Below are 263,099 nucleotides of genomic sequence, written 5' to 3'. Positions count from 1 at the left end.
TTAACCGTTGGGCTGTCTCAGACCCCCCACATTGCAAAGGTTAAAAGAAAATTGTCTATGTTTTTGTATTGGGTAAACACAACGATGGTTCGTTATGAACCTTTGGGTCAGCACAAGGGTTAAATACAGTGCACACACATTTAGCTGTTGTAATCACATAGTCAATAGGCCTTGGAATGAGTAAGCAGTCTCAATCACATTAATGTAATAAAGATGAGCACACCAAATACAATTTTGTGTGTTTTAATGTTATTGCATTATGTAACTATGAAAATAGGATACATGTAGGACGAACAATATTCAGCCCTCCCAACGGATCAGCAGATCACATACATTACAAATTCGAAGATGAGTATCATGCCTTTGAAATCCATACATTTAAACAGAACAAAATCCGCAGATCCTATTCCAAGCTCCACCTTTCTTTTAAAATTAAATTTACATTTAGTCATTTAGCAGACGCTCTTATCCAGAGCGACTTACAGTAAATACAGGGACATTCCCCCGAGGCAAGTAGGGTGAAGTGCCTTGCCCAAGGACACAACGTCAGTTGGCATGGCATCGAACTGGCAACCTTCGGATTACTAGCCTGATTCCCTAACCGCTCAGCCACCTGACTCCCTAAGTTGTCATAAGTCTGGCCCACAGGTAAGTACAGCACCAGCATGCACGTGTTTGCCTTGGGGAACGTGGCCAGTCCATCTTCTGGGTAGAGAAAGGCTAGCTCTGGATGTACCGGAAATATGTAATATATACATGTTATAATAATAAATAAAGCCTCTATAGTGCATAGGCGAATGAATTCCTAGTCAAGTCAATAGCCTATATTTTGCTGTAGCCTTGTTTTGTGGTGTGTTTGGCCTCCGACAGTGCAAACTAATGTTTAAATGTACAGTGCATTATATACACTGCATAATATACTAACCCCCTTGGGTTAGAATATTAAGCTTGGCCTACATCATCTAAATTTACCAACTTTAGACATTTCATAAACAACATGTTCAACTTTATGCATAAATATATGTGACTCTGTAGCCTACACATAGGCCTACAATTTGAGACAATTTAAGACAAGCATTTCATGACAAACTATTCAGTGTCATTCATTTTACGAAAATGATGCACATCGACTGGGGAACAGGGATGAATGCAACCATAGCCTATAATGACTCCAATCGCAGAGCATGCAAGGAGATTGTAAATAATTGATGAAAGGTCTATACACATTTATTAAAGATTTGTTTTGGCATGAAAAAGTATAATGCTGAAACTATACAACCACCAGCGTGAATGAAAAAAGAAATGTGTGCGCTATGCCCCATGTATGGTCAGAGGGGATTCAAACATTCAATAGCCTACCAAATAGGCAAAGGAATGCACCAGATATCTGGCCAAAGGTGCTGCTCAGGCAATGAGACTAGCGGCATGGAGATTAAATCTGTTCACATTTGTTACATACTACTGTATTTGTTCTTACAGCCGATATGGCCCAGTTTCCCAGACATGGATTAAGCCTAGTCATTTTTCTCTTAGTTTTGGACTAGGACTAGAGGTTTAATCCATGTCTGGGAAACTGGGCCATTAATAATGTGCGCTCCTTGCTCAGGTTTAATTAATGGCACTTTGTTCCGTCCCCTCCCTGAGTCACCACCTTACCGCGGTGGAGGGGTTTGCGTGTCCTAGTGATCCTGGAAGCTATGTTGTCGGGGGCTTTATGCCCCTGGTAGGGTCACCCAAGGCAAACAGGTTCTAGGCAAAGGACCAGACAAAGCGTGGCTCAAAAACAAACAATGGTTCTCAGTTGCCATGGTGCGCTGCTGACCTCGATGGGGGACGTCCTGGATCGGTGGAAGGAATACTTTGAAGACCTCCTTAATCCCACCAACACGCGTTCTGACGTGGAGGCAGAGTCTGGGGACATTGGGGGGGGGCCTTCTATCTCTGGGGCTGAGGTCGCTGAGGTGGTTGAAAAGCTCCGCAGTGGCAGGGCCCCTGGGGTGGATGAGGTCTGCCCGGAGTTCCTTAAGGCTCTGGATGTTGTAGGGCTGTCTTGGTTGACACGACTCTGAAACATCGCGTGGACATCGGGGACAGTGCCTCTGGACTGGCAGACCGGGGTGGTGGACTGGAGGGTCTGCTCCAACTTTAGGGGGATCACACTCCTCAGCCTCCCTGGGAAAGTCTATTCAGGGGTTCTGGAGAGGAAGGTCCGTCGGATTGTCGAACCTCGGATTCAGGAGGAGCAATGTGGTTTTCGTCCTGGCCGTGGAACTGTGGACCAGCTCTATACCCTCGGCAGGGTTCTGGAGGGTGCATGGGAGTTCGCCCAACCAGTCTAAACATGTTTTGTGGATTTGGAAAAGGCGTTCGACCGTGTCCCTCGGGGGCTCATGTGGGGGGTGCTCCGGGAGTACAGGGTATCGGACTCCCTGATCGGGGCTGTTCGGTCCCTGTACGACCGGTGCCAGAGTTTGGTCCGCATTGCCGGTAGTAAGTCGAACTTATTCCCGGTGAGGGTTGGACTCCGCCAGGGCTGCCCTTTGTCACCGATTCTGTTCATAACTTATATGGACAGAATTTCTAGGCGCAGCCAGGGCGTTGAGGGGGTCCGGTTTGGTGGCCTCAGGATTGGGTCGCTGCTTTTTGCAGATGATGTGGTCCTGTTGGCTTCATCGGGCTGTGACCTTCAGCTCTCACTGGAGCGGTTCGCAACCGAATGCGAAGCGGCTGGGATGGGAATCAGCACCTCCAAATCTGAGGCCATGGTTATCAGAAAAGGGTGGAGTGCAACCTCAGGGTCTGGGAGGAGATCTTGTCCCAAGCGGAGGAGTTCAAGTATCTCGGGGTCTTGTTCACGAGTGAGGGAAGGATGGAGCGTGAGATCGACAGGCGGATCGGTGCAGCATCCGCAGTGATGCGGGCTCTGCATCGGTCCGTCGTGGTGAAGAAGGAGCTGAGTCGAAAGGCGAAGCTCTCTATTTACCAATCGATCTACGTTCCTACCCTCACCTATGGTCACGAACTGTGGGTAGTGACCGAAAGAACGAGATCGCGAATACAAGCGGCCGAAATGAATTTTCTCCGCAGGGTGTCCGGGCTCTCCCTTAGAGATAGGGTGCGAAGCTCGGTCATCCGGGAGGGGCTCAGAGTAGAACCGCTGCTCCTCCACGTCGAGAAGGGCCAGTCGAGGTGGCTCGGGCATCTGATAAGGATGCCTCCTGGACGCCTCCCTGGTGAGGTGTTCTGGGCACGTCCCACTGGGAAGAGGCCCCGGGGAAGACCCAGGACACGCTGGAGGGAATATGTCTCTCGGCTGGCCTGGGAACGCCTCGGGGTCCCCCAGGAAGAGCTGGTGGAAGTGGCCGGGGAGAGGGAAGTCTGGGCCTCCCTGCTTAGGTTGCTGCCCCCACGACCCGACCCCCGGATAAGCGGAAGATGATGGATGGATGGACTCTGTTCCGTGCTCCACTAATTTACAACTCCGTTCAAACATGCTCTGATTAATGCTGGGTACACACCACAAGATAATCGGGCAGATGTTTGGCCGATTTCCCCCTTCCGACAATCATAGGTTATGTCCCGATTATCTACAGATTATTTTATCAGATTTTCCCTTGATGTGAGGTGTGTTAACCCTTGTGTTATCTTCGGGTCATTCTGACCCATCAGTCATTGTGACCCACCGTCGTATTGCGACAAATTTACCTCATACAAAAACAAAGTGAAGCATTTTCTTTTAACTGTCGGGCTGTCTCAGACCCCCCACATTGGAATGGTTAAAAGAAAATTATTTTTATTTGTTTTTCTATTGGGTAAAATTGGGTAAACACAACGATGGTTCGTTATGAACCTTTGGGTCATGTGACCCGAAGGCAGCACGAGGGTTAAGAGTGACCGCTCGGAAGAACGTCGGAGCCGCTCCGAAATCCTGATGTGAGGGGGGAACCCCTAGGACAAACACCACATACTATAGGATCAAAAAGGTTAAATCTAGGATTTTCTTGTCCACCATGTTTGTGGTCTCTCACATTTTAAAAATCTTAAAAGATTTAAAAAATATGTTTGTGTGTACCCAGCATAACACAGGTCTTTATCCTATAGACCTGTCCTGCATGTTTGAGATGTTTCCCTGCTCCAACACACCTGATTCAAATGAATGGGTCATTATCCAGCTCTGCAGAAGCCTGCTTATATCATTTGAATCAGGTGTGTTGGAGCAGGGAAACATCTCAAACATGCAGGACAGGGGTGCCCTGAGGACCAGGGTTGGGAACCACTACCACTACTGATAGGTTCCCATCCCTATCCAGACCCTGTACATTTTCATTTACACTCAATTACATTAAAAGTATTTTGTACATTCCCTGTGCTGTGTTGGATATTACTTGTATATTGCCATGGGTATTACGTGTTTTATTTCTTGAATAAGGCTACTCTGTGTACTGTCCAGCTGTCTTCAACCCTATGTATTCCTAACCTGTTTTATTGTAATGTTATTTTTCTTGCTGTCTTGCCACAATTTATCCTTGGGTATACCCATCAAATTGACCAGAGGCTCTGCCCTTAATATTTGTGCTCTCACACTGTCATCTAGTGGGCACTTTAGCAAACTTAAATGTATACCTTTTTCAAAATGTGAATATGATATAGTATACAAATGTAGTTATTTTTTCAGTAGCTTACAAAAGCCTACAGTTGTTGATAATGTCACTGCCAATTTATATTAGCCTATTTCTTAACCTTAATTCAATCAAGATCGGTTGAGTGTGGACATGTTTTCTCTCTTGCAATGATCGTTATCTGGTTTCCCCTAAGAAACAAATGAAGTGGTAGCACCCAACGGCCGTGTACAGATGTCAACAATTCAGACGTTTTGGCACAGTTGGCGTTCCATATTTTAGTGCCTTTCTGAAGCCAGGCTAACATAGTTACTTACAAACGAAAGTCGTTTAGTTTCTAGGTTTGAAAGCAGCAGTGGAACATCTGTTTTACTCACGCATCAGCTGGTGCTGTCTAGATAACCTTTTCGAATCTAGCATACCGGCACGCAAGAAAAGGTGCCGGTACGCAAGAAAAGGTGCCGGTACGCTTAAGAGTCAAATGTAGAGGTGCCGGTACTGCGTACCGGTGAGTACCGACCCACTTCGAGCACTGAGTAAGACGTAGGGCGTCCTTAGCTTGTTTGGCTCCCTGGCCCACCCTCCAACAAAATAATACAAATACAAAAACATTAGGCCTAGGAGCTAGTCTGGGTTTGATGTGAGCTTAGACATGGACTTAAAAAAATAATGCGAGCGAAAAGAAAAAAGTGTATTACCGGGGCTTTGGTAAAAACATTCAGTACTCAAGCACCATAAGCCACCCCCTGCTCCGCCCATGCCCATCCCTATCCCTTGTGAAACTTTGTATTCCCAGTATTATGAATAAGGTTTATTTAGTATAGCATTTTGTAGTGTAACTGATTTTACTATATGTATTAGTACTGTGCAAAGTTAGAGGTGCGCTCTTTGATAGATTACCCTGCTCCCCCTTGGGCTTCCAGTGGGGAGACCTGAGTTCAACTTTCCCCCTCCCCATCTCATGCTTCTGAGTGGGAGACCTTCCCAGCCTAGTAGTCTGCCTAGCTCACAAACTACAGTCAGGGTGCCCACTCCGTCAAGGGGAATTGTCCCACACAGTGACATTATAGGCTATCATTTACCCGACTGGAAAATGAGCAATAGAGACTGATCGCGTGAATGTCACCATTCAGATGTTGTTTTTTGTGCGGGTGCCCTCTGCCGCCCCTGGCAAGATGCCGTGCTCAGCGGATGCCCATGTCGCCCATAGCTAAATCCACCCCTGGTAAGACGTGAATGATATTCGTTCGTTCACAATTGAGGATTACAGGTTTTGTTATTTTCACTTACTTACATTTAGTCATTTTACATTTAGTCATTTATCAGACGCTCTTATCCAGAGAGACTTACAGTAAGTACAGGGACATTCCCCAGTGGCAAGTAGGGTGAAGTGCCTTGCCCAAGGACACAACGTAATTGTACGACCGGGAATCGGTAACCTTCCGATTAATAGCCCGATTCCCTAACTGCTCAGCCATCTGACCCCCCTTACAGTTCAGAGCAGTGCAATTGTTTGCTATGATAATGAAATGCCAGTGTGATAATAAATGACCATTTCAAATCATACAAACTGTCATGATGTAGGCCCTATTGTATTTAATGCGGAAATCTTTCTTTTAAAATATTATCTGCCACATGATGTACAATTCCCTTTCATATTGCCAACTAAATGCATTAATATTTCTTCCTTTAGACTATGATAAATGTTTGCAATAGTGGAGGTATTCAAATCGAGGGAATTGAATTTTAAATGTTTAAAATCTGTTTCCTCTACTAAGCCTATGCAACAGTATGGGTGCGTTGCCACGAGAAAATGAATGAAGCAATCTCTGAGACTAGGCTACTAGTTACTCCTGAGTCATACCAAAGATTCGTTCAATTGAAGCAATCGTTCACAAACGACACATGACAAGGCACCACCCCACAGTCGCCACAGCGATGAAGCCAGTCATGCAACAACTCACATTGAGAAGGAGATCGCAGAACATTAGCCTGCCGTAGTTCAATTTTAATGAACTACAACTCCCATCTACAGAGATAATTCCTCCTCCCAGACTTCCTCCATCCTTGCCCCCCTGACTGTGCAACAACAAGTGTCTTGGTGGCTGTTGCGTTCAAAGGGGACGAGTACAGATACGATCACAATACAAGCGCTCCTTGTGGTCAGGTGACATGGAGAGAGATCCTGGTTCACACAGGGACAGGGGTGTGTGTGTGTCTGTGTGTGACGTCCTCTGACAGGGAATAAGCTTGTTTGACAGTCAGTCCAGTTATGTCTGCCAGTCATTAAGATGGTTAGAAGCTCATTAACATGATCATGATCTCATTCCTGCACAGGCCTGGGAATGAGGGGAGCATGGAGAGAGAGGGGGGAGGATAGAGGGAGTGTAGATCTCACAATCGTAAATCCTCCTGTCTCTGTCTCTCTCCATCTCTCTGTGTGTCTCTGCATCTCTCTGTGTCTCTCTCCATCTCTGTGTGTCTCTCTCTGTGTCTCTCTTTCCATCTCTCTGTGTGTGTCTCACACACACACACACTCATGTAAACAACTAAACACACACACACACACACACTCATGTCCGTAACTAGACACACACACACACACACACTGTTCAGAATCCGAATCCGAATTCGGTTTATTCGCCATGTATGTTATACAAACACAGAATTTACTGTGGCAGGGAGGTGCAAAACACTAAACATATACAGATCTTAAATTAAGTAAAAGTACAAAAGTTTAACTATTTCTAAGAACTAAACAATCTAAGAATACAACAATTAAAATATAAAATAAAATATAAAAATAAGAATAGAATGAGCAGCGTGAATGGTCAACATATTGCAATCGGATACTGAGATAAAGTGGCTTATGCATACTGAATTGCCATTAGATGGACTTATAATAGTTAAATAAGTGAATGAATGTCAATGGGAGTCCTTGGCCTTGTGAAGAGGCCAGTAGCAGATGGAAAGAAACTGTTCTTATGGCGTGAGGTTTTGGTCCTGATGGACCGCAGCCTTCTGCCAGAGGGGAGTAGCTGGAACAGGGAGTGACCAGGGTGGGAGGGGGGGGGGGGGGGGTTGTTGTCTCACTGGAACACTGCTTTGGGATCATGTGGGCTCTTACGTAGCTATCATGTTCACTATTTGGGACAGTCAATTGGTGTGGGAGAGATCAATTTGTGCGGGTTATCCATAACAATCTTAGTTTAAAATCTTTATTTAAATGTGAATATGATATTGTATCAAATATTTTCTCAATAAGTAACCAGTAGATCACAAAATACGTTTGGCGTTTGGGCATGTCCTATGGAGAAGTTTGACATTATATCCTGAAATTAATTGATAAACAATGTTAACATGCATGTAAAGGGTCCTACAATTACACTCACAACATCCTAATTGTTGAATTGAATCTTGCCAATGCAAGGAATTCTACCTAAATCGGCTAACAACCCATGTAAAGAAATGGCAACAGAAAGCATTGATAGGAAAGTCGTATTGCAAGTAACGTACTGGCTGCATTTCTTGTGTTAAACATAGAAACATAGAAAGACATGCCAGACCAAACATGCATAGTCTTGCCACCGGTCGATAGAGGGGTCTTCAGGGTTAGTCCCGACAGAGAAAAAAGTGTTGCATCATAAACATCACTAGATCCATGATTTTGTAACACAGAAATTCTAGCATTTTTCAGGGTTTCTATTTACAGCGTAAACCCTCTTTTAGGGTACAATGCAACGCAAACATTCAAAATCACATTTACATAGAGACAAGGGTGTATACAGTACCTCTGATCTCCAGCTTGTTAGACATCCTCATGGAGCCTCTTGAGTATGTGCTGAGGTCACAGTTGTAAAGCCCACTGTCCCCTATCTGGACCCCTGAGGTGCAGATGTGCTCTCCTCAGCCTCCGACCAAATTCTCGCCCGCCAGTGCTGTTGTCAGCAGAACTGGATCAGCTGCGAACCCTGTAAAATACATCACATGAAGGAGGAGATCACCAAAATAAAAGGAGTTGGATAAGATTGAAATACTATCCAGTGGATTAATACCAAATAACACCCAGAAGCAATATTATATATTTTTTATCAAACACAGGCCATAACAGACTATGTGCCTAAAGCTCAATTTATTATTTACATTACATTTATATTTATGCATTTAGCAGACGCTTTTATCCAAAGCGACTTCCAAGAGAGAGCTTTACAAAAGAGCATAGATCACTGATCATAACAACGAGATAGCCCCAAACATTGCGAGCAGCCAAAACATGAAGCATACATTGTGGAAAACCAAATAAGTGCCAAAGGGAAGAACCATAAGAGCATGCAGTTAAACAAGTTACAATTGAACAACATGAAACTCCCCACAAGAGAGCACGAGTGTACCTGTAGAAAAACTGGTAATCAACAGTAAAAATATTTCACAGCGAGTACAAGAATTTGAAACCGTTACAACTAACCAACAAGAGCAACAAGTCTCTCAATATGAGTCATTGTGATCCTGGAGGAAACTAACATCAGGTCCAGCTAAGCATTCCTAAGTGCCGTTGTACTCCCGGAACAAGTGCGTCTTGAGCCTTTTCTTGAAGGTGGGGAGACAGTCAGTGTCCCTGACGGAGGTGGGGAGTTGATTCCACCATTGGGGGGCCAGACAGGAGAAGAGCTTGTGTTGGGACTGGGCGCTCTTGGTGGGACCACCAGACGGTTGTCAGAAGAAGACCGTAGGTGGCGGGGGGGGGGGGGGGGGGGGGTGTAAGGCTGGAGGAGAGACTTGATGTAGTCGGGTGCAGTCCCGTTCACCGCTCGGAAGGTCAGTACCAGAGTCTTGAATCTGATACGGGCTGTGATGGGAAGCCAGTGGAGGGAGATGAGGAGCGGGGTAACATGGGAGCGTCTGGGTAGATTGAAGACCAGACGGGCCGCCGCGTTCTGAATCCTCTGGAGAGGACGGGTTGCGCATGCATGATCCTAGCTAGATCCCCGGATCAGTCGGGGGGAACGACAGGTACAGCTGCGTGTCGTCAGCATAGCAGTGGTAGGAGAAGCCATGGGAGGTGATGATTGGTCCAAGCAAGGTGGTGTAGAGGGAGAAGAGAAGGGGTCCAAGGACGGATCCCTGTGGGACACCAGTGGAGAGCTGGCAGGGGCCTGACACTTTGCCTCCCCATGAGACCTGGTAGGATCTTCCCGACAGGTAGGATGAGATCCACTGAAGTGCAATGCCAGTGATGCCCATCTCAGAAAGTCTGGCCAGCAGGATTTGATGGTTAACCGTATCAAACGCTGCAGAAAGGTGCAGCAGAAGGATGACGGATTACCTCGAAGCCGCTCTGGCAGACTGGAGGGCCGTGGTGACTGACAGGAGGGCAGTTTCTGTGGAGTGGCCAGTCTTGAAGCCCGATTGGTTGGGGTCAAGCAGGTTGTTCTGAGAGTTTGACAGTTGGTTAGATACAGCGCGTTCAATTGTTTTAGAAAAGAAGGGTAGTAGTGATACCGGTCTGTAGTTCTGGAGGACAGCTGGGTTACTGGAGGGTTTTTTGAGTAGAGGGCTAACTCTGGCCTGTTTGAAGGCAGAGGGGAAAGTGCCGGAAGTAAGAGAAGAGTTAAGGACATGGAGAAGAAAAGTTATGATGGAGGGAGAGATGGTTTGAAAGAGAGGGGAGGGGACTGGATCAAGGGGACAGGAGGTGGGGCGATGAGAGAGAATGAGGTCAGAGATCTCTGCCTCGGACAGGGGAGAGAAAGCGTTTAGACATTTAGTTGGGTCAGTCATAGAGGGTGAGTGGGAATTATACTTTTACCATATTATACTTTTTAATCGCAGCAAATGTGTGTCCAGGGCAAGAGCCAGCCCTGGTATTTCCAGTTACACCAGCCCTAGCATGAGATTACCTTGGATGGAGGCGAAGAGGAACAGAGAGACGGTGGTCACAGTCACAGTGGCAGCCATGTCTGAGCTTCCTGCACTCAACTGCTGAGCTTAAACTGAAAGATTGGTTTGAATGCAGAAAGACTAGTTTGAGGTCAAACAGAGCTTTGTAGCCTAACTACACAGGAAGCCACAAAGGCATACAGAAAGCCAGTCTCAGAACAGTGGAGGAGTGTCTTTATGTATGTGGATTCTGGTCATCTTTATTTGTTTATAAAGTAAGGTATTCAGTTTCTTTCCGTTCGGAACTACTGGTTACCGTTGGTAGAGTTTGTCATTGAAAACTTGGTTGAATTCATGTGAATTTGAGATATCCTCATATCATGTTCTCATTTGTCAGCAAGTTTTTATTTGGGCGGCGCGGGGCGGTGCGGGGCGGCGCGGGGCGTTGGCTTCCAATTCATCAGCCAAAACAGCACAACATCCATTAAAAGCTAACATAAAACCTGCCTTCTTCTATAAAAAAAACAACTGCAGAAGTAAACAGACTTACTTGAGATTTGGTGGCTGCAGGTGAACTTGTGGAAGCAAGCTTCACTGAGGATGATGGACTCTGGTGGAGGGGCGCGTTGAGTCAATCCCTCCCCTCAAGCCCCTCCCCTTTGCGCCAAAACAGTGACTGTTAGTTGAAACTGAAAACCAGAAAGTTGAAACTGAAAACCAGAAAGTTGATACAGAAAACCAGTGACATTGTAAAAATCCTGACAGTGTAAAAAAAACTGTAATTGGGGAAAAAAGCTGAAATCAAAAAAATGTGTAAAGATTGAAATTGAAAAACCAATTATGATGCATACAAATATCAAAATAAAATAAAATAGGATTGGGAGATTTTTTTTCTTCAGTTGAACATTTTTCTGTGCCATTACTTGTTGTATCAATGCCAATTTCTATTTTTAATACCTCAGTGTTTTAGCTCCATATAAAGCTAGCTCGAACGGATGACTGGTTCAACTGGGTTTGGCGTGCGTATTCTGCTGAGCTGGTAGTCCACTTTTTAGTTTCGACACTGTCTGCTCTCATTTGGCCTTGTAAATTTGCATACTTGTCTGTGTGGTGGGTTTCATATGTCAGATAGCTGAGCGGTTAGGGTGTCGGGCTAGTAATCTGAAGGTTGACAGTTCGATTCCCAGCCGTGCAAAATGACGTTGTGTCCTTGGGCAAGGCACTTCACCCTACTTGCCTCGGGGGAATGTCCTTGTACTTACTGTAAGTCGCTCTGGAAAAAGGCTACTAAATGACTAAATGTAAATGTATGTAAATGTCAGTGCAGATTGTATTCTTTGAACACAGACACGGTTTCTTGACAGATTAGACAAACAGCCATTTCTTTGCATTGAACAAAAAAATAATCAATTGTCCACTTAAATATCCTGCATTCTGAATCACCTTTTCTCTTTCCCAATCGTTTGGCCATTTTGTTGTCTCTTTGAATTTTCTTGCTGCCTCGCGTACACCTTCTCAATCACGATGGAACGTTATGTTGGATGTACCATTCTGTTGGTGGGTGAATCTAACAAATAATTTGTTTACGTTAATAATTATATTTAATAACTAAGGGAAATTTTAGTTTGAAAGCCAACCTTCATTATCATATACAGATATGATATGATTAAAACATATAGGCCTATTTAAAATTACATTTTCAACATATGTCTCTGGCATTGTTTACAGGGCCGGTCCAGAGAGCCTGCTGTCTTTCTTACAGAACAGAGTGAGCTCCTGGTTGTGGTGGTCGGGGCATGTGTGTGCTCTGTTCCCCTCCTGCCTGGCTTTATCAAGCCTCAGCTGCTCCATTAAGTCACGTATACGATCCTGTGGGATTGAAAAGACTTGCCGACAAAGGCGTAACACTGTGGACAGTGTTGGAGACCAGCCCTCTGGCACTTGCGGATGCACTCTTTACAGAAGGTGTGTTGGTGTGACGGTATGTAACAGACGTAGCCACGCTCCGTCACAACAAGGTATCGTTCGCCACTCGCTGGGCTCGAATGCACAACCTCTGACTTGCCAAGCGCGACCACTACCAGCTACGCCAAAGAAAAGATAGCTATTCGTTGACGCGGGTGGCCTGTTACATACCTGAGGAGTGAGTTTCACAGGTTCACACCCGTTACATTGGCAGCTGAGGATTACTGGGTCAATGAAGACCTCAGTGCAGATGGAGCAGAGGAGGTGGTCTACAGCAGAGGAAATCCCCGCCATGCTGGAGCAAACTGCACACTACAGCTTACCATGAGACAAAATAAGTTTCAATGGCTTTTCCCTTGCCTTGTACACACAGACTGAACTTTGGTTTACAGCCAATATCAACTGAGGAATTTTGATTGTTCTTAAGAGTATAGCCTTCTCCGTCAGCATGAGACACTTCTCAGGTTAGGCATGCCTATTCCTTGATGCTCTGTCTCTACCTTTATCTGTAGGAGGGTTGATACTAGCTGCTGATTATGGAACCAGACCGGGTAATGCTATTAAGGCTAGTTGGTCAAGAACAAATTAAAAAGGGCTGGGTGAGGCTGACAGGTTGAAAACAAATGAACACACATACTCACTTCATGAAGGTGTGCCACTTACAAATCAACAAAATCCCAAATGTGACAAGTCGCATAGTGACATGTCATTGTGTTTATTAAAACGTGTTTATTAAAGAATGTGTGTGTGTGTGAGATGCTCAGATCTGATGATGGCATCATCTACAGGATGGGAGCTAAGTCTTTGGGGGAGCAGATGGGTGTGGATGAGAACGATGCTGCCTGTTACATAGAGAGCTTCAAGGTCCACATGTAGAGAAACTGTGGGCACATTTGTGTTTGTGTGATGTTCTGTTTTCTTTTAGCCTTGCAAAACAAAGATGCACCATTCCTGTGTATTCAACTTGTGTGTTGTGTTCATGATTGGTGAAGAGTACGTTTCTGTGTATCTGTGTTTCTCTCTTTCTCTGTGTGTGTGTGTGTCCAGGGATCCAGTCCTTCCTGAGAGACACGGTGAAGAGCTGTGTAAAAAAGGGCTACGTTCAGACACTGCTGGGATACAGGAGATACCTGCCTGGGATCACAAACACCAACACCTACGCCAGGGCACGTATGTGTGTGTGAGGGGGCATGACGCCCATCTGAAGTGTTATGCCTTGCTTTGTTTAACTTGCTTGTTTTTGTTGTTGCTTTTTTGTTGCTTGTTTCTGTATGTTGTACTGCTGTGGTTGTGTACCGTTGTGCTTTTTACCTGATTTTATTTCATAGCCCCCTTCCCCTCTCCCTCAAAAAGCTTCTGCTTTTTGCAAGGCCATCACTGAAAATAAGAATTTGTTCTTAATGATTCTGCCTGGTTAAATAAAGGTTAAATACAAAATAAAAATAAATAAAAAGTTATAACACATCTTATCTCTGATGTTTGACTGTAACAGAGTGTGTGTGGTTCTGCCTCTCAGGCAGAGCGTCAGGCGGTGAACACCACTGTTCAGGGTTCAGCTGCTGACATTGTTAAACTGGCCACTGTCAACATCCAGCACAGGAAACTACAGGAAACCTTCCCTACTGCCCCCCTGTCACATCAACACCCACACTTAGGTAACACACACACACATAGCCTTGAGCTCACAACAAAATGTACACATCATGTGACTATTTCAAATATGTCTGTATGGACACACACTAAGTGTGGTACTGATGCATCGATGGCTGTGCAGACAGGGGCCGTAGCAGGACATGGCTTCGGGTCAGAGGGGCTTACTTCATCCTGCAGCTGCATGATGAGCTGATCTACGAGACCTCAAAAGAAGACCTCATTCAGGTACGATGGAACCCTGATCTTTAACCCCTGACCTTTAGCACACTAACCTTGATGGACACCCCAGTGTCTAAGTGTGATAGACAGGCCTAGTGTCTGTGTTAAAACCTCATATTTGCTGATAAAAGGGGAAATAGCTATGTACTACCAACTGTAGAAATGTAAGTGGTGTTTGGGAAATGTCACTGACCTTAACTCTTCAAGGCTGCCTACAGTGTGATACGAGCAACTCTGGAACATTAGAACATGAACAATGTATTTGTCTGTTTTCTTCCCATTTTCAGTTTTTTTCTTTTACTGTTCTGCATGTACAGCAAATTAGGTAACTTTCGGCTTGCTCATTTGTCAAAAGCCCTGAACAAATACTTTATTATTTATAGTTATACGCTGGATGCTCTACTAGTTGACCTACCCTGATTAGTAATAGCCTAATCAAAAAGCAATACCACAAAAAAATAATAATAATTATGTCTGTAACTTTATTGAATACAGATGCTTGACAAAATGCTGTTATGTAAAAAAGACGTGTGTGTGTGTATGCATGCATATGATGTTTGTTAAACATCTAAACAACTTCCTCATATGAGTTTGTGCGACAGCCACTGGAGAAACCTGTCAATCATAAGAAAAAACATCAAATGTAATCTGCCATACCAGTATGGATTCTCACATCCTTACAATGAAGGTCTTGCTGTCTCTACCCACATTCTACTACCCCCTTAATTTGGATTTTCTGCTATCTGCCCTCACCTCTTTCCCACATTCTTCTTTTTCTTTTCCTTCCCGTTGTCAGTGGAATCTTCCTCCAGTCAGTGGTTGGATGGATGACTGGGCTTTGGCTTTCTTTTTCCCTTTGTCAGTCGTCTGCTTTGTCATATCCTGAAAGCAGAACACATGCTTACATGGAAGAATCACTGAGCTGAGAAAAAATGGCAATGAACCAGTGAAATCAAGGTTCTTTTCAAGCCTCATTAGTCCACAATTTATCCAGTCAGTTATTGTGCATATTGTGATTTATGCTTAAACAGTGAATATCATCATATATTTGCCTATGATGATAATGGCCCACCGGCTGGAGCTCTTCCAGTCTTCCTTGGAGCAGCTTCTTTGCATAAGAGCTCAAGTTTGTGATTGGTGGCAGATGAGAGTGGGGTAAATACCCCACAGCAGGTGGAGTCTCAGGTCACGTAGGAGTCACAACTCCAACGATGACACAGTTGAGAGGAGTCAAAGCCCGGGGAACCTGCTGATTGAAGAGGAGGGCCTCGGGAGTAGGAGGAGTCAGAGGGGGTGATTCCGTGGCATCTTCAATGCAGAAGGGGACCACAGGAGTGGTCTCTGTCTCAGAGAGATCCTGGGGACACACAGTCACAAGAGAAGACATAACCTTTTGGCATGTGGGACCTGGGATCTTTCAATGACTCTTTAGGATGATAATCGACAAACTTAATCAGGAAAGTGTCATTCGATACCTTGAATCAAACATAGTCATAATCTTTCAAGATCCGTTCAAAGTTGTCTTTCTGGCTCTTCACAACAAACACGTCTTTGTGTTCAGTTCTGGTTGGTGTTCAGGACCTAAATATCTGGTTGGTGTTCAGGACCTTCTCCATGGTTACGTCAATGTCATGTTCCAGGACTTGCAGGAATTTGTCTAACCTTTTCCAGACACACAGGTGTCTGTCGAGCCTCTTCCACAGATCGTCTCTGGTCTCTTTCTCGGCTCTCACAGAGGGAGGGAGAATTACCTAGACTTCGCAATCCATAACACGATTCTAGGGAGACCAAGAGTAAAGAACAATGTGCAGGAACAGGGCAGAGGGAAAAATCTGAACAGAAAAACAGGCCAGTTCGTTGACCTTTTGTCACACACATACCAGGCGTTTGTCCTGAAGAGGTTTCACGCAATGGTCACGGTCCTCATCAGACTGTTGGTCAGATGGTAACATATTGTTCACACAGTCTATCTTCAAAATGTAATGTACCTTGATGCTTTTGATGCAAAAACTGACTCCAAAATCTGCCTCATCGAATGAATGAATAGAGAGGTCATCCCTGTTGTTCGAATCCTTGTAATTCTGTCGGGCACTGATTCCCTCATGTTCATCTCCCTACATTAGAGACACAGTCACTCAGAGGCATTTGACCATGTGTCCTTTTCAACCATTTAAGTTGAAGTCAATACAAGGCTCTTAACATTTTGCTGTCATCCATTTCTCACAATCCGTTTTGATCGAGTTCCACGCCCAATGGTGATCAGGATAATCACTCTATGTGAAAGGTACGTTGTTAGTCTTCACCAACAATGTTTACTCAACGTTACAGAAAACAGTATATAACACAATGTCAGGGTTCTCTCACCTGAGATTCACCATCAGTGTATGACTCAATTATGACATCAGAGTATGGCGAACAGATGGAGAAAAGGGACGCTCATCCCTTCTCCTCAGCAATACTGTCACTCTGCCAGACTGTGGAGAATCATCAAAATCGTAAATTAGTCAGGGCAGGGTTTTCATAATCTCTGGAAACCCCATGCAAAAGCCTATGGCCAATAACAGTGATTATGGGAAAGTGTTATTAGAGAGGAGCTGACCTCACTGGGAGAGTCTGGATTTGGCATGTTTGTTGCAGCCTCTACAGAAATCTGCCCCTCCTTAATGTTTTCTAACAGTGATTGGCTGTGAAGCAATTGAGAGAGATACATTTTTTTTTGTAACTGCAATGTTGTTGAGGTTTGATTTACAGGCCTTTTGTGGACTGACCAGAAACCATGAAAACCATGTATCCAAACTAGCTTTACATGTATTGAATTTTGAATGTGAAGAAGATTTTCTTAGTTGTACAACCATGAAATTGACGGTAACTGCATAACGATAGTGTGAATGAAATTTAGCATTAAATTATGTTTTCCTTGTAAGATTACACTAAACATTAATGTGTTAATAAGAATAACTCACCAAAAATACCCAAATTGCCTGAGAAAATCTTATGAGAAAGTCTTCAAGTTATTGTTCACCTGCTTGTTCAGAAGAAATGTAGCTCTGTAATGTTACATTAAAGTATGAATACACAACATGATGACGTCTCAAGCACTCGCCTTGAGACTCACACATTTTAGCCATTTCTCATGCTCTCACGCGACACCTTGTATTTCTCAAGCATTTCAACAATTCTCACGCTGAGAAGTAAGGAATAACCCGCTATATAAAATCAATGGACGAGGCGCATACATACTGAGATGACAGTTATACAGAGCCTATCAGAAAACATCACCAGCACCAAGACAGTACTGTTTTTTCTGTTTTTTAATAATCAGAAAAAGAAAACTGTTTCGATTATGAATATAGCCAGCACTATTTGGCACTACAATTTGGAAGCTATAAAAGGTTGGTTCTCTACTTATTAAGATTTCTGTCTTACTGATAAATGATAAATTAGTTGTATATAGCCAAGACATAGGTAAAGTTGGAAATATATTCACAGATTTGATCTTCCCTAAGCAATAAATAATTATATAAACGTTAAAATACAAACAACACCGTTTTCCAACCATTCAAATCATTCACCAGCCAACGTGGATTAAACAAAGCCTTACAATTCAATATTATGCCTACGTGTAATATTATACAAAGTAAAATAAGTAAAGAATTTATAAGAATTACTCACCAAAAACAAAAAATTGGCTGATTAGCCTGTCTGAGAATATCTCCTGAGAAAGCTTACAATATAGTGCTAAGTTAGCGTTCACCTGCTTTTTCAGAATAAATGTGATGTAGCTCTGTAATGAGTATGCAGATACCCCATTATTACGTATTTGTACATCATGTGTAGCATTCGGATATATTTTTCATACAGATGGAACGTATTATAAATATATATAGGCTTACGTCAATATTTCTCATAAAAAATGTGCATATGCAAACAAGTATATCATTTAAATCACTCCAATAAATTATCTGCAAACAAATGTCCTAAACTCCACTATAACAGTAGGTTATTATTGTTATTTTGCTCATTTGCGCCACACGTCATGTAGTAAATATTTTATTTTGAAATCCGATGAACTCACACAAAAAGACACTCTTAAATGCTATTTTGTCTGACTGTGCCAAGAGTCCAGGCTATTGTGATCAGGGCGAACACGAGTGTAACAGCCAGGACACATATTAGGATTGGAAGACCATCATTGACTTCTCTGGACTGCCTGGAGGAGGGGCCGGATGTGGACTGAGATGGATACTGACAGATATTAACAGAATACTGAGATACGTTTTAGAAGAATTGACCAAAAGTCCACCTCCATAGAAGTCCCTGGATGCAATCAAACATGTTACCAAACAGAAGGTTGACCCAAGAGCGTGGAGGTGAGCCTATGTTTTGGGCCAGGGTGGATTCCAGACCCCTCCAGTCAGTGTGGGGCAGCAAGCTGAGGGGTGGCCGGAGGGCAAGACGTTTCTGCAGCAGACAGAGACGGGGGAAGCTTCCAGAAGGAGAATACAGCTTTCTCCTCTCCTCCACCCTATCTTTCTCCTGCCACTGCATCACCAGGTCTCTGGGGTCAGACAGGTGCAGGAGGGACTGCAGACTGGCCAGTTGTGTCATGTTTCCATAGCCATGTTCTTTTCCATCGCAGTCAGGTCACCCTGCTCATCTATCTACCTTCCTCATCTCCTCCACTTCCCTCCACTCCAGCTCCTTCCTCAGCTCCTCAAACTGCTGGCTAGTCTGGGCTTTCAGATGGTCGGATGTTACCCTGGTGGTGGTCATCTCTCCACGCTGTCTCTCACAGTAGCAGACCACCTCGGAGATATCAGCAGTCAGGAGGTCCAGAGCTGAGGACACCTCTCTTTTCACCTCCTCTCCTTCTTCCTCCACAGCAGTAGTATGCCAAATTTAGTGAAGATTGGACAACATTTGTGACCTGTGAAAAATGTCTAAGCTTTTTGATAAAACCGAAAATAAACGAAAAACCTATACAACTGGAAATTGACGTGATCCATCCAGGGCATACGGTTCAAAAGTTACGTGTGTAAACACACCTGTTTCTATCATGGGCATATCAGATGAGGAAAGGATCGTCCTTAAGGGCCACTTTGACTATGCCCCTCATCTGATCTGAAAAGACAAAAATTGAAGTGTCATTTTAGACATGTACATTGGTCACCTTTAGCCTGACTCTGCCCTCCTACGTACTTCCGCTAAATTTTCATTTTGCTTTAGCCTTTAGTTACGTTGTTAATTAAGAAACAGACACCCTCTAAACACATTACATTTACATTGTTTTAAATAAATAGCCTACATTTAATCAATACATTACCCAGTAGCCTAACTTTTACAGCCTAATGTTGTAGCCTATGTAGCCTAATGTTGTAGCCTATGTAGGCTATTTAAGTTTATTTTCTATCAATGTTGAACATATTGAACTGATGAGAATAAGAAAATGAGAATATCCGTGGTAAATCATCGTTTTCCCGTTGGGTCAGTGTTACAGGAAGGTCTGGTTAAGCACCAAGTCACGCTAAGCCTGACAGTTAGCCTGCCCCGGACCAGCCTAAGTTGCCATAGTAACCGAGTTCGAACTACGTTGAGCTAGTATTATGGAACCGAATGAACTAGAAATGAGTCAGACTAACTGACATAAGTCTGCCTTATTCGCTAAACTCGCTTTATGGAACAGGCCTCAGAGCCCGTCTAAAGGCTGTTTATTAATCCGAAGAATGTGTTTTCTTGGCTATTGCGCAATACCCTGGAGTCGCAGCATTATGACAACACTGGCATTATCAGCGCAACATTTTATAAACTTTTGCTGTATAGTGCTTGTGTATTACATTTGTGTTAAATATAGGCTCAATAGCTCATAACATTTGTGTTTGTCATTTCACTCATTTGATAGGATAAAACGCAGCAACTAGTGTCTGCACTGCGATGCTAGCTAGATTATCGAAAAGTCGGAGCAAATTTACAAATTAGCAGTTTCATCAATAAAATAAGCACATTTTCAGCAACAACACTGCCCACTTCTAGTTGCATTTTAATTCAGATGCTGATTTACAAGTACCGTTTAGTTGAAATATGAATTGTAAAAACGTAGAGCAATGGCGGTCAAAGGATTCTGTTTGTCTTGTTGGTCACGGTACCAGTCAGTCTAGCCCAGCTCCGAAGTGGTGCTTTTTGCGAACCACGTACGAACCACTTTTCCGGTTCTCAGTCTGTCAAAAGAGAAAGAACTGGTTCGCGATTAAGCACCGGCTCCGAACCGGCCCCCAAAATGCGTTGGTGGAAAAGGGGTAACAATGAACATTGATATGGACACTGATACACTTCTCACTAGTCACTTTACACACTGTCACTTTCAGCTACTGGTTGCACTATCAGCAATATTGCACTATTGTACTTTTATTATGTGTATTATATGTATTTAGAGGTTTAGTATACTGTATTGAATATTGTATATTAGGAGGTTTACTATATTTTTGCTTATCATCGATGTAATCTATGTTCTGTGTACTTGCATGTTATGCCAGGTTGCTTTGTGTTGTCATTTCAGTGCCCAGTCTGATCCTGTGTTGTTCTGTGCATCTGACAATAAAAGACTTGAACTTGAACGCTAGTGATTGGTTATGGCAAATCCAGAGTGGCTCTGGGCAGATCCAATAGTTTTAAAGTACCTGCATTCAAGGAAGTTAATTGTTGTCAATGGAGCGATCCCAGACTCTGTACAAATGAAATGTACAAGAGTCTGGTTAAGCCCAGGCTAGGTCACCTTGGCCTTCTGGGTCAGCAGGGACCAGGGATAGCTGCTTGTCTCAATGCATCATTAAAAAATGTAATCTAATACTCTGTGTTGTGAAACCCTACAATGTACAGCTTTCATATATATTTAGAAACCCTGACATATAAATATGACATATTTCACATTATACTTTTTAAAATTTATTTATTTTATATATACTTTATATTTTTTTTCATGTAGTTATCAGCCACAAAACCAGAGGATGCATTTTTACATCAAATAAAAAGATGAAAATATGTACCTTAAACAATTTACAACGATTGATTGAGTTACTGCACACACAAAAACATCACAACTGGTTAATACATGTATAATAATGTTTAAACTAGGGCAGGCAAGCGATATATATATATATATATTTGGGTGTGCTTTGCCTTTGGCAAGGGCATAACCTTTGTTCTCTCACATATATATTTGGGTGTGCTTTGCCTTCGGCAAGGGCACAACCTTTGTTCTCTCACATATATATTATTGTGAGAATGCTGTTCAGCATTCTCACTATTGTTTTTCCAACTTCTTAGTTCTTCTGCCGTTTTTTGTCCTTTAACTAGTCCTGCATACTTTCACCGATTCCTACAATTTTTGTATCAAAACGTTCAGCTCCTTCAGGAGATGTGTGCTATGTCTTTTGGTATTTCTCACTTTTATACTTTTTAAGATATTAAGGTTTTTGTGCGAATTATTCTCCCTTTAAAAGTAATGGTAAATCCTTTCAAATCATTAAAAAAGCTTCCTCCTCTTTCAAACTTAACTACTTCAGCATACTTTCAGCTAGACACCATTCAACCTTTTAAATGTGCACAAGACATTCAGCTATTCCCAAATGATTCATCAATATTCAGCCAATTTTTAATTATGACAGTTTCAAATACATGAACATTTTTGCTCCTTCTTGATTTTAATGAATGAGCAGCTGGCTGTTCTTTTTCTGATATTCAACTAAATTGTCAAACAAATTCCTCTAACGTTCATATAGTTTAACTTACAGAAACAAGTTATACCTTAAAATGTAGGAAAATTTGTCCTCTTTCAGCCAATGTGAGAGCTCACATTTACAGATGTTCAGCTATGAGCCTTGAAGCGAGAGCAGCCTTTCAAATTATCTCACTAACTTCAATGGAGAGGTGTGTAAAATCCGTCAGAGAAAGCAAGAAGGAAGACGATTTCGAAACTGCCGGTAGAGACATATTTCTGACCGCACAGACATATAAAGGACATCTCTAGTTTCGGCAGAGTCTTGGGTCTCGGAAAATATCCTCATTTTATTGATTGGACGTGTAGTTTTGCGTCTAGGTCAACTTGTTTGAGGTGTAGATGCTAGTAGGTAAATGTTCGTTTTTCTCTCTGCCTAGCTCGTTAGCTATCACAGCTGCGCCATCACCGTGGCAACCAAACAGACACGCACCATGAAAGTTTTTGAAACTGCCAAAGGAGTTGTATTTCTGACCGCACAGACACATAAATGATATCTATGGTTTCGGCAGAGTCTTGGAATTAAATATACGTAATTATGTGGGCAATGTAGAACAGTGGACAGATTCGATATTTGATCTTTTGTTAGTTATGGCCATTCTAGTGAAGCTACTGTCATCATGGCTGCTAATAGAACGGCGAAACGAGGTCACATACGTATGGAGGACCAAACCTGCCATATTTACAAATGAATGAATGAATAAATAAATGTCCACATCCATGCATTTAGACAGAAATAAACGAATATATGTATTAATTACTGCACAATTGTCAATCAATAGTTACATATATTTTACATTTATGTATGTATTTATTTTTGTATTCATTTATTTATTCATTTATTTATTCATTTATTGATTGATTTATTCATTCATTTATATATTTATGCATTCATTCATTCATTCATTCATTGTTCCCAATATGATAATGAGAGGAGGCCAGTAGGCGTGGAAACTGACGTTCAGACATTGCAATCAATCCAGAGCCATAGATTCAATCTAGCTAACGCCTGGGACACACTGGCTGCGAAGCGCCCTGAAGCGCCACAATCTGCTACGAATGGCGCGATGCTGTTCACACTAGACGCGCATTTCTCCACGCCGGTCACCAAGCCTTTCACCTTCTCTGAGCTTTACTTTTATACATGTAAAGCTAACATGGTACATAAACATGGCATAGGCTACAGGCTAATTAGGCAACTTGTTGCTCCAACAACCGTCGCAACAGCATCCCATTCCCAACATAACGTGGCAACGTTTGGCTTTTGTTGCCGTAGTCTTTGTAAAATACGTGCTGCGGACCTCCCACTCGCATCACCTCGCTCTGCTCAAACACAACAGGGCTTGACTTGGGCCGGGGAGTTGAGTATTCCACCGGCACATTTTCCACAGCTTTATCTCTGGGACCTTTTGTTAGTTTAAAGGTTTTGTAAAGCTTCTCACTTAATAAAAACGAGGTAGACTAACGGTGCGTTCACACTGCAGCGTTTTTTAACGCTCTGCACTGCTTGCCTTCCGACAGTACACCACGCTCCGGGGCGTGTTAGAAAAGTTAATACAGCGTTGTAGTTCTCTAACGCCTGGGACACACTGGCTGCGAAGCACCTGGACGCGCCGCGCAGCGCCACGATCGGCTACGACTGAGCAAAAGCTGTTCACACCAGACGCGCATTTCTCCGCGCCGGTCACCAAGCCTTTCAGCTACTCTGCCAATGTGGTCGGTCCCATTTGATAACATGGGCGCCGAAAGAAAAAAGGAGGCGCTTCCAGGCGCGTCGCAGCAGAACGCAGCAGATCGCAGCCGATCGCAGGCAGTGTGTCCCAGGCGTCACTATCTCTAGCAGAATATTAGTTTAGCAGCTCGTCAACTTCTGGGAGATAGCTAGGCTAACTGTTTTGTACCCTCTCTAGTTTTACTTTGTGATATGACACACAATTGTGATGTGTAATGTACAATATAAGCTGATATTATTAAGGAAGTACATCTACTTTCGGAAACAGTAGTCTACTATTTCACTGAAGCATTAGCATCATGACATTAGCCTCTATTGCCCAGGCAACACATACTACAGCGGTCTATGATGCATCTGTTTTCAATCGTTAAAATAAACATTCCTCACAAATAAATTTTTGTTGTGCGATTTATTATGACATTAGATTACAAGTAAACAATTTGTGGGTGAAATTATCATTATCTGTGGTGTCAAACCAGTGTAGGCTACTGTAGCTCACTGCAACGCTGTAGCCTAGTCTAGTAGCGACCAAACATCTCCACAGCTGTTTACAGTATGAAGTCAAACGGCGGCACATGTTTGGCACTACCCTTACTTAAATCAAAAGTCTTTCAATAGGTGAAACTATCTGACTAGTTCCTACTAACCTGAACTCCATTACCACAGCCTAAACTTTGTCAATCTGTTCACGAAAATGATTCATTTCAGCCTAAACCGTACAACGGAACGTTAAATCGAATTCAACCAATCGCTACCAAGACGAACACAGTCTAGCACTGTACTGTAGTAGTACAATTTACCGGGGCAGCTTCTCCACACTACTATATCGCATTTTGCCTTGTTACTAACAATGATTGCTACCACTGATATTTTTATGAATTAGGGATTTTCCCCTAAATAAATGTCAAGTTTATTTACGTTTAGGGGGCATATTTTCAGTTAGCAGATGGTACTATTTGAATCGCGATTCCATCTGAGATAGCTACTGCCGGGTAACGTCGTTAGAATAAGCTTCAATAAGGGTTCTTTATTAATGAATGAATGCAATATGAGTAGGCTAAATGCCTGAAAATATCACGAAAAGGGAAAAACTTAACATTACGTTTAAGTCATAGAGATTAGGTCCATTTTTACACCGGGCCGCCAAATGTATTCGTTTTGATTCAACTATGAGGCTGCTGATCACCATTCCCTCTTGCAGGGGAAATGAGAAGACAACTATTTCATTCTACTCTTCACTCTTAGTATTTTGAGTTGTAAATAAGCAGAAAAAAATATGCTTTTAAATCTATGTAATCTTTATAAATAATAAGCAGGCTATGCATTTTTTATATAAAATATACTGAAATATCAGTTGTAAAAATGTCATTAAAAAATGGAACCCTCTGCAACCGAAGCAAGCAAGCACACCCTACAATTTCCCCAGAAATTGTACCCTCTCTAGTGTTTTATTGCAATATTGTCCATAGTTAATCTTAAATTCGTTTTTTATCAGTTCAAATATTTACGTACAGGGACATATTTAATATTTTTTATACATCACACGATGTAGTGTGTCCAACCTTTAAGAATGAACACAAACCAATGGACTGAAACAATCCAGGGACCCACACAGGTGAAGCATTGACCAATGTGCTCAAATGACTTTTCATGGGGAACTCAAGCCCAAAAAAGGATGCATCACAAACAAACAAGCTTGTAGTACAACAGGTAAAATGGTCAGCTACATCAGACCAGTATAGATCAAAGATCGATCGCACTTAAGCATTCTAGAAGGTCATTTGTAAGTGCAGTTGTTGGATACAAATCAAATGATTTCACCAGGCCTGCATCCTCCACAATGTTAATTGGCCTGCCAGCTGTAGCTACCCATCCAGCTGTTGCCGTTGAAAGCTTACTAATGGTAGGTTTGCAAATGGATTTCCCTCACACACTATGAACCATGTTTTGTGGCTAATGGGTCTGGCTGTATAAGCTGTGTGCTTGGCCAGCAAATGGAGCTTAAGACTAGATGTAGGACTAAGGTGGTAAGTCAATTTACATTGACAGTAACTGCAACTATAACTGTTCTTGTCAACCGATCCATCTGGCAGGGCTTTGTATCTGAACTTGCCATTCCCAATACCCTTTTCCTCATCCATTGCTTGCTAGTTGCCATCTTAGTTAAAGTATTAGGTCAACACAACTTTGTTCGAAATGTGAAGTTTATTTTTGCAACGGGTGTGCTTTCAAAGCTAATTTGTGTCAACTCTCACAGCCCTAGTTTAAACCTGTATTATTATAATAGCATTGTGACAGTTATTATGCAGGCAATATTGTTAGGCTTCCAGGCAATAAAAAAAAAAAATTATACAGTATCTGCTCCTATTTCCTCTACGATCACTTAAATAGCAAAGAACAAAAGTGTTCCTGTCTAAAGGTCACCTGTGGATTTTCTTGAAGCCGACCATGTAGTCTGGTACAGGACAGCCGGCCTGCTTAATCACGTTGGCAATGCTTCAGGGCGGGAGGGAGAGAGAGGGAGAAGATTAGAAAGGGAAAAAAGGAGATGTCTGTGTTGACGGCGATTAAATCCCTTTGGTGCTGTACCTGCCCAACAGCGGTTTGTCGTTCTCCGTGAAGAAGGTGAATGCCTTCCCTTAGTGGCCGGTCTTGCCCGTTCGCCCTGAGAGACGGAGGAGAGAGATGAGGAGAGGAGTTTTGAAGGGTACACGTAGGTGTCATGGGTAATGTACACACAGACATTTAGGCCGTACGGAGGGACTAACCGATGCAGTGGATGTATTCCATGGCGCGGGTGGGGAAGTCGTAGTTCAGCACCAGGTTGACGTCCTTGAAGTCGATCCCTCTGGTCAGCAGGGCTGTGCAGATCAACACCCGGATCTTTCCTGAGCAGAAACTACTCACAACGTTCTCTCTCCGAGAGGGAGAAGGAGAGAGAAGGAGAGAAATAAAGAGAGAAAAGTAAAGAGATACATACAAAGAGAAAAAGAGGAAGTTTGAGAATACCACTTGGTAGTGAATGTTTTACAATGGCTCAACCCTGAAGAGGTGTGCAGGTGTGGTCCTTCCTGTGTGTGTACCTGCTGCTGTGTACGGTCAGCGTGTATGATGTCCATGTTGATGCCCTCGTACACCAGCTCATGGAAGAGCTCCCGCGCTCGCTCTGTCGACTGCACAAACACCAGCATGGGTGGCAGAAACCCCTGACCAAGAGAAAGAAGGAGAGAAAGAAAGTGGAAGAGCACAAAAAAACTGAGGGAGAATGATGAAATGCTCCTTTTGCACCATCACATCCTTTCATCAACCTAATGCATAGAAAATATCGTTCCTCCAAGCTGAAGGAACTTTCTTCCCTCGCTCATATTTTGGCTCCATCTTCTCCTTGGCGCTGCCTACCTTCTTGATGATGTCCCTCATGGCCAGTAGTTTTCCATTCTCTGTCCATCCACACAAAAAGCAACTCCTGTTTTACCTCCTGCCGTGTTCCTGTAAGGAAACAAAATGGTCGAAAGGGGTGTTAACATAGACATAATAAAGAGTCCATCTTGGAATGGGCAACCGCTCCACTCAGTGTAATCTGTTTGGCTTGGGCAATGAGCTGTCATCGCATTAAATTAATCATACTGAACTGAATACCGAACTGATTTTCATGTGGTTTACTTTGCTGCAAAGGTCATACATGTAGCTATGATACAGGGCAAAGTTATTCTTTTCACAAAATACAACCAATAGTATGGTAAGGTTAAATCTTACTTGTGAAAAGTAATCCCCCGAGCCCTGTTTGCGATTGTCCCCCAATTTGAGCAGGAATATGCTGCACAGTGCTGGCATCTTGTTTATTCTGATGCTACGCAACTAGGAATTTGCGCTGTCCAAGATGGCGGCCGCATTTCTCGTGCCCAGCAGCCAATGCGGCGTCTACTCTTTATTATGTCTATGGTGTTAATGACTCATCTTTTTTCAACTTGGTAGCCTTGATGTCTTGAGGAGTGCTTATCAAGCGGTAGTCCTGCAAAAGTTGTAGGTAGGGGCGTACCTGTGCCCGATGTTGACCAAGACCAGGTTAATTTACATTTAGCAGACATTCTTATCCAGAGCGACTTACAGTCAGTACAGGGACATTCCCCCCGAGGCAAGTAGGGTGAAGTGCCTTGCCCAAGGACACAACTTCATATTGCACGGCCCGGAATCGAACCGGCAACTTTCTGATTAATAACCTGAATCCCTAACCGCTCAGCCATCTTACCCCTTGTCGTCAGAGGTTAAGGCGGCACCACTGTTCCACGTCCGCAGCAAAGTTTGCGCTGTAGAGCGCCCGGCAGACACGGGGACCAGAGCACGTCAAGAACACGCCCGCCAGCTGCTCCCTGAAGCCAGTCTTGCCGTCCTCAAACAGCTTGTCGGACTCGTCCACCGACAGCCACTCCACACTGACACACACACACACATATAACTTCAAGGTGCAAGAGCTTGCGAGGCGCTGAAGGACAGCTTGTTTGGGACACACACACATGCCTACATACATATTGAGGTGGTTAATTATCTGGTAAGGTCCAGTGCTGGAGGATCTTGTTTCAGGAAGAAGACGACCCTAGGAGTACTGACCAGGATATCTATGGAGAGAAGGAGGTAGGGAGAGAGAGAGTGCGAAAGAGAAAGCCTGCGATAGAGAGTGTGCGAGTATGGCGGTGTAACGGCGTACCATATTTCTTGCTGGACTGAGGTCCATATCTCTTGGCGGCCATGGAAGCCTTGTCGATGATGTGGACCCTGAAGCCTGTCGCCTCCGACAGACGAACCAGCTCTCTGTGGGTCTAAATAGTCAGTCGTACACCACCAACCACCTAGCCTGGTCCTAACCAGACCCTCGTACATTTCATTTGTACAGAGGGTCTGGGATCGCTCCATTGACAAGCGTTAACTTCCTTGAAGGCGGGTACTCTGTTTAAGTTGAACTATTGGATCTGCCCAGAGCCACTCTGATCTGCCATAACCAATCGCTAGCGTTCGCTTTAGCCAACTCCTTCACCACGGAGCTAGCTGCCGTAGCTGGAAAATCAAACTTTTACCAAACCCCGTGGGGAGGAGGGCCACAACATCATGACCACCAACAAAACTCAGCAAGGATTGTTCTTGCTCCGGCTTTAACTTATGGATATTCGGCTGCGTTGCCACAACCGCAGAATAGCTTCGCTCGCATCTTTCTCCGCCGCCATTACTGAACTACAATTCAAACTAATGCACGACATCAACGTCATCGTTCTCAGCCACTCCCTCTGTTCGCTGATTGGACCTACAAAAAATGTGTTACTGAAAACCGACTGATGCACTGAAATCCCAGACCTAGTACAGAAGCAAAATCCAAATTGGGCGGAAGTACGTAAGAGGGCAGAGCCAGGCTACCAACCACCTAGCATCACAGGAGCTCTGCAGTGTCTGTGAATATGTTTGTGTGTCTGTGAGCATGATTGTGTGCGTGTACATGTGTGTTTTGGTGTGTGCACCTGTGTTAGTATGTGTGTGTGTACCTGGCTTGGCAGCTCTGGTGGGGGAGATGATGACAGCCCAAAAGCCCAGATGACCCTGAGACAAACATTGTCACAGTCAAGAACACGTAGCAGCGGTTTAAGCACAGGGGCCCCGCCTCTCGCAGGTTCTGAAGAACCCGCGGGCTGAGACAGTACTCAGACTGCAAGTCTGCAAACATGCACAGCGGGTCGGGTACGTCACTGCCGTGCACGTTGATCCGGTGTTGTGCACGTATAAGGTTTACCTGAGACAGCAGAGAGAACAGATTGACTGTCAAACTCCGTTCTACTAAAGAAATGCAATCAGAGACAATGAGACAAGGGCATTAGAGTATAAGATAAGACTACCATGACTGTGTCATGTGTGTGTGGATAAGCTATGAATGCATTAGTCTTTTATTAGATGTTGTGTGTGTGTTCATATCGAGTGTATGTGCAGAGTGCATGGTTGTTGGGAGTACCTTCTCCTTGTGCAGCTGCTTCACTCTCTTGAGAGAGGGCTCTCCTGCCCAGGGCCAGTCCTTCCTATAGTGGACATAGGCAGCCGCATGAAGATGGGGGCGGCATTTTCCCAAGTGCATCCATTAATTAACCCTCCCGCACTACCAGCAGGGGGCGCCAACCGCGCCATGTCATATGTCTGTGTTGTGGTTTGGGGGGGGGGGGGCGGGGTTGGAGGGTGCTCGTGATAAATCTTGCCTAGGGCGCCAAATGTGCTAGGACCGGTACCGCTTCTGCCCCTCCTTCTGCAGGTCTTTGGTATTGCTGTCCAGAGAGGAAGTCCAGCGGATTCCTTCACCCTGGCTCTCCCCAGGCTGCCCATTGTTTTGATCTAGAGAAAACCTGGGGCCTGTACTACGAATCAAGTTTTGGCGTTAGCGAGGTAACTTCAAGTTCAACCCAGGGTTTTCTGTACTACGACGGAGGATCACTTGTTACCGGGGTAGATCGCCATGGTAACACATGCTGAACGGCTAACCTGGTCGGGAGCAGGTTAAGTTGGAGATCAGAGATCAACCGGTATAAAATTCCCGCCCACTAACTCATTCTTACATTTACATTTACATTTATTCATTTAGCAGACGCTTTTATCCAAAGCGACTTCCAAGAGAGAGCTTTACAAAGTGCATAGGTCACTGATCATAACAACAAGATAGCCAAAAAACATCGCGAGTAGCCAAAACATGAAGCACACATTGTGAACAACCAAAGTAAGTGCCAAAGGGAAGAACCATAACCATTCTTGAGGATAATGCCGTCACCATTCATAGAAGATCCTGTGGAGCTTGGTGCGCGGATAGTGAGAGGTGCGCTCAGAAGAGCCAGAACATTTAGAGACCGACAAAACCATTTCGCGTTCCCTCATGAGTATCTTTATGAAAGATATAGATTCTCAGCAGTGGGAATTACGTGACTTTCTTTACCAGCTTCTTGAGCCGTATGTTGCCAATGCGACACATCGAAGCCGTGCGCTCACAGTCCCACAGACTATATATACCGTTTCGTTATTTCGCTACCTACTTTTATAGTGGGTGATGCAGAGAACCTGAGCAAGAACACGGTCTGCCGCGCAATTTGCAAAGGATTTTCTTCAATGGCTGTTGCTACCATATTCTGATTAATGGAGTGATGAAAAAGAGATATCCAAAGTGCCCTTTGTAAAAACTTTGGACTCAAAGTGAAACAAGGATTTTCATTCTGTCTTCATGCAATGTTCTGATTTCCGTTCTGGAAATGTATGCACATTATATCATATTTTACAACTTAATGCATCATTTGCTCATTTAAACATACATTTACAGGAAACTAGTAATGAAAACAATATTTGACCTAATATTAGTTATCAACTGGGGAGGTTTCATGTTGATGTTATTCACTGGGGCGTCTCCCCTTAACCCATTCTTTTGTTTGGGTTGCTTTGTGCCTTTTTCGAATCATTTCCATATCAGAAATGTGTGTTTCTTTCATAAAAACATTTCAAACCAAAAAGAACAATGTGTATGGTACCATACAATGCTCTTCACAAGTTAAATAAATGATAATTTCACTACTTTCATTGAATTTGGATGTTTCATTCACTTTTATAGCATTTTTTCAAAAAGAATAAATAGGACATTGAAAGAAAGAAATGGTGAAAACCCCCACAAAAGACTCAAAATGCACAGCAAAAAAGCCACAAAAAGGTATAAAAATACCAAAACATCGAAAAAAGTTTAACAAATACATCCTTATGTGTTCTCCCTTCCCTAGGAACACAGAAAAGCCAGCCTCTATATCGAGCTCCAGGGTTCTTTTATACAGGGCCCTCACATTGTCTGCTCCAACCTGAAACAAATAAAGAACATTGTCCCTTTGCAAGGCACACTTGGAGAAAGTTGAAGGTGTCCATTTGACTACTGTGTTTCAAGGTTCATTGCTTATAATTTGTGTCTTTGTCTTGGCCTTGAAGTGGAGGTCTATAGGCTCAGGGGGAGGAAAACGTTCCTCTTCCTGCTGAGTTTAACACCATACCAATTTAATCAATTGAGTCATATTTGAAATGAGCACTGTAAGGACTTGTGTCTCATGTTCAGACCACCACCATTAGCAAGTCATTACAGACACTTCAATCACAGCCACACGTTCACACACTGACCATCTGTGTTGCAAGTGGTAAATAAAACTCAAAAGTGTACCCCCAAAATGCAGGGGGGTACACTGCATTTTGCACTGCAAAGACAGACACCGTTTCCTGATCATCTAGGACCTCCACTTGAGAAAGTAAATGGCATATTTGATCAATATTCAGCAACCACATATGGCATACTGGCGTATGACTATTAGTTTCACTGTTACCTCTGTATGGCACAGTGGGACAACAGTGGGTAGTGGCAGCAACACCACTGTATTTCCTGTCACTGCAGAGAACAGTAATACATTTCACTCCTACAATATTCATAAATAATTGTTGAATGAACATGGTCACATAGATTACTTGAAACATACATATTCTTGGGTTTCCGAGCTGCTGCCACCAGGGTCTGAAGAAATGTCCCCTTCCACTCCTTCCATCATGGGGCAACCCTGATAGCTGGAGAGGGCCAGCTCCTCAGCAGGAGTGAACTCCTGTGGAGGAGGGCCCCCCCAGTTTTCTTTGCCTTATTTTTATTCCTGTTGGCTGCAAGCAATTTCATTGTTCTATAGGCCCTTTGTAGCTATACCAATATCCTACAAAAGGGACTGACTCAGGCAATTCAGCCTTGTACTTGTTGGCCTTAAAATATGTGCAAGTATTGCCTACTGCTACTTACCGTTTTGAATTATGGTTTTATATTAATTTTTGAATTTGCTCCCACGATCGTTTGCCACTGCCAGGGTTGCAACTAAAATAATACAGCAACAAAAGTTTAACGTTATGGAATGCACACGTGTAATTATGGTCACATCATGTGCCTGGGGCACAATATATCAAGAAGTCATGTAGCTTACGCATTTACAGCGTCTGCTATTTTCTGCCAGCTTGGCAGCAGCGACTTTGTTGATTTTTGTCTGTATTATATGTCTGTATTCCTGATATGTTTGTATTACAATATTTCACGCAGGAGGAGTAGACAAAGTTTGGTAGATTATTGTCGGCTCCTCCTGCGTGAAATGTGCAGCTCTTGTTTTGTCCATGGTTGCGATTGGACATACGGTGCAAACACCGCCCCTTTATGTGAACGCGCACGTCTCTAGATTGGAAAGATCTGGGTTGAGTTAGAGAGTTGATAACCGCCGTCGTGATACCACTTATCGTGATTGCGATTGCTACAAAGGGCTTATCAAACAATGAAATTGCTTGCAGCCAACAGGAAGAAAAATAAGGCAAAGAAAACTGGGGGGGCACTCCTCCACAGGACTTCACTCCTGCTGAGGAGCTGGCCCTCTCCAGCTATCAGGGTCGCCCCATGATGGAAGGAGTGGAAGGGGGCATTTCTTCAGACCCTGGTGGCAGAAGCTTGGAAACCCAAGCATATGTATGTTTCAAGTATGTGACTATCTATGTGGTCTATGTGACCATTTTCATTCAACAATTATTTATGAATATTGTAGGAGTGAAATGTATTACTGTTCTCTGCAGTGACAGTAAATTCAGTGGTGTTGCTGCCACCACCCATTGTTGTTCCACTGTGCCATACAGAGGTAACAGTGAAACTAATAGTCATACGCCAGTATGTATTATATGTGGTTGCTGAATATTGATCAAATATGCCATTTACTTTCTCAAGTGATCATAAATGATCAGGAAACTGTGTCTGCCTGCTCAGACACAGTTTTGGGGGTACACTTTTGAGTTTTATTTACCATTTGCAACACAGATGGTGAGAGTGTGTGAACGTGTGGCTGTGATTGAAGTGTCTGTAATGACTTGCTAATGGTGGTGGTCTGAACATGAGACACAAGTCCTTACAGTGCTCATTTCAAATATGACTCAATTGATTAAATTGCTATGGTGTTCTAATACTCAGCAGGAAGAGGAACGTCTTCCTCCCCCTGAGCCTAGGGCCTCTACTTTAATGCCAAGACTGTTCTTTCTTTCCGGTTGGAGTGGACAATGTGAGGGCCCTGTATAAAAGAACCCTGGAGCTCGATATAGTTTATAAGAGGCTCGATATAGAGTATAAGAGGCTTGATATAGAGTATAAGAGGCTTTTAATAAAGAAAACAAGGCTGGCGTTTCTGTGTTCCTAGGGAAGGGAGAACACATAAGGATGTACTTGCTTTGGGGCTATCGCCTTTGTATGCTTGTTGAATCAGTCCCTGCATTACTTTGTCCCTGCTTAACAATTCCATTCAAGAGTTAGCTAAAGCGACACCTGCTTACCTTCGGTTACTCCCAATCTACCTTTCTTTTTCTTCTTTTTCGCAGCTGTCTGCTCAACATGCAGTTTTCTTTTTCCACTGATGGATGTTTCCTCGTCGTCTCCCTGCTCGTCATCTTCACCTTCTTTCTCTTCTTCTACAGCCCTGCTTTGGCTGCCTGGGTTAGGAAACATTCCAAAACGTTCCAAAAAAGTTGATCCCAGAGAAAATATCCGAGGACCCATCTTTGCCTTGAGGTCTCACAACCTTATATAAACACAAACAGAGAAAACATTCAACCTTCTGGTAATCTTTGTTTTGTTTTATATATATATATATCTATATATATATATATATATATATATATATATATAAGTAAGGTATTCAGTTTCTTTCAGTTAGTAACTACTGGTTACCAATAGTAGAGTTGAAAACTTTGTTGAATTCATGTGAATTTGAGATATGCTCATATCATGTTCTCATTTGTCAGTGAGTTTTAATTTTTCTGACAGCTTGGTTGAGCTCATAGATCATTTTGTGTCAAACATTATGTTATGATGAATGTTATCATAATGATATGAGCCACCAGCCAGTCTGTGGGACTTTCCATATGCACACAGACATCCTCTCTCTCTCTCTCTCTCTCTCTCTCTCTCTCTCTCTCTCTCTCTCTCTCTCTCTCTCTCTCTCTCTCTCTCTCTCTCTCTCTCTCTCTCTCTCTCTCTCTCTCTCTCTCTCTCTCTCTCTCTCTCTCTCTCTCTCTCTCTCTCTCTCTCTCTCTCTCTCTCTCTCTCTCTCTCTCGCTGCACCTGTTCTGCATCATTATATGATGGCTCACACAGGTGCATCAGTTTAATGTTGACACCAGTTATCCAATCAACAAAGAGTGGTGTGACCTTCTATAAAAGAGGCACTTTTCAGTTTTAGTGTTCTGTAGTTGGTTTCCTATCAAGGCTGGTAGGGGAAAAAATAAAATAAAAGTATGTTTGCTCTGCCGTTATTAACTTGGTTGGCCTTGCAGGAAGAATAGTGCAGCATTCGTCTTGTGATTGTCTTTCAAGGTGAGCAATTCTTCACTTTCCAAGTGCAAGACCTCTGTTAAGTGCATTTTTATGTACCTCATGATGTCCTGAGTCCTGAACTGTTGTGGGCTGATGACACTTCTCGTCCTAGTCGGTGTGGGCGTCTCTTCAGTCAAGTGCAATGGGGGTTTAGACACTCACTTTTTGTATCCCAACTACCAAACGACTTCTGCATTCGGATTGTTCACACAGGTGTATCACCTTAATATAAAGGCAAATCAGTCAGAAGTGGTTTGACCTTATAAAAGCAGCTGCTTGATTGTTTTGCTTTTCTGCCATGGTTGCTGTCACCCTCTTAGGGCCTAAAGAATAAGGCAGTGTTCTCAAGACTTTTATAAGGTAAAAAGTAATTTGACATTTTCTAATTTACCCACTTGATCCAAAACTGGCTCTTCACAATGATGACTTCCCAAGACCTCTGAAGTGCATTTTGACATGTACCTCATGATGATTTCTACACTTGAACTGAGTGAAGGTCAACAACAGGTTAAGGGCTTCGGCTAATCTTGTGTTGACTAACCTTTTCTCTCCATGTAGGCTCTGTTGGATGAGGGCTCTGCTGTTTACCACACTGATGGCGGGACTTGCTGGGTTGTAGCAGCTCTACTGTACTTCAGTGTACAATACATGGTTTATGTTGTATCCATCCACCCCCCCCCCCCCCCCCCCCCCAGTATTTCTGAATTGTGTATGATCATGGCTCATGATGTTGCACAGGTTGACTCACTGCTATTTCATTGTTCCATGAACCAATGTTTCTGACTTGCCTGTTAGTTAACCAGAATATTGGCAACCCAGTTAAATACATATTTGACCTCAACCTTTCCATATTGGACTTTTCATTGGCACTGGCTTAAATTTCAACAGATGTCCTGTGTGAAGGCCATGAGTTAATATTAGATTCTTGAGACAGGTTTCCTGCTGACTCCTTTACTGACAGAATATCTTGTAGGGTGAGTCACTGCTCTCCCATAGAGTGAGTATTGGTAGATCCAGCACTTCAGAATACTTTCGTTAATTTTTCTGTCATGGTTACTGTCACCGTCTTAGGTCCTAAAGAATGGAAGCAGAGTTCACAATACGTTTATAAGGTGAGTAATGTTACATTTTTCGACATTACTTGGTCCAAAAATGGCTCTTCACAATGATGACTTCCCAAGACCTCTGAAGTGCATTTTGACATGTACCTCATGATGATTTCTACACTTGAACTGGGTGAAGGTCAACAACAGGTTAAGGGCTTTGGCTAATCTTGTGCTGACTAACCTTTCTTCCCTTCTCTCAGTGTAGACTTGGATGAGGACTCTTTCTGCCACCCTGATAGCAAGACTTGCTGGGTTTTAAGAGCTCTATTTCATGTATTCTATATTGAAGAACACTTGAGACTTTCTGAATAAAGGTTCACTCCATTCACCTCATTTCTGATTATTTATTTTTTTGTATCTTGAAGAATGATGTTTGTAGCATTCACTGCTATTTAACTGGGCCATAAACAAATGCTGCTGATTTGTAGGATTGAACCAAAACATGGTTCCAAATTAGAACCCGTAAGAAAATGCCTAGAAAACACTTTTTTTTAAAGATCAAAATGATATTTGCTACACTCAAAAGGTTAGGGGCTGCAGGCCCGCAAAAATGTCTGGTGCAGCTGACGGAGATGCATGTTTTTGCAAAAACGCCTGGCCTACAGAGCTGCAGATAGCCTTGGAGCTGGTGTGGGCTGGGGCTGTGATGGGGGTGCAGTGAGACAGACCCTGTGCGGGCTGGGGGCCAGAGCAGCCCAGAGCTGGAAAAGCCTGCATGGGTGGCTGAGATGAAAGAACTGATTTGGGCTGTGTCACTACAGGAGGCACAAAACACCTGCCCTGGTCCCAGGGTCTGCTGGGGTTGTGGGCCATCTGCGGCGGGATTGCCCCATGTCCCCCGGAGCTCAGGGAAAACGCTCTGGGTCCGCATAAATCGGGTGGTGCGGACCCCTGGCTTCCTTTCCCGACCACCACCATCTTCGGGAGGGGACCTCCGGAGAAGCGAGGCTTCACTTTCCCCGGAAGCGGGCGAGCGGGGAGTTGTTGTGGTGGGGCGGACTTGTGTTGGGGACTTTTGTCATGTCCCTGTTATGGTGGAAGGGGTGCCCTGCTCTGCTCTGGTGGACACTGGGTCTACGGTTACCCTGGTGAGGCCAGACATTGTGCCAGGTTGGACTCAGTTTGAGCCCACAACTGTGCAGCTCTGCACAGTCACAGGTGAGCTTGCTCCCATGAAAGGGAATGATGACTGACAGTAGGGGGCAGGTCTGTGCGTCATCCTGTGTGGGTGGCTCCTGTGCAGGACCCTTGTATCCTGGGATTGGACTTTCTTAAGGCCACAGGCTGCCAGTTAGTTAGACCTACATGGGGGCACACTGAGCTTTCAGGGAGGGCCAGAAGTCACCATGGCTCCCCCTAATGTCACATTCACTCAACCCATCGAACCCTTTACTCCGACGGTTAAAGCAGCAGAGACTCATGGCTGCCCCCGCCCCCCCACGTCTGTGTGACTTTTCCCCTATCCCCCTGGCACGTACGGCTGTGTGTTACATCCCCCCAGCAGCCTCCAGGACACATCCCTCTGTGAGCCTGGGCTGCGCCCCCCAGCCCAGCTATCCGAAAGGGGAGAGGAGAGGACATGGTCTGCAGTGAGGGAAATATGGGAGAAGAACTTGCTTGGTCTCGACCTAGAGCAGCAGGAACAGTTGTGGCAGTTGCTGTTTAAATTCAGAGGCAGCTTTGCGCTGAGTGAAGATGAGGTGGGTCAGACTCATCTGATGCAGCATGATATTGAAACAGGTGATGCTTGACCCATCAAGATGCAATCCCGCCGTATCCCGCTGGCACGCCAGGAGGCGGCAGACAAGGCTGTGTTGGAGATGCAATGGGTGGGTTTCATAGAGCCCTCTGACAGCCCCTGGGCGTCACCAGTCCGCAGTGGCTACTGGCAGGTGCCTCTCTCCCCAGAGGCCAGAGCCAAAACTGCGTTCTCGACTAACAGAGGACACTGGCAGCTACGTTTGAGCGTTTGATGGACAGGGTGCTGGATGGCATTCCCTGACAGCAGTGTCTGGTTTACCTTGATGACATCCTGGCCCATGGCAGCTCTTTCCAGTCAGCCCTGGGGGCGCTACGGTGTGTGCTGAAGCGGGTGGCTGCCGCAGGTCTGAAGCTCCACCCCGAGAAGTGCCACTTCATGAGGAGGGAGGTGTCCTTCTTGGGCCATCGAGTGGGGAAGGAGGGGAGGTACTACAGGAGGTTTGTACGGGGCTTCTCAAGCATCGCTGTTTCCCTGAACCGCCTGCTTCCAAAGGACAAGGCCTTCACTTGGATAGTGGAGTGTGACGAGGCCTTCAACGCCCTAAAACGGGCACTGAGTGGGGCCCCCGTGCTCGCTCCCCCTGACCTCACCTTGCCCTTTATCCTGGACACAGATGCGAGCAATGTGGGCATGGGTGGGGTGCTGGCCCAGGTGGGGCCAGAGGGGGGGGGGGGGGGGGGGGGGGGAGTGGTGGCATACTTCAGTAAAACCTTTGACAAACACGAGCGCCGCTACTGTGTCACCTGGAGGGAGCTCTTGGCTGTTGTGGCTTCTGTCAGACACTTCAAGTACTACCTGGGTGGCCTGCCCTTTACTGTAAGGACTGATCACTCTGCTCTCCCTCCAGTGGCTCATGTCTTTCAGAGGGGCAGGTGGCTCGCTGGTTGGAGGAGCTTCAGCCGTATGACTTCACAGTGGTGCACAGGGCTGGGGCACGCCACTCCAATGCCGACGCCATGTCCCACCGGCCCGGTACTGCAAGCGGTTGCCGCCACTGTGAGCGGAGAGAGGGACGGGAGAGGGAGCTGTGTGCAGAGGAGGGGGCCTGTGCCAAAGAGTGTCAGGTGAGCGGGCCTGTCAGCTGTGAGCTGCAGACTGTCGATGTGGCTGCATGGGGGGAACAGCAGGGAAGGGACGCAGTCCTACAGCCAGTGCTACAGTGGGTAGAGGCACAGGTGAGGCCACCATGGGAAGAGGTAACAGCGCTCTCACTTGCAACCAAAGGGTTGTGGTCAAAGTTTGAGAGACTGCGGCTGGTGGATGGCGTGCTCAGGCATGGAAAGAGTCAGCTACAGGGGAGGAGATATGGCAGGTGGTGGTCCCAAAAGCATTGCGGGAGGTTGTGCTCCAGAGTACTCATGGGGTGGGTGGGGATTGGACAATTTGGAGTCACAAAAACACTCAGCCGCTTCCGTCAGGGCTTTTACTGGGGGCAGCACAAGAGGGATGTTGAGCACTTTTGCCGCCGCTGTGACAACTGCACAGCGAGAAAGGGCCCCACAGGCCGCCCTCACGCTCAGCTCCAACAGTTCCCAGTGGCGGCTCCCATGGAGAGGGTGGGAGTGGATGTAGTTGGGCCGTTCCCCACCGCAGACAGTGGAAAGCGCTGGGTGCTCACGGCCATGGACTATTTCACAAAGTGGCCCGAGGCCTATGCTCTGCCTGACCAGGAGGCAGAGACCATCGTCGACGCCGACAGCGGGGATGTTCAGCAGGTTTGGAGCTGCAGAGGCGATCCACAGCGACCACGGCAGAAACTTTGAGTCCTGTGTGTTCGCCACCATGTGTGAGAGGCTGGGTATGCACAAGACCCGCACTACCCCTCTCCATCCTCAAAGTGCTGGCCTCGTGGAACACTCAGACAGCAAGTGGCCATCTTCTCTGCCAAACACCAGCGTGACTGGGACAAGAACCTGCCTATGGTCCTCATGTCATGCCGCTCCGCTGTCCAAGACTCCACCTCCTGCTGGGAAGAGAGATTCGCACCCCTGCGGAGATGGCGTTTGGTTGGCCCCTGGATAGCCCTCCTGTTACCCCGGGGCTGGAGACAGCCCACACCTTCGCCAGAGAGCAGGTGGTGAATGCAGGCGTGAGGCAGAAGAGGAACTATGACGTGCACACCCGGGGTAGGCACTTTGTGGCTGGGGAGCTGGTCTGGGTCTACAGTCCACTAAGGAAAAAAGCCAGATGCCCCAAGTTGGACAGTCACTGGATGGGATCCTGCAGCGTCCTGGAAAGGGTAGGGGAGGTGGTTTACCAGGTGCAGCTTCCTCCCAGGGGGAGAAAGATGACATTGCTCCGGGACAGGTTAGCCCCATACAGAGGGGCCTCTTCCCCCCAAACCCCAGGGACCCCCACAATTCCCCTCTCTAGCCATGACATTCCCCAGGCACCCACCCCCAAGAGCCGCAGACAAGGCTCCAGACGGCCCATTCCCCCTGTCTCCCTCCCTGTGTCACCGTGTGGTTCCTTGGAGCCATGGACTGTATTCCCCATTCCTGCTTCCTTGTCCCCCATATCCCTGCCCTCTTCCCCTGGTTCTCAGAGAGTCAGCCCTCTGCCATGGGTGGAGCCTCCTGTTCCACATCTGGACACTCTGCAACCTTCACGGTCACGAAGGCGAAGGAGACCTCCGGGTAGCTTCAGAGACTTTGTTTGTTCCCTCGGGGACGAGGGACTTTATGGTGGGGGGGCTGTGTAGCGACCCGCACAGACAGATGTGTGTTGCATGTTGGGCTGTTGGTTATGTTGTGTTGCCATTGCTCAGTGTTCGCGGGGTTCTGACATGCCAATCAACCTGCTATCTGCCAATCACAGGAATGCCCAGAATGTTCTGTTGCAGGGCATCCTGGAGGTTGGTGGAGGGGCATGGAGGGGGGTTGGGAAGAAGGTATGGGGCATTGTTAAGACCAGGTTTAGCCTTTTTGTTCTTCCTGTTACGCCTGGGTTTTAAGAGAGCCGGTCACGATTGTCCTGTGTATTACCATTCTTTTATTTGGCGTAGGCGACGGCCAAACAGCAGCCTGTGTACCGTTGGGTGATTAAACTGGAGATTCTGAAACATCATCGCATGCCTGGACAATTGTTGCTTTCTTCCCTAGTCAGGTCATTACATTATGTTCATGGCATGACAAACGTAATTATACCCTAATATAATAAGTGATATCGTGGCATGTTAAGGTGTCATTATAGATTGTTGACGTCTTCTGGAGCAAAGACGACGATTAATAAATCATGTCCGATAACCACAACATTTTGGTTATGTAATGTTATGCCAGTTAAAACCACAATGATGGCATTAACAACAACTGTAAGCTAGTAATAGTAAAGCAACACTCGTCATCATTATAATAGTAACATATTCATAGGCTTATTTAATTTAGCTTGCTTTGCCGATCGAGCTAGAACAACGACGGAGCCAGATATTCAAGTTTACAGTTTCTTTAATCCGACACAATACTTGCAGTTTGCAGTCATACTAAAACTCAAAGCAAAAAGAACAACTATATTTGGTGAGTCTGAGTCATATGTGGAATGTATGTCCATGTAGAATAGGCCTATATTTCAAAAAAACAAGTGAAAGGAATATTATACAGTACTAATAACATTGATTTTCGTAAAGTTCATATGATGTATCTGCTTCTTGATCGGACTTGTACCCCATTCTGCCACTGCAATGCTCTGGCTTAGCTCACACGCTCGCAACTGGTTGTCGCAAAGTATGACGTGTACAGCTAGATGCAAGCGTGCACGAGTCTCGGAGCTAGGAAAAAGGCGAGCCACTGGAAAGATGGTGCGGTCCGTTTTGCGCTCTCGCTTGCCTCACTGCGCCACTGAGCACTTTTCATAGAAATGAATGGGAACGCCATCTTGGAAGAGAAATTAAGCTGTGTCTACTAAATATGGGTTTTGGTCCTGATGGACCACAGCCTTCTACCGGAGGCGAGTAGCTGGAACAGAGAGTGTCCAGGGTGGGAGGAGTCGGCCACAATCTTCCTCGCTCGCGTCAGGGTCCTCGAGGTGTGCAGTTCCTTGAGGGTTGGCAGATTGCAGCCAATCACCTTCTCAGCAATGCGGATGATATGCTGCAGTCTGCTCTTGTCCTTGGCAGTGGCAGCAGCGTACCAGATGGTGATGGAGGAGGTGAGGATGGAGTCAATGATGGCTGTGTAGAAGTGCACCATCATTGTCTCTGGCAGGATGCATTTCTTCAGCTGCCGTAGGAAGTACATCCTCTGTTGTGCTTTCTTGGTGAGGGAGCTGATGTTCAGTTCCCACTTGAGGTCCTGGGAGAGGATCTTGCCAATGCAAGGAAGTCTACCCAAACAACCCAGGGAAATGGCAACAGAAAGCATTGATAGGAAAGTTGTATTGCAAGTAACGTACTGGCTGCATTTCTTGTATCAGAGAAGGTAATGATTCCCTCACAGAACACCACTGATCTACATCAAAGGTGCAAATAACTAAACATAGAAACATAGAAGGACATGCCAGACCAAACATGCGTAGTCTTGCCACCGGTCAAGAGAAGGGTTTCAACGTTAGTCCTTACAGAGAAAAAAGTGTTGCATCACAAACATCATCACATGATTTTTTAACACAGAAATTCTAGTATTTTTATGAAGGGTTTCTATTTGACCAGATATTTACCAGAGACATGGGTGTACGATACTTCTGATCTCCAGCTTGTTAGACACTTTCATGGAGCCATGCGGGTACATGCTGAGGTCACAGTTGTAGAGCCCGCTGTCCCCTATCTGGACCCCTGACAGGTGCAGATGTGCTCCCCTCAGCCTCTCCCCCTGATCCACTACTGCCTCAACCGTCACATTGGCCCAAAACGGATAAGCTCTGAAATTGGGGTGATAAATTATTATCTTGTGGTCTGTAAATTCTTCTTTGTTAGTCCACTCAATCTGGGTGATGTTAAGGCTCTGGTTGTCAAGGATGCAGTGCAGTGACATTCTTGCCTGCCAGTGCTGTTGTCAGCTGCAAACCCTGTCAAATACATCACAAGAAGGAGGAGATCACCAATGCTGTCCATCTAACTGTCACCTGACTGGGAACAACAGGCTGCTCTGGCCAAGGAACGTAATCAGGTATAATTGAGGTGGTAACTCTCTAAAAGGGACCATAAACTTAAGATGGTTATGGCATGGCCATGTAAATCTACTATTCTGAATGACAAGAGCAATTGAAAATGTCTTACATCCTAAACGGTTGTGCTTATGTCGCCGAACAGACGAGCAACCCCACTAGGCAACGAATCTCAGGACACACCACAACGGAGACAGGAGGGTTTTCTTTTTTTGTTGTTAAGAAAATACTTTTATTTAGAATTCATAAAACTACCCCTGGAACAGGTTCGATGAAGGACACAGGCTAATATTGGGCACCAGGTAGAGCTAGGGTCTTTATACTAGGGTGAAAAACCACACGGCAAGGGGCACACAGCAAACGGCACCGGTCAATCCCGCACACAAGATTTAAAGATCCTGTAAAGTGGACCTGGAAACGATTTTTAAGTTTGCCACATCACAGAATAATGTGTTATTAACTACCCATCCAAATTCGAATTAAAAAATAACACCGACAAGTATGTTAAATTAGGCTTTGAAATCGTGAAAAAAATCAGCAGTCTTCTCTGCCTGAGACTGGGGGGGCGTGTCGCCTGAAGGAGCTGAAGCTCTGCCCCTCGCTGCCCAGTGCCTACCTCCGACCCAGATAATGGACGCTATGTCAAGCCGAACAAAACCGTAGACTAACGTGACAAATGTCAAGTCGGAGCAAATTTACAAATTAGCCGTTTCATCAATAACATATGCACATTTTCAGCAACTACACTGCCCATTTCTCGTCACATTTTAATTCAGATGCTGATTTACATGTACTGTTTAGCTGAAATATGAATTGTGAAAACTTACAGCAATGGCGGTCAAAGGATTCTGTTCGTCCTGTTTATCACGGCAACCCCGCCCCTGACGCAAGCGGTTCTTAATACTGACCAATCACAGCCAAGGGGGTCTCAGTAGCTCTCCGTCGCTCTCCGAAATTACGACGGATAGTTAGAAAATTCAGGAGGTGCACGTCGAGCTCTCCGGGGCTCTCCGAGGGCTGACGGAGAGCTTGTAGAGGGCGTTCCACGGAGACGAGGGCGTTCCCATGTGTCCGTTTTTCGAAAAACGCAGAAGCATATATCGGCCTTTAGTCATCAAATCAGCCGATTGGCAATAACCAGTTAAATGCATAATATTTGACCTTTCCATATTGGACTTTCATTGTAAAATGGCACTGACTTAAATGCCAATAGATGTCCTGTGTGAAAGGCCATTAGTTAATATTAGACTCCTGTCACAGTTCTTGTGACAGGTTTCCTGCTGACTGGCTTTACTGACAGAATATCCTGTAGGGCAGGGGTCACTAATTGGGGGACCGCGGTCCGGACGCAGACCCAGGTGGTTCCCTATCCGGACCCGGACCTATAACCGATATATTATTATGGAATTAATTCATTTTGACGGAACGTTTCCATTTTAACCGGCACATCTTTTTGTTCCAACTAAATGTGGTTTCTATCTTACTTGTCCAATACAAAGGTCCAATCAGGAGCTTTAATAACTGTAATCACCATGACAACTCACTCACTGAAAGTTGGTTACAACCTCTGTGGGTCAGGTTGTGTGTGTCATTCGCAACAACGGCTAATCGATTTGCTAACAGTACCTGTTTCTTCCTTAGCGAAAAACATGGCGTGCTCTAAACCTGGCGAAAATCCAAATCCAAAAATACCTAATTCCAGACAAGTATGCATTTGTGCTGCCGGTGGGGCGCACAAAACCGATGTGTTTAATGAGACGGTTGCCCTTGTCAATAGTGGTAGCTAATGTGAAACGTCACTATCATGGCCGTGGGAACTAGGAGTGCTGTAGCACCCCCTGACAGCACGAGAATTTCCAATGATATGACTTGAAAATTCACCACCGCGGCACAGCCCAGCCCCGCAGTAGCCGACTGGCCATCGGGAGCACCGGGAGAAGAATAACAATAGAAAACCAGGCTAAGAAACGTAAGGGTTGGGCTGAAACATTAAGAGACAAAAAGACATTACCTTCACTAGACCAGGTTTTACCAATTGAAAAACGGTTATGTTCATTTTACATAAAGCTCAAAAAATTATTTTGTGCTCAAATAAAGGCAAACAAAATTGTCTTGCGTGCTACGCGCGCTCGCATTAAGTATCCTAGCGTTCTCACGAACTAGCATCACATCAAACAGAATGTGCATGACCTATTTTTACTCCCAGTCCGTCCCTACCGCCCCGCAACATTAAGAACCCCCCCCCCCCCTCCCCCAGCAGCACCCCCCTGATAAAATATCCTATGTTCCCGCGGCTATGGTCACTATGACACAAAGCATGGACACTTTGAACAAAATTACCCCCAGAACTCTGAAGTAAGGGCCAGAAAAATAAACCATAATTGTTCCGGACCCTGGACTGAATGGAAATTTGGTTAGTGGACCTTTAGGGTTTCTAATTGAGTACCCCTGCTGTAGGGGGAGTCACTGCTCTCCCATAGTGAGTATTGGTAGATCTAATACTTGTGTTAATTTTCCCTTAGTAGGTACTATATAGCTGCCCCTGTGCAGTACTTTGAAGGCGGTATGCATAATATTTCATTTTAGGACACTAATTGCCTTAAAGATCCTGTAAAGTAAATTCCATGTTTTGCTTGTAAGTACATTTTATACGTGTGAAATGGGTTCCTGAAAGCATGTGCAAAGTGCTAAAACTTTGTCACACTGAATTGTGGAGTTAAACCGAAGAACAGTTTCTCTTCCGTTTTCAGATCAGGTTTTAATGGCCGGAGCCAAAAAATGCCCTATCTAGGTCATTTCGCCCTATCTATATCTACATCAGATCACTGAATGGCTCCTCCTCCTGTACTGTTATTGTAGCCTACATCAGCTAGCCAGCTAGCTTCAGGATGTCTCCCACCACCCGCAACTGCATCTTCCTGGATGCAAGAACTCCAGATGCGCTGCAACGCCATTTAAGTTCCCTATAATGAAAGGAAAAATAGGTGGATAGATTTTGTGAAGATCCACGCTCATGGAAAGCTTCGGATAAACTCCAACAGCCGTCTCTGCACTGAACATTTCACGGCGGACAGTTTTAACATGGACCAGAGACAGACGGGGTTCACCAACACACGGCTTCTCTTGCCGGAGCCGTACCGAGCATCGCCCCTCCGGCCGTTCATCCTCCTGTCGCACCTGGACCATACACCGCCGCCAGCAGTTCATCACTCAGTTCTGTGTGCTTGTTATAATTATACTAGATAACTTTTCCAGAGGTATCTCTGCTATGAGTTAGTGCAAACCGCTAAATTGATATTAGGCTACTTGGTGTAGAATGGTGGTATTTGGTGAAATGGTAGCTAATCTGTTAGAAATAGCCTAGTTGGAGAGCTCACTGTCTGCTGTCTCTGGTGTCCATTTTTACTGTTACAGCTCAGGGGAACATTTCAGATGAAAGGATCGTAAGTGCTTGACTATAACCATGTAACATAAGAACTGAATAAAGTTCATATTGCCTCATTTCAATGTTCACGCATGGCCTTGTAGATTGTTTGGTTCAATAAAATCTAAACCCTGTTTTTTTTCTTGTTTTTTTCTTTCTCTCATCTTAACCTGTATAGTGTGCAGCTGGAACCTCAACCCTTTAATGGTCAAGTAAAATGTGTCAGTTCATTCTTGTGGCTTATTTTGATGTAAGTCTATTGGATGGGTAGTTTTGGTTCTCAAATGAATTTTTGCTTGCAGACTATGACATGATGTTGGATATAGACAAATTAAAGTAGAAGGCCCTTGGGATATTCACATTGAATGTTAATTAGATAAAAAATTATATTTGCGGCATTATCATTTCACAGAATCAATGGGATGCTGCAGTTTCTTTTGTATTTTGAAAAAATATTAATGTCCGATAGGTCCCTTATAAACATTGTTAGCTAATTGGGCCATCTGCAAGTTCAAAAACAGACAGCTCAGTGCCAGACAAATTATTGTTTTTGGAGCGTGCTGCTACTTTACAGACAATTATGTTCCAGTAATCCCAATCCATGAGGCGACCCTTCCTCCTTGGTATATTTTGTGAGACCGCAGCTAATTAAACGTCCTGGAGGAAGGTGCACGTCGACAGACAAGAATAAGGGAAGATGTTTCTCATTCTTGAATTTAATAAAGATTATTTAATTTAATTTGTTACGTACTGCAGCTTTAAGGTTAAGTTGACTAACGGCAGTCAAGTAAACTTTATCTCTAGAACCAAGGAATGTATGTCCAGAATATTCCTGTTCAGTATAAGCCTTACACCTCAACAGATTTATGCTGCTCACTTCAGCCTGTCTTTTCTGGCTTCACCTAAAACGTGTCTTGCATTTAGATAACTGAGAATGGGATGCCTCTGTTTCTTTCAATATTCTGTGTTAACATGTAGATAACTGATACCCTGTTTAATCAAAGGGGAAGGCTACTGTGGATTTTGATCAAAATCCTGTCAGCAGTTCTGAGTGAAGTGATCCCTGCTGACTGGTTCTGCCTGATAAGTGATTTGATAAGTTAACTGCTCTTATAGTACTGGTACCTCTTCCTGCAAAGACCATAGGAGTAGACTCATTCATGGTTCAGTATGACTTAAACCTGGTATGTAAACCAGGGTGGGGTGAATGAGGCCTTCCACGACTTGTGTATTTTGAGAGATGTACTGAAATAATCAAGTGGAAGTGTTTTGTTTGGAAGCGATTGTTTCAGTAAGCATTGCGAATGATTTGCTGTTTTGAGGAAATCCATCTGTCCTCATGGATGAGTGCTCATTCTGAAGGCACACTAGCTGCATGTGCGCACGCATGCACTGTCACTGGCTTCTAGCAGCCCTTGAAGGACTGTGTGACCTTTGGCGGAATACACATTTTTTTCACATTTATTTTTTCACTGGACAAGTACAATTCAAAATACAACCCGTGCAAAGGAGCAGTACAAAGACAGGTATTAAGAAATAATAACTGTACCTCCAAGGGTTAATACCAGATGCCCTCCTCATCAATAGTACACAGAACACCACCTCAAGGTCCCTTGTAAGATCCAGTCACTTTTGAGAGGGTGAGAGAAACTTACATTTTACATTTAGTCATTTAGCAGACGCTCTTATCCAGAGCGATTTACAGTAAATACAGGGACATACCCCCCTGAGGCAAGTAGGGTGAAGTGCCTTGCCCAAGGACACAACGTCATTTTGCACAGCCGGGAATCGAACCGGTAACCTTCAGATCACTAGCCAGACACCCTAACCGCTCAGCCACCTGATTATAGAGTGAGAGAGAAAGAGGGCTAAAGCTGGGGAAATGATGACCGTGTTGTGACAGTGGCACGCTTGCATGAGTTCAAAAGTGTTCATCAGTAAAATTTACTTAGTTAATATCCCCCACCTCCTCCTCCCCCTCCCACACACACACACACACACACACACACACACACACACACACACTTTTGGGCAAAGGACCCAATTATGCAACTGCCCTCTGCTGTTCAGCTAAAGGATAACGGAGTTCGTCAGCCTGTGAGTAAGTGATACGAGTGCGGATGGCTGACATCAGTGAGACTTTCCGTATTAGCTGGAGGTTTAGGATAACCACACAGCGTCCCTTCAGATCCTCATGCAAGGGCTGTGAAGGGCAATATGAATGAAAAGTAGCCTCGACAGGCTTGCACTGTGAAAGCAAGTGGACCTCTCCACAGCCTGGCAAAGAAAGAAAAAGCTTGGGTAGAAACGCAGATAACCACAACGTCGCCATTTGTTTCATTCTGATATTTGTGCGGCTGTGGAAAGAAGGAAAGAAGGAGAGTGTTAGAAAGGGGTGGGAAGGGAGAGGGGAGAATGTGAAGGGATATTAAGGATGACAGAGAAACAGGGGGAGATAGAGAGGAATTTGTTCCTTTCTTTTGCCCTTGAGCTCTTGTCAGCACTCAGGCCTCTGCTGGGAATTTGAATCCCTTTATTTGTCCCTTTACTGCCCTTTTCCTATATTCATTCACAACACTGAGTCACAGGTTTGTGTAGAGAAAACGAGGGATGAGGTATTGGCTTTGAACTCACAGTAAGAACAACCAGTGGTCATTTACATAGCGCTGGCTTATTCATGAATACATTTCATTTTAATACGTTCGTCGTTTTATTCATTCTTTTGATCTATTCCCATAACTGAAATGACTGCAAACTGTGTGCAATAAGCCGAGTCTAATTCAAAATAGCAAGTGCAGGTCACCAAACTGACATAACGGCATGCTTCAGAGATCTATTGTAAATGTAAAGGCAGCAACGTTTTGTTCATGTTTAAGACGAAGGAAAAGAACAACCTGTAGTCTCTGCCCACTGGATGGGGCGGTGTGAGGGTAGATGTGGTGTGTGGGCAAAACCCAACAGATTGGCACCTCCAGCTACAATTGCACTCATGCAAAATGCCTCTTATGTGTGGCTTAAGTCAAGGTTTGTGTTACAAAAAAAGGAAAGCTGAACCTCACACAAAGGCATGTGAGAGGTTCCTAGCGCAGATTTCATGTTTGTGACAACGTGTTCCTTCTGTGGCTTCATTGTCACGATAATCTGTGAACTTGCTTGTCCTAGACTCATCTTTCCATCAATCTGTTTACAAGTCAATCTGCCTGTCCATTCATACAATTCCATCCATCACAATCCAATCCTATGTGTTCACTTATTCATCCATCCATGCTAAACACATACATTTACACGCCACAGTACTGCATTGGCACAGTCGCAGTCTAAATTCATTATGTACCAAACAAGCTCCCTCTGCCTTCACCTCCTCCTTTTCATCTCTCTTTGAGATAATGTCGATAACAGCCTCAATGACCAGGAAACAACCAGAAATCATTCTATCGATTGCCTGGCCCACAGGAAATCTGTTACAGGGGGGTGAAGCTAGTGGACCCTACTGCACGACACCAAACACAAGGATAAGGTTGGGGCTCGACAGGGTGTTTAATGAGGAATGGAGAAGCAGGGCAGACAGGACAGGGCAGGCTTGGCTGGTCGGCAGACAGGAACGAGTTGGAGGCACAGGAGACAAACGTTAGGTTAAGCAAACAAGAAACTCTGGTAACAAGATTCAAAACGTTGGTTGCTAACTAACTAGGGTCAGTAGAACTACCAACTGGCAAGGAGTGACTGGAATACCGGGGTTGATAAACTGTTGGGTTAGGGGTGCCTAGGTGGTTCACCGGGTCGACAGGCCTAACGTAGGGCCCAGGGTTGGATTCACTGTCTTTCAAATAAATTCAATAAACGCCTCGAAAGACCCAAAAATCTTTCAAATAAAACAGTTGGTGAGAGAGAGCGACAGGCTGCAGCAAGGGCGGAACAAAATCATGATTTGCTCCTCCTAATTCGCTCCTCACCACACCATCAACCTAACCTTAACGCTAACCCTAGCCTTAACTAGCTAGGTGTGAGGAAATGGTTGTATCCCTTTAACTATCAATCCCTGCTTATTAATGTTTACATTATTGGGGGATTTATAATGACCCAGAAACAATTTTCACATCTGTAGACCCTGTTGATCTTAACTTGTGTGGTAGTCCTGTCCTCAAATACACTTCTATTCTACTGTAAACTACAGTACCCCCCCCCCCCCCATACACACACACAAACACCCTTTGCAGCTAAGCGAGGGACAGACACACAAAGAAACTCAAAGAAAATCTCTTGCAGAAACTAATCTCTAGTCTCTCACTAATACGCTGTAGCTATTTTCAACCCACACAATCACTAATACAGTCCCCTATTTCCCAGCATCAACACAATCAGTGTGAGAGTTTTTGAGCGAGGTTGTGTGCGTGTGTTCCCCAGATGACAAAATCAGAGACAAAGGGACCTTCCTATCACCAGAAGTCTGGTGGGGGGGATCTGAACCACTAGAAGTTTCTCTCCTCCTCGTCTTCTCTCCTTTCAGAGTGGGAGCCCAACGGTGGCTTTTGTGAAGCTTCTCAGAAATGAGAAGAAGATGCCGGGTCTTTGTTCTCCGTAGTGTAAGGAGAGATGCTGCGCTTCAGGCCAGGAGTCTGCCACCGCTCTGTAAACACCTGCCAAACACGCTTACGTAACAGGCGTCAGCGCTCAGAACATCTCCTGTATTGTCTTCTGCCTGCCTGCTTCCATCCGGGGGTGGGAAACACGAGTCCTGTCATTTCTGGAAGCGTCTCTTTGCGACGGTGTTGGCTGAGGAAAATGAATGGCAGACTCACAAGCAGAAGCAGGCGAAAGCGCCGGGAAAGCGATAGGGCGCAAAAATGCGCACACTTGTCGAAAAGGTGGGTCGAGGCGGCAATCCAACCGCCAGCTTCCCACATGGGAAACAGTTATGGCTGGACCAGGGTAATCTAACTTTCAGAGGCAAAGAGAGAGAGAGAAGCCTAAAGAGAGGCAGAAAAATACAGAAATAGAAAAGAGAGACCAGACTAAAAGAACCAGCGAGAAGGACAGAACGACCGAAAGGTGAAGACATACCCCTGTGAGCAGCGCTTAGGTTAACAGATCGAAGCACTGCCAAGGTAGACACAGTCGAGGCAATGACTCAGTGTCCTGCCTCAGGCCTTGTCCAGGAAAACATCCTCTGACCTACCCAGCAATTAGTCACTCTCCTTATGTCAGCACAAACACCCTCCCCCATCATCCCGGGGCCAGGTTCCCACATATCTGTCGGACACAGGGCACACAGAGGTCCTGATGACCACACAAACTATGCAGAATGATATCCCCGCCTCGTAAACATATGCTGCACACCACGGAGGAAGGATGTGACTGCAAGCTTGGTCTTGCGTGCAGAGCGAAGAGCCAGCTCCTGAAAAGAACACAGGGAAACACCTAAAAAACAAGGGTACAGAACATGACATGTTCTACGCATTTTCGGAAGTGTTTGAAAATAAACACTCAAGTAATGCTATTAGTAACATAATCCAAGTTTGTGTTTATTGCATGGACAAGGGAATGAACAGTTGAAAAGGATATGGTAAGAGCCTGGTAACACCCCGGAAACAAACACAGCTTACTTTTAAGGTACAGTTTCATCTTACTTACTGAGTAAATAGCCATGTGTTACCTGGTATCACTGTGTAACATATATTACAAGTTCATAATAAGGGTAACGTTGACAAAGTAATATTCGGTTACAAAGGATATGGTAAGAGCCTGGTAACACCACGGAAACAAACACAGCTTCCTTTTACAGTACAGTTTTAGTTTACTTACTGAGTAAATAGTCCAAACATGCGCAAGAACCTACCCAGTATCCAAGAAGATTTACCATGATAGTAGAGGAAAACTCTTCCCGCGGAGGTTGTTACCAGCCAAGTAAATGAGTATGGCCATCATCGATAAATGTATCTGAAAAGGTATTTTATTGGAAAGTACTATCTTATATTCTAATTAGATGTGGATTGTTACCGACATAAACCTTAGGTAACTGCAGGGTAATAGTAAAGCTTTTTCTTAGTAATTCTGCTGGAGCTTGGCCGTTTTTATCTACTAAGTAGCAGTGGTATTTACCCAATAACACATTATAATTTACCATATGTATCTCCTGTAGTTACCAACTTACTACCAGCGGTATTTAAATAGTAATATTTATAAGTTTCCAGGTAAATGCAAAGTTTTGTTTTTTTCTGTCTTTACCTAATTATTACCAGTGAAAATAACCCAGCAGCAAGTTTGTATTTAGTTAAATTTAGTAAATACTTAGAATTATCTCTGTATTTACCACCTTGGTACCAATCGGTAATACCCAATAATACACAAAACATACCCTTTATTTTCTACAAAAATACCTAGTACTTAAGGGGTAAATACTTTGAATTTTCTCTGTATTTACCACCTTGGTACCAATCGGTAATACCCGATAATACACAAAACATACCCTTTATTTTCTACGTAAATACCTAGTACTTAAGGGACTGTAAAAGGAAGGGTTACCGAAAGTTGTTTTGTTTTATACTTTTGTTCAAGGGTAAGTGATTGGTCCTTGAGGGAGAAAGATCCAGCATTCCTTTTAAGAGAATCCAATTATACAATGCTTTTGTTAAGCTTGTTTTTTTAAAGGGTGACTGTCACCTAATTGCAAAACTCATAATTACTCCTGTTAATTGGCTGTATGGCACCCCTTTCCAATTTCGATTAGTAATGGATGGATGGAGACCATGGGAAGAATGCAAGAGAGAAAGGTATAGAAAGAGAGGTTTGGAGAAGTAGTTAGCATTGAGGGAATTGGGCAGTAACAACATTGTCACCTTTTCTTCACTCATTTGCTATCTCTCTCTCTGCTGGACAGAGAGAACAATGGAGAACAGGGAGGAGCGCTACTATGGCATCCGTGCACTGGGATCTTAAGTGTAAGAGACCAATCAGAAAAACTCTCTTCACCTACTTCAATCTTGAAATGAATGTATGGGGCGAGAGAGAGGGAGGGGTGGGGATGGGGGGTGTTATCATCTGGCTTCTTATCCACCAGCCACACCAAAGGTTCCTGATCTCGCACTTTTCACGGGCACTACTGGACAAGAAAAACATGAAATAGCCATGTTTCCAGCTGACGTCTCGCTAAGTTGCCGTGTCATTTCTGGGCTCGTAGCCAAGCGAGTGGGCTGTGCTACGGCTTGTTCCTGTCTCTGGGGACTCAGGCCTCATATCAAAGGACGTCTTCTCGTCTCCCACACCCAAGCGTTAACGAGGTGCGTGGCGTAGCACGGCTATCTCACTTCCTGCTTTATCATTTAATTACTTTGAGTTTTTTGCAGATGACGCCCACACCCAGCAGACGAACACGCACGCGTTCTCTAACACATTTTCCTCTGCTTTCAGACAACTTATTTTGCTTTGGGAGGTGTGTTTGTGTGTAAGTGTGTGTGTGCCTGTGTGCGTGCGTGTGCGTAACTGCAAAAAATAAGACGTTTTTTTTTATCCGGGGTGGGATTCTAACTTCAAAGACAGTGCAGTGATGGCACAACGCTAGTCAACAGTCCATCAGCGGGACATCAAAGGGGACGAGCACGGCAGAGCTTTACTAAACAGATGTCTGACTCCTCTTCACCCACATGCCCAAGCACAGGCCACAGACCTACCCATCTTACCGTGGCAATTCAATAGTTGAACTAGTCCAATGATAGCCTACCAGAGATGTACACAGTCAACAGCAGAGATGTGGCGAAGGAGCTGTTGTGCCCTTTCAACGTGGGACAAAGGAAAGTCGACGGTAATGTGAGAGAAAAAAATAAGAACAGGTGAAGACGGATGAGTGAGACGGTCGCAAAATCGGACGCCAAACGAGGATGTGTCACTGATGACACACCCAATTTGACACTGATGCATTGTGGGAAGAGGAGAGGAGTGTATGAACATTCTGCTCTAGTTCACATTATCACTGGAAGGGAATAAAATAAGAAAAAGAACAAGAGAAAAAGAAACATACATTCTGCCCCCCCCACACACACACACAAGACCCAGGATTCCATCCCCTTAACTTTGAAGTCTCCAGAGAGCTGTGAAAAAAGTTTCAGAGAGACTTTCACTCCCAATTCGAAGTACATTTGGCTCTTAACCTTGGTGGACAGGGTGCGTAGACAAAGATAGATAGAGAGAGGGGGGGAGGGGGGGGAGTGAATGAGAGCAAGACAGTGGGGAATAAAATAGTTCATCTCTGAAATCTGTTTGTGTGTTTCAGAGGGACGCCTTGGGGTGCCATGGGGTGCACAACAGTGTGTGTGACAAGCTCCCCAGTGACAGGAGCAGAATGTGCACATGCCGCAGGCCCATAGCCGCTCGTTAGTCCCGTGAGTTTGTGTGAATGTGTGTGTGTGCTCGTGTTGGAGTCCAGGATGTTTACTTCGCCCTCTTCATTCCATCAAGCCAAGCCAGTAGCATGCAGCAGGGTAAGACAGACTCCTCATTGAGCCCTGAGGAACACAATAATACTCCACCTCATTCTATATCTGGCTGAACTCTCTCTCTCTGTCTCCAAACAATGTTATCTTAACTCTCTCCCAGACATGTACCGATTCCTCTGGGATGTTGTTTGCTCAGACAGAAAGAGACAGACAGGCAGGTCTGAAGGCTTGCGTTTAAGCGTTCTCTGTGTTTGTGCATCTGGACGCTGCCTGACCGAGGCATTATTCCACTTCCATGAATCATTCACTCATTAGAAATTGGGAAGTAGTCCACAGTTGTTTATTCAGAGTTCAATGGATTTTTTTATTATGTTCAGTGCTGTAATTGTGAACGAAAGAAGAAAAAAAAAGATATTCAAGGCCTGACATTTTACCGTGAATTTGGACTTTGCTAAATGAATCGAAACGTTTGCGCCGGCACATACATTCTTTCCTCTCTTCCCCTTCCCTTTTTTCTCCTTCCCACCACTCACCATCCTTATTAGAAGTGACAAAACACGCTCCACTGAGCACCACTCTGGTATGCGCTCATTGTGCAGCCCTTATAAGGCTGACATCCCAGCAGCAAACAAATCAGCTGTGTGTGAGTGTTTGTGTGTGTGTGTGTGTGAATGCATCTGCATGCTGGTGCGAGTGTATGTGTGTCTACTGCATAGTTGGGGCAGCATGCCTGCATCTGCCTGTCATTTATAATTGCTGCTTGTGGTTCCAACCGACTATGGGTTCAAAGGCTGTATTTTCTGACCTGTTGATATGCAGGGACTAGGACTGAAGCTATAAGTGAAGCACTGTTGTCTTGGAGATAAGGTTTTACCGTATTTTTCGGAAATAAAGCCACGGTTTATACCCCGTTTTTAAATTTTTCTTGTGGTGGTGTGGTTTTTATTTTGAAACGGCTTATAGCACGTTTTTATAAAAAAACAACAGTAGAAACACTTTTTTCTTGAATGCTATTTAAATATTAGTTAATTCCCGGGAATTAATAAACATACATTACGCCCTTACTTACTTTTGTTTTCGAAGTGTGTTACACAACGGCATGCTGTAAGATCCCTTACGAAAAAAATTATACTTTTTTACAAGTTTATACAAGTTTTATTTGTAAGTATACTTAAGTATAAAAAGTATACTATTATCATCGTACTTAGAGTATACTAGCAGTGTATTTATTTATGTACTATTTTTATACTAAGTAAACTAAATTGGCCCACTTTTTAGTTCATTTACAGTTTTTTGAAATGCTTACACACAAATTCCTTACTTTTCACACAATTTCTGAAACCTGACACAAATACCAGAACCACACCTCAAATCTGCAAAACCATACGCACATTTTGGGCCTTTGACTCAGTTTTCAATTTCGTAAAACACTTTTTGCAAAACACAACACACAATTCTCCACGTAACACACAACATTCTAACAGGAAGCATCTTGATTTTCTTTTTAAAACACAACCAATCAAAATGACCAAGTAATTCATCAGTGCCTTACACTAACTCCTCACAAAAGTTTGGTTTCAATCTTGTTTTCGTGTTCACCATGAATTTTTCATCATCTCTGCCATTCTGCTTGTACAGAAATGTAGCCTACAAAGGAGCTCATGAAAGAAGAGCTTTAGGTTTTGAATAACTGTGTATATGATATATACAAAAATGTAATATAATGGCAAAAGTGTTTGCAACATGAGACAAATGTGTGCTTTTGAGACGTGTTTGTGATATTTTGAATACAGTGCTTCATTTTGCAAGAGAAGTGAGGCATTTTGTGTGTGCATTTGTTGGATTTGTGTGTTACAGTTTTTTCCAATTGCTTAGTTTTTTCCGATTGTTTAGACACAACAATGTCAAATAACACACAGTTAGTGAAATCTGACACTCAAGGAGCACAACAGAAGGCCAGACCTGCACAACTATAAGCACATTCTCATCCTCACACTATTTGCAAAATACAACACACAGTGTTTTGCAAATCACTAAACACACTTTTCTACATTAGACACAGAAATGTAAGATTATGTCACTTCATTGCCTTTATTAGACACTGCCTTATAAGATGCCACACGTGAACAGATGGATCAAACACGGGCGTCAGGTGTACAAGCACTGAAGTGCTAAACTGTAAACATACCAATCAGGTGTAAGCACTATAAAAAGGCAACAGGTCAGTGTACCTGTCCTCATCAAAAATGGAAGGCAATGTTGCAGGTAGAGGACGAGGGAGAGGAAGGATGAGAGGGGGGCCCGTGGAGGAAGGTAGGGAGAGGGAGAGGTAGACCTGGAGGCCGTGGAAGAATAGGGACAAATTTACAGTATATAATGAAATTCAAATAACATTGAACATTGGTTGACCATGTTGTGAACCATGGGGCAACATTGAGGGAGGCTGGACAGAGAGTTCAGCCCAACCTCAGCAGATATACTGTTGCAACAGTAATTTGGACATTTCGTCAAGAGCACAGGTGAAAACTACTATTCTGTACTGTCTACAGTACAGTACAGTAAAATGTAGCTACATGTACCTACAGCTATATGCACTACATCAGTACTTTTTTTGTACATATTCACTGCAGTCCATGATTGAAATAATGTACTGTATTTCATTTGCTGTATTCTTTCTTTTTCTCCACAAATGTATTTGGTGTGTTCATAGACTACTATGTAGCCTACTACAGTATTTGATTTGAAATATGTTCTGATTTTCTGCACAAAATGCAACCTTTAAGTAGACAATGTGGAAAAATAGAGTAAATATTTTCAGCAGTGTGCAGTACTAGTCATGTGTTGTGTTTGGTCAACATATTCATATACTTGTACGTACTCTACTGGAACAATATCTCTGACAAAATCAAGCAGGTTCTATCATTAGAAAAGAATAGTTAGTGTAAAAGTGTTTTAAATTTTGCACTACAGTGTGTAACTGGGTCAAACAGAGTCCAATTTTATGAACCATGTGTGTGGCATACGGTGACCGAAATGGGTTTTTATACATGATTGTATAGTTTTGTATAGTAGTACTGTAAAGTAACCTGTGTAGTGCACTTTCAGTTCATGAAGTATACTTCCTAAAGTACTTCAAAGTATACTTTGGAACACTTTCAAGTGCACTTTCAATTAATGTAAATACTTCAAGAAGTAAACTTAATAAATGTCTATTTACTATGATTTACTAATATATTTAATTGCTTGGGGCCTCTCAAAGGCCGCCGATCGGGGCACTCACTAATTATTAGCTGAAGGAAGCTAATTACTGCCATGACCTAACGATGGAATCATCCAGCTCTTCTTATCAAATGTAACAGTCATTTAACTCATGGTTACAATAGTAAACCAGCACAACAATGACAATTACCAAGCAAAAAAACACTACATTCTAAGCAGACACATTAACAAAATGAAATTCATAAAGTTGTATTTCGAACAAACGGCAAACTTATCAGCACATTTTAACACTCTATTTACCGCCTTGCATCATGGGAATAGACCAGCCAATGAGCCACGCGATCTGAATTTTTTCACGTCGTTATTTCGTTCTTTAGTCAGTTTGACAGTATAACCTTCAAATGCATAATGCAACCCTTCTGTCTACTTCTTTCTCTTTCTGTTTTTTCCATTAATACTCCAATTGATCATTATTATTATAGTATACGAGTATAGGGCTTCAAAATGTTTTGGCAGTAATTAAGGTTACAGCTTTAGTAACAAAAAAGATTCAATGTGCAATGCATAATAGATTTTCCAAGACATGAATAATTAGAATATACAAGATGGATCAAAAAAAATAACTTATAATGTAATTTAAAAGTATTTTGACTGTTTTTGCAGTATAATAAAAGAAAACGTTTTTTTTTCTAAGCCTATTTCTCAAAAGTATATCAAAAGGGAACTATTTTCTAAGCATACTTCTTAAAGTTATATCAAAAGTTAACTATTTTCCAAGCATACTTCTTAAAAGTATATCAAAAGTGAACTAAAAGTGTCCGATCCATTTTGTAGTATAGTTATATTATACTTTAATATACTTTTTTTCATAAGGGATCGTCTATACTCGTGCATTGCTTGCTATAATTGTTCCTGTATCAAGTGCGGCATATATATTCCAGTGGGGTTTATATTCAGATTTACAAACACAAAGCTTTATAGAAATGCGGCTTATTTTCCCTAAATACAGTAGTCAGACGTGATAATTGCTTGACACAGTAAACTGAGGCAAAAGTACATTTGTTTTCATAGGCAATGGAAGTAATTGTTACCTCAGTCTTCTGCCCAGCAACAGCTGTGTGGGCAGGGGCGGCGCCAGATAATCTTTAAAGGTCCCATGACATGACAATTTCACTTTAGGAGGTTATTTAAAATTAATGAGTTCCCCTAGCCTGCTTTTGGTCCCCAAGTGTCTAGAATTTTTTATAGGTGTAAACCAAGCCCTGGGTATTCTTCTCTGCCTTTGTGAAAAATGCTACTTTTATGACATCATAAAAGTAGCATTGTCCGCCCAGACAATCTGGCATGCCCATGAGAAACTGAGCTACGACCGTCTGGATCAGTACCAGCTGTCTTTGGTCCAGCTTCAAACCTCAAACAAGTTAGCCAACTAACATCATTTTGTTGCTTTACTGTATAACCTATGGTTACCTAGCTTGTTACCCTTAGAATATGGCTGTAAAATTAGCTCTGCAGCTAACAGTCCAGTTAATGTTGCTAATGTAAAGGTAGATAGCATCAAGTAGGCTATGTGTGTGAATACACACACTGTAACGCCAGTGTTGTACCCTTTGTTATTTTGATAACTGTTCTGCTGTTGGTGTTATGGCACGCGCGATTGCCGCCTCTTCCCTCCTCATTAGCATTTAAAGCTACAGAAACGGCACGTCCTGAGGAAAGCTCATTGTGGGACTGCTCGTAGTGGCTGTAATTCTGCACCAGGGCTGAATTTCAGGAAAGAGTCATCAGATACAGTATTAGGGGACCACTAAGGCCTATATAAAAGCATCCAAAAACAGCATGTCATGGGACCTTTAATAATGCAGGTGCTGAGGGGGTGCTAGATCATTGACAGGGGGAGCTGCGCAATTATATATAAATACTAATAATAAATAAGCAAAACTTTTCCACTCGTGATGCTAAGTTGAATGGAACTGCAGCTGTGCTAACTAGAACTGCAGTTGTACTCCGTACAATTAACATTTGATTCTCTGATCGGATTTTCTAGAATTTATTTTTGGAGGTGCTATCGGGGTGCTTTGGTCTTTCTTGGAGGTGCTGAAGCACCTGCTAGCTCCTCCCTAGCGCTGCCCATGTGTGTGGGACATTAAAGTAGTGTAAAAACATTAATGTCCCAATGTCAGATAGGTGTGAGAGACTGCAAGAGACTTACCCCATCAGCTACTGTAGGTGTGAGCAAGTCAATACATACACACACACACATACTATATGGCCATAATGTGTTTGTCTTGATGTGCATGTGGTAATCCAAGCCAAACATATAATTTATGTAACAGCTGCTTTGTAAATAGTTCTGTCACTCTGAGCTGCAAATCGAATCTTCTTCTTTCCAAGGACCCGTCTTCCCATAGCCACAACACAAAAGCCTTTTCAATCACATTAATCCTGTCTGAATGTACGCTATATGCAGCAAGCATTATATAGGAGACGTTGCCTTTAATGGATTTATTTCTGTTACCAGCATTAAATATTCAAGTATCTATTTGTGTCCCACAATAAGTTGAAGTAGGTCAAATGAAACTGTACCCGGTCCTCTTTCTTTCTTTCTTTCTTTCTTTCTTTATTTCTTTCTTTCTTTCTTTCTTTCTTTCTTTCTTTCTTTCTTTCTTTGTGCCCTCGGACAACCTGTGACCGCTTAGAAGTTTGTGATGTGTGCATGTTGTGTGTGCACGACAGCTGCGAAGGAATGAGAGGATGGCATTATAAGATGTTGGTTGTCACACCACAGTATCTGCAAAGTGTACCATTATACTTCTGTATTCGTTGTTTATTAATCTAGTGAAATGTGTTTCTGGGATAAGAATTTGGATGACAGCAAATTTCCTTCTTCTCAATTCGAATAAAACAAAGGTGCACATTTTTGGACCTAAAAAAACACTTTTTTACCTATTTACCTACTTAAAAAAATTACAGCGGGTGCAAAATGTTGCTGCTAGACTATTGACCGGAACCAGAAAGTATGACCACATAACATCTATTCTCGTCTGGCTCCCTATCCAAGCCAGAGCTGATTTCAAAGTTCTATTACTAACCTACAAATCTCTGCATGGACCTGGTCGCCAGTGGACGTCGATCTGTGACAGTCTGCCAAAGCTGGATCTAGTTGCCAATCGGAAACAAGTTTTTATTCTATATTATTTTATTTATCCTATTTTATTTTATGTTATATTGTATAGCTCTGCCAGTAGTTTATTTTATTTATTTCATTTTGTTGTACATTTTCTTTTTGTTCATTATGTTTAAATCTTTGCGCTGTATGCCATTTACTTGGCGATTAAACACAATTCTGATTCTGATTCTGGTCTCCATGACGGACAAGAGCGAGTTCCCAGTCCCTTTTCTCACCCCACAGCCTGTGATGCTGCACCGTTCACAGTCCCCAGCCCTGTGGCTACCTCATCTTAAACTGACATTTACCAACTGCCCCAAGTTAAACACTGGATTTTGGGGTTTCAACACCGTTTCCACTTCCCTGCTGTATGACTATGTTAAGCCTGTGTTCTGCAACTCTCTTTCACCAACCGTCTCTGGAGGAGGGGATCCCTCATTGAATTGCTCCTCCCAAGGTTTCTTCAAATTTTTTCTCCTCTAGTGAGTTTTTCTGGGAGTTTTTCCTTGTCTTCCTTGAGGGTTTAGGTTGGTTGAGGGGCAGTTCTATGGGTGTATGTGAAGCCCTCTGTGACATTGCTTGTAAAAAAGGGCTATACAAATACATTTTGATTTGATTTAATTTGATTTTTAACTGGTGCTACCGAGTCAAACTCATTCGAAATGCAGCCCACCCTCAAATTTCTAGCTTTTCTGTGGCATTGTCGGGAAAGCATTAGGCAATACATTGCAATTTATTCTTTTAGCAGGGGTGTTTATGAAAGGTTTATGTATTTTGTTTATAATTCCTATCCTATGAGGTGCACAGTTTTACGGTCAACATTAACCATTCAGTTGTCTTGGGGTCATAATGATCCGAAAGTGTATTCAAACCTAAGAAAATTACATCAAACATTAATCTAAGTAAGCACACCAAAACATCAGTTTAGCTCCCACAAAAAAGTAACACCTATTTTTTTTATGACCCCGGGTGATAGTGACCCAATGGTAATAGGTAGTATTACCAATAAGTATTTCTAAAGACAATATTAGGGTAAACAATACCATAAAAGAAAGTTGACAGTCTACACCTCCTGCCTCATAGTCAGTGTTTCATTTCAAACCCACTTTGCTGGAGTACAAATACAACTGTGATTGTGTTAGTATCCAAATACTGCACTGTTTTAGTGCATTCAAGGACTCTTGCACACATTTCAAAACACTGTAGCAAAAACCTCAGGTTCCCAATGCCTCCTTTCCTCTTCTGTGGCACACACAGCCTGAGCCGAGCTCTTTTGAGCTGCCTCCCCTCCACCTCACAGCTCTTTCTCGCCCTCTTTTTTCATCTTTCCCCCCCCCTCTTCCTCACATCCAGTCTTTGTCGCTCGCTCTCGGACTACGCGCTGTCTTTCTTTCTCCTATCCTCACTCCCTCTGCTCTCCAGCTCAGCTCATCTGAGGGCCGTCTCATCTCGGAACATGTCTTGGCCATGAGGCTCAAACCACTGACACCAGAGAAGCAGCGAAGATTATGAACTTGAGAAAACAACATACAATTAAAGTGGCAAACACACACCCCTGCCTTAAACCGATTGAAAGTGATACAATTTAATGAATTCTAGGCACATTTTGTTTGTGGTGTTACAAGGTAGCACAGGGGTGCACAAGTGTTTTTTGCTAAATAAGTGTATACAGTACAGAAGACTCAAATGGTGAGACAGAGAGAGAGGAATCTCTAAACCCACCTAATGTGGCTGTGTGTGGTGTTGGTGGAGCCAGTGGGAGGCAGTCATGGATTATATGGGAGGAGAGCAAAGGAGAGCCAATTTGTTGACATATTTAGGACGCATTAATGACAAAGCGAGATATCAGCCGTGTCATGGATGATGTCATACCTTATCTGCCTGACAAATGCTTACATTGAGTGAATGCTGCGTATCCTGGCAAACCCACAAACACACACACTCACCCCTTATCTGACGATTGAAGACTCTGACAATGTTCAAAAACATAAACAAACTACTGACACCAGCATAGTCTCAGGGGTGTTTTAGGGTGGAAGTATACTGCATAAATCAAAGAACAGTTTTTTTTCTATAACTTTGGCTTTCAAATTAATTCCTTGGCAGGAGACAGAAAGGACAAAGAAGAGCAATTACGAAAGCAAGGCCATTTTCCATGATCAAAGGACTCAACAAAGGTGAATTTTAAATAAGTAAACTACTGGCTAAGCATTATGAAAGACAGATTGTGTGAACAGGAGGAGTTGATAGCTTCTGTGCCAGAGTAAAATGCGGACAGGGCATGAGCAAAGACCAAAAGAACTTCAACCACAATCAAAGTTTGGCAAACTAGCTTTTTGCCCTCACCAGACATAGTAAAAATGTGTTACAGCAGACTCTTTCATCCAAAGCAACGTACAGTACAGGGAGGATTTGAACATGCTTTTTCTCATTTCTTTCCATCTCATTTCTTTCCATCCGCAGTTGGCCACTTCAACAAGACCAAGGGCTCACACTGACTTTAATGACTTTAATCAGTATCTGCACAATGACACCTTGCCACTTTGCAATTTGCACTATTTGTATTTTTTGTACTATTTGTATTTTTAGATTTTAAATTATGGCTCTTTATATATTATTTTTTATTCTAAATCCCCTTAGTATTAGCTAGACTTTGTTCCTTTTGTATAGTTAGACCACATATTTAAGCTTTAAGATTCCTATATGTTTAATGTATGCACCTTCCTGCCAAAGTAAATTCCTTGTCTGTGCAAACTTTCATGGCGATTAAAACCCTTTCTGATTCTGAATCAGAATCTTCTGATTCTGATGCAACTTCTTGATCTGCCAAATGCTCTAACCACTGAACAAATAACCTCCCCATTTCTGGAGAACAGAAACATCTTTTACATTTACATTTAGCAGACGCTCTTATCCAGAGCGACTTACAGTAAGTACAGGGACATTCCCCCGAGGCAAGTAGGGTGAAGTGCCTTGCCCAAGGACACAACGTCAGTTCGGATGGCCGGGAATCGAACCAGCGACCTTATGATTACTAGCCTGATTCTCTTTACCACTCAGCCACCTGACTCCCTTTTAACATGTTTTATCAAAATAAATGTCCTTAACCAAAGCACACAGCCCAACCAACATTAGAGGGGTTCATTTAGGTGTCTGAATGTTCTTCAGTGTTACAGCCAAAGCCAGACTGAAACCCCCTTCAATCTGAGGAATGACCTGAAGATCACAGTTCTCAGATACTCCCCACCCTATCCAGCAGAGCTTCAGAGGATCTGTAATAAAGCCCACAAAAAGCTTCCCCACAGTTAGATTACCTATGAACTCAAAAGCTTTGCCTCTGCTACAAAGTACTGAATACAGGACATGCAAAGATTGAATATGTGCCCATGGAAGTAAGATAAGAGATGAGTAGATACAACTGTATTAATCCTCAGAAGGGTACATTTGGGTGTTACAGCAGCAGAAACACAGGCAACTTTTTTGGACAAATAATAAACAAAAAAAACTAAAACAATTTGACATTTAAAAACATATGGACACTGTAAACATATAAACAAAACCAACATAAATATGTAAAAAATAACATAAATAAACCAACAATGTACATGTAGTAACAAACAGTGTAATCGTTAAATGTAAAATGTTCAAGTTTACCCCATTTGGGTGTAACAGCAGCAGAGAGACCGGTGGAAAATAGAGATAATACATATAATTAAATAAAACAACAACATTCAAGTAAATTCATCTCATGTAGATAGCGCAGTAGTGTAAACAATGCATTGTGTTTTCCGAGATACTCGTCCTTTCTCTGTGTCACAGTGATCCTCCTTTTTCGTTCTGTCCTTTTGTTTCCTTTCTTCCCTTCACTCGTCTTCGCCTTGGTTTGTTTTCTAGTTTCTCTTTCTCCACCTGAATGCTTTCCCAGCTCCTTGAGTTCATGAATACTACGACACTTTTTCTCTTTTGTTGGACGGCTCCATTTTCAAACCTTTTCTTAAACAATGAGGATGGGAGTGCACGACCATTAGTAGCTATAAATCGCAATGCTTGTCATTATGAACCACACTAGTGCAGCAAGCTAAGTGCCAAGGTAAAAGCCTTCTCGCTCCCCAAAGTCCCACTTCAGGCAAGATGCTGCTGATTGGGTAAGGTACAAAGGACAAGTTTTTTTCCCCTCGAGGCCCTCTCTTTTTTCAGTCAAGTTGATTATGGCGGATGTAAATAACAGGACAGAGACACACAACCAGAGATTTAGGATAGCTTTTTTTCCACTGGAATAACACTTCCCTGTCACTGATTAGAGTCAATGAGCGCCTCCGGAGCAAAACTTTTTATCAAGCCATATCAGATCTCATAGCACACATTGAACACTGGAGAATATTGATAAGTGGCTTTCCAGGTTATACAAGAGCCCAACTATATTTCAGCATGGAGGGAATATTTTTGGTTTATGATTCCACGTAAATTTCTGTGGCTTAATGTTAGCCAGAGGTTGTATTAATGTTAATCTGAGCTGTGAGATGGCCTGAGGAGTCTCTGGTCTTCTTGTGGGATTTTAACATATTATGTTAAAGAGATGACTGCAGAATTCAGATAAACCAGGAGTAAAAGAGTACTTTTACATGTCAATACCGTTTGAGGACCACACACAAGCTCATCCACATGTGCACAGGTGCTCCAATGTTAGTCCATGACTTGTGGATGATGTGAGTGCCACTGTAGAACGAACTGTGTGTGGGCAGTGTTTGGCTGGCTTGGTCTTGCAAGCGTTCAGTGTGTGTGTGTGTGTGTGTGTGTGTGTGTGTGTGTGTACGTGTGTGTTTGTGGGCGCATGTGTGTACATGTGTAAATGACTATGGGTTTTTCTGTTGTCTTTCCAACCACATCAGTGTTGTTTGTCAGGCTGCCCTTCCCTTGAATTAATTATTACCAAAGTGCGGTAACAGACAGACACAGCACACAGGTAGCTGGGGACACTCATTCTGTAAGTGTCACTCTCCTGCTCGAAGCAGAGCACTCCTCTAATGAGGAAATCATTGCATTTAAGAAAGACTAAAATGTTTAATCAGTTACCTGGGAAGTTACAGCCAGTATAACTGTTAAACGTAAGGTTCCAGATGTTTAAAAAAGCAACAACAGAGAAGAAACACTTGAGTGTTTGTCCTCTTTTGGGTAGCATCCTTAATCCATATAAATCCTTTGCCTAGCAGTCATGGATACAGTTTCAACGATATGATTGTCTGAGTGTATGTTTCTGTGTGTGTGTATGTGTGTGTGTGAGTGTGAGGTGATAAACAGCTCATAGCCAGTGGGCAGCAAAGAAACTCCATCTCTTTTGTCCTGCTGACCCCTCAGCACAGGCTGACGTACTTTCAGGAAAGGAGACATGAGGCAGGACATTATCCAATCTCTGAAGCACAGACTCTTGGGAACATAATGGATGTATCGTATATACTTAGTTTCTTTAGGATTATTGTCCTATCTTTCTTGACATGCATGACACGTGAATGTTCCTTCTCTACGTCTGTAATTAATTACCACCGTTGCAATGCATGTAGAAGGGCTTGGAGTACACTTGGTCAGGAAGGGGCTCAACGCGGTCCTGTTGGCATCCGCTCAATAACACGCTACCGTGTCGCTGCAGACAACACTCCAGAACATGGCTACACTCCACAATCAGCAATGGACGCTCCCGGCATAAGGACCTAAGGTGTATATATATCCATGCCTGTCCCCACTTAAACTAATTGGAAACCCACCCCCGCCCCTACTTGTGACGTCAACACGGGAGAAAAGGTGACAGAGGTGAATCAAAATAAAAGTTCCCTACACTTCTTGGTCCCACCGGCTACAATCATCTGTCTTGTTTGGTTCTGTGTATTAATTTCCTGTTTTGTGCCCATTTTTTGTCTTGTCCTTACCCTTATACTTGTGAGTATCTTGTCTGTTTCCCTATTATCAAGAATAAACCCTTGTTTTGATGTTCTACCTGGCTACCTCTCCTGCATTTGGGTCCTATCCCACCCCACACTGTCACACTTGTAGATAACATTCACAGAGCAAATCAGAAACCATGTTCAAACTAATAGAGTTCTCTTTTGTATTGTGTTCAGTAATGCTAAAAAAAAATAGACCATGTATCAGAGAAATCAGACCTCCTCTGTTTTCTGAGTGATTGTGTGCCTCTCCTTCCATTTGGTAAATTGCATAGCTTAACCATAATCAGTGTGTTTGTGGGTGGGTGGGTGTTTATGTGTTTTTCTTTCGGTACATTACTGATTAATATAAATGTCTCTGGCCAGGGAATGGCTGAGCACATGGACCCTGGGCACTGCTGATATAGCTGATACCAGCCCACGGGTGCACAACACAACAACATTAGCAAAGGAAACAAAAGTTGAAAACACAACAACATTAACAAAAATGAAACATTTATAAAAATGCTGCATAAAAAAAAAAAAAAAACTACTTACAACACCACAACATTAAGTGACCGCACAACAGCCGAGAACACAGCAGAATTAGCCCAAAACACAACATTGGCAGAAACGCTGCATTTCAAGTTGCTCACAACGAAAGTGTTTTCAACTTTTGTTTTCTTCGTTAATGTTGTTGTGTTGTACACCCGTGGGCCACCGTAGCTGATCACTGCTCCTGGCTGCCCAGGGAGGAAGGACAGCAGGATGGGAGAAAAGCAGAGACTACTTCCTCCGATGGGGGACCTGGTGTGTGTGTGCCATTTGTGTGAGATGATTAAAGGATTCTTCTCTTATTCTTTTTGCCAGTGGGAAGAAAAATTCTGAAAGCAAATAGAAGCTGTAATGACTGGAGTGGAGCGTAGAACGAAAGCATTTACAGGATTTGTGTGGATTGTATTGTAGTTTAAATAATTTACAGTGTGAGGAAACAGTATTGAGCAACAATGTTTAATAGCTACTCAAACAAGGTTTATTAGAGAACGATCAGAATCCTTTCATAATCATAATCATTTCCTTAATGTAACAGGTGTTGGACAGAGGCTGTCCAAACAACCTGTCCAATAATAGCATCCAGAACATAAACTGCATAATTGGGTATGTCTATCTGTAAAGACTTCAGCCGAAGACTACAGCTTTCAAGCATCTGCAGGAACGCCATAAAAATCCCCCATCTAAAACATTTCAAATGTGCCGGACACCCACGGTTTCAGGTGTGTGGGTTACTGTGTTTGTGTGTGATAATGGACCCCCCCTCCTCCCTCATAATTAGGAGTCTGGAGGTCGGCTGGATAATACATTGAGCCATAACGTCTCACTGTGACCTCCTGTTGACACCTTATGAGTCTCTGGCCCCCTACTTCCCCCATCCCACTTGCATCTCGCCCACTTCTACTTCCCTTCCCTTCTAAAGGACTAGTGCACAGTGCCTGTGATGCAGTCGGTGATCAAGATGTCAATGAAACACACAAATACAGATTACTTGAACTATAGATAGTGCACAGTGCCCTGGATAAAATTGGTGGTACAGATTCTTGGAATTACAGATTATAGTGCAGTGCCTGTGATGCAGTTGGTGATGACGGTTCTTCTCAGTGATCAAAATGTATTATATTGGTTCTCTGTTAAATTGTCTTACCACCACAAACATCTAGACATTTAGTTCATAACAAAAATCTTTATATGCACAATGGTTGAGCCAGTAATTGTAGGCCTAATTCACCATACAGTGCTTGCATGTACAGTTCTGCCTAAGGGGTGTTTCCATTAACGTTTGTATTATGCAATGCTGTAAAATAGTTCTGTATTTTATGTATCGCATTTGCATAAATAAGACACGACAACTGACCGAGGAGACTAAATTCGTACAAACATTGTTCCTATCGTATGCCCGTTTGTGGATCGCTAGATCCATGCCTCAAGAAACGACCAAGGAGCCTAAAGTGGTAAGAATAGTAAGAATAGTAAGAATAATGTCTTTGATACAGGATGATAAAATACACCATATTATTTTATATATTTGAATAAAAAAACATGTTATTATGATTTTACTACATTAATTGTTGACTACGGTGAACATTTGTAAAGTTGTAAACTTTATAATTATGTATTAAATATTACTGTGTAAGCCTATTTGACGGTATGTAACAGACGTAACCACGCTCCGTCACGACAAGGTATCGTTCGGCATTCGCGGTAGTGATGGGCATTCCAGCTCTTTTTCGTGAGCCGGCTCGTATGGCTCAGCTCACCAAAAAGAGCCGGCTCTTTTGGCTCCCGAACGGCTCTTTAAAAAATACATGTTTTAACTATGAATTTGACTATGATGGGTGTGAAAACAATTTGAATTAAATTATTAAATGAAATCATACTCAACCATAACCACATATCTTTAAAAATGCATTGATTTGTCATGGCTCTCCTCCGAGTTTTGACTACTCTCTGACTGTGTGTGAGTTTATAGGCTGTATTAATCTATTAAAAATAGAGTCGGCTCTTCAGATATGCGAGCCAGCTCCCGACGTTCACCTTCAAGAGCCGGCTCTTAGAGCCGGATCGTTCGCGAACGACCCATCACTAATTTGCGGGATTCGAACGCTCGACCTCCGACTTGCCAAGCGTGACCAACTACGCCAAAGAAAAGATAGCTCTTCATTGACGCAGGTGGCCTGCTACATACCTGAGGAGTGAGTCTCACGGTTTTCACACCGTTACACTTACGTACTTTACCAATGTTCACCCTATATCATTTAAGCTACCTAACTACACAATGTTGGGAACAAACGGCCGTTCCATGTGGTTACCCTGATAAAAATGAATGAAAAAAAAACGGATTGATCTGTTGAGCCAGCATGCCTGTAGTTGTTTCTGAACGGTTTGTCTATTGGCAGAGAGAAATTATTTGTCACACGTTGCACACTAGAGTGCAGACATACCCAGGGCCAGGTTAAGGTCATCTGGGGCCCGGGGCAGAAGCCTCCCCGAGCCCCCCCCCCCCACGCAAAATATATTTAAATATATATATATTATTATTACTATGATTTTTATCAATATATATTAGAGAGAGGGATTGGTAATTAAATTATGACAGACAAAAATATCAGTATGTGATACATTGTAATCAGTGGCGGCTGCTGGTCTTTCAAAGAGGGCAAGCTCATTTTCGGCCTACATCCTAAAAATGTTTTATTTATTTGGCTAGTTCACTGGCTAGTTCACCCCTACGACACTATCCTAGCCTACTGAATGAATGAACGAACGATCTAACAAAACAATATTATTAATCAAGGAGGAAATGTGGAAATTAGGTTAAACTGAAACAAGGAACGTGGTGTATAATTGTATGAAGAAAATTGTTCCCAGACCAATCCTATGATGAACTACTGGCAGCTATGGGCGTGGTTGAAGTTAATCTGTTATCGATAGTGATAGTCAGATGATTCATACAATCACCAGCCAAATACTTTTCGAAAGTGCCTGCTCTTTTCCAAACAGTTTCCAAGGACAACTTCCCAGACGGTTACGTCAAACCATCTGGTGAGTCACATCACGGTGCATCATTGACTTTACCAGCAACTGTAACATACAGTAATTGATTAAAGGGGTCATTGACTGCAAAACCGAGTTTACCTTATCATAGTTGAATAACGACAGTTCGGTGGGTAAAATGGACATACAGTGAACCTCAAAGTCCATTGACACCTCTTTCCTATGCAAATCTCACAATTTGAAACTGCTGCTGTAAAACGGTCGGTTGACGTCAACTCAGTGGCTCCACCCTATTTGGCTCTGGTCTGTTCATTTGTCACGCCCCAGTAGATCTCAGACACTAGTTTTAGCTGTGCGCTTCTCTGTGTACTTCCACGGGAATTACAAAGAAGAAAGTTTCTAACCATTTCTCCAAAGACAGTTTTGAAAACCTTGGACAATTTAAAGCAGGATTTGCTAAGAGGCTGTTGCTGAAAAGAGATGCTGTTCCGACCGTATGCTCATCACAACCGCAATCTTTAAGTATGATTTTGTCGCTAACAGTTATTAGCAATGCTAACGTCTCCTGTATCTAGCACCGGTAGAATGTGTGATGATTTAGTTTCTTGGCAATGGGGCTAACGTTATTTCATTTTCCTGATTGTGTTTCATTCGAATAAATAACCTGTGTTGTCATATAAATCTACAATTCACAATGCATGTTTGGCTATGTTGCGTCTTTGCTCCGCAGCTTCGCTCATTGTAAACCAACCAATCAGTGCAAAGCTCTTCTAAATATTTATGTGCATACCATAAAAGGGAGAAAACCTCTCGTTTTATTTCTAAGGGCTATTTCACAAGGTTGCATTCGGGAGCATAGAACAGCAATCGGGCCATTTTCAGCCCAACCAATGTTACATACCCTATTCGGAGACCTTAAGGAACAGTGTACCCTATAAAATCAGGCAATGACCCCTTTAAAGTCCTTTTTATAGGGTATTGTCTATGACCCTTTTTCAAGAAACCAAAAAAAAAATCTAACTATGCCCATCATTTTACAACTGTAGATTCAAAGACATTTAATGTGTTATTAGTTCTAACTTTGTGAACCTCTTTTATACAGTACATGCATATCTGGGTACTATTGCAGTTTAGTGTAACTGCGAAAGAGCTAATATATCCATTTACACAATAGTTACATTTTGCAGAAGGCCATTGTAATACCAGTCTGTTTCCTTGTGGTGGGATATTAAGCAATAACAAACTGAGAAGCACTATCTCAGTATAGAAGTACAAAGGACCAACATATTTTGGCAAGAGGTTAGAAAGTTTGGGGTTAGCAGCTGTAGCTTTAAAAGACAAACATTAAACAGCTTCATTAACATACCATTGGCCGCATTGTTTTCTTCATATTCTTAGGAAAGCGTATGAATGCTGATTGGGTCCTGAGGTGCAATTTATTTTCATTATGTTCGTAATATGTGATTGCTGTGTTGAAAAATCAGCTACTCCATAGCATGGACAGATTAAATACATGATTTCAGCTTTGGTTCAACCGATGTGAACTGCTCTAAATAACGGTTCACCAACCCCAATGTTTCTTCAACGACATCACACAAGGTAACGATCATGTTGATTTTTATTTGTTCAATCAGGTGTTGAGGCTCTGAAGAAAACATGTAAACACATAACACTTAACTCTCGATCCACACTCATCCCTTTGTTCCCCTCTTTTTTGCTCCCAAATTGTGGTTCATCATAAACAGAAGAGAAAACACTGGCATGCAAGTTCACTGTTGCCTGTTCCCTGGGACATGATATGAGTCTCTCATGTCCATACTTGACATTTACCAGGATGGAAGCTGGGTAGTGACTCAGCAGAGCTATCCTACCCAGCCCATCATACAAATACCGCATTTTCAGCCCACACTCCTAAAAGGATTTTCTCCCCATCCCTGTCTGTAGTCACTCTGCCAATCAGCATAGTTTGAGTATGCAAAATGTGTAGTATGTTTCTAAGAGGCAGTTTGAGGCAAAAATATCAGTCTTCATCTGTTGTGCTTTTTTACAAGGAATTTGTAGCCACACAGTTCAAGACACACCCAAAGTGTCAAGTCATTAAAAATAAAACATTTTGGCATAAACACTTTGATGTTTTGATTCCGAGGTGATGATTTGGCACTTTGAGTTTGTACTAAGTTCAACTTACTAATAAACACTGTGAATTAGTGTTATTTTCATGGGTGTAAGGCATTGTTTTTTATAGTATTAATATTATGAAATAAATAACATACATTTCTAAGTTCATTCTCACAACCATATACTCTATATTCCATAGATGTATTCTATACATTCATAAATTAACATGACAACCTACTGAATTATAAGTATAATAAAACCCTATTTTGACTCAAGCAAATATACAAAAAGAGAATGTACTGAACAGAGTAAAATATATTAAATTACCTTATTTTTGATTGTGTATTCTACTTTTTCTGGCATGGATTCAGAAGAAAACATTTCACAGGCACCCTGAGCTCTGAGGTGAAGGAGCACTTTACCCAAACAAAACTTTTGATAATTACCTACTGATACAATTAAATCCATTGATGTAAAAAATATGTTTTGGTGGGTCAATACTGAATGTATTCTCAATCTTCAAAGAGTGTGGTGTGCATGCAAATGGTATTGTAATAAGATCTTTAAAATGTTCTCACTTTCCGGGGGAGGGGGGGAGATTGATGAAAACTATTTGTTTTCAAGAAAAGTGCTCCTTAACCTGTTAAGGAGTAGCGTCGCACATATGTGATCGTTCAAATGTGGGTCCCACAGCGTAACGTCGCACATATGCGATTTCGAACATTCCAATTGAATATTTTTCGATAGACAAAAACAATGCGACAAACACTTTAGTATGGCCAAAGAGTATATAAGAACAAGAGGCGAAACTCTGATGCTTTTTTGGTAACAGCCACTAGGTGGCGCTTTGGTAGTGCGGCTGCCATTTTGGGGTGAATATTCCAACTGGAGTTACTGGACAACAGCACAGATAAGATAGTTACATACTAGCTAGTTATAGCTAACAGTCATTTTTTATATATTTGTTTTGTGTTGACGTTAGCTAGCTAGCGGCGGCTGCTGTGTACCTAGCAAGCATTAGCAGCATTTGTATCAGTTAAATGTACGTAGTTAAATATCAGCTAGCTAATATTCAACTGTAAAGTATACACCATTTAAATGATCCCTTGGTAAATCAGCCTCTGCCGCGTAGAAAGGGACATTTTAGAAGAAAAGTTGGTTAACACCAACATTTAGTGGCAAAATCAATTTTTATGTCTACAAAATTATTTTAGATATAGTATATTATAGTAAATTTAGCTAGCTGGCAAATACTGAGGAGAGCCTCCCGAAGTTGAGTTAGCCAATGTAGATGCTAGCTAACGTTAGTTTGCTAGCTGTAGGCTATATAACATTTCACTGGGCCTTGCAGCACTTCTTGATTTACTGAAATTATTATGAAATGTTATGTTCTACTAGCCATTTGCCTACTGTAGCAAGTCGCAGTATTTTCAACCGCTGATAGTGTAACTGAGACGACACAGTAAATAATTCCTCTTTCAAGTAATAAGCCCCCGTTGACGTGTTGAGCATTAAATTAGCTGAATAGTATGTGATATTGGGATGAAGCCACTTTTGTGTTTTGCTAATGCAGAATTCGGTCAAATATAATCGGTAAAATAGACGTAATGAGTGGCACATAACATTAAGTAACATGGCTTTTCTTTTTTTTTTACTTGTCCAGTGGGGCAAGTAGGCCTACACTTCTCTTCCAGACCTACAAAAAAATCCCCAGACAAGCCTTAATGTCGAGCCCTGTACATGGCTAGACTCTTGATACAGATGAGAATCCATCATATCTTGGACACCCAAAATCAACGAATCTCACAGCCAAACGCAATAGAAAATGTGCTTTAAAGAATTTGAAACCAAACTTTTTTTGTGGAAAAAAAGTGGAAGACTTGTCTGTAAGTCTGTGAAATAAACTGTTAAAAGGGATTCGATGATCACTAGTCAAATGATTACGTTATACTGTGTTGTCATCATTCTGTTTTTTTTAAAGAAAGCAGCTGATATTGCCAAAGCAACAGCAAGCTAGTGGACTGCCGAGTCGCTTTCACTCCAAAATGGCGGAAACGTAGCGCTGCTACTGGGCACTGTTGTTGCAATGGAGCGTTCTATTGGCTTTCACTTCTTGTCAATATAAGTTCTTTGGTATGGCTTCAAAATGTACCAATGAGGAAGATAATAAGTAACACTAGCATTGTAGTAACAGTGCTAGAAGTGTTATGCTATGTAACTAGGTAATGGAAGCTAATTAAAGCTAGCTAGCTTCCGTTTCGGAAAAATTACTTACGCTGTGGGGACCGTCGGAAATATTTAGAACTCACGCATCTAAAGGTGTTAGATATGGTAAACCTTCATAAGAACCTTTGCCTCACAAGTTCAAATTAACATCACCACAAGACAAAGGCAGGCAGCCTATTACAAAAGAATGGACATTTCAGGTCACAGTTCGGAGTGTGTCTTACGTACATTAATGCTATACCAAAGACTCTCTAAAGGAGATGCCAGCCACAGTTACCAGACAGAGGGTCCGTTCAAGCTAAGATTTCAGACTTCTGTCTTTCAGGTCTTTGAATGACTCGTTGTTGTTAAACTGCGGCCCCGGGGACGGTCTGCTTCTACCGGCATCTGTGGCGGCACGTGACGTCTCTGTGTACAGCAGGCGCGACACCCACACGGACGTGATAATGCGCTTGTACTCGTTCCGGAAGTTTCTGTTGAGGAGGCCATAGATAATGGCATTCAGGCAGCTGTTGAAGTAAGCCATGAAGTAGCTGACCACAAACAGCCACTCAGGGATGCGAGGGGCCAGACGAGGCGGGTCTATGGCTACAGCCAAGCCAATCAGGTTGAGTGGAGCCCAGCAGATGGCGAATAGAACGAAGACCACAAACATTGTGACAAAGTTCCGCATGTCACTCGGTTTAAGGCGGGGGCCCTCGTTGGTCTTCACTTTTCTCCGCACCTACGTGAGACACAGACAAAGAGTTAGCAATGTCAAACAGAAATCTCAACTTCCTAGCAATCCAGGAAGTCTCAAGTCATCATGAGACACATCTCAGCAAATGACAGCACAGATCCCAAGGCAGCAAACCAGGAACACACCCACCTGGATGACCAGCACCCATATTCGTAGGTAACAGAATGTCACCACGGCGATGGGGACCAGGAAGTGAATCACCACCACGGCCACAGTGTAGGAGCTGCTGACGTTCTGGGCAAAAGTGCAGGAGTAGACCCTGGGGTCATAGCGCAGGGAGCCCACAAACAGGTTGGGGAGGATGGCCAGGACGGTGAGCAGCCAGATTAGGGCGACGAAGAGCAGCGTGTTGCGGCAGCTGTATAGGCGGTGGTAGGAGAAAGAGTGGCAGATGTAGCAGTAGCGGTTCACGGCGATGCCAGTGATGTTGAAGATGGAGCCGATCACGCTGAGACCCATGAGGAAGCCACTCACCTACGTGTATGTGTGTGGGTGGATGGGTGTGTATTATGCGTGTGTTTGTGTGTGGTTGTTTGTGTGTGTGTATGCATGTATATGTATGTCCGTGTGTGTATTGGGGTGGTAGGAGTGGGTGGGGTGAGAGGACAGGGGGATGGAATTGTGTAAGTATGAGGGCGACGGGAGAAGAGATTTAAACCAAAGAACAGGATGAAAGAAAAAGAGAAAAGAGCAGGAGAATGAATATCTGATCCATTTTCTCTTCCTTTTTCAGATTTCAATGTATAAATACGGCGAAAAATTTCTCACCATGCACTGCGTGTCACCGAGGGACCATTCGTCGTGAAAGAGTGCATAGAGGACCAGGGGGTATGGGTAGAAAGCCACCACCAGGTCTGCAAACGCCAGGCTAACCACAAACACATTACCTGAGGAGGGAGAAACGGAGACATCAAAGGTCAGACGGAAGACAAAGAAATAGAGGAAAAAAAGCTTTCTTTACATACCAGAAATTTCCTGATGACCCCTATTCAGTTCAACAGTAACTTGTTTTACATGGAGCCACTTATAGTCTGTACAACAGCACCAGGTGAATGTCGAGGTGTTACAATCATGGCAAATGAGTCCAGTTAACCGGAATTTCCCCTTTCTCATCAGCTAACTCCCCTTGACATCTCTGCAAGACAGTCACACACCAACACTACCACAGAATGCATTTGCATATAAATTGGAGGACACGCACGCCTTCTGAAAAAGCAAGTAAAGCAAAAGAGTGACATTTCGTAACCTCTCCACTATACAACTTATTTCCTATCATCATCAAGCTTCCCCTGAACAATGACTGAGAAATTCGTACTGGCACAGAGGCCATAGTCTTATTTCGTGTGTGCGTGTGCACATGTGCCATTTTCTCGTTTTTTCATTTTAATGAAATCAAGACTGCATTTGATTACACAGCTTTTATCATGCCATCCATCTTCATCCCAAAGTTTCACTATCCCTCGCTATCTCTTGTACTCACCCTCCACACCATCTCTATCCTCCGCTTAATGATCACACACGCACACACTGATAAAACTCAGAGCCACAATCAATGTATTCCCTGTAAAATAATATTACACGCCAGACCCATGTGAACGAGTGCTTTTTGTGCTGATTGCCGTGTGGGAGAGCACAACCAAATTTCTGTCTCACCCACGATCACACTCACTCACTTGCAGAAAGCAGACATCCAATCTCTCTTTCTATCTATTGTTCTCTCTCTCGTTCTCTCTCGTTCTCTCTCGATTTCTCTCATTCATGTTCTCTCTCTCTAACATGTTCTGGGGATTACTGTCAGACCCACATTGGAAGGGCACACTTAGCCAGACGTGCATGCGCACACAATCTGTTGAGACCTCTGCTTGGTCTTTACGTAAACTGCGGCTGATTGAGACGACCTGTTGATAAGAAGTGTCACTCAGCCGGTGGCGGTACACACACACACACACACACACAAATGAGCTACTCTGACAAAAACAGGAAAACGTGAGAAATTATTGTGTGCTTGTGTCACATAACACACTAGCTGGAATCCTCTACCATTCAGCTGTAAGCCTGATAAGCTTTGCTGCTATTTTTCACAGGGCAAGAAATGAAAGATGAACATCTGTGATCAAGCAGGAAGGTGTGCACACACACACATCCTATCACGCCGGTGCTACACCAAAGTCAACTGTTCAATAAGCCATGGATTAGTGTCATTATAATGACATGTTCTCATTATGAAGAGTTTGGAATTCTAAAATCATATTGTAATCACGTTACACAAATCAGGAATGAAGCCCAAAGCTGCCGTTTAGACACACCTCGGCGAGGCCTACCAGTACAGATACTGTGGAAAGATTGCCACGGCGACTGACTTTGTTTGCATTTAGATTCCTTTTCGCTGGGAAGAAAAAGACCTGTGGGTTTGAGGGTTATGATGTGTCCTTGAACAAGGGAAAATATATTGTGTTAAGGTGAGACCAGAGAAAGACAGGTGGGAGAGAAATCTATGTCAAGAAAATGATAGAGAGACCAGGGGCCTCATTTATCAACCGTTCGTACGCACTAATATGTGCGTAAAACGTGCGTAAGAATGGATCCACGCAAAATTTTCTATTTATCATGACAAGAGACTTCTTGGAAGGGTGCGTAAATCTAAGAATCGTCAATACCAGAGGTGGAAAGTAACTAAATACATTTACTCACATTACTGTATTGAGTAGTTTTGTTGTGTAATTTTTATTTTTCAAGTAGTTTTTAAAATCGGTCATTTAAAATTTACTTGATTACGTTTTGAGTCAAGTATTGTATTTCGCTAGATTACAAATCCCATCCATTGCATGAGTAAAAAAAAAAATGTCCTACTGGCGGTACGGACAAAAACCCCGAAAACAATCGGGTTTATGTAGCTCGAGTTGCTACAGCCAGCAGCTAACGCAGCCTGGCAACTGAAGTGCTACACTCTTGGGTTATGAACATGATGGAGGCTAATGAACATGCCCCCAGACTGTAGCTCTGTAGCTTCCTGGCTGTCTTAGCTGTAGGCTGTAGCAATTTTACAAGTATTAGACATTAAGCTCCCAGCCTGCCATCAGAGTATTTTGCTTTTTTTTCAGAAATGTCCCCGACAGCGATATTTTTGTTATATTTTAGTCATTTATGGAGTCAAACACTTGATTTGGCCTTGATGTGCTTATTAACTGTTGTATGGCCCTCACTTTCAATTGATTGTTTGAAAACGTTTTATGTAATGTTCTGTCCTAAAATTACACGTTTATAAGGGTATTACATATCATATGTGACATGTTATATGTTGTTGTTGCATTTGTATAGATTTGTATACATTTTTATAGATTTTTATTTAATTAAAACAAAATAGTTTTGGATTTATGACCCCTTGTCATATTTTCACTACATGGGAGAGTATGCCCCGCCCCGTTTGACATATATAGATTTTTTATGTAACTAAGTAACTTTTACTTAAAGTAGGCTACATTTTAAATGAACTACTTATTACTTTTACTTTAGTAATCTTTCAGATAGGTAATTTCACTTGTACTTGAGTAATATTTCATCAAAGTATTGGTACTTTTACTTGAGTACAGTATTTTATTACTTTTTCCACCTCTGGTCAAAACTATGCGTAGCTGAGTACGAACAATTTCAAGTGGTGAAACAAGGCAATTGCATCGTGAACACGGGAACTCAATGTAGGCCTATAAGATTGAAATCAATAATGAAAGCATTTTGCAAGGATTTCCATGAAATATTGAATTCATGAAATATTGTAATGATATAATGAACACCATAAAGGGAATTGTTAATATTGGGGAATTGATGTAATGTAGTGTAATGTATGATACAACAATAGGTAATGCTCGTGGACCACTATAAAAGATGGTCAATTAACACGGAATATCTATTATGAAGATGGCAGATCTAGCTGTGTTTAAAGGATTCAGCACACGCTGCATTTCGTCAAGAGCGCATTTTGAGAGACAACTATGACTTTTTTGAAAAGTTTAAAATCACTTGATTTTAAATCAAACTACTTTTTTCATATTTCTGCCAACGAGCGTCTCTGAGAAGATGCTGAGTTAACAGCAATCGCTACCTTTTCCCAAACAATGATTTTTTTTTGGGTGGTCAAACCGTCAAAGCACCGCTAAGTGTTCCGAATAAAATGTTGTGGTTGCACTCAACCTCCGACACCAAAACCTCCATTTCCTTTTGGGAAAAACCAAAACCTCCACATTTCCTTTAGGGAAAAATTATTTTTCTTTCCTTTATTTTCTTGTTCCATAATTATTATTATCATTATTCAGGGAACTGGGATCAAGCGTGTGTAGAAATTGTTCTTAGGCGGAGGCTTGGAATATTCCCAGTAACAGTTCCAAGTGCGATTTATCAAACATTGGTACGAGCGGCGTACGCACACTTCTAGGAGATTTTTCTTGATAAATATCACCTGTTCTTAGTGTATAAGCTTGTGCACAAACAAAAGTATTTGCATATGAAACGCCCCATATTATCTAAATTAGTTCAATCACCACCAATAAAAAGGGAGCTATCAAGTTAAACTGTACCAAAGTGTTTCACAGGAAAAGGTCAACTGGCCACCCCAAACTGGATAAACAAATACTTACAATGTTGTGAGTCTGCCATCTGAATTTAAGGACTAAGAAAAGTATTAAGTGCAGTCATTCCTGCCCGACCAGAACGACAAGACCACCAGGCATGGTAGTAGAAGCTCTCTCTCTTCCAGACTTTCATGCTCAGCTAATTTCCCTCATCTGTCTCCTAATCTAAAAGAACAGTGATTTAGGACGCCTGCTGCTTTTCTCCTCCTCCTTCATCTGCCCGTGTCCATTCCACCCTTCCATCTGTTTTATGGGCCTAAGCAGACTGTAAAAGACAGACAGCAAGACAGGGTTTGCCATAACTCTCAGGTCCGGGCGGTTTAGTAAAAAGGCTAAGCTATGACGCTCTTCTGGAGGTCATGGATTGGTACCGTATCAGACTTGAACCGTACGGAAGGGTTGAACCAGACAGGAGGCAGAAGACAGGGTTATGTTGGTCCCAATGCACAGGATACAAGGGTGGAAAATAACTGCATTGGGTCAGGACTGGGGAGACTGTACATTGTTTGTGTGTGTGTGTGTGTGTTATATCCTCTAATGGTATTGGTTTTATGGGTAACATAAAGACTGTGACAGCCAAGATCTAGTGTTCAAAAGACTATAATTTAAGTAGCAAGTTGTTAAAGAGAAAAATGTTTATAATAAAGTAGGACTGTCAACAAATGATGTAGTAAACCTTTTCTACTGGCATGTTCATTCCAGCTGTTTACCTTCACCTTCACCAGAGGTAGGAACTACTTTACTAGATGGATAGAAAACAGAAAAATGAGTGTGTATATGAAAGTATACAACTCTCTGGATTGAAACATGGCATGATGAACCTATTTGCAGATTTTGGGGTAGACAGTTTTTTTGTATGAATATGTAAAAGCTTGTTGTGTTCCCATTCATTTGAACATGCGCATGTGCACAGACACAGAAAACCACAACTGCGGATGGTTCAAACCCTTGATTGTGGTGCATGTGCCCATATAAAATGCATGGGTTTTCCAAGCCTGTACAGTATGTTCCGGACTGTAAATGGCCGTGATAATGCCAGGGAAAAATATCCGGCGGCAAAAATCTATAGTAAGATGTTCATCAAATTGACATCTGGTAACGAAATTACTCTGCATTTGTTTCCTATTCCTCTCATGTCAACCGATGCACTGCAACAGGAAAGGGAAAACAGACGTACAGTATGGAAAACCAACGAGCGCTTGTCAAACCGGCTCAAAAGGTACAAAATCATCTCATTCTAATCGCTACAAGGTAATCCTCATTTGTAACTGCTCACACTGGATTAATACGGATTCTGTTGTGTTGTCCTTGATTTATTCATCCTTTGATTTAAACACCATTCCCATAATGAAGTCATTAATTACAACGAAAAAACAAGGAGTAATTTTGGGGGGAATTGTCTGTACGCTGATGTGGAAGACAATGTTTTAATGAGAAAGTGAGTAGCAATTAGTTAGGAAAGCAATAACACAAAAAAGTTTGAAAAGTCGAAGTTGACCACCCGAGTTGACCTCCAGCCCTTAACTCGGTAAGACTGTTGTGAACACGGTATACAGTCTCTATTAGCTAGAGAGTATAGCAGACCACCGTGCGGATTAAAACTATGGTGGATGACCCCTCCTTGGCCCCGTAAACACGCACTAACACACAAAAACACACACCCGCAAACAATGAGAGGGGGCGAGAGATAGATCTCACACTAACAAGGGTATTTGGGCGGGAAGAGAACACGCAGTTCTCTCTGTCCAGCCATTACGTTCTGCCATGGTGCCGAACCTGTCAGTGAGCCGGCTTTGTCCATGGTGCTGAACCTGTCAGTGAGCCGGCTTTGTCCATGGTGCTGAACCTGTCAGTGAGCAAGCCTTGTCCATGGTGCTGAACTGGCCTGTCTGCCTGCATGTTGGCCTGTCTCATGGTTCTTGGTGCCAAGTTTTTACCCTGCCAGTAAGTAATTCTCCAGTGATCCGAAGGTTGCTGGTTTGATTCCTGGCTGTGCAAAATGACGTTGTGTCCTTGGGCAAGGCACTTCACCCTACTTGCCTCGGGGAGAATGTCCCTGTACTTCGCTGAGTGTACTGTAAGTCGCTCTGGATAAGAGCGTCTGCTAAATGACTAAATGTAAATGTAACATTTCACAGAGACAACAGAGTGTGGAATGAGTGAAAGAGACAGAAAGACAGAGACAAAAATAAATAAAACAGCACAGCGTCAAGGCGCAGATGTACCCTCCTTGTCTTAGACAGTTAAAGAGAGGCACGAAAGCAGATGAAGAAGCCGAACCCACTGATGAGGCAACAAACTATGCTGGGTTTGCAGAATTCCTCATGTTCCCACCAGGTGGCGCTATAGAAAAAGTCTGACTCCTGCTATCAACTAGAACGCCTTGGACGCAGGGACACGCTAATCCTCTGTTTACCATTTCAGTTGTTCGTCATCAGCTTGGCAGCTTTCCGGGCATGCAGACAGGATGTTTAAGTTATCCCCCACGCAAGAGCATACAGGAAGAATAAGGGAGGACTGATTGGTGGGGTGGAGGGGTTGCAGAAGGAGCGTGTCGATGTATAGGGCTTTTATGGCCCTCAACTTTATAATTCCAAGGGATTGTGGACTGGTGGGGGGGTTGGGGGAGCACTGGACCAACGGCATTTCGGTTGGCCTCTGCCATTGTCATGGAGCTGCCCGATTGATAAGGGTTGAGTATCCCGCAGTGCGTGGTGAACAGCCCGGGTGTCGGAAGAGATGTTACGACCAGCTAACGAGGGCCTCACCTCCCGCTAGCTCAACAGCACTGCAGGAAGTCCCAACGAACTGCTTAGCGCTCGCTGAGCACAGCCCAGACTATATCTGAATCTGGGATGATGAACTGGCGAGATGATTCAGTTTGGCACCACAGTGTGTATTTGTGTGTGTGTCTATGTTGTGTGTTTGTGCACGCACGTGTCTTTATGTGCGTGTGAGTGTCTGTGCGTGACAGACGGAGAGAGGAAGAGACAGAGACAAGTCCAGGAAGATCGAGAACGAGAGGTGAGAGAGTAAGTCTGACAAAAAGTGCTTTCAACAACAAAAGATGAGGTAAAATCACTTTGCTAGGTGGAGCAAACGGAGACTCTTCACTTTTCCAGGGCGTTCATCCTTCTTAGGATCACAGCTGTGGAGGATTCACTACAGTTCACAAGATTCTTCATCTTCGAACACGTCGGTGTGCAGTCAACATTTGAGCATGATCAAACAGGACATGACAAAGCACTCTTACAGAGAATGCTGGCCTGGCTACAATGCCCTGTGTTAGCAGTTCCAACTCTCTCTACCTCCCTCCCTTCTCTCTCACTTTCTCACTTTCTCTCCCCCTCTTATTTTCCTATTGCTCATGCCTCTCTTTTCTGTAAAATGAGAGGAACCACAGTACATCAAAGTGTGGTGATTAAAAGTTGTCTCTGGAGTTGACCAGGGATAATTTCTAAGGAAGGGTATGTGTGTGTGTTTGTGTGTGTGTGTGTGTGGGGGGGGTATATGGGTAAGTAACATAAGGACACATTGAAAAGCTGTGATGGACAGGCTTGATGGTTTGCACCCATGAATTGCCAGTTTTGATGTTCTCTTCAAAAAAGCAAGAGAGGGAAGAGAGAAGTTTCGAGGGTAGGCATGGCGAGACATCAACTGGAAGGAAACAGATGGCGTCACAATGCAGTTCCTCCGATGCAAGCTGGAACGGACAAAGCCTGTGGAGAGATGAGCGTCAATGAGTCCTAATACTCTGCGGTCCGTGACATACCGAGCGTGTTGCACCGCTCACGTCACCAAGAACAAACCTGAGCACACACACACTCGAAGATACACATGAATTGTGATGATCAAATAAATGGACGGAGAATACATTGTATGAAAGCGTTCTCTTTTACGGTTAATCCCCATCAGGAGATAAACCCAACTTTTTGTGGCCTGCATGCTGAGGGAATAATACAAGTTTCAGTTTTATTCCGTGTTCGGCATAAAACCAAAAACACCCCCAGAGCCTGTCCCAATTTGTTGAACCTGAACAACAGAATGACAGCTCATCTGCTTGGCTACTCAAAACAAATGTTCCATGGGGTCTTTCTGCTCAGTTTCAGCCCCTATGGCTGACTTTCTCTGTCTTACGTAAAAAGGCACCGTCGTCGCTGCCATCTGATTTTGTCTGACGTCTGAGGAACTTGCCGGCGAAGTCGTAATTAATTCTAGTTGACAAATGCGCAGACAATGAAGGCCTTAAGAGGCTCAGGGCGCTCTGACTCGTGACATTTAAGAATGATGATATTACCCTTCAGACTGGGATTCACAGCTCACGTGCACATACTTTCAGAAAACAAGTCAGTCGCATAAATTATGTATGTTAACCTGACATTATTAGCAATTGTATGTATTCTTTTTATTATTTACCATACAGATACGTTATCTAATAGGCCCATACAGAGATGTCAATTGAGTCAATGGCTTGACGGAATGTTGAAGGTAGAAAACAAGTCTGATTTTCATCAATTATGCAAAGCCAACCACCTGCTACAGTAGCACAACAGTAGTTCCAAACTGCTCAAAAAGACATAAATTGGCACTAATTTCAATAAAATTCTACTTTCTTTGCTGTTTGCATGCAAGCAATGTCAGTGAAGGCTTCAGAAAGCACACATAAATTTGTCTGAGTATGAAATCAAATCAAATCCTTAAAATGTGAGACCTTGGTTTCCACAGTGTCTTCGAAGAGTGATTTTTTTTTTTTCGTGACATCAATGAGGTCAACGGGGAGGCTTCTTTGTACACACGCGTGTTCCCATCTCTCTTATGTAGATTAAAAACTCAAGTTGTAACTGCATATCTACAAAAAGATCTCCTTTCGCTCAGAAGTAGAAAAGGCCTTATTAGTGATAAAACAGATCTCATTCGGAAAAGGATGAGAAGTGTTTTTCCATTAGTGTTTTCCTTTCAACTACTTCACAAAACCTCTCCGTTGTCACCAAGTTGGAAAAGACAGAGCTTGAGCCTTGATTTGTTCAATGCAAATAAAAGACCGCAGTTCTCTGTAGTACATCCTTAATGTCAGTTCTCAAAATACTTTGCGTTAAGAGACTTTGCCTCGTAGCAACTGGAGCAGTGATTTCCTGACATCAAGTCATGCATTATTTTTACAACTGAGGACACTGCAGCTCACAGCGGGACAGTCTACTTACACAATTACTGTCACGCAAGGCTTTTCTGTGATTGTGGTCGGTACATTTTTCACTATAGCTACTGTATTGATGTCTTTGTCTACTTCAAGTTTAACAGCATTTTAAGACAGCTCAGCTGAAAACGGGGTGTGAAGTGTGGTAAGGCTTTGAATGTGCGTGGGAGTGGGAATCCAGCTTTTCTGAACATGTCAACCACAGTGCTTGAATCGGTTCATATTGAAGGGTACACACTCTCCTAAACAGGTGCAGTTAGAAAGAAGAGGGAGCGAGAGGAGGGAGGGGGTGAGGAGAACGAGGGAGAGAGAGATGGAACGAGGGAACAGGAGGGTGAACGAAGTGAAGGAAAAGAGAGAGGGGTTGCTTTCTGTGGGACTTTTCGAGCTTTGTCAACTCAGTGTTGTGTGGTTGCGGCCAAAGTCATTCATGTTCTTCCTTCTCTTGTCTCTCACTTCCTTCATCCCCACACGTCCCTTTTTCCTCCTCTTCCACGCTGTACTTTTATCTTTTCGGCCTCTCCCTCGCGTCAAACTCTGTTCAACTTCGACACTGGCGCAGCACCACAACTACACCTCTCCCTGTTTTCCTCATCCAACTTCTCTCCTTTCTCTCCTCACTTCTCTCACTGCTCTCACTCTCTTCTTTCAGTCACACTCACTCTCTCTCTCTCTTTTCTCCAACCCATCCCTCGCTTCAACCACCTCATCGCCCACCATGGCCTTGGGGGTCTTTAGAGATGGTTATATAAGCCTCTTCAAATTATCACAATGCATGTATAATGGATAGGAGAGAGTTGTGCTGTGGCAGAGGATTTGAGAAGGAATAAAAGGCTAAAAAAGGACTCATCCTTAGCTTGGCAGCTGAAATAGGTCAATCAGACATGTCCATGGACGGGATGCTAAATGTTTGTGTGTGTATCTGTATAGTGTGCATGCTGACGTGCATGTGTTATCGTACAGCGTATTTACCGCTGTGCTGCACTCCAAGTTGTATATAACAGGGGTTTGATGGCAGTTCCACATGTCAGTGCTGCTTCCCATATCTCCAGCAGGGACACTCATCATGGGGGGGTCATGATGAGCCCTTTCTCTCCCTCTCACAGAGGGCTGTCCTTCGCTCCCCCTGCTCAGCAGGGAACGAGAGAGAGAGTTGGCTAGAACCTTCCAGCATGACATGAGAGAAAATGGTGGGGGGAGGGGGGGGGGGGGGGGAGAGGACCAGAGCGTGAGAGAAAGAGATGAACAGACATAGAGAGGGCTGCTGTGGGTTTACGATGCCCTCCAAAAAGAAACCACAAGGTCTACTGCTGTCACTTCCTCCCCACCCCTGCTCCTGGACCACTCAGACTCATAACACCGTCCCTGAGGGATGTAAACAGTCAGCAGCACTCAACAAGCAGCAGTACCTACACAGTGACACACGCACGCACGCAGACAGAAACAATACACGCACGTTTAAAGGCGCCATCACGCGCGCAGACAGAAAAAATGCGAGTTTAAAGGCATAAGCCCGGCACAGAGACACACACACGCACAGTGTAGAAAAACACTTTGACCACAAGTGCATACAGACGCGCAAGTCTTGTGTGCACTCTCCCTCTCCTCATGCTAAATGGATCAGTGGGATGAGTCCTGTTGGAATAGTAGAAGACTTCTGTATATGGCAAATGGATAATGGCTGCGGAACATGGCACAGGGCCAAGCAATTTGCAAAAGGACGTTCCTCTTGTATGAATTCCCTGCCACCCCCACCCCCGCACAATTTTTTTCTTCTTCATGGAATTAAATCAATGTAATCCATGCATCAGATTCTCAATTCATTTATCTTTTTTACCTCTCTCTCTCTCTCTCTCCAATGCCATCTCCAACTCAATGTCAATCTCTGACTTTCTTCCTCTCTCTTTACCTCAACAGGCCTAATCTCTCCCTCCGTCTCTGAGCATGCCACCTTGCAGAGTCAGGTGTTGAGCGACTCAGAGAAAAACAGCTGTGGGAGCTTTTTAATGTTCCTGCTCCTTCATGTGAACACTCTCCCAGTACCTCTCCCCATGCCTGGGTCACCTGGCACATTTTATTCTGAGTACTCACAGCCACACACACACACGTTACTTTCACACGCAGGCTGATGAGTCTGGAAGGGATAAGGGTGATACACACGTGTGCAGTGAACGAGAAAAGAACAGATGTTTTATAAAGTACATTGAAGCTTGGTGAAAGAGTGAGCCCCTCTTTGAAGACTCCAAACACACAGTTTCATACCTACATGTGACACACACACACTCACACAAATATCTGCATAATGACTTTCCCTGTCTGTCAGCTTTTCTTTAACAGCCTCAGATCACCTACTTTGCTTCAAAGAGTGTCAGAGTGACAATTCACCCTCACTTACTCTAGGAAGCTGGTATTGCAACTGATTTATGGGCTACACAAACCCACCAAATCACCTGGGGAATCATATAAATTATATCTGTATCAATCCCGATCCATATTCATGAGCGCTACCAGATTTTCAAACACTCATGCACACACACACACATACCTACACTCATGTGCGCACACACATACACAGTTTAATTACATTTACATCCCCCAACGGATATTAACTATTCCTTAATTAGCTCCTAAGAATTTGAACTAACTTTCACCAGTTTCAATGGTGCTGACAGACCAGAAATAGACCTGAAGCCCCGGGCTTCAACACACACATGTTCAAGCACACGCACACATACACATTGTTGTATAACCTCACTTCTCAAGGTTAACTTACAGTCGCTTTACATGGTGTGTAGCTCAACAATGTTAACATGGAGATCGATTGTTTTCCCCCTTTTCAATAAATAATCAATTCAGAACGACACAGTATGATGTGGCAGCACATGACCAGATCAGTGTTAATGAATGAAATAGGCTAAACAAATAGCCTACATCTGAACTTATCGGACAGGTGATTAAGTATTCAAATATATTGTAAGGCTTATGTTTTTAAATGTATCTTGTTGCCATCGGACCTTACCAGAATTCCTCAGCTTTCGGTTCCTAAATACCGAAATGATCACGAGGAGGTTGCCGAGCACGTCCACCACCGTAGTGAAGATCAACACACTCGCCAGAACCGCTATTGCCCATGCCGGACGCGTTCCCTCCTCACCCGCCAGTCCACGTTCTACCTGTCCGTACCCTGACCCTGAGTCTGTCCGGTTCTTCAGGATATCGAAGGAGTCAGGCATCCCTAGCCAAACCAATCTGGACCTTAAGTCTCCACACAGCCGCCAATAACAGTGATCCCTAAACAAAACATATCGTGCTCACGTTTGTGTCTCTCAGGGAGCGCACTGGAGTTGGTGATCGCAGGATGATACCCGTGGCAGCATTGGAAAAACAAAACCGATAAATGCAGCTGTTGAATTCAGTTGACACTCAAAATGAAACCAGTTCATCGTGATGCATTAGTACAAGTGTACGTACTCGCTATGTTTTGTTCTATGGAAGTCTGTTTGGCGGGTCTACCTGGAGACAGTGCGCTTCTCCGTCCACTTGCTACGGTACTGATATCCTTAGTGGTCGGTCCTGACAGATAGTCTCTGAAGGCAACCTTATAGCATCTTTTCACCTCAAGTCACATTTCAGATATTTTATCGTCGAAAAGTTCCGAGTGTAATAGGTAATGCGATATAAGGTCCTCTTTCGCCTTCCTCCGCCAAAGTGTGGAATGAAAACAACGGTAAACTCAAATTTATTAGGTTCGGTTCCGCCAACCCCGAATTATTTGGCGAGCATAAGAATCGCGCTCGGGATCAAGACCCAGACGGTCCAGTGAGTCGAATACCATCGTACAGTCTCCGGGGAGGTAAGGTCGTCCATCTCTCCGTTTCTCTGCAGGGATGAAGGTTTCAACTACACATAATATAAAACGAAGCTAGCGTCCCTCTTGGTAATCTTTTAGGCAGAGAGAGAGAGAGAGAGAGAGAGAGAGAGACAGACAGACAGAGAGAGAGAGAGGGGGGGGGGGTAGAGCTGGAGAGTGTGAGACAGACTAGACAGACGCATATGCTAGCAAATTTCTTTCAGTAAAAGGTGAAGTAACAAACGGACAGAAAGAACAGTGTTTCTCTAAGGGCAGTGGAACATTCAGTGCGCGTGGATCACTTTCGAAGATCCCCCCCCCCCCTCTCTCTCTCTCTCTCTCTCTCTCTCTCTCTCTCTCATATCCGCTGTCTCTTCCTGCCTGTAGTGCCTGTCTGTGACACCATGCTAAGTTAGGTATGACTAAACACTGTTCCCCCCCCCCCCCCCCCCCCCACACACACACACCTAATTTTCTTTCATCACCCATCCCTCTATCTCACAGTAGTCTGTTTGATCTTAGGCCCAGCAGAGGTGCTGGTGTAGCCAGTTTACACACAACAGGGCACAGCGCAACCCCCCCCCCGCCCCCCCCCCCCCTCTGGCAGAGCACAGAGCAGGCAGAGCCAAGCAAAACGTTCTCATTTCATCATTCCCTTTAGAAGAGAATACAAATTAATTAAAAAAAATATTAACATCTTCTAAACAGCTTAGAGGTCCATAAAACTCTAATGCAAATACGAAACCACATGTACAAGTCTACATTTACATTACATTTACATTTAGTCATTTAGCAGACACTTATCCAGAGCGACTTACAGTAAGTACAGGGACATTCTCCCTGAGGCAAGTAGGGTGAAGTGCCTTGCCCAGGAACACAACATCATTTGGCACGGCCAGGAAGCAAACCAACAACCTTCTGATTAATAGCCCGACGCCCTAACCGCTCAGCCATCTTACTCCCTGCTCAGCCATCTGACTCTCTAGTCTACAGTGGGTTATGCCCACGCACTCAAGTGGGCAGCATCCTGCTAGACTACGTAGCCCACTTTGCTGAAAGCCAAGGCTTTTCAATGCTTTATGCGTTTAACTTTGTAAGGCTTTGAGCTTTTAAAATATTCATTAGTTACTCAGTATTTGAGGGTGGTCTCCCAACCCATCTCCTAAAGATAGTCACATGGCGTCTTTCATACTGGGAGGGGGTCGTCATATTGTTTTGAACATGGGGTACAGTCTCGCTTCAGTTGGCCAGGAAGACTCGATCAATGCGACATCAATAACCTCAATACTGGTTCTGACATATTGAGGGCGGTACCACCCGGTTATATAATGCCCTGCCCCACTGCATGTGTCATGGCAGATGTGAACTGGGATTAGCTCTTCTCAGCCTCACGCTACCTCGAACCATCTTAAATTAACGATTAAATGATCCCCGGACTGTGTTTAAAAAATGAAAAATAAATCACCTCGAAAAAAAATCTTTGATTGACTGACAAGCAGAAGTGATTTGTCTGTGAATGAGAGGTCAGCGATACGCACACTGTGTACACACAAACACACCCACACATAAACACACATTTGGTAGAGGGACATTTGTATAGCATTTTTTGGTTCAGTATTGATCTGTCTGTACAGTCACACGAAAGCGGTCTACTGGGACACAAACAGAAACATAAATCCTACATACAAACAAGCTAGCACCCCATCACTGCATGCAAAAAGAAGAGGAGAGAGAGAGAGGATAAAAAGTCGAAGGAGAACCGTTTTAAGTGAAAACATTCTGGGTCCAATGGCGGATTGGAAAGAAGTTCACCCTCAAGCTATGTTTTCTTGAAATTTATGAAACTCTTACAGGATCCCCCAAAATATGATCGTGCAAGGTACTCTCTACTACCCAACCTCTGTCACGGTGTTGGAAACTTGGAAAAAACGACTGCTGGAAAAGAGTGTAACCTTGGCAACTGTCTGTGAGTTTAAGTTTTGGTTTACAGAATTAAGTAAATTGACAGTCACATCACTAGAAGGGATAAAAGTTTACAGGTGTGTGTGTGATTGTACACACTCCCACATACAGAGAGACACAAACATCACACACTAGCACACACATGAGCCATCTGCATCTGCTATGGTAGGATTGCTTTGAAATCATCTGAACAACAGCAAGGGACATGGGTTCAACAAGCATACACAAACACATATATGCTGCAATGTACTGTTGCCTACAGCTGTTAACAGTTGCTGAACAAAACTAATTGTTTCATTGGAGAGAGAGAGTATTCAACATTGGATAGTCTGGGGTATAGGTACCAAACTGTTGTTGAAATTATTCAACCGTTTAGTCACATCGATGTGTAAATGTGTCAGCGAGATATGTTTTATGCTTTTATTTGTTTGCCTGAGTATGTGAAAACCTATGCGTGTGCTTGTGGATGTATACGCTAGTGTGCGTGTGTGCCTGTGTGTTTGCATGTGTGTATGCACGTGGTCCTGTTTGTGTGTCTGCAGCAGTGTGCAGTGGCAGATGCAGATGTTGAGATGAGGTCTGCTCAGAGTGTGTGTAATCCTGGTATTACTGAGAACAGCCTGTGGGTATAATCACCACACAACTACCCCTCTAGTCCCCAACCATAAACAGGGGAAGTGTGTTAATCCTTACCTTCCCTCCCAGCCTCTCTCTCTCTCTGTCCGTTCTTTATCCACCACAACACTGGTCCCTTCCGGTTTTGCTCATGGAGATAGACGAAGGGTAAGGGACCGGATAACGAGCAAAGGAAGGGTGGTGTAAGTAGCTTAGCTTAGCCCCAGTGGTTCAAACACCAGGTGGCCCTACAACTGTTTGTGTGTGTGTCTTCGGTGGGGGTTCTCACTGTGTTCGCTTGACGTTGTTCCCTGTCTCCCCTCTTCCCCCAGATGAGAGAATGGTGCATGTGGTATCTGAGTGGAGCAAGAATCTGAGACACTACTCAAAACAGCACTGTTGATGATCTCTAGGCTCTGGTGTCGAGGAGGGGGAAAATTAGGGCCGGGGTGGGAAGGAGCCGTCATGATCGATGCAGCATTGATTGAGTTCAATCACCCTTTATCCCTCTCCCAATCCCTGTCTGTCCCACATCCCAATCATTGGTTTGTTCTTAGGACACCCCCACCCATCCCATCCCATGTTCAAAGGAAAGTAATGACAGGTTCGAAAAGATCCTTCACCCCTCTACTGAGTCTGCATCAATCAGTGCGTGGGCGGTGGGGTTCTGGGGGGGGGGGGGGGTTATGTGAGACCCAGACCCTGCGGATTTAAAAGTCTGCCTCTGTCACAGATTCATTAGCAACTTCTCTTTTATCTAGACAGACCACTTAGCCAACTCATGACACGCACGCACACACACACAACCCATACACCTGTTTTGTAAAAAAGTTTTATATCCAAATCTTTTGACAGTACATTTGACGTTGTAGGGGGTTAAATATTGGCCAAACAAGCAAAAATTAATTCCCCTATGGTTTAAAGGAAGATGGGAAACAGAACCGTGTATTAGCATGAACCAAATATTTGTTTTTTCACAATGTATGTTTCATGTTTTGGCTGCTCGCAATGTTTGGGGCTATCTCGTTGTTATGATCAGTGACCTATGCTCTTTTGTAAAGCTCTCTCTTGGAAGTCGCTTTGGATAAAAGTGTCTGCTAAATGCATAAATGTAAATAATGCCAATACAAATAGAATTACAGTTATTTGACTAGAGCAAGATTGATCAGAGCAAGAATGGTCAAAGTAAGGTTAAAATTAAATACGCATTTAATAACATTGGAAATGAATGAAATCAATTACAAGGCAAACATGTTACAAAATGAAGGCTTTAAATCTTACCTACTCTACCATGATCATTGTAAATCAGAGAGAAGAAAGAGGTGAGCAAGGAGTAGGACAGTAGGACAAGGGAGAACTCAGGAGAAGGTCTCAGGAGATGAAGAATCCACAGAACAATGCTTTACATTTCCCTTTATACACAAGGACAACCAATCAGACCAAATCTTGAATGGGGTGTGAGAGCCATCAACTTGAGACCGTCCAGAAACTCCAGACTTTAGCATATGAGAGGTGGAGGCAGGTTGACACCCAACCTTACCAGTGGCGAAAATCTGCTATCAATTTTGGGGGGGACAATTATATGACATTCTCTCAAGAACAATTCGTGAGGGGGACACCAAAATTACTGCTGTACCACATAGCATACATTATAATATGTTAAATGTTAAATCTTATTTTTCCCAGGATGGGGGGGGTCGTGTCCCCCCCCGGGGTTTCCACCTATGAGCCCCACAACGTACTGGTGTCTTTTGCGACAGGATGACCTTCAATGAATGAATTTGGAATTAATTGGGTCCAGGTTATTTTGTGTCTCTGGCTCTCGGGTAGCTCAGTGTTGGTTGTTTACTAATAACGAGAGCAGAGCGGAATGGGCACACAGACAACCGGACCACAGTGAGTTGACAGGCCCCCCTCTCCTGCTCCTTCGCCCCAGGGATGAGTGCTCACCCCGGGGCTAATCGCTGCTCCTAGCCCCTCTCCTCATTGTTCACTGGAGAGAAAAAAGAGGTTTGTATGTGGTTGAACGATACTGCTTTTCTCTGGGTTCTGGCAGCTTTCTAACCTGCTCCAACCGGTTCCGGCTCAAGTCCTCACTGGGAGAGAGTTGAAACAACATAGTGTCTACCATCTGGATCACTGGAACGCACACACCCACTGGAACATCAACCTAAACACACAGACCCACATGCTTGCACATGCCGGTTTGGATGCATTCAATCACCTTGTGGATGAAAAAAACTCATAGAGGAAAAAGACAATAACACCCGAAGATAGTAGGTGACCTTGGCATGCACACATTTCAGTGCATTTGTCTCACTAATAATGGATGACTATGTATGACAGCATATGTTGAGATACAGGCATTGTGCACATGATGAGAATGACATGCTTGCACCCAATGTATGTACAACTTTAATTAAGACACTCACTACACACACACATACGGACTCTGCCCTGTGGAAACTCACAAGGCAAAAATTGTTACATAAGGTCTGATTAACTCAGACGGAAAAGCAACATGACCTAAGGCAACAGTCCACTTTCTGAGGCGTCCGCCTGGTTGCCATGGGAATGTGATTAGTCTCATAATTCTTGTCTGTTTCACCGCTCAGCGCAGGGAAACAGCTGTGCAAATTAGGTACTTAGAACAGTAAGGAATGACCGCTGATCAGACACCAAGATATTTTTATACAGTGAAACTAAATAATTCAGCGACCGGGTGAAAAAGGCACAGGGTTAATTGATTCCATGTCTGGAAAAATAAACATGCAGAGTTAATTGACATCTCAATAGGAGATAAATTGACCCTGTAAACAGGAAATGTGGAGGAAAAAAATAACACACGAAAGAGAGGTTGCAGTATAACCTTTTTAATAGTCTGTACATTTGTCTGCATTCTGATCAAAGGTATATACCCTAACCCATAAAAACAGGCTCATGTTGTCATTGTCAGGCCTACTTTAGTGATGAAATTCCCTCATAGGAGACAAAAAGTTATGGTTCAGGAAGCAAGTCTTCCAAGTGATTGACAGCTTCCACTGTACAGGAGATCCTAAACTGAAAAGTTGGTCCAATGAGATGGCTTTTTTAAATAAAAACCTGGACCTGGCCTTACCTACAATTCACCAAACTCTCTAATGACATTGTATTTTAAGAACGAGCCGCAGCTTGTTTCCGGGTAAAACCAAGCCTTTACCATCACCAACAAGGTCGTTCTTGAGGATTGTATTGTACACCCCCATGGACTTAAGGAATTATGTAAATTAAATTTCAGTATGGGATGTATTAATGTATTAGCGCCGTAATGCAATTACATACCAGGACAATAAATTGTCCATGTATGTAACCAACTATCTAACGCACTTCAAATAAACACATTTGGCTTTCTATTAGAGAGCTTTATGAGATACCGTATATTCTGCAGAATCTACAATGACCTTTGTGGTGGTGGAAAGGGAATCATTGCTTCATACTGTATGTAACATCAAAGCAGTGAGCGGTAACAGACAGCACACACTGGGTTAAGCCTACTAACTTTACGTTGTTGATAATGGGACAATGAGCTACATATATATTGCCTAAATACATTACATAATGAAGTATTGTACATATATCACAGCCAAAACATTAGGCCCCAACACAAATAAATAATCATCCCAATAGAGTTATCATGTCACAGTTAAATGACCACAAAAATATATATAAATACATACAATAAAACTGTAAAGCAATCTAAAATGTACTTTGTTCAATCTCTGGTCATGTCCTTTTAATGGCAGCAAAGTGGAGGTTGAACGTGGTCTCTTTCTAAAACCAACAGCAGTTTCAGGGAGCACAGAACACAGAGGAAGTAGTCTGTCCTGGGCTTTAATGCTACACAGAGTCAAACACAGCCTCTCCCAATCTCGCCAAGCTACTCTACAACTGTGCCGTGGCATTCTCCAGTGTCAGACCTCTGTCAAGTTCACAGTCCTTGTTCAGTACAGAGAGGATATCTGATGGATATCAGGTTCAGAGGAGAGGACCCCCACCACACAGCTCCCAAGTCACCTTGTCTACACACCTGATCATCACGTCAATGATACTCTCCCGATACTCATCGGTTAGTCAGGTGAACCAGTAGCCTGCTTTAAAGACAACCTCGCTATACCAGCTACTTACGTACTTACGCTACCCACTCCCTCCCCTCGTTCTCCTCCTCTACTCTCGAGCTCCCCCTTCTGCTGTCCAGGCACCTTGAGGGGGATCGTCCGAGCTTGTGACCCTGGGACTCATCTGCCCCATCTTCCAGTCTTCTACTTGGAAGATGTGTACATTCATTTAGCTTGTTCTCCTTTAAGTGAAACCCAAAGAAACATATCCAGTTGTTGGGGAGATCTTTGACCTTGTGAATAGATTTTTGTTCTTCTAGTTTTCTCTGAATGTGTGTGTGTTCATGTGTGTGAGAAGCACAAAGTGACAGTGTGAGTGTGTGTATATTTGTGGGAGAGAGAAAGAGAGAGTGTGGTGTGTGTGTTTTACACACACCACAGTCAGTCAGTCAGTACATGCCCGCGGTGGGCTCGGAGCTGACGGAGGCTCTGTGAGTGCGTGTGGCCCGCCTGGCCCTAAGAGACACCAGGTTCAGCAGTCTCTCCAGCTCGTCCCCGGACCCGGACCTAGAGCTCATCCCAGATGCCAGAGCCCCCTGGCTCTCCTGCAGGGGCTTCCAGCCCTCCACCTGGCCCTCCCAGGCCCGCAGCGGAGGCAACAGCTGGGCAGGGTGGAGGTTAAGCCCCGGGGGGCTGGAGGGGTAGCCCTCGTAGGCAGGGCGTGTCGGAGGCAGAGTGTCGTAGTGTCCCTCCGCTTCCTGCTCCGGTTCGGGGACGCTGTCGCGGTACTCCTCGTAGATGGGGGAGGAGCTCTCCTCGTCGCGAGCGTGCAACAGTGGAAATTCCCTGTGGCCGTGGGCCCCAAGACCCTCCGATGGCCCCCTCCAGCTCTCGCGCCCACTCGCTTGCTGGTGCCCCCCCCTCCTCCCTCCCGCGAACCACCCCTCCTCCCCGTGACTCTGCCCCCTCAGGGCGGTCTGCCTCCTCTCCCACTGGAACCCCCCTCTGTGGTCCTCCTCCAACCCACACCGCGCCCCGTCCCTGCCCCTCTCGGAGCCGGAGCTTGCCCTCCTGTAGTCCAGCTGGAGGGAGCGTGTGCTACCTGCCCGCCTGTAGGCGTCAGGGTCATCTCCGGATTCGTAGTGTGGGGAGGGGCCCGCCTCCAGGGGGCGAAGGCGAGATGGAGACAGCCAATTGGAGGACTCCCAGTGATAGGCTGGACGGGAGAGGGGGAGAAAGAGGAGGGGAGAAAAGGGGAGAATGGCAGTCAAGAGAGAGCCGGACTGCAAATGAGCCTAACAAAGAGATTCCACTGTGAAAGAAACAACTTTGTTCACACTATTTTGTGGAGGAGGTATGGATTTTTTGGCAGCAGCATTCACTAACTAAGGTTGGACAATGGGTTGTTGGAACATTTGTGTCTACCATAACACACACACACACACACACACACAGCACACACACACACATTGACATTACGCTGAGCAGTTTCAGACAGCTCCGTAACGGCCCCTAAAAATTAAACCCTGCCAACACAGAAGGCTGAATTGTTACTGACAAACAACAACAGTTTTATTTGCAGAACTAGCTGTTGTGTTAGCAGTTTTTTGTTTATGTGGGACTTGTGGAGTTTGTGTAGCAGTGTGTTCTCAAAAAACATGAGCTCTCCCAGAACGTCCCCTACACAGTTTTTAATCCTGTGTAGATGACACTGATCTATAGGAGATCTATAAATCACTTCTACCTTCCACCTTAACCAAGGAGTTTACCTATAAAAAGATCCATATCAAATATCATGCATTGATTGCTGCCTTGCTGCCTCCCTAGCAACAGCTGGTCAGGGTGCATGGATTATACATTTTTATGTTAAAACATGTATGTGTTTATACTGTGTATAGTGTGTGTGGTATGCACACAAAAATATGATTATCATGTGAGGTATTGGGTCTGCTTTAAGACTTGACTAGGACCTCAAAGGGAGTCCATTCATTTTCAGCTCAATCAAGATCTCAAGCACCTAACATTTATCAATAACCAGTCATCTTCTACAGTCTTTACAAACCACTGATTGATAAAAAAACATTTCCTTTAAATTTCTTGGTTAGGGATGACTGAGGGGAAACAACAGACTTCGAACCCTGAATCCCTCCCTGTGCTTGGAGGAGAACGTGCTAACCGCTCTTACAGTCACAATGTACTCCTTGACGACCTCCACGCGTATCTCGTCCTGACATCCAACATGGCGGCCAGCTGTGAGCGTGAGAAAACAGTGGCGTAGGAGGGGTGAGAAGGAAGCCTTTGATGAGGAGCAGAACTCAAACAAACACAACAATTAGAGGGGTGGTGTGAGTGGATTAATTATGCAAGTGAAAATGAGGATGCAAGTGAATCTCAGAGAGCGCAGAGGAGAGGAAGGGGAGAGGACTGGATCTGTCGGAGAGACACACAAAGCCAAAGCATGCACACACCGCACGCACACGACCACATACGCACACACACTCCCAAGACTGTGTAGCAAAAGCATAAAAACATGACAGGAGGCGGAAGAATGGAGGAAACAGGCGTATGGAAAAAGAGAAAACAGGAAATTATTTCTCCCAGTAAACTTATATGGGCTCATGAAATAGAAGTCGGGATTCAAAAAGTTTAGTTAATAGGACACAGATGAGACAGGAAAGGTGAGGCAGAGGAGAGTCCGGGAACATCTGTTACCTGTTCTTCTGTAAGGATGCCCTCACATCCAACTCTGAAACTGAGGGAGAGAAAAAATTGAAACGGGAGAGAAAGAGAGGGAGGGAGGGAGAGAGGTAGTGTGTGTGTGTGTGAGAGAGAGAGAGAGAGAGAGAGAGAAGAGAGAGAGGAGAGAGAGAGAGAGAGAGAGAGAGAGAGAGAGAGAGAAAGAAGAGAGAGAGAGAGAGAGAGAGAGAGAGAGAGAGAGAGAGAGAGAGAGAGAGAGAGAGAGAGAGAGAGAGAGAGAGAGAGAGAGAAAGAAAGCATGAAGGCGAGCACTCAATTCAGTATCAACCACCTGCTACTCAATCCCCTCATCATCTTCACAGCACTACCAGACCCCAGTGCATGGTGTAAGCTGAGCTATGTGACAGACAGATGTCCTACTAGGGCAGATGTCTCTCTTCACTACTCGAGCTGGGGAAGGTTGTCCTATGACCTTGCAAACAGATGTTCCCAAGAAACAAATCCACCGGAATTCTGAACTCTGACCCTTGAAATTGTCCCAGTGACGTGTCCCATCTGAGGCTTATAGGACAGGATGAAAACGGACCCTGGATCTTCAGTTCGCATAAATGCTCTGTTAAGGGCCTGTGTTCAGTTTAACGTGTATCACTGCAAATCACATTCCTGGTGTATTCTTGGTATGCATTTCTCATGGCAATAAAGCCATTAAACCTGCTACTGTTTGGGGGATTTTCTCGAACCAAGTCTGTGTAAAATACGTCTACATTGTTAGTATGCAAGTAGGGATTTGGTTCAAGTAATGCAACATATCCTTTTACAGTGTCCCACAGTGGCAATTTCACTAGAGCCCAGATTCCAACACATAAACAGCACAGTCATTAAGACTAAAGCATGTCAGACCAACCCCTTTCAGAAGCAAGTCATTGTTGACAATCTGGGTATTGTTTACTAACTGGGCACAATGGCTTTATCCAATTTATCACCAAAAGTAAGGATGGCACAGTGGAATACAGTATGACTGGCAGACTGGTTCAAGTAAGCAGGCAAACTTTGCCAACTGGTGTGTCTGGTCTTGCTGTGTTTGTCTGGATAGCGAGCTGGCTGGCTGAATGGCTGACTGTGGTACTTGAAGCTGCTCAGGAGAATATCCTTAAAACAACATGGACTAAGGGGGCTTAAATGGATAGCCTGTGGGAGCACACAGTGGTTTGAGCCAAACACACTTCACTGAGCTCTCACAACTGTGTTCCCAGAAATCCCAGGCAAGAGTAGAGGAGAAAATAGGACAGGATGGAGGAGAGAGAAGAGGAAAGGAGACCAGAGAAGAGAGTTAAGACGGGAGGTGAGGGGTCATTTTCTCATACCTTCATTTTCGATCGAGTCCACAGCATCGTTTACCAGCCTTATGACGGTCACTATGGAGGCTGAGAGAGAAGGAAGTGTGTTCACAAAAAATAAGTGTAAACATGGATACATGGAACCCATTTTGGAGAATATTGCCGTCTGACCTGAATATAGCCTTCTGGCCTGAAAGTATGTGTGTGATATTAGAAGATATGTGTTCTGGAAGTGGGTCCAGAAATAGGGACATGGAGTTTTCCACAAATAGGGGGCTCATTACTTCCATGATTCTGTTCCCACTCCAGAGATGTAAGTAATCCTAAGTAGTGGATCTGTATCTGTGGGGATAATTAGACAGAAAACACTGACACACACCTCAGACCCATGCTCTCTCTCTCTCTCTCTCTCTCTCTCTCTCTCCTCTCTCTCTCTCTCTCTCTCTCTCTCTCTCTCTCTCTCTCTCTCTCTCTCTCTCTCTCTCTCTCTCTCTCTCTCTCTCTCTCTCTCTCTCTCTCTCTCTCTCTCTCTCTCTCTCTCTCTCTCACACACACACACACACACACACACACACAAACACACACACACACTCTCACAGACATGCCTTCCCCTCCCCTCCCTCCCAACACGCGAGCAGAGACACACACACACACACACAGTTAGATGTCACTCCTGGTTATATATAGCCAAGAAGAAACAAAATTAGATGTTTTTGTGTGTGAGGACAGGTTTTACAGGTTTAAAAATGAAAAGCTGTGTAATGAACAGAAACTGCTTTTCCTGTGCATCTGACTTAGACTCCACTGTACCTAATAGGAGGGACCTTTTATTCATCGTATGCGCGGAGCCGGGACACCTCATTTGAATGTGTCCCCTCGTGTAATGAAAGAGCGTGAGGCCTCTCACCGTTGTCGTCGAAGGAGTCTGTCGTGAAGGAGCTGAGAGAGTGAGCTTCTGAGGCGCTGTCTGAGAAGCAGGTGATCTCCTCCAACAGGTCCTCCACTGCACACACACACACACACCACATATACACACACACACGCACGTACATACATACAAAGAGAGAGAGAGTGTGTTGTTTTTTGTAAAATAGGATGCGTGTGTATGTTGTGTGTATGTTAGCCATTGCATTCCTAGTTGCCGCGTGGTTAAAGCATTAGTAATCTCTAACACAAAAAGCTACATACCATTGTATAATACAATACATCATGTGAGAGCAGACACCGAAGTATTACATAAGGCAGAATAAAATAATTTAAATATATGCAGTTTATATTTGTTGAATATCATAGTAAGATGGGATTGGATGGGGCTGGACACTAGGGGAAGGAGTGAGTCAGACCCTTAGGCACTGAGGTGCAGGAGCCTGTGTTGTAGTTATCCATTTGAAATGAAGTCTTTCCCCAGGAGACAAATACATAATGAACATATTTAGGAAGAACTGGACACAAATAATGTGTGTGTGATGCCAGTTTGTTTGTGTATGTGTGTGTGGGTGTGTATGACTTACCCCGCGGACTGCCAGTTCTCTGTATTCTCTCTAACTCATAGGCTCTCTGCTCCCACTCCTCCTCCCTTGTATCTCTCTCCCTCTCCATCTCCTCCCCCCTCTCTCCTGCCATCTCCCAGGACACTTTGTGGGAGGGGCTTCGTTCTGAGTGACAGGGTGAGGTCAGGGGCAGATTGGGTGCCACGCTGCATACGGCCACGCCCCTCCGACTGGCCCCTCCCAGGATGTTGGGTAGGTCAGACAGGAAGCTGCTCATCTGCGTAAGAAGAGACGCTTATTTGTCGATTGAACGCACATGGGAGGGCACATATAGTGGAAGCACTAAGACACACACCTGAGCAGGAATCGAACCAAGGACCTTCTTGCCGTGTCACCATGTCACAAGCGTCATTACACACAAACAGACATGCATACATCCCAAAGATACATCATTGAAACGTACAGACACACACAGACACACACCTGACTGCCTTCGCTAGAAGTGGTCTTGTCCCCATCAACACTCCGATTCCCCTGGTTTCCCGGGTGACCGGGGAGGGGGGAGTGGGCGGTGGGGCGTACCATGACCTGGGGGGGGCCGGCGGTGCCCACCCCGTCTCCATAGCTACCGCCGCCAGCCCCCGGAGAGCCGCAGACACGGATGGCTTTGAACTCAATCCCATCTGCCCCCATGCCCGTCTTCTGCAGCATGTAACTGGTTTCCGTGGAGACAGCCGAGACCCCCATAACCCCCTGTCCGAGCGTGTTGGGGGCTTTGCTGAAGGACACCTTCTTCCTGAAGGCCATGAAGAGGACGAGGAGTAGGAGGAGGACCAAGATCAGGACCCCGATTCCGATGATCTCACCCGGGCCCAGATAGGACAAGGGCTCCGCCTAGACGGTTTAGGAGAAGCTGTGTCAACCACCTCATACTGCATGCAGGGGTGTGTGTGTGTGTATGCGTGTGTGCATGCACACCTATGTGCTAATTTGTAGTGTATTGGTAGTGTATCGATACACAATGTTACTATAGGATATATACTGTCTACAATGTGTGTGTGTGTGTAATTTTTACCTTGGTGACATCTCCAGGCTCCCAGAGGGCCCGCTCTCCACAGAACTGACCCTCAAAGCCCTCGCTGCAGTTGCAGTAGAAGGCTCCGAACGTGTTCACACACAACCCTCCATTCTCACACTCCTCCCTCTCACACTCGTTCACGTCCTCGTCACATCTGCACGGGCACGGAGAGGGGACAGGAGGAGAGAAAGACACGGAGGGGGAGGAGGAGGAAGCGGAGGAGGAAGTGGAGGAGGAAGTGGAGGAGGAAGCGGAGGAGAGGTGAAGTACATGGTGACGTTAGTGTAACGGGTGTGAACCTGTGAAACTCACTCCTCAGGTACGTAACAGGCCACCCGCGTCAATGACTAGGTAGCTTTTCTTTGGCGTAGCTGGTCGCGGTCGCGCTTGACAAGTCAGAGGTCGTGCGTTCGAGCCCAGCGAGTGGCAAACGACACCTCGTTGTGACGGAGCGTGGCTACGTCTGTTACATACCGTCACATTAGCATGTTCACACATATTTAGCTAATTGCTGCCTCCCTCCACCATGCCCAGCTCCTCCATATTCCTACTTATTAGAGGATTTATACTACAGTGTGCGCAATATACATTGTTATTGTACATCAGTATGATTCGCAAGCTGCTCCAAAAGGCAGTGAATTTCCCTTCAGTAAAATGTGAAACAAAAAGTGAAACAGGAGTATCCTGATCGAATTATAGAAACAGACAGAATGACAAAAAGCCAAGCAAAGCAAACAAACACAAGCTGTAGCTGTCCTGCAGTTCAGACAGAGGGAAGACAGATGACTCTCTTTTCTTCTCTCCTCTTCTGTCTTTCTCTGGCAACACACACACACAAGCGGGTACACACCCGACCCACATTCCAAGCCTGGCATCCCGCTGGGATGGAGGCAGCAAACACACCGTATTTTCCTTTCAATTATTTCCTCACGTTGACAGGTTTTTGAAGCGTTGTATGAAATTGGTGACAGGAAATTGAAAATAACAGCTATTGCAGAAGAAATTACTACAGATAGTCAATAATTATTATTTTTTGTTTCTTTTGTAATTTATTCAACCTTAATGTCACTTATTAACGCCTAATGCATGTTTTTCATAAGCTTTACTATTTCTTCTTTAAGATCATGTTAATGCTGTTATTCGTTTTTGCATTGATCTGCGAATGGTTTGAGTTTATAGTTCGCTTAACAAGCACCACTGGGTAAGTACGGCCAAACAATAAACTGTAATACCTAGTTGATGAAGTGCAGAAAACAATCTCTGGGCCGTAATTCAATTGACAACGCTGATGTGTCGCACATGGCTCGAACACACGCAGACAGCCACGAACACATGTACCCAGACATGTACACACAAACACACACACACGTTCTCCCTAAAGGTTGGGCGGGGGAGAGAGGAGGAGGGTTGGGTGATTCTACTCACATGAGTCCGACCAGGCCTCTAGCACAACCACAGAGGAAGGTGCTGCCCACAGACTTACAATCCCCTGCGTTCTGACAGGGGTTAGGGATGCATGATGTCAGCTCCACCTCACAGCGCCCTCCAGTGAAGCCTGTGCTGCAACTGCATTCGAAACCTACAGTCACATACAGACGGGTTGAAAAGCTAGGTCACACACAATCCATACATACGTACTTACACACATGCAAAAACCTAACCCTCTATTAGGTCAATAAAAACAGACAGAAACACACACACACAAAACACACCCCCAGAGGGCAGGCTGTTGCAGGTGGCTCCGTTTGAGCAGGGCTGGTTGACACAGGGGTCGGGGTAGAGGACGCAGCCCAGCTTCACCTCACTCAGGCCAGCTATCTCAGCATAACGGCTCCTCTTGTTCTGGAGGGGCAGCTCGTTCCCGTTCAGGACCAGAGAACTGAGGCAGCCCTTGAAGCCATCCTGGGCCCTTGGAGGGACCCTAGTCCCTCCTGCCCGCTCCCCGGGCCCCGGCCCCTGACCCTGGCTCTCCGCCTGGCTGCTGGGGGGCCTGACCTGGGCCCCAAAGAAGAAGGAGGAGTCTGAGGCCAGGGGCCACAGGCGTATGGGGGCCCTGGCAGCCCTCCGGCGCTCCACATAGCTGTCGTCCAATGAGAGCAGGGTGTAGTTCTGAGTCAGCTCCAGTGCCACGGCATGCCAGCGTCCATCACTGATTGGTCGGCCCGAGATACCCATGATGCCTAGGGTGTTGTCGCAGTCCTGCTGGAACCACAGGCGCCCCCCTTCGATCTGTAGATGAGACAGAATAATACGCTGTTGTTTGTGTGGGTTTGTTTGTGTGAATGTGTGGTTTGGGTTGATGTGCGTGTGTGTGTGTTAGAATGTATGTGTCTGTGTCTCCGTGTCCATACGTGTGTGTTGAATGTGCGTGTTTGTGTACGTCTCTGTCGATATGTGTGAGTGTGTGTGCTGGCATTTATGTCCATGTGTGCCTGACTGAGCTTGCATTTCAGTTGTGTGTGTGTGTGTTTGCATCTGTGTGTATGCATGTGTGTGTCCCTGCGTGTGTACACGTGTGTGCGTCTGCATGTTTCCCCGCATGTGTATGGATGTCTGCTTGTATCCATGCGTGTGTATGTGTGTGTCTGCATGTGTCCATGCACGTGTCCATGTATGTGTATGTTGGTGTCTACATGTGTCCATGCGTGCGTCCGTGTGTGTGTGTCCAGTACCTTGAGCATGGTGCAGGGGTTGGCCCGTGTGAACATGATGACTCCCCTGCTCTGCAGCGTTCTGATCCTCAGCCCCAGCCTAATCTCTCCATCCTGGATGCTGTCAGTCACCCTGTACTTTATGTAGCTGTTCCCCGCAAAATTCAGAGACGTCTGACCTGCAAACACACACACACACACAAACACACACAAACAAAACAAAACACATTGGTGCCATCCTTGATATAAAGAAAGACCAAGAACGTTCTCTGAAGACTGTGTAGTAAAATATCCAGTGTTTCACCTGCACACTCTTCCAGTCTGTTGGGTAGACACTGGCAGACAGAGGGCGCTGTAGGGCCGGAGCGAACACACTGCATGTCCCCTGGACAGGACTGGCCCTCACACTTCTCCAGAGGTGTGGGGCAGGCGCCACCTGTAGGAGGGACCACAACATGACATCCTGTTACCTGCTGACAGGGTTAGCTGGGCTAATTGTGACTACTGGGGATGGAGGAGGTTGACACCTAAACTAGATTTGCGTGTGTCTGTGTGTGCTTGTACAGTTGTGGGTCTGTGTGTGTGTATTTGCATGTACATTTACATTTAGTCATTTAGCAGACACTCTTATCCAGAGCGACTTACAGTAAGTACAGGGACATTCCCCCGAGGCAAGTAGGGTGAAGTGCCTTGCCCAAGGACACAACGTCAGTTTGCATGACCGGGAATCGAACTGGCAACCTTCGGATTACTAGCCCGATTCCCTCACCGCTCAGCCACCTGACCTCCATACATACTGGGTGTGTATCTATACAGGTGTGAATGTATATGTGTATATAAGTGTGGTGTATATGTATATTGGTGTGCATGTGTGTGTATGTATATAAGTGTGTGTGTGTGTGTGTACTGTATGTGTGTATAGGTGTGTGTGTTCACCAGGGCAGGAACAGGTCTCTGTACGTGTGAAGCGCGGTGTCACCAGGCTGAGTCTGTCTGTGTTGTAGGGGGACGCCGGGCGCGCCTCCACTACCAGCTTCGCCTCACACAGCTGCTCCCCGCAGTCCAGCTCCCCAGAGCAGCCCATCCCCACCACCTCCGCCCCCACCAGCGCCCCCCGCAGGGCCCCCCGCCCCCGTGCCAACCGCAGCGCCTGCGCCACCTCCTCCGGGGAGTAGAAACCCCCAGAGTCCCCCTCCACCTCCACCCCCAGCTCCGGTCTATCCACAGCCATCAGCAGGTCCAGGTCGGGGGTGCCCAACACGGGCTGTAGGCCCAGGACATGAAGGGGGTCCTGTTGGCCCGGGGACCAGCCAAGCAGGGAGCGCAGGGTGTGTTGGACCTCGTCCAGGTGGCGGCCGAGCAGCTCCTCGGGGGTTAGGGCAGGGAAGCGGAGTGCCATGGCGCCGCGCAAGAGCTCCTCCGTCACCTGCTCCACCCGCAGCCGCACCTCCGCGATGACGGAGAAACGCCCGTCGCTCACCGTGGCGTTCAGCTGGTAGCTGAGGGGAGACAACAGTTCCTCTCTATGTAACAGACCGACTTTTAGGGGAGGGGTAAAGATTTCGAAAGAATATCTTTTTGGGATGATCAATAATGCGTGAGGTATGTATATTTGGTGTGTATGTGTTTGTGTACGTGTATGTGTGTATGTGTGTGTTTACCCTCCAGGCTCTAGTCCAGCCATGGCCACTATGCTGCCATCCTGCCTGTTGACCTTGAACATGCTCTTGGGCAGGGGTTTCTGGGTAAATGAGAGCACGTCGGTGACATCGCGGTCCGTGGCGGAGATTCGGCCGATCGGACCACCTGGGAAGACGTCCGTTGCCATGACGATGAACACCTCTAGTGGGTAGACAGTGGGCTTGTATTGGCTGTCCCCGATCACCCTGACAAACACCCAGGACGACGAGGAGAGGCGAGGCTTACCAGAGTCCCTGGCCTGGGAGACATCACACAAACAACAATAAACAAACAATTGATTTACAATAATAACGTATTCACTTTGCACAGGCTTTTATCCGAAGCAAAGAGTACTGGGACGAACTCTTGACCTGCAGTCAAGTGCTCTAACCTCTAAGCTAACCCCCCCCCCTCTCCTGTTTATCATGTATCATTCCTAACGTCAACAGCAGAACAGAAAGGACTCGGACCTGGACCTCCAGGGTGAACTCTCTGGTGGCATCGGGTCCGAACACACGGTTGGAGCGCAGCTCCCCCGTCTGGTCCACAGAGAAAGTGTTCCCCTCGTTGCCCGATATGATGCGGAACTCGAACGGAGGGCCGTTCTTTGGCGAGTCCTTATCGGTGACGGACAGCTTGAGCAGGGTGGATCCTGCCGGCTGGTTGAGCTGGAGGGGGGGAGGGGGTAGGGGGTAGGAGAGGGACAGGAGAGTGGATTTTATCACCTGAGCGCAAACCACATATGAGAGTCCAGCCTCCAAGAGGTGTGGATGAGGATCGCTCCCAAGCAAAGACTAAACACTTGACTTCAATGTGCCATGCTGTGTCTTTCGGTGAGCAGGTGTGAGCCCGATGGAAAGAGAGTGACTGGCGAAGGTGGAATTTAAGTCACAGTTTGTCTTGTTTTCTATACTCTGAATGCTGCCTTAGTGCTTAAACCAGCCCCTTTGGCTGCCAATATTCGGAATTATATGTGTAACCCAGGGTCCTGTTCCATAAAGCGAGTTTACCGAACAAGCCAGGCTTATTTTGATTAGTCAGACTTATTTTTCAGTTGAATTGGTTCCATACAGAAATTCAACATACTTCAGTTTCCATAGCGACTTTTGTTGAGAAACTAACGTGGTCCGGGACAGGTTAACTGTCCAAGCTGGCTAAGCGTGGACAGTAACAACTGAGTTGTTGCTTTCTTAGATATATCTTGAGGGATGTTTCTGTCTTTATAATTTTTTATATTGATAGTATAGTCTGACAGGATAGGCAGGAGAGAGAGAGGGGAAGACATGCAGCAAAGGGCCTGGGCCGGATTTGAACCCAGGTCCCATAATAAGGCCTCAGTCTATGCGATACTTATTGGGTGAGCGCCTCCATAAGTTGTTGCTTAAAACAGTCCCCAATTTTCTTAGCATGCTTTCGGGAACAGACCCCGGGTCTCTCAGTGGTTGTCACAGCGAGACAGGGTGACCCCTACCTGGATGTTGGCGGTGGCGTTGGGCGGGGAGAAGACAGGAGGGTTGTCATTGACGTCAGACACGTTGATGTTGACGGTGACGGTGGAGGACATGGCGGGGGATCCGCTGTCAAACGCCTGGACCGAGATAGAGTACTTCGACACCTATACAGACACACACACACACTAGTAAACTTCCTGCTGAAAAAATAACACATACATTTGTTACATCCTGACACAGTAACAGGCTATTTTCTGGCCTACTGAATACCTTTGGCAAAAATGTTCACTTGATGCCAAATGTTGCAGCAAGATTACCAACCAGAACCAGAAAATGCAACCGCATTAAACCTACTCTCGTTTATCTACACTGGCTTCCAATCCTAGCCAGGGTCGACTTCAAAGTCGTACTCCTAACGTGCAAATCACTCCACGGATTAGCACTGCCCCGATCTCTCAGATCTCCTCGCACCCTATGACCCAACAAGGAAATTACGATCCCAAGACGCCGGATATCTGGTGGTTCCTAACATCAAGAAGGAAACAGCGGGGGGGGGACAGGGCGTTCTCATTTAGACCTCTTCCCCTCTGGAACAGACTTCCTGCTTCAATCAGAGATTGAAGCACGATCCCAACATCTAAAGCTAGATTAAAAACCTTTTTATTATTTTCTCACGGCTGTTGAAGTGTGTGACTTGAGTGAAGCTAGGTTGTGTTGCGCCGAGTGCTTGTGTGGCACAGCAGGTTACTGCATCGTCTGTCTGTGTTGTACTGCATCCTATGAAATGAGTTAATGTGTTTTACTAGATGAAAAAGATGAGGGGGGCAGGGCGTACATTTATAGAACTTCTATCCTCTGGAACACACTGCTTCAATCAGGGACGCTGACATTGTTGTTGTGTTTAGCGAAACATTACAAATCCTCTTTTTAGTCAGCCCTGCGGCTGAACTGCTGCACTAGTTCACACTTAACTGGTGGGAACCTTACCTTTACTGTTTTTGCTCATTCCCCGCTCTACCTGGTGTGGGGGGTTGAGTTAATATCTGCTTTAGGCTAGTTTAGGTGCAGTTCTATGGGCATATGTGAAGCCCTCTGTGACATTGCTTGCTATAAAGGGCTGAAAAGGGCTATACAAATAGAATTTGATTGGATTTCAGGGCACTCTGCATTTCAAAACTTTAAGTTACATTTACATTTACATTTATTCATTTAGCAGACGCTTTTATCCAAAGCGACTTCCAAGAGAGAGCTTTACAAAGTGCATAGGTCACTGATCATAACAACAAGAACAAAAACATCGCGAGTAGCCAAAATATGAAGCACATTGTGAACAACCAAAGTAAGTGCCAAAGGGAAGAACCATAAGAGCATGTAGTTAAACAAGTTACAATTAAACAACATGAACAGCTATAAGTGCAAGTGTACCTGTGGAAAAAAGCAAGCAACAGTAATAAAACAATATATCACAGCGAGAACAAAAATTTAAATCAGTTACCACTAACCACAAGAGCAACAAGTCTCTAAGCAAGAGTCATTGTGATCCTTGAGGAAACTAACATTAAGTTGTTTGGAATTCAAACTACAGTATACAGTATATCCAATTATATATCCTGCTATGGTTAAAGGAAAATGTGGTTATTAGCAGTAAGTTCGTTGTGAGTTGTAGTATTTGTTAATTAAAAGTAAATTCATCTAATAAAGCCATGAGTTCTGTTTGGGTGTGTTCCCCTACCAGTTCCCGATCCATACGCTTGTTGACTTTGAGCAGGCCTGTCAGCGGATCGATCGAGAACTGGTTTCCACGGTCACCCTTCAGGATAGAGTAGGTGATGCGGCCATTGACCTGGCTGTCCAAATCCTCAGCCAGCAACTAGAGGAACACAAGAGAAACAGCCTGGTCACATTTACACACACACACAACCAGCAATTGAGACTCTAGATATCAGTAATAATCCTACTGGCGGTTACCCTGGTGATGGTTTGTCCGACTGATGCATCCTCGCTGACCAGGACATTGTAGATGTCCTGACTGAAGGTCGGGGCGTTGTCGTTGACGTCCATAAGCTCAATGGTTACCATGGTAGCAGCGCTGAGGGGAGGGGCTCCGCCGTCCCAGGCCTCCACAGTCAGGAAGTAGTCTTTACACACCTCAAAGTCCAGATCATCAGCTATGGAGATGGAGCCTGCACACACACAAAAGTGAAGTGGGTTGTACTGAGTTACGGTCAACTGTTCATTTTCAGAAAGATGCAAACACTGACACACTGATTGTGTGATATACACACAAACACACACACACAAACACACCCACCCATGGTCCGGTCTATGGTAAACTTCCCCAGCTCGTTCCCGGAGCCTATACTGTAGCTGATCTCCGCGTTGGGACCCATATCAGCACTGCTGGCAGTCACCCTCAACACCTCGGTTCCCAAAGCAACGTCCTCGGGCACGGTGACAGCGTAGTCCCTCCTCAGGAAGACGGGGGCGTTGTCGTTGACGTCCAGCACCACCACGGTCAGCTCCGTCTGGGAGTACAACGCCCCCTGCTGCCCACCCCGGTCCGCCGCTTGGATCCTGACCCTGTAGGAGTCGCGGGTCTCGCGGTCCAGAGGTTTCTCCAGGACCAACACACCCGACACTGGGTCGATGGAGAAGAAGCCGTCGGCCGAGTCCAGCAGGGTGTAGAGCACCATGCGGTTCAGGTCTGTGGGAGGGAGGCGTGCACACACACACACACACACATGCACGCACACACACGCATGCAAACACACGCATACACACACATGCGAGCACATACACATGTATGCACACATGTACATGCGCACACACAGACACACACAAACATTCATGCACACACACATCCCCACCCATCCACATATATAATAGGCACATGATTAGGTGTACTTTATGTGATCACTTTCACCTGCTAAACAGAGCACATGTGCAATGTAGAACGCATAACGCATCATCATCATCATCATCATCATCATCATCATCATCATTCTTTTCTACATGCCCCTAGCCCACCTTCGTCAGGGTCGTTAGCTTGCAGTCTGGTCAAGAGAGCTTTAGGGGCGGCATTCTCGTAAACTGTGGCCAGGTATTGGCTGGAAGAAAATCGGGGGGCATTGTCGTTGATGTCCAAAAGCTTGAGGGAAATCTCAGAACGACAGAAGAGCCCTCCTCCATCGGTTGCCTGGGCAATAAGCTTGTAGCTGGCTGTCTTTTCACGGTCCATGAGGGAGGCTGTCCTTAACTCACCTGGGTTCACACACACAAACACACACACACACAACATCAAAACAAACTGGGTCAATATACATCAGGTGTGTTTCATGGCGCCTGATCAGTGAAGTGTAATGCGACATATTCCTCTGTGTGTGTCTGTGTGTGTCTGTGCGTATACCCGTGTTGGCGTCCATAAAGAAGTCTTCCACTCCTATCCCAAACAGTGAGTACTGGATGTCAGCACTAGATCCAGAATCAGCATCTGTAGCCCCCACTGTCAAGATGCCCTTATTCGGAGGAGTATCTTCAGGGAAGGACATGCTGTACACCGCCTGGCACACACACACACATTGCTATGCCATATGGCTTGCCAAAGAGAAACTATTAAATTAAACACGTACCACTGCCCTGTACTGGGCAGATTCCCTCTGGCGTAATCATGCAGTGCCACCGCCTAACCCTGACCCTGCTTCAGGCATCCCTATCCAGCTCTCTCCCGGCCCTGCCTAACCATAACACACTCAATTGAGCCCCTAACACTGTAAAAAACTGCCCCAGGTCTAGTCCACCACTCACACCCCCAAATGAAGCCTTTATTGGCAAAAGAAACCTTTTTTCTTTTCCAATGTATCCCAAAGGCTTTCCTCCAGGCCTCCCCATACCTGCCTGTCATTTTGAAAATGTTCTTCTGTTTCTGCTGCTTTGCCTAATCACCTCTCTCTCTCTCTCTCTCTCTCTCTCTCTCTCTCTCTCTCTCTCTCTCTCTCCACCCCTCCCTCTCTCTCTCTCTCTATCTACCTCTCTCTCTGTCCTTGCCTCTAAATCTCCCTTAGTCTCCACACTCCCTATCTTTCACTTCCTATATTTCTGTCCCTCATTCTCCCCCTCTTATGTCTCTCTCCATGTCCTTACTCTCTACTCTCTCTCTTGTTCTCTCTCTTATTCCCCCTCTGTCTCAATTACTCTATCTCTCTCTCTTATTCCATCCATCTCTCTCTCTCTTCCGGTGCTGATCTCATGCTAATCGTGCACGTCGCTTCTGTAAGCCCAGACAAAACCCTGACCCCTGGCCCCTGACCTGGTTACAGACGGGGCTGTTGTCGTTGGCGTCCATGATGGTGACCTCCACGGCGGTCCGAGTGACGTACAGGCCGTCGCTGGCTGTGATGTTGAGCAGGTACCAGTCCTGCTGTTCTCTGTCCAGCTGGCCGTTCACAAACACCTTCCACTCCCCCTGGACGGGGGCCAGGGCAAACACGCCCCGCGGGTTACCCCCTGGGGGGGGGGGGGGGGGGGGGGAGAGGGAGAGGGGGAGAAGGGGAGAGAGAGAGAGAGTGACTTTGACTTGACAAAAATATATTTATTGGGAAGTCAAAACTGCAAGATATCCACCAGTTACATCACAACAGAGAGAAATAGAAAGAGGAAGGAAGGTTCATAGCCTAATATTATCAAAAACTGTGATGTCAAGTTGATCTGTCACAAACACCTGTCAATTCTAGACTGCTAGATACCACGTCTCACCAGTGATGTGACAGCTGACCGTATCTCACCAGTGATGTGATAGCTGACCAGTCGACTCTGCTCCGAGCTGTCTCCATCCTTTGTGCTCAGAACAGTCACCACCTCCCCAACTGGGTCGCTCTCCCGCACTGCGCCCCGGTAGAACTCCCTCTCGAAGCGCGGGGGGTTGTCATTGACGTCCGCCACAGTGACGGTAACCAAGGCGCTGGAGGAGAGAGAGAACTGCTCGCCCAGGTCGGACGCCACCACCATGAAGGTGTAGCTAGGGCAGGCCTCGTGATCCAAGGGGCCCGTGGTGGTGATCCAGCCCGTCTTGCTGTCGATGGCAAACACAGCGCCCGTGTCGGTGGAGCGGGTCGGGCTGAAGCTGGCGGCCGAGTCTACTGAGGCCCGGTCGGCTCTGGAGTCCTGGTTCTGGTTGAGCGACGGTCCAATGCTGTATGTGACCTGGTCAGGTCGTATGGAGTGGTCATAGTGAAAATAGAGCATGTAGACTGTCTCATGTCAAACAAACTAGGAATATGAATGATAACCAATCATAATCAAAATCTAAATAACAAATAATTTGTGCGAGGTGGGAGCAGACCTGTCCGTTGGAGCCCCAGTCTGGGTCCAGCGCCCGCACCTGCACGACCCTGGTGCCCACCGGCATGCCCTCCATCACCATGGCAACGTAGGAGCTGGTCTCGAAGGACGGCTTGTTATCATTCACATCTAGGATCTGCAGTCAGACAGTACAGAGAGATCAACTGAGCCTCTGTGTCTGAAATGAGATGTCTAAAAAAGTATTATACAAAGGAGTATTCTTCATTGAACTGTATCATATCATAACGTCTTTTATTGTTATAAATTGGACTATCTTGTGAATTCGTAACTACAGGTCAGGAATTACTGATGAGATGTGGGATGTAAAAGAGCCAGCTCGGATTGGTTCATAAGAGGAGAAGAGCTTAGTAACCAGGAACAAGCTCTAATTGGTTCATCAAAGGAGAGTATGACCTAACCTTCAAGTAACGCTGGTGGATGAATGTGGAAAATTCATGAAAATATACATAAGTTTTTTCATTCATTCTTCATTATGTTCATCAATCATTAATACAAGCTTATCCTGTGTATGTACAAATGTTTTCAACTATTTATAGAACTAACTTCTACTGTCTGACTGTGTGTCCTTCAATTTGTGTGGAATGTTTGGATGAATGGCTTTTATGCATTTGTTTATCCACTTCAGGACATGGTCAATAGTTTATTTAGGTTCTGTCTAACCTTGGCTCACTGTAGGTGGTGGCCCCAGAGAAAATGGAGGTCCTATCTGGGTCCAGGCCAGATGAGTTATCGACTTGTTCCTTTGTATTGAAATTCCTTGACTATCCTTTTACAATAAAGATGTTCTCTGGCTTATTAACAGATCATTTGCAAAACCACCATGAGTCTCTTTTCTGGCTATTTATTTGACTCTGTATAAATGAATCCTTTCAGATAAATGTACATGTTTTATCTGTTAGTCCCTTTTATTCCTTTCATTACTTTCATTCCTTTCTTTCTTTCTGTCTTTTTTTTCTTATCTCTTTGACAATTTGATTTCCCAGAGAAGGTACACTCACGACCTGAGGGGGGCCGTCAGACATCACACCCACCTTAACCTCCACGTCCACCGTGGAAATGGCCTCAATCAGGTCTCGGCGTGTGGTGGCCATCACCTTGAAGCGGAAGATGCTGACCACCTCGTAGTCCAGCGCCACGACCAGGCGGATGAGGCCTGTCTCACGATCCACCAGGAACGTCCCCCCCAAGTTGCTCTCGGGGGTCTCCCCCCCAACCCCACTGAAGGCCCCCGTCTGGCCAGGCCCCAGGTAGACGGAGCCCAGGGCTGTGCCCGCGGGGGTGTCCTCAGGGATGGTGAAGGAGTACTGAGGCTGGGTGAATGAGGGCACGAAGGCATCCGGGGGCAGGACATGGATGAAGGCCGACACCAGGGAGTGTTTGACGGGCGTGCCGCGGTCCGTGGCTTTGACGAAGAAGGACAGGATGGTGCCCTGGAGGTGGTCTACACTACCTTTGGTCACCATCCACCCGCTGTCCGGCTCCACCTAGTGGTGGTGGACATCAGACAAATATCCTTGCATTATACATTCAAAATGTCCCAATTAAACATTTATTAGTTTTTCAATTTTGAAAAACTAATAAATGTTTCTATCTAGTTTAGCACCCATAGGGACCATTAGATACATTAATAACAGAAAACCAGTAACGGAGAGACAAGTCCGGTGTCCATAAAGTTAAATTCGAACCTCCAAGACGTCGACTAGGGGCAGGCGTGCCTCACTGTAGAGGGAGTAGCTGACCCTTCCATTGGGCCCGGCATCCAGGTCCGTGGCCTGGATCTGGGTGACTAGCGAGCCCTTGGCCACATCCGACTTGATGCTCATCCGGTACTCCACCGCCCGGAAACGTGGAGCATTGTCGTTCTCATCAGCCAGGACGACGCGCACAGTACAGAAGGAGGCACGACCTGGAAGAAAAAGAGAGAAGTTCACATGCACTGTTATTTATATTCTTTTTGTCAATGAAGTCAATGAAGAATTGGTGACTTTATGATTTCTGGGAGAGCACTAAAATATTCTAAGCCACCGATGATATCTCTTCATGCTGCTCAGAAGCACAGAACTATTACAGCTACGCTTACACCTTTAAATCCCCTTTAAGACCAGGATTTGAAAACTCACTGAATGTAAATCCTCCAAATGTGCCTCTCATCCACACTGAAGGTAGACGCCGACACGCTGACAGTGACGGTGAGCTTACCTCCACCGTCTAGAGCCATGACGGTCAAAACTACGTCCTTGTTGAGCGGGTTCTCTCGGTCCAGTTTCTCGGCGGTGGTGATAAGTCCTTCTGGGTTGATTCTGAACTGAGTCTTTCCGAGGTCGTTGATGAAGGAGTAGGCGATCTGACCGAATAAGCCCAAGTCTTCGTCTGTGGCTCGCACCTGAAGTTGAGCAGTGAACGGCACTGTTTACATTACAACAAATCTACAAAGGTTGCATTATGTGTAGAATTTGGTTGATATAGCAGAATATGGTCTCGTTATGGAGTGTTTTTCCTGGTTGGCCTGGGTTTCCTACCTGTATGACTTTTGACCCTGCAGGGGCATTCTCTCTGACCTCAGCCAGGTAGAACCGCTGGCTGAACACAGGGCTGTACAGGTTGGCGCCCAACACACGCACGTTTACCTGAGAACCAAAAAACTCATCACCACTACCATAATCACCTTTACATCACTGTCATCCTGACTCTACTACACCAACACCCATTGTCATCACCAACACAAGCATTTTCATCACCATCAGTTTCATTATCACTATTGTCCCTATCACCGCCATTATCATCAATCTTCAGTATTTACATCATTTATCAATCATTGACATTTCTTCATTTAGCAAATGCTTTTATCTAAAGCAACTGACAAACTGTCATCATCATCAGAAGAAGAAATGCTTATTTGTCCATCCGCATGACACACTCATGCATGCATGCATGCATGCAGGTATATGAGAGGCCGTATAGGCCATAATTCATACTTGGTCTCACATACACGCTATGACCTCACATATATACCATTATACTCTCACATATATACCATTATACTCTCACATATGTACCATTATACTCTCACATATATACCATTATACTCTTGCACATAAACTACTTGGTCTCACATACAACACCATAACCTCACATATATACCATTATACTCTCACATATATACCATTATACTCTCACATATGTACCATTATACTCTCACATAAACACTATTATACTCTCACATATACACCATTATACTCTCACATATACACCATTATACTCTCACATATACACCATTATACTCTCACATATACACTATTATACTCTCACATATACACCATTATACTCTTGCACATAAACTGGCATACTCTCTTACACACACAAAAATACCCTCTTATATGCACCATCATACTAAAGTATGACAATATATGCAAGAGACAAATAGTATGTGTGAAACAGAATGTTAGTATATGTACGAGAATAACAGGATGTGTAAGAGAGAATACTTGTCTATGTAAGAGAGAATACTTGTCTATGTGAGAGAGAATACTTGTCTATGTGAGAGAGAATACTTGTCTTTGTGAGAGAGAATACTTGTCTTTGTGAGAGAGAATACTTGTCTATGTGAGAGAGAATACTTGTCTATGTGAGAGAGTTTGATTGAAAAGGAAGTAGTACTGAATTCTCAGTTCCTGATTGGCTTACACATGAAGAAGGATTTGGGGTATATGTAGCTAACGCCCACCTTCCCTATCAAGACGAGACTGAGTGACATGACAAGATGGATTCATTAATAACATTTTGCATACTCCAAATCCTGCGGCGTCATTGTCAGAAATGTTGTATCAAAGACGACAGCCATACACGGGGGCTGTTTCTAACGCTAACGTTGACAATGAAATGCGCCGGCTCTTCAGACCTGGATCAGGTGCATCAAGGAGCGGCAGCAGCACTCTGTCAGGAGCTAGTCTTAATGCCAGCCAAGTGATGGCGCAAACCCAATATCAAACTCCGCAGTATTTCGGTTAAGACTAACTCCTGACAGAGTGCTGCTGCCGCTCCGTGATGCACCTGATCGAGGTCTGAAGAGCAGGCGCATTTCATCGTTAGCGTCAGAAATAGCCACTGTGGATGGCTGTCGTCTTTGATTCCAACATTTCTGACAACGATTCAAGCAAATCCACAAAAAAACTCAAATGTAGAATTACATAGTTGTTTAGGAAGCTATACCGACCCCCACTACTTGAGTCAAAAGTCCTAGATCAGTTTTTCAATTGATGAAACAAACTATCATTTAAATTAAATGCCTGTGTGAATACCGTCCCGTGGCACTGGGGTTTTAACCGTTGACGTCTTTAATTAGTCGAGTGGTCTTTACACCCTTGGCTACTAACCTAAGCTTCAATGCCACAACCTGAATTTGATGTAAATCTGTTCACAACATTTTCCAGTTGGGACTTTTAGGATCCTATTTGAGTGTAGGCCCCTATGCACGATGAGTGCCCGCACCCATTCACTGCAACGAAATAGCTTCATGGATCCGACTCGGAATCTGAGCTTAGAGACGCTTGACAAAAAATGTGTTTGGCGTGTGGTGCGTTTTGGAATTGTTAATGTGATGTGTTCCCATCGTATTTAAGACAAAATAGTTTACAAAGAAGAGGTTTGTTAATGTGACTGTATACATATCTCACTCATACTGGCTAATCAGCTAACATGTTAAAGTAGCCTAGTCTACATCCAAAGTCGCCGTAGTGAAACTAGCCTCATTTTCACAAAAAGCTTCGAGGTAAAATTAAACCTTTAAAAACGTCTACATTTAGCCAATATTATTGTGCACAATTATTTTAGTATAGTTAATATGTAATTTAATTCCATAATTTCCCCAGGAATAACTGTAAAAACGTATTTCAGGAACGGGTCTGTCCTCCCTACAATAACGCCGCAGCATTTAGAGTATTCAAAATGTTATTAATAAGTCCAATGGCTTCATTAAGCCGCCCACTCCCTGCCATCTTGCCATGTCACTCAGTCTCGTCTTGATAGGGAAGGTGGGCGTTAGCTACATCTACCCCAAATCCTTCTTCTTCATTTGTAAGCCAATCAGGAACTGAGAATTCAGTACTACTTCCTTTTCAATCAAACTGCCTTCCGTTTCAATCAAACTCTCTCACATAGACAAGTATTCTCTCTCATATAGACAAGTATTCTCTCTCACATAGACAAATATACTCTCTCACATAGACAAGTATTCTCTCTCACATAGACAAATATACTCTCTCACATAGACAAGTATTCTCCCTTACATAGACAAGTATTCTCTCTCACATAGACAAATATACTCTCTCACATAGACAAGTATTCTCTCTCACATAGACAAGTATTCTCTCTCACATAGACAAGTATTCTCTCTCACATAGATAAGTATTCTCTCTTACACATCCTGTTATTCTCTTACATATAGTAACATTCTGTTTCACACATACTATTTGTCTCTTACATATATTGTCATACTTTAGTATGATGGTGCATATAAGACGGTATTTTTGCGTGTGTAAGAGAGTATGCCAGTTTATGTGCAAGAGTATAATGGTGTATATGTGAGAGTATAATAGTGTATATGTGAGAGTATAATGGTGTATATGTGAGAGTATAATGGTGTATATGTGAGAGTATAATGGTGTATACGTGAGAGTATAATGGTGTATACGTGAGAGTATAATGGTATATATGTGAGAGTATGATGGTATATATGTGAGAGTATAATGGTATATATGTGAGAGTATAATGGTATATATGTGAGGTCATGGTGTGTATGTGAGAGTATAATGGTGTATACGTGAGAGTATAATGGTGTATACGTGAGAGTATAATGGTATATATGTGAGAGTATGATGGTATATATGTGAGAGTATAATGGTATATATGTGAGGTCATGGCGTGTATGTGAGATCAAGTATGAATTAAGTCCTATACGGCCTCTCATACAGGTAGATGTCACACACACACACGTGTTCTCGACATTGTCCTTCCTCCACGGGTAGGTAGGAGCAGTGGTCAGCCACATTGAGGCGACCTGGGGCCAAGTCCATGTGCTCCCCACATGCCTGGACAGGAGAGTAATCTGTTCTGCATGTTGTTATTTGGGTTCTTTGCGACATGGGGTCCCATGTGAGCACAGGGAGAACATGCAAACCCCACACATAAAAGCCTGGGAGATAGCCCACCTGAGCACCTGACAGTGCCCCAAGCTGACTCAAATCCTGAACCCTGTTGCTGTGAGGTGACAGTGCAAGGCCACACTTACAACCATCATCATTCACCCTTATAATCATCATCATCTTCACTATTGTCACTGGTGATGTGTGAGGCAGCCTACCTGTGCGGTGTTGGTGAAGACCCCGTCCGACACAGACACGTTGAGGCGGTAAGATCCCTTCGTGCCCTGCCTGCGCTGGTTGGACAGGATGATCACCCCCGTTTCGGCGTCCATCCCAAACGTCATCCTCTCGTCTCCAGATAGGATGCTGTACCTACAGCCAGACAAACAGGAATGATGAAGGAGGAGCTTCTGGTCCACTTCTTAACACTACAACCACCAACATTCAGCAATATCCCCTAGAACCACCAAGAGGGTCATCTTTACCCCCTGCCGCAACAGCCCCAGCCATCACATAGATGTCATGAAGAAGTAAAATTTTGCCACTAAATTTTTAAACTTTTCTAAGGATGTCATGACTGAAAAAAGGTTAGGAAAAACTGTACTAGATGATTCAGAAACCCATTTTAGAAAAATTCATGAAATGACAGAGGTGTTTAACAAAGTTTCGTGCATTTCAAAATGCCATGGTGGTAAAGTGTTCCCGTGGCATTGGTTCTATAATGTTATGAACAGTGAGGGGAGCCAGTGGAGAAACTAGCCTGTCCTTTCGCTCACCTCAGTTTGTCGGCGTCACAGATGTCCGCGTCCGACGCCTGAACGCAGGTCACAAAGTGCCTCCGGGGAGCCAGCTCGCTTACGTACGCCTCATACGTCCCCTGGCTGAAAACTGGCGGGTTGTCATTGGTGTCGGTGACCATCACCGTGACGGTGACGTCGCTGCTGAGGGGGGGCTCCCCTTGGTCGGTTGCCCGGATGATGAAGTTGTAACGTTGGGTGACCTCGTAGTCCAGCATGCGCGCGGTGAGGACCGAGCCACTGCTGCTGTCCACGTGGAAGTAGTCGGTGCTGTTGAAGACATCTGACAGGATCTGGTAGCTCACCTCTGCGTTCCTCTCAGAGTCCTGGTCCAGAGCTAGCACCTGGACACACGGGAGGGACATCAGGTCAGGCTTAGACTGATGTTAGACTTGGGCTAGACTAGGGTTAGACTACGATTAGATTTGGGTTAGACCAAGATTAGATTTGGGTTAGCAGACTAGGGTTAGATTAGGATTAAAATAAAATTAGATTTGGGTTAAACCAGGAATACATTTGGGTAAATAAACTAGGGTTAGACTAGGATTAAATTTGGGTTAGACAAGGATTCGATTTGGGTTAGCAGACCAATTTAGGACTAGTAAGCAAAGGACAGGATATGTTGGGATGGCTAACAAGATTAGGTCTGATTTCAGTTGGACCACATTCAGTTAGGATGTAACATTAATAAACACAAATATTGTATGCTTGCACACACACACATGAATGCTCTCTCTCTCTCTCTCACACACACACACACACACACATACACACACCTGCAGCACAGCTGTTCCAATCATGGAGTTCTCGGCCAGCGTGGCAGCGTACGCGGCGTTCTGGAACAGCGGTGGGTTGTCGTTGACGTCCAGCACGGCTATGTCCACGTCCACTTCCGACCGAGCCCCTGTCAGAGTGTCCGTTGCCTTCACCGTCAGCCGGTAGTACTGCGTGTTCTCGTAGTCCAGCGGGTACACCACGCGGATGACCCCTGTGTCGAAGCCGATGTCGAACTGCAGCGACGGGTCGCCCTCCATGATGGTGTAGATGACCGTCTGGCCCTCAGGGCTGGTGGCATTGATGCAGAGGACAGCCGCCCCCAATGCCACGTCTTCCCTGACCGTGATGCCGTAGAAGGGCTTGTCGAAGACGGGCATGGCCTTGTTGACGATGGTGATGGGCACCTCCACCTCGCTGGATAGGGAAGGGGAGCCTCCATCCCGGGCCACCACCACCACCTTGTACTCGGCGTTGGATAGGTCCACCTCGAATGACCTCCTCAGGCTTAGCTGACCGGTCTGGGGGTTCACCTATGGGTGGGAGGGGCTAAAATATTAGATGGCATAGCACTGCACAAAAGTCTTAGGTACACAATATTTTTTTATTGTTCTTGTCTTTTGTGAGGCAGTATAAAAGTAAAAGTAGTATAAAATGTTTGCTTAATCTTTTCATTGCATTATTTCTTTACATTAAGTTTTTTTTATAATTATTTGTACAGCATTCTTTCTGAACCATTTACTGGACAGCACCCCCCACCCCCACCACACACACACACCCAGAAGTCCTGCCTCACCATGGTCCTCAGAAGCACAAGGACCCCCAGAGGGCCCCTTTAAGAACAAGACTCGGCTACCTCAAAATTCTTGTGTTCCTCCTTGAGGCTGTAGGTCACAGCCCCGTTGAGGCCTGCGTCCTTGTCGGTGGCCGTCACCCTGAAGATGGCTGAGCCTGGGTCCGCCTCCACCTGCACCGCAGCGTAGTACGGCAGGTTGACAAACTCCGGGGAGCTGTCATTCACATCCTCCACCTGTAGAGGGAGACACCCATTAGAGAGTGTGAGAGAGAGAGAGAGAGAGAGAGAGAGAGAGAGAGAGAGAGAGAGAGAGAGAGAGAGAGAGAGAGAGAGAGAGAGAGAGAGAGAGAGAGAGAGAGAGAGAGAGAGAGCGTGTGCATGCATGCATGTGTGTGCAAGCATACAGTATACTATAGTTCTGAGGAAGGGAGTGAAGACTTGAGGAGAGTTGAGAGGGTGAGTGCTAAGAGACTTCCAATTGAATTCCTCTGAGATACACACATAAACACATACACAAATACTGCACACCCACACACCTCCCAAAACAGACACGCCTTTCCGTACCTGCACCTGTACAGTAACCCTAGCAACCCTGAGGCGGTCGTACTCGCGGCTGGCCTCGACCACCAGCTCGTAGCTCTGCTGCTCCTCGCGGTTGAAGGGAACCCCCGCTGTCAGGACCACGCCAGACGTGGGTCGGACCGTGAAGCGACCGCCGGCGTTGAGCAGCACATACTTCAGCGGCTCATTGAGGCGGTGTCCGATGGCGTTGACCACGGTGACCACGGTTACGTTGGAGCTGTTCTCTGGGATGGAGGCGGAGTAGAAGGGACGGGTAAAGAGCAGGCCGCTGTCCATGGCCTCTCGGACCAACACGGTGACCAGCGCTGTGCTGGAGAAACGCCCGTCCCACACCTGGAGAGCACATGGCAACGTCACACAGCTGTTCTGGTCACTATCTTCTGTCTGTCTGTCTGTCACAACCTTCTGTCAGTCTGTCACAAACATTTGTCTGTCTGTCTGTCTGTCCATCACAACCTTCTGTCTGTCTGTCTGTCAATCACAATGTTCTGTCTGTCTGTCCGTCATAACCTTCTGCATGTCTGTCCATCCCATCTCTCTGTCTGTCTGTCTGTCACAATCCTCTATGCCAGTCAACATCAGCTGTACGTCTGTAAGTAAATTCATATCTAGGACTACTATAGAGAGGAAGTCTTGTGATGTGGACCCACAGATGGATGTATTGCCCAGTCTGGAGTGCACCTACAGTGCAGAGAAAAGGTTTAATTCATCAAATGGAAGCGTTAAACCTGGCAGCCGGCCAAACGGTCACCTTGACGTTGAAGCGGTAGCGGTCCTTGAGGAGGTTACGGTTGGTGAGGGTCAGGATGCCGCTGGAGCGGTCCATGGAGAAGTGCTCCAGGGTGTTGTCTGCCAGCGAGTACACCAGCCCAGAGCTGGCCCCCAGGTCAAGGTTGGCCCCGGGGTCGGAGGTCAGGTCGGGGTCGGAGGCCTGGAGTCTCAGAACCTCCACCCCCAGGTAGGTGGGCAGCAGTAGGACTGTCTCGTAGGCCTCCTGGGAGAACTTGGGAGGAGAGTCGTTGATGTTCAGCACCTGGACGAGTGACAGAGGGGTGAGAACTGTTCTGTTTAGATCCCAGTTTGCGTGATGATCGAAATGTCGTTCCGTGAACTGACTGATCAACAGAAGGTGAAGTTAACGTGAATAATGTAAACAACATCGACAAGGCCAAGATGGTGGTAAATCCTGTTGTTTACAGCAATGTAGGCAACTGCGTTCATGTGTGTGTACCTTAATGAACACCTCCGCAGGGCTGTCCGCAGACCTCTGTGGTTGCCCACTGTCCCTCACGTGGACCCTGAAGGAGAACTGGGAGAAGGTCTCGTAGTCCAGAGAAGAGATGGTTCTGCAGGAACACTCACAGTCACTGACCCCAATCCAACACATGGATTTACCAACCGCTCAAATAAACACACATCTCCAAAATGGCGTTCTGCTCTGGCCCCTCCCCCCACCTGATGGAGCCGGTCCCGGAGTCCACGCTGAAGAAGAGGCGAGCGGTTTCCTCGATGATCTGGAAGACCAGCAGGGCGTTGTGGTTGCGGTCGCGGTCGGAGGCCTGGATGACCAGAGGGTTGCCCTCCTCCCCCAGGACCACACTGTTGACAGGGGCAGCCTCGCTTATCACACCCTTGTACCTGCAGGGACAGGAGGAGCCACTGAAAGACAATGCCGCAAAGTCGCAAAGACACACACTCAAATGCTAACAGGGAGGTAGAATAAGAGCCGTCTCAGTCAATTCTAGCAGGGAAATTGTCATTTGTCCGATGTATTTAAGCTTGTAGAGCGAACCACATTCATGAAATGACAATCTGTAATTCTAAAGTAAATACAGTAAGCGATAATCAATTCTTTTTGTGTTTTTGTGAAAGAAAAACTAAAACGTTTTCATATTAGGCTGAATACAAACACCCCTGAGACTGAGGTTTGAAACCTAGTCCTGACCAGAGCTCAGAATTTCCTGGGATGGTAGAAAGGGTCCAGGTTACCTGGTCTGCTGGAAAACAGGCGGGCTGTCATTCTGGTCTGCCACCTGGACGCTGATACTGGCACTGGCCTCCATCCCTGCCATGCTCCGGGCCCGCACCACCAGAGAGTAGGATGCAGCCCGCTGGCACACACACACACACATGCACAAACACACAGACACACACACACACATACATGTGCATACATATACATACACACATACACAAACACACATATACACACACATACAAGAACACACACACACATAAACATGTGACTTTGTATAACAGCAGGGGTATAGCGATGAATGCAGAGGCTATGTCGACCATTAAATATGAATTAACTGTAATTTCCTGTTGTACAGTCTACTCTCCAGTGTGGATTAAACAGTCATCTTCATTCACGTCCACGCTGCCAGATGTCTTTAAGTTGCCTATTTTAATTAGCCTATTCATCATTTTTCCATTTACACGTTCAAATCTAAATTTCTAAATCTTTTTCCTCGGAAAACAAATCTCATCAATTCTGTCCCGTGCGTTTTGCAATTACAACTGTCATTTGTGGACTTTCTGTTTGGTTCATGATTAGCTTCCTGTTTGGTTCAGGATTTACTGGTGTACTTGTAAATAAACAAACAAAACTTTAATGTCGATAATCCTGTGATCTCTGAACAAGCAGAGTGGATTTAGAAGTGAAACAGGGTTGGTGGTTTCTTGAATTAGATTCCGGAATCTTCTTATAACCCAAACTATTAGTGGCCAGTAGATTTACAGAACGTTGTCACTTGGAGTACATTTGTCTAATCACACTCATAATTTAACTATAAGCTAAGATCATTATCTATCAATATATATAATAAAAAGGCATAAAGTAGACACACCTCAAAGTCGAGTATTTTGCGTGTGGTGATGACACCGGTGTGGCGATTGATCGTGAACTGGAATTCCTCGTTGCCCCCTGTGATGTCATATACCAGCGCTGAGCGGCTGAGGGCAGTGATGGTGGTCACGTATGTTCCTGGAGCCAAGTTCTCCATCACCTTCAACATGACATTTCATGATGATATAACATGAAACCAGGTCATACTATACTGTAGACAGCACATGCATTTAGTATGCGTTATCCAATAATTTATACCACCTATCCATCCCTCCATCCATTAATCCATCCATCTATCCATTCAACCATCCATTTATTCATCCATCCATCGATCCATCTACCCATTAATCCATCTACCATCCATTCAACCATCTAATCATTTAACCATCCATCTATCCGTCTATCCATCCATCCTTTTATCCATTCATCTGCCCTCCCTCCCTACTTCCCCTCACCTCGGCCTGGTACTCTCTCTGGGTGAACTTGGGCAGGGAGAGGTCAGAGAGCGTGAGGGAGACGCGCACCGTGGAGGTGGCTGATAGCGGAGGGGTGCCGGCATCGCTGACACACACGGTGAGGATGTAGTAACCCACAGAGCTCAGGTCCAGGTCCCGGGCTATGGAGATGAGGCCTGTGGTGTTGTCTATGCCGAACATGCCACCAGAGTTCCCTGAGGGGTGGAGGGGAGGGGGAGGGGGGCAGTCAGACGGAAAGTCAGTGAGAGAGAGAGTTAGAGAGCACGTGTCACTGAGATTGGCAAGCAGGCAGTCAGACGGACAGACAAACAATCAGACTGACAGGCAAACTGACTGACTGACTAGAAGGCACAGTGCAGAACGTGAACTGTGCCTAGAGAAATCAACGATATTAGAGCGCAGCCGGGACAGACTCCACCCACTGCAGCCTGCACCTGAGATCCACAGTCAACAGTTCAGCTGCAAACCTCATACAAGTTACACATTGAAATGCTTCATATCCCGTAATATTAAAGACAAAATACAATTACAATCCCTAGGAAATGCTCTACTCGATGCTCCAGCCAGTCTGCTCCAGGCAGAGCCAGTTACCTGCTTCTATGGAATAGACGAGCTGGCCGTTGACACCAGTGTCTCGATCCAGGGCTGTGACCTGGAGGACGGAGGCCCCAGGGCCCGATGACTCATAGGCCACGGCGTCGTACACGGTGCTGGTGAAGTAGGGGATGTTGTCGTTGGAGTCCTCCACCGCCACCAGGATACGAGCCAGGTCCCTGTTGAAGGGGAACTCCTGGTCCTTTACCTATTGGGGAGGGGGGGAGTATGGGGGAGGGGGCAATGAGGAGAGGGGGAGAAAGATATTAAACTATGCTTTTTATCTCTCTCTCACAAATGCACTTTGTCCTTGACTCCCAAATATGCTTGCTACCATCTTATTTCCCTTCCCTCTTCCTCTCTCTGTCTCTCTCCCACCCTCTACCTAACCTCACATTGTCTTCCTTTCTTACCACTCCCTCTTTCTGATGCAAACCTCCCTCCCTCTTCCCTCCCCAACCCTCTGTATTTCTCACTTTACCTGCCTCACATCCCAACTTCCCCACTCCCACACTCACCCTTTCCCTCCCTCCCTCCCTCCCTCAGACCACCCCCCTACCTTTCAGCCCCCCCCCCCCCCCCCCAGAACATGCCCCGCCCACCTCCTCACTCCCCCTCCTTCCCTTCCTCCCCCAGAACATTCCCCTCACACTCCCCTCCATCAGAACTGCCCCTCCATCCTCCTCACCATGATCGTGAGAATGTGCTGGGTGCGAGCTTCGTAGTCCAGCCGGTCGGCAGTGTAGACCACGCCGGTCCCGGGGCTGACCCTGAACAGCCTCATGCTGGCCGGGTCCACGCTGCCGTGGACCGAGTAGCTGAGTCTCGCCCGTTCGTCCCTGTCCGATGCTTGCACCTGGAGTAGCTCCGTGTCGGCAGGCGTGTCCTCCGACACGCTAAGGTCGTACGTGGGCTGGGAAAAGACTGGGGTGTTGTCGTTGCTGTCCAGGACTCGGATAAACACCTGGGGGAGGTGGGGTTGGGGGTGGTGGGTCAAAGGGTCAGGTTTATAACCAAAAGTGTTATTCTGTGTGTGCATACCTGGGTGTGTATGTGTGTTTCTTTGTGTGTGCATACCTGGGTGTATGTGTCTGTGTCCATCCTTGTGTTTCTGTGTGTGTGCGTACCTGCGTGTGTGTGTGTGTCCAGGTGTACCTGGGTGGTGGCAACGTTGGTCCCGTCAGTCACCTGGACCGTCATGTTGTAGACAGACTGCACCTCCGCATCCAGCGGCCTCGCTATCACAACAGTTCCCATGTCCAGCTGCAGCGAAAACAGGTCGAAGCCACCTGGTAGCAAACACACACATGCGTGTAAGTCAATGTGTGTGCGTGTTTGTTTCCAATGTGAGAGAATAAACATAAACACGCACACACATTGACTTACAGGCTTGCACACACACATGCACGTGCACACACATATAAGAACATACACCCGCAAGTACACACATGCACACACACACGCACTTACATACAGACACACACACACATTGACAGCTCAGCTAGGTTTACCTCTCCCAGAATTCACACACCGAAACACTTCCTTTTTACACTTACTCTCCAGTAAGTAACAATAGTTCATAGTTACTTATTGAAGTGTAACTGTTCTGCCCAGCGGTGTGGGATTGTGAAGTCAATCGTTCTATAGCACAGTTCCATACAATCTTAGGCTTAGGATTGAGGGACATAGAAATGTCATCCAACCACCCCCGACCTCCCCCCCCCAAAAAAAATAAAATAATTGTCTGTCTCTAGAAAACACACAAACTAAATATCTAGTCTTATCACTCTCAAACAGAGACCAGAAATCTGCATTCGATCTGGGAGCTCTTTCCCTTCACCGCAAGCTTACAGGTTTCTCCATCCTGTCTGATTAGGGTTCTGGGTTCTCTGCGTTATTGGGTATTCAGTGCCAGCGCTGGTCTTCTCTCTGGTGAGAGAGAGGGGGGCTTAGAGTCCCTCTCGCGCTGGAATACTGATCGAGTCTGTTCCTTAGAACTACCAGAGCGTTGCAGGCTAGAGATTACCACAGGGATTTAGCATTAGCCATCCGATTGGAGGGCGATGGCCAATATAGCACGGCCACGCTGAGAAAATGCTTCTCCTGATTTATCCAAGAAAGTCTGGACTCGTGAGAGTCTCCCTTACCGAAACGGCTAGACGTTTAAGGCACTTAGGGTTTTTGTGTACACAGTGGCCATCAAAAACAACATGGTGAGAGTTGGTAAATGGGTTCTAGTTGTGAATGAGGGTTATCTGGGAGAATGCAGAGCAGCGACAGTTAGAGGGTTCTGTCAGACCTGTGTCAGCCGTGCAGTTCCTCCCACACCCGTTCTGAGGAATGTAGAACATCTCCCTGGCTGGCCTTCCTCCTTCACAGGAAACGAGGGAATGAGAGAAAGAGAGAGAAAGCGAGGTTAACCATCGTCATTGTTCAAAAATGCAAAGGCGCCACATGCATTTCCTTGAGTCGAACCCGCATTATCGTGACCTCACCGATGATGTCAAACCAGAGCGGTGCGGTTGTTTGGCTGACGGCAACAACGCCCACGGGCATGGCTACGGAGCTGGCCTCAGAGATGGAGAAGTTGTAGTACCTCTGTGTGAACACCAGGGGCACTGTGGAGGGCACGGGTTTGCGCACCCACTCAATCTCCAGTCTGGCAGTGGACCACAGCAAAGGGACACCATTGTCTATGGCCTTTATCTGGTTGGACAGGAGGAACATCAGTCAAACATCAGTGGGCGGGACACACAGCTTGTGAGACCCCCTGAAGCAGGATATGATCTGTACCGTGAGAGTGTCGTAACTTCCTGCCGTGACCATCTTTTTGGAGGACACCATAGCAGTCCTGGGGTCGATGGTGAACTTGCCCTCCTCGTTGCCAGTGACGATGCTATATGTAATATTGGCGTTCTCTCCCTGGTCGCGGTCGAAAGCGAAGATGCGGTAGATAGGATCGCCGCGCTTGTTGCGGTCGCGTTCGACCAAACTGATGCGGTAGGTGGACTCGGAGAAGGTGGGCTTGTTGTCGTTCTCGTCCAGGATGTGAACTATGACCCACACCGAGGACTGACGGGAAGCTACAGGCCCATCCATCACTGTCACCTGAGAACACACACATACACAGGCATTCAAAAACAGATATACACTCCCACACACACAGTCACACAAGATTTCAACTTCATCATTAGGCTATACATTGAGGTTGGGAAGATGTAGGTAGGTGTGTGTGTGAGTGTGTGTGTGTGTGTGTGTGTGTACGTGTGTGTGTGCAGTTGTGTGTGTGTGTCCCTGTATTGCGCCAGGCCCACGTGGACCAAAGTCCACGGGCAATCTCCCTGTCCCATTGATCTCCGTGCTGACAGAGGTCTGGTCACTGATCAATAACAGCAGATGAGCCAGTGCTGCTGGCAGCCCCCCAGACTGCTAAACAGATCAGAACCGACACACAAGGCTGTCCTGTTGGACCAGGAATTGGTTCTGAGCCGGGACTAAGTTGGGCTAGGTCCAAGGATGAGGCTGGGGCTTGGGATAGGGATGAAGATGGGGCTGGGGGCTAGGGATGGGGCTGAGGGGTTGAGGAAAGGTGGGGGTCAGGGATACTAAACCACTTCATTACATTCTCATCCTAACAGTTTGGTCTGTCATGCCTGGGTTTAATTTAGCTGACTCAGTTTTGCCCTGACAAAGAGAGAAATGATTAGTCTCTGTGTTTGTCTAGGTGTTAATGAATGCAGAAACAAGTCGGTCTCCAGACCAGCCAGGCGTGTAATAAAAACTGTCACAGAAGACCACATTAAACCTGCTTTCTTTAGTCTTAAACACTGTTTGGAGAAGCACAGGGTAAGAGGACACTGTCTAAGTGAGATGTGAGGTGTGTTTGTATGGTGTGTGTGCGTCAAAATGTTTGTCTCCCTCCCCAGAGGACTGTGTATCCCTCCAGGATCTCTGCAGCATACTTTTCATCTGCATGCGGAGGCGCAGCAGGATATGGTAATCACACACACACATCTGGGACCCAGCGCCTGCTCCTATCAGATGAGAGCAGAGCAGACCAGCTCCTTTCCACCTCCTCCTCCTCTTCCTCCTACCCCGACTCCTCCTCCTGCTCCTCCTCCTATTCCTCCAACTCCTCCCCCTCTTTCTCCTCCTCTTCCAGCTCACCTCCATAACCTCCTGCTCCTCCAAGTCCTTAACCTCCTGCTCCTCTTCAACCCCCTGCACCTCCTCCTCAACCTCCTCCACCCCTCAACCTCCTGCTCCTCCTCTTGCTCCTTAACCTCCACCTTCTCTTCTGACTCCCCCTCCTTCTCCTCCTCCTTCTCCTCCTCCTCCTTCTCCTCCTGCCTCTGTCCTGAGCCGAGGAGATAACTGATGACAAATGACTCCAGTTTAGAAATACAGCCCGAAACACTTGGAGCCCGAACTGAGCTCATTTATCATAGTTTATATGAAGCCTGAGGGCAAAACAAGGCTGCATCTCTCTTACTTTGTCCCTCTCTTTCTCTCTCTCTCTCTCTCTCTCTCTCAACACTGAACTGTCACAGGTGTCGGGGAACGATAAGGACCTTGGCCACTGCAGAAAAGGAGGAAATGAGGGTAAGGAAGAGAGGAGGAAGAAGGAAGGAAGGGACTAGATTAGGGACTAGGGAAGAATTCTGCCCCTCATGCGTTTATTACAGAGAACCTAGTCCTGCAATCTTGTAGCCTTTTCGGCCATCCCCCCCCCCCCCCCCCCCCCCCCCCCCCCGTATAGCCTACCTCTAAAAAGTGTTCTGCTTGCTGCTCTCTGTCCAACTTCCTGGCAGTTGTGGTAATCAGACCTGAGGAACAAACAGAGGTACAGGAAAACAGTGTTGGAGTCAGAAGTACTTTTTCTTAAGAACAGGTGAGTGAATAACAACAATGTCTAGATGCCTTCTTGCCTTCTTGTCCCTTTGGGCCAGTAGTTATTCAGTGTGTGTGTGTGTGTTCACATATTGTAATGTTTAGGTCTACATACATGTGTAGGACATGTAAACCATGAGGAACTGAAGGGCCTACTCACATCATTAGTCAGGGTTAAACATTTGCTTTATATTTTCCTGCATATTTACATTTACATTTAGTCATTTAGCAGACGCTCTTATCCAGAGCGACTCACAGTAAGTACAGGGACATTCCCCCCGAGGCAAGTAGGGTGAAGTGCCTTGCCCAAGGACACAACGTCATTTGACACTCTACTGGACCCCCTGCAGTTTGCCTACAGAGCCAACAGGTCTGTGGACGATGCAGTTAACATGGCCTGCCACTTCACCCTACAGCACCTGAACTCCCCAGCATCCTATGCCAGGATCCTGTTCGTGGACTTCAGCTCTGCCTTCAACACCATCATCCCCGTCCTGCTTCAGGACAAGCTCTCCCAGCTGAACGTGCCTGATTCCACCTGCAGGTGGATCACAGACTTCCTGTCTGATAGGAAGCAGTGTGTTAAGCTGGGAACACAAGTCTCTGACTCCCGGTCCATCAGCACCGGATCACCTCAGGGCTGCGTCCTTTCTCCTCTGCTCTTCTCCCTGTACACCAACAGCTGCACCTCCAGTCATCCGTCCGTCAAACTCCTGAAGTTTGCGGACGACACCAGCCTTATTGGGCTCATCTCTGGTGGAGACGAGTCTGATTATAGGTGGGAAGCGGCCAACCTGGTGACCTGGTGCAGCCAGAACAACTTAGAGCTCAATGCTCTTAAGACAGTGGAGATGGTTGTGGACTTCAGGAAGAACACAGCCCCACTCACCCCCATCACCCTGTGTGACTCCCCAGTCAACACTGTGGAGTCTTTCCGCTTCCTGGGCACTATCCTCTCCCAGGACCTCAAGTGGGAACTGAACATCAGCTCCCTCATCAAGACAGCACAACAGAGGATGTACTTCCTTCGGTAGCTGAAGAAGTTCAACCTGCCAAAGACAATGATGGTGCACTTCTACTCAGCCATCATTGAGTCCATCCTCACCTCCTCCATCACCGTCTGGTACGCTGCTGCCACTGCCAAGGAAAAGAGCAGGCTGCAGCGTATCAGCCGCACTGTTGAGAAGGTGATTGGCTGCAATCTGCCTACCCTCGAGGACCTGCACACCTCGAGGACCCTGAGGCGAGCGAGGAAGATTGTGGCCGACTCCTCCCACCCTGGACGCTCCCTGTTTCAGTCACTCCCCTCCGGCAGAAGGCTGCGGTCCATCAGGACCAATACCTCACGCCACAAAAACAGTTTCTTCCCTTCCGCTGTTGGCCTCTTCAACAAGGCCAAGGGACCACACTGACTCTAATGACTTCCTGCTTAAAACACACTGCTTTTTGCACTGCATTACAAAATTGTATCTTGTACATTTGTATTTTTTGTAATATTTGTATTTTTATATTGTAAATTACAGCTACTTATATTTTATTTTATTGTATATTTTATTTAATTCTAATTCCACTTAGTACTGTTAGTTTTATGTACCCTTAGTATAGATAGTCCACATATTTAAATATTAGTTCCCTATATGTTTATTGTATGCACCTTCCTGCCAAAGCAAATTCCTTGTCTGTGCAAACTTTTATGGCGAATAAATCCCATTCTGATCCTGACACGGCCGGGAATCGATCTGGCAACCTTCAGATTATTAGCCCGACTCCCTCAACGCTCAGCCACCTGACTCCACAGGTGCACTCCATATATTTGAAGAGGATTCAACCAGTGTAATACCCATTCACATAATCACGTCATCATGACAGTCCTGCTTTATCAGTTGCATCATATTCACACAGTGGTCACACACAGCTACAGTCTATTGTTGGTCACCACTATTTAAACAGACAGGTTTTGTCAACATGGTCACAAAATATTGCTTTTTGGTGTCCAGTTGCATGGTCGCAGCCACTAGCGTTTGGGTCAACGACGTTGACGTTTGGGTCAACAAGACCTGCGTAGAGTTGTATGTACTGTTCTGAAGAGGAGCATGTCTGACAGGGTTGAATCCGACTCTTGGTGCCTGCACAACCCAGTGGACATGGGATGGACATATTCACATCAACGCTCAGCCTTGTTTTACCCATGTTTCTAGGTCAGTGTGTAAGGGCTAAATGAGATCATAGCCCGGGCAAGTATATTTGATCCATTTCATCTTCCAGAACACACACACACACATAAACATACACACACACACAGATATCTGATTCAAAAACCTTTTAGCTCCTCCACTCATGAAGCCTACAGTAAAGGTTGTAATACTTTTAGATCCAGCGCAGACATGAGACAGTGTAGGAAACACAACAGGTTTATTTTCTGATCAATAACCTGGACTCCAAAAATGGAAAATAAAAAATGGAGGATTGGCTAGACTCGCTTGGTCCCTCCCCTCCCTGGACATCTATTGGCTGAGAGGGAGAGTGGTAGTGAGGTTTTAGGTTATCAGTTATCCGTATTTCAGATGGATTGGTGACAGCGTGTGTTTGAAGCATAAGGGCAGTAGGACAGTCTGTGGGTGGGACACACATACAGAAGTTTACACACAGAGACACACACTCGGACACCCAGTCACACAAACAGGCAGAGTTGCATTCACAAGCGCTTACGGATGCACAAACACACAAACAAACACACATTGAAATAACCCTTTGACTTTGGCTTCATCCCATAAATGAATGGCCACAAAGTGTTTGTTTTGGAGCAGTCAGGTAGGATAATCACCTGATGTCATTACAAATGTCTGTTCATACACACACTCACACAACACACACACACATCTGTGTCACATTGGACTGGCGGTGCGCTCCAATTAAAGAGATGAATCCAGAGCAGTGATCACATGCCACAGAGACAGTGGGTTCAGAAGAAGACCAACACAGATGATCTCACACCTAAGCATGAACCTCCGATGACCCACAATGTATGCACTCTGATCGAGAGGGGCCATCATACCGAACCAATCAGAAGCCACCAATAACCAATCAGAAGCCAAATGTATCTGCTCTGGTCTCTACATCCCCCTAGGGCACCATGCCTCAGTCATTCAAACAATACTTTACAACGTTATACCATACAGGGCCATATGCACACACACCCATACAATACACACTGTTCGCATGGGTGACATTCATCTGCGGTGACATGGCAGTGACACAGGGCTGGAGAGCTTCACAGTCCACGCCCCTGATCAATGAATAGATTGAATAAAGAGAGACACACACATGCCAGGGTAGATTTATGTGCTACTGCAGAGCAACAAGCTAGGGCAGCAACAGGAGCATTCTACACCACTCAGGCTGATATTCACCACAGCCAGGCAGTATGCATTATGCTATACATTATATGACTCTGCAAGGGAATACATGGCAAAGTCCCTGCCAAATGGAATGCGTCATCTATACTAGTGTCTATGGGGATGGTGTCCCGAGGCAACAATACAGTACAATTCCCTGTATAAAAAACTAAATACTTGGAATACCAGGAACAGTGATCAAGAGTTCGTGACTTTTGATAGGTCCTGATAGACAGTCAGAAATTAACTGTCTGTCTGTCTCTGCCTGCATGCCTGCCTGCCTGCCTGCCTGCATGCATGTCTCTCTCTCTCTGTCTGTCTGTCGGTCTGTCTGTCTGCCCGCCTCTTTTCCTTACAATACTACAATACTTTGACACGAAAGTTAGATATGAGCTTGATAAATTCACATCAAAGAAAAAAGAACATATCTAAAATGCATAACACACACATTACAAACACAACTAGAGAGGGTACAATTTCTGGGGAAATTGTAGGGTGTGCTTGCTTGCGTCGGTGGTAAAGGGGTTTTAATGACATTTTTACAACTAATATTCCTGTATATTTTATATAAAAATGCATAGGGCCTACTTATTATTTATAAATATTACATAGATTTAAAAGCATCTTTTTTTGCTGCTCATTTACAACTCAAAATACGAGTGAAGTGTAGAATGAAATATGATGTCTTCTCATTTCCCCTGCAAGAGGCAGCCTCATAGGTGAATCAAAACGAATAAATTTGGTAGACCGGTGTAAAAATTGACCTAATCTCTATGACTTAAACGTCCTTTCATGTGTTCCCTTCTCGTGATATTTTCAGGCATTTAGCCTACTCATATTGCATTCATTCATTAATAAAGAACCCCCTTTGAAGATTATTCTACGACGTTACCGGCAGAAGATAGAATCGCGATTCAAACAGTACCATCTGCTAACTGAAAATATGCCCCCAAAAACGTAAATGAGCTTGACATTTATTTAGTGGAAAATCGCTCATTCATAAAAAGCTCACTGGTAGCGATCATTGTCAGTAACAACGCAAAATGCGATATAGCCCTGTGTGGAGAAGCTGCCCCGGTAAATTCTACTACTACGGTACAGTACTAGACTACTGCTGTGTTCGTCTTGGTAGCGACTGCGTTGGTTGAATTGGATTTAACGTTCCGTTGTACGGTTTAGGCTGAAATTAATTATTTTCATGAACAGATTGACAAAGTTTAGGCTGTGGCAATGAAGTTAAGGTTAGTAGTTAGATAGACTTTTGATTTAAGTAAGGGGAGTGCCGAACATGTTCTGTCGCCGTTTGACTTCCTACAGCTGTGTAGATGTTTTTGTAGTGTCTCGCGTAGGCTACAGCGTTGCAGTGATACACTGGATTGAAACCACAGGTAATGATAATTTCACCCACAAATCGTTTACTTGTAATCTAATGTCATAATAAATCCTACAACGAAAATGTATATGTGAGGAATGTTTATTTTAACGATTGAAAACAGATACATCATAGACCACTGTAATATGTGTTGCCCGGGCAACACAGGCTAATGTCATGATGCTAATACTTCAGTGAAATAGTAGACTACTGTTTCCGAAAGTAGATGTACTTCCTTAATAATATCAGCTTATATTGTACATTACACATCACAATTGTGTGTCATATCACAAAGTAAAATGAGTAAATAGTTATCACCCTGGCCTCTTTTCTTGTGGCGTTTCTGCAGCTGCCTTGCAGTAAAGCTATAGTTAGCCTAGCTATCCCCCAAGTTAACAGATGCGAAACGAATGTTCTGCCAAAGGTAGTCACGCGTGTTTTCGTGACATTAGTGCAGACCGGTGTAAAAATGGACCTAATCTCTATGACTTAAACTCATTTTAAGTTTTTCCCTTCTTGTGATATTTTCAGGCATGTAGCCTACTCATTGCATTCATTCATTAATAAAGAACCCCCTTTGAAGATTATTCTACAACGTTACCCGGCAGTAGAAGATGGAATCGCGATTCAAACAGTACCATCTGCTAACTGAAAATATGCCCCCCAAAACGTAAATAAGCTTGACATTTATTTAGTGGAAAATCGCTCATTCATAAAAAGCTCACTGGTAGCGATCATTGTCAGTAACAACGCAAAATGCGATATAGCCCTGTGTGGAGAAGTTGCCCCGGTAAATTGTACTACTACGGTACAGTACTAGTAGACTACGGCTGTGTTCGTCTTGGTAGCGATTGCGTTGGTTGAATTGGATTTAACGTTCCGTTGTACGGTTTAGGCTGAAATTAATTATTTTCATGAACAGATTGACAACGTTTAGGCTGTGGCAATGAAGTTCAGGTTAGTAGTTAGATAGACTTTTGATTTAAGTAAGGGGAGTGCCAAACATGTTCTGTCGCCGTTTGACTTCCTAAACAGCTGTGTATTGTAGATGTTTTTGTAGTGTCTCGCGTAAGCTACTGTACAGCTTTGCAGTGAGCTACACTGGTTTGAAACCACAGGTAATGGTAATTTCACTAACAAATCGTTTACTAATGTCAGAATAAATCCTACAACGAAAATGTATATGTGAGGAATATTTATTTTAACGATTGAAAACAGATACATCATAGACCACTGTAGTATTTGTTGCCCGGGCAACACAGGCTAATGTCATGATGCTAATACTTCAGTGAAATAGTAGACTACTGTTTAGAAGTAGATGTACTTCCTTAATAATATCAGCTTATATTGTACATTACACATCACAATTGTGTGTCATATCACAAAGTAAAATGAGTAAATAGTTATCACCCTGGCCTCTTTTCTTGTGGCGTTTCTGCAGCTGCCTTGCAGTAAAGCTATAGTTAGCCTAGCTATCCCCCAAGTTAACAGATGTGAAACGAATGTTCGGCCAAAGGTAGTCACGCGTGTTTTCGTGACGTTAGTGACGCAGTGACGTTAGTAACGTCAGTGACTGTGGCTAGCAAATTAGCCACCGTTAGCTTCACTTTTCGCCACAAAAACTTAACTTAAGCCTAAACCATGCAACGGAACGTAAATTCCAATAGAAGCAACTCAATCGCTACCAAGACGAAACTTTTGACACCTACGTTGTCTATGTAGGCCAAATATTGACTGAGCTTTAGGGGGGCAAAAAATAATAATAATAATAATATATATGTGAGAGAACAAAGGTTGTGCCCTTGCCGAAGGCAAAGCACACCCAACTAGAAAGTGCATTTCCTGCAGAAAATGCGTTGGAATGCTGAAAGATGAATTATTTGATTTTAAATTGCTGAAAATAGGCTACAGAATTAGGAAATGCTGAAGCAGCATTCCAACAATAAAAATAAGTTGAATAAAGATTCAAAGAACAATACTTGGAATGCTGAAGCAGCATTTCAACAATAATAATAATATATATGTGAGAGAACAAAGGTTGTGCCCTTGCCGAAGGCAAAGCACACCCAATAACACAATAAAAGCGTAAAACTAGTTATCAAAGTGCAGTTAAAAATGTATCACACTAGGGCCCAAGTTCATCTAAGAATTCATCAAAGAGACCATACGTGGAATAAAATACTTGAAATAAACAATATTTGTGTTACCTGGGGTACCCTGTAATGCCTACCAGAGGAGAGCTTGTCAAACTCTACAAAAAGGAGGTGTGAGGGGTCACCCACAATTCCTGCCTGCCTACCTGTCAGCCTGCATGTCTGCCAATCTGTCTGCTTGCTTGCCGGCCTGCCTGTCTATATGCCTGTTTGTCTGTCTCACCTGTCTTGGGATTGATGGAGAAGAAGTTCTGCGGGTTGCCAGCAGTGATGCGGTAACTAAGGCGAGTGGGCGTGGCGCTGGCGTCAGGGTCCTGAGCCTGAATACGTATGACAGAAACATCCTTGGGAGAGTTCTCCATGACGACTGGGTGGTAGATGGGGTCAGAGGTCAGCGGGGCGTTGTCATTGACATCCTCTATCTAAAAGTCAAAAGCATGCACATGTCACTGAGAGAGAAAGCAGACTAGGTTAGAGTGCACATCTGGGTTGAGTAGGTTTGATTGGGGCAGGGGCTGGGGCTTGCAGGTGTCCTCTTTATAACCCAACGGAGTGCAGTAGGCTACCGCGATTGAACTAATGAGATTAACAAAGGCTTCCGCAATGAAATGAAACTAAGCGTAGTAAGGAACATAAGGAAATTCTGTTTTGTTATTTAAAAGCAAATTCACTTTTACAACCCATAATCATCTGCTTTCAAAAGGGCTGGCAAGCGAACAGAACTACAAGTGTAAACTTTCAGTATAGATCAGTATATTTTGTTACATAAATTAATGTGTTTACTTATGTCAAAACTGCCAGTACATTGCAAATGTACTAGCGCTGTATGGTGAATTAGGCCTACAAGGTTGTTCAACCAGTTGAGCAACCTGTTGTTGTAAGACAATTAAACAGAGAACCAATATAGTAAATTTTGATCAACGTAACATAAGCATTTTATAAAGTAGGACACAGCAGACAAATGAAGGCTACATAATAATTTGCATGAATGTAGGCTACCACAGCATTTGCAATTTGACTAGAATAAATGTGGAGTACTTCAGAGATGACAGAGAATTTCATTTGTGATCTGAGAAATATAGTTACCAAAACCACTGAGAAGAACTGTCATTACCAGCTGCATCACAGGCACTGTGCCCTATCTATAGTTCCAAGAATATGTGTGTGTGTGTCACAAATGTTATCAAGGGTACTATGCACTAGTAATTGAAAATAACAGATACCTGAATGAAGATCTCAATAGAAGCAGAGAGGGGCGTGACCCCACGATCTGTGGCGTAGACTGTCAGCCAATAGGAATCCTTCGTCTCACAGTCCAAAATACCAGTTGTGTAAATCACACCTGAGAAGGTGAAAGAAGAACAAATGACAGCGTTATTGTGTGTATGTGTGAGTGTGTGTGTGTGTGTCACCCGTCAGGAGAGTGTCCGCCCAGTCAGCAGTGTCTGACATGCATAATAATCAATGGATTGCCCAGAAGGCAAAGACAAAAAACTAGAGAGCGCTTACTGTTCCCTCTCTTCTCACACACATGCACACAGACACACACACAGTAACCTTCAGATTTTCAGTCTTGCTTCAGCTAATCATAGCTGACCAAATTGCTCCCACCAGTATTCCTGTTCAGGGACTCTAGCTGGGACTGCAGTGCTGCGCTAGACACACACTCAAAGAGTAACACACACACACACATGGCCTGAAGAAAGGTAAGCTTTTGACAGAGGTTGGGGTCTGGGTCTTCTGTTTCCCACCTAGCTCTCTACGGTGAAAACACACAAATAACAAACACACACTCCATAACTAAACAGCATATAACCAAGTAGAATGAAGGGACATGCCACCCCATCTGTCTGTGTGTTGCTCACACGCACCAGTCCCTGAGTTAGACAGTGTGTCTGTGGTTCAGCTGCTCTCTGCTTCTCTCTGGCCTAGGGGCCCTCAACATAGCACCCCCCCTCCCACACAAACACACAACCACCACCTGCCATAAGGCTATGACACACAAACATACCTCTTGCCACTCTCACACTTGCATCAGCAGTGTTTGAGTGTGTCACCTGCTAAACACCACCACCAAAAGTTTGTATGTGTGCCACCTTGTAAGAAGGCTGTGTTTGTGTTTGTGTGTGTCTGTGTGCCAGCGAGCGTGAGAGCTCGGAGCCCAGGGCATGACGAATGCAGAACAGTGTTTGCTGCAACGCATCCTTGACGACGCTGTCCTTGACATTGCCCTTTTCAGACCCAATCTCATCTCCAGCCCAGGGACACGCGGGGACCGCCTTTTAACAGCACTCTGAACTCTGACAGCGGCAGCCGCTTCGCTGCAAATTCAACACAAATCCGACAAGACAGCGTTCGTCCCCGTTACCAATAACAACTTTCCTGATTGAATTCAAAAAGTGAAAGTTGTCAGCTCTGTGCCGTCACGTCATTCTCAATCAGGGGCACAGCGTCCACAGCGACACATGCGCGCGCACTTCGAAATACCGATCAATAGAACTATCAGTTAGCAAGTGGGTGAAACAACTAATAATACCTGCTACCTACATTCAGACCTGGTCATCAACTGCGCTACTACAAACTGTTTTGGACACACACGTAGCTTACTGCACACACTAACCCACACACACGACTGCTGAGCACACACACACCTCTCTCCATCAAAAAGTAAAATACACAGCCGGCACATTATTTGGGATGCGTAATAGACAATAAAAAGCTCCCTCAAAAGTAACTGTCTGCAAGGAGGGAGTTTCAACCTAAAGTGGGCTTATACAGCTTGTTAGCAAGGCTGCAGCATAGGCTGCCCGCTAATAGAGCTGCGCTGGTTTGACAGCAGGCCAATGAGAAATAGCTCGTCTCTATTCACCAAAGCAGTGACGGGAATACCAATTTGTACTCAAAGTACTGAAGGATCCAGAATTTAAGTCTGTGGATATACAATTTCTACTTTTTCGAAACGTTGTGCTTTCATCTTGGCCTTGCAGGGTCGGATCTGTCTGGGACACGGCGAGATCGGGCGTGTAACGAAGTCTGCATATGAATGATTTGTGTTGCAAGTGTGTCTCTCTGGGGTGGGAATTTGGGGTTATTTGGGCCATAGGGGGTGTTTAGTGGGGTTACGGGATGTGATAAAAAAGATGTAGCGTTTAGTCCAAAGCACATCACATTTTTAAATAGAAGTCTCAGACCATCAAATAGACTTCTGTGTGCTCTGAATGTGGTTTATATTCCCATGGTCTACACTGTGTTGGATGAGTCTGCTTTTAATTAATTAAATTTTTACACAACTTATTCCCCTTTGTCCTACCTTTCATCTCTTTCTGTCTCTCTCTTTCTGTCTCTCCCTCTCTCTCTCTCTATCCCTCCAGGGGCAGTCATAGAGTGACAGGCAGTCATAGCAGAAACACTGCATGGCAGCTAAATGTATAGAGGGTGGATGGTGGGCGTGTTACACTCACTACAGTCACTGTCAACTGACAGCAAAGGCTCTTTCTCTCTTTCTGGTGAGTTAAATCAGTTTGGACACTTGGTGCAGGCAAATGCCGTCATGCAACACTTTGCTTTTTGCTTTGTCACAATTTCAATGGTCACTGAAAGCACATTTTCAGTGAAAACCCTTCCCTATCCTAACAACATCCCTGCTTCAGTCCAGTAAAGGTGTTGCAAGCCTATGCTCCTCACCCCTCCTTCCTCATGTCTTCCATCCATTCTTCTGTTCTCCCTTTAATTTTCTTCCCTTTTCCTTTCATCCTATCCTCCTCACCTTTCCCTGTACGTGCTAGATGGTGGGCACTTTGATTGTCCATGGAAGGTCAGTCCAAAGGCCCCTTCCTCAGTGCTTATTTGGCAGTTAGAGAGAGTTAGAGAGATAGAGAGAGATATAGTACTGTACTGTGGAGAAAGCCCATGCAGCAACTCAGCTTTGCTCTCTCTTTTCTCTTTCCATACCTCTTTTCACTATTCTCTCTCTCTGCCTCCCCTCTCTCTGCCCCTCCCCTTTCTTTCTCTGCCTCTCCCCCCAGACCATAGTCAATACTAATTAGCCTAGTTAGAGGTCAATTTCAGCACCTCCCATTTAAAGTTGTGTACAGTATTTCAAACTGCAACTAAAAGTGACAGATGTTACTATGTATGGGTAAAAATAACTAGGTAGCATGGGCAGCTTTTCTTAAAATGTTTCAGAAGGTCATTGTAATTCAGTCCAAGAAGACTTACTGACTACTATCACTTTTGATACGCAGAGTTTTTGTGCATCTTTCTGGCCACCGAATGACATCATCCTATCAACAGTTTCTCACAAATGATTACAAGAAATCTGTATAATTTCTTGTCATTTCAGTGCAAGGCGGAACTAAACTTCAATTTGTCTAAATAATATAGGATTCGTAAAGCTACCCTGCCCTGCCCTGTCCTGCCTGGTCTATTCCGACCCCAGGCCCAGTCACTGTCCAAGTGCCACCATGTCCTCATTACAATAATGACCCATTCCGTCAGAGCACAATAACCACGTGAGGCACCACGAAACACACTGACTCCTAACCCCCCCTTCCCAGTATGAATGTGTGTCCCTCTCTCTCTCTGTCTCCCGCTATCTCTCACACACACACTGTCATCAGTTCAGATGCTTTGCCTGTATGTTGATGCTGGTGGGTTGGGGGAATGTGCACTGAGTGTGACAGAGAGAGGACGGATGCGGGGGGGGGGGGGGGGGGGGGGGGTGAGACAGAGAGAGGCATGGCACTGCAGCTTAAAATTGTACCCTTTCATCTATTGACAAGTCATACAATAAGTGAATTTAAAAGATAGCATAGTGATAATCACCATGTGCTGGGAAACACAAAAGATTTCTGGTCAACACAATTCATCCTATAAACAGCTCTTCTAACTTCTGAATACAGACCTCATAATCATAAGGGGAAAAGATTGTATGCACCCGCGATGCACTTAATACCTGTTTCTTCATCGATTGAGAAGCTGCCCAGACCGCTGCCAGCTCTGACAGAGTACCTCAGCACGCCATCCCTGCCGCGGTCATCGTCTTTGGCGCTCACGACTAGCACAGTCGTGCCCACCCGCGAGTTCTCCTTCACTGTGCCCCTTACAGCAAAGTCAGAGAAGTAAGGAGCATAGAGGTTCTCATTGACATCTACCACCTGTGTAAAGATGGAGACAGACTGTTACTGAATTGGAGCAACTGAGGTTGGGATTATGTATGTGTTTGTATATGGTTGTGTGAGTGTCTGTCAGAAGGTTGAACATGTGGCTTGCGTGGGGTTGTGTTCATGTGTGTGTGTGTATGTGTGTGTTAGTCACACACCTCCACCTCCAGGAAGGAGAGAGAGCGCAAACTTGGCAGTCCTCTGTCCTCAGCCAGCACAGTCAAGTTATAGAACTGCTGCCTCTCATAGTCCAGCTCCTTCCCAATCCTCACAGCACCACTCACAGCATCCACCTACACAATACAGCACAAGAGTACAGAACAGGATAGGCTATGTGTCAATGCGTTCATTGATATCCCGCTCGCATTATGTTCATATGGCTCCGACAAGACAACAACACATTCAGCAACACAGTAACCTTATTTTAACAGGTGGCCCACCTCAAACGTTCCATTGAAGTCGTTGACCAAGGAATACTGGACCTGCCCCCCAGGGCCGACATCCGGGTCCTGGGCTTGCACCCAGGCGAACACCGCTCCTACGGGGAGGTCTTCCAGGACCCTGGCACTGTAGCTAGTAGGGATGAACGTTGGAGCACAGTCGTTGATGTCCTCCAGCGTGATGGTCAAGGTGGTGACAGAGAGCCTCTGGCTGCTCCTCTCAGCCTTGTCTCTAGCCTCCACCTTCAGGCTGAAGACTGGCACTGCCTCCCTGTCCAGCTGCCCTGCGACAAACACCCCACCAGTCTCACTGTTGATTCCAAACTGGGGCACAGCACTTTGCAGGGCATAGGTCATCTCTCCATTCTGACCTTGGTCTTTGTCGGTGGCTGCGACACGGATTACATCTGTGCCCACAGCAGTATCTTCTGGGATGACAGCCGAGTAGCTTTCCTGAGGGAATTGTGGGTCGTTGTCATTGGTGTCCTCGATGTTGATGGTTAGCAGCCTCCAGCTGGACTTTTGAGGAAGGCCCTGGTCATACAGAGTGATGTTCAGGAAGTAGCGGTCTGTCCTCTCGCGGTCCAGAGGCTGGAACACGGTTATCAAGCCGCTCTCCATGTCAATGTCAAAGCAGCTGTCTTTGTTGCCGTCAGATATTGCGTGGAGAATACGCCCGTTGAAGCCTGTGTCGCCGTCTTGCGCTGTCACTTGGAAGACACTGGCACCGACAGCCAGGTCTTCCCTTACTAGAATACTGGTGGGAAAAGACTCGAACTGCGGAGTCTGTTTGTTCACAGAGAAAATGTCTGTGTAATCATCGACTACCCTGGGCTTGGTCATGGCCGATGCTTTGGTCAGCAGCATCTCAGCCAACTTCTCGGCCACCTTGGTGTCCCTGCAGGTGAAGCCCCGGGGCGGCATCCTACCTCTCACGATGGACACGTTCACGAACGTGGGCTCAGAGAACGCCTCCCCATCGGTGGCAACTACCTTCAGGTTGAACAAGTTGCTCTTCAGATTTGCCGACGCCAATGATCTCCTCAAGGATAAGCTCCCGGAGTCTGGATTCAGGTTGAAGTAGTCCAATTCATTCCCTGAGATGATCTGGTACTTAACCAGGTCCAGCTCATCTACGTCTATGGCCGACATGGTAAGGATGGGTTGGCCAATGGGGAAGTCTCGCGCTATCATGCCTCGGCACGCGTCCCTCTCGAACAGCGGCTTGTTGTCGTTGACGTTCAGCAGACGGACCGTGATGTTCACCTCGCTCTCCCTTCGGTACGGGGAGCCCCAGTCAGACGCACGCACGGAGAACATGTACATCTCAGACGAAGCCTCGAAGTCTAGCTCCTTAGTGACAGTCAGCTCCCCTGTATCTTGATCTATGGTGAACGGTATGGAATGCAGACCAGCAATGCTGTGGGTTATGCAACCGTTCTCCCCATTGTCGATGTCCACCGCTGACACCACCAGGATGACAGTGCCCACTGGTAGGCTCTCGTTGATAGAGACCTCATAGCTGGGCCTGGGGAACGTGGGAGTGTTGTCGTTAGCGTCCTCTATGCTGATAAGAACCGTGGTTTCAAGTTGAGTGAAAGATTCCAACACCGTCATTTGCACAGACTGCTGGGATATGGTGGTCAGCTGATTCACAGTGTTAATGATGCCTGTCAGTGAGTTCATGGTGAAATACTGTGAGTCAGAGAAGGAGCTCAAGCTGTAGTTGACGTTGAGAGGAGCAGGGTAGATTTTTACTACCTCTACTATGGTGCCAGGGGGTGCTAGCTCACTGATCTTGACCCTATAGACCTCCTTCTCAAATCGAATAGTCAACGGCTCTGGCGTCCTCACCTGCAGCCGAACCACCTGGGTGTTGGAAACCTTTGGAGGCGAGCCCCTGTCTTTGGCTTGGAGGGTCAGGTTGGAGCCGTAAGGAAATGTATTCCAGTCTACTGGCTCTAAGGTCTTTACCTTGTAGTCATTACTCACAGGAGACCGATCAACAACAAACTGCTCTAACGGGTCACCATCGATGATGGACACCCACTCTATCTCCCCACCGACACCCTCATCTAGATCCTCCACAGTAACAACTGCATATATGGGGTCTATGTCCAACCAGGATGGGTTGAGTGCCACCACACTCAGAACCGGTGCAAACTCGTTGATGCGTTCCACAGTGACAACCAGTTTGGCCGTGCTACTCACACCGTTGTTACCGTACAGCTTCATGCCACGGTCCACAGCCTGCACCTCCAGTTCGAAGCGATTCCGTTCCTCCATGTTGGGCCTGCCTGTGAGGGAGATGACCCCGCTGGTCGGGTGGATGGAGAAAAGCTCCACCCTTTCTTTGAGGAAGTAGTAGAACTCACCGTTGGAACCCACATCTGCATCGGTCGCCGTCACCATTCCCACGCTTGCACCCATGGCACTGCTCTCAGGGACAACAATAGAATAGGAAGTGGGAGAGAACAGGGGTCGGAGATCATTCATATCAAGGACATTGATGTAAACAGTGGCCCAGGCCTCCAGCCCTCCCGTGGCGGATGCCTTCACCGTCAGTGTGTAGTTGTCCTGGACCTCCCGATTCAAGATGACTGCACTGCCGCTATTTGTCCGGATGCGCAGGAAACAGAAGTCTCCCAGAACAAATTTCTCTGCCTGAAAAAGACCATCTGTGTCTCCAGATTCGATAGAGTATTTGACAATGGAGGCACGAGAGGGCCTGAGAACAACTCCCATTTTGACCTCACTCTTGATGTAGCTCCTAGCTGCAGAATTTTCAAAGATGGAGGCATTGTAGGAGGTCTGCGTGAAAAGGAGCCCTGATCTGGTCCTTGGATCCTGGGGAAGCTGAGCTTCACCGGAGGGGAGAAGCAAAAGGAGAAAGAGGAGCAGGACCAGAAGGGAGAAAGGCAGGATCTTGCCACAGAGGTGTGCAATCATTGCCATCCCATCACGCTATCACCCTGAAATTAAAAAGGATGTCTGATTACCGATTGAAACACAAATACTGTTACAATACATTAAACTTTATTAAATATAAATACACATAGCATTTCAATTAGATTCACATGGCAACAGAGAACATTGTGCCTTTTGATGACAACAATGTCAACTATGGAAAAGTACAGTAAATCATCAATTTGTTTTCCAGACTGGCACATTACAGATCAAAATATGGCCCTAAATAAAAAACAAATATGTGCATGCAAATAACAGTGCTACATAGTACTATACAGCGGTGAATTTTTTTTTTAGCTGATCTGTAGCTACAAATAATACAGAATTGATTATACGTGTTGCCAAGGGAAAAAATATATATCACTTAACCAACGATGCTGCACATCTGCTGTGATTTTTTCTCATGTGAGTGCATCGACGTTCTTATAATGTTGTGGGACGCGCCACTGGGTGACTGGTAGCCTATACTATTCTGCCATCAATTCCACACACAGTATTAGGGGCAATGGGGCATATAGCACCCTACTCTTTAAGTGACCAAACAATATGGGCGAGGCTATACAGATTAAATGCAAAATTTGCAAATACTGAGTGGTAGGCTAAACTTTCCGTTCCATGCATTTCAGCTTCGTAATAAATCACAACTTTATGCAGCCATTTAGTCCTTTTCTATTTATCCACGTGACATTAGATACTAGGATGATCCAAATTCGAAGAATCACATTCTTTTGGAATAGGACATAATCAGGAAAGGTTCGTTTCCATTTCGCCTATGAACTTGTTTAACTGGCCGCAGTATCAGGACTCATCTTTCCTTTGGAACAAAGCACACATTTCTGCAACCCACGTTCCATGTCTACCTTAGAGACAGATAATGTAGTCTAACTAATTCTTACCTGCAGAAGGGGGTGACTGTAGACAGTGTCTTGGGTGTAGTGATGTTGCCTCGTCGGGCAGCGCAGCGCTGTGGCATTTCAGAGGTTAGTGGTATAGGCACACTGCTGCGCGTTTCGCTTACAGTCACTCAGCATAGACCATATTGATGTGGCCAAAAGGGGAAGGCTATATCATGCGCGCGTATTTGGATGTTTCCAGTTTACGTTTGCAGGCTACATTTACTATGTTACTAATTGGAGCTTGTTAAAAACGCAAAAAATCGAAAGGTGCCCTCTGCCATCTCTTGAAGTGAGGTTAGATAGATTTCAGACATGACAGGATCTACACCAAATGATAGAAAAATATAGAAATATAGCTACAGTAGACCTACAATAAATACATTGAATAAAAGGACAGATACAACGCATAGCCTTGGTGCAATAATACTTTTATTGACAACATAAATACAATGTCCACTTCACCATTGGAAGTTCTTTCCACAACTAAAGATGACCCCTATTCATCTCGAGCTGTAATAAACAGGTTATAGACCACGCCCGACACGGCTACTGCAGTTCATCTTTTCGTTCGTGCCGTTTACTTTTTTCTGCAGTTTACTTTTCCTCTCACTTTTCGGCCTCCTATCGCGTCATCACCGTGGGGGTCAAATGAAATAGGCGGAGTTCAGCATTGTATTGACAGACCTAACTGTTTGGGAGACCACGTGTCGTGTACACCGACGCTAACACTGTGAAAGTGGTTACCACATAGCTTACCTGATAGTTCCGAATGTACATCGGCAAGGTTACCAGTAGCTTTTACTTTAGTTCGCAGCTCCGTTTAGCATAGCCCATATTCGGGGTCCCGGTCGCACAATGGCAGAATCAGCCATCAAATCTGATGGTACCAACAGAGTGAACCTTAACGTTGACGATAAGACAGATTCAAATGCATGCTGCGGTGGTTGTCGAAAATACACTAAAAGTTGTACTATAACGCAAGAATACAGAAATGAAACAGTCCAACTTTTACAACTTGCTGGACCTGTGGTATGTAGCCTCTTACTTATTTTTGCGTAACATATGTATTTTGTGGTGACCAGTAAATAAGGCTGCTTCTTTTACATGTGATTTGGCTTTAATTCACCGTTCACGTTGTCCTTTCTTCTTGTAGTTTATTTCGCAGTTGATGATCTTTCTTATAAGTTTCGTCAGCACGGTGTTTTGTGGGCACATGGGCAAAACGGAGCTGGCTGGAGTTGCATTAGCAATAGCGGTGAGCTGACATTTCAATAGCCTACTCGGTTTACCTGTTGGTCAATCAATCCGGTGTCAACCGACGTTAAATGAGTCGGTAGTAGGGATTCTTTCATTGTGACTGATTTATCACGTGATGTCTTGTGGTCCCACACTAAAACGTTAAAGGTCATATCAACCGCGGTACTGTAGCCTAGATACCAATCGGAATTGTTCTGTCCACTTGCAGGCAATTCCCCCCCTCATTCCCTAAAGCCATTTGTCTTGCTTCTCCAGGTGATCAATGTCACAGGCATTTCTATTGGTTCTGGCCTGGCTTCAGCCTGTGACACACTCATATCTCAGGTCAGTGATTACCCATGGGGCTGTAAGGGCACTAATTGGCTGGAAGGAATGTTTTAATAACTACTAATGACCTCCTTAGGGGAACTTGTTCGCAACAATGTAATAGTAAAAAAAATGCTAATATACAAACATAAAATAGGACACACAACTATGAAACATGCTGAGCAAATATGTAGTGTGTGTACCTGACTAAAAGTGTTTGTGTGTGTGTGGTTCTCCAGACGTTTGGGGGTGGTAACCTGAAGCGTGTGGGAGTGATTCTTCAGAGGGGAGTTCTGATCCTGATGCTGGCCTGCTTCCCCTGCTGGGCTCTGCTCATCAACACTGAATCAATCCTGCTGGCTGTCCGACAGAGCCCAGAGGTGGCCAGGTAACACACACAATCACACACACACACACTATCACATCTCTCTCTCTGATCACACAGAACCTTCATTGTGTGTGTCTTGTATGTCTTTGTGTGTGTGTGTGTGTGTGTTGTCCAACTTTGTGCCCTCAGGCTCTCCCAACTTTACGTGAAAATCTTCATGCCCGCTCTTCCAGTGAGTTCTCTGTAGATATAACATTGAGAATTTGGAATGTTTTTGTTGTTTTAATCCATCCGCTCAAGCTGTCATATCTGTGCTGCAGGCTGCCTTCATGTACCAGCTACAAGGCAGGTACCTACAGAATCAGGTACAGTCTCCTAAGCCTTTTTGGGGGGGATATTTTAAAGCTGTGATCGTTGAACAATGTCTGTTGGTAGGGGTGGGGTCCTTTTAACAACCTTTGACAGTGCTGTTCTTTGACCTTGCAGGGTATCATTTGGCCACAGGTCATAACCGGAGCGGCGGGCAACATTCTCAACGCTCTCATCAATTACGTCTTCCTGTTCCAGCTGGACCTGGGCGTGGCGTGAGTGAGCGCACGATCGTCATCTTTAGATCAGGGAGTCAGGTGGCTGAGCGGTTAGGGAGTCGGGCTAGTAATCTGAAGGTTACCGGTTCGATTCCTGGCTGTGCAAAATGACGTTGTGTCCTTGGGCAAGGCACTTCACCCTGCTTGCCTCAGGGGGAATGTCCCTGTACTTACTGTAAGTCGCTCTGGATAAGAGCGTCTGCTAAATGACTAAATGTAAATGTAGAGCACTGTGGCAAGAGTCACACACAATACTGTTAGTGTAGTACAGGCCCTGTATAACTTTGTTCCTGCCTAAACATTTTTCATGTTGGAAGTCTTGCTCCAAATCTAATCTAACACACCTGATTCTAATACTGTGCTGGCTAAAGTATATTAGTTCGAAGTCAAGCTTGGAGTGAAAACTGTCAGGATATAGAACGGTAGCTTAACAGGAACAGAGTTAGACAGCCTTGATACAGTTTATCCAGATGGCCCACTCTGTAGTGCCAGGTCAGTGTCAAGTCCCATTCTTGAAGAAATTGTCTCATCCACCTTACGTGGTTACAAAAACATTGTAGACAAAATTAAGCCATAAACAGTGTAATTGGAGAAGGGAAATCTCCATACATTCCAAGTTTTATTTAATATTGTGAATGAGAAAAGTGTATCATCTAGACCCGTGTTTCTCAACTGGTGGGTCCCGACCCAAAAGTGGGTCGCAAGCTTGGTGTGGAGATGGTCGCCGACGTGTGCTTGTCAAAAATTATTACTTTTATTTTTAGAAGTTACCAAACTTCCGATGGTAGGCTAAGTTTTCATTTTGAAAAGTGGGTAGGCTCACACCTTATAGTGTGATAGAAATTGTGGAATACCGCACAAATTGTTTTGTGAAATAAATTATAATGGTTTGGAAATTTACATTTACATTTAGTTATTTAGCAGACGCTCTTATCCAGAGCGACTTACAGTAAGTACAGGGACATTCCCCCGAGGCAAGTAGGGTGAAGTGCCTTGCCCAAGGACACAACGTCAGTTGGCACGGCCGGGAATCGAACTGGCAACCTTCGGATTACTAGCCCGATTCCCTCACCGCTCAGCCACCTGACTCCCTAGTCAGGTGGAAATGAAATTATTTTGGGGTTGTGACTTAATGACCAATGACAAATATGGGTCCTGAGGTTAGACCAGTGGACAACCACTGATATAGACTATACTGTCTACGATATGTTCTATTGCATGCAAGCTAAACTCACAGACGGTCATTTTTCACACTAAACATGAGCATTAACTGTCTCTCTGCTCCATTACCTCCTGCCTCCTGACTACAGTGGATCTGCAGCTGCAAACTCCATCTCCCAGTACTCCCTAGCGGTGCTCCTCTTTGTATACATCGTCTGTAAAGGGCTGCACAAGCCCACCTGGGATGGTGAGTTCTTTCTTAGGGAGGGGGAGGCGTTTGAGTAGGATATGAGTTTAATCGTTTTTCTTCATTCTAAAATGGCTGTTAACTATTCTATTTCTCAAACAGTTATGGGTCCTTGCTAGTTGCTGACATTGTAGCATGTACCATACATCTGAATGATCATGAGAATTTATCAAATTCTTTTTTAGATTTATTAACAAGTCAGGAGGAGTTGGAGAAGTCATTTTGAGTGAATATCCCTTTAAGTGGTCTATTTTGAGATATTTTGGTTGAACACAGTTTGCACTCTGCTCTAGTCCCTCCTGTCCTGTCTTTCGGTTACGGTTAAGGTTAAGTTACGGCTTGCGTTGTACTGCACAGTACTGGTCAGTACATTCCTGGGGTCCAGTTACCCTACCCACTGTCCTAGTGAGTAATATTTGACTGACGATGTTTTACTGGATAATTGTGTAACACAGGTGTTGAGGAGAGCTTGCAAGGGAGGAAATGACACAGCATTTCTTTTTCTCCTCAATTCACACACTAAAGTGTACCACAATGTTGGGAGCTCATGTCTAGAACTCTAGACTGTACCAATTCATGTTGAATTCAGCACAATTGGGATTGTAGCCTGGGCAAAACAGGTCCGGAATTCCAATAATGACCCTTTTTACCATGTCATCGTATTGTTACCACATAACACGTGTTGTGTTTCTGCGCACTAGGCTGGTCACGTGACTGTCTGCAGGAGTGGGATGCCTTCATCCTGCTGGCCATACCCAGTATGCTCATGCTCTGTCTGGAGTGGTGGACCTATGAGATCGGAGGCTTCCTAGCAGGTCAGGTTTTCCTCTTACGCCAATCACATCCATCCATGACTATCCACTGAAGTCCCTACAGGAAGCACACCTGAAAAGGAACGAGTTGAAATGCTGAATTCTTCTTCGTTTTCCTCAGGGCTGATCAGCGAGGTCGAGCTTGGGGCACAGTCGGTCGTGTACGAACTGGCTGTCATCGCGTACATGGTAAGACCCTTCAGATAGGCACACCATCTCGCCAGCAGTGGATCACGTTCGCTAATCACGACCTTGACAGTCTGTTTCGTCTTGCGTCTAACGACCTTTTAGTAACGATCTTGCCTAACCTGCCTCCCTTAGTTCCCCCTGGGCTTCTCCGTGGCTGCCAGTGTGAGAGTGGGCAATGCTCTAGGAGCCGGGGACATGGAGCAGGCGAAGCTGTCCAGCAAGGTGTCCATCATCTGTGCATGTACGAAACCAACCCCCCCCCCCCCCCCCCCCCCCCCCCAGCCTCACCACCCCCAAACTTCAACTCCCACCCTGGATGCTGACTAGTAGCTGTCCTGCTCCTCCCCCTATTTCCCCAAATTTCTAAAATGGACACCCTATATGTTCTGTGAATTTGGCTGAGGAGACAAGTCATAGCTGAAATTTAAAGCACTTGGTGCATGGTGCCCATAGAACCTACACAGTTGTAGAGCTGGTTAATATGTACATTTTAAACTTAAACTTACTCATTCAGCAGATGCTTTTATCCAAAGCGACAAACAGTCAGTATACTAAGTACAGCTAATATTCTTGGAAGAGAGGTGCACAGTCGGTATTTTGCAGTATTGGTTAGTGCCAAGGAGTAGTCTGTAATTTTGTCTGACACGTGCAACAATAGCGATCAACTGCAATATAGCATTATTCTGATGATAGGACAGTGCAACAAAATATCAAGTGCAACATTGTTTGTAGGTGCACTGTGTTAACAAGACAATAATTCAACATCAAACATTGAAAAAGATCAGTCAAGGTCAAATACAACTAGTAATAAGAAATATGCAGTTAAGTGTAGTTTAAGGTGACTTTGAGTCGAGTGATAAGTTGTTAGCCCAGGTGGAGTTTGAAGAGGTTCAACCTCAACTCTGCCAAGCCATCATATACCAGTAATAATGTTAATGTTCTTTCCTAACTATACCTGAATGACTGAAATTGTTTCCTCTACCCTATCAAGTTATCGTTTCCCTCTTTGTGGGAGGCATTCTTGGAGGGATGAAAGATGTGATAGCATACGTCTTCACCACAGACCTGTGAGTACAGTTTCAGCAGCTGGATCACCACTGTAAGAGGGAAATAACTCATCAACTTGCTAGCTCTTGGACATTGAGTCCTGCTTGCATAATAGACATGAATCGATCATGAATTAACCAGCCTGGATCAGACACTGGACCCATGACCTCTGTGACCAGTGGGGTGTACCCACACACATACACACACACCTCTAGTCCATCCTCTAGTCCAGGGGTGTACATTTACAATTCAAACTGGTCCATTGACTAACATTTTCTCCCCCAAAAGGCCCAAACCATTACCAAAAATCCGGGTGCTGGTGTTTCTGATTGAATGGGAGGTTGTATTTAACTCTGTATTACTTGAGACAGCTATTAACTCTGCAGAAAACTTCCCTCCGTATGCCTGCGCCTCGTACATACATTTTATATAACGGGACAAGTTATCCCTTCTCAGCGTGAGAAATACAAGGTGTGGCATGTGAGATGTGAACTGGTTGAAATGCATGAGTCTCACGGTGAATGCATGACACTTGAGAGCCCTGTGTCTAACGTGTGGTATGATTTTGGGCGTAATTCTTGTATATGTAGGCCCTATAGCTAATAAACAAAGTACTGACACTCGCTGCGGGAAGGATAAAGGCATATTTGTCTGTCCACTTCTCTTTTTTCTGTATCAACACTTTCGCTGTGATTGTCTGAGTTTCGTGAAGTGATTTAAATAACGCACGTGATTGGAAACACATCGTAGTATGGAGCGCTGTCTGGGACGGTGAGCCAGCGCAGAATGTGTTCATTGTAAATAACGTCTGCTTCATCAGTATTTAATTGAACAACTATTTATGAGAAATGTGTCGCGGTCCAGACAGAACCTTCACGCGGTCCGGACACGGACCGAGGTCCCCCAATTGTGCACCCCTGCTCTAGTCCAACACACAATTATTGATCATGTTAATAATGATCAATAATTGCTTAATTTTGAAAAGATTGCTCTTTCCCTACTACTCCTGCTGTCACTATAACCAAAATGTGTTTTCAATGGACTAGCCTCAGTGTTTCCTCTAGGATTTGTTTTTGCAGTGGGGGCAGGTCTGTCCTTGATAGGCTAAGCATTCTGTAGCAAATAATAACAATAAACCCACTATTTATTAATTAAAACTACTTCAGCATAATAATGCACCTAAAATACAGACGTGAGCAAGGGCAGCAATCGCTATCGAATCAACAGACATGTGCAATTTCGCTAGCAGGGAAGAATACAAACAACGAAAATCACCAGTTAACTTAATTTAAATTTTCAAGAACTATAGACTAATACAATAACAGGCTTAAATGAACTGAAAACATCAGTTATACGACTTACAGTTCTCAAGGACGCACACACGCAATCTCAACTGCGGTGTGAAGCGCGTGTCAGGGCAATTCTCACACATGCACTCTAACAATCACTGCTGATAGAAGGCCTAAAATTTTGTACAGACCGATTTCTGATACCGTGGCGGCAGAAATTTAGCCGTGGCGGGTTAAATCAATATAGACGAAACACTGAGCCTGGATGGATCTCCTCCACCAGCCATCATGTATGGAACCTGATCAATATGCTGTCCTTAGGTGTAAGATTCTGTCTATCATATGAATCTATAATATTATTTATGTACTCTTACTTTTTGTTTTCTTCCAGAGAAATTGTTAACAGGGTTGCCGACGTCATGTTGCTGTACGCCTTCTTTCATCTCGGCGATGCCTTAGCGGTGAGGAATGTGTGTGCATGCATGTGTGTTGTTTTTCTTTTTTTACTGGTGTTAATCTGTGTTCTTGTGTCTGTAGGGTGTCACAGGCGGCATTGTGAGGGGAGCAGGGAAGCAGAGTATTGGGGCCTTGTGCAACTTGGTGGGCTACTACTTCATAGGCCTTCCCATTGGGGTGTCCCTGATGTTTGCCAACAGAATGGGCATCGTAGGTGAGCAAAACTCTTCAGAGAGTTGTTAGGTGTTGGGGGGAGGAGTTTTTTTTCCCTTTACCATGTCTCTTTTTCTGCCGCTTGTAGGCTTGTGGTCGGGCCTGTTCGTTTGTGTGATCATGCAGAGCACGTTCTTCCTTATACTCATATGGAAACTCGACTGGAAGAAGGCCACTAATGAGGTAGGCCCCACGGCTAATTGTCCATCTGATAGCATCAGCTTAGTAAACTAAATTGACATCAACTACATAATTCAAGACCTAGGGCCTAAGTGTTGGACAACACACTGGATGTTAAACTATCACTTGAAGCATACAAATGTTGACAATGTTAGCAGTGGAGAAACTAACTAAGTTCAATGGGTGCTTGGTAATCAGCTCCCACTAGTAGTTTTCTTAACTGTTCTTTTGTGTGTGTCTGTGTCTAGGCTTTGGTGAGGGCAGGAGTTGATGTGTCCGAGAAGAAAGAAGATTCATTTGCTACGGAAAAGAAAGGTGAAATTCATGTGTTCCAAAGTTCCAGCATTAGAGTTCTGGCAACGCTACTTTTAATGAAGTTTAGAACTATTTGTACAGTCGAAGTATCTCCTGAAAGATTGTTACAGACGGGAACCCATTTCAACGTCATAAAGTAACCACAAAGACAAAGTTCATACCTCAAACCCCACAAACCTGGAAATGATTGTTTTTAGAAGATCTGTGCTGTCAAACTGTGCTGTCATTTGTTCATTGCAAAGTTCTCCTTTTTCACAACCCCCCCCCACCCTCCCCTCTCCAGTCTCATCCAGTTCTCTCCACCCCGGCCCAGGCGACCCGGTCTCAGTTGAGGAGAACGCGGAGGACTTGGTCTCCGAGCGGGGGGAGAAGGTCGTCACAAACGTGGGGGTGGTGCTATCGGTCAGGCAGCTGGTCCTACGGCGCGGCCTGGCCGTGTTTCTCATGCTCCTCATCCTCGCCGCTGGGATCACCGTCAGCGAGGTGCTCACCAGGCTTCTCGGCTGACCCCTGAGGCTCCCCATCGCTAACCCCCACCCACCAAACATCCCCACCTCACCCCTGATTCTCCGGTACCTGGCTCTGCCCAAACTGGTTCTGGCTGGACTCCACAAGGTCCGCCAACTAGGATCGTCAGCCTTATAATTATTATCATCATAATCACCACAAAAGAATAGTCGTAAGATACGTCCAGATTGCTTGACACCACCCTGTGTGGCTTAATAGTCAGTTATTGGTATAGATTAATGTATTTATTTTTAATTAGATGATTATCTCTATACACTGATGTACTGTAGTTCAAACCAAAGATCTCAATGCACTTTGGCTATGTATAATCATACATTATCTTTATCTTCTGTAATTATCTACACACAATCATGGACTGGAGCTCAAACTAAAGATGTCAAGTGCAGTTCTGACATGTATAATCGTGCAAACTCTGGACACTGATCACTCATTGTTAACAGTGAGATAAGATGCTAACAATGTAACTGTAAAACTTGGGGATTTGGGGTGTATCCCAGGCCCTGTTGTCAGATCTGCCATCTTAGCACTGCCAAAATGAATAATAATAATGATATTATGGTAATAAAAAGAATCATATTGTAAATGAATCACCACAAACGCTGGCATTGCCGAATCATGTCTTTTAAGATGTTTTGTGCCAAACCACCATTTTAGCTTTTTTCTTATTGCTGTGAAGTAAAATGACTGAGAAGGAAAATAGAAAATGGATAGATGTTTCAGTGTTCATCAAATCCTTCCGCTGAATTTGTCTGGCTGTGGACCAGTGCAAACAATGAAGCACCCTATTATCCCTGGTTTCCTACACACTAAAGCCACTTTAGAGAGGGACGAATGTGAAACGCATATAGACGTGGAGCTGGTTCTCTGATGTGAGAAATGTATTCATTTAATAAACACAATTGTTGAATTCAGTACATGTGCGCCTATGTGGCAACATCATCATCATTATTATGGGAGTCAGGTGGCTGAGCGGTTAGGGAATAGGGCTAGTAATCAGAAGGTTGCTGGTTCGATTCCCTGGCCGTGCAAAATTATGGTGTGTCCTTGGGCAAGGCACTTCACCCTACTTGCCTCGGGGGAATGTCCCTGTACTTACTGTAAGTCGCTCTGGATAAGAGCGTGTGCTAAATGACTAAATGTAAATTATTAAGGCCTGGATTAAACTGTGAACACAAGCATTGATGTTCAATATGAGCAGTGTTCCTTCTACGTAGACTGTCACTGTCTGTTGAACTTGGTGTTCTTACTTTATAAACCTTGCCTATTGAACATGCAAATAAACACTTGGGTCAAAATGAATATATTAAAAATTATTTATTGATTCATACTGTACCATTGGACTTCATAATCTAGGTCAGTTTAGGAAAATCAATTTTCTTTTCACATTTGAGGTTGGAGTAAATCAGCCCTCGCCTTTTTGTGAGTACACCTAAAAGTAGTGCTATACCTAGAGCTGTGCACTCAGTATTACAAAGTACAAATTCATATTTGACATGTCGAGTTTGTAAAGTACAAAACTAATTCTTGCATGAGACATTTACAGTTCATTAGATCAATGTTTTGTTTCAAGCTAAACTTAGTTTGTCATAAAGAATCATGATGGAGGAGAAAGAAACAAAAATGTTCGGAAGCGTGAACCAGACTGATACTGTACTCCCGCCCCAAGACAGCAGCAGGGAAAATGTAATGCAACAGTGAGTAACCAATCACAAATGTAATATTGGAGTTTAAATGAGAAGGCAACTCTGCAGTCTTCCAAAGTCTGTTGTTCCTCCACCAGTTCCTCCACTAGTCTTGTCTCCACCTACCCCTCCCCCCACTCCCCGGTTGCAGTGCGGCACCTCAGAGGGTTAGGTGGGGCAAGGTCAGGTCAAGCCAGGGGGCTGGTGTCGGGGTGGAGGAGTAGTTGGCCCAGTCCAGTAAGGTCAGGTTACTCCGGCTCTGTATGGAAGGCTTGGGAGGGGGGCAAGCCAGGTGGACAGCGACCCCTGTGGCCAGGATAACCAGTAACACCAGCAGGGTGAGGCCTCTCCGCAGCACCAGCTGAGACATGGACAGCTCCGTTTCAGTCTGGCTTTCAGGGGCCACGCCCCCTCCCTCGGCCTCGCCAGCGCATACCCCTGGCCCTTTGCTGATGCCTCCGGCCCTCAGTCCCTGCTTCTCCCCTGTACCCTGTTCCTGTGTGCTGACTGGGGTGTGCCCAGCTGCTTTGAGAGCCTCATTATCTGACTGGATCTGCAAGGAGAGACACAAACAACAATCCAGCAAGAGCTAGCCTTCAGTGTGGTATGAACACCACCACGGTTTTGTCCACCACTATCAAACATAAACACGTAATTGTAAAATACACACACACAAACACATTCTCACTCTCACGCAACTCTCGATGTACACATTTACCATGTCAGAGTTGAAAGTGGGCCGTGGATATTCGGACCCCTCTGGAATCAATGTGTCAATCACAGGATGTCCAATAGGAGCCTTTGACGGCACAATTGTGACAGGCCTACCCTTTCCAGCTCGCACTTGGGCCTGCAGAGATATCATGTAACTCATGATTAAATCAGGGCTGTCTTAAGTACCAGAGCCCCCGCTCCACCCCACCAAACGCACAATGACTGTGTTGGAGTTCAGATCAGTCATGCATTTTACCCAAAGTGTACTGTCCTGTTCTGGAGTTCTGTCACGATTAATATTTGATTTCTGCACGGTTAAACATTCTTGTATGACTAGGTGAGAGTGTGACAGGGTTGCGTGCACTTGGCAGTGAGCATCTTCACTACCCACTCTGTACTGTACCTCCTCTGTGACTTTGTGCCAGTTGAGTTTGAAGATGAGGATGATGAAAAACGTCATCTGGATCACAATGCAGATGGACAATCCTGCCCAAAACCCTGAGAGGGGGAAAAAAACATGGAGACAGAGAAGGAGAGGGAGAGAGAGAAAAATCTACTCCATTCTACTCAAACCCAAGAAAGAGAGACCGAGGGAGAGAACAGAGAAGATGGAGGGATGGCACAGGGGATCCTCACCGATTATCCTGAGCTTGGCAGCAAACATCAGGGCAGTCCCCACAGGTAGGCCTATAAAGTAGTACGTCACCAGGTTCGTTAAGGCAGCTATCTTCTGTTTCCCAGCCCCCACCAGGATCCCTGTGCACACACACTGACAAACACACCAAGTAAGACGCCGAGTTGCTTTTTCAGTCTCAGATACAGACTATCCTGCCAGTCAAAACAAGGTCCCAGCTCAAATGTTTCCTCTCAAGGCAGCTCACCACGATAGCATCAAAGAACTGTGTGAACGCGTAGAGGGTGAGGTTTTTGGACACCAACTCCACAATGTTCCTGCAGAGTACACGGCAAGAAGACAACAAATTAAGAGGTGTTTTTTTTGTTACCAACGGGATTCAGAATTACACGCTGGTCTATCACAGTGATTGTGTTACTCACTGATCGGAGGTAAAGATGCAGCCCAGCACTGACTTGGAGCCAAAGATCCCCACCCCCTGGAACAGGGCCAGCAAACCTGCAGTAGAAACATGCTACTATGTTAGTGTATGTGATTGTATGCTGTTTAAATGCTGCATGAATGTGTTTGTCTCATGTGTATCTACTTGTATACGTTGTGTGTGTGTGATGTATTGTGACAACCCCGAAGAGTCAAGGGGCTGAGATGCACACACTTTTGGAGAATTGTTGGCAGAAAGCAGTTTTAATCTCTTGCCATCACTTTAATTGACAAAGGTGACGAAGGAAAAATTATATCTATAAAAACAACAGAAGTCTTCTTCTTTTGAAGATTGAAGTCTTTTTTCTTTGAAGCTTCTCTTCGGTGAACCCAGCTCCAATTGTGCTGCTTGTCGGGAAAGCATCTGAATATACCATCCATGAATGCCTGTGAGGTGGATTGTGTTGCTTTCCGTAGTATCTTGTAGAATAGGGTTGTTCTACTAGAGTCTACTTCTTCTTCATGTTCTTAAACTCTCTGGGGATGTCTCACTTCCCCATACCAAGAAGAACTCCCAATATGACCCCGCAGCAGGTGTCCCGTCTGGACAGTGCATGCACGTTGGCATGTTCCCTGCCAGGCTGATGTTTCACCTGAAAGTTAAAGGCTATGACCCTTGGCAAATCTTATACCCAGGGTAAGGGGTGTCCTCTATCCCCAGCTTGTACTATGGGTGTCTGGGACATGGGTACCGGTACAATCCATCTGGTCTTGGAAAAGCCATCTTTGGCCCTGGATGTGAGGGACACCTGCCAGTACCCGTTTGACAGATTTGAAGTTTTCTCCAATGAGCAGTGGTGCCAATGCGGTACCAGGCCTGCATGAATTGAGAAGTGTCTCTGGGGGAATGGATACCTTGACTTGCCTGGTTGGGTATGTCTTCGTGTCCCTATGGATGCAGAATACTGTAATGCTGGGGCGTCTCCCAAAGCCAGTTCAGGGAGGACGAAGGTGATGACGCGCCCAAAATCCATGAGAGCGTGGGTGTAATGGCGACCCACTTGGATGACCAGATGAAGGTTGGAAGGGGCTTTATGAGCCCAGAACGTGGTGAGCAGGCAGTGTCCTGAAGGTCAACCTTCCCCTTTTCTTGCGGGGAGCATATGGACGTCCTGGACGAGGGAGGTGGGGGGGGGGGCATCGTCTGGCGAGAGGACCCTTTTGTCCGCAATTGAAGCACCTCCAATCATCAGGTGGCTTGGGGTTTGGGGTCGACAGAGCCCTGGAAGCCCGGCCCCAGAAGGGTCGGTCTGTGGGTCCCTCCTGACGACATCAGCTGGGTACAGGTTTAGCCATCATCTCTTTAATTACTCCCCTTAAGAATCCTGATTAGCCCGTCAACAGAGGTGGTGTGATTCTGGGCAGCCTGACGCTTGGAAGAGGCTAAATGGATGCTTCGGTCCTATACAATGTAGTTGAGGGCTGTTGGTCCCTCTTCCGACATCTGCCAGCTCCAAGTCAGGCAGACAAGCTGAGTAATTTGACTGCGGACTTGTCCGCGAGGGTCGAACTCCCAGGCGTGTAACTGTTACCCTTGAACTGGCAGGCTGTTTCCATACTGGGTGAGGATGGCGGTTTTCGCGGCTGCCTCAGCTGTTCCTTGCAGGCTTGCTGTGCTCCCCCAGTCAGGTAGGGTGCGAGGACATGGCCTTGCTCGGGGTTTGTCTTCGTCAGAAGCATTGCGGGCACAGTTCTCAGGTCAGGTCAGGAAAGTTGGGTTGTCAGCCGTGTGATCGCCACCACTCCCTGGGCCTGTTGGGCCTGAGCCGGGAGCAACATAGTTTGTGTGTCAGGTAGTGGTTTCATAGTGCCCACATTCTTCACCAATTGTGACAACCACAGATAGTCTTGGGGCTGAGACGCACACAAGGAGAATTTGAGGCATAAAGCAGTGGTAAGCCCTTGATGAAAAAAACAAGTCTTCTTCCTTTGAAGCTTCTCTTTGGTGAGCCACACTGAAAGTGGAATAGTTGCTTGTTTATGTTTGTAGGGCATGGAGCAGAATGTGTTACATTAACGATTACATGTGGACTCACCATCTTGTTGATTCGCATCGTTCGCTTCTTTGAGCCTTGTTGGCTTGTTTTTTTTAGATCACTGTGCAGATTATCTGACCAGCTCCAGCAGTGCTGCTCTTGCGAGAAAGCAAGTAAATGGAGCATCTGAATACATCGTCCATGATCTGGCCGTGAGTCTGCTTGAGTTGCTTTCCATAGTACAACACGTTCTTCATGTGCTTAAGACTCTCCGGGGATGTCACAGTATGTGAACTTGTTTGCATGGGGGTGTATGTGTGTGTATTATGTGTCTACTTGTATGTAGTATGTGTGTAGTGTGTTCATATGCATTTGCATGTGTTAGCGTCTGACCTGACAGAGCCAACGCCACCTTGCATGTGATGATGGCGCTGGATGTGTCCCCCGCACCCAGGGCGTTTCCCACTCGCACGCAGGTGGCCGCGTGGACGCCCAAAGGGAACTGTTCGGAACAAAATACCTCTGTTAGCGCTGAGCCACAGCAGGTACTGTGTGGGAGAAAAGGGGGGGGGGGGCAGCAAGATAGGGAAAAATAGAGGCAGGTCATTGTCTCACCATGTAGGTGAGAGCTGCCAGCTCCATGAAGACGTGCTGGGCAGCGAGATCCACCTCCCCTAATATCCCTGCAGAGGGAAACAGGAGATGGGGATGGGGGGCGGGAGGAGCGAGGTGGAAGGTGATGGAGACAAAGAGCAGGAAAGAGAAGCCAGGCGTGGTGAGGGTTCATTGTTTCAAGGTGTATGGTGAAAAATAAACAAGTAATTGCTTGCAGACACACACATAAACACACACACAAACACACACAGATACTAACCGGCAAGGAAACTTCCAATCTCCCAGACCCACCATTCAAAGCAGACCATAAGTGTGCTGGGAATAGCCAGCTGCATGTAGGAGCCCCATTCCTGCAAACTGTCAGTGGACCAGCCTATGGGGACACCCAGAGTTAAACACACACATGTAAAAAGTTGCATCCTTTGATTTAAAAGCATCACGATACTCACAACTCATCTGTAGAGGGAGACAAAGTTCTATTTCACCAGTACACTGTATGGGTAGATTGAAAGGGTGTTTGGTTAGAATGGTGTGTGTGTGTGTGTGTGTCTCACCTCCCCATGTGTTCCTGTGCAGCCCTCTCCAGCAGATGTAGGCATACAGTAGAAGACAGATGTAGATCTGAGACAAGCTATTGGCTATGGCTGAGCCCCTACAAAAAAGTAAAGTGTGAGTACACTGTAACAATGCCATATTCCCAGGTTCTTTCTTATTTATATAATAGTATCATTCTACATTTGTGAATTGTAAATAAATGTTTTTTCCCCTGTTAAACCATTCAGTGTCAATATTCCCAGTACTATGGTAATACAGATAGAGTGCTATGGTACTACAGATACACTACTACGTTACAGTTACAGTAAGATGGTTTTTCAGTTACAGTAAGATAGTACTACTATGGTATTACAATTACAGTACTATGGTACTACAGTTTCAGTATTGTGGTATGACAGTTTCAGTATGGACAGATGAAATAGGAGCAGGAGAGCACACCTACAGGACTCCCATCTCCAGGTTGAATATCAAGACGTAGTTGACGCCCACGTTGATGACGTTGGCTATGGCCGCTGTGTACATCTGGGGCAGGATGATCCCCTGGAACACAACCAGACACACAACAAACATCAGGCACCTTCACAGAGCCACCGAGAACCACCCATCCGTTTCACGTGACAGAACATGCAACACACACAGGCAGGTTATGTGCGAATAGATACCTGGCTCTGGAGGTAGGATGACTGGAGCTGGTGAAGGAACATAGCCTGGGACACAGAGAGACAGTGGAGGGGGGGGGGGGGGGGGGGGTTTGTGAGCACAGTAGTCAGGACTGGAGGGCAAGGCAGGACTCACTGACTGTGCATCTACCCTAAGGGGTCCTCTATACAGAAAGAAATAACAGTCAGACTCTTGACTCCCTCATCTGCATGTTTTAGATGTTACCCTGCTCCAACACACCTGATTCAAATGAATGGGTCATTATCAGGCTTCTGCTGAGCTTGATAACAACCCATTCATTTGAATCAGGTGTGTTAGAGCAGGGAAACATCTAAAACATGCAAGGAAGGCGGGCCTCCCAGGACCAGAGTTGTGAAACACTGCCGTAGACAGAATTCAGACTATATTCAGAAATAACTTGCAGGCGCGATTGTCAAGATCCAGACTGAATATTCAGGGTTTCAGGCAAAACATTGACAAGTCAGACAGAATACTGATACTATGGACAAAACCCATACATGGGTTTTGTCCATGAGGACACCGTTTTGAGGAGTCTTTACTCACCGGAACGGCAGGTAGGAACGCCGTCACATAGAGATGGGCTACCCTAAGACAAGGAGACACGCGGGGAAACACCTGTAGCCTTTTTATTGTTTTGTTTTTTCCAAGTGTGTGCACAGGTGTAAGTGTGTGTTTGCTTCGTTGATGGGGGGGTTGGTGGGGGGTTGGGGGGGGTGGCGGGGTGGGTGGGGAGTCTGTCCGTTTGTTTTTGTGTCAATGTTTTTATTGTAGTTGTTGTTACTGCTGTTGCTGTTATTACTGTTGTCATTGTTGCAGTTGTTTTTGCTTTTGGTGTTGGAGCTGGGGTGCCCCTACCTGGCCACCTCCTCCTCCTGTTTTAGGAGCAGCAGGAGGTTGTTCGTGTTGATGAGCAGAGCCCAGCATGGCAGACAGAAGAGCAGCAGGATCAGAACCCCCCTCTGGAGGATCACCCCCACGCGCTTCAGGTTCTTGCTGCCGAAGGTCTAACAACACACACACACACAAGCTATAGACTACAACTACAACACACACCACGTGTACAATTGAAATACTTGCACGGATGGACACACGTGCGTGACCACACACCTGAGAGATCAACGTGTCACAAGCCAAGGACAGGCCATAACCGGTCGCTGTCGTGGTAACACCGATGATCTGAAAGAAGACAAACCCAAAACAGCCCCAAATTGTCAGTTCAAGACGACAGTAAAGAACAGTGGGCCTGGATTGATCATCTCTATTCAGAGCGGGAGCATCACTGCACATAATTGGGAGTGGTACGTACCGTGGAGGCCAGAGCATAGCCGGCAAGCTCTGCGTTGCCGAGGTGACCACAGAATATGGTGATGACAAACGGCAAGAGGAGGTTTAAGATCCGAGACACCAGCTATGGGGACAGACAGGAAGGAAGGAAGGAAGGAAGGAAGGAAGGAAGGAAGGAAGGAAGGCAGGCAGGCAGGCAGGCAGGCAGGCAGGCAGGCAGGAAGGAAGACAGACAGGAAGACAGACAGGAAGACAGACAGGAAGGCAGACAGGAAGGCAGGCAGGAAGGCAGACAGGAAGACAGACAGGAAGACAGACAGGAAGACAGACAGGAAGGCAGACAGGAAGGCAGACAGACAGACAGGCAGACAGACACATGGGAAGGCAGGCAGACAGACATATAGGTAGATAGACACAGAAAGGGAGACAAACGAACAGACTCATGTCAACACATAGGTACAAAGACAAAGGCTCAAATGACAACACGTTTAACTTCTTCATCATGAACACACAGCCTTCGGACTCACCCCCGCCACTTCTATTGTGACCAACTCGACTGGAGGAATGTAAATGATAACAGAGATACATCTGTGAAAACGAACCATTCTATCCTGGCCCTGTCACATTACACTCTACCGCATGTGCACGCTGAGCATTCAGCATAGCATGCAGTGTAGCTCTCTGGTATTCTTAATCTGAAAGGTCTGTAAAACATTGGGACAGAGGTAAGGCTTCCACATTTACTGTACAATGACAGTACTAGCAGTTGCTTTGCTCATCACCTTGATTGACTCTGCTTGTTACCCTGCACAGACTCTCTCTTCCTCTCGCCCCCCCCCCATCCAGTGCTGTTCCCTTCTATCACTCTACATTTGGCTCTGACTCAGCTCTTTCTCTCTGTCTCTCTTTCTCTTTTGTTGTCTCTCTGATAATCTCCCTCTCTCCTTCCTCTACATTATTCCCTCACTGTCTCTCTGTCTCTCCCTCCAGCACCCCCCCCCCCATCCCCCCCCCCCCCCCTGCTCCCCTCACCAGTGGGCCTGTCAGTCTCAGGACATGGTAGAGCTCCTCTCTGTAGGCCAGGGGGATCCAGCGTCTCAAACACGCGCAGTAGAAAAGTTTGGAGCTCACAGCCGCCACCTCTCCGTCCTCTCCTTCAGCTCCGGCCGACCTGCCAACCGCCCCCACGGCAACTTGCCCGGCACCCAGCAACGGGCCCGTGGGCTCCGAGACCCCCGACTTTTCCATTCAGCAGAGAGAGAGAGAGAGAGAAAGACAGAGAGAGAGAGAGGGAGAGGGGACGGAGGGAGAGAGAGAGAAAGACGGATTATGCCCTAGCATGGGACAACCAGTTCATAGAGGCAGGCTTAGGGAAAACAAGGAAAACACACCTCCTGTGAATTAATGATTAAAGAGCTTACAAACTCCCAGAGGAGGGAGTTGGCGACAGGGCGAATAAAGGCGAGGGAGAAAAGAAAAGACAAGAAGAGAGGGAGTTTGTAGGGGGGCAACCAGGCTCTGTATTTGTCACTTTAAGGGACAGAGCAGGGCTGACCAGTGCTGAGAGAGGCCAAGCAGGCGTCTCTCTCTTTTTGTATTCAGCACATTACGTTGTTTGTTGAACAAGTGTTCCTCTGTGTGTGTGCGTGGATGTATGTGCGCTACGTTTGTGTGTGTGTATATTTATTAAAGTGACTTGCTGTTTCACTGTAATCTGATGAGGAATGCTTGTGAATACACACACAAACTCGGAACAGTGTGAGGATAGTTAATAACTGACTAGAAACATTGCAGACTTACAGTATGTGTGTTTATAAGTGTGTTTAAGTGTATTTGTGTCGCTGCTGTGTGTTTGTGTATATGTGCCTTGTGTGTGTGTGTGTGTGTGTGTGTTAAATATTCAGGGCCTACCCTTCACCCCAGTGCACTTTGACCTTTGGGCTCACAAAGGCCATAATTTTGGAGACACTTGCACAACCTGCATGTTTCTATCATGTCAAGTCTAGAATGAATGAATGAAGAATGCCTGACAAAACCAGACACACACACAAACACAAATGCACACACAAACACAACCAGATATCAACAAATAACCTGTTCCATAAAGGCCGCTCAAAAAAGCTGTGATTGAAGTCCCAAACCTAACTTGAATTAACCTAACAAGTCAGTCGGGGCTAAAGCGGTTCCATTAAGGCCAATTCTAGTTTACGCAATCCGATTAATTCGAGTCAGATAGTCAAGATAATTGCGGGTGCATTATATTCTTATGCAGCCCGAGAGATTGAACATGGATCATATAGATTCACCATTGCAAAACACAATGTTCATGGCCATGTGTCTTCTCACCAAAAGAACTTTCTTTTTAAACCCCTTATGAGGACAGCTCCCTCATCCACCACTTCACCAAAATAAAATGACACGTCATGATTGACCTGAACAATAGGCTACATAGGTTGAGGTCCTTTTTTATAGACTTTTACTTCATTGATTACCACAACCATACAGTGCATCTGTAAAGTATTCACAGCGCTTCCCTTTTTCCACGTTATGTTACAGGCCTATTTCAAAATGGATTACATTTCCTGTAAATTCTACACACAATACCCCATAATGATACTGTCCTTTTTTCTTTTGCAAATCTATAAAAAAAACATAAGTACATAAGTATTCACAGCATTTTCCATGACTCAATATTGAGATCAGCTGCATCCTGTTTCCACTGATCATCCTTGAGATGTTTCTACAACTTGATCGGAGTCCACCTGTAGTAAATTCAGATGATTGGACATGATTTGGAAAGGCACACACAAGAAATTGTCTCTAGACCTCTGAGACAGGATTGTATTGAGGCACAGATCTGGGAAAGGGTACAGAAAGAATTCTGCAGCATTGAAGGTCTCAATAAACACAGTGGACTCCATCCTCTGTAAATGGAAGAAATTTGTCCGCCCGGCCAAACTGAGCGATCGGCGGAGAAGGGCCTTAGTCAGGGAGGTGACCAAGAATCAGATGGTCACTCTGACAGACCTCCAGTGTTGCTCTGTGAAGAGAGGATAACCTTCCAGAAGGACAACCATCTCTGCAGCACTCCACCAATCAGGCCTGCATGGTAGAGAGAAGCCAGACAGAAGCCATTCCTCAGTAAAAGGCACATGACAGCCTGCCTGGAGTTTGCCAAAAGGCACATGAATGACTCAGACCATTTGAAACAAAATTCTCTGGTCTGATGAAACAAAGATTTAACTATTTGTCCTGAATGCCAAGCGTCATGTCTGAAGGAAACCAGGCACCTCTCATCACCTGGCCAATACCATCGCTACAGTGAAGCATGGTGGTGGCAGCATCATGCTGTGGGGATGTTTTTCAGCGGCAGGAACTGGGAGACTAGTCAGGATCGAAGGAAAGATGAATGCAGCAATGTACAGAGACATCCTTGATGAAAACCTGCTCCAGAGCGCTTTGGGGCAAAGGTTAATCCTCCAACAGGACAATTACCCTAAGCACACAGCCAAGATGACAAAGTAGTGGCTTCAGGTCAACTCTGAATGTCCTTGATTGGCCCAGCTCTGGCCCAGACTTGATCCTGATTGAACATGTCTGGAGAGCACTCTGAAAATGGCTGTGGACCGACGATCCCCATCCAACCTGATGGAGCTTGAGAGGTCCTGCAAAGAATGGGAGAAACTGCCCAAAAATAGGTGTGCCAAGCTTGTAGCATCATACTCAAAGACTTGAAGCTGTAATTGATGCCAAAGGTGCTTCAACAAAGTATTGAGCAAAGGCTGTGAATACTTTGACATGTTATATTTTACTTCTTAAATTTTTGCAAATCTATAAAAGATTGAACAACTTTTTTCACTTCGTCATTATGAGGTATTGTGTGTAGAAGTTTTTGAGGGAAAAAAATAATTTAATCCATTTTGGAATAAGGCTGTAACGGAAACAAAATTTGGAAAAAGTGAAGCATTGTGAATAATTTCTGGATGCACTGTATGCCCACTAATGACACAAGGCAGGATAGTGGACCCAAGTGCGGACAGGATGCCGGGGATTTTGCAGTAGGCTGATTTATTTTCACCAAAGCGATATGGTCGTCGAGGGGCAAGCAAAGGTCGGCAACAAGGCAATGGCAGACAAAACATGGGATTTCAAAATCCAGATCATTCTGATCAGGATTAAACTTTTTGAACAACTGGGCCCTATAAATGAGTCTGACTAACTGACATAAGCCTGGCTTATTTGGTAAACTCGTTTTATGGAACAGGCCTCAAGGATTTATCTTTCAGGCCGGAACCAACACCAGTGGTGTAACAAAAACAGACTCCGAGAGGGTTTATTTAATCACAGTGCAGTCAAGGTCCAAATAGAGATCAGTAACCAAGCAGACAAGGCAATATAGATCATCCAAAAGCATAGTCAATGTTACAGACAATGGTGGTAATTACAGGCAAAAGGGCTGTGTAGGTTAACCAAAAACAGTCAGGAGGATCAGGCATAAGGTCGAAAAACACAGACGGACTAGACTATAGCGTACAAACCCTCAGACTGAACTAAGAAAAGAGCCAGACAAAAAACAAAGGAACACAGGGATTTAAATAGCATGGGTAGACAAAAGGAAATGACAAGCAACAGGTGAAACCAATGATCCAATTAAAACTCTGGAGAGGCAGCGTGCACCATAAACTTAAGTGTGACAAGAAATGTCCTCTTTCATATCTCTGTCTTCCTACATGGGCAAATCTATCCAATTACATAAAATACCTGGTCACTTCTATTAAGACTGAACAGCATTTTAAACTGCACCATACAATATACTATACATAACTATATTGATGTGCAGACATTCCACTTTAGACTGTGCTTTGTTGTGCTGTACTGAATATGCAATACCTGCGATAGCATTGTCTATACTACACCTTACCCCCTACCGACATGACATACGTACAGACGTACATACGGTCAAACTGAATTCTTGTGCAACAAAAGCTATTGATTTGAAGGGGGGGGCAAAAGTGGGTGGGTGAGTGAGTGAGAGTGAGTGAGGTGTCCTATCTTATAATTCTTGTCCCCAAGTGTATGGCAACCACAACTAACCTTTGGTCCCATTTGTGTGTGTTATCACGCAAATGCACGTGATTGGGGGGATACTTGTGAGAGAGTAAAAATATAAATAATAAGACTGAAAAAAAGCCTCAAGCTCACACAACTATTCAATGACAGTTAAAGACTAGAAGACATACTGAGTATATCTAAGAGGATGTTCAGGGTTGTTGAGTGTTTCAGAACAATGTAGTTTTCACAATTGTGTCAATTTTGAGTCTTCAAGTTCATACATTTCAGGATCACAGAGCTCTCAAGATTGTAGAGTGATTAGCACACTGTTTAGGTTGTTGCGTACAGGATCGGTGAAGAGCAGGGGTCCCAAAACTTTTTTCTGCAAGGGCCAAATCATTTTTCTTTTCTTTAATGTGGGGCTGGGTCGGTCTGTAACAGAAAATTATATGGGCCGGAGTGACTATCAGTATTATTGTGGAGATTTTATTATGATTTTAAATGTATTTATTATGCTAGATTAGTTTATTATTTTGTTATGCACCGTACATATCAAGGGATATATAGCCTATTAAAAGAGCATTATTGTTGGAATGCTGCTTCAGCATTCCAAGTATTGTTCTTTGAATCTTTATTCAACTTCTTCATATTAATATTATTCTATTTCTTCCGCGACACCTTTCAGCGCCTTCAAATCTTCAGCTATTAAAACCGTTCTGCTATCAAAAAATTCAGCAGTTTCAGGCCATGGGTGCTGTGACTTTTCAGCTTTGTACCTCTTATGCTTGATTTTTTTTCAAATCCTCTCAATCCTCTTAAACTTGTTTAACTTTCACATCCTTCTTCTTCCTCAATCCTTCAGCTACAGACACCATTTAAACTTTCAAATGTTGAAGAAACCCTAAACATTTTTTTTTATCTATTCAACTTTTTTTAATATCACTGATTATGTTTCATGAGTTTTTCAAACCGTTTCTGAGATTTACATGGGTGTGTATGTGAGAGCCTAGAGTGCTAGTGTTCAGTCAACTCGTCTCATTCAAAGACTAAGAGCACTATAATTTCAGCTACTAAAACGAATATTCTACTTCTACTACTTCTACAGCTAAGCTTTTCCCGCATTGTATTTCAGCTCTTAACATTGTTAGATGATGTTTTGTGTGACTCACACATTTTTGAAATTCATTTCAGCTTGCGGGTATTTTCTCATTTCTGTATTTTCAGCAATTTTATTTTTTATTTTTTTCTGCTTTCAGCATTCCAACGCATTTTCTGCAGGAAATGCACTTTCTAGTTACTATTGTAATGACCTTTTTTCATATTCATTGCTATTTAAATCAAAACATTTACTCACTTATGCACATAATCATTGTCCACTGTGGACTTGTTGTCTGTTTGAATTTTCTTGCTGTCTCGCGTGCACCTGCTCGATCACGATGGAACGTTATATTGAATGTACCATTCTCTTGGTGGGTGAATCCAGCAAATAATTTGTTTACATTAATAATTATAGTTAATAACTGAGGGAGATTTTAATAGGTAATTACTAAGGGAAATTTTTGTTTGAAAACCAAACCTTCATTATCAAATACAGATATGATATGATTAAAACATATAGGCCTATTTAAAATACAAAATATGTTTCTAGCATTGTTCAGAGGGCCGGTCCAAATGTGTGGGCGGGCCATATTCGGCCCGCTGGCCGTAGTTTGGGGACCCCTGGTATAGAGGGTTTTGGATCATAATTTTCTGGGATGTCTTCATGGTACGTAGATGTGATGGTTGTGGAAGCCTAGATTCTCTGAAAGTCCCTGGTTGTCTGGCTGCCAGCTTGCGAGCAGTGGGACAAAGGGCATCAATACCGGCAGGTACTGTAGCTGCACCAATGCTGCCCTCTAATGGAAAACAGATGTAGTGTATGCTTGAGGAATCTGAAATACATGCAGTACCTTGACACACACTAACCAACACTAACAAAGCCAGGCACACTCATGCAGACACACACAACCTGTACAGTAGATGTTGCTGCCTAACCCCACCCTGTGACCCTGTCAGACAGAACCCATGATCTGGGGGTTGAATTAAAGAGACAAGACTTCCGAGCTCCAAATCATGCAGAGGTTTGGTCTTTATTTGCACACCCAGCTCCCCCCTCAAACACAGCCTACCCCTTATCTAGAGCCCACGTGTAATCAAGCGCTAGAACAACCAAGGTGCAGACAATCACACAGCCCCATCACAGGGAGCCAAATAATATCAACAGATACATACGTAACAAATACATAAAATAACAAATATATCAAATAACATACATCAAGCACATTATATTTATGCAAACGGAGAGGATCTCCGTCACAGACCCTGACCTTGGCCGGGTTTCCCAGATTCGTTAAGAAGCTCTTAACGGTAAGAGCTTCTTAGGTGCGTTCTTCTTAAGAGCGTTCTAGAGCGTTCTTAGAACGCTCTTAAGAAGCTCTTAGCGTTAAGAGCTTCTTAACGAATCTGGGAAACCCGGCCCTTGTCTACTGTTAAAATCTCTCCTTTTACTGCTTCTAACAGACTCTCCCAACTTCAACATCCTCTCTGACAAACGCTGTCATGAACACAAATTCATAGATAATCACCCCCCAAAAACATAAAACAAAACAAATGTGCCCCATTTTTTTTTATTTATGAACATTTAGTACTGAAAATATAAAGTAAGCTTAACACGAAGTTCATTATTCATTTCCCCTGCAATAAAAACAAACTCAAATAAAGTAATTTTTAGTGTCACAATAACAAGACACATTAAGACAGGGAATGTCTTTCTCTGCCCACATTTACATAACTCAAAGTGTCACTATAAACCAGCTGAGGAAGGCAAGACAGGTGTGTACGGAGGGGAGGGAGGCAGGGAGGGGCGGGAGGGAGGGGAAAAAGAACATAGGGATTAGAGACAGAGAGAGAGAGAGAGAGAGAGAGAGAGAGAGAGAGAGAGAGAGAGAGAGAGAGAGAGAGAGAGAGAGAGAGAGAGAGAGAGAGAGAGAGAGAGAGAGAGAGAGAGAGAGAGAGAGAGAGAGAGAGAGAGAGAGGAGAATTCTGGTAAGTATAAACGGTGTCCTAAGCTGAGAGGAGGAGAGGAGTATATAAGGGCTGTTCAAGGCTCAGACCAATCTTTACAACCTGCAAGGAAACCTACACAGAACTGTCTAACTTTATTGACTCCTCACAAATCACCCAAACATCATTGGAAGAACTACTGGAAACTTTTCACACAGAGTTAATGTGAGTATGGTATACATCTCTCTTTTACAGTAATTGTGACTTACGCTAATGGATGACAGCCTTGCCCATGATGGTGTCAGCAGCGTTTCAATGAAAATACTGTAACTGACATAACAAATCGTCTCTTTTTTAATCTCCTTCTATCCTCCTTCCTCTTGGTCTCTAGGTACATTACAAGGGACAAACAGCAATTCCCCTTAACTTGAATTAAAAACTTGTTCTTTCCAACCACTACCTGTTGTATCCCCACTGTCCACAGTGATTGCAGAACTATGGATAAAATGTTCTGGGTGGTGTCAGTCTGTCTGTTCCAGCTGGTGGTCTACACTGCAGCCCAGACCAGTGGTGAGTCCAATTTGGCACCTGGCAACATTTGTTGTCTGAATATTCTTCCCTCCACGGCTTTCTCCTATCATCAAATAACCTTGAAGTTTGTTGCGTCTTTAATGTTAATTTGTTCCTCCTCGCCCTTCCTTCTCGCCCTCCGCTCTCCCCTGCTTCATCCCTCCCTCCTCTCCCCACCATCCCCTCCTCTATGACTCAGGGCTCGTGGTTCAGTCAGTGCCACCGGTGATTGGGGGGGACATGGTTAAGACCAAACTGAAGGAGATTGTGTCTCTGACCTGTGAGTCGGCGGCCAGGGAAGAAGCCACTACAGAGCTAGAGTGGCTAAGGAACGGGGTGCAGGTGAGCCTGGCGGAGGGTAACAAGTTGGGTCGCAGCAGCCTCTGTGTCAGCCCTGTCACCCTGGAAGACCATGCAGCCATCTTTACCTGCCAGCTGAAGGGCGATGCCAGTGTCAATGCCTCAGTCACTCTGGATATCACATGTGAGTCCCCAAGTAGGAGTAGTCCTAGGTCAAATACTGTACCATGGGTGTGTTTGATTTAGTTACCATGGATAGTTAGACCGATGTAACAGTCCTAAAAGAGAAAACTTTAAAGTAAATCAAACATCCTCAGATGCCCCAGTGCTTTCCGGGTTGGAGGAGGTGTCCGTGGAAGAGGAGGCGGAGCTTGCACTGGAGTGCGATGTCCATGCCAATCCCTTTGTCTCTGTGTCATGGCAACAGCATGGAAAAGCACTCGACCTATCAGAAGGCAAATTTGTGGTGACCAATGATGGCTACAAGTCCCGTCTAACCGTGCTCCGAGTGGACAGAAGTATGCACCAGGGCACCTATGAATGTGTGACATCATCCGACGTCCACGGAACCCAGAGCAAGACCTTCAATGCCACCGTCACAGGTCAGAGCCAAGCCACAGCTCCCATGATGCTCAAGTTGAAAAACATACAAGTCAAGGTGTCTCTCCTCTCCTAAGATAACATACTGTATGTGTTAAAGTTTCAGGTGTCTTCTCAAAATCTGTCATTCTATCTCTTTGACTTCTTTTTTCCTTCTATCCATCTTTTCAACCATTCCTTTCATTTCTGCCTCTTGTCTTTAGAGAAGACGACAAAGTTTCCTCTGATGCCAATGATAGCAGGGCTGGTGGTGGTGTTCTGCACCATCCTGCTTGCTGTGGTGTCCCGTTGGAAGAAGATCACACAGGTAGCAGACCATGTGTACACACAAGCAGACTGTACATTCACACAATCAGGTGTACACACAGTTGCACAAAACCATATATGCCCACCTTCAAAAACACATAAATGCTGGTGCATGCACATACAGGCACACACACGGGAAAAAAATACATAGGCCTACAAACACACAGGCATAATACACAGACACACACAGATACATATACACATGTAAACATACAAACAAACAGATGTCAGACTGTGCACAAAAACTTGCAAGTTGCTAATCAACTAAACTATTAACATTAATATTTAAACCTGTTAGACTTACATTACCCAGTACAGATATGGGTTATATACAGTGCATGTGCATTTTCTAAGGATTCTTTTCGTGTTTACAGTGCTGCAAGTAGAGAAGTTACCCTTTGACCTGTCCAGGTCTCTGACCCTGTCCAATCAACATTGGGGACATGGTTTGGTGTTTGCTATTTGACAGCAGCTCGTATCTAGTACCTAAGTATCCACAGATTATCTGGACTGTACCATACGTACTGTGTCTCTTTGTAATTGATTACATCTGGCATTGTCATTAAATACTTGATGAGAGAAGGATGTACTTCCTAGTCTCTACCTTGACGTGCTTGACCATTTCATATGTTTGTTGGTGTTGTTAATTTTATATACAACCTTTGTATTTATTTCTTCAGCTAGTCTACTAGTTCAAATGGTTCTATATATCAACAATATTATTGTAGAAAAAGGTCCTATAGGTAGAACAATTTATCTTAGAGTGAGTTTGGGGATACTATGGAAAAGGTATGGGGTCAAAGAATCGAATGATGTGTGTGCAAAGGGTGGCATGATTACCTACATTTAGTAACAATAAGGAATTGAGCAAGGCTCATGATTTTGTTACACATTTACTGTCACCGAGACAGAGGCAAGGGACATTGACACGCCAGCACACACATGCCAGCAAACACTTACACACAGACCTACACACACACACACACACACACACACACACACACACACACAAACACACGCATGCACACACACACACACGCACACACACACATTTATGCAGTTCTTGGTTTGCTATTGCTAGGCTCAAGGTCAAGGATAATATCCTCAGTATTATAATCCAATAAAAAACATCTTTAACTGGTACACATAAAACAGAGAATATTTTGTGACCAAAACAATAAAAAGCTGTTCCAACAAGTGCAAAGGTTATTGGTGTTGATAAGCCGTCACACACACTTTAATTACACAAGTTTTACACATAAACTCAGTGCGAACACATATTGGTTTCGAAAAGTTGACAAAACATACACAATACATATACAGTGAACGGTAATAAATCCTTATCACTTCCTTATTACAGTTCCTTCTGTAGTAAACAATTTAATAGGCTTTGAATTTGAATCAACTATTTAGATTCTGGAATGTTGTTGCCTCTAATACATTAGACAGAAAATGGTGTTTGACATGGGCTTAATAAAGTGATACAACATGGAACGTAAAACTCATGATTCCTACCATAACCGGCTCAAGAATACATACTAATGTATAAGTGTTTAGAAATACGAATAGGGTATCATTTGATAAGTAATGAGAAATACCGTGCAAAGCAACTACATGAATATAAAAAAGTATATAAATCCTTAATCTGCTGAAATTTGGACTGGAGATAGTGTGTGTAGTCGGGAATGGAACTGCTCCGAGTGCGTTCCAACGATACCCCTGTCCGACCAATAACGTCCTTCTGAGGGTCTGACAGCACCAGCTGGGGAGTGGTCTCAAACCGGCACCGCCACCCAGACTCTCCAGCCTCCACCGCCAAATTCAAACCGAGAAAGAAAAGCCACCGGATCAAGTGCAGACCTGTTATCTTCAACGGAAGGCACTGCAGACTATTTGACCAACTTTAAGGTACTATACGTGCGAACTATCAAATTATATTTGATTTAAATTAATTTAGCTTGTTATCTCTTGTATCCAGACTGGCTAGCACTACCTAATCTGATGCTAGCGAGGATGCTAACAACAGTGCTCACTTTCCATTGTAGACGTAAGTCTAGTGTCCCTGGTGGTATGTTGCTTTAAGTTGTAAATTCCTTTGTTTAGTATGTCAAATGGCTCTAACTTTTGCCAATTATTTTCTACCTAGATGTCTATATATGATAGCTTTCATAGGCCCACTAACTAAGATGACTAAACGTATTGTGTTCACGGCGTATTTAAATAGAAAGTTTGCAGAATAGCTTAGCTAGTGCTAGCACCATTGTCTCACTACTCTAGTGGAGCTTAAGGATCCCATGCCGCTTCTTTCAAATAATCTTTCTAAAATGGGTTTCCCTCCCCCCGCCGTATTTTATCCGGCTCAGCATGACTTCCTCGGTAAGCACGGCTGTTGCAGGGGTGTGGCGGGCACACACGGTTTTGGATGAATCTGACGGAGTAGAGAGCTCACCCGAAGACCGCTTCCGAAAACTGCGCTCCTCGTCCTCTCTCAACTCTCTGAGAATGTCATTGAGGAAAAGGCTTCCCCTGCGGTCTGTCCAGGCAAACTCTCTCCCAGAGAATCCAACCTGGGAGAGCGTTGAGGCAGCACAGAAGACCAGCACCGTCCGCCAACTCTCACGCAGTGCTCGGAATTCCATCGGAGGACTGTACCAGGTATGGCAGCTAGCGAGCTAGGGAATTAAAGATTACATTTCACCTGTAATGACATGCAATTTGACAACAATGCACCAAATGTTCCTATGATTATTATTATTAATAATAATATTTCCTTCCTTATTTCCTATATATCTCTTCAGAGGCTACAGAGGAACAGAGAGTCTGTTCGTGAGGAGTGTCTGGTGGCCACACCGGGACGGATATGTGAAGAAGGGGAGAGCGTTGGAGCACCCTCCCATACCCCCAGAAGAACCCCAAGCAGACAAACCGCCTTCGTAGCCATTGCAACACCCAAGCGCACCCCGAAGGCAGCAGCCACACCCAAACGCACCCCAGCATCTAGGCGCACCCCCGGGGGGCGAGGGACCCCTGAGGCTGGGGTGAGGGGTGTGAGGATTGGCGGGGGCAGGAGACAGCTAGTCCGTATGGCAGCTCTTCGGAGTCCCTTTGCCTCTCCTAACACTCAGAACCAGAGGCGGTGAGCCACACACACATATAAATCCACCTACAAAAGAAAACCACTAACTAGTATTGGTTCTGGTGGGCCTGTCTCACCTCCAGGCCACACAGGTTTCCTTGGTTTAACATCTTATCTCTCTCCCCTCTGACAGGAAGTTTGACCGGGACCTGGAATGTGTATCCAGCGGTCTCAGGAAGCTGAAGAACCTCTCCCATGCTTTCAATAATGTAATTGGCAGAGATGACCGGTGAGAACTGTCAGAGAACTTTACTTCCGATACAGCAGAGAACACTGGGATGCTACCAAAGCAGAAACAGCAATAACTGAGTTCAAAACACTGTTGTTTCTTAGTGATCAAACATGAATCAGTGTTGACAGATAGATAGATTTAGTCCAGCCTACTTTATTGGCCCACAACGAGATAGATCACAATACTAAATGTTTTATAGTGTAACGTCAGTCATATATTTGAGATAAACAGCTGTTTTTAACATTTGTGCTGTGGGCATAGATTTTAGAATCAAGGTTTTTACTTATCCAAGTAGTCCAAGTTTTGTGTAAGGGCAAAAATGTCTGTGAGAGGGAGCTGGATTTGGGTTGGAAAGCAGAACAGAGGCATGTGTGTGTGTGTCTCACTTCCTGTTGTTCCTTCCCGCTCAGATACTGTAGGAGGGCGTTTCTTTCTTAACTTGAGGAGAAGCCAGATGATGTTTTAACGGTTGACTGACCCCTCCCCTTAACCTCCTCTCCCCCTCCCCACACACACACACACACACAAATATGTCAGTCTGCTCTAAGTAGCTGCTCTGGCTTCAGAGCCCCCCACCCCACACACAAACACACATTCCTGCCTGCGTAGAGTTTCAAAACGGGGCCCCCGTCTTGTTGTGGTATTTGTAGAAGGAGGAGGGAGAACGGTTGGGGTGAGTAGAGGGGAGGCCTTGGGAATAGAGGCCAGATTGGGAAGGCTGGGGGTTATGGGGTAAATATTCAAGAGGTTTTCGCCTTTGGCACTGTTTTTGTTGACATTTGAAATGTGTTGAACGGGATTGAAACATGAACTGACCCGCCAATGCTAAAAGCCATGTTTGTCCTTGGGGAGGGGATATTGTGTCAGAAAGGAAAGAGATAGAAGAATGGCAGTGAGGATGTACGATGGGTGTCTTTTGCTTCTTCTCTGAAGCTGTTCTTTGATTGGATGTACTCCTGAGTCCAAAAACGAATACCTTGTTTCTCAAGGTAGTGCCAACTCTGCTCTGAACAGAACAAGACTTCTCCAAATCCTGCTTAGTTCTGATTCTTCAAGCCTTATTACATCAGTGTGAACTTGCAGTGAGGGAGGTAGGAAGGGAAGGGGAGGGGAGAGAGAGGGAAAGAGGAGGTGGCAGGGAAGGATTATGAAGCATATGTGCTCATGGTGTCTAACATAAAACAGAAAGACCTCTCATTAGAAACCCTAACCTGACTTGTTTTCACCCTTTTTCTTCAAGCCGACAGTTCAGCTACTCCATAATGGCAGAGTAGAGACAAAGGTAAAGTCCCACTCCCTGAGACACACGCAAACTGCCTAAAACCAACCCAGCATAGGAAGTTGCATGAGTGTTTGTTCACTCACATTTGAATATGTTTATATTGTGTATGAGCCTGCCCAAACTATGAACTGCTAACTCAGAGTTGCATGGCTGGGCCGGGGGTTGCATGACGCTGCGTTGACATTGCATGGCCAGGCCCTCAGGACAGTCCACCAGACAGACTGACCGCACTGTCCTGACTACCAGATGCCAGAACACAAGTCCGCAAGTCATGGAGACATGACTGCCGCTGTTACATCAGATTTGAACCGTGTCAATCGTTGTTGTTGTCCAACACAAAGGAAGCTCTGAAATGATGACCTTGCTACCAGTTCGCTCACAGTTCTTTGCCATCTGCCCTCATTACCTCTCTCGGTCTCTCTCCCCTCTCTTTATTCTCGCCCTTTTTTTCCTCTTTGGCCTCACTGTCTTTCTGTCCCCTTTTCTGTCGCTCTCCCTCTCTCCATTCCTCTCTCCCTGGCTCCATTCCCCTGTCCCTCTCCGTTCCTCCTTTTTCTCTCTCGTCAACTCTCTTGTCCTCTCTTTCTCTTCTACTCTATACCCCTCTCCCTTCCTCTTCATTCCTCTCTCCATTACTCTCCCCCAGGTCCTGTGCAGCGGAGCGTTACGGAGGGGTGATGATGAGAAGGTTGGACCCCAGTGGCAGCATCAGCCGCTCTGCCCTCACACACCGAGCCCGCCGCCTCACACATACACTGGGCAGCTGGACACACAGCGCCCTTGACAACGTCAAACCCAAGTCCAACTGAAACCACACTCGCCGTCTGTTTGTGTGGGACAAGTACCCCCCCCCCCAACGGCAGTGGTGCTGTTACAATGTGTCTGTGTGTGTGTCTGTTCATGTCTGTGTGTCAAGGAAATTATCCTTCTAATGTGTCACATTACATGCACATTACGTGTCATTTATGATTGTGTTCTGTAGTACAAGACAAGGCTGGTTAGGACGTTTCTGTCCTCTGCTAGAGCTTATAATAAGACAAGTTTTGCGTGTGTGTAACTTCCACAGCTGCTGCATGACTGATTCTCTTCAGTCGTTTCTTGTGGTGCAGGACTGGCCTTAGAAGAACTATGACCAAACGCCACAGTACCAAACTTCAAACTAACATTGTACAAACATTATTGTAAGTGTAGACGTCACTCTCTAACCGTGTCTGACATTTAAAATCATACATACACAAGGCCAAAAATGATTGATGAACTAACACTATATGTTACTGACAAGGAGAGGCCATTGTAGTCATCCCTACATAGAATCTTGAAGACTTTATGTAAGCAATTATGTGCAACTAACCTTTGTAATGATATTTAGTGTCTTTTGATTGTGCCCAGCTTTATATTGAATATTTTTCTGTTAAAAAAGGCACCTATATTTTTGTATGTCACATCTACACAACATGTGGTGGGGTTTTTTAAAAACATTTTGTATGTCAAGTTTCATAGTTTACTGAGTAGGTTTAGTATGAGGGATAGACTGCTTTCTGCAGAACGGGACCTACAGTAAGATTTAAAGCTGTATACTTATTTTGCTGTTTCATTACTCTCAAGTAGTTCTATATTTATAGTGGTTCATGAAATTGAAAACTAAATATGTAGCCCATGATCTTGTTTACCTTTTTATTCATGATAATAAAAGAGCATGGCATGGTGTGAGTGTTATAGTGTCTTTATTAAGCAGCCTAGTAGTTATGTTGACTGACACAGCGACACCCACGTCTCATTCAAATGTCCAGAAGATAGCACTATAGAGTCGGTCCTCGACCCCAGGGATGCCTTCCACAGCTCTGATGGTCAAGTTAACAATGCCTGACCCAGCTTCCAGAACATATACGGTCTGTTACAGTCTACCAGCAGATACAGGCTTGAAAAGGTTTCAGTTTAGAATGAACGATGAATGAGCAACTCCATATGGAAGCAGCATCTGTCAGATCTGGCACATCCACGAGGCAGACAAAAAAACACCTACACAACAAGGCGGCACACCATCGCCGACTGTCATTCCAATCATATTTCTCCCTCATGATAAGACTCCAGAGAGTGCAAGGTAATATATGTTTGACACAATGTATTATGTGAGGAAAAATATCAAAACCCTTTTTTGACCAAAGTAATCTCATGTTAGGTAACATATTGCTCACTTAACAGACATAAGCAGGTCCTGGTTGTTCCTGAAATATCTCATAAGACTGGATAAGTGAGGGAGAAGATGGAGGTGACAATCAGGGAGACAGCACCAAACCTTCCCCAGGCTTACGTCCCCATCCCTAGTGGACAGTCTCAGCAATGCCCCTGAGGTCAACCTCCCAAAATACAGAGAAATGTTAAGGAAACTCGATATTTGCTGTGCTAATGTGCAAAAAAAAATCTGTGGTTATTTTTGTGTTTTGTAATATTATTGAATGTCTGACTGATTTTCTATAAATTTCACTGTATTAACATATGCAGTTCCAGGTGCAGTGAGTTGGAGAAGTCAGTGGTCACAATAGTCTCTTGATCAGCCTGGTCATCCTTCAGACAGACTGTCTGAAGATGTTAACATTAGATGTTAATAACAAAAAATAGGAAAGAATAACACCTAAATAGCTTTGATCCAACATTAACATACTGGACGGTGGACGAGAGAGAATTACTGTTAATACTGTGTCTGTACGTGTGACATGTCTAAATTTGGGGAGTCAGGTGGCTGAGCGGTGAGGGAAGCGGGCTAGTAATCTGAAGGTTGCCAGTTTGATTCCCGGCCGTGCCAAATGACGATGTGTCCTTGGGCAAGGCACTTCACCCTACTTGCCTCGGGGAGAATGTCCCTGTACTTACTGTAAGTCGCTCTGGATAAGAGCGTCTGCTAAATGACAAAAACATTTAAATTGTAATATACTTTCTCAGTCTTGCATAAGGAAGACAGGGAAAAGGGGACTACTACGGATAACTGCCGAAACTGACATGCGGCAAATCGGGGCATTGATTTGGAACTATGGATATCTGTGTTTCAACATCCGTTTGCACATTTCTGACCCTACTTTTGTTGAATGACTATGTTCAGCATATGATCAGCTGCCTGTGTCATCTGGAAGAGGCCATCTCTGGAAGAGGGGATCCCTCACTGAATTGCCCCACCCCAGGTTTCTTCCATTTGATCTTTATCAGTGTTCCTGGGAGTTTTTCTTTGTCTTCCTTGTGAGTTTAGGCTGGTTCAGGTGCAGTTCTAAAGACCTCTGTGACATTGCTTGTAAAAAGGGCTGTACAAATTCTTTCTAATTCTAATTCTAATTTTTGACAAAAAGAGAAACCGCACCCCGAGCAGAGAGCATCTGGCCGTGGCCTAGTTGCTCCAAAAAAATAATGAGATGTGTTCCTAGGTGATGCTACATTGTAGAACTGGTGGAGGAGTGTGTGTGTGTACCTCAAATTGAAGACCAGTGTGTCTGAAATGAGAGCTTTGATGACCAGGCTACTGGAGTGCATGTGTCTGACCACCCATGGCCAGCAACGCCAAACAGCACTGGTTCGACTGTCTCTCGTGTCTCATTTCTGCTTTGGGTCTCTAGGTGCTCCGCTCCTACTCCCACACATATTGATGACTGTCTATCATTGGACCTACGCAAGGATATATTCAAGCATGTGCACTAGAAAGTGAATCAATGCTCTTCAATTATACCTAGTCTGGAGTTCCTGGATGAGTGCCTCTGAGGTGAAACTTAATTTTGAGAAACCGAATTTGAAAACTGAAATTTCTAACTGAATTTGGAACTCCACCGAAATTAAAATAGACCTAATACAACTTGATTGCAATAAGAGTTATATTCTATTTGAGTCTGTGAAATACAATTTAAAATGTAGCATTCAATTTTCAGTTTAACATTTCAAATTCAAAACGATCTAATTAAAGTAGTACTTATTGAATTCAATTAGTGTTGGCAATAAAATATCCCTACTAAAAGAAGGCAATTTTTTTTTAATCCAGTGTATGTACATTTAAATCATTTTGCAGAGGTTAGTGTCAACACTGCAATATCACTACAAGATAGCTCACACCAACAATTAAATGATTGACCCTTCATAAATTTAACTACTGAATGAGAGCCTCAATAAGGACACTGTTTACAATCAAACTTATTGCATAAACTCTGTGAAAAAAAGCATATATTGTTGTGCTTTGTATTAACGACAAGCTACAGATGGTAGGCTGATGTTTTACATTGACCAAAACAAAGCTTCCTTTCTCTCTCCAAAAACTATGGATGCACACCCCAGGACAACGGCATAGATTATTCATCATTCACACCAAAACGAGGGAGTTCAAGTCAGCCAAAAGCCAAAGGAGATCTGCATCCCAAAAACAAGACAAGATAACAGATTGACTTGCAAAACGAAAAAAGCCACAGAAAATACTATTTTTGCAATTAAGGAAAACGGAGAGTAATCATTTGGGGACTGCTGAGAAGGTGATCGGCTACAATCTGCCTACCCTCGAGGACCTGCACACCTCGAGGACCCTGAGGGGAGCGAGGAAGATTGTGGCCAACCCCTCCCACCCTGGCCACTCCCTGTTGCAGCTACTCCCCTCCGGCAGAAGGCTGCGGTCCATCAGGACCAAAGCCTCACGCCATAAGAACAGTTTCTTTCCATCTGTTACTGGCCATGTTGACCACTCATGCTGCTCATTCTTATTATTATTATTATTTTTATATATATTTTATTTTATATTTAAACTGTTTTATTCTTAGATTGTTTAGTTCTTAGGAATAGTTAAACTTCTGTACCTTTACTTAATTTAAGATTCGTATATGTTTAGTGTTTGCACCTCCCTGCCACAGTAAATTCCGTGTTTGTATAACATACATGGCGAATAAACCAAATTCTGATTCTGATTCTGGGTTCTAAATTAAATGTATTGTGGGTAAAGGAAAATAGATAAGAATAGATAAGGTTTTGGTTTAGTATGAGCAATGAGGAATGAGAAAGTCAATATGGAAGCTGCATCTGTAAGATCTGGCACATCCACAAAGCAGACTTATAACGCCTACACACGGCGGCACGCCATCGCCGATTGTCATTTCAATCACAGTCCCCTCATCATCTGACTCCAGAGAGTGCACAATAATATGACAATATTCTTGACGGAAATATTTTACGTGAGGAAAAAGATCAAAACCCCTGCTGACCTAAGTAATCACATCTTAAGTGACACATTGCTCACTTAAAAGTCATTAGCATGTCCTGGTGATTTCTAACATCTCTCATAGGACTGGAGAGATGAGAGAACAGAGGTCTCAATGTTAGAAGGCAAAGGTCACATCCACTACACTGCTCTGGCTAATTATGGTGGGAAAAAGGTAAATCGCCTAGTTTAAAACTATTTGGATTTCACACTCTTATAACCCCAGCCAGCTTTAGGCAATTGACCCTACGGTCACCACTTTCTCTCTCTCTCATCTCTCCAGACTCCTTTTTGTGTCTGACTGACAAACACACAGAATCTTCTGACATATGACTATAGCTGTGATCTAATGGGTAAGAGCTGTGTGTGTGTGTGCGTATGGAGATTAATGTGTGTGTTTGGGTGTGAAGTGGGTGTGTTAATCTCCTGGTTGAGTCCCTTTCCCGCAGTTGTAGGCCCTGAGACAGGCTGAGCGATTCAACAGGCTGTAATTGGATCCATTAGACTCAACCTCCTTGATGCATCTTTCCATGACAGATGTACAGTTATGCCCAAAGCCTATAAAACAAAACATTTTAAATACCGGCATTGATGTATTCTGGGGTGTAACCCTGTGAGAAAGTTCCTTCACCGGAATGAACAAAAACACATGCAGTGTGATACATTGGACAATAGATGGCGCCACATGGGCATTGTTGCATGTGATGTGATCCAGCCAGGTTACAGGTACAGCATCAGCTGTGTACTAGGAGATGTATTATGTAACTTGCACAAGGGACCTGGATCGGGAGTGATTAAAATGGTGGAGTTGGTTACAATCTAATATAGTATAATCTGTTTTGATCTAACATGTTGCCTTGATCCAATTACTGGACTAATCTAAGAGAAGCACTGGTCCTCATCTGAAAACCAGGGCATGAAATCACATTGATTAGATGAGTCACTGACTATAGGGATGTGGGAGTTCCTGTGTGTTTGTATGGGTACATATGTGTATGTACATGTCTGTGCATGTGTGTAGAAGAGACAGGGAGAGAAAGTGTGTGTGCGTGTGCCAGAGCATGTGGGTGTTTTGTGTGGGAGGCACTCTCTGACCAGGATTTCATAAGAACTCCTGAGAGAAGCTTACAATGAGAGATACACAGAGAACATTTAAAAGAAGTTGAGAGTGTGGAAATCTACACAAGACCCAAAAAGAGTTTGAATGGAGATGGAAAGAGGAGAAGAGGTGAGATTGGGTGTGTGTTCGCATGTGTGTGGCGTGTGTGTTTCTGTCTCCTCCCCAAATTGAAATAGAGAGTAAAAGTGACTGTGTTTCTGAATAATTGTGTGAACTTGTGTGTGTGTGTCTGTGTGTGCATGTGAGTGTGCTCGCATGTGTGGGAGAGAAAGGCTGGAGGGACTGATGACCCGAGGCGAGCAAGACGACCAAATCTAAGCCCTGAGGGAGAGAATCCCCCAGTCATGTGGTCAGTTGCACTAGTGAGACACTCGGAGCTTCAGATCAGACAGACCACTAACATACCCAAAACACACACCTTCCAAACTCCCTCTGGCCATTATCCTCAATAGAATACTACGTTATAAGACGTCCATAACTTATCTCCGGCTTCCATATCTACCAATCACATTCCACTATCATCACCTCATGTATGACATCATGAAAGTGTGTTAATGGGCACATAATCGTTAGTTACTGATGTTTCAAAACCTGAGTGGTCCAAAACTGTGTTTCAGCAAGACTTTGGTAACTATTCTTATTGTGTTAAAGATCCTGTAAAGTCAATTCCATGATTTGCTTCTCAGTACATTATATACGTGTGAAATGAGTCCCTGAAAGCATGTGCAAAGCGCTAAAACTTTGTCGCACCGAAATGTGTAGTTAGACCGTAGAACAGTTTCTCTTCCGTTTTCAGATCAGGTTTTAATGGGCGGGGCCAAAAAGTTACCCATCTACGTCATTTCGACCCATCTACTTCAGATTACTGACTGCTGTACTGTTATTGTAGCCTACATCACCTAGCTAGCTAGCTAGCTTCAGGATGTCTCTTCTGTGTGCTTGTTATAATTATACTAGATAACTTTTCCAGAGGTATCTCTGCTATGAGTTACTGCAAACTGCTAAATTGATATTAGGCTACTCGGTGTAGAACAGGGGTGGGGAACGTCCGTATGCGGCCCGCGAAATCATTTGGTCAGGCCCGCCATGGCACTGCAGGGACCATATTATTAGGTGCGTTCGACTTCATGCAGCGCCGGCGTCGCCTGCAGCCGCCTGCAGCCCGGCTGACTTGAAGCAGCCAATGGCATTCTCAACTTCAAGGCAGCCGGCTGCAGCCGGCTGTCGGCGCCGCCGGTGCTGCATGAAGTCGAACACACCTATTAGGTGCATTATTCGTTGGCAGCGGCACTATTTGGGTGTGCTCAAGCCTTCGGCGAGAGCACAACCTTTGTTCTCTCACATATATATTTATTTATTGTGAGAATGCTGTTAAGCATTCTCACTATTGTTTTCCTGTTTCTCTTTATTGTGAGAATGCTGTTAAGCATTCTCACTATTGTTTTCCTGTTTCTCTTTATTGTGAGAATGCTGTTAAGCATTCTCACTATTGTTTTCCTGTTTCTCTTTATTGTGAGAATGCTGTTAAGCATTCTCACTATTGTTTTCCTGTTTCTCTTTATTATTATTATTATTATTATTATAGTGAGAATGCTGAGAATGCTGTTAAGCATTCTCACTATTGTTTTCCTGTTTCTCTTTATTATTGTGAGAATGCTGTTAAGCATTCTCACTATTGTTTTCCTGTTTGAGGTGTGGATTCTAGCTACATTTCTCTTATTCTCTGCCCTCAGAGCGTTAGCAATCATAGCTGCACCATCACCGTAACGACAGACACGCACCACTCAGTCTCTCACACAGGTGATTGGTACGTTTACTTGACCATGAGAAACCCGATTACTAGCAATTGTCGGTTTATACCAATAATACGATTACTCCGTTTACATGTGTAATTAGTTATGCGATTACTCAATAAACGCGTCTACATGATTCTTTTTTATTAATCGTTGTATGCTCCACGGCCAAAACTTGCACCATCATCCTTCTGCAACAAAGTGTCGCCGTGTCTTCCTGTATCGGCTCTACTGCTGTATGTTTCATTCCATCAACACATTGAATCCTACTAAGAAAGCCGAGTAAACACACTCAATGGTAGGCTACATCTGCTACTGCAATTACTATCCCAACTATAATTTCAGCTGTTAAAACGATAATATTCTTGTTACGACTAGCTAGCCTACTTCTTCTGTTTAACAGTTCAGCTTTCAGCTTCTCCCGCATTGTAGGCTATTTTAGCTGTTAGCGTTGTTAGATGATGCAGTTCAGATTCCACACTGCCTCTTTTGTGTGACTCACACATTTTTAAAATTAATTTCAGCTTTCAGGTATTTTCTCATTTATCCCTTTTATACTTTTTTAAATATTAAGGTTTTTGTGCAAATTATTCTCCCTTTAAAAGTAATGGTAAATCCTTTCAAATCATTGTTGGAATGCTGCTCCAGCCCCTTTCAAAAATACATTTCGGTTGCTTTGAAGCTTCAGCTTATAACTTTCTACTAAAGTTTCACAATTTTCCGCTTTTTTTAGCATGGTCAGCTATCCCCATTCAGGTTTTCAGCATTCTCACTGCTGTTTCGCAGGAACAGCATTCTCACTATTGTTTTCCTGTTTCTCTTTATTGTGAGAATGCTGTTAAGCATTCTCACTATTGTTTTCCTGTTTCTCTTTATTATTATTATTATTATATCAACTTCTTAGTTCTTCCGCCGTTTTTTGGCCTTTAACTAGTTCTGCATACTTTCACCGATTCCTACAATTCTTGTATCAAAACGTTCAGCTCCTTCAGGAGATGTTGGCTATGACTTGTGGTATTTCTCACTTTTATACTTTTTAAGACATTAAGGTTTTTGTGCAAATTATTCTCCCATTAAAAGTAATGGTAAATCCTTTCAAATCATTAAAAAGCTTCCTCCTCTTTCAAACGTAACTACTTCAGCATACTTTCAGCTAGAGACACCATTCAACCTTTAAAATGTTCACAAGACATTCAGCTATTCCCAAATGATTCAGCTTTTTCAAATATTCTGCCAATTTTGAATTATGACAGTTTGAAATACATTAAAATTTTTGCTCCTTTTTGATTTTTATGAAGGAGCAGCAAGCAGAGTGGCACACTGCTGGCTGCTCTTTTTCTGATATTCAACTAAATTGTCAAACAAATTCCTCTAACGTTCATATAGTTTAACGTACAGAAACAAGTTATACCTTAAAATGTAGGAAAAATTGTCCTCTTTCAGCCAATGTAACTACTAAAGAGCTCACATTTACAGATTTTCAGCTATGGGCCTTGAAGCGAGAGCAGCCTTTCAAATTCTCTCACTAACTTCAATGGAGAGGTGGGTAAAATCAGTCAGAGAAAGCAAGAAGGAACAAGATTTTGAAACTGCCGATAGAGTCGTATTTCTGACCGCACAGACATATAAAGGAAATCTCTGGTTTCGGCAGAGTCTTGGGTCTCGGAAAATATCCTTATATTTTGGATTGGACGTACAGTTTTGCGTCTAGGTCAACTTGTTTGAGGTGTGGATGCTAGGTAAATGTTCGTTTTTCTCTCTGCCTAGCTCGTTAGCTATCACAGCTGCGCCATCACCGTGGCAACCAAACAAACACGCACCAGGAAAGCAAAAGGAACACGTTTTTGAAACTGCAGGTAGAGTCGTATTTCTGACTGCACAGACATATAAAGGACATCTCTGGTTTCGGCAGAGTCTTGGGTCTCAGAAAATATCCTTATATTTTGGATTGGACGTACAGTTTTGCGTCTAGGTTATCTTGTTTGAGGTGTGGATTCTAGCTACATTTCTCTTATTCTCTGCCCTCAGCGCGTTAGCAATCATAGCTGCAACATCACCTTAAGACAGACACGCACCACACCTTAACGACAGACACGCACCACTCAGTCTCTCACACAGGTGATTGGTACGTTTACTTGACCATGAGAAACCCGATTACTAGCAATTGTCGGTTTATGCCAGTAATACAATTACTCCGTTTACATGTGTAATTAGTTATGCGATTACTAAATAAACGCGTCTACATGATTCTTTTTTATTAATCGTTGTATGCTCCACGGACAAAACTTGCACCATCATCCTTCTGCAACAAAGTGTCGCCGTGTCTTCCTGTATCGGCTCTACTGCTGTATGTTTCATTCCATCAACACATTGAATCCTACTAAGAAAGCCGAGTAAACGCATAGGCTACATCTGCTACTGCTAATACTATCCCAACTATAATTTCATCTGTTAAAACGATAATATTCTTGTTACGACTAGCTAGCCTACTTCTACTGTTTAACAGTTCAGCTTCTCCCACATTGTAGGCTATTTTAGCTCTTAGCTTTGTTAAGATGATGCAGTTCAGCTTCCACACTGCCTCTTTTGTGTGACTCACACATTTTTGAAATTCATTTCAGCTTGCGGGTATTTTCTCATTTCTCACTTTTATACTTTTTAAAATATTAAGGTTTTTGTGCAAATTATTCTCCCTTTAAAAGTAATGGTAAATCCTTTCAAATCATTGTTGGAATGCTGCTCCAGCCCCTTTCAAAAATACCTTTCGGTTGCTTTGAAGCTTCATCTTATAACTTTCTACTAAATTTTCACTATTTTCAGCTTTTTTTAGCATGGTCAGCTATCCCCATTCAGGTTTTCAGCATTCTCACTGCTGTTTCGCAGGAACAGCCGTTTCTAGTTATTATTATATCAACTTCTTAGTTCTTCCGCCGTTTTTTGGCCTTTAACTAGTTCTGCATACTTTCACCGATTCCTACAATTCTTGTATCAAAGCTTCCTCCTCTTTCAAACGTAACTACTTCAGCATACTTTCAGCTAGAGACACCATTCAACCTTTAAAATGTTCACAAGACATTCAGCTATTCCCAAATGATTCAGCTTTTTCAAATATTCAGCCTATTTTGAATTATGACAGTTTGAAATACATTAAAATGTTTGCTCCTTCTTGATTTTTATGAATGAGAAGCAAGCAGAGTGGCACACTGCTGGCTGCTCTTTTTCTGATATTCAACTAAATTGTCAAACAAATTCCTCTAACGTTCATATAGTTTAACTTACAGAATTCTTGTATCAAAACGTTCAGCTCCTTCAGGAGATGTTGGCTATGACTTTTGGTATTTCTCACTTTTATACTTTTTAAGACATTAAGGTTTTTGTGCAAATTATTCTCCCATTAAAAGTAATGGTAAATCCTTTCAAATCATTAAAAAGCTTCCTCCTCTTTCAAACGTAACTACTTCAGCATACTTTCAGCTAGAGACACCATTCAACCTTTAAAATGTTCACAAGACATTCAGCTATTCCCAAATGATTCAGCTTTTTCAAATATTCTGCCAATTTTGAATTATGACAGTTTGAAATACATTAAAATGTTTGCTCCTTCTTGATTTTTATGAATGAGAAGCAAGCAGAGTGGCACACTGCTGGCTGCTCTTTTTCTGATATTCAACTAAATTGTCAAACAAATTCCTCTAACGTTCATATAGTTTAACTTACAGAAACAAGTTATACCTTAAAATGTAGGAAAACTTGTCCTCTTTCAGCCAATGTAACTACTAAAGAGCTCACATTGACAGATTTTCAGCTATGAGCCTTGAAGCGAGAGCAGCCTTTCAAATTCTCTCACTAACTTCAATGGAGAGGTGGGTAAAATCCGTCAGAGAAAGCAAGAAGGAAGACGATTTCGAAACTGCCGGTAGAGACATATTTCTGACCGCACAGACATATAAAGGACATCTCTAGTTTCGGCAGAGTCTTGGGTCTCGGAAAATATCCTCATTTTATTGATTGGACGTGTACTTTTGCGTCTAGGTCAACTTGTTTGAGGTGTGGATGCTAGGTAAATGTTCGTTTTTCTCTCTGCCTAGCTCGTTAGCTATCACAGCTGTGCCATCACCGTGGCAACCAAACAGACACGCAACATGAAAGCAGAGTTGGGTACACGTTTTCGAAACTGCCAAGAGTTGTATTTCTGACCGCACAGACATATACAGGATATCTCTGGTTTCGGCAGTCTTGGGTCACGGAAAATATCATTATTTTTTGTATTGGACGTACAGTTTGCGTCTAGGTTAACTTGTTTGAGGTATGGATTCTAGCTACATGTCTGTTATTCTCTCTTATAATCAAGCTAGCGCGATGGCTCTCCATAACTAAAAACGGGTCGACTTTTTTTTCCACAATCGACCAAATTGGCCAAACAAGGTATGTAGCTACATTGAGCTTAAAGTGTACATAATCTAGCCTCCATTCTAGTGACGCTACGACTGTCATCATATGGCGAAACCAGGTCACATAGCTAGCTACGTTTTTCCAGACATAATATTCGTTACCTAGCTACAAACAAATGCTTCGTAACTGAACAGTATTTACTTTGTATTGGCGATATTGACAACAGAGGTTAAGGAACTTGTCTTTAATTAAAAGATGGTCTCCATTTTCAATTTGAAGCAGTAGATGTAGCTTATGTAGGAAATGTTCCATTGCATCCTCTCTCTAGCTTAGCTTCGGCTACAGATGGATGACAATCACGATGCATGCATTATTCACGCCTACGGTGTTAATACAGTCTGTAAAAATACCACTTTGACACACTTGCATGATGATCCGCTGGTTAGATGTAGCATGATCTTATTTACTACCCACAATAGTTCAACTTTTTTTGCTGCAGCATTTTAATCAGTTAGCTCCAGGTCATCTCTAAAATACATTTCAGACCTTTTGAAACCTGAGCAAATGACTTTCTACTAAATTTTCAAATTCTTCTGAATTATTTCTCTTTTTGCATTGTTCTTCTCTTTTCTGTAGTTTTATGCCTTCGTCCAGCTCCTGCCCCTTTCAAAAATACCTCTTGGGCGCTTTGAAGCTTCAGCTTATAACTTTCTACAAAATTGTCACTATTTTCAGCTTTTTTAGCATGGTCAGCTATCCCCATTCAGGATTTCAGCATTCTCACTGCTGTTTCGCAGGAACAGCCTTTTCTAGTTATTATTTATTTTCGCCCCCCTAAGGATCAGTCAATATTTGGACTACATACACAACGGCGGTGTCAAAAGGTTCGTCTTGGTAGCGATTGCGTTGGTTGTATTTTTATTTACGTTCCGTTGCATGGTTTAAGTAGAAATTGCGTTTTTGTGGTGAAAAGTGAAGCTAACGGTGGCTAATTTGCTAGCCACAGTCACTGACGTTACTAACGTCACTAACGTCACGAAAACACGCGTGACTACCTGTAGCAGAACATTCGTTTCACATCTGTTAACTTGGGGGATAGCTAGGCTAACTATAGCTTTACTGCAAGGCAGCTGCAGGAACGCCACAAGCAAAGAGGCCAGGGTGATAACTATTTACTCATTTTACTTTGTGATGTGAAACACAATTATGAAATGTAATGTACAATATTAGCTGATATTAAGGAAGTAGGCCCACATCTACTTTTGGAAACGGTAGTCTACTATTTCACTGAAGCATTAGCATCATGACATTAGCCTCTGTTGCCCGGGCAACACATACTACAGTAGTCTATGATGCATCTGTTTTCAATCTTTAAAATAAACATTCCTCACATACATTTTCGTTGTAGGATTTATTATTACATTACAAGTAAACGATTTGTGGGTGAAATTATCATTACCTGTGGTTTCAAACCAGTGTTGCTCACTGCAACGCTGTAGCCTACGCGAGACACTACAAAAACATCTACACAGCTGTAGGAAGTCAAACGGCGACAGAACATGTTCGGCACTCCCCTTACTTAAATCAAAAGTCTATCTAACTACTAAGCTGAACTTCATTGCCACAGCCTAAACGTTGTCAACCTGTTCATGAAAATAATTAATTTCAGCCTAAACCGTACAACGGAACGTGAAATCCAATTCAACCAACGCAATCGCTACCAAGACGAACACAGCAGTAGTCTACTAGTACTGTACCGTAGTAGTACAATTTACCGGGGCAGCTTCTCCACACAGGGCTATATCGCATTTTGCGTTGTTACTGACAATGATCACTACCAGTGAGCTTTTTATGAATGAGCGATTTTCCACTAAATAAATGTCAAGCTTATTTACGTTTTGGGGGGCATATTTTCAGTTAGCAGATGGGACTGTCTGAATCGCGATTCCATCTTCTACTGCCGGGTAACGTCGTAGAATAATCTTCAAAGGGGGTTCTTTATTAATGAATGAATGCAATGAGTAGGCTACATGCCTGAAAATATCACGAGAAGGGAAAACTTAAAATGACGTTTAAGTCATAGAGATTAGGTCCATTTTTACACCGGTCTGCCAAATTTATTCGTTTTGATTCAACGATGAGGCTGCCTCTTGCAGGGGAAATGAGAAGACATCTATTTCATTCTACACTTCACTCGTATTTTCAGTTGTAAATGAGCAGCAAAAAAAAATGCTTTTAAATCTATTTAATCTTTATAAATAATAAGTATGCATTTTCATATAAAATATACAGAAATCAGTTGTAAAAATGTCATTCAAAAACGGACCCCTGTGCAACCGACGCAAGCAAGCACACCCTACAATTTCCCCAGAAATTGTACCCTCTCTAGTTTAATATGTGGAAGAGGACTGTGGAGGTGCGCAGCGTTGCGTACCAATGTACCTTAAAACGTTTTTGGTTTGAGCAAAGCCACGAATGTTTACAACGTATGGCTCCGCGCCTGATTAACACTCAGATAGATAAGCAGTCTCAAAAATGGTAGCAAGATAAAAAAATAATACGATCCCTTTCCGTAATCATGATACCCCCCAAGAAATGTTCGATGCACCCCTAGTCAAAGCAGGCTGCATCCGTGCGAGCTAACATCACAAACCTCACCAAAGAGAAGCAGTTCCAGCCACCACATTAGGGGTGAGTTAATTAAATGTTTGACCAAATATAGCAGGCACATTTTTAAGTTGATATTTCTGTACGGCCCCCGAATGATTTTATAAATATCCAAATGGCCCTTGGCAGAAAAAAGGTTCCCCACCCCTGGTGTAGAATGATGGTATTTTGGTGAAATGGTAGCTAATTTGTTAGAAGTAGCCTAGTTGGAGAGCTCACTGTGGAAGACAAAGAAAAAGACAGACCAAGTGTGTGTGTGTGTACCTGACTAGAAATGTGAAACGCTCTGCTCTCCCTCACTCTCGCTCCGTTTGTTAGAGCTGGCCTAGACAGACACATATTGTCAGGAGGAGTGCAAGCGCATGTCAAATTTTATACATGGGGAAAAAAAACACACAAGCACATGGTATAACACTTTACCAGCCTGACTGGGCTGACACAATAAAACACTCACATTATGGTCATGAGGACAAACCTTTTTACCATTCATTCAGACATACGGTAAATTGTGCAACTCATGGGTCCAACAATCTTGGCAATACAAAAATAACAATTACTTGAAACGAATTAATTTCAGCAACATGAAATTGGTTTTGTTCTTTCTGTTCATTAGTCTCATAGGACCTTATCTCTTTGACTAAGTTGAGGCTATAACGGCTTGCACAGACCAACAAAATGAACCATACTGCTTTCTTTTTAATATATATTATCTTTACATATTCAAGAAATTGAATAAACAGTAGAAGCACAGCTTCACATTTTACATGAAGATACACTGTGTACTGTATAAATAATGTTTTGTTTTGAAATGATTCCATGGTCATACAGGATTTCACAGGTGGAGCTGGACTGAATAAGGCTTTTGATTGAAATCTGAATAGAAGCAATGTAGAGCCCAATGAAAACATTGATAATGGAAATAGTAAACACACCAAACAGCAAGAGCATGCCTTCCCTGTGGGACAGACTGAGAGCTTTTAAAAAACAGTTAAATACACACACAAAAAAAGTCAGCATAGAAAAAAGAAATTGCCACAAAAAGAAAGAAACAGACGAAGTAAAAAGTCTTCTCTGACATGCACTAGCGACCTGTTTTGAGACGAGGAGGATCAACAAACACATTAGCATGAGTTGGAGAGCCGGGGAGGGGGGAGCTGGGTTTATGTAATATCATGTATGTAGTCTATATTACATAGGCATTTTCTATAAGATAATGTATGTATATATGTATACATGTATAGGTATATCTATATGTGTGTGTGTGTGTATATATATTTAATGTTCATGAGGAGAGAGATTGGTCAGAGGAGGGAAAAGGGTGTGTTTATTGGAGAGAGAAGAGGGAAAGAGAACATGGATGGTTCCATGTAAGAGGCGGTGTTTCGTCTCCTGTTAGCTTTCGCTATCCACAGGCTCACACCCCCTCAATGTCATGAAAGTGTGTGTGTTTGTGTGTGATGGCATATCTGTGTGTGTGTGTGAAGGTGTGCGGGAATGTGTCTGTGTGTACAGCCTGTGTAAACATTTTACAAAATGTACTGCACATTGAACGCCGTGTTCTACCTCAGCAGACAGGAAAAAAAGCCATCACAAGATTTAAATCTGTCACCATGGATACCAAAGTACTTACTACAGAAAGGGCTTGACTCACTAAATGACCTCTTAACCCTCGTGCTGCCTTCGGGTCACATGACCCAAAGGTTCACAAGAACCATCGTTGTGTTTACCCAATTTTACCCAATACAAAAACAAATAAAAAGCATTTTCTTTTAACCTTCGCAATGTGGGGGGTCTGAGACAGCCCGACGGTTAAAAGAAAATGCTTCACTTTGTTTTTGTATGAGGTGAAGTTGTCGCAATACGACGGTGGGTCACAATGACTGATGGGTCAGAATGACCCGAAGATAACACAAGGGTTAAGGAAATTGCCAAAAAGCGTTTTCTTTGTTTTGGTAGAATGGAATCTATTGTTATTGGGGATGATTTAATATGAATTGATTCAGGGAACTTGAATAATTAATTAATTGATTTAGAACTTCAGCCTCTCTGCTTCATAGCATGGACCATACAGATAATCCCATATCCTCCAACCACAGTGTTGACCACAACCACAGATCCTAGTACTGCTACACAAATATATTTTAAAAACATAAAAAACTCCTTTGTGCAACATTCTCATGTGACAATAGTAACAAGAATTATGAATTAATTTAAAGTTTCGTAAAAAGACCAGTCCATTTGTCTCCTCAGAAAGGAAATGTTCCGAGCAGTCCAGGGTTCCGCCATTGTATTGAACACAAAGTGTTTCTGGGTTTTGTTTCTCACCCCTGACCCCATCTCGCCAACCCCAGCTGTCAGTACCCTCTAGGGTTTGAAGCAGGCAGAGCAGTTGACTTGCTTGGTGGAGTTGAGCTGTGGGGAGATTGTGTCTGGGACCACCGACTTCAGGATGTCGTTTTCGGTGGACATGATGTGCTTCACCAAGAAGTTGGCTGCTTCGTTGATATGGACGTTCTCCTGCAGGATGGGGAAGGGGAAAGAGACATGCTGTGATGTGACGTAATTTGACACAGTGTAACTGCCATTTTCTCCAAACAAAACAAATATGTGTTATGCAGAACCAGTTACTGATGGTTAGGAACTGAAGTTGCATGTAGTAGAAAAGTGTGTATGGATGTACTAAGTGCAAAAAGGACTTTCTCCCCAAGTACAACAAAAGACAGCCAATTACATTAAAATTAACATATTTCCGGAACAAGATCTTGTAAGTGGCACTGACCTAATTAAATCCATGTTCAGATACTTCTGAACATGTTGCTTGACTCAAGACCCTTGACCTGCTAGAATGTTGTGTCTTGGCACCAGAGAGAGGTGTTAACTAAGAGCAGATCAATGTCCAGAGAAATCTCTGTATGTGTGCAGTTCAAATGTTACAAGTCATATCCCTGGCACAGACTTAATCAAGTACTGTACAGAAATTATACAGTAATTCTGCAGAAAGAAACACTGATACCAACACTGCAAGAAGTACAGGAGGTTTTATTTTTCCCACTACCACATTTAACCTGCTTTTGGCCTCCCTCTTTAAACTTATACTCATGGCTCACTTTCCATGTAGATATAAAATTCCAGTTGGATCTGTGGGGGGGTTTAGAGGCTAACCTGTGACCTGGGTCTGAGAGGACTTCAGGATGAACCACTAGTTACTGTCAGTCTGGGCCTGTTTAGGACTCTTACTGTGCAAAACCAGTACAAGTTATAGGCTTGACTTCTCATTTAGATATTGAGTCACTGTCCTGTTGTGTTTGCTTATTAAATTCTTCAGTTTATGATTGCTTTTCAAAAACTGGATGAAAAAAACTGTAAAAAGAAAGAATGTGCATACGGTATATTATGAGATTGCACCTTGGCAGAGGTCTCGAACCAGCCCACAAAACCATGGTCCTTGCAGAACTGGTCCATCTTGATGGCGTTGTTTGTGAGCACATCCCTGCCATGGTCACACTTGTTGGCCAGCAGCACCGTTGCGATGCTCTGTCCATTGGCCAGCATCAGCTTGGAGTCTAGGTCCTCTTTCCACTTGGCAACTGCCTCGAACGTGGTGGGCCGCGTCACGTCAAACACAATGAATGCCCCCATGGCCTCGCGGTAGTACACGCGCGTCATGTTGCCAAACCGCTCCTGGCCTGAGCACACACACACAAAAACAACACAACGTAATAAACACCACACTTCTGTCGTCATAGAAACTGCAGGGTTTTCATGTACATCCTTGTGGCATCCCTAGTTCTGTTGGCAAAATCTGCTGGCTTTCTATTTAAAAAAAACGCTCCAAACGAAGGTACCAGTGTCCACATTCACTGTCATAATAGGGAAAAATGACAAACAGCACATGCCTGCAGTGTCACAGACCTCTCCTGTTCATCCAGAGAATACCTCTATGCTGCTGGGACAATAATGCTTACCCATAAAAATGAGTGTGTCCCAGTAGAGTTGTACTGTGTTAGAAATAAGAGGAGGCTTAACTCTTTATGGGTTTATTTTGTCATGTTGTCAAGAACTTAAAGTTTTCTAGCTATTTATGTATTTATGTATTACATATATATGCATGAAATCTACCATTTCTTTTTGCCAGTATTTCAAACCCATATCATCCAGCATTTTCTTCTTAAATTTGTACATGTGCTGTTTGATATTGTTGTGTGTATGTGTTTGTGCACACATACATGTTGTGTATGTGCAGATGTTTAGTGTGTGTGGGTGAACATGAGTGAGGGGGGTGGGGTCTCCCACATACCCACAGTGTGTGGCTCGGCTATCATACTGTAAATAGTTTACTTCAACTAGAGAAGTACATGCTGACAGTTGGAGAGGGTGACAGTAAGAAACCTCTGAGCTCAATCAACACATCTCTTTGACTTGTGAAGAAGAGGAAATGGAAATAAACAAAAGGAGGAAGAAAGACTTTCCATTCTAGGATTGTGCAAAGAAAGCATGTACACTAGATAATCTTACTGTAAATGGTTCCTACACATGACAACTGTCTGTTTGACTGGTGAAAAGTATGCTCTGGATTATGTTTGTTGGACTGTGGGGAAGTACAATTACTAAAACGGTTTCGCCAGAGGAACGACTAAATTGGGTAGGCCAATGTGACCATTGTGTAGTGACACTGGGCCAGTGCAGTAAGTGGAATTGCATGGCCACCAGGTTGCACTCAGTGGCCTACACTGTAAGTTATGGACGTGTGGCCATGTATCTTGATGTTGTTTGTTTGCATTTACGTTACAATGACTCTCCTGTGACTAGGTCTTAAATCTCCCACACGTGGACTCTCACATGATACATAGCCTCCACGAGGGAGAGTGCGTGTTGGTCCTGAGAGGAATAAGAGAGAGAGAGAGAGACAGACAGACAGAGAGAGAGGGAGAGAGAGAGAGAAAGAGAGAGAATGTAGGAAAATGTTTGAGTGTATATCTGTGTGTGTCAAGAATACACAGTTAAATTACTGCACGTGAGGCAGTTAAATCAGCATTTTATAATGGAAGGTTTGTGGTGGAGCAGCATTAACAGACATCCAATGTAGCTGAGGACATCCAAATAGGCTGTGTCTGACAATATTATATTACACAACATCTCGCAAGTAGCCCAAACTGTTGGCCCCAGAAGTTTGATACAATTCTCAATATGTTATCTATTATGGCTATTTTCTTTATGTATATTTATTTTTCACAGCCATAAGTTTTTGACGACAAATAATGAGTCTCACAATTAATTGATTAATTAATTAAAAGAATGGTAGGCCAGACAACCTCCATAAAGATGATGACATTACAGTCTTACCTGCAATGTCCCATAGCTGAAGACGGACGGTCTCAGAATCCCAGTTGAGCACCTTAAGAGCAAAATCCACCCCGATGGTAGCGCGGTAGTTGGTTGAGTAAGTTTGGTGGACATAACGCTTTATGATGGAAGTCTTACCGACCCCGAGGTCTCCGATAACCAGAACCTTATACAGGTGTTCCTTCCTGGGGCTCTGCATAGCGGCGGTGGAACGGAACGACCTGTCCGCTTACATCTCGGTTTTCCAAAAAGTCGTGAAAAAGAATAGGATGCTTGAATTGAATTAAAAAATAGAATCGAGAATGTGTGCGTGTAGATAATAAAGAGGACTGGCTTAAGAGTATGTGTCAAATAAAAGGGAGCGGTTTCTTGACCTGTCTGCTTTCCGCGACGTCCACATTGGGGGGAACGCCCTGCCTTCGAGTCTGTCTAAGGGCGTGCGGGGAACTTGTGACCCATTGACTCACCCAGTCACCAGTCTCGGCAACAAAACTGGGACGCAGGACGTCCACTTTCAGAACGACCAGACAGCTTTGTCACGAGGGACAGTTACAAGCATCACCTGGTCGTTAACTGGAACAATGAGCTGCTTGTTGTTACTTGCAAATCTAGACTTGTCTTGCATAACACGCATGTAGTGATTCATGCTTAAATGTCTCAAAGTAAAACGCAACTTGGTTTGATATTCACTGCTACAAGAGAGCATTGTCACCACAGCCATATGGAATCGAATTCAAACATTGGATAGTGTAATGTTTCATATTGACCACACAGACACACAACTAGTAATATAGGCTACACTACTATGAAGTGGAAATTTAGGAATTCATGTTTAACTAGTAATTCCAGCTCATAATATCCTCCCATGGGATCTAGGCTAGAAAGCCTATTTTAATCAAACCTCAAAGTCTCCCTATTAAATTAGAGCAATTTCTGAAAATAACAGATCCTTGTGATGGATTCTGGCACTAAATGGTATTAGAGGGATGAGGCATCAAAGACCCACACAGCCATATGTCAGGTGCATTTATGAATTATTTATAGAATACAGTTATGTAGCCTACAGACAACCACCTTTCCAAAACACTCCAACGCACAACGGAAAGACATTGAGTTGCTATAGCATTATGTGCACACATTATGAGGCTATGTTAAAGGTATATCTGGTTGGTAAAAACTCTGAGAATTACATTTGATGAAGATAATTAAACTTGTGGGCTCATGTAATTATGAAGATGTGATTGGAGCTCTCAGGTCAGAGCATGTCCTGGAGGATGGACATACACACACATACACAGAGAGAGAGAGAGAGAGAGAAAGAAAGAAAGAGAAAAAAAGAAAGAATGAAAGAAGAGAGAGAAATAGAGTCACTTCACACTCTGAGGTATAACTACTTGCCCGGACACTTTTAAAATTACATTTATTAAGCCTTGTGCAGTAAAATCATGACACGTCATTTTCATAATAAGAACACAAGTGTAAATAGCCTTCCAGTAAACCAACATGTTACTGCACTGCACATAATCCAATATTGATTTTACAAATACCATTTTGCCTTATAGAAAGAAATATGTAGTAAAAAAAATACAACATCAAACATGACAGCTTTGACTAGCTATATTCTAATCTCTGTTGGTCAGAAAGGCAGATAAATAGAAAGATGGATAGATTAGACCTTCAAAAGATCTTGACTGAATATATGCACTTAGATATCTGCTATTGACACTGAAATGCATGCAAATATGGAACTAACGTTTCACTCCTATCCAATACAAATATTGCACAGAATAGATGATGCAAACACTGCCTCAGCCATGAAGACAGACAGTAATCCATCAGGAGCAGTCTTAAAAGGCAAGCTTGGCCACATGTGTTTGATAATTTGGCCCCTTGAAGAGAAATGTCTGTGTTGTATTGCTCTCAATGCTTTTCAATCATACTTAATATTTAAAAATGAACATCTGGATTAGAAAGTACTTTTAGTAAAAAGAGATTTTTAGCAAAAAAGGAGACTTTGAGCATATCTCTCATTGGCACATAATGATATTATTTTTCCTTTCAAAATTCACAGTTTGCAAAAAGTTCACATACGTTTTTTAGTTGAGGTTTCTCATAATATTACAAACTGGCAAGGTTATTCCAAGGGTTAAGAGTCACTAAATAGAAAACATTTAATAAAATCTGCACACAAACACAGCCTGTACCTATCTGTTCCTTTAAAAATCGAATATTGTTTATAGAAACTAATCTGAATATCTGTTTAAAAAGCGAAGAATATAACAAATAACACTTAACTCCAAAAAGGCCTTACAATCATGCAAGTCAGGATAACGTTTTGCCAGCATTTAGTAGCACACAAAATCAGTAATTCAAAGCAGTTTACGTCTGAGTATTTTGGTCAAGAACTCATCCTGAGATGGAAGGTTGTTTTGGTCCGTGTGGTTTCAAAGTGATTAGATAACTGTACATTCAGCTACTGAATTGAGTAAGTCACATCAAAAAGAAAGAGAGAAGAGGCATGATGGGGTCTACCAAAGTCTGTGTGGGGCATGCGCCACTGTCTTGGGCGAAGTTAACCCAGGACACCACAAAGCCTACTACACTAGTACCATCACATCAACCTCCAAGCAGAACCAACCAACCAACATTAACAAGTTCTGAAGAGTGACTGGTGTCATTCTGTACACATCACACTCATGGGTGACAAAAAGAATGAGCCTTGTTGAAACTCAAGCATCAATGTTGTGTTAGTGTAAAAGGTTAACAAGGAAAGGTAGATTGCATAAAGTCTGTCTGTGGTGTTTTAACAATACGGCTTTGTAGTGAAAAACACCAGATATGGCTCACCTTTGACCTCCAACCCCCAGTGACCCTCACTCTTCCTAGCAGTGTTTGAGGCAGTGAGTAAGGAGAGTTCTCATTGGTGAAGAGGGAGTTTGGCAGTAAGTTTTGGGGTTTGACCTACTGGGTAGAATTGGAGATTTCCCTATATATCCAAAGTATTTTAAAAGTCTATTTCCAAGTACAGCATGAGTAGTCAAATCGCTCCACCCTCTGTCTTCAACAACACAACTAGAGGTCAAAATTAAAAAAAATACACGTAGCTAACACAATCCATCTTCATGTTGACAAATGGCCTATAATATATTCTCCCTATTGAGTCCATTTAGAAGGCATTGTTTTTCAGTGTTCAGGGAGAAGGAACTGGAGATGTGAGAGATAGAAACTGTGAACAGAACGAAGAGAGGGAGAGTCTACAGAGAAGATGAGCTCTGGCTGTAGTGTCTGAGTACCAGCCGATCGTACTTGTTGTCGCAGGGCTCACACATGGTTGCCTCCGTGGCCAGGGAGAGGGAGGGGGGAGAGCCGTTGGTGGAACCCATGGACGAGTCTCTAAACGGGGACGGGGGACTCAGGGCGGCCAGCTCCTCCAGAAGATCTGCGGTCCTCATTGCCGAGAAACGGGACATTCCCCCGATGCTGTCCGTCAGACCACCCGGCGATGCCCTGCTACTCCCGTTGGCTCCGCCCACATGTTCGTAAACTCCGCCCACCAAGCGGTTTCCACAGGAAGCATTGACGGTGGCTACCTCAGCGTAGGTGGTGACGGTGGAGGGCAGAGGGCGGCCAGGCTTGGGCAGGCAGTAGGGAGGGGAGCGGGAGGAGGCAGGACCACCTCCAGGGGGCAGGGAAGTGGGGCCAGGAGCAGGGGCGACAGAGGCGCCCCCTGGTGGAGAACCCGGCAGCATCATATTGTTGAGCTCGCTGATGTTGGCAGTAAAACGGTTAACCACACAGCTGATCTGGTCCATGATTGTGGAGCCCTGCGGCTGGTTCCCGATGACACCGACCCCAACAGCCATCTCCCCCACGTTCATAGCACCCCCAGCTCCCACACTCATCCCACGGCTAACAGCCCCCGCTCCCACACCAACCCCACGGCTAAGAGACCCAACTCCCGTCATTCCAGCTCCCCTACTGCCAGCGCGCTGCGAGAGCTCTGACAAATAGGGAGGGTGCTTCAGTGCATCCTCCCCCTCACCCCCAATCTGGCTACCCCCGGGACCCCTCACCCGCTGGCTGACGGTGGGCAGGTTGACAACGGGGGAGGTGCTGGTGTTGTAGCCAGCAGGGGGGTAGCTCTCCGCCCCCTGCTGTGCCTCCTCGTACTCCACCTTGACCCCAGTGTCAGGCGGGACGTCGGCTCCCTTGGAGAAGGGCTTGATTATGGCTGTCTGGTTGACCTCCTCCTTCTTCTTGATGTGGATAGAGATCCTCTTCCACAGGTTGGGCCTGTAGCCACGCTCGTTCTGGGCCCACGTCACTGACTTCCCATTGGAGCTGACGGACAGAAAATGTAAACGGGGAGAAAGTAGGTGGAGAGCAAAGCCTCATCGCTACACCCTGTCTACAGGTCATTTAGGCTGTATACAAACAGGGTCACAAAAGGGTTTTAGGTCATGTACCTGGAACCAAAAGGGTTCTTCAAGGATTCTAAAAGGTTCTCAGAGGTATTTCTCAAGTTGGTTCTCATCAATCGAGAACCACTGTGGTGTCTTCACAACTGATTGTACCTATCCATAAAACAGACATATCTTATTATGCTCAATTAACCACAGAGACCACAAGCCATATAAAGACAACAATTAACGATTTTGACACCGCATTTTGTTAGCTGCATTTCAAATACCCTTTGTGAGGAGATTTTCCACTGGAGAAGAAAGGACCAGAGCTATATACATATCAACGCGCAGAATTACGATGTTTCTCTACCCACACATCAAACAGACACAACAATGGGTGACTGACAGCTGGGAAATCCCGCCCATTCGTCCAGGGGTTCAGGGACCTAATTATTACCTCCCCCGGTTGTTCTCCCTCAAATCTCCTCCTCCACTCCTCTCCTTCTTACCGCTCCCATCCCTCTCCCTCAATCCGTGGCCTCTTCCTTTCTCTCTCTCTTTCTCTCTCACTCTCTTTCTCTCTATATACTCTCTCCATCTCTCTCCCTCCTTCCCTGGAAAGAGAATTCTCAGAGCACCACTTCAAGGGCCTTAGTCTCCCGAGGGAACAGTCAACCCAAATGCAAAAGCCTGCTCTCAGCTCTGGGGAAAGTCTTCATACTGCTAGCTTCACCTGCTCCGTCAGCTAATGGATTCCGCTGTGGGCACTCTCTGAGGTAGTCTTAATAGCCATGCTAATGTGCTCTAGAATAGCATCTGTCTATGTCAGGACTCTGGTCTAAATTCCTTATTAAATTCTTTTGAGTCAGTTGATTGGCCGGTATAATGGACTAGAAAGTCGAGTGAAGTTTCAATGGGAAATCGTACTGTGAGATGTGCAGCACAGACTGACAAACCAATGCACTCACATCCCAGCCTGCCTGCTGGAAAGTCCATCTGCTGGACTCCACCCAGCACCACCTCAAGTCTCTGTGCCACAGTGCATCCCATCACCTTCACAAGCCCTACCTGATGTCCTGCCCAGAGCCCCGTCGCCTGAAGAAGTTGGCCATGCTGCTGGTGGCCTTGGGCTTGGCGACGTTGGTGGCGTTCTTGGAGTCGCCCACGTGCATGCGCACCACGGTGGAGGTGGTGAAGGCACTGCGCACGTTCTTCTCCGGTTTGGCCAGCATGATGTACACCTGCAATCAGACAGAAAACAGCAAGACCCTGTTTCTATGCAACCACAGCGCAGACCCTATGATGGGGATGATAATGATGGAGAGGAGGATTATGGTGAAGATGACGGCTGTGGTGATGCTGATGATGAAGATACCGATGTTGGTAACTGTTGTGAGGATGATGAGGAGATTGATGAGAAAGACTGAAATGGCGCAAAGATGAGGCTGGCGATATGGTGACGACAACCACGACAAAAAGAATGACCAACACATCAACATTCACAGGATGATGTCGAAGGCAATAGTGATGGTCAGAATGAACGATGATGACGACGGTGCTGATGGCTAACCTTGGGGGCGAACATGCAGCACAGGGCCACGGTGGCACTCAGGCTGACACTGAAGCACATGGTGATGATCTTGTAGTTGGAGCCGAAGTAGATGGGCACGAATGCCAGCCAGATGATGCAGGTGGTGTACATGGTGAAGGCAATGTACTTGGCCTCGTTGAAGTTGGCGGGCACGTTTCGAGTCTGTGAAAAATACAGGGTGGGCCAAGAGGAAGAGAGAAAAGAGGAGTAATGAAGAGAGCACGAGAGACTGGCAAGAGAAAAAGGGGAAAAAACACAGAAAAAGACTGAAAAGTGAGTTTGAGAGAAGAGAGCAGTAAAACGTCACAGAAAAAGAAAGAGAGAGAGAGAGAATGGAATAAGAAGAGATAGAATGTGCTGACAGCAGGAGGAATGCTATCCCAGCGCAGTGTATTATTCACTGTGACAGTCTGTGGTGTGTGTGTGTGTGTGTGGGTGTAGTGCAGCGGAGCACCTTGAAGGCGTAGAAGGTGCAGCTGAGGATCAGCAGGCCGTTGTAGCCCAGAGGAGCCACCACCCCCAGCGTGGTCATGTTACAGATCAGGTGCACCTCTCGGATACTGGGGTAGTCATAGATTACCTGGAGGGAAAGGGAGCATGTACTAGGAATGGCCCTCTATCCCCACAGAGATCCCTAGAGATCCAGTCCTACTTCTCACACACACAAGCAAACAACCAATACGGGGCACAGACAAAGACGGACAAACAATCCCATGCACAAACGCACACTCAGGTGGGTCACACCTTCACACACTTTTACACCATCACACACACACACATTCCTTACCTGTGGCGGTTCCATGATAAAGAGAGCCACGATGATGCCCAGCTGCAGCAGGATGAGCAGGAAGGCAATGACCAGCTGGGCTGCGGCCGACATGAAGCGGGGCTTCTTGGTGCAGATCTTCTTCTTGCTGCCGGCCAGGATACGTGCTATACGGTTGGTCTGGGGCCAACAACAAGGAAGTTATCCACAACAGTCTCCAACAACATCTTTAACAGTTGTTGGAGGACACTTACACTATAGAAAACCCAGATATTGCGATTGTTGAGAGTCGATCTGAAGAATACTGGACATTCTGTTTGGGGCATCTTTTGCCCACCGACATCCATGGGCAGGCTTATGGTCAAAATCCTGCAGCATTCATCTCAATTTCCAGATTAATAATTATTAATGATTAATGGGGGACTCGACTGCTCCCTATATCCTACACTCTCCGAAATACAAAAACTTCATGAAGAATTAATCTGGATGTCTTCCCCCTCAGGAAGAATCCATCTAGAACCTTCTTTTTCCTGAGACATTAGCACCTCCTAGGCCCCTTACCTTGGTGACCAGGGCAGAGTAGCTCATGGCTGGGGAGAGGCCAATGCCCAGACGCTGCAGGTAGCAGTGGACCACGTGGGGCTTTGCGATCAGGCTGAAGGTGCACAGGTAGCCCAGACAGATCCCAGCCAGGATGATGTAGCACAGCTCCCGGCTGGATGACTTCACCACCGGAGTGTCCCAGAACCTAGACATACACACAGCACCCACGGGCGCGCACACACACCAGCCGTGAAAACCTACTTGGCCATAACCCTGATTCTGAAGATGTGTAAACAAATGTATTATTGGGTGTGTGTGCCCTTGGCAAGGCAAAACCTATATTCTCTCTCATATATATTTATTTGGGTGTGCTTGCCTTTGGCATGGTTTTAGGCTTAATTTAAAAAGCCTGAATAGCCTTTATTTGAAAGAGAAGCTGACAAAGTTGAATGTGCTTTTCCCTACTTACAACTAGTGATGGGCATTCTGTCTCTTTGTTTTCTGGCTCACTGAAAACACCTGGCTCTGTTGGCTCCCAAATGGCTCTTAATTATTTTCAATAATTCAGTTTGCGATAGTTTGACTATTATTGGCGTTAAAACAGTAGGCCTACTTATTAAATGGATTAAATCATACTCTACCTTAACCACAGTGTATTTATATATTTTTATTACACGGCTCTTCTTAATGCTGTAAAATGCTCCATTCACTTGAATGAGGCTTCCCAACGTTCTATGGTCAATTATTTTTCCTTATCCACATTATTCCTAGCTCCCATGATCCATTTCCTGAATTATGGGCGCGACTTCCGGAGCCGGCGATTGCCATAATAACGGTCATAAACAATCCCACTAATTCTCTTTCAGCGCTTGGGAAATTACATTTAGTCATTTAGCAGACGCTCTTATCCAGAGCGACTTACAGTAAGTACAGGGACATTCCCCCAAGGCAAGCAGGGTGAAGTGCCTTGCCCAAGGACACAACGTCAGTTGGCATGACCGGGAATCGAACTGGCAACCTTCGGATTACTAGTCCGACTCCCTCACCGCTCAGCCACCTGAGTCGGAAATAAAACATGTGGGAACACGTACACCTCAAACGGGACAATGTGATTATACCTCTGCCTTTTACTATCTAGACTAGCATGTTTAGCTACTTTATTAACTCGGTTGCTACGGACGGTGAAGCGATGAATAACCTGAAAAGATCTGAGTTTCATCAGTACCTCCACAGTAATAAAATCGGTCACGTTTTAATAAAGGAGGTGGGACACAACCTTGTCTACCTTAAAGCAGACATAGAGCCTAGTCAGAGCCTTAAAGTCCACATCACCGGTCCTGGGTTTTAGTTTCATCGTCAGGTGAAATACAAACGGCTGGGTGATCATGTGTTGCTGGACCAGGGCACTACTAACCCACAAAAATTCCTAAATGAACACTTGCATCCCACCTTTACTGGCAGTACTGCAACTAAATCTGTCCCGGTCCCAACACAAGTTCTTCTCCTGTCTGGCCCCCCAGTGGTGGAATCAACTCCCCACCTCCATCAGAGACACTGACTGTCTCTCCACCTTCAAGAAAAGGCTCAAGACGCACTTGTTCCAGGAGTACAACGGTACCTAGGAATGGTTTGCTTGACCCGATGTTAGTTTCCTCAAGGATCACAATGACTCTTGCTTAGAGACTTGTTGCTCTTGTGGTTAGTGGTAACTGATTTAAATTTTTGTACTCGCTGTGATATATTGTTTTTATTATTGTTGCTTGTTTTTTTCTACAGGTACACTTGCACTTATAGCGGTTAATGTTGTTTAATTGTAACTTGTTTAACTACATGCTCTTATGGTTCTTCCCTTTGGCACTTACTTTGGTTGTTCACAATGTGTTCTTCATGTTTTGGCTACTCGCAATGTTTTTGTGGCTATCTTGTTGTTATTATCAGTGACCTATGCACTTTGTAAAGCTCTCTCTTGGAAGTCGCTTTGGATAAAAGCGTCTGCTAAATGAATAAATGTAAATGTAAATGCAGTCTGGTTAGTCTGGTTGTTAGTAAGCCACGAACAGCGCAACAGGTACCAGAGCTCCGCAATTACATTTCATAACAATAATAATAACAATATAAATAACAACATATGTTTAAACACAAACCAGTTTTAGTTAAATTATAGTTGAAATTACTTTAGAAACAATCACTGTTAACGGCTGGCTGGGACTAACGTATAGCAAACCGCAATGCACCCATAATCATTTCCACAGTAGACCCAGAGAATGGCTGTTTATCAATCCGAAGAACGCTAAGAACGCAAGTACAATCTTTTGAAGAACGTTCTTGCAAGCGTCCATGCGAGAATGGTCTTGCAAGACCGCAAGGACGGAGAATGAATTGATATGCGGGTTTTCTTTAGCCTGGTCCTAACCAGACTCGTACATTTCATTTGTACAGAGAGTCTGGCCTCGCTCCATTGACAAGCGTTGACTTCCTTGTAGGCGGGTACTCTGTTGAAGTTTAAAACTATTGGATCTGCCCAGAGCCACTCTGATCTGCCATAACCAATCGCTAGCGTTCGCCAATTCCTTCACCACTACTGTAACAGAGCTAGCTGCCGTAACTGGAAAATCAAACTGTTACCGAACCCCGTTGGGGAGGAGGGCCACAACATCATGGCCACCAACAAAACTCAGCAAAACTTGTTCTTGCTCTGGCTTTAGCTTATGGATATTCGGCAGCATTGCCACAACGGACCGAATGGCTTCGCTCGCATCTTTCTCCGCCGCCATTACGGAACTACAACACAAACTAGTGCACGACATCAACGTAATTGTTCTCATCCACTCCCTCTGTTCGCTGATTGGCCGGTAGAAAATTAACCGGAGACATCTGACTTACTTACCTCATGGCCACACCTAGTACAGAAGCAAAATCAAAATTTAGCGAAAGTACGTAGGAGGGCAGAGCCAGGCTAGGTTTTCTTGGCTATTGCACAATACCCCGGACTCCCTAGGTTATCGAAAAGTCGGAGCAAATTTACAAAGTAGCCGTTTCATCAATAAAATAAACACATTTTCATCGACTACACTGCCCATTTTTCTTCACATTTGAATTCAGATGCTGATTTTCGCGTACCGTTTAGCTGAAATATGAATAGTAAAAATTTAAAGTTATGAAGTTTGTCCACCTCTCCTGACATCTTGCAATGACTTCTGGGAAATCATGTGCGTTCTCGCTGGCCAAGTCACCATCCGATGCATCCTCGATAAAAGGGGCGGATCAAGAACATTTCCGGGTATTTTTGGCGTTCTTGGTGACTTGTGTTCTTTGGATTGGAACCGTACTTGGGCAATGAAAGATGACGTCAACCGAGTTCGCAAGAACACAAGAACGGAGAAAAACGTGGATTGATAAACAGCAGAGCATGTCTAATATAGGACTGCCACCAGAGCCTGTTTAAGGAGAGCCTTGCCACTTCCTATTAAGCCCCATTGTACCGAATTTGGCTGCAGTTCCACCAGAGTTCCACTGGGAGTGATCGCGAGCGAGTGCATGTTGAATGAGAGTCTATGGAGCTAAACGGCTAAATTAGTCTCTTTCGCCTGATTGTCGTTGACAAATCTCCGATTTGATTGTAGTTTTTGCATGTTCAACATGGATTATAGGTCGAAAGTTGAATGAACGAGTACTTATGTCCTTTTGATTTGTTACAGGGTGAGTCGTTGTTGCCCATAACACGCTAGCATTCTGCTAATGAATGCTGATTGGTTAGTGAAGGACTGACTACGGCCAGAGCTCCCGCTTGATGGCATCCCTAGCGGAATCAGAATGTCAGAGCATCAGCAACATTAGCAACAACATTAGCAAGCCAAAACTCTTTCTAGCATGTGTATTGACAGGGAGAGCCTAACCTGTCAGCTGTGTTGTCGATGCCTTGAGAGAAAAAAGGAAGTGACCAGAGCTTGCCGTAAAGCAGTAGCTCTGGTCGTGCCATGTGTATGACGTCAATGACAGTTTCAAAGGCTTTTTAAAACAGAAAGGCGACTTTAAAAAAATCTAACAGCCAGCAGTGTGTATTTTTTTTGTCTCCCATTTCGAATTCAGAATTCAAATTACTAAACAAAAAATTAGAGAGAGAGCCATAGAATAGACATATATACATAGACGTATATATGTCTATGGTACAAAGTGTCTGAAATAAGTAACCATAACAACAGGGACACAGTCAAAGCCTCCGTTTACAATTTTGAAAGACTTTAACAAGCTAACTTGTATTTACAACAATGAGTGACTTCAATATTTATTTTAACTAGTGCTGTCAGTTAAACGCGTTATTAACGGCGTTAACGCAAACCCATTTTAACTGCATTAATTGTTTTATCGCGAGATTAACGTTCTTTTTGGCCTAGCAAACGTTACAATTTTTTCACATGCTGTTGCAACGACTACTGACGTTAGAAAAACGACAACACCACACCGGATCTAGCTAGACCGGAAACAAAACAACAGGCATGCCGCACACACTTGTTTGGGCTTGCGAGCCGGCTAAAGAGTAGTAGGCTAACGTTACGTTTTGAGTGGATAGCGAGCGCGATACGCCGAAATGGATGCCAATAAGATTCTGAATGGAAAGGTTACTTTTGAAAAGCTGCCAAATGGTTCCATTGACAAGACCAAATCCATCTGTGTGTTTTGTCGTTGTGAACTGAGCTATCATCGCTGCACGTCTGAAATACTACTTGATGGCCAAGCACACAGCTGATGCGAATTCTCCGCCCCCTCGTCAAAGCCAGGCAATGTTGCTATGTTGTTTTCAATCAAAAAAAAACAAAAAAACATTTGCACTAACTAAGAAATCCAATCCACTTTTCCATGTTGTTAAGAGCATTAAAATGAGAGGAAAAAATGGGACAAAAATAAATCAAGGGACATTTAGAATAGATAAAAATGTGCGATTAATTGCGATTAATCGCGAGTTAACTATGACATTAATGCGATCAATCGCGATTAAATATTTTAATCGTTTGACAGCACTAATTTTAACCTATTTGAAAAATTTTACTTTTCTGAATGTAGTGTGTCAGTGTCACGTAACCGCTCATCTCACATCCCATTCGCTATTCACCTTGCTAGTCAATCTACTTCAGACAGGCTGTGGCCAACAGGACAGTAGCGGCAACTCCAGCAACACATGGCCGATTATTTTGTTCTTAAAAATCTTGATTTTATTTGGGGACAATGACAGGGCTCGATAGCTGGCTAATCTTGTTGTTAAACATACTGTCAAATTATAATTACTGTTTGGAGAAAATGTAAACTTTGATGCGGTCATCTCACATCCATTTTCTATTCAACTCGCTCCACAGGCTGCGGCCGTACAGTAGCCTAGTAGGCTACTAGTATATGGCCGATACTTTAATTGTTCGTGAAAATCTTGATATTGATTTTGGGACAGTGACGTGGCTGGTTAGCTAGCAAATCTTTTTGTCAAACATACTGTAAAATTATATTTACTGTTTGTCAACAGTACACACGTTATTGCCTTTTAATCTTGCTAGCATAACGTTAGCTTTTGGGCTAATGGCTCATCCAAAGGAAAGCCAGTGTTGGTTCTATGAGTTGAGCGGACTAGAAATATCTGAGTTGGCTAACGTGTAAAAAAAATAGTTGGCAAGTGACCATGGTATAAGCGAACTCCGCGGACTTCACCCTACTTGCCTTGGGGAAATGTCCCTGTACTTACTGTAAGTCGCTCTGGATAAGAGCGTCTGCTAAATGACTAAATGTAATGTAATATGCGAGCCAGCTCACATCGTTCAGAACCGGCTCTTTGAGCTGACTTGTTCGCAAACGACCCATCACTATTTTGCACGCGGATACTCTAGCCGGTCAAATGAGACCCGAGTCTCTTCAGACAGGGACTTTGTTACTGACAATGATCGCTTCTAGTAAACTTGTTATAGGCTAGGCAGCCAGTATATAGCCAGTTTTCCATAATTACATTTCAAGCTTATTTAAGTTTTTTGGGCATATTTTCAGTTTGCAGATGGTTGTTAGAATAGCAATTCCATCTGAGATCCTGCCAGTGACAACGTTGTTAGATATAGGGTTAGGACTCTTTTTACACAGGATTGCCCAATTTCTTTGTTTTGAAAACATCAGTGAGTTAACATTAGTTGGGTTTGATTATGATTTGAGATGTTTTTGTTTGCGTTGGTGATTTCATATTGTTTGCTGTGACTATTGCATGGTATCATTTGTGTGCTGTTGTATTATGATATGTGCAATGCAGTGTTTGGAGACAACAAGGATGGGGGGAGCGAACCCCCCAGTTGACAGTGACACAGCCTATCACTCCTAATTACGTCTTCCACTGATTGGTTGGCCAATAGCAGGGGCTCCTTTAAAAAGGATTGTGGACTAAATGGAAGGGGCGGAGCTTCATAAAAAAAATAAAAAACACGTTTACGACCGGACGAAGGGACCAGCTGGTTTCCGCTGCCCGCAACTAGGCCCAGGACTAAGCGACCATATATCTATGGAAGCGACCAGCTGGATTCCGCTGCCCGCAACTAGACTCCTGGGTCACAACCGCGGCTTGGCTGTCTGACGAACCTACTGCACCCAGAATCTAGGATGCATCTACGGCTCGACTGCTGACGCCTAACGCCTGGGACACACTGCCTGCGATCGGCTGTGATCTGCTGCGACGCGCCTGGAAGCACCTCCTTTTTTCTTTCGGCGCCCATGTTATCAAATGGGACCGACCACACTGGCTGCAATTGCCTGCGATTGCCTGCGATTGCCTGCGATTGCAGCGATCGTTTCAGCAGCTGGTCAAAATTTTTCGCGAGACGCTTGCGAAATCGGCTGCAGGATGATGAAATACACCATATTAGTTGATATATTTGAATTAAAAAACGTGTTATTAAGATTTTACTCCATTAATTGTAGACTACGGTGAACATTTGTAAAGTTGTAGACTTTATAATTACACAATGTTGGTAACGAACGTCCTTTACATGTGGTTACCCTGATGAAAACTAATGAAAATAAACGGATAGATCCGTTGAGCTAGCATGCCCGTAGTTGTTTTGTTTGTTTGAGAGAAACGAGTTGTCACGCGTTGCACACAACACACAAGCAGACATAGCCTGCCGAGAGAGAACCCCCAAGTAGATTTCTAAAATCAGCATCAAATGAATTCTCGAAGTTGAAAAGCACAGGGAGTTGTTGTATGTCAGTAACAATTTTACAAGGACAACGTAGATAAGGATCAAGGCTGGGATATAGCCAATGCCATGTTTATGTACCATGTCAGTGTAAAGGAAAGCTCAGAGAAGCTGAAAGGCTTAGTGACTGGCGCGGAGAAATGCGCGTCTGGTGTGAACAGCTTTTGCTCAGTCGTAGCCGATCGTGGCGCTGCGCGGCGCGTCCAGGCGCTTCGCAGCCAGCGTGTCCCAGGCGTAAAGGGGGCTCGCTCCACGCGTCGCAAGAGGTGGGCTATGGCGGAACGGAGCGGTATTATACGGAACCGGCAGCGGCGATTAATAGAGTTGGCATACGCCAAAGGACCACTACGAAAGACACCCCTCCTAGGTTTTTAAAGGACAGAAAGACTATGTTTTTACTGTTGTAAATTTTATCAGGTTGGATCTATTAAAGCATATTTTTCTGTGTCCTCTGTATCTTGACTGGTGTGACTGTAGCCCAAAGGTCAGAACCTGCAATTTAAACCGTGTCACCAGTGTGACATGAGGCTGCAACATAGCCTATCACCATTCCCTCTTGCACTAAGGGAAATTACAAGAGAACCCTGTTTCATTCTACACTTCAATCTTAGCATTTTCAAGTGTAAATGAGCAGCAACAAATGTATGCTTTTTAATCTATTCCATCTTCATAAATAATAAGTGTGCACACCTATTTAAAATATACAGAAATATCAGTGGTAAAATTTAAGGAACAAAACTGACCCCTCAGCAACCGACGCAAGCACACCTCAGTTTCCCCCAGAAATTGTACCCTCTCTAGTTGTGACTTGTTTGACTTAAATTGCCTAATTTCATTACGTTATTATGTTTAGTTTACACTGTATATCAAGATATGTAAATGCATACTATTTACAGTTATAGTAATTACACTAAATATGACATGTCATGAGATGCATACAGGTGTAGAAACACACACACACACATGCACTGACACACGTGTAAACCGACGCACATTTATGTCTAGACATGCACAAGACTTCTGTACATCCATACATATATTTGAATGAACAAATAAGGACACGTGACTGAAGAACAGAGGGCGGGGTTACTTGATGAAGATGGAGGTGACGAAGAGTGTTGCCATGAGGCCCAGACACGCAAAGACCACCGCAGCGATTGGCTCTGGGTCCCCCCAGCGCACATACTGTACCGGGATAGGCTCACAACCTGAGGGGGGCAAGGGAGGATAGAGAGAGCCAAGAGCCAAGAGAAGGAGCCAAGAGAGAGAAAAAAGAAAGGGAGAAAAGGGAGAGATGAGAGGAGAGGAAGTGGCAAATGTTAAATTAGTGCTGTTTTTATCATCAAAACTGCATTGAATGTTTGTGTGTGTGATTGTATCTCAGTGTGTGGCTGTGTTTTAGTGTGTGTGTGTGTGTGTCAGTGTGTTTGGATAAACCCCTGGTGTGTTCTGTGCCACATTGTCCTTCTCTGCCTTTCTGACCCACATTCCGACTCATGTTCCATAGTGATAACCTCACAGAAATTAAAGGTAAGAGAGAGAGAGGGGAAAAGCAATTTTTTGGGGGGGGAGGAAGCAAGAGGGATATAGATAGAGAAAGGGAATTATGGAGACAGGGACAGAGAGAGAGAGAGAGAGAGAGAGAGAGAGGGATGTTGGTTGAAGAGGGAGAAAGAGAGAAGGAGAACAAGAGGAGAGACAAGGAGTGGCACCGCGCACCCGTCAGGTCATCTGTCGGCCAGGCGCCCAGATCACAGGCGCGACACGTGTACTCGTCAAACACGTACTCGTTCTCCTTGCACGGCGTGCATGTCCAACAGCAGCTCACCTCGCCCTTACGGATCACCTAGGCAACACACACACACGGTCATCATCCCTCCTCCTGTTAGGCCGTGATCATGATTGGTCTCTGGTGGTCTCCTGACCTTGATCTGGGCCTTCAGACAGGGTTCAGAGCAGACTGACTGGATGATGGTGTTGTTGTTGGTCCAGATCTCCTCGTCGTCCATCCTGAGGCCTCCCTGGTCCCAGCTACCCACGTGGATGTAACTGTATTGCTCCTCTCCCATGTGCTTGAAGTTCATGATCTCATACCTGCAGACATCCGCGTGAACATCCACACCCACACATACACATCATCTACATGTATTCATTTAGCAGGCGCTTTTACCTAAAGGGACATACTAAAGTGTATGTAAGTAGGGGCAGCAGATAATCAAGGAATGCACAGTTCTAACAGTGTGACAATGGTTCATTATTGTAGCACAGTGAGCATCCCAATTTCACATGCCTTATCCTGTCAACAATTGCACTTATCTGTCTGTTAGTATGTATGTCTGTCTGTCCATCAGTCTGTCTGTTTGTCTGTCATTCTGTCTGTCTGTTTGTCATTCTGTCTGTTTGTCTGCCTGTCTGTCTGTCATTCTATCTGTCATTCTGTCTGTCTGTTCGTCTGTGTGTCTGTCTGTCATTTTGTCGGTCATTCTGTCTATCTGTGTGTGTATCCTTCACCTGCCAGGTGAGTCTCCATTCTGGTCAAAGTGGATGATCTCTCCTGACACACCGGTGAAGTTGGTGCTCATCAGGAAGTCCAGCAGCTTACGTCCGTCGATGGGCCGCATGGCTTCACACAGACCCTGGGGCCGGGGAGAGAGCAGAGTAAACACACACACTCACACTCTCACAAACACTACACTCAAGGTGGCACCCACCTTGTACCCAGGGCAGAGTGCTTGCTGCATGGTATGAAGTCCATATGCCATAGAGTAGATCGCATTGATGACGAAACCCATCTTAGTGTCCTGGGCATACTGGTGACGTAAAGACTCAATTTCTGTGCACACACACACACACACAAACAAAACTCTTTACAGAAGAGTGTTTATAATTTATAACATGACAGTGAAAGGGAGTCTGAGTGTATGCATTGGTGTACCAACTGTGTGTGTTTGTGTGTGTGTGTGGACTCACTGTTGCAGGTACGGTTGAACTTGCTGCTCTCCTGAGGGTGTCCCTTCAGTCGGCACTGGAAGCGATGCTGCCAGAACTCCGGGAACCAGGGGTTGCGTACGTTCACCTCCGGCGTCAAGTTGAGATAGTAGTTGTCGAACCAGGTCACGTAGGCCGACTTGAGCTTGATGGTGATCCCCCCCGCGGCCTCGCGCTGGTAGCCGTCTGTCACATCATATCTGTCTGCCCAGCCGTCACTGTGGAGGGGAGGGAGGAAGTGGGAGGGAGGAGGGGAGTGGGTGAGGGAGGAGGGGAAGGATGGTGGGAGTGGGAGAAGGAGAGGAGGAGAAATGAGGGATGGAGAGAGAGACATGAATGGTAGTCAGAAATAGAGACAGAAACACAAAGAGACAGAGAAAGAGAGAAAGGGAGAGACAGAGACAGGAAGTGATAGTTCAGAGCAGTCAAGCTAAACTACATTGTGTTGCTCTTTCTAACGTTAACCTTTAAACATTTTTTCAACCCATAAATAAACACATACTTATTTTTTTAGGTTGACTTTGGCTAAAGTCCCCCAAAAAAACATCAATGGGGGGAGGAGACCGAGAAAGCCAGTATGATACTCCTTGGGGACTTCAACATCCACCTCGAAGGAACGCAGGCCGTCGACTTCAAGTCTCTTCTGACTTCCTTCAACCTGAAGCTGCTGAACACACCGGCGACCCACAAAGCAGGAAAACAGCTCGACCTCATCCTGTCACGTAACTGTATCACTGACTTAACCTCTGTAACCCAACTACACATTTCTGATCACTCCTTCATCCAATTCTCTGTCTCTCTCCCTCCAACTCCTCCTACCTCCCCTCCCCTCGTAACCTTCCACCGCAACCTCCGCTCCCTATCCCCCTCCCATTTTTCCTCCAGAGTAACATCCTCCCTCCCTCCCATTGACGAGTTTATGTCCCACCCCACTGACACTGCTACCAACACCCTGTTATCCACACTAACTGCATCACTCGACACTCTCTGTCCCCTGTCAACCAGGCCTGCGCGATCTTCTCCCTCCTGCCCGTGGCTCACGGATGTGATTCGTGAAGAATGGTCCATCTTTCAGGCAGCTGAGAGGAGATGGCGCAAGTCCAAAGACGGTCTGGACCTCGATAAGTATCACTCCCTCCTCAAATCCTTTTCTGCCCGCATAACTGATGCTAAAACCCACTACTTCCTGAACAAAATTAAATCTGCCTCAAACCCTCACAAACTTTTCTATACCTTCTACACCCTGCTTAACCCACCTCCCCCACCCTCCCCCTCCACCCTGACAGCAGACGACTTCTCCTCCTTCTTTGAGAAAAAAGTTGCTGACATTAGCATTCGGTTCCCTGAACCCACCTTTCCTACCCACTCACCCTCTATGACTAACCCAACTAAATGTCTAAACTCTTTCTCTCCCCTGTCCGAGGCAGAGAGTCCCCTCCCCTCTCTTTCAAACCATCTCTCCCTCAATCATAACTTTTCTTCTCCATGTCCTTAACTCTTCTCTCACTTCCGGCACTTTCCCCTCTGCCTTCAAACAGGCCAGAGTTAGCCCTCTACTCAAAAAACCCTCCCTTAACCCAGCCGTCCTCCAGAACTACAGACCAGTATCACTACTACCCTTCTTTTCTAAAACAATTGAACGCGCTGTATCTAACCAACTGTCAAACTTCCTCTCTCAGAACAACCTGCTTGACCCCAACCAATCGGGCTTCAAGACTGGCCACTCCACAGAAACTGCCCTCCTGTCAGTCACCACTGCCCTCCAGTCTGCCAGAGCGGCTTTGAGGTCATCCGTCATCATTCTGCTGGACCTTTCTGCAGCGTTTGATACGGTTAACCATCAAATCCTGCTGGCCAGACGTTCTGAGATGGGCATCACTGGCACTGCACTTCAGTGGATCTCATCCTACCTGTCGGGAAGATCCTACCAGATCTCCTGGGGAGGCAAAGTGTCAGGCCCCCGCCAGCTCTCCACTGGTGTCCCACAGGGCTCCGTCCTTGGACCCCTCCTCTTCTCCCTCTACACCACCTCGCTTGGACCAATCATCACCTCACATGGCTTCTCCTACCACTGCTATGCTGACGACACGCAGCTGTACCTGTCGTTCCCCCAGACTTATCCGGGGATCTCAGCTAGGATCGAGGCCTGCCTCACAGACATCTCCGCCTGGATGACCGAGCACCACCTCCAGCTGAACCTCGCCCGTATGGTCTTCAATCTACCCAGACGCTCCCATGTTACCCCGCTCCTCATCTCCCTCCACTGGCTTCCCATCACGGCCCGTATCAGATTCAAGACTCTGGTACTGACCTTCCGAGCAGTGACCGGGACTGCACCCGACTACATCAAGTCTCTCCTCCAGCCTTACACCCCCCCCCCCCCCCCCCCCCGCCACCTACGGTCTTCTTCTGACAACCGTCTGGTGGTCCCACCGCTCAAGAGCACCCGGTCCCAACACAAGCTCTTCTCCTGTCTGGCCCAACTGTCTCCTGTCTGGCCCAACTGTCTGGAATCAACTCCCCACCTCCATCAGGGACACTGACTGTCTCCCCACCTTCAAGAAAAGGCTCAAGACGCATTTGTTCCGGTAGTACAACGGCACTTAGGAATGATTGGCTGGACCTGATGTTAGTTTCCTCCAGGATCACAATGACTCGTATTGAGAGACTTGTTGCTCTTGTTGGTTAGTTGTAACGGTTTCAAATTCTTGTACTCGCTGTGAAATATTTTACTGTTGATTGTTTTTTCTACAGGTACACTCTTGCACTCTTGTGGGGAGTTTCATGTTGTTCAATTGTAACGTGTTTAACTGCATGCTCTTATGGTTCTTCCCTTTGGCACTTATTTGGTTTTCCACAATGTATGCTTCATGTTTTGACTGCTCGCAATGTTTGTGGCTATCTCGTTGTTATGATCAGTGACCTATGCTCTTGGCTTTTGTAAAGCTCTCTTGGAAGTCGCTTTGGATAAAAGTGTCTGCTAAATGCATAAATGTAAATGTAATGATGCACACAGACACCTACAGGCAGGTGTCTAACAACCAAAACCCAAACAATCTTGTAGATAGTTGTGCTCTCAAATCTAGGATTACAGAACATTCACTTGTCAATTTAAAATACTCTCAAAGCGACCCACACTGCATTTCTGGTGCTCTCAGGAGAGACGTCGGGGTCTAGACATTGAGCTGTTCCTCTGTTAGGAGACCAGACAGTGACAATTATCTCCACATGCGTCTGGATGCGCCCCCCCCCCCCCCCCCCCCCCCACAGCTTCCTGCGTCGGACGTCAACATGACAGCGGCGTGTACAGTACCAGCCTGTCAGGGAACTTAGATAACCCAGCAGAGCTCGCATTACACAACAGCCTGTGTGGGTGGGCTTTGTGTGAGGCTCCATCCCCCTGGGTGAGGGAGAGGAGAGGCTTTCGTAACACATCTTTTCAGGGGGAGCGCGGGGGGAGGAATGGGAATGAAAAGAGATGGATGTGAAAAACGAGAGAGAGGAAGAGGGAGAGAGAGAGGGAGGGAGAGAAGGAGACAGAGAGAGAGAGGGAGAGAAGGAGAGAAAGAAAGACACTGGAAGAGAGAGGGAGAAACAGGGAGAAAGAGAGAGAGAGAGAGAGAGAGAGAGAGAGAGAGAGAGAGAGAGGAGCCGTGGTGGTGGATGGGTTGAATCACTTGTCGGCGCGTTGGAGAGCCGCAGAGCCCACACACTGACCTGAGAAGGGCAGCTCGCTGCTCCCGATCCACCTACGGCACTGACACACACGCACGCAAACACACACACGCACATGTACACGCACACACACAAACACACAGCCTCCTGTTTAACCACCTACAGTTCTGCAACTATCAACTTTCATGCCAACTCGTAGCTCTAAGAGGGGAGTGGAGAGCTGTGAAGTGCACTATATGAGGAAACAGAGATAAGGGTAGTTATTATGGAATAGGCCAGAAACTATTTAGGGAAATGTTGTCATAGGAAAGCAGACATACCATACAGCAATGTGCATCAGGATACCACCTTGCCTCTGGACATAAAAGTGCTTGTACTGCAGAGCAAGCATTGTAAATCATTGCTACACTGACCAATGTCAATTAAAGCGTTTTTTCCTCAGAAGTTACATTAAGGAATGTTTGATCTGGTCAATCATTGGGTGGGAGATGGAAGATAGGTGGTGATCACAGAGGAGCTGTAATCCTCAGTGGCTGACTCGTCTGACTCGGACCTGACATGATACCTCCCTATCTATCGTTCTTGTTCCACAGGTACTGTAGGACAGAGGCTCTGTGCTCTAAGCAACTTCCATTAAAATATAAAAGGGGAGGGTTAAGAAGGAGGCATGGAGGGAAGGAAAGGATGCAGGAAGGAAGGATGGAAGACAGGAAGGAAGAAATGAAGAAAGGAAGGAAGGATTTGAGGTAATTCCAGGTAAACAGGATTTGAGCGCTCAGCATGAATCACTCTCTGGTTCAGGAACATGGTACGTACAGTAGGAAACGAGGGCTAGTGAAAACAGTCATTAACTCTGGTGCTACTGTGTGGTTTTAGAGAGAGATAATTGCAGACCTGTGTGAATGATTTGGGGGGGCTGAGAGGTTGAGCATGGCACGTTAGCTCTGTCTCACTTAATAATAGCAACAAGTGTTATCAAGTTAGACGACACTAGTATGGATCGTAAATGTGTGTGTGTGTCTATGCAGATTGTTTCATTCAGCATTTTTCAGAATCCGATCCACTGCTATGCACTTGTTTGGCTTGTATACACAAATACACAAGTTTCGGTTTGTGCGAGTGCACACACACACATACACATACACACTTGCTAACAGCAGGGTACTGAGACCCTGACACCATTTTCTTAAATAGACAGCCTTTAAATATTCAGAACTGGCATAGATAAACAGAACTCAATCTCCCGAAGGAACAGGTCTCCTCTCTCCTCTCACACACTCAACACAATGATACACAAGCACACACACACACTCACAAAGAACAAAGTCTCTCTCCTCCAATTCTCTCAACATCAGAACAGTATATAGACATTTATCAATCAAAGAGCCAAATACATGCTTGGTATATCAACAATGGTCTTCATAGCAGTCAACCATTTGTTAACCTGGTCAACGCAGCATAAGTCCAGACCTGCAGTATCTGAGCTTGTAGCCATACGGTTAGTGTTGGATAGGCTGGCTGGGGTTGGTTATACAGTATCTTGAATTTAGTTCAAGGTCACTCCATGGTCTCTGCTGTCACATTTGAGAGATGGAAGACAGCCTACATATGTGTTTCCTAATGAGAAGAGACTTTTAGAGAGCTCCAGGGAAACGACCAAACTGGAGACCTTAAAATAAAGCGTGCCATACTGTCTGAGATTGAAACGCACAAGACAACTCTGTCTCCCTCCAATGTCTTTAATTCATTTTTTCTTCCTCTAATTTTTTTCTCTTTCTCTCTCTCTCTCCCTCCCTCCATCTCCCCCTTCCAACCCCCCTCAAACCATCCTTCACTCCAAATGAAGGTATCCTATGAATAGTATGTCATTTCTAATGGTGACAATCGCCTTGAGGAAAAATTCTCTCTCTGCTCTTAAGGAATCGGTAATTTTCCACAAAGGGGTATTTTTAGGGATGGTGCAGTATTAATCCTTCAGTATCATAATTATCTTCATAATTTCCTTTTTCATCATAATATTGTTTTTCGGACACAGAGACAACATACGCACAGCTAAGAGTGAGTATGACACATTAATTTTGCATAATATAAAGGACAGACACTGCAATGTCAAACACAAGTGCTTTGTCAATAAATTGTTTTATAGTGGCTGACCTAGCTAACCAGACACATTGCCGTACATATCTGCCAACAACAAATCTACATCAAACGTTTGTCTGCTAGACAACCTGGTAAGGAAAGGTCACGTGACCCAATTCAGCTAGTTGTCATGACGATGGTTCCACCGCAAAGTGTGACAGTTTTCTAAAGAGAGATGAAAACTTTTACCTGACAGGAAGACCTCTGCTGCAGATGAGACGGAGGGCGATGAAGGCTGACGAGACGAGGACCGGGTGAGGATGAAGATGGTGAACATGAAGGTGATGTTGAAGATGGGGTCGGTAACCATGGATACAGCCTGTTTGATGGTGCTGGAGATGTGGAGAAGGTTGAATGGTGAAAGCCCGGAGGTGAAAGAACCAGTTGGTTCTGTACACGGTAAAACACACAGCATATGTCCTGGTTGTGTGTGTGTGCGTGCATGTGAAAGCATAAACAATTTGCAAGCGTGCCTGTCTGTATGCGTCTCCGAAAGCATGTGAGGGTGAACGCCACATCGGTGTGTTTCCATGCACGGGTGCCTATGTATCCACCTCAGCCCATGCTTGTATGTCTGTGTGAGTGTGTGTGTGTGTGTAGACACCTCCGCCCGTGCCTGTACGTGTGCATGCGCGCCTACGTTCTTCCACCCACCTCCCCACAAGCAAGAACTCTCCAACCAGGTGGCGGCGTCTCATGGCCATCAGGATGCCTCGGACGGTCATGCCCTCACAGAAGCAGGCCACCACACGTGCCTTGGGCAGGTGGCCGCGCAGCTTTTCCAGCAGCCTGTCGAAGCCCTGCTCGCCCGCGTTGCTGTAAATCTTGTCTGAGTGGGCGATGCAGATGCCCTCCCGGGCCGCCATGTCCTTGAAGGCCTCCATGCCGCTCTCCCCGTAGTTACCTGGGGAGGTGGGGGGGAAGGGGGAGGGGGGACAGACAGACATAAAAACAGAAAAAAACTGACAGACAAGCAGAAATGCATACATACACACACACACACATACAGACATACAGACAGGGAGACAGAGGCACACACGAGAAAAAGCCAGGTTATACTGATTGGCATACACTACTGTTTAGTATGAGAAGTCTTCTTTCTAAGGCCAATTGTTGATTATTCGATTCACCAACAAATGTCCTCACTGCTCAGCAAGAGACAGATTGATTGATGAACTGAGCAAGAGGTTTTGATTGGTGATCACATATTTTAAGGTTGTACGTTCACATTTAATTATATGTTTTGTTCACATATCAGATGACTGATTACATTAGACAACACGCATGCTTGGAAATGCAGGTGCATGTACGCTAATACATACACGTGCGCATGTAAACACACTGGTGGAATGCCAACACTTTGCCCCAGAATATGTGGTGTCCCTATTCACTAAACTGTCAGGGGTAGACTCCCCAGTTTCCATGAAAACCAGGTCACCTCGTTTCTGTTGGAAATCCATCCTCACTCTGGGGGTATGATTGGGTTTCAGTGTCTCAGTTGAAAGATACAAGGTTATATCCCTTATAGTTACACTACTTACGCCTCATTGTGTTTGTGTGTGCGAGCACACTCACTACATCAAACTACAAAAGCTCAGTGTTAAATCCACTGTTGTGAACTGGCAGTCTGTCATCCATGATGTCATAACGCTTAGCCTTCCTGCTTGGAAAAAGGAATTATCGTGTTTATTATTTATTTCTATGTATTTTCTGTTGTATTCTCTGTATATACTTTAGTGTACTGCTGTACAAGTATATTGTATGCTGTCATTTGCATTTCTGTATTGTTACTAAGCATCAATAAAAAAAAAAAAAAGGAATTATCACCCAAACAGGATTACACTGTTATCCCGCTGGAGAGGGACTTACAAGTACTACAGACCAAATTTAAACGGCCTTAAAGGGTTACAAAATCCCAGGAATACAATGAACCAAGCTCTCTCTGTGTGTGCGTGTATGTGTGTGCATGCAGGTGTGTGTGTGTGGGTGTGTGTGACATGCGTATGTATTCGCACAAGCACCCACGGGACGAGAAAAAAAGCCTTGTCTTTATTTTCTTGTAAAAAGCTTTTCTGAGAAGATGCTAACATTGGCATTTTAGTCATGTGTTCAACAAACACATCCCTGTTGCTGGGGATGAAACAATCCTGCCTAGAACAGCCACCCTTGTGACACACCTGAGGTGGTCACAAGTTACCTACCAAGAGGGTCAGAGGGTCAAAACCCACTACGTCCATCCCCAGAAAGTTGTAGCAATACAGAAGGGATTATCCAGCGTGTTCCTAGTCTTGTTCTTAATCCTGTTTAAACCAGACTGTTAATTTCTGTCAGAGTGACAATCGTCTGATCTTGAAAATCCAATTCAAATACATAACAATGTTATTTTCCCCTGCCTGAATTTGGTTCACAGTTATAGTGTGCAGGCGCCTGTTAATTACTGTAAATGCCTTTCCTTTGAGCACTATATCACCTACCATGGGATTTAATTATCTTTTCTCCATTGATCACTTACTGGGGAGTGTGTGTGTGAGAGAGAGACAGACAGAGACAGAGACAGAGATGTACAAAAAAGTAAGAAAAGTCTCTGCTTTCTACCTGAAAGCCTGTTCAGGAAACAAAAACCTTAAACACTCTCTCTATTGAACAGCCTGATAAACAAGGCAGACAGTGACCAGTTACTGAGTCCTTATCCTCAACCCTAAATACCTCTTCTCACCTCAGTTCTCTATCTGGTGCACTTGTCCTTATTTTTACTGTGCAGTGTGTGTGTCTGTGTGTGTGTGTGTGTGTCATTGTGTAGGTCTGTGAGCAGTATGTCATTAGGCCACTGTGCCAGCAGTGTGTAAGTGTGTTTGCCTGTGTGTGTGCCTGTGTGTGTGTGCCTGTGTGTGTGTGTGTGTATGAAGTCAAAATGCCACAAAAATGGATGTCAGTGTTACAGACAGCTTGCCACATAATATTCACATACTGTACATTGAAGGGAATATAAAATGTGTGTGAGGGGTTCTGGTACATGGACAGTGTAGATGAAATTGACTTTCTATATGACGTTTTTTTGAGAGCTGTGGATTATCAGATTTCCAAGGGATGTGGGCACACACACACACACACACACATACATGTGGAAACAGTTTAACACACAACATACAGCCTTAAAGATTGTCAGTCTCATATCAATTTTCCTTGTCCACACAATGCTAATGTGAGAACTAGATCATACACACAAACATGCAAGATTTCAATCTCTAATGCTTTTTTCCATTTCTAATGATAGAATCTGGTCTCCATGGTGACACAACATAAATATACATACTGGTGCATAATTGCTATGCACTGCTAGGGTACTACTGTAGTACCTAACATCGTTGTGAACTGCCAATATAGAGGAGATATTTGTTACTGTTGGATAGCTAAAAATAGCAGAACACCGGAAAACTCTGTTGGATATCTTTGTGTGTTGGTGGCAACATTTCATTCCAGAAGCAGGGAACAAACCGTGGCACCTGTTTTCATGCTGAGGCAGAGAGAGTTGCAGAGACATCCACACACACACCCATATACACACACACCCACACAACACACCCAGACACACACACACAGCCTGACACACACACACCCAGACTCACACAACACAGCCAGACACACACAGACACACACACAACACAGTCAGACACACGCACACACACACATATACACCCACCAACACACACGACACACTCACACTCTGAGGAAAACAGCCTACTCCTGCGTGGTGACAGGGAGGAGAAGAAGTAGTGCTCTCACCCTCGGTGTGGATGGCAGACACGTAGCTCCAGTTGTACCTCTTCACGATGTCCACCATGGCTCTGGCCTGCTGGGCGTCCGAGGGCACCACCCGCATGAAGTACTTATACAGGCTCTATAGTACAGAAACACAGGAACTGAAACACATGTGAAGGCGTGTCTGCCTGCGTGCCTGTACATCTCTCTTGGTGCGTGTATGTAACATTGTATGTACATATGTTTGTGTGTAGGTGTGTGTGTTGGTGTGTGTGGTTATATGTATGTATGATTGTATATATGTCTGTGTGTGTATGCGTATATGTGTATGTCTGTGTGTGTGTGTATGCGTACATGTGTGTGTATGTGGTTTTCTGTATGTAATATTGTATGTACATCTGTCTGTGTGTAGGTGTTTGTGTGTGTGGTTATATGTATGTACAGTGGCGGCTGGGAAGCCCACGCAAGGCGGGGGGGCCCCCATGCCCTAAGGGCCCCGTCCTGCATATCAAAAAAAAGACTAGGCCTATATAAAAAATACATATTAAAAAAAACAAGGAAAACACTTTGAGGGCGCTCCTTGAGAGCCCCAAGTTTCAACTGCCAGGTAAAGGAATTCCGTAATGTAGGCAACGTAACAGATCTAAATAGGCTCAATCGTCTCAAAATCTCTGAATCTGGCAACAATGGCTTTTGCGTATCTTACGTGCCTTTTGCGCCATTACGCCTATTGAACGCGCACATTTAAAAAATGCTAATCATTAGGCTACGTTCTGCTAGATGACGGTAGAGACATGAGTAAAAGAAAATATGCACGCGGTGCTCAAAAGCGCAGCATAAACTGTTGTCTGAACAAGCTCGAGCAAAACACCCGAAGATTACACACTTATTTAGACCAGCCAGAGAGGAATATTATCAACACGAAACACTACCGCAGCCGCAGGTAGGTATAGTAGCAGCAGCACGTCTCACCAGCAACCAACAATAAATATACTTGCTTAGCCTACTTATTGGCAAGAATAAATGTTTTCCTTTCCTCCATTGATTGTGTGTTATTTCGGCGATGCTATCCTTGGTGCTGAACTATCAGAAGGCTAGTGCTGTATTTGGTTTTGAACAATGACAAATGTGTGGCGGCCTGCGGAAACCCTTCACATCGTGAACATTTGGGTCTTTCTGGGTATTATACATTTTTGGAAACTGCAAACTATCCTGAATACAAATCTGTTTAAATCACTCAGATATCTTTATCACAACTGAAGTTACATAATTTTGAAGTTGACGTGTCAATAAAGTGATAAGCGAGAAAATTGCATTCCACTCCGTTTCATTCTAATTCTGTGGCGAATATGGAAAGCAAATCCATTTGTTCGTAATCACGTTGTGAATGTAAATGTCAGTTTAAGTATAGGCTAAATTAATAACTTCTCAGCAAGTTATTTTTAAGATTAACAGCCTGACTTCATTGATCAGTTGTTTGGGGCTGCTGCAGCACTCAAAAGAGCAAGCAAACTGAGCATTTGATTTGAAATGGCTTGGAAATCTTGCTAGCTGACATGTCCAAAAAACGTTGAAATTAACAGTTTTTCAGAAGCAACAATACTTTTTGTACATTACAATGAAGTTTAGGGTGTTTACTATAGAAAACATCAAAAATCTCAATTTTGACAGAAAACAATTGTCGATCTTTTATGGCTTATAGCCAACAATGAGCGGCCGCGACATCCGACGGGTTTCCGCAGGACGCCACACAAATAGGCTGTTATTGTGCTTTTGTTATTTTTAAACTTTTTACCTATGTCCACCAGGAGATACATTTTGAGTGGATTTAGGGGAGGGGCCTAGGGTTCCGACTTTGCGGGGTCTCTGCAAAGTCCCGGCTGCCACTGTGTATGTATGACTGTACATAAGTGTGCATGTGTGTGTGTCTACAGTGGTCTAAGCCCCACCTTATCACTGAGGTCCATGCTGGTGGCAGAGTAGGCTATCTGGGGGATATTGAACAGCTGGAGAAGGTTCTGGACCTGAATGGCCACTGAGCTGGACCCTGGTCCAATCAGCCCCACGATGGGCTTCTTCCCCCGGACCAGCGACTGGCCATCCTCCCCTGTGCACTTCCCCAGGCTCTCCTCCTCCTCGTTGGACACCAGAGTGTCCCGGATGAACTCGATGCTCTGCTCCAGGGCCACAGCTGAGTGCCAACAAGAGTCCCTGGCCAAAACAACAACAGCCATTTACACCCAGCCATATTTTAGCAGTGGGGGCAGGTCTGTCCGAACAACAACAACAACCCCCCCCCCCCCCCCCCCCGCCTCCCCAGGCGTAACGAAGTTCACTATATTTCGGAGCAGGTTAATGTAATAGTCTAATAGCTAATGTAATATTGCACATATTTTCGTCTCATTTCCCCTAAAGCAATAAAGTTAGGCTACTTAAAGACACCCTTCCACTCATAAAGTATGTTCTAAATGGCATAAATGCAGCCAATTAATAATTGCCGTAACAACTTATTGTAAATGGTCAGTAGCCTAGCCTATCGATTAAGGTAGGCCACTCTAAAGCACATGTACACTGTCTGCTTAATTTGATCTTGACATATAGGCTAAGCATTCTGTAACAAATAATAACAATAAACCCACTATTAATTACATTATCTTAATGCAGTGTAACTACTTCAGCATAATAATGCACCTAAAATACAAATGTGAGCAAGGGCGTTCAGCAATCGCTATTGAATCAACAGACGTGCAATTTAGCTAGCAGGTGAAGAATACAAACAACGAAAATCACCAGTTAACTTAATTTAAATTTGCAAGAACTATAGACTAATACAATAACAGGCTTAAATGAACTGACAACATAAGTTATACGACTTACAGTTCTCAAGGACGCACAGTGGCGCGTGCCTATTGCATGTCTATTCTCCGACATGCACTCTAACAATCACTGCTGATAGACTGCCTTTTGTACAGCCCTATTTCTCAGAAATGTTGCCATGGTGTGCCGCCACAGCAAAATCAACATAGAGGAAACACTGAGTGGGGAGGAGGGCAGCTGTGTACCTGATCTCACAGCCCAGGGTGATGTTGGGGAGGATGTGAGGGTCAGCGTTGATGCGGTCCAGGGTGTGCATCATGGCCTCCACCCTCTGGATGCCGTACTGCTCACGCACGGCACCGCATTTCCGCTCGTGGACCTAGAACACACACACAGTGTATACATCTGCACAAGCAATCTTTCTTGTTTTTACTTTCTCTCTCCCTTTCTTGCACAAGTGTATTTCTTACACTGATGTAAACACACACTTGTACACATCTGCATGTGCAATCTTTCTCCCTCCCTCTCTCCCTCCCTCACAAATGAATGTGCTTACATTGATACAAACACATACACACACAGCTATATGCATGCACAAAAGCATTCTTTCACCCTCTCTCTCTGACTATCTCCCCCTTTCTTACTCAAATGCCTTGATTACACTGATGTAAACACATACACACAGACGGTGCTGCACCTTACCTTGTCGGCAGGGGGCTGGTGGTGGACCGAGAACAGAGCACCTATGATGATGTCACCAGGGATGTGAGCCAGAACTCTTCTCTCATTGGACTGGGCTTTGACCCAAACACCACCTCTGTCTTGGAGCAAGTTCAGATATGCTCCTAGTAACACAAATGCCTGCAGCACCCACACACACCACCCTCCTCCTCTTCCTATCCCCCCATTCCTCCTCCTGCCCTCTCCCATTCTCCTTCTGCTCAGGGATGTGACTGGGATGGATCGGTCGATTGAGGCATGATTCTGTCAAAGCCAGAGTTGTGGGTTCAGTTTCCAGAGATCTAGATACACAAGTGGAGGTCTCTAAAAAGACTTCTGTTGTGCTGAGGAACAACAATAATGTGTGAGAGGCACACTTTCTAATGTAGGCGCTGTCAAAACCTGGGAGTGTGTTGGGTCACAGATTGCTTCATGTATCTGGGAGAAGACAGGGAAACATTTAGTTAGCCCAACTCTAAACTTAAGCCATATTATATAGTGACATGAACCAAACGTATCTATTGTTGTAGAATATGACTCATCCAAATAGTCTTCAATTACCAAAGACAAAACATAGCGAAACCAAAATCTTCTGTCAGCTCCCCCAATGTCATCTGGAACGTAAATACAAATGACTTTCATCACAGAAGAATACAACGTGAATTAGTAACTGATAGATTGTTTTCAGAGATTCTAAGATTACGACACATAACTGGCCTGGACGTTAAACGAATAAGAAAAACACCGTAGAGACTTTCTATAAAGACGGACATTTAACGATACTCACTGCCCATGGTTTTGAAAGATAAAAGCTGCAGATGTAGCTTACCTCAGTAACCACTCCTCGGTAATATGAATGTGGACACGTTAATCATTAGAAACTTTATCATTTTATTTTAACAGCTGTCCTATTTTAATAATAGCAGAAACCCCAAGATCTAAGCATCCGTCATAACAATGGTGTGCACGAGTTTTAAAAGATACTTCAAGAGATCTCTGACAATAATAGCATTTATTACCTGTTGTACTGAGGAAAATTAGTAAACTTTACCATTTCCGTATTACATTGCTTCTCCCACTGGATTAAAACGATCGCTTTGTTAACCCCTTCGCGTGGTACCTTTCAAAAACTATTCTTTTCTTGAAATGATTGGATGAAGTTACACCTAATCCATCGACAAACGGCTGCAGGGATAATTAAAGCTTTTCTGTTGAGAGTTGATGGAGCCTGTTTTCTTATGGGATGACTGATAATTGTCTGACGCAGTTACATGTATTAAACCCACATGAACGCTTGGAACCGTTTTACGCACTGCATGGAGAGCCGTGATATCCTCTGTCGGTGTCTCCGTAATGTTATAACTTAGTAGCCAAAACCCAGAAAGTTGATACTTCAGGTTTCTCTCAAAATGTAACACTGACCTGTGCCGAGTTCAACGATAGTCTGGCCAATATGCAAAAGAAAGTCGATGTGTAGCCTAATCTTGAAGTCAGGGTAGCCTATTTACGAATTCATAGAATCTTGAGGTGAAAGTGAAACCGTTTCACGTTGGTTTAGAATTTTGAGAAAATTATAGAGGTTGCCTATTGCCTATATCCCCACCTCAACGATTATAGAGAGATGATGCGAATATCACGACCCATGGTTAATCCACGTTTTACCATGGCAACAACGGGGAGATTGAGGGGGTTGAACACGCGATAGCTGCAGGCGCTTATATACACGATAAAGCGCTCCAAATCTTCTTGATAGCTTGATTGTAGCACCACCTTATGGTTTGACCAAATAGCCTACAGCTAATGCTTGGGGGCATTTGTGTTTTAAACGACAAGCTTGAAAATCTGTGTAACAAACTTTTGTAGTTGAACTAAATGTAATTGTTATTTCATAGGCTATCGAGGCCAACAAAGTGTCCTTTTTGTTCTAAACATGTGGTAGTAGATAACGCACTTGGAGAACAAAAGAGCCAGTGCGGTCGGCAATCCAGAGGGATCCTGTGACTTGCATTCCCAAGGCTAGGCATGCAGTCTGCCGCGCTTTAATCCACATACCACATCGTGACATATAGGCCTACTGCAGGCCTGTAGGCATACGAAGTTATTTTAAAGGTCCCTGCACGAGGTGATCTTAGTCCTCAAACATAATGATTTAAAATCTTCAAACTAAAATATATTACATTGTATAATTAGAATTATAATGCGCTAATACTTGATAGTATTGATTCTAAAGGGGTTGTATTCCCACATAAATCAAACAGGGATGACATTTACATGCCCCCATCCTTTCTAGAATAACTAAAGTTATGAACTGATCATTCATTGTTTGTTCTGAAGTCCCATACAATTCATATTATACGCCAATCTGATTCCTCGCTGTGCCATGATCTGCGCACGAGAATAAACTAAACAAATAGCGTGTCCAACACTAAAAACCAGAGTGTAATTTCACAGGATTGATAGGAGCACGACCAATTTCAGTTAGTTTTCTGAACCAGCCAGCCATAAAATAAGCTTCACCCCGGGGTTATGAGACATGTGACTAGCCAGTGGAGGGAGGGTGACTGGGGGAGGAAGAAAAGTAAAACTTAGAGGAAACAGGGTCTGAGGAAAACTTTAAACGCAAGTCTGTTACTAGTCGTGCACAACAAGGCTGTTGGTGGCCTTTGGTGACTATGTGGCCTTTGATACTGATCATCTTCATCTTACATCTTGGGCCTTCCTTTCAGCAGTTTCCCCGGTTGTGCGCCACACAGGAGGCCCTGCGCTCAAAGGAGTGTTGCCCCGTCTGGGAGGGAGACGGCTCGGCTTGTGGAGCCAGCTCTGGCCGCGGGTTCTGTCAAGACGTTGAGGTCTCAGACCTGCCAAATGGGCCGCAGTATCCCTTCTCAGGGCAGGACGACAGGGAGAAGTGGCCTTTGGTCTTCTACAACCGGACCTGCCAGTGTGCAAGTAATTTCATGGGGTTTAATTGCGGGGACTGCACGTTTGGTTATTTTGGTGTTAATTGCAACGAGAGAAGGGAGTCGCTAAGAAGGAACATTTTTCATCTGTCGGCGGCCGAGAAGCAGAAATTAATATCTTATCTTAACCTGGCCAAGAACACCAACAGTACGGATTACGTGATCCTCACGGGCACTTACCAAGACATGGCCAACGGCTCTAACCCTATGTTTGCCGACGTGTCGGTGTATGATGTGTTTGTGTGGATGCATTACTATGTTTCGAGGAACATGTTGATGGGTCCTGGTAATGTGTGGACCAATGTAGATTTTGCCCACTGGGCCCCTGGATTTCTCCCTTGGCACCGTGTTTACCTGCTCCATTGGGAGCACGACATCAGGAAACTGACCGGAGACTCGAGTTTCTCTATTCCCTACTGGGATTGGAGAGATGCGCGCGGCTGCGATGTATGCACCAATGACTTGATGGGCGACCGGAGTCCACGAGACCCCAACCTTCTTAGCCCAGCATCTGTCTTCTCCTCCTGGAAGGTAAAACATGTGTGCTAATTTCTTACCTTTACAAGTAGCCTATTACTCATTCAATATATCAATATACACGCACGCGTGCTCTCTCTCTCTCTCTCTCTCTCTCTCTCTCTCTCTCTCTCTCTCTCTCTCTCTCTCTCTCTCTCACACACACACACAAATTCATAAAAAACATTAGAACATTTTCTGGCCATGACACCAAGACATCCCCAGGAAGTAAGGATGCGTGTGTGTGCTGGTCTGCAGGTGTTGTGTTCTCGAGCAGCAGACTACAATAGCAGGGGGGTGCTGTGTGACGGCACTGTGGAGGGGCCACTGCTTCGAAACCCTGGGAACCACAACCGAAACATCGTCGAGCGTTTACCGACCACGGCAGAGGTGGAGTTCACGGTCAACCTACCAGATTATGACACGGGAGCAATGGACCGCACCGCCAACATGAGTTTCAGAAACACCCTGGAAGGTACTGGAACCCCTGAACTTCGCAATACTGCATCTGCCCCATGTAGGAAATGACCAAACTAGATGATTTTCCACAGGAAAAGCATTGCCGTTTAGTGTGTTCTTTTAGGTGTGTTTGATTTAAAACTCCTCCAATGGTTTTGCAGGTTTTGGGAACCCTCAGACAGGTGTGGCAGGCAGTGTTCGCATGGGCATGCATGCTTCCCTCCATGTCTTCATGAACGGATCCATGTCTTCTGTGCAGGGCTCTGCCAATGACCCCATATTCTTGCTGCACCATGCTTTTGTAGACAGGTAGGGGCCACGTGCATGCACACACACACACTACTTCTCATTTTAACCACACTCACACATACTCAGACTCCCATCTCTGATGTCCTCAGTATCTACGAGCGTTGGCTGAGGAGGCATCGTCCAAATCCGATCCATTACCCGGAGTTCAACACTCCGATTGGCCACAACAGAGAGTACCACATGGTACCCTTCCTGCCTCTCCACAGGAACAGAGACTTCTTCATCTCCAGCAAGGACCTGGGCTACGAATATTCCTACCTGCTGGGTTCCAGTGAGTATGGTTTAAATGGCTCATTCCCACAACATTTACATTACATTTTACATTTAGTCATTTAGCAGACGCCCTTATCCAGAGCGACTTACAGTAAGTACAGGGACATTACCCCGAGGCAAGTAGGGTGAAGTGCCTTGCCCAAGGACACAACGTCAGTTGGCATGACCGGGAATCGAACTGGCAACCTTCGGATTACTAGCCCGACTCCCTCACCGCTCAGCCACCTGACTCCCTACAACAAATACTTCAAAATAAGAGCCGACTTTTCCCTGTCATCTTCTGGCCTCTGCCCTCCCCATCTCCTCATTTTTCCTTTCACTCCTTCACAGCCCAGCGACTTGTGGAGTCCATGGGCCCTTACCTGGAGCAGGTTCGAGAAGCGTGGCCCTGGATGCTTGGGGCTGGGCTTCTAGGGGCCCTTATTGCCATGACCGTGGCTGCGGTGACCTTGACTGCGGCTAGGTTATGTCATGGTTTGTTTAGGCAACGTGAAGGGAGGAGCTGGAGAATGTTCCTCCTCCCTGAGAGACAACCCCTCATCATCAGCTCTGACTCAGAGAGTTCTACCTACCAAAACTACAGGACTGCAATGTGAAGACAACAGCACTCCAACTGTTGGTGGGAAACTTGGGGACACTCTTGGACACAAAGGTCCTTAACCACAGTACATATCACCCTCACCTCCTTACCAGCCCCAACTGAACAAATTACGATTTCCAGTGCTGCACTGTCATTTCAAATAGCCTGCAGTATTATTTCAACCACCACTTCATTTTATTACATTTACATTTTACATTTAGTTATTTAGCAGACGCTCTTATCCAGAGCGACTTACAGTAAGTACAGGGACATTCCCCCCAAGGCAAGTAGGGTGAAGTGCCTTGCCCAAGGACACAACGTCATATGGCACGGCCGGGAATCAAACTGGCAACCTTCAGATTACTAGCACGATTCCCTAACCGCTCAGCCACCTGACTTACTTTCTATCCTGATGTAAAGGTTAGGAGAAAATATAAGAGGATGAAACACTTCTCTGCCACTATGTAGGCTGCCAGAGCACATCTGGAGGAACATGGACTAGTTCTCATTCAAAGCAGTCAATAACTAATAGGCTCTTCCAGACACCCCGCTGTTAATACAATCCTCAAACTCCTGACCATCACAGAATGAAGCCAAAACTAGGCTAGATAAGAGGTATTCTTTGTATTGGGTTGATGGTCTACAGTGAAAGGCAGAGGAATTTCTCAATGCCCTTACAATGAATTTTGGATGATACTGTGTCGTAATTAAACATTTGTCTCTGAAACTGTGTGTTCACATTGAACTTTCGACCATGTACTAAATAAAATATTTAGCGATGAACTGAGAAAAAAGTGTAGTAATGGAAAAATAAAAGTCCACAGCAGAAGAGGGTTTGGGGGAAAAACTATACAATCATTTTCAAAATGTAAACATCAAAACACATGACTTGTAAAAATTTTATTTTTGGTAGAGAATGTTTCCTGACTAATTACAGCCTTGTCGTCCCCCATATTATTTTTAATTCAGCTGGTGGGAAACAGCGCGCACACATTCCAAGCACATACATTAAAATGGACAATCAATGCAAATGTAATTCACAAGAATTAAACCATGCTGACAAAGTCCTTCAAGGACATGTATTTGAAGTGCAGTTGGAATGCCACGTTAATCCCAGTGGAAGGTATGAATATGCACAACCAAGTTTTTACCTTGTCCATGCTTTGACAAAAGGTGTTTTTTGACACCGTCTGAACACAGGCATCCTAGGCATTTGTGAATGGTGATTAGAAATGACACATGGGAGGTGCATCAATCTACTGTTATACAACAGCTATTCAGTTGTCACAACAATTCATGCAAACGAAAACATATGGAACATAAAACGGTGGAATGGAAAATGACTTATTGGAAAGAATGAAGCAGCTCAATCTCAAGGTGCCAAGGGTATCCTTAACAGCTGCGGTTCTAACTACGGCACATAGCAGATGGTTTTTGCTTCCATGTTAAGAGTTGATGCGATTGGTCCATTGGGGATGGTGTGGAGGTGATCCAGAAGTAGGGGTAGACTACAGAGAAGTCCTAATTCAGAGATGTCAACCTCAGCGCCAACCACTCAAGACTAGATCTGATTGGAATTTTAATTACAGCCCCCGCTTTACCCCATGATACAGATGTATACTAGTATCCAGAAAATATGGACTAAGACGTCAATATGGATATTCTACAGGAGAGTCTGACAAAGCTAGGAAATCACTGCAGTGAGAAACAGAGAGAGAGAGACGGCAGAAAAACATTCTTGTAGAGCTGGGGGGTTTAAAGTGACAAGTCAAACACGGTAGATACAGTACATATTTGTTAATGTGCATTGTTGTTATTCATCGTCGCACTCCTCCTCGTCCTCGCTCTCTTCCCTCTCCTTCTCCTTGGGGGGGCTGCGGGGGGGAGGTAGGTCAAGGCGGCCCCAGGTCATTGGCTCGGATTTCTTCATGGTTATCTCAACCTTAGCCGCCATCATGTTGACTATGCTCTTGCTCACATCAATCACCTAGGGAATGGGGAGGCGGAGAAGAGAAGACATACTTATGAACAAAACAACAGAGAATGAGACACTGAGAATGCCTTTGGGAACCATAAATATGGAGGTCAGCATTCAAACTACTACAATATACACTATATTTCCTTATATATTTGTCTGATGCAACAAACAATGTATACCAATGGTTTTCATAATTCAATACTGTATGGGAAGGTATTTCAGTTGCTACTCACCCCCCATAAACTAATGTTCTTCTCAAACTCCTTCTCACCCTCAAACATAATGTGGATGTTGAGCTGGAAAAGACAAACTGTTTTAGTTGTAAACAGCGACAATCATCAACATCATAATCTGCTAGAACAGTTTCTCCAAAAGATGATTCTCAAACACCACCTAGGTTCTCAAAACAATGCTGTAGATTTTTTTTAAGATTCCAAAACTGGAAAATTCTTCCAAGTTCTTGCTAGGTTCCTATTGTAGCCTTCAGAAATAGCAAGCAAATGAGGAAGAGAGCTCTTCTCCTCGTGGTCTCCTCATGTAAACCTGGTTCAGGGCTGTACACTAACCTTTTCCACTGGTGGCACTTGCGCTACTAACTTTTTCAGTTAATGGCGCAAAACATGATTTGGTCGCACAAATTATTTATAGTAAGGCGCTCTGGATAATAATGAACAACAATTAACCTGTATTGCATACAGATGTGCTTTAATGTACATTAAAGATCCCATGGCATGAAAATGTCACTTTATGAGGTTATTTAACATTAATGAGTTCCCCTAGCCTGCCTTTGGTCCCACTGTGGCTAGAAATTTCGATAGGTGTAAACCAAGCCCTGGGTATTTTTCTCTGCCTTTGAGAAAATGAAAGCTCAAATGCTCCGATCTGAAAATCTTCCCCTTATGTCGTCATAAGGGGAAAGGTTACCTCCCCTTTCTCTGCACAGAGAATTTGGCCCACCAATGAGAAAATGAGCTACGACCTTGCAAGCGCGATATTGTTTTTTCTTCGAGAGACATCATGGCTTGCAACGGCAGTTAGACCCGCTCTCCTCCTCATAGCATTTAAAGCTACAGACACAGAAATGGCACGTCCTGAGGAAAGCTCATTGTGGTACTGCTCGTAGTGGCTGTAATTCTGCACCAAGGCTGAATTTCGGGAATGAGACTTCATATAGAGTATTAGGGGACCACTAAGGCCTACAGTTAGGTCCATAAGTATTTGGACATTGACACAATTTTCATCATTTTGGCTCTGTATACCACCACAATGGATTTGAAATGAAACAATCAAGATGTGCTTTAAGTGCAGACTTTCAGCTTTAATTTCAGGGTATTTACATCCAAATCAGGTGAACGGTGTAGGAATTACAATACATTTTATATGTGCCCCCCCCCCCTTTTTAAGGGACCAAAAATAATTGGACAAACTAACAATCATAAATCTAATTGTCACTTTTAATACTTGGTTGCAAATCCTTTGCAGTCAATGACAGCCTGAAGTCTGGAACCCATAGACATCACCAGACGCTGGGTTTCGTCCCTGGTGATGCTCTGCCAGGCCTCTACTGCAACTGTCTTCAGTTCCTGCTTGTTCTTGGGGCATTTTCCCTTCAGTTTTGTCTTTAGCAAGTGAAATGCATGCTCAATTTGATTTAGGTCAGGTGATTGACTTGGCCATTGTGCATGGTGGAGGTAGTGTTATGGCGTGGGCATGTATGGCTGCCAATGTAACTGGTTCCCTTGTATTTATCGATGATGTGACTGCTGACAAAAGCAGTAGGATGAATTCTGAAGTGTTTCGGGCAATATTATCTGCTCAGATTCAGCCAAATGCTTCAGAACTCATAGGCGCTTCACAGTGCAGATGGACAATGACCCGAAGAGTACTGCGAAAGCAACCAAAGAGTTTTTTAAGGCAAAGAAGTGGAATGTTCTGCAATGTCCAAGTCAATCACCTGACCTAAATCCAATTGAGCATGCATTTCACTTGCTAAAGACAAAACTGAAGGGAAAATGCCCCAAGAACAAGCAGGAACTGAAGACAGTTGCAGTAGAGGCCTGGCAGAGCATCACCAGGGACGAAACCCAGCGTCTGGTGATGTCTATGGGTTCCAGACTTCAGGCTGTCATTGACTGCAAAGGATTTGCAACCAAGTATTAAAAGTGACAATTAGATTTATGATTATGTTAGTTTGTCCAATTATTTTTGGTCCCTTAAAAAGGGGGGGGCCACATATAAAATGTATTGTAATTCCTACACCGTTCACCTGATTTGGATATAAATACCCTGAAATTAAAGCTGAAAGTCTGCAGATTGTTTCATTTCAAATCCATTGTGGTGGTATACAGAGACAAAATGATGAACATTGTGTCAATGTCCAAATACTTATGGACCTAACTGTATATAAAAGCATCCATGAAGTTTGCATTATGAAGTGCAAAATGAATTTATTGTAGATTTCAACATACTATGGTTGGGGCACAGATGGGAAGACTCCTGAACTCTTAAGGAAATGCAGTCGGGAGTGCTGCTGCGTTACGGGATATGTAGGCCTACCTGTGTCTACACTTCACGTGCTTCATACCGTCATTGTGAAGCTTCAATGTTTCATGTTTGAATTGTTTTGACGCTGTTACAAATTTGGACAGTCCTGCAATTAAAGGCCCACAGAATTTAAAGTACACACAGTGCATTGCTCCATCTTGGTACATTAACCATTGCCGCCACCGTCAGTATTGCCAGTATTGCCATGGCAATACTACATTTGAAACAAGTATTGCCTCATTTGCCTAGCAATACTACTTTTTCGCAGACCTTATGAGATTTATTTAATTTAGAAGACTTAACCCTTGTGTTATCTTCGGGTCATTCTGACCCATCAGTCATTGTGACCCACCATCGTATTGCGATAACTTTACCGCATACAAAAACAAAGTGAAGCATTTTCTTTTAACCGTTCGGCTGTCTCAGACCCCCCACATTGCGACGGAAATTATTTTTATTTGTTTTTGTATTGGGTAAAATTGGGTAAACACAACGATGGTTCGTTATGAACCTTTGAGTCATGTGACCCGAAGGCAGCACAAGGGTTAAGTAAACTGTAATGACAACCACATTTGATGTAGTTAGGAATCTGAAGCGATACAAAACATTAGACTTTTCAATAGGCTACATGTTGCGCCGGCGAAAAAGTTTGGCAATACTACTTATACTCTGGTGATGGCACCCATGACCACTGGTATTCTTCGAGCCACTGGTGTCGAAATTCATATGTCCGTATCATTCTCACTCACATGATCCGTACATGGCGAATTGTCCGCTTCATTTTAACACGTCAGATTGAGTAGCCTATGCGATTGCTGCATGCGTCTTGACGAGAGGTTGATTTTCTTTTTTCCGGGAGGGGGGCAGGGGGACGCGGGGCTAAAGCCAACTTGATGTGTTGAATGCTCAGAGCACGTTTTAAAACATATTCTTAAAAATACACATTACTGTTTTAACAAATGCTCATAATAAATCATAGCATATTGCCTAAAACCTAAGGTAAGAACAAAAATAATCAGTGATACATTTGCGACCCATAAAAAATTACGGTCGCAATGGCATTTCAAAAGGTTGCAAATGCGACCATCTCGGTCGCAGTGTAGTGCCCTCACCATGGTGCTGTTTGCCTCCACGTAGCTCATCTCTGGGATGGAGTTCTTGGCGTAGATGGAGATGATGACCTGACCTCCTGTCTGGTGCCAGTCAAACCGGCAGGGAACCGCCGTCTTACCCTGAATTGGGGGAGGGGAGGGGGGGCAGACAAACACTACATGAGCAAAGACCTCTCCGCTTACGTGTATAGTAAGTCATCCAGCAATATTTTCTCTATAATATTTGGCTGCAAAATAAGCAGTAGTAAGCATTAGACAGTTACACAGCTGAATGAGGACATGCATCTTTATCCAGAATATCTGACAGAACAAACACACCGTGTCTTCCTTCTTCCAGATATGTGTTCCCTTAGTGCAGCCTTCCTGGGAGAGGAAGGTGTTGAAGTCTGAGGTTTTCCTCTTACAGCAACTCCAATACTTCATCCTAGGGTGGTGGAGGAGGGGGGGTATACACATGAATAATTTGGACTTTCAGCTCTCGTCCACGTCTCTGAGGGAACGTCAGTCCTAAGAGGCTGATATAGAGCTAACACTGACCCTTCGTGGAAGATGGGAACTCCAGCATGGTACATGCAGACCTCTTCGTTGCTGGCGGGACCGTCAAAGTTCTGAGAAGCAAACGCAATCCCGAATGTATGGTTACTCACAAAGCAGCAGTCGAGCTACACTCACAAGCACAACATCAGCGTCTTGTGACAGTACCTTGGTACAACCTCCATTTTTACAGGATGTTCCAATCTTGACTTCATCTCCATCCTCCTCTGAGGGAAAAAAAAAGAGATTTAAATATATATTTAGACTGAAAGAAAATCATGACGATGAAGGGGTGTGTGTGATGAAGGGGTGTGTGAGGTGGGGAGGTGTGTGTGTGTACTGTCACCTTTCATCTCAGTGGCGTTATTCTCAGATAGCTTCAGTTTCTCCAGAGCTTGCTTGAGGGAGGCAGAGATCTTCTGTTGCATTCTCACCACCGGCTCATTTGCACTGGAACAGCAGAAGAACACAGGACAGTACATGAATCAACATTAACCACACAGTCAAAAACTCCTCACCAGGTAACAAACACAACATACTGTAAGAAAGCAAAGGGAATGGCCCACCCAGTTTAAGTAAGACAACCAAACAAGCCTTCACAAGCCTTTATGCACGACCATTCTACCACCAATGTGTGTCTGTATACATTAGCAAAGAACTGTTTCTGGTTTTCCACAAGTCTGCAGTATCTGACATTTGAATTTATTTAACGCAGCCAAGAAAAACAAATCTACCTTGGTCTGCATATGGACTCCAGAGGCTTAGGTGCAGAAATGATAAACTCATTGAATTTTGGTTTCAGGTCGTCAGCGTCATTCTTGTCGACTGATGTTTTCACCTCTGGCTTTACTGGTTCCGGGGGTTTCTCCTTGTTGTGTGGGCCTTTCGTACAGCCCTAGGATAAGACATCACAATACATTATATGATAAGGTACCAAAAGAGAGGACACGACTGGTAAACTGAAAAAAAAAACATTGTTTGAAGGGCAACAATTTCAACAACACATCCTATATGTTGAGTAAATGTGCATGGCTCTGCAGGATGGCAACAGCCTTTACGTACCACTATGTTGAGAAAGTCTGAGAAATCTGTCGTCCGTCTTTTACAACACGACCAACCCTGGAGAAAAAATGACCGGTAACTTACTTTGAAAAATTAGTCAGACTGAGAATTACACTTACGTACTGAACCACTTTTAAAAGTTGCCATTTTAATTTACCTTCAAAGCATCATGAAATACCGGCACTCCTGGATGATAGGTACATGCATCTGGGAACGAGACAAATGTGTATAATTTAACATACCTCTGGTTGATGAACTCTGCTGACAAACAACTTATGCTCTCGTTTGCATTACCTAACTAGCTTTTTGTAGCCAACTATGCTGGCGTAAGCTTTTGAAAACTAACAAAGTAACTTACTAGCTACTACTTTTTTGAACAAGCAAGCTGAACAAGCAAGTTGCAACACTAGCAGCAAGCAAGGGAATTTTAAAGAAGATCCCCCAAGATCATGTGCTACTACACGATTTGAACTATCATGTAGCTACATGTACATCATTGTACTACACAGCATAGACAAAACCTCTAGAACCAACTGGCCAAGTTTTTGTCAATCACAGAAAAATGCAGCTAGCTAGTTAGCTAACCATTCCTACGAGGTAGATAGACATTTCTAGACCTGCACAAACGAATGGCTACTAGTACAGCCGGGAAAGATAGCAAGGTAGCTAGACTAAGTTAGCTGACAGCTCACCATCAGGGTTCTTGTCTAGGTCAAAGCGTTGCCCGCATCCTTTGTTGTAACACAAAACCGACATAGCTTGCTAGCTAACCAATAACAAACAGAAATAGAATTTAAAACGATTAACTTATAAAGATAAAAAAATGTTACATCAGAATTGCCGAAAGACGAGACAAAAAATCATGCTAGCAATTCACAGCAGGATGGTCCCTGCAAGACAATCATTTCCGGTTGACGTCATTAAATAATTTCAAAATAAAGGTCACCAGTCCACATGCACTTTATAAATCGCTATGGGATCAATCAAGTATCAATTCATATTATAATGCCAGAAATATATGTCTGTGTGGCTCGATCATCTCGCAAACCGGGCACTGTACAAAGTTGAAATATGATAGATGTATTGCTCAGGAGGACCCAAGGACATGCAGTGAAGCGTTGGAATTTGTTTAGACTAACACAACTAGAGAGGATACAATTTCTGGGGAAATTGTAGGGTGGGCTTGCTTGCGTCGGCTGCAGGTCGGTCTGTCCCCTTAAGTTTTTCCCTTCTAGTAATATTTTCAAGCATTTAGCCTACTCATATTGCAGAATTCATTAAAGGGGTCATTGATTGCAAAACCAATTTTACCTCGTCATAGTTGAATAACGACAGTTCGGTGGGTAAAATGGACATTCAGTGAACCTCAAAGTCCATTGACACCTCTTTCCTATCTAAATCTCACAACTTGAAACTGCAGCTGTAAAACGATCGGTTTTGAAAAAGCTGTATTTGTGACATCACAAATATAGCATCCCCTTTGTCACGCCCCAACATTTACATACAGACCAGCCCTCCGGTGTTCTGGCCCAGGATCTCAAACAGTTTAGCTGCGCGCTGCTCTGTGTACTTCCACGCGAACAATAAAGTGTTTAAAGCAGTGATTCTTAACCATAGGGCCGCGGCCCAGACTTGGGCCGCCGGCGCCCCTTAGAGGGCCGCAAAATACTTTCAGTTTTGCACCTGTGGGCCGCAAGGGCCGCGAGACTGCGTGCAGCTTTCGACCATGTGGAGGCGGTAAAGCAATCAGTTGTTTAATAAGCGCCAATACACAGAGAAGAAATTGAGAAGTTTTTAAAAAGAAAAAATGAAGACGAACGTCCTGCCGCCACCCCCACCCAAAAGACAAAGTTTTTGCGGAAATACAATCTCGACTTCATTAAATACGGTTTCGTAAATGGAGGAACAGAGGCAGTGCCAAAAGCCCAGTGTGTGGAGTGTGGGCTAATGTTGTCCAACGAAGCCCTCAAGCCCTCAAAACTACAGCGGCATCTAGAGACCAAGCACCCGATGCTCGTGGGAAAGCCTGTGGAATATTTTAAAAGGAAGAAAAGTGGGCTGCAGATGCATCTGTCGTGTCACTGACAAGCAACTCTAAATGTGCATTGAAAGCCAGCTACCTCGTAGCCAGACGTGTGGCACAGAGTAAGAAAGCATTCACCATAGCGGAGGAGTTGGTTCTGCCTGCCGCTGTTGATATGTGCCGTGAGATAATCGGAGAGGCCGCTGCAAAAAAGCTGCTGACCATCCCACTCTCAAACGACACTGTGAGTCACCGTATCACGGAGATGGCCTCAGACATACAGCATCAACTTACAGAAAGAATAAAAAGTAGCCCTTTTTTTTCTTTGCAATTAGACGAGTCCACAGATGTCACAAATGCTGCACTGCTGCTAGTTTTTGTTCGCTATCGCTGGGACAGTAGTTTGCACGAAGACATACTGTTTTGTGGAGAGCTACCAACACGAACTACGGCTCAGGAATGTTTCCGCTGCATGGAAAACTACTTCACTGAGAACGGCCTGGACTGGCAGAACTGTGTCGGGATGTGCAGTGATGGTGCAGCATCAATGACTGGCAAGCATCATGGTGTCATTATATAGACAGATACTTGATCGTGCACCAGAAGCTAAATGGACACACTGTTTTCTCCACCGTGAAAGCCTTGCAGCAAAAAAGATGTCACCAGATCTCCACCAGGTGATGGATGTGTAAAAACCATAAACTTTATTAAAAACAATGCTGTGAACTCCAGATGTTTTGCTAAGCTTTGTGAGGACATAGAAGCAGATAATGTCCAGCTGCTTTATCACAGTGAAGTGAGATGGCTCTCAAGAGGACTGGTCCTCAATCATTTGTTTGAACTGAGGAATTAGGTGTTCTCTTTTCTCACTCCTTACTGAACCAACTGAACACCTCACTTCAAGGAAGAAACAGCAACATATTTTGTGTTGCAGACAAAGTTGAAGCTTTCAAGAGGAAACTTGCTTTGTGGACCAAGAGGGCCCAGGAAAAGAGGATGGACAGGTTTCCACTTTTGTCTGACATTTTGGAAAACTCCCCTCAGGTGAAGATCAGTGACTCAGTCTCCCAGCACCTCTCACAAATGGCAGAGAAATTTGGTGACTACTTTCCTGAGGATCCCAGAGGGAGAAACATGTGGATTTTGGACCCATTTTCAGTGGATTCCACTGCAAATGATGTTTCTCTGCCCTCACACCTGGAATCACAGCTTCTGGAAGTTTCCACTGACAGCACTTTAAAGCTGCAGTGGGGCAAACTGGACCTGGGCTCCTTCTGGATTGCTGTCTCAAAGGAGTACCCATGTCTTGCACTGAGGGCTGTGAAACTCCTTATCCCATTCACAACTACATACCTGTGTGAATCAGGATTCTCCATTGTGGCCACAACTAAGACCAAAGCCCGAAACAGACTCAGAGCAACACTGGAGGCTACTCTGAGTGAGCCTTTCTCCCATTCCACCCAGACTGGATCTGATTATGTCTCAGAGGCAGGCCCAAGTGTCTCATTAAGAGGTGAAGATAAAAAGGGAGTTGTATAATTGTTATTATTTGTGTCATTGTTCATTTGTCACAGATGTAAAGATTCTTCTGGTTCTGCCATGCAAAAATGGAGACTGCTGAAGCAATTTTCAAATGGCTTTGCAGATTATAAGGCTATAGTTTCATTAGCATTTTATTTCAATTTCATTTACAGTTTATTTATATTTATAGATTTATATTATTTAAATGCATTTATTTTATCAACCCGTTTTTATTGATTGAATGATTTATATATAATTTATTTTTTATTAATTTAAAGTAAAATCCTACTATTGGTCTTTTTATTATTATTAAAAAGCATGACTTGATCCTTGACATTTTTTCTTGTCACAGCTTGATTTGGTCCATGAATTATCAGCCTGTTTGGTGTCTTGATAATGTATGGATACAGCAGGTTTACATAAACGTTTAATAAAAGTCTTTGTGATGATCCCATTTTATCATGTAATTTTATTTGACAAGGTTTTTGCTTGTTAAACAATAAGTGGATTTGGTTTATTATTGAATACAAATCAAACCAAGAGTGAAGTCAATTAAACCTATACATAGTTAATATTTAATGGGCCCCGGGCCACTTTGTACTATAAAAATTGGGCCTCAAGGTCAAAAAGGTTAAGAACCCCTGGTTTAAAGTATATTGAAAATGGACCATCGTAAATGCAGTGTCCAGGCTGTAGGCTACTGGGAATGCTGACACTTCATAATCTTCCCAAGAACCAGACACTTGACGGGCATGGCTGATGTTTTTCTATGAGAAGATCCCTGTGAAGTTCGACACTCATTTATTCATTTGCTCGAACCATTTCACCAAAGACAGTTTTGAATGAAAACCTTGGACAATTTAAAGAAGTATTTGCTAAGCCGCTGTTGCTGAAAAGAGGTGCTGTTCCAACCGTATGCTCATCACAAACGCAAGCTGTAAGTATGATTTTGTCGCTAACAGTTAGCCTATTAGCAATGCTAACGTCTCCTGTATCTAGGTAGAATGCTAAATATGTTTCCAAACACATCAACATACCTTACTTAGCAAATGACACTAGCTAGACTAGCTGTAGTCGGCATTAGAAGGGAAGCTTCAGAAAAAATAGCCAGAAAACTAATAGCAGTCTAGCCTATTGCTAACGACTGTCTAGATTATCTATTTGAAATAACTGGAGAAAGGCAGGTGCTAGATACACACGTTAGCATTGCTAATAACTGTTACCGACAAAATCATACTACTTGCGGTTGTGATGAACATAAGGTCGGAAGGCACCTCTTTTCAGCAACGGCTTCATAGCAAATCGGCTTTACATTGTCCCAGGTTTTCAAAACAGTCCTTGGTGAAATGGTTCGCACAAATGTGTCGAGGGTCGAACTGCACAGGGATCTTCTACGCTATGGTATTGTAATACACCTAGAATGTAGCCAGATCATTTCGGCAAGGAGAATGCATACAAAACGAAGCTGTACCACGGACTTTGGAAAAGGTTCAGTCTTTATTTAGGGTTTACACAAGTATTTAAATTCATGCGGCTACTACCAGTTATGCCGGATAAGGACAGAAGCTTTGATATGCCACCCAACTAACCGACTACCCCCAAGGCCCTGTTGAACTCAGGCAGGTCAGACAACACTGCAAACCACCGCAACCAATAAGGTTCCACACACCACCCCCGTAGGGCACCGCACACACTCTCACGGCACTGCAATAGGCACACAAGACGCCAGCCGGGCTACAACTGAAGCCACCATCCCTCGTTCACCCTCCCACCCCGGATCATAAACTGGTACTGCCGTTCGGTTCACACACAGAAGTAAGGGTTAAAAACTTAACTCGCCTGAGTGACAAGACCCTCCCCCGGGGTCTGAGTTTGGGCACTGGCCGCTAAGGGGAGAGACCGCAGCCACCGATCCAGTGCTCGTAGGTCCCCGCGAGTGACGTCAGCGGGAAACCTCTAGCTGAGAAGCAGCCAATGCACTCCTATTTTCCCCGCCTTAGCTACCAGTCACCCCACTAGCCTATCTTCACCCCCGGCAGCTCTAAACAGCGTGCGAACGGCACCCACCCTGTCTCCTTGAGTGCAGCTCGACGTGAGCAATCTAGCGCCGCTTCCCAGACCGCTCACCTGTCGCTGTCCCGGTCCTTTATCCCTGTTCACTCGCTGATTATCACTGACCAGGTGTCGCTCATTAATTAACACCCCCAGCTCTTCACTTAGATCCCTCCCCCCCTACAATAATCACGTCAAACCATTACCAACACAACATCATTTCATTACACTCCCCCCGTCCATAAAGCAGACTCGCCCTCGAGTCTCAATCAAAACATCTCATAGTCCTGAGACCATCCTGGCGGCCTCTTTGGTCGCACATGGCGTGTCGCTTCGAGTAGAGGTACGCCTTGGCGTGTCTCCTCCGTCTGGTTAGTCGTGGGTGTCTGCATGGTCCCTGTGTGTAAAGGTTCTTGATCACCTTGGTCCTGTGTAGCTTGAGCGTGCCAGTCCCCTTGCCGTTGTAATTCAACTGAGACAGCGCAGCTTCCCGCACCACTGCTTGACCCCTCTGTAGGTCTGGCTGGGGGCACCCCGGCTCTGGCTCCTGGCACTACCAGCTCGCCCTCTCGACCAGTCGTAGAAAATGCAGATCGCGGACAGGTCTCATTAGGTGTTATGGCAGCTGTCAGTGGTCTCGCTGCACACCCTTGGTTGGTAGCCTCTGTCACAGAAGAAAGACGAGTCTGTTGAAGTGCACCACCGTTTCTGCCCCCCCCTCTATACAGAACCTCTGTTATCCTTTCCATGATCTTATAAGGACCTTTAAACCTTCGTTGTAATTTCGGACAAAGCCACTTTTTCCTAGCTGTCCCACAGACCCATACCAATTCCCCTTCGGAATAATACTGGAACTGTGCTCTAAAATCATAATCTTCCTTCTGCTTCCTGGAGGCTCTTAACTGATGGGTTTTTACCGCATCAACCACTGTAGACAGTGTCCCCAACAATCTAACCACATATTCTGACGCCGAAGAGCATTTTTCCCCATTGCCAAGGTCAAGCATAACGTCCACCGGCAGGACTATCTCTTTCCCAAAAACAACTGTGTATGGTGTAAACCCTGTACTCGAGTGAACGCTGCTCTTATAAGCCATCATCACATAAGGCAACAGGATATCCCAGTTAGATTGGTTATTATCTACAAAGAGAGACAACATTGACCCCAGTGTTCTGTTAAACCTCTCAATCATTCTGTCCGATTGAGGGTGATAAGGTGAAGTCCTGGGGGGTATTCCAAGTAGCGGGTTCAGTGAAAACTTTGAGTTGTTTAACCCTGAAAAGAGGCATACTCCGAGTTCCACGTTCCAGAAAGAGAGGTAACGAAACCTTTTGGTAAGTTGCCATGGTAACTTACGCTGTGAAACTAACCTGCTCGCTAGCAGGTTTTCTATGAAAAACTCTGCGTTTTCCTAGCAATCCCCACCCACTTTCGGATCTTGAAACAGTTTGTAGACATGGGGTGTCCTTTCCTGGGTCGGCCGATCTATTATGAGCTAAATATAATTCGCATAGCCTTACGCCAGGAGAGGATTTTAAGACCGCGATTGGATGCACTTTCATTCCCCGATGAATACCTACGCGAACGTTACCGTTTTTCATCAGATTCAATAATTTATCTCACCAACATTCTCCATCCATACATTGCTAATGTAACACACCGTGGACGTGCTCTCAGAACAGACCAAATGATATGCGTTGCTCTCCGTTTCTTTGCCAACGGGAGTTTCCTATACAACATTGGCGATGCAGAACATCTTGGAAAAGCAACAGTCTGCCGAGCCATAAGAAAAGTGGCCCTGGCACTGAAAGGCCTACTGCAGACCTACGTAGTCTTTCCTGGGCACAAACCTCTAAGGACCATCAAAGAGGAATTTCACATGATTTCAGGTGACTGATGTAGCACACATTCAGTTTAAGTCAATGAAGAAATTTGAAATCATGTGAATGACAATGTTGCAATCTCAGACTGGGATGAGTAAATCCTTTCCATTTTGCAGGATTTCCCAATGTGATTGGCTGCATTGATGGCACCCACATCCCCATCTTAGCTCCATCCATTAATGAAGGAGACTATGTGAATAGGAAGTCATTCCACAGCATTAATGTGCAGGTAGATTTACTGTCTTACAATAATAAAGACTACAGCACAACTTTAAAATATTGCAGCTAATATCTCTTCTCTGCACTGGCAAGATTATATGTGATGCAGCACATTTGATCTCAAATGTGGAGGCCAAATGGCCTGGCTCGGTACATGACTCAAGGATATATCGCGAGTCTACCCTGAGCAACAGAGTTGCAAATGGTAAGTTAAGCTTTGAACAAATAACATTCCCTTGTCTCCCTCTTCTACCACACTCACAATGTACCCACTATATACTTACAGGAGAGTTTCATGGCCACCTGCTTGGTGACAGAGGGTACCCATGCCAGCCCACTCTGATGACCCCTTACCATGACCCTGAGCCGGGCCCTCAGCAGTGGTACAATGTGGCCCACTGCAGGACTAGAGCACGGGTGGAGATGACCATAGGCATTCTCAAAGCCCGGTTCCAGTGCCTACGTAGACTGAGGGTAAAACCAGAGAGGGCATGTGATATTATTGTGGCATGTGTTGTTCTTCATAATATTGCCACTATTAGAGGAGAGCAACAGCCTGCCGTACAAAACGACCCTGAGGACGACCATCCCCTCCAACCTGCAGATGTCCAAAATGGGAGAGAAGTCAGAGACATACTGTGCCGCACACACTTCCACCAACCCTGACACTGAAATAAACACAAATCATTGCCATTTCATTTTGTCTTCTTTATTGCCTACAAATAGAAATGCAACAATTAATATTAATATATTGTTCTGACAATTAACTCACTCACCTGTGACCATGCACCCACCTGCAGCTGGTGTTCTAGCAATTCAATTTCTAGATCCGTCTTCTTTATCTTCCGCCCCAAATACACCATCTCTTGGTCAGTTTTCTCCATTTGTTTTAACAAATGGAGTTTGTACAAGTCCTTAACTGGTAACTGGGAATACATTAGGATGAAATTAAATCCCAGTTCTACACACAGAATTCACCTGCCATTTACTGAACATCTCACTGTCTGTAGCTGAGCCTTGCCTCTCCTGGCAAGGCTCATCCATGCTCTGTTCAACAGGATCAGACTGTGCATTTAGTTTTTACATTCATTACTCTCATCACTTCAGTGTACATTTTAAACTGACAATTACACCCAATACTGTAAATAAAGTACATGGAGAGAGAACTATCATATATGTAGCTACCATATATGTAGGCCTCTCTGCAACCCCGTCTGTGGCAGCAGTCAATGTGTCCTCATCATCATCATCGTCAGGTGGCTGAGCGGTGAGGGAGTCGGACTAGTAATCCGAAGGTTGCCAGTTCGATTCCCGGTCATGCCAACTGACGTTGTGTCCTTGGGCAAGGCACTTCACCCTACTTGCCTCGGGGGAATGTCCCTGTACTTACTGTAAGTCGCTCTGGATAAGAGCGTCTGCTAAATGACTAAATGTAAATGTAATGTAATGTAAGTCGCTCTGGATAAGAGCGTCTGCTAAATGACTAAATGTAATGTAAATGTAAATCATCATCATCATCATCATCATCCTGTGATGAAAGGTATTGTTTCAGGATAGTCACCACTACTATGCATAATGGAGTATTGAGTGGCCTACTTACAAGTGGTACCGTTGTGCAAAGGCTTGCAGGAGGCTCAACCACTCGGATTACACCATCAGTGACTAGAAGTGGACCAGAGTGGAAAATGAAAACACATTCACACACATACTCGCACACATACTTGCACATACTTACATCTTATGTAGGCACTTGTGTCCTGTGGGGTGATTGGCTCTGATGAGCTTCCTCCAGGGATGCCTTCAGCCACTGGACGGCCAATGTTGTGGCTCAGAGCCAGCTCTTCTGCAGACGTCAGAGGTACTGGTGGTGGCCCTCCACCTGTTTTGCGTGCCTCTGCCTTCTTTCTATTTGCTGAATTGAACTCAATGTTAATTTAAGCAAGATATCAGGCGACAGGACATTGTGTGTTTCCTCTACAACAGGATAAAATAGGCAATGAGGATATTCACTTTGTATGTCAAATATGATACCAAAGTGATGGAAGCTACAATCATGAACCTATAGGCCAAAAGGCTACATATGCATACCTGTTTGTATTACGTTTTTATATTTCATTTTCAATTGTTGCCAAGTGCGTTTCACGCCTGTGGACCTATATGAACATTGTATTTGATTAAATTACAATTCCAACACTTTTTCACCTGTAATATTAACGGACATTAAATGTTCGATTTATGGACTAAATTCAAATTTACGCATTGACTCGATCAGCAATTCTTTCCCACGCCAATTGTCTGTCCTTCGCAGCTACAGCCGTATTACTTTTTTTCCGAAATATGTGCTCGGACTCGCCATACGCACGGATTAAAATTTCCAATTCCATTGCGGTGAAATAGGAAGCCCTTTTTTTGTCGCCTTTTTCCATGGTGAATCCTAGTATCGGAGCTCCATAGATGTTGGCTTTTAGTAGAACTCGTGCACGCGCTAAACTCAGAGTTGACGTACTCCGAGTCGAATTAACTAATTCATATCAGGTGTTCTGGAACCGAATTTTCGGAGTTTCCCATGTTAGAGTAACTCAACTCTGAGTTCAGGGTTAATCTCAGAGTTTGTTAAACCCGCTACCTGGAATACCCCCCTGGTCTTATGAATGCTCAGCAACAAGCACACTTCTTTAAACAACCTAGATTCGGTTACGGCCGAATCTAGGTTACGGCCCTGATCAGTATGAATGGTGCGGGGGGCTCCAAAGCGGCACACCCACTGTTCGACCAACAATTTCGCCACCGTTTCAGCTTCCTGATTAGGAATAGGTAACGCCTCAGTCCATTTTGAGACGTAGTCCCCTATAACTACAATGTATTTGTTTTCTCTGGGGGTTCCAGGGAGGGGTCCTAAGATGTCCAATGCTACACGCTCATACGGCCTAGACGTTACCACCGCTTGAAGCGGTGCACGCCACTGTTTTCCCGCAGCTTTTCGTGACCCCCAGTCCCTACACTCCCGACACCACTGTTTCACATCCCCAAACCAACCCAGCCAATAGAAACGGTCCTTTACTTTTGCTTGTAATGTTTGTATTCCCAGGTGCCCACCAGTAGCATCGTTATGAAACTGTTTTAAGACTTTTGGCACCATAGGGCTGGGAATAACAATCTGGACCTGGTTTGCGGCATCTGAATTTGATGGGGGAAACCTCACCAATCGGGGTCCCTGCATTTGTATCTGAGCCCACACAGGTGCATACTTCTGCAGATCAGCCGGTGGTTGCAAACAATTTGTTCCCTCAGACTTTACAGCAATGATCTTCTGTAGCTCGGCATCCTCTCTCTGAGCCTGAGCCAATTCATCCCCTTCCCACCCCGTGTTTGCATTAGGAGTTATGTTTTGTACCGCCGCTATCACTGGCCCCCCTTGTGTCTGTACGGCTGGCTGAGAGACCACTGAAGTTGACAGGTAAGCAGGCAGCCTAGAGAGGGCATCCGCATTGGTATGCCCTCGTCCAGGACGGTGTACAATTTTATACTGGAAGCTAGCAAGCTGCTCCACCCACCTGGCTAATTGTCCCTCCAGCCCTTGGAAATTATGCAGCCACCTCAAGGACTTATGATCTGTCCGCAGGACAAACTCCTTACCCAGCAAATAGTGTTTAAAGTGCTTGATGAAAGTAACCATACTCAACAACTCCTTCTTTGTTGTTGCATATTTTCTCTCTTGTTTTGTTAAATCCCTACTGGCGCATTCAATCACATGTTCAAACCCCCCCTCTTCTTGTGACAACACAGCCCCAATACCTGCATCGCTAGCATCAGTATCCAGAACAAATGTTTTGGAGGGATCTGGGTATGCGAGAACCGGGGCTGACATCAAACTCAGTTTCAGTTGTTCAAAGGCTGTTTGGCACACCTCTGTCCATTTAAAACGCCTGCCTTTCTCAGTGAGCTGGTGCAGAGGGTGAGCAATCTCCGCAAACCCCTTCACGAACCTCCTATAATAAGAGGCCAAGCCCACAAAGCTCCTCACCTCTGTCTGATTTTTCGGCACCGGCCACTGACGCACCCCCTCTACCTTTTCCGGATCTGCTTTCACACCCTCGGATGAAATTATATGCCCCAAGTACTGTACCTGACTTGCAAACAATTTACACTTGGTGGGCTTAACTTTAAGGTTAGCCTGGCGTAGCTTGGTTAAAACCACGTCCAGGCGGCCTAAGTGCTCCTGAAATGTACGCCCAAAAATAATAATATCGTCCAGATACACCAGACAGGTGGTCCACTGAAGGTCTGCCAGCACCAGATCCATTAGTCGCTGAAATGTACTAGGACTATTACAAAGGCCAAAACTGAGGACATTAAATTCAAACAAACCTTGCCGGGTGGTAAATGCGGTCTTTCGGATCCATCTCTACTTGCCAGTAACCACTGGCTAAATCAAGTGTAGAGAACCAGAACGCTTTATTCAAACTGTCAAGGGCATCGTCAATACGTGGCAATGGATACGCATCCTTCCAGGTCAAATCATTTAGTTTGCGATAATCAACACAAAACCGGAGGCCGCCCCCGCGCTTGCGTACCAGAACCACTGGTGCGGCCCACGGACTATGAGAGGGCTGAATAATGTAATTTGCCAACATTTGTTTTAAATGGTCAGCCACCTCTTGCTGTAGATGGATGGGAACACGACGGGGCGGCAACTTAACAGGCTTTGCATCCCCTGTATCAATCTGGTGTAGCGTAAGGTGAGTCCTCCCCAAGTCACCCTCCCCCTCACTAAACACAGGCATATTCCTCTGTAACAAGTCACGGATATCTGTTAAGTCAGATGGAGCTAAACTTTTCTGGTGCAACCCAAAATGCGTTATGAGCTTGTCCACAGTCCATGGCTCATTTGAGCAATCCTCATCCTCTCCCATACCTAAATGCCCCCCTTACAGCCCACCTCGATGTCAGTATGCAAAGTGCCCACCCTCATACCCCCCTTCAATGTAATGGCATTCTTGGTTACATTAATCACTCTAATTGGCAGCCTCCCCATTTCCACTCTACAGACCACCCGAGCTACCATTACGTCACATTGGTTTGAGAATGTGTCCGATGGTTCCAACATACCCTCACAGCTGGGCCCGAAGGATTTATCCACCTTGCCCGCAATGATTGTCTCACTACGTGGAGGAATTACTGTGTCCTCGGGGATGATCACGGTCCGGGGCTTATCCATATCTGCCGGGACGATCAGGGGCAACATTTTACCCATTATTCGGCACTCATTTTTACCAAAATCCACTATCATCCCATATTTACTCAAAAAGTCAAAACCCAAGAGAATATCCTCGGAAGGCACATCAGCCACCAAAAACTCAGCAACTAATGCCAATGAATCAAACTGGCAGACTGTTTGCCATTTCCCCAAGATCCTCATCCTCCCCCCATTAGCCGCAGCAACATCGCCATGATGTCCAAACAGTTCTGACCCCCCTTAGTGATTTTGAGCCAAAGTTGTTTTGTGATGACGGATAATGTAGCTCCACTATCTACCAAAAGAAGGGAGTCTGACGCACCTATTCTCGCTGTGATGTATCCGGAGCCACCATTGTCGCTTGCAGAGGCCGCATATGTACTGATGCGCCTGGGGGCAGGCAGTGGGCCTACGATACCTGCCCCCTGTCGTTTCCCTGCAAATATCGTTTTATGTGTCTGGTACACCCACTCTCCAAACAGCCATCCCCCGCCCCCCTTGCTTGAGTAAAGGGACATTGTGGTTCAACATTGTTCCGGGAATTGCGTCCTGACTCCCTAGAAAACATAGTTGAAGTGGAATTTTTACTAGACTGTTGGAGATTAGTCACTGCTGTACGAAGATGTTTTACTTCCTGCCTCAATTGTTCCACCACCCCTAGCAGCACTTCCATTTGTTCCTCATTTTTCGGTTTGTGCTCCGCCACTCCCCTAACTTTAGCATCGGGCATCAGATGGGTTTGCTCCAGATTCCTAAGAGCTCCATTTCAGAGGCAAGATCAAAAGCATTTTCTAACGTTGTAGGTTTTGCACTGCGCAGGCTAATACGAAAGTCACCAGTAGCAAAATGGGTAAGGAACTGATCTCTCGCCAATATATCCTGGGTATGGTTATCGGCTGTGGGGTAAGATTTAGTGGCAAGACGCCGTAGAGCATTGCCAAATTCCCTAGCTATCTCGTTATGCATACGGTGTTGGGCCGTGAAGCTAGCCCTACTCCAGTCATTACTGTCACAGGGCTCAAAGCATCTCGCCATAGCTGCTTTCAACAATGCATAGTTCTCTTTGGCATCACTAGGCAAACCACTATAAATGTCTCTGGCACGCCCAGAAAGTAGCAGAGACATACATTTTAACTTCAAGGGCTCATCCCAATTATTGACATCTGCCGCCAGATCGAACTGTTCTGACCAGTCAGACCACTCACGGCCTACGCCAGTAAATGTCTCTGGCATGAACACTGACCTAGCAGTAGCTCTAGGCTCCCTATTTTGCGCATTCTCTTCCCCGACTGACATTTTTACAACAGTGTCTAGGTCAATTCAATTATGGAAATTCAGAGAATCCCACCGCTGCCACCAGTGTAATAAACCTAGAATGTAGCCAGATCATTTCGGCAAGGAGAATGCATACAAAACGAAGCTGCAGGTCACACAACACTGCAAACCACCGCAACCAATAAGGTTCCACACACCACCCCCGTAGGGCACCGCACACACTCTCACGGCACTGCAATAGGCACACAAGACGCCAGCCGGGCTACAACTGAAGCCACCGTCCCTCGTTCACCCTCCCACCCCGGATCATAAACTGGTACTGCCTTTCGGTTAAAAACACACACACACACAGAAGTAAGGGTTAAAAACGTAACTCGCCCGAGTGACAAGACCCTCCCCCGGGGTCTGAGTTCGGGCACTGGCTGGTAAGGGGAGAGACCGCAGCCACCGATCCAGCGCTCGTAGGTCCCCGCGAGTGACGTCAGCGGGAAACCTCTAGCTGAGAAGCAGCCAATGCACTCCTATTTTCCCCGCCTTAGCTACCAGTCACCCCACTAGCCTATCTTCACCGCCGGCAGCTCTAAACAGCGTGCGAACGGCACCCACCCTGTCTCCTTGAGTGCAGCTCGACGAGAGCAATCTAGCGCCGCTTCCCAGACCGCTCACCTGTCGCTGTCCTGGCATTTATCCCTGTTCACTCGCTGATTATCACTGACCAGGTGTCGCTCATTAATTAACACCCCCAGCTCTTCTCCTAGATCCCTCCCCCCCTACAATAATCACGTCAAACCATTACCAACACAACATCATTTCATTACAGTATAAACCAGGGGTGGGGAACGTCCGGCGAAATCATTTGGTCCGGCCCGCCATGGCACTGCAGGAACCATATTATTAGGTGCATTATTCGTTGGCAGCAGCACTATTTTAATATGTGGAAGAGGACCGTGGAGGCGCGCAGCGTTGCGTACCAATGTACCAAAACATTTCGCTCAGGCGCTCTGCGCGCTCGCATTAAGTGTGGAATTCCTTTCTAACAAATCAAACCCAGAATACGTTGTTGGTTTGGGCTAAGCCCCGAATGTTTACAACGTCTGGCTCCGCGCCTGATTAACACTCAGATTGATAAGCAGTCTCAAAAATGGTAGCAATATAAAAAATAATACGATCCCTTACCGTAATCATGATACCCCCCAAGAAATGTTCGATGCACCCCTAGTCAAAGCAGGTTGCATCCGTGCGAGCTAACATCACAAACCTCACCAAAGAGAAGCAGTTCCAGCCATCACATTAGGGGTGAGTTAATTAAATGTTTGACCAAATATAGCAGGCACATTTTTATGTTGATAATTCTGTACGGCCCCCGAATGATTTTATAAATATCCAAATGGCCCTTGGCAGAAAAAAGGTTCCCCACCCCTGGTATAAACATATGGGGGGTGATTAGTGCCATGCGATGTTAACAAAGCTAGCAACCTATGGGGGGTGACAAGTGCTCTCGCACGCCCGAACAGCATACACTGTATGCTTTGCCCACAATGCGCGTGTCGTCTCAGCCTTTTTATCATTGGTTCCCAATGGGGGTGATGGCGGCGACGTGGCGACGTAGTAGGTGAGGGAACCAGAGAATGGCTGTTTATCAATCCACGTTTTTTTCCGTTCTTGTGTTCTTGCGAACTCGTTTGACGTCCTCTTTCATTGCCCAAGTACAGTTCCAATCCAAAGAACTCAAGTCACCAAGAACGCCAAAAATACCCGGAAATGTTCCTGATCCGCCCCTTTTATCGAGGATGCATCGGATAGTGACTTGACCAGCGAGAACGCTTCTGATTTCCCAGAAGTCCTTGCGGACTTGTGAAGGATTCAAAATCTTTATGTCTATTCCAATATGTAATGATGGTATTCAATGACACAAATCTGTGTTCCAGAAAGAGTGGTCTGGAGTCGCAGAGGTCCGATAATATCAGCTTTAATGCAGCAGTTGGAAATCAACAAGTACAGAGCTCTGGGGTTGTCTACGTTTCCCTACCCGCAACAGAGTTTGGGCTGGTTCACAAAGTCTAACTGGCTATCTTTCCCTGCCCCAGCATATCATATACAATGCAATTGAAAACACAAGTATCAAAAAAGGGTTGAGCTTGTTCTCTCGTGCATCAGGGAGTTGTTCTTGCCTACGCGTCCCACCTGCTCGGGTGCCATCTCCACCCAGTTTCAAGGTTGTTTCTGAAAATGAAGAGATAGAGACACAAAGAACAGCCTGCTTCCCACACTCAGTGTGAGACCCAATGTTTAAGCCTGAGCACACTTCTAAGTTCATAACTTTAATAAGCACAATGCATAACTTAAATAAGCACAATATATTCTTTACTTGCAAGACCATTTTCGCAAGGACGCTTGCAAGAACGTTCTTCAAAAGAATGTACTTGCGTTCTCAGCGTTCTTCAGATTGATAAACAGCCATTGTCTAATATAGGCATTAAACAGGCTCTGAGGGAACTTTGATAGCGGCGACGTAGCGGCTATCCGTCCACTGCAAACACGTATCATATTCTCATGTAGGTTAGTGCATGACATGTGCACCAGCAGATACTATTTTAAAAGAAATTCCTGCATTAAAATAATGTATCATGACAGTTTGTATGATTTGGTCATTTATTATCACACTAGCATTTAATTATCACGGCAAACAATTACACTGCACTAAACTGTAAGTGTAAATGTAAAGTGAAAATAACAAAACCAGTCAGTATGATGACTGGAGCGAATATCATTCACGGCCACGCGAAAGGGAATGAGGAAACTGTTTCCTCTACTAAAAAATACAATGCAGGTCACGTGAAAAAAGGATCCAAAGACTTGTAGAAAGACCGATTTGGGAAATGAACGAATCGTTCGTTTCCTCTAGCTACCACTACAGAGCCTATGCAGGTCACATGAAAAATGATCCAAAGACTCGTAGAAGTTAAAATGTCTTTATTGAGAACTATAGTAGCCAACTGTGCACAGCCTGTAGCATAGTGGATTTTACCGCAGATGCAGGGAGTGCTTTTGCACCCCCTACTGTTGGGATGAAAACATTACATTTTCAAATTAATGTAAAAATACAAAAATGTTTTTAGAACACGTTAAAGTGATGTCAGAGTTAAATGTTCTATCATGGTTTGTTGTACTCTAATTATTAATTATACATTTTAAGATCTAGTATTAATTTCGAGCATGTTTTTGCACCCCCAGTTTTAAAACCTAGAATCGCCTGGGATGCTCATTGTTTGTACGCTATTCACATTTTGTTGGTGTTCCTTTGTCCTATTGTTGCAGTGGATTGAACAACTATACATTGATATGTGGATATAATAATTCAAACCTTTCAAAGTGCCAATACACACATCTGTATAAGCCCGGCATGAGGTGTAGCCAACCAGTACTTGTGTAAAGCTGTCATAACCTGGTTCATATGAAGATGGATACACTTCAGGAAGTGACAAGCCACAAAAATAAGGATAACAGTGTATTTATTCAATAAAAAGTGCTTACAAAGAAATGGTTTGATGTGAGGGTCATGTAAATTAGTAGTGTAGGGAGTGGATGTGGGATCAGTGCAAGTGTAGAGTGTGTAGAGGATCATTACAAACTATAAAGCAAACAGTAATGATGTTCCTGCTAGTAAGAGACCCAGCTTGTTAGGGCACAGCTTATTAAGAACCGAGGCACAGATCACAGGTGTACCCTTGCAGCAATCACAGCTCCTCTACACAGCAAAATATCCAGTGTAGTTTAGTTGTTTTTATGGTGTTAATTTTTCATAGTTAAAAAGTGTTGATTCTGGTGCTCCTTCTATTTTCAATGGGGGGGGGGGGGGGGGGGGGGGCTCGGGGAGGCTTCTGCCCCGGGCCCCAGATGACCTTAACCTGGCCCTGGTTGAGACTACACATTTACATTTATTCATTTAGCAGACATTTACATTTATTCATTTAGCAGACGCTTTTATCCAAAGCGACTTCCAAGAGAGAGCTTTACAAAGTGCATAGGTCACTGATTATAACAACAAGATAGCCACAAAACATTGCGAGTAGCCAAAACATGAAGCACACATTGTGAACAACCAAAGTAAGTGCCAAAGGGAAGAACCATAAGAGCATGTAGTTAAACAAGTTACAATTAAACAACATGAACCGCTATACGTGCAAGTGTACCTGTGGAAAAAACACGCAACAATAATAAAAACAATATATCACAGCGAGTACAAAAAATTTAAATCAGTTACCACTAACCACAAGAGCAACAAGTCTCTGAGCAAGAGTCATTGTGATCCTTGAGGAAACTAACATCGGGTCAAGCGAACCGTTCCTAAGTACCGTTGTACTCCCGGAACAAGTGCGTCTTGAGCCTTTTCTTGAAGGTGGAGAGACAGTCAGTGTCTCTGATGGAGGTGGGGAGTTGATTCCACCACTGGGGGGCCAGACAGGAGAAGAGCTTGTGTTGGGACCGGGCGGTCTTGAGCGGTGGGACCACCAGGCGGTTGTCTGAAGAAGACCGTAGGTGACGGGTGGGGGTGTAAGGCTGCAGGAGAGACTTGATGTAGACGGGTGCAGTCCCGTTCACTGCTCGGAAGGTCAATACCAGGGTCTTGAATCTGATACGGGCCATGATAGGTAGCCAGTGGAGAGAGACGAGGAGCGGGGTAACATGGGAGCGTCTGGGTAGATTGTAGACCAGGCGGGCCGCTGCGTTCTGAATCCTCTGAAGAGGGCGGGTTGCACATGCTGGGAGACCAGCGAGCAGCGAGTTGCAATAGTCCAACTTGGAGAGGACAAGTGCTTGGACTAGCAGCTGGGTGGAGTGCTCAGACAGGTATCTCCTGATCTTCCGGATGTTGTAGAGGGTGAATCTACACGACCGGGAGACCTCAGCAATGTGGGCCGTGAGGGAGAGATCGTCATCGTCCATGGTAACCCCAAGGTTCCTGGCAGAGGATGAAGGGGTCACCGTCGC

General features: G+C 44.7%; 11 protein-coding genes, 1 long non-coding RNA gene and 1 pseudogene across 16 annotated transcripts; 6 read left to right on the top strand and 7 right to left on the bottom strand.

Moving 5' to 3' along the window:
* Positions 1–26,256: 26,256 nt before the first annotated feature.
* Positions 26,257–34,433, bottom strand: LOC136963529 (probable ATP-dependent RNA helicase DDX52; annotated as a pseudogene).
* Positions 34,434–35,165: 732 nt separating this feature from the next.
* LOC136963594 (uncharacterized) lies at positions 35,166–36,688 on the top strand. Of its 2 annotated transcripts, none has more exons than XR_010878994.1 (5): positions 35,166–35,249; positions 35,570–35,609; positions 35,808–35,909; positions 36,321–36,361; positions 36,561–36,688. It is a non-coding gene; the product is annotated as an uncharacterized lncRNA (long non-coding RNA). The 2 variants fall into 2 exon arrangements; XR_010878993.1 differs by having other exon boundaries at positions 36,556–36,688.
* Positions 36,689–75,561: 38,873 nt separating this feature from the next.
* LOC136962993 (melatonin receptor type 1B-B-like) lies at positions 75,562–89,054 on the bottom strand. Its single transcript, XM_067256944.1, has 4 exons — positions 88,841–89,054; positions 76,771–76,889; positions 76,132–76,476; positions 75,562–75,987 (listed from the first exon to the last, which is right to left on the bottom strand). Exons 1-4 carry the CDS (start codon positions 89,052–89,054, stop codon positions 75,562–75,564), a joined length of 1,104 nt encoding a protein of 367 aa, XP_067113045.1.
* A 7,737-nt stretch (positions 89,055–96,791) lies between these two features.
* Positions 96,792–147,452, bottom strand: LOC136963525 (protocadherin Fat 3). The gene is made up of 49 exons (XM_067257677.1): positions 144,504–147,452; positions 144,222–144,356; positions 143,856–144,057; positions 140,125–140,243; positions 139,125–139,323; positions 131,856–131,917; positions 129,885–130,199; positions 129,587–129,797; positions 129,391–129,462; positions 128,247–128,380; positions 127,780–128,055; positions 127,089–127,299; positions 126,477–126,691; positions 126,023–126,181; positions 125,163–125,284; positions 124,629–124,811; positions 124,405–124,519; positions 123,925–124,206; positions 123,156–123,506; positions 122,652–122,825; positions 121,798–122,328; positions 121,001–121,365; positions 120,443–120,596; positions 116,604–116,711; positions 116,284–116,467; positions 115,770–115,990; positions 115,116–115,568; positions 114,065–114,199; positions 113,508–113,925; positions 113,033–113,229; positions 112,133–112,286; positions 111,754–111,987; positions 111,038–111,430; positions 110,695–110,909; positions 110,459–110,596; positions 108,747–108,890; positions 107,746–107,943; positions 107,257–107,534; positions 106,532–107,094; positions 105,900–106,031; positions 105,617–105,774; positions 104,657–105,173; positions 104,370–104,523; positions 102,951–103,098; positions 102,350–102,760; positions 101,888–102,143; positions 101,284–101,379; positions 100,404–100,463; positions 96,792–97,558 (listed from the first exon to the last, which is right to left on the bottom strand). The coding sequence occupies exons 1-49, from the start codon at positions 147,450–147,452 to the stop codon at positions 96,792–96,794; spliced, it is 14,268 nt and encodes a 4,755-aa protein (XP_067113778.1).
* Positions 147,453–149,209: 1,757 nt separating this feature from the next.
* Positions 149,210–158,193, top strand: LOC136962999 (multidrug and toxin extrusion protein 1-like). The gene is made up of 17 exons (XM_067256952.1): positions 149,210–149,395; positions 149,520–149,621; positions 149,879–149,947; positions 150,169–150,317; positions 150,447–150,489; positions 150,578–150,622; positions 150,744–150,841; positions 152,155–152,252; positions 152,954–153,067; positions 153,186–153,253; positions 153,386–153,494; positions 154,245–154,320; positions 155,981–156,050; positions 156,127–156,259; positions 156,347–156,441; positions 156,687–156,780; positions 157,037–158,193. The coding sequence occupies exons 1-17, from the start codon at positions 149,222–149,224 to the stop codon at positions 157,258–157,260; spliced, it is 1,761 nt and encodes a 586-aa protein (XP_067113053.1). The 5' UTR covers positions 149,210–149,221; the 3' UTR covers positions 157,261–158,193.
* Positions 158,194–159,051: 858 nt separating this feature from the next.
* Positions 159,052–167,193, bottom strand: LOC136962998 (multidrug and toxin extrusion protein 1-like). 2 transcript variants are annotated; one of them, XM_067256950.1, is made up of 17 exons: positions 166,935–167,193; positions 165,925–166,026; positions 165,726–165,794; positions 165,474–165,622; positions 165,162–165,199; positions 164,600–164,644; positions 164,380–164,477; positions 163,937–164,034; positions 163,642–163,755; positions 163,383–163,450; positions 163,161–163,269; positions 160,734–160,809; positions 160,559–160,628; positions 160,314–160,446; positions 160,081–160,175; positions 159,682–159,813; positions 159,052–159,516 (listed from the first exon to the last, which is right to left on the bottom strand). In XM_067256950.1, the coding sequence occupies exons 6-17, from the start codon at positions 164,639–164,641 to the stop codon at positions 159,124–159,126; spliced, it is 1,428 nt and encodes a 475-aa protein (XP_067113051.1). In that variant the 5' UTR covers positions 164,642–164,644; positions 165,162–165,199; positions 165,474–165,622; positions 165,726–165,794; positions 165,925–166,026; positions 166,935–167,193; the 3' UTR covers positions 159,052–159,123. The 2 variants fall into 2 exon arrangements, with proteins under 2 accessions (XP_067113051.1, XP_067113050.1); XM_067256949.1 differs by having other exon boundaries at positions 165,162–165,204; positions 166,935–167,086.
* A 7,010-nt stretch (positions 167,194–174,203) lies between these two features.
* Positions 174,204–176,321, top strand: tmigd1 (transmembrane and immunoglobulin domain containing 1). Its single transcript, XM_067257611.1, has 6 exons — positions 174,204–174,221; positions 174,481–174,566; positions 174,766–175,050; positions 175,184–175,468; positions 175,670–175,773; positions 176,147–176,321. Exons 2-6 carry the CDS (start codon positions 174,494–174,496, stop codon positions 176,156–176,158), a joined length of 759 nt encoding a protein of 252 aa, XP_067113712.1. The 5' UTR covers positions 174,204–174,221; positions 174,481–174,493; the 3' UTR covers positions 176,159–176,321.
* A 1,284-nt stretch (positions 176,322–177,605) lies between these two features.
* Positions 177,606–182,127, top strand: LOC136963328 (protein PIMREG-like). 3 transcript variants are annotated; one of them, XM_067257431.1, is made up of 6 exons: positions 177,615–177,680; positions 178,136–178,427; positions 178,571–178,908; positions 179,042–179,137; positions 180,381–180,422; positions 181,069–181,207. In XM_067257431.1, the coding sequence occupies exons 2-5, from the start codon at positions 178,137–178,139 to the stop codon at positions 180,412–180,414; spliced, it is 759 nt and encodes a 252-aa protein (XP_067113532.1). In that variant the 5' UTR covers positions 177,615–177,680; position 178,136; the 3' UTR covers positions 180,415–180,422; positions 181,069–181,207. The 3 variants fall into 3 exon arrangements, with proteins under 3 accessions (XP_067113530.1, XP_067113532.1, XP_067113531.1); XM_067257429.1 differs by lacking the exon at positions 180,381–180,422 and having other exon boundaries at positions 177,606–177,680; positions 181,069–182,127; XM_067257430.1 differs by lacking the exons at positions 177,615–177,680; positions 180,381–180,422 and adding an exon at positions 177,791–177,819 and having other exon boundaries at positions 181,069–182,127.
* Positions 182,128–197,531: 15,404 nt separating this feature from the next.
* Positions 197,532–201,317, bottom strand: rab38b (RAB38b, member of RAS oncogene family). Its single transcript, XM_067257745.1, has 3 exons — positions 200,953–201,317; positions 199,015–199,295; positions 197,532–198,126 (listed from the first exon to the last, which is right to left on the bottom strand). The coding sequence occupies exons 1-3, from the start codon at positions 201,149–201,151 to the stop codon at positions 197,974–197,976; spliced, it is 633 nt and encodes a 210-aa protein (XP_067113846.1). The 5' UTR covers positions 201,152–201,317; the 3' UTR covers positions 197,532–197,973.
* A 1,069-nt stretch (positions 201,318–202,386) lies between these two features.
* LOC136963524 (metabotropic glutamate receptor 5-like) lies at positions 202,387–231,780 on the bottom strand. Its single transcript, XM_067257676.1, has 17 exons — positions 231,553–231,780; positions 231,096–231,229; positions 229,983–230,244; positions 228,058–228,172; positions 224,929–225,178; positions 218,443–218,678; positions 218,184–218,305; positions 217,984–218,108; positions 217,398–217,566; positions 217,192–217,318; positions 216,563–216,680; positions 208,274–208,460; positions 207,734–207,892; positions 207,401–207,526; positions 206,926–207,108; positions 206,424–206,596; positions 202,387–205,293 (listed from the first exon to the last, which is right to left on the bottom strand). The coding sequence occupies exons 1-17, from the start codon at positions 231,778–231,780 to the stop codon at positions 204,207–204,209; spliced, it is 3,801 nt and encodes a 1,266-aa protein (XP_067113777.1). The 3' UTR covers positions 202,387–204,206.
* Positions 231,781–234,242: 2,462 nt separating this feature from the next.
* LOC136963592 (tyrosinase-like) lies at positions 234,243–236,683 on the top strand. Its single transcript, XM_067257744.1, has 5 exons — positions 234,243–235,061; positions 235,305–235,521; positions 235,667–235,814; positions 235,904–236,085; positions 236,418–236,683. Exons 1-5 carry the CDS (start codon positions 234,243–234,245, stop codon positions 236,681–236,683), a joined length of 1,632 nt encoding a protein of 543 aa, XP_067113845.1.
* Positions 236,684–237,552: 869 nt separating this feature from the next.
* Positions 237,553–244,782, bottom strand: LOC136963070 (cysteine and histidine-rich domain-containing protein 1-like). Its single transcript, XM_067257070.1, has 11 exons — positions 244,590–244,782; positions 244,055–244,104; positions 243,898–243,954; positions 243,570–243,730; positions 243,182–243,285; positions 243,004–243,062; positions 242,839–242,909; positions 242,620–242,725; positions 242,302–242,421; positions 238,879–238,941; positions 237,553–238,654 (listed from the first exon to the last, which is right to left on the bottom strand). The coding sequence occupies exons 1-11, from the start codon at positions 244,651–244,653 to the stop codon at positions 238,481–238,483; spliced, it is 1,029 nt and encodes a 342-aa protein (XP_067113171.1). The 5' UTR covers positions 244,654–244,782; the 3' UTR covers positions 237,553–238,480.
* Positions 244,783–251,181: 6,399 nt separating this feature from the next.
* Positions 251,182–252,262, top strand: LOC136963444 (putative nuclease HARBI1). Its single transcript, XM_067257583.1, has 4 exons — positions 251,182–251,383; positions 251,494–251,606; positions 251,690–251,801; positions 251,883–252,262. Exons 1-4 carry the CDS (start codon positions 251,182–251,184, stop codon positions 252,260–252,262), a joined length of 807 nt encoding a protein of 268 aa, XP_067113684.1.
* Positions 252,263–263,099: the final 10,837 nt, after the last annotated feature.

This window comes from Osmerus mordax, chromosome 19, assembly GCF_038355195.1.
Source record: "Osmerus mordax isolate fOsmMor3 chromosome 19, fOsmMor3.pri, whole genome shotgun sequence".
NCBI classification, from domain to species: Eukaryota; Metazoa; Chordata; class Actinopteri; order Osmeriformes; family Osmeridae; genus Osmerus; species Osmerus mordax.
This window is presented reverse-complemented; position numbering and strand designations above follow the sequence as displayed.

Excerpts from the sequence above, each read along its gene's own strand:
- LOC136963070 (XM_067257070.1), bottom strand. The coding sequence starts at position 244,653 with ATGTCGGTTTTGTGTTACAACAAAGGATGCGGGCAACGCTTTGACCTA. Across the intron at positions 243,286-243,569 it reads GAGTCCATATGCAGACCAAG|TGCAAATGAGCCGGTGGTGA; the intron begins GTAGATTTGTTT and ends CTGCTGTTCCAG. Across the intron at positions 242,422-242,619 it reads TCTGGAAGAAGGAAGACACG|GGTAAGACGGCGGTTCCCTG; the intron begins GTGTGTTTGTTC and ends CCCCCAATTCAG.
- LOC136963592 (XM_067257744.1), top strand. The coding sequence starts at position 234,243 with ATGTGGCCTTTGATACTGATCATCTTCATCTTACATCTTGGGCCTTCC. Across the intron at positions 235,062-235,304 it reads CTGTCTTCTCCTCCTGGAAG|GTGTTGTGTTCTCGAGCAGC; the intron begins GTAAAACATGTG and ends GCTGGTCTGCAG. Across the intron at positions 235,815-235,903 it reads CACCATGCTTTTGTAGACAG|TATCTACGAGCGTTGGCTGA; the intron begins GTAGGGGCCACG and ends TGATGTCCTCAG.
- rab38b (XM_067257745.1), bottom strand. The coding sequence starts at position 201,151 with ATGCAGAGCCCCAGGAAGGAACACCTGTATAAGGTTCTGGTTATCGGA. Across the intron at positions 199,296-200,952 it reads TCAGCTATGGGACATTGCAG|GCCAGGAGCGGTTTGGCAAC; the intron begins GTAAGACTGTAA and ends GTGTGTGCTCAG. Across the intron at positions 198,127-199,014 it reads GGTTCGAGACCTCTGCCAAG|GAGAACGTCCATATCAACGA; the intron begins GTGCAATCTCAT and ends CCCATCCTGCAG.
- LOC136963328 (XM_067257429.1), top strand. The coding sequence starts at position 178,137 with ATGACTTCCTCGGTAAGCACGGCTGTTGCAGGGGTGTGGCGGGCACAC. Across the intron at positions 178,909-179,041 it reads AACACTCAGAACCAGAGGCG|GAAGTTTGACCGGGACCTGG; the intron begins GTGAGCCACACA and ends CCCCTCTGACAG. Across the intron at positions 179,138-181,068 it reads GTAATTGGCAGAGATGACCG|GTCCTGTGCAGCGGAGCGTT; the intron begins GTGAGAACTGTC and ends ACTCTCCCCCAG.
- LOC136963525 (XM_067257677.1), bottom strand. The coding sequence starts at position 147,452 with ATGATTGCACACCTCTGTGGCAAGATCCTGCCTTTCTCCCTTCTGGTC. Across the intron at positions 126,692-127,088 it reads CGTCTATTCCATAGAAGCAG|GGAACTCTGGTGGCATGTTC; the intron begins GTAACTGGCTCT and ends TCCACCCCTCAG. Across the intron at positions 115,991-116,283 it reads CATGGCTCTAGACGGTGGAG|GTCGTGCCTCCTTCTGTACT; the intron begins GTAAGCTCACCG and ends TTTTTCTTCCAG.
- LOC136962998 (XM_067256950.1), bottom strand. The coding sequence starts at position 164,641 with ATGTTCCTTCACCAGCTCCAGTCATCCTACCTCCAGAGCCAG. Across the intron at positions 160,447-160,558 it reads AGTTCTTTGATGCTATCGTG|TGTGTGTGCACAGGGATCCT; the intron begins GTGAGCTGCCTT and ends TGTGTTTGTCAG. Across the intron at positions 160,176-160,313 it reads TGCCAAGCTCAGGATAATCG|GGTTTTGGGCAGGATTGTCC; the intron begins GTGAGGATCCCC and ends TCCCCCTCTCAG.
- tmigd1 (XM_067257611.1), top strand. The coding sequence starts at position 174,494 with ATGGATAAAATGTTCTGGGTGGTGTCAGTCTGTCTGTTCCAGCTGGTG. Across the intron at positions 174,567-174,765 it reads CACTGCAGCCCAGACCAGTG|GGCTCGTGGTTCAGTCAGTG; the intron begins GTGAGTCCAATT and ends TCTATGACTCAG. Across the intron at positions 175,051-175,183 it reads AGTCACTCTGGATATCACAT|ATGCCCCAGTGCTTTCCGGG; the intron begins GTGAGTCCCCAA and ends AAACATCCTCAG.
- LOC136962999 (XM_067256952.1), top strand. The coding sequence starts at position 149,222 with ATGGCAGAATCAGCCATCAAATCTGATGGTACCAACAGAGTGAACCTT. Across the intron at positions 149,622-149,878 it reads GAGTTGCATTAGCAATAGCG|GTGATCAATGTCACAGGCAT; the intron begins GTGAGCTGACAT and ends TTGCTTCTCCAG. Across the intron at positions 156,442-156,686 it reads GGAAGAAGGCCACTAATGAG|GCTTTGGTGAGGGCAGGAGT; the intron begins GTAGGCCCCACG and ends GTCTGTGTCTAG.
- LOC136962993 (XM_067256944.1), bottom strand. The coding sequence starts at position 89,054 with ATGCCTGACTCCTTCGATATCCTGAAGAACCGGACAGACTCAGGGTCA. Across the intron at positions 76,890-88,840 it reads CCGAAAGCTGAGGAATTCTG|GTAATGTGTTTGTGGTTAGC; the intron begins GTAAGGTCCGAT and ends CTCCCTCCTCAG. Across the intron at positions 75,988-76,131 it reads TATGGGTGCTGGTCATCCAG|GTGCGGAGAAAAGTGAAGAC; the intron begins GTGGGTGTGTTC and ends TGTCTCACGTAG.
- LOC136963444 (XM_067257583.1), top strand. The coding sequence starts at position 251,182 with ATGATATGCGTTGCTCTCCGTTTCTTTGCCAACGGGAGTTTCCTATAC. Across the intron at positions 251,384-251,493 it reads GGAATTTCACATGATTTCAG|GATTTCCCAATGTGATTGGC; the intron begins GTGACTGATGTA and ends TCCATTTTGCAG. Across the intron at positions 251,607-251,689 it reads TCCACAGCATTAATGTGCAG|ATTATATGTGATGCAGCACA; the intron begins GTAGATTTACTG and ends TGCACTGGCAAG.
- LOC136963524 (XM_067257676.1), bottom strand. The coding sequence starts at position 231,780 with ATGGGAGAGGGCAGGAGGAGGAATGGGGGGATAGGAAGAGGAGGAGGG. Across the intron at positions 225,179-228,057 it reads GTCTGCCATCCACACCGAGG|GTAACTACGGGGAGAGCGGC; the intron begins GTGAGAGCACTA and ends CCACCTCCCCAG. Across the intron at positions 208,461-216,562 it reads GTCACCTCCATCTTCATCAA|GTTCTGGGACACTCCGGTGG; the intron begins GTAACCCCGCCC and ends GTGTATGTCTAG.